Below are 277,360 nucleotides of genomic sequence, written 5' to 3' on the forward strand. Positions count from 1 at the left end.
TTATAACACATTTATTTGTAATCAAAAACTAGAAAAAACCCAAATATCCTTCACTTGGACTAACAAACCATGGTAAATTCATTCAATGTAAACTACCCACAATAAGTAGTAACAAACTGATCCATGAAACCACGTGGATGGATCTCAGACGAATTATGTGAAGTGAAAGATAAGACGATTTCAAAAAGCTACATATTGTATGATTCCATTCATATGACATTCTGGAAAAGGCAAAACTGTGGAAACAAGACAGATCAGTGGTTTCCAGGGGCTGGAAATACAAGGAGGGGTTGATTACAGAGGACCAGGCAGAAATCTAGAGAGTGAGGGGACAGTTCTCTATCTTGTTTGTGGTGGTGGTTACATGATGTATGTGCATTTGTCAAATTATACACTAAACAGGGTGCATTTTACTGTATGTAAATTATACCTTAAAAAATAAAAAAAGATGGGAAACAAAGACGTGCTCAGCAATATGAGACTTCTCACACATGGAATGTCATTAAACATTTTTAGTGGAAGCATATTTAGGGACAGGAGAAAATGCTCATGATCAAATATTAAGAGAATGAAGCAGGGTACCAAACTACGTTTAGAGTATGATCCCAATTTTGTAAAAAACACACACATTAATGATAAGGACAATGAAACATGGGCACATGTGTATGTATAGAAAAAAGACTAGAAAAAATGCACCAGAATGTCAGCAGTATTACCTCTGGATGTTGGGACTTTAATGTTTTTCTGAATACTTTTGCTTAGTTTCCAAGTTTTCATCTGAACCTTTGTTCCTTTTACAACTACTGAGTGGTCATTAACATTGTTATTTGAAAACTATTATAGAGGGGCAGGAGCAGGCTGGCTAATCTTGACCAGGAAGTGGCCAATGAGCTGCACACAGTTCGCTTGCAGTCAGTTTCACCTTGTTGATCAAATGCCATCCGGCTCGGGGCTGTTTGTTCTCAGACCTCTTGGCCAGGCACTCGGGTTTCTGTGGCCTTCGGTTGCCATGCTGCACGTCAGGGCTTTAGCCCGCTGACGGCCGGTGTTACTTATCCTTTCCTCAGACAGTGATGTTATTTATGCAGTTCATTTGTTCATCTGTTCCTTCCTTCCTTCATTTCCTAGCTTTTTCCACAGAGGATTTGAAGAGGTCTAAAACAGTCCAATCTGAGTTTTACTGGGTGGTCCAAAATTGATTTCATTTTTTCTTTTCAATTTCACTCCAAAGCACTGGGGCTAGACAGAAGATTAAGGTGCAGTGTCTGCACCAAGGAGCTTGCTGTTTAAGCAAGAAGATGTGCCAGTAGTGGCACTGAGGTGCTCCAGAGCACGGAGGAGGGCCTTTCAGGTCCGGCGTCTCGGAAATGGGGTAACTCCCATTCTGGTAGGTATGTTAATGAGCGCCACTGGGGGCAGGCACATCCTCGCCCTCTGCGGCAGGCGACCTCGTTGTCCAACAGCACAGCCTAGTGGGCAGGGACTGCACTGCACTACCCACGTCTGAACCTAGCTAGCTTGGCTGTATGGTATGGTACCTTGGGCAAGTTACCTAACCTCTCTGTGCCTCAGGTTCCTTATCTATAGAAATAGGAATAATAATATTTACCTAGTTCATAGGGCTGCTTTGTTAAATATTAATAAATGTTAAAGAGTTTAGAGCAGGGTCTGGCACAGAGTGAAATACAAATGTTTACTATTATTGCCATTTTATAGATGAGTAAACCAAGCCTCGGAGAAATTAAGTATTTTGCTCAAGGTAACATAGCTAAGTGAGGCCCCACAATTGGAGCCAAGTTTGAGTGCAGAGAATATGACCTCACAGTCCATGCTCTTAACCACTGGCTTCGTTTTTACACCTTTGTAAGACTCATTAATTTTCAGAGAAGAAAAAAATATTTTGTCAGGTTTTGGTGTGGAAAACCCAGACTTCTTCTGTACAGTTTCAGAGATGGATGAATATATGGCTTGGAGGAAGCATTCACGCCCAGCCTCTGGCTAGGGAGGGTCCGGAGTCTCCATCTGGGGTCTGCATGCTTTGGTTATTTCTGGCTTGAGTTAGGATGGTGTTTGGGGGTGAGACCATTTTCACAAGGTACCCATCCAACCCTCATGAGGCACCTCTCCCTCTACTACGTGGCTGCCTCCTAACCCTCCCTGCCCCTTGCCAGGGATGGGAGGTCACATTGGCCTGTGTCCCTTGCTCCCTGGGCTCTCTTTGTCCATAGCGTGCCCACCTCCTCGGCCCAGACTGTGGTTGATCAGTCTCTGGGTCCCCAGAGCTGGGTTAGGAGCATCTGCTGGCTATATGAACAAATCAAGGAGGACATGGAATTGCTGGTATTTTGGGCAGCTCTGACTTGCTCAGAGGGTGGTCCTGGGTCAGCGTCAGCTGGGGACTTGTTAGATGTGCAAGCCCTGGGCCTCGCCCCCCAACCTGGTGACTCAGAAACTCTGGAATGTGGCCCAGCAAGCTGGGTTGTAACAAGCCCTCTAGATGTTTGAGAACCAGCAGTTTAGACAACAGCATCTGCTGTCTGGAGTTGGGCATCGGAGTTCAAACCCCACCTCTACCCTGACTTGCTGTGTGGCCCGGTGTAAGTCACTCAGGCTCTCTCGTTTGTTTCCTCACCTATAAAATGGTGCTCATACATCGTGAGGAGATTTCTGTGATCCTTTGCAGGGAAAGGTGCTCAGCACAGGGCCTGGCATGTAGCTGATACATGTTTAGCCCAAGGCTGGTTGGAAACAGCAGGCTGAGAAGCTGCCTGTCCCCCAAGAGTGCCGGGGTCAGCCTGGCTCCTCTGACCCTGTGCTTGGCAGTGGCCCTGCCTGGTGGGGCATGAATGAGCCTCATACCTCAACCTGGGTCTGTCCTTCCCCGGGCAGCAGAGCTGCTTCTATCCCGGGCCCAGGCCTCTCCACCAGGAGGGCCCAGGCCTCTCCACCAGGGGGCCCCAGGTCTGTCCATTGAGGCGCTGTGGCCCGGCCCTTCTGCTCGCTCCCTCCAGAGACCACAGAGATCCAGCCCGGAGGTCACTGCGGGCCTGTCTAAGGGAAAACTAAGGCCCGGAAAGGGGCACACACCTCCTGCCGGTGTCTGGGCAGGGGTGCAGAGAGGCGCAGAAAGGGCAGCTGCCACCCTGGAGAGAGCTGGGGCTGTGAGAAGGGGTGGGGGGATGAGAGGCAGTTTCCAGGACACCTTGAGGGCAGGGCCCCGACCTGGCAAGTTCTCCCGCTTCTGGACACCCAGCTCAGAGAGGCTCAGGCACCTGCTTGGGCTTCAGGGCCCACAGGGGTGGAGGTCCCCCCAGTCTGCCCACAGCCCAGCCTGACCTCCACCCAGGCGGGGACACTTCCCGCTGGAAGTGGGGGAAACAGCTCAAGGACCCCATAGTGCCCACTCCTTAGGGTCTTGGAGCCGGGTTGGGAGGCCCTGTTTGTTCAAATTTCCTGAGACTTGTAGGCTGACCTCCAGAATCCACCACGCACACTCAGGAGACCATCCTGCCCCCTCATCTCTGGCCACTGCGGCCAGTATCACAGTGACTCCGTCTCTCCCTGATCTCTGGAGTCCCCTGAAGGCAAACATGGGCCCTTCCTCATGTCTGTCCTGGCACCACCGAGTCTTGCACACAGTAGGTGCTCAAGAACTGCTTGATGAATGAATACAACCTAGGAACAGAAAATAGGGAGGGAGGGAGGCAACTGCCTGCCAGGAGGGGCTACTCGGGGTCAGACCTGGCTCAGCTACTCCAGCCACTTGCTCTGTGGCCACAGGCACGTCACACCTGACCCTCACTTGGCCTCAGTTTCCCCAGGAACAAGGAGGGGCCCCTCAGCTTCCCACACCCCTATCCCATGGATGGCAAGTGGCCCCCCAAGCCTGCCCCCTAGGACTTGAGGCATTGGCACAGCCCAGATCCACAGGCCACCCAGAGAAGGCCAGGCCAGGCAAGGGGACTGGCCTGCCTGTGTTTAGGTGGATAAGGGCCCTGCAGGGAAGCCTGGGACACCGAGGCCAGCCCTGTCCTCCATGTGCAGGGACTCCAGAAGACCCAGTGTTTTAGCTCGTACTGTGGCAGCATCAGATCCCTGCCCAGGTCACTAGGCCACAGGTCACTTTCCCTCTGGTCATTACTGGGGGGCTTGGAGAGCAGGAAGTACTCCACCCCCCCGCCCCACTGAGGGAAGTGGGGTGGGCTGCTGAGAGCCCTGGGGACCCCTGCGGGTGGTGTGGATGCAGCAGTGATCCAGGGGGAGAAGGGGCAGCTTGGCCCAGGCAGTGGCTATGGGGGTGGGCAAGGACAGAGAGGCAAAGAGGGCTCAGTGGCCCAGCATGGAGGGCATGGGAGGGGCAGCCAAGGATGCCAGAGGGTCCTGACCGGGGACCAGGAGGGTAAGATGTCACGCATAATCATGGCAAAAGTTATCATCTCCCGAGCACCTGTGGCCTTTCACCCCTTTACCCTAACCCCCACCCGGGAGGCAGGTATCACTCTTGCCTGAGAAGATGAGGCCCAGGAGCGAGTTAACGCTTCCAGGCTCACCCCGAGGGCCGGGCCAGGAGAGGACGGGTGGGCAGTGTGGGCCCTTCAGGCTTCCTCGCAGGAGCTCTGAGGATACAGGAAGCTGAGAAAAGGGCCTCGCTGAGCAGCAGCTGTTTCGGCCTGACTTTTGAGGGTTCCTCCTGCTTACCCACCTTGTTCTTTATCCGCCAGTGGAGAAAGCGAGGACGGGCTTGCCCTCGAGAGTCCTGCAGATGTGGGTTTGAATCACGGTTCGGTCACAGGACCTTGGGCAAGTCACTGGACTTGAATTTCCAGACCTTCTTTGTCTTCTGCAAAGTGGGGTGACTCCAGCCTCCCCCACGCACTGGCATCATAGTACACGAGCTCACCAAAAGCCCAGCAGGCCCAGCTCAGGAGACAGGACTGGGTGCCTGCTCTGACCCCTCCCTTCTGCTCTGGCCCAGCTTGTCTCTCGGAGGAGCCTGGGGCTGGCGAGGCAGAAGCTGGTGACTGCCCTGGGCAGCGGGCAGCTGCGATGGGCTCCAGCTTCTCCTCAGAAGTGGAGAGCAGGGGCCCCATCACCATCAGACCAGGTGGCAGATGACAGATTCATCCTTGGCCCTTAATGAGCTGGCAAAGTTTAACACTGCCGTGGCGGCTACCCCCTCACTCCTGCACCCCTGTGAGGGCCTGGTGCCCAGATGGGGCGCTTCTCTGGCAGCCTGACCGACGTCAGTGAGTCCAGCAGCCCTCACATCTCTCCTTTCCCGCTTTGCCCTGGCCTCCTTCCGACTCAGGTCACCCCCGAGGGTGAGGGTGGAGGGCTCTTCAGGGATTTTACTTGGTGCCACAGACCAGCGGGGACTCCTTGGGTGAGTCTGGCTCTTGGAGCCTCTGCTTCTTTCTCTGTAAAATGGAAACGGGGAGGCTCATCTCACTCACAGCGTGTTTGGAGATGGGCATGTTCTTTGCAGATAAGTAGAGAGGGCTCAGTGCACAGCGGGTGCTCAGGAAATACGTTCAAGGAAGCTCGGGTGATGAGTGGTCTCTGGTCTCGTCCTGCTATTTGGGCCTTGGGGAGTGGGTAGGGAGGCGCCAGCCTGCTGCCCACACAGGGGGAGCCTAGGCCACACAGCGGCAGGTTTGGGGGAGAGAAGAACTGCAAGGGGCTCTGGTGCCTCAAATCCCCAACCTCTAGCTTGGCAGGGGCAGTGGGACAGGGACACGGCCCCCTGGGCAGTGGTCTTGTACCTGGGATCTTGCCTGGCTCCAGAGCTGGTGCATAAATGCCAGTGAAGACACGTCCACCAGTTGATGAGAGCATGAGGCACACGCACAGCACAGAGACTGTCATACTCACGAGATCAACTGTTTATTGATTCTTTTTCTAAAATACTATGCGTTTAAAGAAACACCTAAACTGAAAAGACGTGACAATTTTTGGTACATCTGTAGCAAAGGAATGAGGATTTCTGCTGGTAAGTGTTCACGACAGACAGACACACATCCATTTTCCAAGCAAGGCATCAAGCTCCCTGGAAACATTGAATAAAATGCATAGCTTGTGATGGCAGCAGCCATTTCTCCAATGTCTGAGTTACACAAAATAAAGGTTATCCCTCCCTCCCCTGCCCCATGATTACAGTGTAGCTTCCTGCCCCAGCACGCCTGCTCCCTGATGACTAAGGATACTGCGAAGAGACCCTTGTGCTAGGGGGGTGAGACCCAGCTTTTGTTTGCTCACGAGGAATACAGATGACAGTGAAATCTTCAACTGCTGGAAAGACACGGGAGGTTTGTACAGTGTTCTGCTACAGAAAGACTAAGGCTAGTTAGAAGTTGGACCCACAGCTAGCCAGTGAGGACAGACTTCCCTACAGCAGGCTCCACTTCAGAGAGGCCCAGGGCCTGAGCCCAGAGGGTCTCAGCTGACCAGCCAGGCCTGTGCCCAAATGCCACGGTCTTTAAGCAGTTTACAAATTAAACCCACTGTCAAAAGCTGTTAAATCTCATTAACACAGTAGACGAGCTCTTTAGATTCTCTGAATATCAAATAATATATACAGATATACACCAAGACATGACAGTCTAACATAAAGCATCTTAACTATAGATGCATTCACTTGAAAAGTTAGTCTTCTTATTTTTTAACCTTTCAAATCACTGATAAAATTGTTAATTTGCATGAGTGAAAACAGTTTTTAAATATGGTGACTTTAGAGAGTTCCACATAAGGTTACTTGCGAAAGTCACATTTGGATGCCCCAAATGTGGACAGCATTCACAACAGGAATCCAGCCATGTGTTCCCATCTTTCTACTGCAATCTCTTGTCTCAAACATTGTCTGTCCAAATGAGCTACTGGCTCTCGCAGCTTGCCCCAGGCAGTGGCATGGTTGATTAACAGTACGACATGGAAATAGAGATATTTCCTTAGGACTGGTGTACATCCATCTATGCCATAATTTAAGTATAAATGAATGGAAGAACACGTATATAAAAAAGTAACTGTACACAGCCTTTAAATTAAAAACCTCAAAGTCCTCCCTCAGAAAATGGCATGTAAGTTTGTTCATCTAAGTTGCAGGTGATGGGACTCATCAGAGAAAGTAATCAGTGGAACTAGAATCAGTGTAACCCACCATTACCATGGACTTGGAGGAGAGGAGGAAAGACAAGGTCAAGAATATACAGATCCATGATAAGCCAACACACAGCGAGTGGGGGAGCGGGGGCAGGGGAGGGTCCCGGCGATTTCTGTTGTACTGCGTCTTCCTGTGCTCAGATCTCTCCATTTGCACTGTGGAAAGGGTGCCGAGTCCCAGGTAAAAGGACCAGCTTGTCTGCCTTCAAGAGACACCATGAAGCCAAGAGCAATGGAACCATCATCTTTTGCAGGAAAAGGAGTGGATGCCCACACAGCTGGCTGGAGGCACCAAAGCCCGGGGCCAATGGCTAACAGAGCCCCTGGGACCTCCACCTCCACCCCTCCGCCAGCCAGCCCACCAGCCCGTCACTGGATCGCCTCGACGTAATTCGCTGGGTACAGGCCAACCTGTCCGTTGTCCAAGCGTCCCTTGCACCAGCCCTGCTCATCCTCATCCTCTATCTTGGTCAGCTCATCCCCTGCAAGACAAAAAGGAAGCGGTCTTGGTGACCACAGGGTCAGAGAATCACCCTCATGTTTTAGCCCCCACCCTGGGCCCACAGAGGGTCCCTAACTTGGGTGGGAGGGGCAGGCATTCTCCTGGGGGCAACGTGGCCCGAGGGCCTGGCTCTTTCTCTATCAAGTTGCATCTGAGGTTTCGTGTTTAGTCATGGGGGCCTCTGAGAGATCTAAAGACCCAGGTCTTTCACACAGTGATCCTAAAGCAAGCCGTTCTCAGTTGCCAGCGGGGCTCCCACAGAGACTGCAGAATTAAACACTGCAGGACTTTTGCCTCCGACTGTCCCAGGCCAGGTCAGAGGAATCCTTTCACAGGGTCTGTGTCACCTCCCTCACAGCCCTGTACTGCCATCCTTCCTTCCCCTGGGCCCTGGTCCGCCTGATCTTCTTGTGTCTCCTCCAGCACTTGTTGCCATGGTCTTGGTGCCTTCATTTAATGTGTGTCTAGACTGCAGGCTGTGGGAGCGTTGGGGACCCATTATACCATCCCCAGCAGCTAGCTCAGAACATTTGTCCTCTGACTTAAGGAAATCAACCCCGCCCAACACTGAGAGTGTTGGCACGGTTCTGGAATCTCCCCATGGCTCTGTGTTAGTGCAGTTTGATTTATCTTTTGTTTGTTCAAGCATGAAGGAACCTCTACATCACACCAAGGCCCTGGGTGGTGAAGGAGATACAGACATGAGAGAGGGACAGATGGAGCCCTGTTTCCTCAAGGAGACAGGCCAGGGGACAAGGACCAAAGGTGTGGTCAGGGCTGAGGTGGAGGGAGGTCCAGGCGTGGCATTTTCCTGTTCAGGACAGACAGAGCAGCCCAGACCAGGGGACAGGAAGGAGCTCTGGCCGGTGACCACCCTGCAGAGATGGCTGTGGGAACTGGCAGAAGACAGGCCAGCTGAGGCCTGTCCTTATTGGTCACTTTGCAACTTTGTATTTCCTGTTGGCATTTTGGTCCATTTTTCAGGCTCAGTTGCATTTTTTCCCCTCAGGCAATTAAGCCTTGTTTAGCAACATTTCCCTGACTCCTTATTTTGTGTAGCAGCGATACTGATCCAGATGCCTGGGGGGCCAATACCTGGGCTGCTGGGAGACCTGGCCAAGGCCCCGTCCCTGGGGCCTAGCTGCCTCATCTGTGGACCGGGGGAAGGGGTGGGGGGGCACTGTGAGGACTAAGTGTTAAAACACAAAAGGGCCCTGGGTCCACGTAGCGAGCACTCGGTAAACGGGGGCTGCCGTTACTCCCATGAGCGAGATGGTTCTTCTGCCCGCTGCTGTGCACCTGACCCGCTTCTGTCAGCACCCGTGCTCATGCAAGTCTGGCTTGGCAACATCAGGAGCGAATGCAGGGGGCCGAGGCGTGGCGTGCTGAGCGGTAAACCTCATCTTCGCCCACCCCCAGGTGCCCCCGTGGGCCCCTGGCAGGGGCGACACTGACGACTGGTGTTTCTCCCATCAGGCCCTGATGAGCGAGGCTGCCTGGAGCCGACGGGGCACCAGTTCTATTATGCTGTCACGTGGTGAAAAGTGCACCAAGTGAAGACTCTGCAGGCTCCCAAGGCCCAGAGAAGTGGAGAGCGGCCAGAGCGTGCTTAAGACAGAGGAAGCAGTATGGGCCGGGAACTAATGTCACGTCGGGGAAAAGAAAAATAACACAGAAAACAGACGAAACTAATAGGAACCTTCCAAGTTGTGAAATGTAAACCGGTGACTAGAAACATTCATTTCAGTTTGCTTTTGGTAATTCACTGGGAACAGAAGGAAACATTTTAAATCTATAAAACTGCTGACTAATCCAATAGGTAAAATTTAGAGGGAATTCCCTGGCAGTCCAGTGGTTAGGACTTGGTGCTTTCACTGCTGGGGACCAGGTTCAATCCCTGGTCAGGGAACTAAGATCCCACAAGCTCTACAGTGGGGCCAAATGAGAAAAAGAAAGATTTAGAAAGAATGAGAAATTAAAAATCAATCAATCAACAAACAAAGCAGGGGGGAAACAACCCCAACCAAAGATGTCAGAAAACTCGAGGTAATTCCCTGGCGGTCCAGGGGTTGGGACTCTACCCTTCCACTACAGGGGGTGTGGGTTCGATCCCTGATCAGGGAACTAAGATCCCGCAAGCTTCAAGGCACACCCCCCCACCCCGCCAAAAAAAAAGAAAAGAAAAGAAAACTCAACAAAGGTGTTTAAAGACACGTAAGAGGGGCTTCCCTGGTGGAGCTGTGGTTGAGAGTCTGCCTGCTGATGCAGGGGACACGGGTTCGTGCCCCGGTCTGGGAAGATCCCACATGCCGCGGAGCGTCTAGGCCCATGAGCCATGGCCGCTAAGCCTGCGCGTCCGGAGCCTGTGCTCCACAACGGGAGAGGCCACAACAGTGAGAGGCCCGCGTACAGGAAAAAAAAAAAAAAAAAAAAGACACGTAAGAACTTTCTACATCCAGGGCTTCCCTGGTGGTGCAGTGGTTAAGAATCCGCCTGCCAATGCAGGGGAGATGGATTCGAGCCCTGGTCTGGGAAGATCCCACATGCCGTGGAACAACTAAGCCCGTAAGCCACAACTACTGAGCCCAAGTGCCACAACTACTGAAGCCCACGCGCCTAGAGCCCGTGCTCAGCAACAAGAGAAGCCACCGCAATGAGAAGCCTGTGCACCACAATGAAGAGTAGCCCTGGCTCGCCAAAACTAGAGAAAGCCTGCGCACAGCAACGAAGACCCAGCACAGCCAAAAATAAATAAATTAAACTAAAAAAAAAAAAAAAGAAGAGAAAAGAACTTTCTACAACCAGCCAGAGGCACCCAATGACCAACCCTGGGGTCGAGTGTCTGGGGAGAGCTGGCCGGCCTGCTGAGTGCAGAGAGAAGGGCTTCCAGACACAGCCCCAGCCGGGGTGGGGTGGGGTCAGAAGTGAGGGTCTGTCCCAGAGATGAAGCATGGAGGGCACACTTTAGCCTGTGCTGGTTGAGTCAGGGCCCAGCACAGCCCCTGCCCTGGAGGGATGGATGCTGAATTTGGGCTGGCTTTGAGGAGGGGCAAGGCAGAAGGAAGGAACTTGGCTCCCTTTGGGCCCACTTGGCACAGGCCGATCAAGCGTCTCTGGACGGGCTCTAAGGTAGTGCTCTTCAAATGGAGGGCTGCAGCATTTAAAAATAAAGAAAAGGACAGGATAGAAAATCTCCACCCACAGAGCTCATACAATCAGGATCCAGACTGGTCTATAAAACTGGGGTTTCAGCTACTGGCAGCAAAGGTGTGTTGGTGGTAGGTGTGCACACAGCATGGCTGCAGAAAGAGTGTGAAAAGCACTGCCCCAAGATGAGGCTCTGCAGCCCCACGGACACGCTGCCTGCTATTCTGGGGTCTGGGCTCCTCTGCCAGCTGTGGGCCTCTGGAGAAAGGCTTCCCTTGGGGACCCATAGGGCAGCTGCTTCCAGGGAGCCTGGTGATCAGCATCTCCTGTGCACAGGCCTTAGCCCTGCTGAGGTAGCATCTTGGGCAAAGGCACATGGGCACCTCACTGTCTTCTAAGCTTTGGTGTTGAGCACCTGCTACCTTTTTTTTAAAAATTTATTTATTTTAATTATTTATTTATTTTTGGCTGCGTGGGGTCTTCCTTGCTGCGTGCGTGCTTTCTCTAGCTGCGGAGAGCGGGGGCTACTCTTCATTGCGGTGTGTGGGCTTCTCATTGCGGTGGCTTCTCTTGTTGCGGAGCATGGGCTCTAGGCAAGCGGGCTTCCGTAGTTCTGGCGCACGGGCTTAGTTGCTCCACAACATGTGGGATCTTCCCGGACCAGGGCTTGAACCCTTGTCCCCTGCATTGGCAGGCGGATTCTCAACCACCGCGCCACCAGGGAAGCCCCATCTGCTACTTTTAAAATGGGGGGTGGATTGGCGAACACACAAATGAAACTAGCAGGAAATTTTAGCAGACTTAAAAAACAACAACCTCCCCCAGCAGGCTGGAAGCGCTCGCCCCAGATGCCTGCCGGGAGGGCCACCTACCAGCCTTGAAGCTCAGCTCATCGTGCTCCTGCCCCTCGTAGTCGTAAAGGGCCCGGACCCGCACTTCCGCCCCCGAGGGCGAGTCCCCGTCAAATGGGTTTGAGTCCCCGTTGGCGTCCGCGGAGGAGAACGGGTTGTTAGACTCATCATCTGACCAGTCCGCGGGGCGGCTCTGGGTCTTCTCGCAGCTGCTCACACTGCAAGAAAGGGTCGGCCCAGGGGCCCTGAGCGTGGGGCTGGCAGAGGCCTGAAGCCCTGCCTGGAGCCCTGGTCCCCGCCCAGGCGGCCGAGGGAGCCCTGGGGCTGGGCTGGGACCCCTTCTGCAGGATCACAGCCCCCTCAGCAGCCCTGTGTGGGCAGGCTCCCTGTGGGGCCGCCCGGCATGCCCATCTTCCTGTGCTGGTGTGCCGGGACCTTGACATGGGTTAACAGAGGGCAGAGAAAAAGCAACCACAGCTTGTTAACTGGTGCCTCCCTCCCTAAGAGATCGAGAAGCCAGAGACCGTCCACCAGCTGGCAGCCGGGCCACCTCCTGCAGGCCTCATGCATTGCTTTGAGTGCCGAGGGGGTGAGACCCTGGACAGAGAGGAGAGACAAAGGAGCGAGGTGGAAGCCAGAGGGAAACGTTTGTTCACCAACTTTTTGGCCTTAATGTCCTCCTTCTCACTGACGGTGCTCCCCGTGTCGTCCTCGTCCTCGAAGGGGTTGTAGCTGGACAGTGACTGCGCTGACCGTGCGGGGTTGCTCGGGACACTAAAGTCGCTACGGGGAGAGAGAGAGCTTTCAGGGGACCCCAACTCGGTGGCCCCCAAGGTCCCGGGCGCTCCCAGCTGCAGGATCACAGGGCCAGGGTTTGAAGGGACAAATCGGCTCCCCGTCAAATAGGAGGAATATGTTGTTTGCGCAGAAAGCCTGTTTTAGCAAAACGCTTGGCAACGCTTTGGCTGTTAATTGCGCTTTAAGTGTCTAAGAGAGAACAAGGTTTCCCTTTGCCCTCCTTGTGTCTGAACACAGTCTATCCTGAACAGGAGCCCTGAGGTGGGCACAGGCTGTCGCTGGAGCAAAGTGCTTCTGGGCTCAGGGGTTCTCTCTCTCCATAGTCCGCCCCACCTGGCTCTCTGCTGAGAGCTGGCAGCTGACAGCCTGTGGGGCTCAGCCTGGCGAGGGTGACAGCCGGGGAGGCTCAGAGCCCTGCCGAGGGCAGGAGGGAGGCTCCCGGAGCTCTCCAGACCCCACAGAGCAGCGTACCCTCTCCTTCTGACTACAAAAGGGCCCAACAGCCTCCGCCCTGGTTCTTCTGGGTCTGCAACTTCCAAAATCGGAACCAAAGCCTGCTGAATAGCCCTTTCTGGGAAGAAAGGACCCCTTTTGTGCTCCAGAGAGGGAAAATCCATCTGCTTAACTGTATCAACTGCCTACTGTGTGCCAGGCCCAGAGGGGACCAGAGAGAAATTTGACCCCAGCCTGGCCTGAGTGCTGACAGCCAGGTGATGAAATGCAGAGCGTAGAACAAGATGGTAGAGATAAGACAGGCCCCCGAGAGCCCAGGCACCCCACTGTAGAACTCTGAGCTGAGGGACTGCACCACTGAGCTGCAGGGCAGGGCTCCCCAGGCCAGCACCACCTCCCAAGCCAGGGCGGCACGGAGCGGGCCCACAAAGTGCTGGGGGGATGGCTCAGTCAGAACAGAGGAGGGTAGGCAAGGAAATGCTTCAAATGCCACCAGAGTGACCCCAAGTGGCCGGCAACTGCCTCACTGGTTTCAGGCCAGGCAAGAGGCACTGGGCCTATGCCTGCCTGCTGCCTACATCCGGGCCACATGTCTAAGACCACCAGGCCCTCCTCCCTCTTCGGCACCTTTCTCCAGCTGATCTGAAAGGGGGTTGGTGCTGGGCAGCTGAATTTGTGCAGCAGCCCTGGCCAACCTAGGCCGCCCCGCCCTGCCCATAGTCACACAGGTGCTGGCCTGACCCCTGGCACGGTGCTCACTGCTGCAGTCACTTAATCAGGCCCACCTGCCCAGATGGTGGCACAGCAGCTGAATGACAAGTGGCCATGTCAGCCCAGGGAGACTGGGCGGGGGCTTCAGTGCCCAGGGCTACAGAAAGGCCTGCGGAACCTGCGCTGACTCTTCCTAGGAAGCCACGAGCCTGAGGTGTGTTATCACCCAGCATGCCGTGGAGGCCTCTGGGCCCAGGGCCTGCAGGGCAGCCTCAGCTCTGCAGAGGACAGCAACATTATCTGCTGGGAACTCTGTGGCCTCACCTGGCACACACTTTCCAGGAGGTTCTAAAGGACCTCAGTGCCACCTCTTTGATCCAAACTCAGTTTTAGCAAACAATGAGGTCAGAAATAACCAGTGCTCTCAGCAAAGAGGTAATTTGAAAAAGGGGGCACTTGACAATGCCCCACCCCCAAATCAGGCACCTGCATACGGCACGGGGAACTAAGTACAAACCTGGCCAGGACACCTGAACCCTCCTGAAGGACCCCACCGACAGTGACCTCCACCTGCCCGTGTGCACCACTGGGGACACATAATGACCAGCCCCTAACATCAGTTCTTCCCCTCATTTGGGGCCCAAAGCACACTTGTGGCAAAGGCTCCCCCTCTGGATCTTTCTGCAGCTCTGGCACCAGGTGGACTGATGATTCTCTCCAGAGATGACCTTGGGCCACTGCCCAGCAGAGCGCAGGCAGCCAGGGAGTGTCTGGAAAGATGGCCCTGGGGCTCCCTGCGAGGCCCCATCGGGGAGTCTCCCGGTGTTCCAGGTGGGGGCGTCCCAGCCCGTGCAGAGGACCAAGGGGACCTTTCCAGGGATTGAGGCCGCCCCAGTGCCCACCTGCTGGGCTTGTTCTGCAGAGCCTGGTCCCCGGTCTGGTTGATGCCCGTCAGGGTCACACCATCAGCAGTCTTCTTCTTCTCTCTCCGGCTGAGAGTTCTATTCAGGTCTGCAGACCACTCCTGAGCAATGGGTACCGAGGGAGAGAAATCAGGAATTTCATTTGTTTGAGGCCACATCAGTCTAAAACACCGGCCAGCGAGCCAGTGGCCTGCCCCGCACAGTTAGTGGCATCTACCCTTGCTGCCTCTGCTCTCCCTTGTTACCCAGCAGACCCCGGGCTCATGACACCCACCACTGACCCCTCCTCACTGTGCAAAGTGTGGACTCCTCAGGGGGCCTGGAGGTCAGCACCAGGCCCAGCCTGCAGGGACGGATGGATAATAAGAAGACTGGAGCCGACATTCAGGGATCCTGCATTCCAGTCCCAGGGAGCCTCCCCATCCAACCCCTGTCCCTGTGGCACTCAGCTTCCGGACCCTCAGGCCCGCAGCAGCAGCCAGAGGCCTCGCCAGGTTTCCTCGCGCTTCCAAAGGAGACAGAGCCCACCCTCCGAGGGGCTTGGCATTCAGTGCTGAAGACTCTCTCATCTGTGCCCTGAACCGTCAGCAGGGCAAGAGAGCTGGGCGTGGGGGCCTGAGCAAGCCTGCAGTGTGGGAAATGGGCCCTGGGTGCAAACAAAATCAGGGGCCGAGGGGAGCTCCCGCATCACTGCAGGGGCAACCCAGCCACTCAAGTCTCCAAGGAGTAGTGCCCTTCCCTGCCCAGAACGTCCTCCCCCATCTGAGCAGCGTGCTGGGGGCTAGCTAACAAAGCAAAGCAGTGTTTACCTCCCCAGAGGTTCACTATTTTTCCAGCATGTGAACAGGCTTTTATCAACTGCACTGAAAACACTGGGAGAAAAGCATGTGTGTGTACACATTTAATGAACTCTTCCCCCTGCCCCATTTCTACCTATTATCCAACAACTTTATTTGAATTAATATTTGGGATGACTTTGAGCTGTGCTTTGAGTCATGAGCTTTGCTCATGTGTAGTTATGGAATTTCAAGGCTAGAAGCCACCTTAGAAACATTCAAGTCTAACCTGCCAATTTGTCAGATGAGGAAACCAACGCCCAGAAAGAAAAGTGACTTTGCCCATGCAGAGTTGGTGGCAGACCTGGGCCCTCAACCCCAAACTTAGGTCACCTATTTATTTGTTAATTATTTCCTTAACTGAAATAAGCTGACTGAGAACTCAACTGGAACTCAGAATCCCCATAGTGACCTTTAAAAAAATTTTTTTTTGAATTTTATTTATTTTTTACACAGCAGGTTCTTATTAGTCATCCATTTTATACATATTAGTGTATATATGTCAATCCCAATCTCCCAATTCATCCCACCACCACCCGCCCCCCACTTTCCCCCCTTGGTGTCCATATGTTTGTTCTCTACGTCTGTGTCTCTATTTCTGCCCTGCAAATAGGACCTTTTGAAATATAAATCCGTCCTGACGGGGTGGCTTCCAAGGGCCGACGTGATCAACACCAGGCCAACTCTGAAGGGAAGGGTCCGCTATTAACTCGGACAACAAAACCGCCTGGGCTACACTGTGGCCACGGTTCTTTAACCTGTCAGAATCAGGCTGCAGATGCCACACACAGACCCACCTGGGCTGAACACACACTGCAAGAGGTTTGGAATTCAATAAGTTAGCCATAAAATAGGAACTTACTTCATCCTTGTGGCATGGAAAATAAAAACAAATAATTTCATTAGAGAAAGGAAGCATGATCCTGTAAGAGCTGCAAGCATGCAACACATGCAGGCATGGGTTCCCGGCCCGTGGGACCCACAGAGAGAAGGGCCACCATGGGCTCTGGCCAGGACACCCACCCCAGCAAGATTGCCTGTCAAGTCTTCCTTTCCAGACCATTCTGTTCTCTGGGTAGGGACGAACAACCCTAAGGGACCTGGGGGTTGGAGGGGGTACATGTCACAGAGGGTTTCCTGAGCCTCTCCTGAGAGCAGCAAACACTCCCCGCAGAGGAGAATCCAGGTGTGTGCACAAGTCCCATCACCAACTCGCTTCTTGCCCATGTGCCATCACTAAGGGGAGGAGAAGTCGGGCTGTGCTGTCTCCTCTAGGTCCACTTCCACCTGGGAAGGCCCCAGGCCTCTGCTCTTGGTCCCTGTTGGGAGCCGGTGTCCTAAAGGCAGTGCAGGGGGAATGCTCAGCTCCAGGGACCCACTGTCATCTGGAGAAGCTTTCTTGAGAAACTCCAGAAAACAGAGGCACAGGGATGTGGACTGAAAAAACTATAGGCTGGGATGGGGCCAAACAAGTTTCTGTGTGGTGGGTCCAGGGGCAATACCCAGTATGGACCAGGTCACTGAACCTCCAGCCTCCAAGAAGATCGGGGCTGTTGTCATCCCCGTTTTACACATGGGAAAACTGAGTCACAAAAAGGGCAGATGACTTGCTCAGCATCCCACAGCTAGTAAGTGCTGAGGCAGGATCTGAGTGCAGCCTGGGCTCCAGCCGCTACCGAGTCAGTGGGGCCAGGTGGTTGGAGCCCAAGGCAGAGGGGGCTGCCTCCAGCATCCTCCCCGGGGGAGGCAGCAGCCATGGCACTGTGGGGCCCTTCCCAGCCCCTGCTTCGCCACGAGGTGGGGAGAATCCTTTCCCTCAGAGAACAGGGTGGTGGGACTTGTGGCCACTGCCTTCTCTGCTATCAACAGGAGGCCAGGTGGGGCCTGGGGACCCAATTCTAGGGCTGGAAGAGCCTTGAGATCCCCAGGCCCTTGAATTTTGCATGTAAAGATACTGGACAGCTTGGACCCATGAAAATGGGAAAAGAAGAAAGTTAATCCTACACCAAAGTTGGCTGAATTTATATAAGAAGATAAGGAAAAGCCTTCAGTGAAGGGTAAAAACAGCTACACACTGAGACCATGCTCCCCTCTCGTCCTGGACCAGAGGCTGCTGAACTGGTGCTCTTGGCCCACCAGGCCTGGAATGCACTGTGGCCACTCCTTCCCTGGCCATCTCGCAGGGTTGAGCAGGGAACTGTAACTCCTGCAACTCCTGGGACTCACCACGAAGGGAATGCCAGATGGTCAACAAGTGACCATCAAAGTTCTCAATTACAAAGAACATAATTGCATCTTCACCAGGGATTCAGAAGGCCCTTCGGTAATCCTGAAGCCCCCCAGAACATTAAACATCCACTTGGTTTCTAGGGTTGCCATGTGTAAAGGCTGCCACATAAATAGGGCACAGGCCAGCTCTGAGTTAGATGGAGAAAGAACGGTGTATGACTCGACCCTGTGGGCCTAGGCCCCTCCCAGGCCAACAGGTCACAGGTAGAGCCCCCTCTTACCTCAAACTGTGGCCAGTTCATGGACATGCCTGGCCCGTGGTTGGCTCTGAACCACCTCAGGTCCTCCACCGCGTCGGCAACTTTGATGCTCTGCTCCAGGTCTCGGTAAATGTTTTTGTAGCTAAATCAGAGACAGAAGCGTGACTCTTTTTGAAGGACGGGAAGGCCAGCCCTCAGCCTCGCCCAGGGCCTGCCTAGAGCTGGCGCCATGGTCTGCAGCCGCACGAGAGTCGACTTCACAGGGCAGATCAGACCCTTGCCCTGGCTCAGTTGGACGGTCATCTGGCCGTGATGCACACAGAATGGGACAAACAACAACCATGGTGTGGAAGCCATAGCTTCAGCTTCTGACAAATCAAACCAGGTGGCAACAACCTGGCTTTGCTCTGTCAGATAATACAAAAGGTGCTGGCATCTGGGCCACACGGACCACCAATCTGTGTGGTCCCATTTAACCAGGTCCAGAATTCAGTGTCAGAAAGCTCCCCCTCATCCCTTCAAAAAAGCAGGAAGGTTTACACTCAGCTGTGCAAAAACAGTAAACAAAGATTGGCCAGTGCTGTGGTGGCTGCACACCCCACGAGCCACCTGGGGGGACTCCTGCTTCTGCTTGACCGCTCAGAGCAGCTCGCCTCCCTAGGAAGCTGACCGTGTCAGATAGGAGTATGACCACTGCGGGTCCTGGTGTTTTCACTTCTAGGCTGTATGGCTAGCAAGTCAGTTACCCTCTCTGGGCCTGGCCTCAGTGTCTTCCTCCGCTGAGGGTGCATAATGCCACCTGTTACGGGGTAAACTGTGTCTTCCAAAAAAGATAATGTTGGAGTCCTAGGCCCCAGTACCACGGAATGGGACCTTATTGGTAAATAGGATCTTTACAGAGGTAATCTGTAAATTAAAAAACCACCTTTTTATAAAAAGGGGGAAATTTGGGTACAGAGACAGAGGGAAGACAATGTGAAGACACAGAAGACGGCCATGTGACTGGAGTGATGCATCTCGTCTACAAGTCAAGGAAGGCCAAGGATTGACTCCAAACACCAAAAGCTGGAAGAGGCAAGGAAGAGTCCTCCCCTACAGCAGAGCCATCAGAGGGAGTGAGGCCCCGCTGACACCTTGATTTCAGAAGCGCAAAAGAAGAAATTTCTGTTGTTCTAGGCTGCCCAGGTTTGGGTATTTCATTATGGCAGCCCTAGAACACTACTACACCATCCCCTCCCCAGGGTGGCTTGGAGGACTAAGGGAAGCAAGGCACATCAACCGAGGACAAGCCCTCACACGATGGGAGTTACTCCACCCGCACAAGAGCCTGGCAGCCCCAGCCCTGCCCCAGCCGGCGGTGCAGCCTTGGGCAAGTCCCTTAACCACGCCAGCCTGCTCCCTCATCAGCGAGATGGGGAATAATGCCCCTCCTTCACAGACACTCATAAGGATCCGTTAGTTGTTGGCAGAGGAGCTGAACAATAACGGTTGCTTTTGATGTTTTTCCTATTAGAAGAAGACAAAAGGAATGTAATTTCCTATTCACGACAAGCTTTAACTTGTGAGTCATTTCTAAATGGCTCTGCTATGTGGATGACAGAAGTCTAGGTCCAGGGTTAGCACGGGCCTCTGCCCTGACGAAGGTGTCATGGGACCAAAGACAAGGAAAGTATGGAAGGAATATCACAGCCTCCACGTCTCCGTTCAGAACCGAGTCTCTGAGGGTCTGTGCTGCCCGAGGCCCAGAACCACTGGAAGTCAAGGAACAAGCTGGCAGCCAGCTGCTCTGGATTGAAAAGACCTCGTAAAGGTCTTCAAAGAAAGGCCATCCCGGGGGCAGGGTGTGCCAGCCCCGGAACTGCTCGACTTGCTCCCGGGTTGATTTCAAACGTGCAACTGTGGCGGGTCCAAGCCGCGGCCCTCCCTTCCTGCCTAGATGCAAAGGACTGCACCCAGAGCTGGCAGAGAGTGGCAGGCGGCCACCCGACTCAGGCCAGGGAGCAGCTGTCCCAGGCAGCAGGACACTGCATGGCCACAGGCAGGCTTGGCCAAAGGGCCCTCCCTGGACAGGGGAACTTAAGACCTTCTGACAAGCACTGCCACCCCAAGGCTGGAGAGCAGCAACCGATCTTTATTCCAAAGCAACTTTCCACTGACTTCCCTGGGATGTGCTTTTCAGCTAAGGGACACTTACCTGGCCACGTTCGACAGGTCTAGGTGCTTCTGAACCTCCAGCAGAACTTCCCGGAAGAAGCGCAGGCGCTTCTCCTCAAACTGCTGGCACTGCTCAAACACCTGCTCCATGCCCTCCATGTACTGCGGTGTGCCCTGGCCCAGCTCCTTCAGGGACTTCTCGTACTTCTCTTTGGTCTACGAGAAAGTCCAGGCACACGAGTTGAAGACTAACTTCCACTCAGCCCACTTGCCTCTGACCGAGAGTGAGCGAGCCCGGCTCTGTACCACCCTGTCCATCACCCGGCCCTTGTCCCCCTCCACCACTTCTGAATCCATCAGCATCTAGACTACTCCTCAGGCGACCCCACATCCAAGAAGCACCCGATCTATTTCCTTTGCCCCGCAAGCTCCTGCCCAGAGGACTCACGCCCCACCTCTGCTCCTGAGGGGCACCCACCCAATCTGGCTGTGAAACAGCCCTCCGCACTCCACACGCCAGGCCCCCCAGGCTCATCTTGGATGCTCTCCCCACCACCAATGTCGCCCTTGGGGAAAGCTGCTCCGTCCCCCAGCCGCCCCAGATTCCAAAACCCAAAGAGAACAAGCTCCAGAGTCTGACAGAGTTCCAAGTTCAAGTCCCAGCCCCTCCACTTCTGAAATGCAAATCACACTCCTGGCATCTGCCAGGGCTCTCAGCTGGAGTAAGACCCAAACAGGTAGCCACTGTGGAAGAGGCGGTCACTTGGAGCCCAGTGTGCATGGCCTCGAGCCCCACGTCACTCACCCGTGTCCTCTCTCCCACGGGGAAGGGCTGAGCCTCAGATCTTGCCCACAGCAGCAGTGGCTCGACAGTTACCTTAAAGGCAAGATCACAGGGCTCCGAGCGCCAGACAAACCCGTGGCCAAAGCCTGTGCCGCTCGTTTTCTGGGAGCCTCGCTTTCCTTCTCAGAAAACGAAGTACTTCTACGTCACAGTATCCTGATACTTAAATGAGGTGACAGACAAGGACACCAAGCGGCACCAAGGCATTCAAAAGAGTCCTAGTCCCCTTTCCTCCAGCCCAAGACATCCCCAACACAGCTGTTCCTCCCCAGACTGTCCTCAAGAAGGGGTTTTACCAGGAAGAAAATATGAATATAGGTATGTCCTATTCTCAAGGGTGTCTAGGGACAGTGTGTCATGTCTTTAGCCTAAGAGCCATGGCTAAAGTTAGCACATTTACCTCGCAGGGATGTGCTGGGGGTCAGTAAACCCATGCAGTCTTCCCTGCGCCCCACATGGTTTTTTTTTTTTTTTTTTTTTTAATATTTATTTATTTATTTGGCCGCACCGGGTCTTAATTGCGGCCCATGGGATCTTAGTTGCGGCATGCGGGATCTTTTTTTAGTTGTGGCATGTGGGATCTTTTTAGTTGTGGCCTGTGAGATCTAGTTCGCTGACCATGGATTAAACCCGGGCCCCCTATATTGGGAGCACAGACTCTTAGCCACTGGACCACCAGGGAAGTCCCCCCACCCCGACATGGTTTTGATAGTTGGTGGGACCATCAAAGTGATGGTAGCCTCCTAGGGTAAAGTTAGGGATGGCAGGGCTGGGGCCGCTCATTTATCACAAGCCTTTTCCACTATCAAGACCCTGAAAAATGGGGGTTGATCACGGATGGATGGGCTGGCCACCTAGGAACTTTGCTTTTCTGTTCCTGACGACAGCGTGGGGCCTTCTGAGGAAGGAATGAACCCCCCCTGAGCTTCTGCAGGACCCCGTGCTTTTAAGATCAAGTCCTGGACTCAGGGCCCGGCCCCTGCCACCTCTAGAGCAGCTTCTCTGCCCCCATTTGGGATCCAAGTCTACTCGCCACCTCCCCTGCTCCTCTCCCAGGCGACTTTCTCTGACTCATGCCCTGGAAGACTCCCCTTTATGCTCCAAAGAGACCCTCTTCTTGAAGCCTTCCGCAACCTCCAGAGAGCAGGCCTGCCCACCCCCGGAGTCCCCACCTCTGCCCCTCGCCCCTCGCCTGCTATCTTTGGTTCCTTGTTCTCTTCTAAGCCTCCTGCCTTGGCTGGGCTTGGGTCCTCTATGACCCCAGAAAGAGGTCATCCCTGCCAGAGTCTGGGCATCCCAGCAGGAGCACGGCTCCACAGCTGCTCTGGTTGTGCATCATCATCCACTGCCCACGCCTGTACGTGCGAGGCGCCTCGCAGCAGCTTGAGCTCAGACGCCAGTGGTGCCATCAGAGTGACACAGAGCAACCACTTCTTGGGATCCTTCACCATTCGGTAACCTCCCTGGACCCCTGGTGGCGGGGTGGGGGTGGGCTTCACCCGGCCTGTGCTCACGAGCAGCCCCGTCCCAGCACGGGCCAGGTAGAGAACACGGTCATTGGTCATCGTCATTCGGGGAACTGCTAGCACAGAGAAAGTTCCCAATAAATATTCACGGAGTGAAATGAGAGGCAACCCTCACCCTCACGTGGACTGTGACACTTAGCACAGAACGTGAGCGGTTCCTTTCTGATGGATGCTGCAAGATGCAGTCACTGCCTGGCCAATAAGAAACACAGAAGGACGTGTGCAGCCAGTTAGTGCTGGTTTTTAGAAACTGCTAAGAAGGGCAGCGGGAGTGAGTTGCCCTCCTCTCCAGGCCAGCTCTCAGCCTACAAGGACCATCGTGCCCCGAGGTCACTGGCCAGACCACAGAGGCAGGGAGGGAACCCTCTACAAAGTGCCCTGGTCATCCTGACACGTGCCTTGCGTCTGACCTCAGGCCCTGGGTTTGTCCTGCCAGTGTATCAATTTGGTGGAGTCTGTTCTGGGTGGTTGTAAAACATGAAAGGCATGCATCACTCTCTCTTTCACACACACACATCTGGGTATGGAGATGCCTCATCTCTCCTCTAGGCACTTTCCTGGGCACCCAATTCCTTGTGTACCTGATGAAGGCAGCCCCTAGAGTCCCCCCAGCCTGGGTTCCTTGAGTCCAGGTGCCCCCCACACTCAGCAGGTGGTCCCAGGTTCCTCACCTGGTCCCACGGAGGAGGCCCCCAGGCTGCTCCACAACCCCAGATTCCTGGCTCAGGCCCAGTCTTAGAGACAGGCGTGGAGGGATTCTCCCCGAGGGATTCTGACACTCGCTCTGAGCAATGAACCCCCGTCTCCCACCCTCCTTGCTATGCGAGGACAGAGCACTGGAGAGGGCATAGGCTCTCCCACGCTCACATCACTGGGTGGCACCTGACTGAACCTCTCCGAGGTTCCTCCGTTTCCTACGTCACAAAACAGAGATGACACCACCTAATTCCCTGGGGCTCAGTGATGCTCATCTGAGGCCCGAAAAGGTGGGCAGGTAGTAACACATCAGCTTGCGACTCCTGCTTCCCCTTTCGGGGTCACGACCTATTCCTGAAGCACACCTCCCCTCTAACATCACCTCTTTCTCCAAATCCAGGCTGGGACTCTCTTCCGTGAACACTGCAGCAGGGCAGGCCCTTGACAGGGGTAGCCTCCGGCCGCCCAGCCCTTAGAACAGAGCAAAGGAGGAGGGTGGGGCTGGGGGCCAAGCTGGGAGCCAAGGGCACAGGCCCAGAGCCTTGCTCACGTCGGCCCTCCCCTCCCAGGCTCTCGAACCTTCTCCCGGTGGCTCCCTGCCGCAAAACCCCAAGCGCCCTACTTTTCCTGCGTTGCAAGGCCGCCGGCCGTCTGGTCCTCATGACCCTCTGAACCAGTGCACCCATCAGCTCCCCGCTGCTGACATCCACAACTCGTGTCCTGCACAAGCTCTTCCCTCCCGCTGCCCCACTGCCCTGTCCCCCGCGCACAGGAGTCACCCGTTGCCCCTGCCTGCCCAGAACTCGGGTCTGCCCTGGTCCTGAGGTGGGCACTAATGGCTCTGGTAAGGTAAGGCGTGACCTTGAGGGCAGGAATGTGTTTCATTGATGCAGCCGTCTGTCCGAGCATCTGACCAAGCAGCGGCAAAGGTGCACTGCATGCCAGATGTGTGAACGGGTGAGGCGTGTGCTCTTAATATGTAAAGAGAAGTGCACAATTTACCTTAAGAACATCTTGCTTGCATTTTTCTACTTTGTCTTGCAATTTCTTAAGCTGTTCAGGGTTGAGGGACGGGTCTGCTTTGCTGTTGGTCTCTCGTGATATTGCCAGCTTCTCCTCTTTGCACGCCGCGTGGTAGGCTTTCTTTGCTGCTTCTACCTACAGGGAGAATGAGTTCCTGAACACCACGTTTAAAGTTCAAAATCCTCGCTAGAGGTTACAAAGACTGTGGGAAGTGCTTGCGCTCTCAAGAGGAGAGGAAAGAGCAGGTACAAAGCTGTATGTTCAGTATTAATTACAACAAGTAAAACAGAGGAGTTCATTCAGCAACTATTGATGGAGCATCTGCTTTGCTGTCAGGAAACATGTAGGCAATAGGGGTACAGTGCCAGTCAAAGAGCCTGGGCTCTCATGGAGCTTACCGTCTAGCTGGGAGAAGCAACCCCAAGAAACAGTTGAAGTACAGAGTAAATTAGAAGGTGGCAAGTGCCAAGGAGGAGAATAAAGCAGGGAGGAGAGGCAGGTGCACTGGGTGGGTCTGGGCTGGCAGAGCGGTACATGGAACGGTTAGAGAAAACCACGCACGTGACATGGAGCAAGAATGTGATGGAGGTGTGGATCTGAGGCAAGAGCCGGCAGGCAGCTGGAAACCCAACGCAAGAGGAGTGTAATGCTGGGAGGCAGGGTTATGGGCACACTCCACACGCACACATGTATATATATAGATATGGATGTGTGTGTATGTGTGTGTATATATGTAATTTAATAGACACTTCTTACTTGAGCCAAAGTCACAGATTTCATTCTAGAGAAGAAAGATGAGTTTGTAACCACTGCCTCATGAGGGAGATAGTGTCATTACAAATGGGACCAGAGACAAGAAGGAAGAGAAAGGAGACGTGGCAAAAGCCAAGGCACAGAGCAGAGAAGGAAAGTCCGTTGCTACAACCTGAAGACGGAGGTCTGTTCCGGGTGATTCTGAGAAGGAGGAAGGCAGTGCAGCTCCTGAGAAAAGCCAGTGGCAGGAGTAGGGTTGGAGGGAAGTGGCATGTCCACCCTGAGCCTGGGCAGACCAGGCTGCAGGTCCTCGCGTGCTGAAGGCTGGGGGGTAGGTATGACAGCCTCCAGCAAGCCAAGGCTGGGTGAGACTCAATGGTTTCCATTTGCTACTTTTACAAAAATGAATATCAGTATCATTGCAAATTTGAGAGAAAAACCCATACAAGAGAAAGAACAATTTAAAATTATCCTTTTTACTAGTCCAAATGGACTTTTAAGTCTCTGTAATAGACAATTTCCCAGGGCTGTGGGAGGCACTGTTAGTGGTTAAGAGCTAGGGTTTTCCATCTAGGATATTACTTACTAGCTCCTGAGTGCTACCAACAGGTCTTCTGAAACTGTGCTATTCAAAATGTAGTCCTTAGACCAGTGAGCATGGCATCACTTGGGAGATCATTAGAACTGAGCATTAATAGGCCCTGCTTTTTTTTTTTTTTGATGGTGCCACGTGGCATGCGGGATCTTAGTTCCCCGACCAGGGATTGAACCCAGGTCCTCATCAATGTAAGCACGGAGTCCTAACCACTGGACCACCAGGAAAGTCCCATAGGCCCCACTTCGGACCTACTGAATCATTATATCTGGAGGTGGGGCCTGGGAATCTGGGTTTTAGCAAGCTTGCTTAAATTTAAGAAGCACTATTCTACAATAGTTTAACCTCAGATAACCTTTGGCAACTGTGGATTTAATTTTTTTTTAACTTTTGTTTTTTGAAGTATAGTTGATTTACAATGTTGTTCCAATCTCTGTTGTACAGCAAAGTGACTCAGTTTTACACAGATACACGTTATTTTTTTAATATTCTTTTCCATTATGGTTTACCCCAGGAGATTGGATATAGTTCCCTCTGCTATACAGTAGGACCTTGGTGTTTATCCATTCTAAATGTAATAGTTTGCATCGATTTAATATTCTTGATAGACCAGAAGGTTCATGACATGGAGTTATTGGGGGAAAAAAAAAAGAGAGAGAGAGAGAGTTTGGGTTTTGAGCTCTACGCCCTGTGTGTGGTTCTCATCCTGTTTCCAAGACTGGGAAATGGGTTGATACGGATTATGTAAAGGAGGCACATAAAGCACTCAGAGTCTTGAACATGGGTAAACATTAGGCACCACAGGGTTCGGGCCTGAGCGCGGGCCTTTGGCTACCAGCTGCAGCATTCTGTGCCTAAAGCTGAGGCAGGAACCCCTGGGAGTGCAGGAGGGGGCGCTGCAGGTGGGAGGCCTGGCCAGCGAGAAGCAGGCTGTGGGGGCCAGGCAGGGGCCTGCAGGAGGGATGCACCTCTTTCAGCTTCTTGGCCCAGGGCTTCTGTGCCTTCCGAAAGCCATCTTCGGCTTCTTTGGTCTCCTTAAAACCTCCCATCATTTGCTTGTGAAAGGCCTCCTTCTGCCAGTTCTTGATCTTCTCGAAGTCCTCATTCATCAGCGAGGCCTTCACCTCCAGGTGCAGCTCGCTCACCTTCTCTGCCTCGGACATGACGGCCACCCAGGCCTTCTCCACCGTCCCGTACTGAGGCCCTGGCACAGGAGAAAAGCTGGTGGGTTACTCGGCACTGTGGGGCCCAGACAGGCCCTGGGGGAGGGGATTTCCTCTGTTAACCTCCCTCAGCTGTTGGGATGGGGTTTTAGGCCGGCAGGCTGGCTGCCCGGCTGAGAGGTTTCCTTTTGGTTGTTTCAGATATTTTTCTCTCAGTGCCGTTCCTTTTTCAGTTCCTGGGATGAAGAAAAGAATAAGGAACTGAAGCTGGATCTGTTATTGTGTTAGAGAAACTGGGGGATTACACACATTTCCTTTCTGTAAAGTCACTGAGCTCTTGAAAAACTCAAGTTTCCTCATCTTGGAAGTTTTGATTTGCTTAAGGTTGGCTAGAGAAGGAGGGCCTTCTGGAATGAGCTGACCTCTCTGCCAGGCCACTCGGAGCCCACCCACACGGGCTCCTGCTGGCCCCTGGCTCCCCCTCCACTGGACCACACGTTCTCCCAAGGCCCATTCATTCCATGCAGAGCAGGACCCTGGGAACTGCTTGTTGAATGAAGGACTGTCTCCTCAGCAGAATGGAAGCCCTGTCCTGGGGAAGGAGAGGAGGAGACAGGAATCTACTCTGGCCCAGACAGAATTCTCTAGATAGCAGTGTGGGGTTGCCTGGGTCACCCCACTCACTGTTCTCAGGAAGAAAACTCCTAATGTGGCCCGTCATTTTGTTGAGTGAGGTGATGGAGGGAGAGATGGGCTATGACAGAAGCTGAGGACGGAAATGGGAAGACCCAGCACCTGCCCTCAAGGCGCTCCCGGGGGTCAATAACTGTTGGAGCTGGGTAATGACACAGAGACGCATGGTGTGTGGGTGAGTGTATGCGGGTGGGTGAGTGTGTGTGTGTGTACGTGTGCATGTACGAATAAACACAGAACATTAGACCCTCTGAACCTGTAATCCCTCATGTCTACAAAACGAGCAGCTCCCTGTCCTGCCTAGGTCTTGTGGCAGGATCCACAAAGTGAGCGGGCAAGAGTGCTTTATGAACCTCAGGTTCTGAATCAACAGAATGGACGGCGCTGACAGCTGGATCCTGAGAGAGGGGATTCAGGCAGGTGGAAATAAAATAACAACAGCTACCGCTTCCTGAAGGAGCTGGCTCATCCCCAGTCACTCCTCACCCAAGCATGGCTACCCCACTCCCTGGCACCCACTCTGTACCATGGCACTGTGCTAAGCTCCACAGAAAACCCGTTTCAGCAACAGGTGAAACACGGGCAGCTGGTCTAGACCCAACTGAAGTCGCCTGGGGGTCCCTCGCCCTAGCCTGGTTTCCCCTGGTCGGCTCCCCTGAGGACAGTCAGTCATGGTGGAAGAGTCTGCCCCAAAACATACCCTGAGAAACCCCCGCTAACCCACTTCTGTCCCAGGAAATCCTGTAATCAATCGAGCTCCCCCTCTACTGCTGGGAAGTGCATTCTGAGCACAATCCATATCCACAGCAGCATTGTCACCAAGCTCTAGAATCTTCTGAGTTTTTGCTAGGGAGGGAGGGGAGGCAAAGCCTGCATCATACGACACCTGTAGTTATTCCTGTTAAAATTCAGTATTAGAAAGCCTGCCAGATGTCACCATCTAGTCTTATCTGACTTACTACTTGGCCAAGCTTACAGATAAACAGCCTGAGTGTCAGAAACCACGGTGCTGAGCAGCAAGGCCTTTGACTAGATAGGAGCCTACTCAAGGCTGGGCCCTGAAGGAGCTGCTCCTTGTTAACTTGGCAAGCGCAGCACGTCCTCTGGACGACAAGGACTGCCACAGGAGTCTTGTATGCTGTTCGAGGACAGGAGTCCTGTGTCCCCAGGAAAGGGGAGGAAAGCTCATGCAGGCTATGCTGCTGGGTGACGAATCACAGCCCCCCGAAACTGTGAGACAAACTCCTGCCCCGATCTTCCAAGAGAGGAAACTGGCTCAGAAAGGGTCGACAATTTGCCCTGGGCGCCTGGAGCTGAGACACCCTGGGCGCCTGGGGCTGAGACGCCCAATGCGGTGGCCTCCCTACCCTTGTCCACAAGCTGCCTCCAGCGCCGGGCCCACTCGGTGAGCTGCTGCGCATACGCCTTCTCGATGCGTGCCCGCTCGTGCAGGCAGTTCATGAGGTCACTGCACAGGCGGTGGCCATCCTCGATCCGCTTCACGGTCCGCTTGTAGTTCCCGACCTAGGAAACAGAGCCCCGCCGTGAGGCCTGGGGCCGCGGCTGCAGAAACGTCTTCCACGCCAGCCCGGCTCTTGGGTGCTCATGCCCCACTCCTGTTTCAAAGGCACCCTGCATTGCTACATGACCAGCTCCCCGTTTTTATCACTAGCAGAAACACGCAAAACAGTGATTCGGAGCTTCTCAATGTCCATGCGGCCGGCGTCCATGCTCTGACCCGTGGTTCAGGGAGGGAGACAGGCCAGAGTGGGAAGGGCTCTGATGGAGGGAAGCGAGGGGCTGAGGGCACCCAGAGGGCATCTCACGCAGCTTCCCAGAGTGGGTAATGTCTAACTAGAAAGATGAAAAACAACAAAAACAGAAAAATAATTTTTTAGTAACTCAGATTAAAATGATTTTATAATTAACATTATAGACTCTTGGCTAAAGGCCTTTTGAGCATTACTGGAATAAGCAGGTTTCAGGTGCCTACTGCTGAGATGTCACCACATGCTAGATTATTATTACTTCCCAATTAGAGCAACAAACACTATTTCCCACTTTCTGAGCACATGCCAGGCACCACAGTAGGTGTTTTACACCCCAAAAATTGCCACTGCCCTAATGAGTAGGAATAACTGTCCCCATCTTAAGATGAGGAAACCAAAGCTCAGGGAAGTTACATTGTTTTCTAAGATGCGTAGTCGCAGTCCTAGAGGCTGGGCTGCAGCTGAAAGCAGGTTTTCAAATGGTTCCAGGTAGGAGTCTCGAGGGCAAAGCTCACACTCTTATCTGCTTTGACGAGAGCCAAGGTGAGGCTTGATTACTTTATCTCACATATGAGAGGAGAGTTAGCTTATCTAAATTATAAATAATAAAAGAGTAATTGAAAAGAGTAAATTGAGAAAATATTAGCGGCTAATTTGGAGTGAAAAATCAAAGTATTCCATATGTTCCATTCACTGACCTGCTGATTAGAAAGGATACCATGTAGCTGACACTGGAGCACTTGGAGGAAATATGACAGAAAAATGATCGACTGTATTTTCAACCCTTTCCTCCCAACTGTCTTCAAAAACTGTAGTCACCTTTTTGTCAGTTTTTCCATTTCTAAATGTCTCTGCCTGGCTAATCACTCTCATATTTCATCTCCATTTAGAGTCAATCTGGAAGCTCCTGGAGAACATGGAGGACTAGTTCCCACTCTACAGAAAAGGGTATAGTCCTCTCTCTGCCACGTAGCCTGTTTAACCCTGACTTATGAACAGTTCAAACTGCCTGAGTCCCTCCCATCTTGTGCTGAGTTAGCCAGGTGAAGAAGAGGATACAGTGGAGTGGCAGGAAGACCTTGCAAAGAGACAGAACACATGGAGATGGGCATCGGGAGAAAAGGGGACTGTGGTCCCTCCAGGAAGGGCTGTCCCTGAGGCCAGAGCTCTGGACGGGCTGAGATGACCCCACTCCCATGGGAACAGCGAGGATCCCTGGAAGGCAGGTGTCTGGGTGGGCTTCTCCAGAGGTCTGGTATGATTTCCAGCAGTCTTGCTGAAGTGCACAAACAGCTCTCAGGCCCCACGATCAGTCATCGGTTCCTCCACAGACCCCTCCCTCCCAGGCGTGGCCTGGCTGCTACCCGCAGCAAGGAGAGCAGGTCAGCAGCTCACCAAAACACAGAAGGTGAACCTGAGTTTTCAACTCCATCCTTCAGCAGCCCCTTTTTAGGAAGGAGAAAGCAAGCATTTCACAACCAATTAGAAGTGACATCACATGTTCACTTCCCTTAAAATAGGGCCTTACTGTCATTTTGAAATTTACAGCAGGATGAAAAAAATAACCAACAAAACACAACTCAGTATTGCTGAGCTGGTGGCAAGAAGAGCTAAGATAATCACAGCTCAATACAGACTTGACAGCCGACAGGAAACCACGATGTAGATCTGGTTTTCATCCCACTGTTACCAATAATATTCATACTGGCAATCAATATTAAAATATGTTGGCTCTTCAGAAACCTGCCCGCCTGATTTTCAAAACCCTTGTAAAAAGATTTAGGGAAAAGAAAAGGATATTTCTTAACAAGGTACACATTGGTATAGCCCATCAACACGTACCATAGATACTGTTCTTATTTATTTATTTGCTTTATTTATTTATTTAACATCTTTATTGGAGTATAATTGCTTTACAATGGTGTGTTAGTTTCTGCTTTATAACAAAGTGAATCAGCTATACATATACATATATCCCCATATCTCCTCCCTCTTGCGTCCCCCTCCCTACCTATCCCACCCCTCTAGGTGGTCACAAAGCACCGACCTGATCTCCCTGTGCTATGCGGCTGCTTCCCACTAGCCATCTATTTTACATTTGGTAATGTATATATGTCCATGGCACTCTCACTTCGTCCCAGCTTACCCTTCCCCCTCCCCGTGTCCTCAAGTCCATTCTCTATGTCTGCATCTTTATTCCTGCCCTGCCTCTAGGTTCTTCAGAACCACTTTTTTTTTTAGATTCCATACATATATATGTGTTAGCATACAGTATTTATTTTTCTCTTTCTGGCTTACTTCACTCTGTATGACGGACTCTAGGTCCATCCACGTCACGACAAATAGATACTGTTCTTATTTATTTATTTACATCTTTATTGGAGTATAATTGCTTTACAATGGTGTGTTAGTTTCTGCTTTATAACAAAGTGAATCAGTTATACATATAGATATGTTCCCATATCTCTTCCCTCTTTCATCTCCCTCCCTCGATACTGTTCATATTTAAATGACAACTCTTGAAATCTGAAAAGCAGCAAGGAATACGAAGGTTGTTCCTGGAAGCACGTGTTTTAGGTTTAAATGCCGGGGCCAAGGGGAAAGGGGAGTGCTCATGACAACAGGCACTGAGATGCTCCAGCAACATCGGCCTTGCTGTCCTTTGCTCAGTGAAAGGCTACATATGGGCTTGTGACAGACCATCACTTCAGCCCACACGTGGGGACACTCATCAGGTTTCACTGTTTCCATCTCCATAAAACACACAGCAGCAGAGCAATGTGGATTTCCCACTTGATGAGCAGGGCGCTGATGGTCAGCCTAACAGCAGAGCCACTGTGTGTTTCTAAAATAAGACACAGTCAACATAAAATAAAAATCACCCTTTACAGGTATAAACTTAGATGAGTTCAGATGAATGTATACTGTGTATAACCATCACCATATCAAGGTACAGAATACTTCTACCTCGCCACAGAGTTCCCTTGCACCCTCTTGCAGTCAATCTTCTCCCCACACAGGCCCTGGCAACCACTAATCTGATTTTTGTCCCGTTTTCACGATGTCCAGGATAAGTAGAATCACACTGTATGCGGCCTGGCTTTTGTGACAGGCTCCGTCACTTACCACAGTGCTTTCGAGACTGATCCACGTTGTTGCCTGTATCAGTAGTTCACTCCATTTTATTGCTAAATTGGACACACCACAATTTGTTTACCCTTTCATCCTGTTTAAGGACATTTGGATTGTTTTTGTTTTGGGGCAATTATAAATAAAGAAGATATCAACATTTCCTATAGGTCTTTGTGTAGACATATGTCTTTATTTCTCTTGGGTAAATACCTAGAAGTGGAATTGCTATATGGTAAGTGTATGTCTAACTTTATAAGACAAAGTACCTAGAAGTGGAATTGCTATATGGTAAGTGTATGTCTAACTTTGTAAGACAAAGTGGCTGGACCACTTTGTATTCCCATCAGCAGCGTATGAGAGTTTTAATTGCTCTGCATTCTCACTAGCACTTGGTATTATCAGGTTTTTAAAAAAAATTATTTTAGCCATTTAGTATGTAGCAACATCTCATTGTGATTTTAATTGTATTTTCTTAGTGTCTAATGATACTGGGCATCTTTTCTTGTTTCTATTTGCCATCCATGTGTCTCCTTTGGTAGAGTGTGTTCTCTTTTTTAAAATTGAGGTATAATGACTGTTTTGTAAAATGCAAGAAAAATTAATTTCAAATATATGATAAACTGATAATACATTAAAGTCAGGACATACATGGTTAGCTATTTCTGCTCTATCAGTTTTGTAATTAAAAAGCTTCTCTCTTGCTTCTCAAAATACGAGCTTGTTTTGAGATGGCCAAATGACAGATAACTTTAGGTAGGAATTGAAAATAAACAAGCTCTCTTCCAATCCTGATTATCAATTGATTTGTTCATAAAATGCCCATTTTAAAAACTAGGTCTGAAGCCATCTATGTTCCTAACTTCCTCTAGATTCAGACTCACCCCCTCAGATACCAAGGTGCTAAAGACAGATGTTCAACATGCAAGTGCCTGGGTGCAAGGGGGGGATACCCCTACTCTCCCCTCAGGAACCCACCTGGCCGAAGGAAGGGTGAGGGGTGGGGCAGGTATACTAGAGGCAACAACCAGGCTGAATTTTCAAGGACAAGTGGACAGATTAAAGGTGAGGTGAGGGAAATGATTCCTGGCAGAGACAATGTTGGCAAAATGAAGAAAGTGTGACAGCATGGAGACCTGGCTCCGGGAGAAGTCCACCAGGAAAAGAACGTGGACCACAGAATGCAGGGGGTGACTAGAGACTGAGCTGGGCGCTGGGTACAGCAAGTGGTGTGCGAGGTGGGGTCAGTCAGATGGTGAAAAATCTTGAGGGTCAGGCCTTCATCCGAAAGGGTGCTGTGCTCAGGGAACGGTGGGGTTCAGGAAGGTGAAGCCCCTGGAGGGGAGGTATGAGTAGCCTGCTGACTCTGGGGCACAGCAGTGGGGAGGAGAGCAGGAAAGCAGGAAAAAGGAAGTGCGCTGTCCTCCAGGTGGCACATGGGGGCGGCACAGAGGTAGCAGGATCCCAACTTCCAGGCACCTCAGGGTTGTGGGGGGAGGGGGGGGTTCCTGCAGGCTGGACCTATCAGGCGGAGAGAGTGGAGTCCTCCTCCTTTCCAGAGTCCTCCAGAAACCAGTCTCCCGCCTCCCTCCACCCAATCACCAAAAGGCCTGCCTTAGGCTCACCAGGAGCCCGACCGGTCCTGCCGTCCTCCCGGGAATCTGGGTCGCCCTACCCCCTTCTACCCTCAGTGCCCTTCACCTGGGCCCAGAGGCCCCTTGCTGCCTGCTGTCCTCCCGGCTGCCTGTGAGTCTGGCTCTCATCATTCCTCTGGCTTTCCTCTGCCCCAGGCCCTGAGAATCCAGTGTCACACAAGCCTTGGTTTCAGTCAGCTAAGATGAGTCCGGGGCTGGAGTTGCAGACATCCCCTGGCAGAAACTGCGTAATCAGGAATCAGAGCACAGACAGTGGGCTCTGCCTAAAAAACAGCGGGTTTATAATTACAGGGGTGCTGGGAAGGACTGTTCAAACAGGTCGCACCAGTTCCTCATTTATCCTCTGGGTGTAAACAGTCTGGAAGTGCCTTTCACAAGGACACTGGAGAATGTTTCCTTCTCCGACTTTACAGCCTACTTACCTTGGCCAACTCCATTCTGTGGAACACAGTGGCCAAAGGCAACAGGAAAGCTGAGGGTTTCCGCAGGTCAGTGGGACCCCTGGGATCCCAGGTGGATGAGAGGGAGTGCGAATGCGGACGTGCAGCTCCTCCCACCTGTTGGCCCCCAGTGCCAGCTCAGTTACCATTACCTGTGTGAACTGCGGGCTCAGGTCAGAGGACCTATAGGGTCACCTCACGTACATCTTCCATGTTATTCCTTTTACCCTTCTCTTTGGTCGGTGACCATCGAGCCCATCTCGCAGACAAATTGCGTGATTACAACCAAAGTCCCAGGGTGAAACCAGTGGCCCAAGTGAGAAGCGAACCAGGCAGGAACACCCAAAGCTCACGCTCTCCCACCCTGTGCTGCCTTGGCCCTGAGGCATGAACCTCTTCCCTCCAGTGGCTCATCTCAACATCACAAAGAATCCCTGTGGACTCTGGATGTCCCCAGGAACCCCAGTGAGCTTCTGGCTGTCTCACTGCTGACTTGATGCACAACACAGAGGGTGCTCCTAGGCCTGCGGCCCGGACCACCCTGCCCTCCCCCAGCCAGCCCCTCTGCCCATGCCACCCCCAGACGGCCTCACTGCCCGCCGTCCCGGGCCTGGGCAGACCAGAGCCCGCAGCACACAGGACACCACCCCCACACGCCTTCCGATGGTGCCGCAGCACCTTTGTCTTTCTTCACCGCTCTTTCTCAACCTGCCTTCCACTCACTGCGTCTCGTCAGGCACTCAATAAAAACGTGAAAGGTAAAACCATAAAGCGACTCGAAGAAAATGTCGGCAAATATCTTTGTGACTTAGGGCAGGGCAGGATTCCTTAAACAAAATTTCAAAAGTAAAAGCCATAAGGTTACGCACACACACATCCGTGTGTGTGTGTGCGTGTGTGCGTGTCCAAATAAATTTTATTACTTCAAAAATTATGGATTTCTGTTCAGAAACCAATAACATGGACAAAGCTAACAGATTCAAATACTGTCTACTAATCTGTCTAAATTGTCCAAATTGACAAGGGACTAAAATCTGGAATATCCCAGGAAATCCTACATATCAACATGAAAGAGAGTCCCCCGGGGAACACGGGCAAAGGTATGAAGTGGTAACTTCAGAGAGAAGTGGAAGTCCATGGGGCTAAAGGCCTGAGTGAGATGCTCACACTGTGGGACTGCCCATGAGAGCAGCAAGGTAGCTCTTTACCTGTACAGACTGGCACACTGTAGAGAGCGGGAAATGCCAAGTGTGGGGCGGAGCTGGGCACACAGGATCCCTTCTGAATACAATGGCGGAAACCAGCCTGGGGCAAGCCTGTGATAGCCAGGCAGTAATTAAGTCACTAAGCATACACATGCCCTAGGAGGACCCAGCCACATGGCTCCGGAGTTTTATCCCCATAGATATGTTGGCTCAGGTCACAGGGCACGTAGGGGTCTCCCCCTTGGGGAATGCATGGGTGAATGTGGGGGGCACCCCAGTGTGGCAGCAAGAAGAAAGTGCAGGACTGTGTAGACACCGCAATGGAACAGACCTCACACACAGTGCAGAGAGGAGAAAAAGAAACAGAACGGCAGGGCACAGGATGCCTTGATGCGAATTAAAAATAGCTGCACATGAAGCAAGGGTACAGTTTACAACAACACATGCTCACAAAAGCCATAATATTAGAAAGGGGGAGGGATTAGGTGCCAAAAGCAGGGAAAGAAATGGAGAAGGAGGTGGTGCTGAACGAGTCCCATCCTACCTGCCCCAGTTTCAGCTCTCTGCTAAGACTCAGCTGGTCTTCCCCACAGAGGCTACCCTGATACCACCTGCCATCCCTGCCGGACTACCAAGAGGGCGGGCCTGGATCGCCTGCGCTAGCAGACAGGCGACACCAATTCCCCACCATAGGGTCCTGCTGGCTGGTCCACCTGGGGGCCACGAGGGCCCTTCCAAACACTGTCCCCATGCCCCACAGTCGTAGCTTGTTCCACATGGGTCACAAGTGTGCATGTTAGCCTCCCTGCCCCAGCTGGACTGCAAACCTCTTGGTAACAGGTGCCGCACACAGAGTTTTTCCATCAGTGGCAGCACCATAATAGAGCACACCTACCCTTTGCCAGGCAGAGTGCTCACAGCTCTACATGCAACCTCATTTAATCCTGTGATGATCCCAGGCAGGAGGATTTTACAGAATAGGAAACAGGTTTGAAGAGGCAAAGTCACCCATAATCATGCAGCCAAAAGGAGGCAGACCCCACCTTCTAGAACCTTCCTCAGGCTGAGAATAGAGAGCATGTAGAATGAAGACTTAACGGGTCCATATCAGGTGATGTGCATGTTTCCAACCAGCCCTGCAGGTTCCAGGAAAGGCCACAGAGTTCAAGACTGTGACGCAGTATATGAATCCCACTCCTGAATCCCCCTGATTCCTCTTGGTGCCGGTGAGGCTCATGCCAGGACCCCCAAACCTGTAAACTACTAAGACCGCTTGACAAACATGACCTTGATTTTACTCTCAGAACGCTCATGCTCTTTAACCTGTGACTCTGAAGTCCCAAGCACCAGAGCTGCTCCCTCTACACCCTGGAGAGGCAGGTCCAAGAGTGAGCCAGCTGTGCCAAGCTGACTGGACAAGAAAGAAAAGCCACTGGTGGTGCCCCTCCAGGCATGTGCACACAAGTCAGAGACCAACATTCTGTCCAAAGCTGCTACAGTATGCCCAGAGGCTCCAGGAGCTTCTCAATCAGCCTGAAAGATAAGGATGAAAGACAAGCCTGAAGAGGTGGCCATCAGCCCCTGGCCCTCTCTGATGAGGCCACCTTCCCTCTACCCCTGCTCACGAGGGGAGCAGCAAAGAGCTGGTCCTGCCCTGAAAGAAATGACCAGGTCTCTCTGCCTGCGCTTCTATCCCTTCAGTTGTATGGTGGATTCTGTGAGGATGTATGCACTGGTAAGTTCACAGCATAGGGTGGGTTTCTTCCCAGTCAGATGTGCTCTTAGCCTGGGGCAGCCATCACTTGACAAGACCTGCCATTTCCTTTTTTTTGCGGTACGCGGGCCTCTCACTGTTGTGGCGGAGCACAGGCTCCAGACACGCAGGCTCAGCGGCCATGGCTCACGGGCCCAGCCACTCCGCGGCATGTGGGATCTTCCCGGACCGGGGCACGAACCCGTGTCCCCTGCATCGGCAGGCGGACTCTCAACCACTGCGCCACCAGGGAAGCCCCAAGACCTGCCATTTCTTCATCTTGTCCCTCCAGACACAAAATGAAGAGAGGGGACAGGATTAGGTGACCTCCAAGGGACCTTCACAATTCCAGGTATCTGGCTGGCTACATGGCTGGCGACCTCCCGAAGCACTCCCAACTCTCAGTTTTTGAGGGTCTGGCAACACCCTCTTGCCACTCACAAATACGGGGTGAACACCTACTGCGTGCCAAGGCCTAGGAAAGGCACTAGGGATGCAATGGTGAACAAACCGTCATCATCCCTACCTTTGTGGGACTTCGGTCAAGTAACAGTTACAGACGGTGGCAATTCCTGGAAGGAACACTCCAGGAGATTGGGACTGCCTGGAGGAAACAATGTTTGAGGTAAGAGCCAAGGGACCTCTGGGGCAAGGCCACTTTCTGAAGGCCTGAGGCAGCATGTTGAGGCCCACAGAGCATGAGCTATACGCGATGCCACCCCCTCCATGAAGGTACCCCCTCCCCAGCAGCTCACCCCTCCCTGTTACTTTTGCCGCGATGTCTGCTGTCACATGCAAAATGTGGTAACATACGGGTTTTGAGGGCAAGGACTGTGCCTTTATTCTTCTCCATCCACCATGCCAGGCACACAGAGGGCACCCTGTAATATCTTCTCAATGCCCAAATGATGCTGGGAGCAGAGATTCCATTCCATGTAGACAGGAGGGGACTGAGAAGTTGCTGAGTGCCCAGCTAGAGGCACAGGCAATGAAGTAAGTCACGATCCTTTATTTATTGAGTTCTTAATCCAATGAGTCCCTTGAGCTCTCCCCACAAAAGCTAAAAAGGATCACCTCTCAGCCCATCATCAGATATTAACTCCACAGATGACAAGTGAGCAACTAACACCTGCCAGCACAAACCAGCAGGAGAGCCTCGCAGTTCCTTCATTGCGCTTGCACGGCTTTCAGTGAAATTCCAGTTCCCAGTCAGTTTATCTCCACGTCCCGCCATGTCCAGGGAGGCCGAGACGGCTCCAGGACTGGGCCTTTCAGTGCCACTACTTCCCCACCCGCATTCCCTGCGGAGTGCACAGCAGAGGCCATATCCGTACACACCAGCAGGGCCTCCTGTCTCAGGCACCCTTCTTCAATCCATCCCAACCCCTACTCTGAATCTCCCTTTCCAAAAAAGGGGTCACAATCGATCTTAAGGTTGTAAAATCTGTGATGTGCTTGAAAGGACCAAGGAGTAAGGTGTATCCTTGGGGAACCATGAACTCGTTGCCTTGCTCTCAAACTGTACTCTGGCAGTCCTCGTTTCTACAGGATTCCACTTCCAGTTCTCCAACCTACCTTCCAGCTCACCCACCATCTGGGCTCCCAATTTGTCCTGCACTGGAACAGAAGGTCTAGGATCTCCTCACCTCAGTGCTCCCCTGAACCTGACCTCACCGGGCTCCCCATACTGGAAGCAGGGTAATGCAGTTTACCTGGCAGGGCCCCAAGAGCGTTAGACATCAAGGCTCCTTGCTGGCCTGCTGCTGCTGCTGTTTACGTACAGCCTCAGTTTCCAGCCACCTTGAGCCTGACCTGTGTGCCGACCCAAACTAGTCCTGTCACTGCCTTCGGCCTCACTCAGTCCCAACTCCTGGTTTTCAGATCTCACCCCCAACACTTACCAGCCCTATCCCCTGTTCCTGGAATTTGTATTCATCAAGTAGGAGGGTGAAGAAATTGTGGCTCATCACCCTTGCCGTTTGAGAGTTTTAAAGCACAAATCCCAAACTTCAACAATGTTAAAAATAACTGCATTATCAATCTTTAATCTAAATGTTCAAAATGACAAGCTGAAAAATGGATGAAATGGAAAGTGAGAAACTCCAGTTCTCAGATCTAACTCAAATCAGAACAGATAATAACATACAGAGGAAGGATGTGTTTAAACAAAGTTATTTTAGACCTGAACTCCTCCTCAAGACTGGTCAGCCAGGCTCACCGTGCTCTGTCCTCTTGGCACACGTTGCTCAGATGTCAGGATAAAGGCCCAGCGACACCTGGGGACTTGTTCCTGAGCACAGCACATGCCCCACCTGTGAGCCACCACCCCGAAGACCCTGCCCTGGAGCGCCCAGTCTCCCCGGCATGAGTGTACGTGCACACACTCATGCTTCAGCCAGGCGTCCGGGAAGCAGCCTGAGCATACAGCTGCCTGGTGACCAGGTCGCTGCCCCCTCTTATTCCCCCTCATTCTCCAGTAGGTGCTGCATGAGTGGCACCTCTTCGCTCTAAGGGCTGCCGCCAGCCCTGACAGTGAGATAAGTTCCGGCTCTGTTAAGTAAGGGCTCGCTGAAGACCAAGCCGCTTTTGGCAGAAACTCTAACAGTGAAAGGAGGCAGGGATGGTTAGAGAGGTTTCTGAAATCGGTGAACCCCCCGGGGTAAAAAGCCAAAAGACCTAGTGTGGAAGTCATCAGGCTGGAAAAGTGGGAATAAATAGCACTTCCTCCAGCGAGCACCCCGCTTCCACCATGTCCACCCCCTCCCCAGCTTGCTGCTTCCACAGCACCCCGTCCCTCCCCCAGCTCCCTGGTTGAACTTCCTGACTCCTGTTAAAAAAGAAAACCCTCCGCCCCAGGACACAAGCGCCTCCGCCCCATCTCCATGCCTGGGTCCCTCAGCACCAGGCCCACCATACACACCCACACATTGGTATAAAGGTGTCTCAGTGCAGCCAGGCCACCACAGGCTAACTGAGCGCCCAAGACTTCTCCAGTTCTAAAATCATGCATTTCTATTTGTTACTGAGTAGAAATGGAAAACGTTTTCTCCTACAGGGCTTACAAAAGTTACTTTGACATCACTGAAATCAAGAGAGAAAATAAAAATCTATCTTCATAGAATAAGCTTGACAGCAAAACATCTTGAGTGTTTGACTCTCTCAAGGCCAGAGCTGAGCAGCTCGCTAGCTGGCATCTAGAACAACGGCATTTAGGCAGGGGAGGGGCAAGCCTGCACAGACCAGGTGAAAGGCCACCTGATTCGCCCATCTTTGCCTGTCTCCACGGGTGCGACGCTCACACGTGAAGAGGTGACGCTTTGAGACCACTCGGGCTCGGAGCCATTCGGACCCTGGCGCTGCGGGTGTTATCTATAATTCTCACAACTATCCTGGGAAGTAGGAATTAGCAATGCCATGTTCGCGCCTAGGACAGTGAGCAGGTTACTTCTCTTCCCTGAGTCCTCAGGGTCACACACTAAGAAACGCTGGCACCAGGCTTGAACCCAGACAGGACGCTACTTCCTCACGCCGAAGCAGAGGCATTTAAGTACGTGGCAGTCACTGCAAAGGAATACCTCTCTACTATAAGGAGCTCCCAGGAAGCTGAGAGCAGAGGCAGGAGAGCAGTTCTAGAGAGCAGGTGCTTGGGCCCAAATCCCAGCTCCACCCACTGCTAGCATCATCAAACCACCCGAGCCTCAGCTGCCCCACCTGTAAAGTGGAGCTCACAATCGCAGAGGCAGTCGAGAGGACTGAGAGCCCCCACGTAAAGCAGAGTAGGTGCCTGGCACAGAGCAAGTGTGCAATAAATGCTAGCCGCTATCACTGGTTTTCATTGCTAAACTTCTTGTTGTGGGTTAACATTCCCACAGAGAGTACCCAGACCATAGCATAGAGCTTATGGGCACACAGCTCCATGACTTGGCAGCGCATACACACCCATGCATGGGGTACAAGGGGCAGCGAAAGTCACTGCTCTCCTGGAGCCACCGCTGACACAGCACAGTCCACGTGCTCAGGAGGGAGGGCCCTCTTCCACATCCTCACAGCATTTGCCAGATGTAAAAGGCACTTTTGTCTGTTTATTAATGCTGCACCTTCAAGGCCTAGAATAGGACCTGGCACATGGTGGGTGCTCTGTAGGTGTTTACTGAAATAATGATTTCTGTTCAGTATTATGGCTATTTGCATACATATTTTAATTCCAAATATTTGTTTGTAAGCTTCTTATGAGCAGGGCGTATCTTATTACCCAGCATCAAACCTTATCCTTTCTCTGATTCACTTGTACATTCAATCAACAATCATTTAGTGTGTCAAGCACTGTGCTAAGTATCAGATTCCCAGGGAAGACTCACGTCTTTGCCCCTAGGGAGTTCACAGCCTAGAGGGAGAAGCAAACGGTACAGCATGCTAGGCAGGCAGGAAGGCTGCCTAGGCCTGCCAGGGAGGACCAGGGAAGGTTGCCCGGAGGAGGGGCTCCCCGGGAAAGAAATGGAGGTCAGGCTGGAGAAAAGACCACCGCCCTCAGCCCCTACCCTCCCAGGCAGGGAGACAGCTCTTGGTGGATAGGAGCCTGGGGGGCTCTGCTTGGCTGGAGCCCAGGGCAGAGCTCCTTAGGAAGGGCCAGGTGTCCAGCAGCTGCCAGCACATGCTCAAGTCTTAGGCATGCTAAAGAGTGCGGTTTTACTTGGAAGGTGATGCAGAAAAGTGAAGCTTCCTATCCGGGGCAGGGAGTTGCACAGGTTTGCTTTTCTGGATGAGCTACCCTGGTTGCAGGGTAGAGAACAGATGGAACATGGCACAGGGGAGGCTAGTGTCCTAATGCTTGGTCATGGTTCAACAAATACTAGTTTGCTTGAAAGAATGAATTAATGGTTCTATTTAGAAACTTTAGTGAAATAAAGGTAAGCCACCAGCCTGCTGGGAGCTATGTCCAAGTGCTGTGGAATAGTGATAAGGCTGACACACGCACAGCAAGGCTGCCATGCAGAGAAGTCCATCCAGATCTGTGTATGTGGGAGGTGGCTGGAGAACACGTGGAATGGACAACTGCTGCTGAGAGGCAAGGTGACAGTTACTTTCATACACCTCGTGCTTCCACTCACGGCACCCACCCAACTGCCCATGACTGCCCGCCACTAAAAATGTTGGCTCTGGGGTCCCAAGACTGTGCACTCATTTTGGGACCCCAGGACTTAGCCCAGGGCCTGGATCATGGCAGGTGCCAAATAAAGCTTTATGGAATCCATGAACGGGGGCAGCAGCATCTTCTAAATATGTTACCTACCAAATTGGTCTAAAAGGATGGGAAAAGTACACACCATTTTACATGGATGGCTTTCCAGACAAAATACTGATGCACATGGAGATGTTCTCATGTGATGTGCTGTGTCCACAGTGCTCGAGTCTGAGAGGACTCTGCAGGGAGAGGCTTCTCTGAAGGAGACGGCAAATACTAGTCACGTGCCAACTCTTTAGGGCTAACATCCCAGAACATTTTACAGCAAGATATTTATGTCCTCTTCATCTCCAAAATATCCTTCTCCTCAAAGGCTCCTTGTGCCCACAGAGAGTGCAGTACAGGCCAGCCTCAGCCTGGCTTCAGCCGGGGAGATCTGAGCTCTAATTGCACGTACCACTGACAGCTGAACAGAGCTCCTGCCTCAGGGATGAGGCAGATGCAGGGCCCAGTTCCTGAAATCAGCAGTCTGCCCTCCCAGCCTGGCCTCAGGAGCCCTCAGAGATTCAGGCTGCAGCCCTCAGGCCTGCTGGGGCCAAACCCGCTGTCGTGTTCCCAGAGCCTATGAAGGGCAGAGGGGGCCAGGCTTCCTAGGAAGCACTGGTAACACTTGAAAAGCACCATGGCCTGCAGCCTAGGCTCTCTCTGTACCCCAGCCCCAAGAGCCAAAGAGGAGACCCAGAAAGAGGGCCTGGAAGTGAAGGACGCGGGGGACACCTGCAGGCTCCCCGCGCGAGCCAGGACTTGCCAGAAGCGGCCGAGCCACCCACGCCCCACTGGGGAGCCTGTGCGCAGGATGTGCCAGCCTCCAACTTCAGCCAACTGGTGGCTAAAGGAGTCATCCTCTTGGGGAACCACCTCCACTAGGCCTCAACCTACCTAATCCCACATGACTTCTCACCTCCAAAACAGACCCTTGGCTCCAAAGAGGTCAAGATCCTCAGCCCTCTGCAAGGCCATGCTCATTCCAACCTCCAGACATTGATCTGGCCTAGAATGCTGTCCCTGCTCCCAACTCACAGCCCAGCCCCACCCACCCCACGTATCTTCTCTGGTGATGCCAGCAGCAGACCCCTCTCCTCTGAACGCCATGACACCGAGAAGCAGAGCTGTGGCTTGGCCTCATTGCCCTCACTCTCCATGGAGGCCACCATCCTTTCTCCTCCCAATACCTTCACTGGTGGGAATCAGATATCCACCCCTCTTCTCTTCTGAATCGTTTACTACGGTGTTGGGGATACAGAAAGTGTCCCCTCCAAATGCCCACTAAATACTTCTGGCTGATATTATGTCCCTGTGGGTAATCTCTCCTCCCAAGATCACTACTTGTTCACTCATTCATCTAGCAAACATCTGAGTGCTTAGTAAGTACTGATCCTGCCTATCTTCCATGCTACCTTTCCTGCCCCCCACCCTAGGGGGAGCCCTACCTCCCCCTTGCACCCCAGCAAATTCTACAGCACCTCAAACAATGATCTGTCTCCTCCCTCTGGGAGCTTACCTCCAAATGTCACAGCCAAAGGCTCCTGGAGGGCAGGGCCATGTCCCTCCTGTGCAGGCACACAGCCAGCATGCAGAAGATGGTTCTGGAATGACCCACTTCAGTTAGCACCTTTTGGTGGGAAGGAGTAAAATTAAGCACAAAAGACTTTTCCACCTCGAGACCGCAAGGCTTTCTTTAGATTGTACAGCTCTGTGGGTCACACCAGTGAGAAGCGGCCTTCCATGGGAAAGAGGGAACTTGCTGGCAGCTTGGAGATGTGCACCTGGCAACGTGCGCCTAAGTCGCTCAGAGACAAGCAGGGCCGGTTCAGCCTGAGCAATCCAGGGCACACCCATCAGAGAAGGAGGGCGGCATTGCTGATTTATATGAGATGAAGAGTAATTTCAGGGACAGCATCACAAGATGAGCAGAGCCTGAAGAATCCTTAGGATTCTTCATACAAGAGATGTTCTTGTCTACTGACATCGCAGTTAAGAATTTAACAGGGTGCCTAAGGGTTTACATCAATGACAGGACTTGTTCAAGCTACTTGACTTAATATATGCTGACAATACACACTGGCAACTTTCACCTACCTTTTTCTTTTTTTTTTTTTTTGCGGTACACGGGCCTCTCACTGTCGTGGCCCCTCCCGCTGCGGAGTACGGGCTCCGGACGCACAGGCTCAGCAGCCATGGCTCACGGGCCCAGCCGCTCCGCGGCATGTGGGATCCTACCGGACCAGGGCACGAACCCGCGTCCCCTGCATCGGCAGGCGGACTCTCAACCACTGCGCCACCAGGGAAGCCCTCCATTTTTCTTTTGTAACCAGCAGCTGAAGACTTCTGTAATAGCACTATATTTAGCTACTTAATTTTTCCACAGTAGCTTCTGGCATCTGGGTAATTACGGCAATGCTGACCAACACACCCCAGAGGAACAGATTATATGTTGTGTGTGTGCTGATGGCCCCCCATCCCCCAGAGCAGAGGGACAGAGCTCCCAGCCAGCACCTGTCTTGAGGCCCGACACCACTTTACATGCATTTGTTCCCTTAACTCTCACCATCCTAGGATGTGGGTACTGTTAGTATCCCCATTTTACAGATTGGGAAAGTGAGAAAAAGAAAAATTAGTAACTTGCCTAAAGCCACACACACACAGTTAAGTGACAAGGCAGGGAGTCAAACCCAGGCCACTAGCTCCAAAGCCTGTGTCTGAACCTGTCCTGTTGCCTCTCCTGGTCTATCCCTCACAAGGCCATCCGTGTGCTCTAGCCTCTCCATACTACCACCTCGCTCGAGGCAGGCGCTGATGGCAATGTCACAACAGTTACCAAACAGAAAGTTTCCCCACGACTGTAAAGGATTCTGTCTATAGTTTCAGATCAGTGTTGAGAAGAACAGGAACCTGCATTTCTAAAGGCCAGCTTCACAGGAGCTCACAGGAAGTCTCTGCAGCCAGTGCCAGCTCCCCAAGTGCTTCTGCAATGCTGGCGAGGCCACAGCCTCCCCAGAGGACAGCAGGTGGAGCTTGCCTGCCTGTGAACCCAGGACTGCATATGGGACCAGAGGGGCAGTCCTGAATCCCAGCGATGTCCCAGAGGCACCTCCACACTGCATCTTGGAACTGCCTGTTCCGATTCATTTTTATCTAGTTTTACCACCGACCTTCCCGCATGCTGTGAGAATGCACCTGACTATGCCAGGGAGCTGCTGCTGCTGAGCGGCTGGGATGCACCCGTGACACCGTTGCTGCCCCGTCACTCTTGCTGCCTTCGGTGAAATGTTTCCCGGGCCACATGTGCCTCTCTGGCTACTGAAATTTGAGCTCCAGCCTGGACACCCACCAGGAAGGCTGCTACCAGCCAAGGGGTGGGGACTCAGGCTGTCACATTTCCCACTGGAACTCACAGGGCCTAGCGCACAGGAGGTGCTCAATAAACATACACTTTTAATAAAACGAAGTATTCAGCTAAAAGTCAATAATGACATTTCCCCCAATACCCAAAGAAGAAAAGGGTTGAGAGAATTTTGAGTCCATCTTTTTTTTTTTTTTTGCAGTACGCGGGCCTCTCACTGTTGGCCTCTCTTGTTGTGGAGCACAGGCTCTGGACTCGCAGGCTCAGCGGCCATGGCTCACGGGCCCAGCCGCTCCACGGCATGTGGGATCTTCCCAGACCGGGGCACGAACCCGTGTCCCCTGCGTTGGCAGGCGGACTCCCAACCACTGCGCCACCAGGGAAGCCCTTGAGTCCATCTTTTTAAAACTTGGGCTCCTGTGATCACTTGTCTCTGTTAGACTATAATATCAAATGGAGGGCTTCCCTGGTGGCGCAGTGGTTAAGAATCCGCCTGCCAATGCAGGGGACATGGGTTTGAGCCCTGGTCCAGGAAGATCTCACATGCCGCAGAGCAATTAAGCCCACGCGCCACAGCTACTGAGCCTGTGCTCTAGAGCCTGTGAGCCACAACTACTGAAGCTTGTGCACCTAGAGCCCACGCTCCGCAACAAGAGAAGCCACCACAATGAGAAGCCCGCGCATCGCAACGAAGAGTAGCCCCTGCTCACCGCAACTAGAGAACGCCCGTGCGCACCAATGAAGACCCAAAGCAGCCAAAAATAAATAAAATAAATAAATTTATAACATCAGATGGTATTTGATGTCAGACAAAATTATACACCTAATTAATCTAAGTTCATAGAACTAATGTGTTTTAGTTTCCAGCAAACCCCAGGGCCTCACCCTCGTCTTTTGCAGCACTTGAGCTTTTTGTATCAGGAAAGCACCCACATGGCGCCGATGTCTCTATTCTTATTTCATCCTGGCAACCTCCCTCGAAGACCAGTATCATTTTCCCTCTTAGAGATGAAAACCCTGAAGCTCAGATTAGTCAAGCAACTTGCCCAAGGTCACACAGACAGCTAGTAACGGCACAGCTGGGATCAGAACCCAGATCTTTCCAACTACAGAGCCAGTGCTCTTTCCACTAAGCCCACAGCTGCGGGGAAGGTTCCGGGGGTTTTGCCATATGAACAAAATTTTATCAAACATGGACTTTGCTTTAACCAGCAGGCAGGAAGTAAGTGGGGTTCAGGAAGAGTAACCTCCAAAAAAAAAACCATACACACCACAAAATAATCTGATTAGGAAAGGAATTCCTCATGGGCACAGACTAACAAGAAGATGCTCCAGCAAGCTCAAGGGTAGTGTGTTCAGCCCTCTGGCCACCTGCCTGTACTGTCCAACATGATGTCACATCACCGCCGTCCATTTTTCCATACAAAACTCAAAAGTAATGCTGCTTCTCAGGCCAAGCCCGGTAATTAGTGTATGTCACACCAAGTCATATCAAGGCTAAACGTGGAAAGGAAGCTCTGAGAATGGACAAATTGACAAGACCTTAATTAACACCTCTAACCTCTCTCATTAATCCAACTCTCCTAACAAGGTAAGTCTACCACCTTCACTGAGAGCTAAGCCATACCTGCTGCCACCTAGATCTGACCACAAATGCCTGGCTGGTCTTGGGGTATGTTCATCTCATCCCCCAAATCCCGGCCACAAAAGAGGGAGGGGGTGTCAGACACAATTGGCTTGGTCTCTGTATTCATCCAGAAGAAATCATGGGCATTACCTCCCAGAAGCTGTCGCTGGACACTTCGACTCCAACGGAATCATCATAAGTGACAGACATCTCTTCAAAGGGTGAGGGAGCAGCAGGGAATGCTTAAATTCAGAGCTCAGCTTCAGATGCTCAAAATCCGTGGACAAACCTATAAAAGAAAAACATATCATTGTGGTTTTAAATTCCCAAGGTAAAAAAGCAAGCCACCTCCATTTCACAACTTCCATTTCCATTACTGCCTTCAGTACAGAGCAGTCTAAAATGTCTCCTTTTGGTGGGAGAAAGTCAATAAACTCTAAACTTGGCACTAACATACATGTGTGTGTTATATGCATGTGTGTGTGTATTTCACAGTAACAAGTAAACCTTTCAACATCTTAACTGAGGAGCTCAAAGAGCTTTCTGCAAACAGTCCCTGTGCTTAAATCAACAGACTGATAACCTTAATTGGCCTCATCTCTTGGAGAAGGGGACAGAGAACCTGTGAGGAGAACACGCCAAAGCAGAGTCCCTGCATCTTGGGGCTCACTCTGTTCCAGCCTGTCCTACCCATCCGACAGGACTAGGACCTGGGGTAAAATGTGAGTGGAAATAACCCACCTTCGACACCTGACTCCACTCTCCACCGAGTTTCCACCAGGCTTTGCTTGTGTTGGGCGCTGTCTCCCCCTTTCCATGACTGGCTCATTTCAGCCATTGATGCCCCAATTCAGACCAGTTTATTCTGACACAGTCTGTGTGAGGGTCAGTTAGAAAGAGTAAAGTTCTAAATCCGAGCAAGGGTAACAGGGTGAGTATTTCCCTCGCCAGAGGGAAGAAGTTGAAGGACCCCCCGCTATATTCACAAGCACAAATCACGTTGATGGAATGACCCGTTCCACAACCAGATGAGATTCCCTGACTTCTTGGTGAAAAAGTGATTCCACCCTCCCTTATATATCACCCTGCATTCAGACCACACAGCCAGAGATCTGAAACTTTCCTAACTGCCGCAGTCAGGAGTCCAAAGCCTCAGCTTAGCCAGAGGAGGGAGAAGGTAGGGCAGGGTAGGCAGAGTGATCTACATTGTTACACTTACAAGGTGCAAGACTTTGCTTTGTTCTAGGTACTTTCCCACATGTTATCCTACTTAATCCTCGTGATTCCCTGTGAGACAGTCTAGAAGCAGAGTAAGGAATACCAGCTGCCTGGGCTCTAATCCCAGACCCATTACTCACTAGCTGGGCAACAGTGGGCAAGGTACCTAAGCTCTCTGTGCCTCAGTGGCCTTATCTGTAAAAGAGAGACAATACTGCAAGGAATTACTGTGAGGGTAAAAATGCAGCAGGACATACAGGGGTGAACAGTACGTGGTCTCCAGTAAGTGCTATGTAGTAAATGATAATGTAATTATTATTAGATAGTAATTATTATCACTATCATTACTTTTATCTCTACTTTACAGCTCAGAAAACTGATGCTAAGGGAGGCTAAGTAACTTGTCCACGGTCACCCAAGCAACGAATGGTGGAGACCAGCAGGACACCAACTGTGCCTGTTTGTTAAGGTGATGTTCTCTCTATCATACCAAGATGTTTTCTAAAAATGATCTCAAATTTAAATAAATCAGGTATCTTATAACCTAAGATCTAATTGCTAATTAAAGGGTTTAATCTGATGTATTTCACAGCTTCCAAACTTGAATACAGCTCTGTACGGACAATAAATTTGAAGTAAAGAGCAAATTATGGTACCTCGAAGCCAAATACTCCAAATGCACGCACTCTGTAACCAGGCAGAGTCGCATGGGTGCCACACACGCACTCTTGCAGACAGCATGCTGGTAGGATCTCTGCTCCATAATCACAGAGGCAGCGTGTCCTTTTCATCCCTGGGATATAAATAAAGGCTGGACAGGCTTCTCTGGCCTGGGCCCTGGTGCTACGTTTCACAGCATTCCCTTCCTGTGGAATCCGATGCTCTTAGCCAGGGCCCTCCCAGAAGCACCCCAGTCCATGGTTGCAGCAGCAGAAAGTTTTCTACCCAGAGCAGCTGGTCTCTGCTCCAGGCTCCTCAGGGAATATCTGGGCTTTCGGCTCAGGCTAGTCTCAAAGTGGCCAAATCAAGCCACTGGCTGGGCTGCCTGGCCAGCTCCGGGGAGCAGCTGCAGGGGACAGGTGCAGGGAGATCGGGGGCCTGCTCTGGGCAGAGAAGCAGCTTGACACCTGAAAAGCTCATTTTCAGGAATTCATTTTCTGCCTGGGTTCAGCCCTGGTTTAGACACTAACAGAAGATGAGTTCTGCACAAGATTTATTAAGAGCCTACTAAGTGCCAGGAGCCAAGAAGAGATTGCCACCAGGCTAAGCACGAACAGACACAGACTTCTAGGAGCAAGAAACTGAATCACCGGGTACAGATGCCCTGCCCAGTAACAAAACCAAGAAACACCAGACCTGCAGAGGGCACTGGAGATGAGGCATGTGTATACCTGACCAGTGGAAACAAGGAAAGTCCATCTTTCTTTGCCCAAGTCACAGAGTGGCAACTTGGTAATTTTCCCTGTCAGTCCAGGGACCTGTTTCTCACCAAAGCACTGTGCTCAGCGACTGCGACATTCCCAAGATCAAGGCCAAGCTGACCCCACCAGCACCCCACGCAGCCACAGCCCAACGTGCAACGACTGCAGTCAGCTCACCTATCTGTGTGTGTGTTGTTTAGAGTTGCTTCTAATGCAGAACCAGCTCCCCTGCACAGATTCTCAGCTCTTGTTGCCCATCTCCCCACTTACACATTCTCCAAGCTTATATATGGATGTCATTAAGTAAATGCCATAATCTAAGTAAAACAAAATCAGGAAGGCCAATCTCTTTCTGTAAAACTGTGCAAGGCCTTCCATTTATATTAATAACTGACTTTTGGAAGCTCCGTGCCACCACTTCACTTCTGACTTGTAATAATTCAGAATTGATGACACTTTCCTTCTGAAGCCTCAAAGCAGATCTGTTCAGTCTCCTCTAAGAGGTCAGAAGTCAGCAAAGACATTCAAAGTCCTAGAGAGGAAACCGAGGCAAGGCATAAAAAAAAACCCAAGTAGACAAAGAAAGTAAGAGGAAGAACTGAAGATCTCCTGCCCAAAGAGTTAGTGAGATAATGTAGATGAAAGCCTAGGATGGTGGCAATCAGGAAAGCTCAGATTCACGAGCTCTACCACTGATGAGCTAGGTGACCATGGGAAAGCCATTCTGGTCTCTGAGCCCCAGCTTCCTGAGCTGTGTTCTACCAGGTTTGAGTGAGGGTTAGACGAAATGGTGCATGAAGGCCCCAGGATCCCAGGTTGCAGCCCATGGCAGGGCCTCCCTCAGTGAGAGCCTCGTCCTAGGCCAACACCCTTGGCTCCAAGTGTCCTCACTCTTCCCTTCGGCTCCACATGACAGCCGTAAGGCAGACAGGAAAAAAAAGAGGGGCCTGGGGGACCAGGGTCTGTACCACAGAGGAAAACCCAACTGGTATTAAAGCACCAGTTGACCTGAAAACTCATCTCTGACATTCACAGAGCCACACCAACTTCTGTGGGGCTTGAGGTCAGGCCGCCGCGGTCGCCCAAGCGGAATTCTCAACCAGCATCTCCCAAGGTTCCCCTTTCCTGCCCTGCAGTAGGGGTCCTGCCCAACCGTCCACCCCTCCCAAAGCACCCTGTACCACCCTCAGTGATCCTGGTCTCTCCTCCCTCTCTGATAACCCCCTCTCCCTCTCCCCATCACTGGTACGCCCCATGGTCCATTCTTGAGGCTCTTCCTGTACCTCCCAGCAATGTTTCATCCCTTCCTATGACTTCAAATGTCACTAATATGTGGGAAGCAGTGGCACCTCTTCCAAGAGTCAGCCCCTCAATAAAATAAGAATGAGAATATTTTCCTCACAGGACTGAAGGAAGATTAGAGACAGGGAATCAAAGTCATGTGGCATACATCTGACACCCTAGAAGTGGTAGCCATTGCTCTTAAAATCACCAACCAGCAAACCACCAAAAGATAGTGAGAAATGCCAGTGACTGGGGCTGGATTTGCTTTTTGTTTTCCCATGATTGTTGCTACTGGGATAAGCACTTGTACGAGGCTTCCCCTACCACCCTGATACTATCACCAGCCCTCCTTCACTCAGCAATGGGGAGGCCAGTCATCACCTAATGCCTGGGAAGACATCCTCATGAGCCAGACACTGCACTAAGTGTCTTGCATGTGCTGGCAATCTGCAAGGGTGCTGGCCTAGGATGAGCTTCCATTGAGGGAGGCCCTGCCATGGGCTGTGACCTGGGGTCCTGGGGCCTTCATTTAATCCTAATGACAACCCTCTGAGGGAAGTGTTAGCAACATGCTCCTTGTTAAAGGGATACTGAGTCACAGAAAGGGTAAGGAGCTTGCCCAAGTGGTGGAGTTGAGATCTGAATAAAGGCGGGTTCACACCAGCCATACTCTTAACCACTGACAGTAACTACCTCAGTGCTGAGCTCAAATCTTCTAGAACATAAAATGTGAAAAACAAACACTTGCTGCTGTTTCTTTATGAGTTACTACTAAAGTCCAGTCCTCACGGACAGTCTGCTGATCTTAGCCTTCATGTGCATGTGAGTTGCGACACTGATTTTAATCTGATTTCCCTCACTAATGTCTTGTATAAATTGTATGCGTTGCCCTATGTCCTACCTTTTCATTGCTTAACGGTGTCATCTGTTGCATAAATATTCTTAATTTTAATATAGTCTAACATCAATATTTTCTATTATAGTTAGTGCTTTTTATGTCCTGTTTAAGAAGTCTTTTCTTATGCTGAGGTCATAAAGATATTAATTTACCTTTATTATCTTTTAAATGGTTTTGTTTTGGTTGGTTTTTACTTTTCATACCCAGAAATTATTTTTATATGTGATATGATATATAAGTTTCATTTTTTTCCATATGGATATCCAACTTTCCAGCATTATTTGTTAAAAAGAGCTTATTTACTTCCATATTCTGCAGTGCCACCATTGTCCACAGATGTGTGGATCTTTATGTAGGCTCCCTATTCTGTATTCTGTTTGTTCTTGTGACAATACCACATTGTCTTAATTACCACAATCTTATAAGAATTCTTGGTATCTAGCTGAAGAAGTCCTCCGACTTTATTCTTCAAGAGCAGCTTGGCTATGCTTGGATGTATGCATGTACGTATTTATTTAGCTACACTGGGTCTTAGTTGCGGCACGGGGGATCTTTTAGTTACAGCATGCGGGATCTTTAGTTGCAGCATGGGGGAATCTTGTAGCTGCAGCATGAGGTCTCTAGTTCCCTGACCAGGGATCGAACCCAGGCCCCCTGTGTTGGGAGCACAGAGTCTTAACCACTGGACCACCAGGGAAGTCCCACGGCCCTCTGCATTTCCATATACGCCTTAAAATCTCCTTGTTCAGTTCCAACCAACCAACGAACCAACTAACTCTGCTGGGATTTTGATCAGGATCTCGTTGAATCCTCAGACCAGTCTGAGTTAATGGACATCTTTACAATACTGAGTCTCCTAATCCATGGAATGCATTTCATTTGTTCAGGCCTTCTTTAATTTCTCTCAATATTGATCTGTACTCTTTTTATAGAGTTCACGCACACCTCTGGTCAGTGCACTACTCAGCATTTAATACGACATGGATATTATAAACAGTACTTAAAAATTTTTTCACTTTAACTGTTTATTGCTAACATATAAAGCAACTGGTTTTTGTATACTTACCATGTATTCACCAACTTTGCACTATTTATTTCCTTTTTTTGTAATTATTATTTCTAATTATCTATAAATTCATTTGGATGACCTATATACACATTCATATCATATTCAAATAATGACAGTTTTATTTCTTCCTTTGCAATTCTTAGGGCTTTTATTTCTTTTCCTTGCTTTTTTGCACCGGAGAGGACTTACAATAAAATGTGGAGATCCTTTCTGGTCTCAAAGATGAAGTATTCAACATTTCACCATTAAGTATAATGTTTGCTATAGGATTTTTTAAAAATATATCACTTTTCAGGTTAAGGAAGATTCCTTCTACTACAATTCTACTAAGAGCTTTTATCACATATGGATGTTTGTGTAAGATTGGCTTTATTTTTCCTTAAATGTTTGGCAGAATTTGTCAGTGAAATAATCTGGGCCTGGAGTTTTCTTTAAGCAGTCCTAATGACAGATTCTAGTTAAAAAGTAGACTATTCACATATTTTCTATTTCTTTGTGATGATTTTGTAAAGTTGTGGTTTTCTAGAGAATCCAGTTCATTTTTTCAAATATATTAACAAAAAGCTGTTTATATTATCCTCTTATGATCATTTTAAAGACTGAAAGACCTGTAGTAATGTTCCCCTTTTCATTCTTGACATTAGGTTTTTGTGCCTTTTCTCTTCATCAGTCTCATCAAAGGTTTATTGATTATTCTTTTTTTCAAAGAATCAACCTTTTTTTTTTTTCCCGGCCACGCCGGGTGGCTTGGTGGGATCTTAGTTCCCTGATCAGGGATTGAACCCGGGCCCCTGGCAGTGAGAGGACCAAGTCGTAACCACTGGACTGCCAGGGAATTCCCCAAAGAATCAACTTTTAGCTTTCTTTCAACTGTCTGTTGAATATTTGTCTTCTTTTTCCTTGATTTTTTTCCCTTTATTATTTCCTTTCTTCTACCATGTTTAGGTTCAAGTTGTTCTTTTCCTAACTTCTGGAAATTAAAGCTTAATTCACTAATTTTCAGCCTTTCTTTTCTAATGTATGCATTTAAAGCTATAAATTTCCTTCTAAGCACAGTGTTTTTTTGTTTGGTTTGGTTTTTTTGTGTTTTTTGTCTTTGTTTTTACTATTTATTTTTTAATTTAGGCTGCACCAGGTCTTAGTTGTGGCATGCATGCAGGATCTAGTTCCCCGACCAGGGATCGAACCCAGGCCCCCTGCATTGGGAGCACGGAGTCTTACCCACTGAACCACTAGGGAAGTCCCTAAGCACAGTTTTAGCTATATTCTACAATCTCATTTATTTTTTCATAAGAGTCCCATGGGGTAGGCATTTTTATTTTCTTTTTTGCAGATGTGAAACTAAAGGTCAAGTAACTTTAAAAATATTTTTTATTGAAGTACAGTTGATTTGTAATGTTGTGCTAATTTCTACTATATAGCAAAGTAATTCAGTTATGCATATATATACATTCTTTTTTATATTTTTCCATTATGGTTTACCACAGGATACTGAATATAGTTCCCTGTGCTATACAGTAGGACCTTGTTGTTTATCCATTCTATATATAACAGTTTGCATGTGCTAATCCCAAACTCCTAATCCATCCCTCCTCCCCCTGGCAACCACAAGCCTGTTCTTTATGTCTGTGAGTCTGTTTCTGTTTCATAGATAGGTTCATTTGTGTCATATTTTATTTTTTTAATTTATTTTTTACAATATTTTATTTATTTATTATTTATTTATTGGGCTGCATTGGGTCTTAGTTGTGGCACGCGGGATCTTTCGTTGTGACGTGTAGGCTCTTCGTTGCAGCCCACGGGCTTCTCTCTAGTTATGGCACACAGGCTCCAGAGTGCACGGGCTCTGTAGTTTGCGGCACACGGGCTCTCTAGTTGAGGTGCGCAAGCTCAGTAGTTGTGGCACACGGGCTTAGTTGCCCGCAGCATGTGGGATCTTAGTTCCCCAATCAGGGATTGGAGGATTGAACCTGTGTCCCCTGCATTGGAAGGAGGATTCTTTACCACTGGACCACCAAGGAAGTCCCCCATTTGTGTCATATTTTAGATTTCACATATAAGTGATATCATATGGTATTTGTCTTTCTCTTCCTGACTTACTTCACTTAGTATGATAATCTCTAGGTCCATCCATGTTGCTGCAAGTGGCATTATTTCATTCTTTTTTATGGCTGAGTAGTATTCCATTGAATATATATACCACATCTTCTTTATCCATTCATCTGTCAATGGACATGTAGGTTGCTTCCATGTCTTGGCTATTGTGAATAGTGCTGCTATGAACTAAGGGGTACATGTATCTTTTGTTTTCTTGTTTTTGTTTTTTAAAAGTATTATTTTGGCTGCACTGGGTCTTAGTTGCGGCATGCAGGATCCTTTGTTGTGGCATACGGGATCTAGTTCCCCGACCAGGGAACGAACCCAGGCCCCCTGTATTGGGAGCATGGAGTCTTACCCACTGGACCACCAGGGAAGTCCCTGCATGTATCTTTTGAATTATAGTTTTGTCTGGATATATGTCTAGGAGTGGGATTGCTAGATCATATAGTAGTTCTGTTTTTAGTTTGTTTTTTGTGTGTTTTTTTTGCGGTACGTGGGCTTCTCACTCTTGTGGCCTCTCCCGCTGCGGAGCACAGGCTCCGGACGCGCAGGCTCAGTGGCCATGGCTCACGGGCCCAGCCACTCCGCGGCACGTGGGATCTTCCTGGACCGGGGCACGAACCCGTGTTCCCTGCATCAGCAGGAAGACTCTCAACCACTGTGCCATCAGGGAAGCCCTGTTTTTAGTTTTTTTGAGGAATCTCCATACAGTTTTCCATAGTGGCTGCACTAACTTACATTCCCATCAACAGTGTAGGAGGGTTCCCTTTTCTCCACACCCTCTCCAGCATTTGTTATTTGTAGACTTTTTAATGATGGTCATTCTGACTGGTACCTCATTGTAGTTTTGATTTGCATTTCTCTAATAATTAGCGACACTGAGCATCTTTCCATGTGCCTGTTGGCCATCTGTATGCCTTCTTTGGAGAAATGTCTATGTAGATCTTCTGTGGATTTTTCTATTGGGTTGTTTTGTTTTTTGTTGTTGAGTTGTATGAGCTGTTTGTATATTTTGGAAATTAAGCCCTTGCTGGATGCATCATTTGCAAATATTTTCTCCCAGTCTGTAGGTTGTCTTTTTGTTTTGTTTATGGTTTCCTTTGCTGTACAAAAGATTGTAAGTGGGTTCCATCTTTTTTTTTTTTTTTTTTTGCTTTTGCTTTTATTTCTAATGCCTTGGGAGACTTAGAGGTCAAGTAACTTGCTTAAAATTATAAATGGTGACAAACTGTGAAATCAAGGTTCAAAACCAGGTTCTGTGCTTCTAAAATTCAAGTTCTTCCTATTATAGTACATTACATATAATTAGTAGTTTATAGGTATTATGAATAAAATGCTATGAAAATATCAAGAAAGCAAAGTCAGGTCTCTTCCTCCACAGGATGTGGGAAAAGCTAGAAAGGGATTTACAGGCAAATAGGCTCTGCTTAGGTACACAGGAGAAGAGCTTCCTATCTGTAAGCAGGGGAAGAGGGGAGGGGCAAGAGGGGTTGACAAGATGGGTTAAGAGAGGCCAAGAAAATCTCATCTGTCCCTGGAAATCCATGATTGGTGATTTTATAAAAGTAACAGAATCAGCTCTCAGCCTTCAGGGCTCACTCAAGAATTGTTCTCCATGACGAACAGTTAGATTCATTCTTTTATGGCCAGGATTTGACTAGCATCACGATCAACCACTATCCCTGGGTCCACATGACCTCTTGAGTCATACCAGCGATAGCCAAGCTCAGAGATGGTCAGGAGGGCACTGGAAGAAAGGAGCACAGAAAGCATCATGTGGCTTAATGACACACTGGTCTTGTGTCAACTTAAAACTGGAAAGAAGGGAAAACCTGTCACCATCAGCTGCTCTTGGGGAGCCTCATTCATGCATTCAATAAAGATATAAATTTCAAGAACTGAACTAGTGCTGGGAATACAAACAGCTTGTAGGCTAGACCTCAATTTCTTTTAAGTAAAAATGAAAAACTAAACTAGACTAGAATAATGGGAAAATCAGGAGATACTCAAACGTTAAATTTGTCAAACACAAACAGAATACTCTTTGCCCTTTTAGTACTGTAATTAAAGTGAAATTGGTAGTAAATGCTTGATGACAATCTAAATAAAATCACAGGATATCTGCTCTACAAATTTATATAAGACAAGAAAAACTGTGATACTCAATGCTATGGGGTCTTAATGTACCAATCAACTTGCGACGTTTTTTTCTTTTAATGTATTTGTAACTTATAAAAACAAAAATAACCCATGTTTTCCATAGAAAACTCAGAGAAGAGATTTTGGGAGAGAAAGGAAGAACAGGAAGAAAGATTATCCATAGTTCCATCACTCAAAGACAACACAATGCATGCTCTTCCCTCAAAGCTTATTTCCAGTCATCACTTAATTCCCTCCTTAAAGTGCAAAGTGGGGTGGGAATAGGGGTGGACATGTGTGAATAGGGGGCCTGAAGCTGCAGACAAATAAGTCTAAGGTAAGAGGAGAGGGCACAGGGCACAGCCTACACACAAAGAGAAAAATAAGATTTCTGAACAAAGCCCCTGAATGTCCAGCCACACACTGGTGCTCTGTTCTAGTGTGTGCAGGTTCACTTTAGTATGCCCCCCTCCTGCGGGGGAACCAGCTACAGACCAGGTCGCACCCCAGGAACACGCTCAATCCCACAGTGAAACCAAAGCCACCAAGGAAGGAACTAGAAGAGCTGCCTAATGGCACCACTCAGGTGTTCAGTAACTATCTAATGACTGAAAGACGGCCCCAAAGAAGGCTCCCTGGGCTGAAGTCAGCCATGTCTGTGTCAAGTAAAGCAAGCCTGCTTCAACAGGTGTGGTTCTGTTGCTCCACCTGGAGCCCAGGATAGGCATAAACCAACATCTAAGCAGCTTCCACATACCGGGCATATCTTAGCACCAGCTTTAGACATATTATTTTTGTTCCTCAAAAACCCTGCAAAAGTGGATTACTGTGCCCATTTTACAGGAAGGCAACCGAGGTACAAACCATTCGCCAGGGGCCCCACAGCTTGCAAATGCGAGGCCGTGACTCAACCCAGCCTGTCTGACTCCATATTGCCCAACCCTAGCAGGACACCTCAACTCCAGCCTGAGTCATTCCCAGCTCTGGGAAGCCTGCTTGGCTGGGAGGCTGCTCCCTAGAAAGGGGGCTTGATTCTCAGAGCTGTCTTATTAAGGGCCAAAGACCCTGACCTGTCAGGGAATATTACTCAGAATTTTTTTTCCACACACAAACATCTTTAACCATAAAAATGAACCTGGTTTCAGTACACTCTGGGTAAAGAAACATGTAAGTTGGGGAACCTGAGACTTCTGAGGACAACAAGAGAACCTGCAGACTTTGCTTCAAAGGGAGATCAGGTTGGGCACATTTCCTAGTTCTGCTTCCTTCATTCTTTCAGGGTCTCAAAAGACTTGCTATGGCACAAGCCGGTCGCTAATGCCAAATAGTACTGAATGCTCCTAAGATCCATTTATCAATGCCAACAACATAAATGTATATTTAAAAATTAATTGGGTGCATCTCAACAGGAAGGTGAAGTTCCTTAGAAGACAGCGTGAGGATGGGTGGAAAACAAGTGTTAGCTTCACCTCTGGGAGCGCGGCCCCCATCCCTCCGTATGGCCCTGTCCGCCTCTGGAAGGCAAGGGCAGCACTGGTGCTCCTGCCCTCCCAAGTATGAAGAGGCTCAGGGGTGATAACGGATATGGAAGAGCTTTGGGAAAGTGCAAAGTGACAGACAAGTGAGTTAGTACTGCTCTTCCCAAGGACAGGTACTGAGTCTGGCACTTCTGTAGTATATTTCAGACTGTCTAGCACCCAGCAGTTGACTGACTATTTCTCCCTAAAGAAACTGAACTACAGGACTCGACGACAATGCTGAATGAGTTCCGCTACCTCGGAACACATGCTGCACGTGAGGGAGAGCGCTCCTGTCAGACACTCTTCCTGCTCGTGGGCCCGGTCCTAATTCTATCTTGTGGGCTACACTGCGCACCAAACACGCTGAAACAGGCTTTTACACTCTAACCTGGTGACAGGAAAATATCTGAATCCCAAACAACCGCTCTGAAATGAGCTTTTGGGATGAGGTAGTGTATACTGAGTTATTCTTGATCCCTTCCCATCACAACAGGTGAAACAGACAAGAATATATGTTCCCCATGTATTTCCTTCAACTCTGTTTCTCTCCCCCAAATCACACTAAAACAGTCAGTTCAAAAGAGGTGCACACATCTCTCCCTCCCTGCCCCTAAGGGCCCACTAGGTTGACAAGAAGGAACCTGTAATAGTGCAGCGACAGAGCAGCAGGCAGGATGTGCCAGAGGAAAGCAGACAGGTCTGGGCTGGGAGGAAACTAAGAAAACCATCCCAGAGGCCAGGGTGGGGACGAGCCTTCCCAGGGCAGGGGTGCCGAACAGAGCACAGAGCTGGGGGAGGGGGACCGAGGAGCAATCATCACAGTAATTTTTAAAACTGCACTTGTGACCATCAGGTCCAGACACCCTTCAGGGAGGCCCACCTGGGGCCTTGCCCAGCCTCTGCAGAAACGCAGACATCCTCCCTCTTAAGGCAGAGGCCAACAGGGAAACCCAGATCAGCTTCTAATGCTCCAACCCTCTAATGCTAATCAACCCTCTTCTTTCATGAACATGAACTGATAACCAAGGATCTTCAACCATTAAATAAATAATAATGAAATAAAAACCCAAACCATGAAAGAGTAGGACCAGGATAAGCAGGACAACTTTTACTTTGAATTGATCTCTGGGGAAAACACAGATATTTCAGGGAACAAGAGAGAAATTCTATAAACGCTGGTAAGAATTCTCCAAGAAAGTCAAGGGTTATTGCACCCGTAAAACAGGAACAGGCTGCTATGAAAAAGGAGTGATTAGGAAGTAAGTAAATTTTTTTTAATTTTTAAGAACCTTATTACCAAAATAAACATTTTAATGTTTGGTGTGTATAAGAGAATGACAAGATTAAAGAGGAAGCTAGTGACCTAGATGATAAGATCACAGGGACTTCCAGTCACATAAAACAGGAGGAGACTGGTTAAAGGACAGGGAGGAGGCCAGGCTGGAGGTCTCACAGGTGGGGAGGTGCAGGGGAAGCCCTGGACTGCAGGCTCTGCCACGTGTCTCACTTACCACTCGGCTCTAGTGCCCCCCAGTGCTGCACACAATAGGTGCTCAACAAAGATCTGAGTGAGTGAATAGCAGGTGGGGATTTCCAACCTCTCCCTCCTTTTCTGAGGCCTCTGGGAGGAGCGAAGCTCTGCTGTGGCCACTCAGGGGACTGCTGGTCATCAGTGGAGTGGGCAGGCTCCCCTCAGAGACTTTAAAATTCCAGTTGCACAAGGGGTAGGGGCAGTGTGTTTCTGCCCATTGAAGGTGTAAAAGCAACAAATTTGAGCCTTGAGAGCAAGAAAATCCTAAGTGTAAAGATGTACAAATCATCCCCCCTCCTCCTTCCCCTCTCAGTCCTGAAAAACACATTCGTGGTCCCTCATGTGTGTCCTGGGAACACAGTAGGCCCTCAAAAGATGCTTGCTGAATACATTCAGGAATCCAGGAATGACCGAGGTGGGGGAAATGGTTCCCAGATCTCTGGACTCCAATGACTTCTGCCACTGATGTAAGTACACACCATGAGTCAGAGCCATTCCCAAAATGGTGCACAGAGTATCAGAGGTTAACAGAGGCTGTCAAGGGTGCCCTTGGTCCAGGTTGGGAGCTGGCATAACATCTTTCCTCCCCTCCGGGCTTGATAACACATATATCAAGTAAAGAAAGGTACAAATTACATAAGTACATTCAGCTCGCCCTTAATGCCCTTAATTCATTCCAAGAAATAAAAACAGAACAGGTCATTAGGCCAAAAGGCTATTACTATAAAGAAAGAACATTCCGAGAGAAGGCACATGTTGCTCATCTCTCTGAAAGTCAGCCTTGGAGAAGCCATCTCTAATCTCTGTAACTCCAGAAGGCAGCACAGAAGGAAGGCGTCCTCACTGCTGCCCACACACAACACTGGCTCGGCCTGTACTGCCCTGCAGACCTCGCTGTGAGCACACACTGGATCTAAGGTTTGTTCCTCCTTCATTACCCAGGGTGGGAAATTCTTCACTCATTAGAAGTGACTACAATTTCTTCTAAGCCACTGTTTGGCCTGGAGTGAGGAGAGGATCAATCCTTAAGTAAGGAGTGGATTTACCCATTCATTCTACAAACAGATGTTTGAGTACTTACTATGCGCCAGGCACTCTTCTAAGTCCAGGGTTTGGAGCAGTGTACAAGACAGACACGGTCCCTGCCTGCCTGGGCCTGACGTCCTAATAGGGCAGACTGACACACAGTAAAGTAAAAACAGCCACGAGTGTGGAAAGGGCTAGAACGGAGGTAAATAAGGCGTTATGAGAGAGTGGAGGGAAGAACAGGGGGAAGGACTTGTGAAGGTAGAGTGGTCGGGAGGACCCAAGGTGGAGAGCAAGTGGGGGTGTGAAGGACGGGGAGGGGCCTTTCCAGCAGAGGGAGGCCCCAGGGAACAGAGGTCACTGTTCCAGTCCCAGCAGGGCAGGAGCCCACAGGCTTGCCTGAGGTGCCACTGAGGACTCCAGGGAGGAATGGTCGGCATCACTGGTGAGCTGCCTGGTAACTCAGATCTTGTATCTGTGCTAGCAGATAAAAATTCAAGCCTCAAGTGCTTGTAAGATATGCTATTGAAAACCAAGCACATATATATGCATAGTGTTCCATACCTATCTGTACCTGTGCTGCCTCTCAACATGTGATATATTTAACCACAGAGAAACACCTAGCCTTTGACCCAACTATTTCTTCTAAAACTTTTCCTACAGATAAACTCACCCAAGGATTAAAGGTAGATGTTCACTGTGGCCCTGTTTTCAACAGCAAGAAAAATAAGACACTGAAAACCACCTCACTGTCCATCAAGAGTCACAAGTGCCGATACACCTCTGGAGTGGAACACAGGTAGCCAGAGGAGAGAGAGGGCGGGGAGCTGTGTGCACAGACGCGAAAGAATGGCACATCGGTGTTCCCTCATATCAAGTGGCATCAGTGGGTTGTAGCACGGTGATATAATCTGATCCCACTGTATTAAAACACAATTAGGTACCCACCAAAGTGTGCCAACTCACAGCAAGTCCCAGCGGGGTCTCAGACGTGGGGGGGTTGGGCTCTCACATTTCATCTCGTTCTAACCAGTTTGAAAATTTTGACTATCACCATGTAATACTTTTAGGATACAGCAACTAGTTAATAAAAAATACCCTACTTTGTTTTGTTAATGGCCTGTGCTGGAATGAAGGAGGGGCCCTCTGTGCCACGTGACTGCACCACAGCCTCGAGAGAGGACTGACCACCTCCTCTTCAGAGGTGTCCAAAGCCCTCGCCCCGGCACCTCTCCGTTGCATAACCGCAGTCATCTCCCAGTGGTGTCCTGGCTCCCCCACTGCCCTTCACAGGGATGCTTTCAAAACTCAAGTCAGACCATAGAGCAGTCATTCAGTAAAAACTTGCTGGATGAATTCAGGAGGAGAAAAGTTGAACTGAAAAGTCTGGGTAGTTTTGATTCATACAGACTGAAGATCCACAGATGGAAAATGCTGGGGCATTTATGCCCAGGTATGAAGATGCTTTAACTTATGAAGATGCTTTAACTCTACTGGTTAGAACTCTCTTATAAACACTCTGCACATGTTAAACTAAACCACAGTTGGGTTTAGTAACCACCGTGCGGGATGCGTGGCTCAGTCCCGGCTGTCTACCAGCAGCCACACAGGAAGCCCTTCTCCTGCTCAGCCGCGGGGCCTGACCACCATGGGCGCCCACAAGCTCCTGGGTCCTCTCTGCCTCCAGCTCAGGCTATTCCTGTATGTCCAGTCAGTCCCTCCAGAGAAAGGACGGGCTTTCCTGCTTCTCTCTGGCCCTCAAGCCACCTCCCACCCGGCCGGTGTCCAGGGAGTAGGGCCTGAGGTAATGCACTCCTCTGCACCATTAGCAAAGCAGGAACGCTTTTTTTTAATGGCTCAAATGTCCAGCACAGACTATTTTGTTGCCAATGATTTCATCTGGAAAAGTGAACATTCCTCAAAGGAAGAGATAGAGATCAGCAAATAAAGAGACTTATATCTCTGGAACATTGTGTAGTGCATTGACTTCAACAATGGAAAGCAGCTTGTGCACTGCGAGATGCTCAGTTTTAAAGGTTGTCCGCTACCAAGGGAAGCACATGCCACAACTGGGCAAGTCCCAGGCCCCAGACCGGGAGGGAAGGGTCCTCCAGAAGCACCTACAAGGGCGGGCAGTGTGGGCCGAACACACTCAAAGGTACTTCCAGAGATGAAAAAAACAGTCAGCATCTCTCACAGACAAAGCTTGGTGCTGCTGTGAAAACCACCTCCTGAAACTAGTAAAGGATTCGCATCCACTTGATGGCACAGAACTGCCTGCTGCAAACTGAAGTAAGAGCTGGTGAGAGGAAGGGGAATTTCAAGAACTCTATTAGGACACAGCCATTCTGCCAAAAACAAACATGGCTCAGACCCTGGAATGTCACAGTTCAGAAGAAAAGACAAAAAGAGTGGGGGGAAAAAACACATCTTATTTTGTTTAGCCAACACTACAGGGCCTCTTCCTCCCACAGAAAAAAATCATGTTGGGTTAAGTTAAAGAAAAACAAAATTTTCTAAACAGGGAAGCTATTCCACAATATCAAATGTGGCGCTGCTTTGATTCAGCACAGCATCAGTTCCAAAGCAGGTGTGTTCCCACTCAGGTGTGACCACCCGGCCTCCATAGCTTTGCTCATTCAACGTACCCTGTACTGCTAAGCCCGTGACAGTTTCAAGTCCAAATATCTACTCTTTTGGTCACCACAAGGCCGTCAAAACCAATGAGGGCTCCTCGTGGCGGGGCTCTGCTCTGCTAGCCTTCATTCTCATTACTCAGCCCTTTCTTCTCCTGTCATCCACTGTCTGTCTGTGCTGCAGTCATGGCCAACAAGCCACCCTGAGCACCTCCACTGCTGTCCACGCCGTCTCCCCATCACTCCTAACAGCTATACAGCATCGCGTCTTGGCCCCACACGACCACGCCAGGCCCTCACAGTCACACCTCGGGGGTTTGGGTCTTTCCCAGTCAGAGCCAAGACTGGGGGAATGTCACGGTACATACGGTTTCCCACTCTGACTCTATCCAGTTACTTCACTAGGGGCTCTGGGCTCACAGGTTCTAACGATATTTGGTGAACCTCTCAAATACAGTTTAGAAAGCAAGAGGTCAGGGCTTCCCTGGTGGCGCAGTGGTTGAGAGTCCACCTGTCGATGCAGGGGACACGGGTTCGTGCCCTGGTCCGGGACGATCCCACATGCCGCGGAGCGGCTGGGCCCGTGAGCCATGATCGCTGAGCCTGTGTGTCCGGAGCCTGTGCTCCACAACGGGAGAGGCCACAACAGTGAGAGGCCTGCGTACCGCAAAAAAAAAAAAAAAAAGCAAGAGTTCAACCTGACATCCTCAATCTACATTTAAGGGGGTGATTACACACCCATGAGAAAGGGTAGAAAGACACCCTAAGAGGCACAGAGAAAAAATGACCCCAAAACACACCTTGGCCTTTGGAGTCTTACTTGTTTCACACAATGAATCTGAGGATATTTCTTTCTTTCTTTGTTTCTTTCTTTCTTTCCTTTCTCTTTCTTTCTTTGTTTCTTTCTTTCTTCCTTCCTTCCTTCCTTTCTTCCTTTCCTTCCTTCTTTTTCTTTCGTTCTTTCTTTTCTTTCTTTCTTTCTCTCTTTCTTTCTCTTTCTTTCTTCCTTCCTTCCTTCCCTCCCTCCCTCCCTTCCTCTCCTTCCTTCCTTCCTTCTTTCCTTCCTTCCTTCCCCTCCCTCCCTCCCTCCCTCCTTCCTTCCCCTCCCTCCCTCCCTCCCTCCTTCCTTCCTTCCTTCGGCTGCGTTGGGTCTTCATTGCTGCGCGCAGGCTTTCTTTAATTGTAGCGAGCAGGGGCTACTCTTCATTGCGGTGCACGGGCTTCTCATTGCGGTGGCTTCTCTTGTTGTGGAGCACAGGCCCTAGGCGTGCAGGCTTCAGTAGTTGTGGCTCGTGGGCTCTAGAGCACAGGCTCAGTAGTTGTGGCACACGGGCTCAGTTGCTGCGCGGCATTTGGGATCTTCCTGGACCATGGCTCGAACCCGTGTCCCCTGCATCGGCAGGCGGATTCTTAACCACTGCGCCACCAGGAAAGTCCCTGAGGATATTTTAGGAGATGAAATAGCACCAATAATATTACACGTGAATAAGAAATGGACAGAAAAGGGAAAAGAATAAGCCCATGTGAAAAGGAGACTTCAGCTGCAGTGGGGACAAATGAGCCTCATCACAGCTTCTAACTTCTCACTTGGTAAATACAGAAATCAGATTGGCTGCAGTTTTTTGTTTGTTTTTAAAAAGCTTCAAGTAAATAAACATTTATGAAACTTATAAAATTACTTTGATGTATACATTTGCAGAGTGTTCAGGACTCACTCCATTCAACCTTACCTGGACACCTGTTACCCACGCATGGATATCCTGGTGGACCGATGTCCTTTAATCTTAGTGGGATGTTGTGAATGCCTGAACACAATTAATTCCCCCCAGGAGGCAGCGATGGTGGTGGTTTATCAGTCTGGTTTAGGGAATCACTGGGTGCACCTTGCTGGGAATGCCAGTTTTTAAAGAAAATTACAGACAGATATTCATATACCTCAAATAAACAAATGAACTTGGTAAAGCTGCATTGAACATAATTTAATTTTTGATGATTCTGAAGTCATGTTTTACTCTTACAAAGGGCTCTCAGGGCCAAAATTTGGAAGACTCGCTCCAAATTTGCCACTAAACAGCTGCGGGACCTAGGGCATTTTCTCAGCATCCCACTACCTTCACCTAAAGAGTGTGGGATTAAGCAAACTCTTAGATGTCCCTGAGTTTAAAATGTTTTAAAAGAACCTCCGGGCTTCCCTGGTGGCACAGTGGTTAAGAATCCACCTGCCAATGCAGGGGACACGGGTTCGAGCCCTGGTCCGGGAAGATCCCACATGCCGTAGAGCAACTAAGCCTGTGCACAACTACTGAGCCTGTGCTCTAGAGCCTGCGAGCCACAACTACTGAAGCCCATGCACCTAGAGCCCACGCTCCGCAACGAGAGAAGACACTGTAATGAGCAGCCCGCGCACCGCAACAAAGAGGAGCCCCTGCTTGACACAACTAGAGAAAGCCTGCACAGCAACAAAGGCCCAACGCAGCCAAAAACAAATAAATTTTTAAAAATAAATTTATATATATATAAAAAAAGAATAAACAGCATACTGATAAAAACAAAAAAAACACCTCCATGATTTGGGTGATCCAATCTCTCAACCTGGTTTGAGTCAATGGGAAAAGTTAAGAATTACAAAATGAAAGCTTCTGACAGTTCAGGTTCAAAAGTAAATTTATCATCCTAAGTGAAGTAAATCAGACAAATATCATATGATATCACTTACATGTGGAATCTTTAAAAATGATGCAAATGAACTTATTTACAAAACAGAAACAGACTCACAGACTTAGAAAACAAACTTATGGTTACCAAAGGGGAAAGGTAGGGGGAGGGATAAATTAGGAGGCTGGGATTAACATATACACACTACTATATATAAAACAGATAATCAACAAGGACCTACTGTACAGAACAGGGAACTCTACTCAATACTCTAATAACCCATATGGGAAAAGACTGAAAAAGAATAGATATGTGTGTATATGTATAACTGAATCACTTTGCTGTACACCTGAAAGTAACACAACATTATAAATCAACTATACTCCAATATAAAATAAAAATTTAAAAAACAAAAGTAAATCTAACCTTGAAGTAACTGTATTTTATTTCTTACTGATATTCCTAATCTTAGAGACAGATGCTAAATGTATAGTGTAATGGTTTCTAATGAGATGTTAGATGAGCTTGAACACTCAGATTTGAATGAATATTCAAGTTTCTGATATATTATGTTCTCTGTAACTTAAATGTATTTCCATGTGCTTCACTGACTAAAAGAATGAAAATATTAAGCAAATGAAAGTAATAATCTTAGAAACATCACTACTAAGGCGGCAGCAGACACAGCAAAGGCATAACAGCATCTGGGCAAAAGTAGGTGATGAGGGGTCATTTCAGTTATCAGTTACTGTTGCTAAGAGGGGTACTGGCAACATGAGCTGATATAATAACTTACTGGACTAAAACATCAAGACTGATAGGGAGCAGGATGGGTAGAAGGGAGAAAACAAGTAGGACAAAACAAGGAAACCTGCCAAACCTAGGACAGTAGGAGAAAAGAGCAGGAAAAATAAGGGGCCAAAAGCTGGCCATCATTCAGGCAGTCCTGCCCCTCACAAGGGTCTCACAGGGTCGGCATCCACGTGCCCCACAGCCATCAGACGCGCACCAGTGTGGGTGGAACTCTAACCTGGACAGTCACGTGCAGTCCAGTACCGTCTCCCACCTTTTCTTCCCTCATCCAACGTTTACAAGCCCCGAACCAGTTGCAGACACCATGGTAAGAGTGGTGAGGGGTTCACAACTGCCCTCGAAGTTGTATGGGACACGGTTCCTGTCCTCACTAGATGGCAGAAATAACAGTAAGTCAATATTTATTGAGCACTTCCTAGGTGCTAGGCAACATTCATTCTCAGAACAGCCCTACAAGGCAGCTATTATCACCCTCATTTTACAGGTGAAGAAACAAGGCACAAAAGTGTTTAAATAACTTAATCAAGGCCACAGAGCCAGGAAGCAGCAGAGCTGGGATTCAAACCCAGGCCAGGCACCCCAGAGCCTGCCCTGTAGCTGCCAGGCTACACTTCCTCCTGGGTGAGACAGGGGCGATGGAAGACTGAAGGAGAGGGAGAAGGGAGGAACATGAGCATGACTCCGACTAAACTAAAGGTTGGGGGCCTGATGGGATGGCGCTCTAACCAAGGCCCCAGTAAGGGTAGGATGTTAGCATTCACGCATTCATTCATTCAGCATTCACCGAGCACCTGTGGAGGAGTCCTGTTCTGGAAGTGTGCCTGCTCAAGCAACTCAGGGTGGCTGGGAAGGGAGACAGACACATAGCCCACGCCTGCCTCACTCACAGGTGTATTTCAGAGGTGGGCACAGCGCCCAGCATGACGAGGCAATAATGAGAGAATGAATGAACAGTGAATGAATCCCTGCCGCACACTAGCTAGATAACCATGGGCAAATACTTAACCTCTCTGAGCCTCAACCTCTTCCTCATCTAGAAAATAAAACTAATACTTCCTATTACTCCTTGGGGTTCTTGGGCGGATGAAATACCTTAGTTCAGGGTGGACATGGCTGCTCTCCACCACGGTGCTGAGGAAGGCTGGAATAGGAATGTCCAGCGCAGACAGTTTCCTAGCCTGGGGACGCCAAGCTGAATCCTGAGGAGCCAGTGGGAATCAGGCAGGTGTACAGGAGCAGGGGCAGGGTGTCCCAGCCAGAAGAATCCTTGGGGAAAGGGTGGGGTGGGGAAGATGGGGGTAGAGAGGGGGCACAGGCCACCCAGTCTTCAGAGATCTAGACAGCATGGTGGGGTGCCCACCCTGAAACAGGAACAGTGAGGAAGGAAGGAGGAACTGGTATCACACTTCTATACAAAAATCCCCATGTGGTTTAAACTTGATGAGTTTCTCATAACTTGTAATCGTCCAGCTGCTGGCTAGGCTGGGAACTATTTTACACACTACTGTATTAATAATTACATGTTTTAATTGACAGGATCATGCAGAGATCATTTTATCAACAACCAGAGTACATTTACTTACACAATACCTCTCCTCAAAAAGAACCCAGAAAACTTCACAGAATCCCAGATCACTAGGAATACAGGTGGTATTAATAGCTCTAAAATTTCAAAGCTAAAATGAGAACAAAAGTTTAATGTTTTTCCAAGTAACCCCAATGTTATGTAGAACAGAAAATCTACCCTCACTTTCAATTTCTAGTTCCCTCAGGACAACCTTCAAAAATGCTTAAATCCTGTCACTTCCCTGCTCCAAACCCGTCGCACTCAGAGCTAAACCCTAATTCGTCACCTTTGCTACAGGTCCCATCCTGATCTGGCCCTTGCCTGCCACTTTGGCTGATCTCACCCACTGGCTGATCCTGTTCTATCTCAGCCACAATTATCTTCCTGCTGTTTCTCCAACACACTAAGCTCATCTCTGCCTCAGAGCCTTTGTACATGCTGTTCCCTCTCCTTAGAACGCTCTTCCTTGAGGTAAGTGTGTGGCCAGCTCCCTGACACCACAGGAGCCTCTGCCCAAAAATCCTGAAAGGAGCTTCCTTGACCATCCTCTCTCATCCAGCCCTACCTCCCACCACCATCACCTCTATGAGATCTATAAGATCTTTACAATAATATACTGTTGTTAGTAATTTCACTCATGAAGCCATATGGTGACATCTCTTGGATTACATAAGAAAGAAAAAAACGACTAGTTTTTCAGATTATTAATCACAAATGCTTCTTGAGCTGAAAGCAAAATTTAATTTTTCAGTGATTCTTTAAAAGTCAATTATTCTATAATGGCCAGCTTGTATACAGTCACTCAGTCGGAAGACCTTCCCACGTGGAGCCTCCTGGGCAGCCTCCAGAGCACTCAGAACCACGTTTTATTTTGGTTTTGTTGTTGGAAAAGGGGTCCTCTCTGAATCAGCAGAAGCAGCTGTGTTAGTAACCAAAGGTCCAGTCAGTGATAACATACTTTAAATTCTCAAGTATTAGGAATTGCTCTATCATTAAGTCAGCATTAATATTTATAGTAGAATTTAAAAATGTTTGGCCAGACGAGTCCCCTATAATATGCCTTAGGGGGCTTCCCTGGTGGCGCAGTGGTTGAGAGTCAGCCTGCCAATGCAGGGGACATGGGTTCGTGCCCCGGTCTGGGAGGGTCCCACATGCCGCGGAGCGGCTGGGCCCGTAAGCCATGGCCGCTGAGCCTGCGCGTCCGGAGCCTGTGCTCTGCAACGGGAGAGGCCACGGCGGTAAGAGGCCCGCGTACCGCAAAAAAAAAAAAAAAAATATATATATATATATGCCTTAGATACAGGACCAGAACCTAGTCTGATACTAGGAAAACCTGGTTATCCCTGAAAAGTGGAAGAGGTCAAAAACTTTAAGAGACTGGAAACAAACTACCTCTACAATTCCATATTGCTCTGGGACTTTCTCTAAATCCTGAACAGTCCTTTAAGAAATACACATTTCTCAAAGCAGTGAAATTCAGAAAAGTGTCTCCTTGAATAGTCCTGAATGCCAGGAAGAGAGAGCAAGGCAAACTTCACCAGCGACTGCCAGGACCAGCACTGTTTTTCTTTTGACTGCAAATCTTAAAACAAGAAACCTTCCCAAAGTGGAAGCCTCAATCAAGTCCAAAAATAAATGAATAAACAAATAAGAGCAAGAGAACAAACACACACTTGTGCTTAAGGAGAACCAAGTCTGTTGGATGTCTGGACCAAAACATCCAGTGCCATCACTTCCCAAGCAAAGGTAGCAGCAGCCCGTCTATCCTGTACGCTCACTATGGGACCTAAAGGGGAAGTGACTAGAGAGACGCCACTGGTCCCCTGCTCAGGTGGCCAATGGGCACCCCCTAATAATCTCTACCCACCCTGCTCACTGCACAGTCCTTCACAAAACCAAGCCTTCTCTCTCTCCAAAATCCGTAGTGGGAAAAACAGCTAACTTTTTCCATTTGGAGAAAAATGCTATTGCAGCTGGAAAAACATTCTTGGATATCATGAATAAGATATTCTAATTCTAAGGAATTGTAAATTTGATACTAAAGTGTGTGAAAGTATGAACAAGCAGATTTGAGGAAATATTATGAAGCCATGGTAACAGAAACCATGGAAGAAACTCCAGTTGCACAGAACTGTTTAAAAATAAACCGGATACTAAAATACCAGCAAAAAGCTACAATGACTCACACTGTTCTCCTCAAATACCTATGAGAACAGCCAGTTCTTTGACAGTCTTCCAGGCATTTTCCCCATTGGAGAAACGTGAGACAAAGAAAGTTTAAAGAAGCTTTGAAATTTTTCTCTAATTTTATGAGCAACTTGATATGAATAGGACCTTATAGGTTTTAAAGTTTGATGGGAGTATGGAAATGTACATTCATGAAGAAAGAACTTTTTTGAGGCTTTTAATAAAAGCCAAACTAATTCAAAAATAACCGAGGCCCCAGAGTGCGCTATACGAAGTGCTCAAATACTAGTAAATGTGGTAAAGAACTGCAGCACAATTTCTATCATTAATGTACAACCTTTCAAGGCATTTTGTGTGTGTGTGACCACGTTCTCCCTTTCTTCACCTGCATGAACACCCCATCTCCCTGTCTTGGACCCCCATCTCCACTGCATGTCTTTTAACTACACATATACACCTTTTAATGTGCAGCTTCACACAGAGGACCCTCTTGGGCCCACACAGAGAATAAACCCACAGGTCTCCGGCCTGGGGGCCCCACATGTGCAGCACAGTGCTGCCTGAGACTGACCTTCCTCAACAACTCCTACTCACCTTGCAAGCGCCAGTGTGAGTGTCATCTTCTCTGAGGAGCCTCACAACCATGCCAATGACCCTCTGCCTAGCACTGTCCCAGTATAATTCCTCCATGGAGCTATTATTTGGCTGCTATAACTCTATCTCCACAACCAGACTATTAGCTCCTGGGGGTACCCTGGTGCCTATCACAGTACCTGAAGCTCAGTGACAGTCACTGAAGGAAGAAATGGAGCCAGGGAATGAATGCGTCTCTCAGGAAACCTCAGAGTCCCGGCGTGTCTGTGCCATATTCATCATTAGTCAGGGCCTGGCTCCTCCCTGTTCCCCCTTCCCCAGCCCTACTCACCATGTCTCTTCTCTTCATCCCCCACGAAAGTAATTATTCTCCTGACCAAAATGCCACTCTTTCACATGCCCAAAGACCTGTTTTGGACATACTACATGCTCACCTACAATTCTGTCTGGAGTCAAGAGCACCAGAAAAACTTGTTTGAGAAACAGCTTTGCTGCCAACTGATAAACAGTTTCAATGAAGAAACTGTACTTAGGCATCCCTTAAAATTCACTTTGTTTGTTTAGGGCTAATTTTTTAATCTTTTGCAACATAAATTATTTATCAAGTCCCATAATCACTGCAATTCCAATTTGGTTTGTTACCAAAAGCCCAGAAGAACCGCCCCAACACACACTGGCTTTGAGCCATGGAAAATGTTGCCCACAGAGACAAAGGTCAACTTGAGAACGGGCTCACGGCAAGAAAATGGAACACACTGAGCCAATGAAAACACAGGTGACCAGCAGCAGCATCAAACACCACCAGGTCTGGACAGCAGGCTCTCGATGCTCCCCACCACCACTGAGGAGGAGATTCCCTGTGCATGCCGTGAGGGGCTTCAGGGGTGTCACTGAGAGCACTGGCTGGGAATAGGACTGGCCCAACCATCCAGGTCTGACTAGTCGTGTGCACCAAGCAAATCACATTACTGCTCTGTGCCTCTGGTTTTCCACTCATAAAACAAAGGGGGATGACCATGAACACCCTGCAGACTTAACAAGGATTAGCTTAGATAATGCAAGGAAGTGCCTGTCTCTTATGTGGCAAACAATAAATGTTGGTTCCCTTCCCTGGCTCTGGGGCAAATTTAGTGAGATGGAACAGAATGACCTTGGTCTCAGCACAAGACTCTTTGGGGCTTCGATTTCCCTGTTCATAAAGTAGGTGATCTTTAAGTTCTGCATAGACTCTAACATGCTAAGGGGAGCCTGGGAATGCAGGCAAAGGACAGATGGGGCTGGCATTGGCTCAAAGTTTTAAGTGAAAATGTGTATTATGCATTTTGTTTCAAAACAAATGAAGAAAGATGATTTTTTTTAATAAATCAAAGCAGCAACCAAAAGGAGGTTTATTTTTAAATATATCCATTGGGAATGCATTGGTAATCTATCCACCCTACTGCTTTTATTTTCCATTCTTTCCACACCCATAGTCACATGATGTGCTAGGGAATCTAACAGGGTATGGAGCAGACAAAAATCTCTCCACCGTCACGGAGTTTATGCTCTAGCACAGATGACTGACAAAGAAAATAAATCACACAGTAGCAGCTACGCAGAGAAATAAAGCAAGGAAGAAGGATGAGGATGGACGTGGAAAGGAGACTGTACTTTTAAGTAGGGTGGCTAGAGCAGGTCTCACTGAAAAGGAGACATCTGAGACAAAATGCGAAGGAGGAGCCGTGAGGACCTCTAGGGAGAAGGCCCCCAGCAAAAGGAAGATCACATATGATGGCACGGAAGGCCTGTCTGGCATGTCTGAGAAACAGCGAAACAGCTACCTTAGTATTTCCCAGGGAGGGATGATGGTGGCTGAGACCACACAGACAGCAGTAGAAACAATGATACACAAGTTTTGAAAGAATACCAAGGATGAAACAAAATGGCCTCATTCTTTCAACTTCTGTCATACCACAATGTCTACCCCAACTCCCTGACTAGGTTTCCGGGTGCAAGCATTCAACAAACATGTGCCCAGCAGCAATCGTGCCCTGTGTATCCCTGAGCTCAGCTCTCCCTGACCCAGACTTTCTCAAGGCCCAATGCGGATAAGGAGCGGGGATGTGGGCCCCGAGCCCTTTCCGCTGAAGCCACGTAGTTCCAAGAAGCAGGAAAAGTCCAGTACCCCTGTGGGTCCCACACTGTTGGAGGGCCAGCTGCACAGACATGAACCAGAGCAGCTTCTCCTCCCCACCGAGCAGTCCTGGACCCCCATCTCCAGAAGGCTCAGTCTTCCACTCAGTAACTTCAGAACAAGACCAGGAGGTAAGAAGTCTTGCCTATTCTGTGCAGCAGACTATTCCCAAGCTCGTTTCCTCACTACCCCTACCCATACATGCACAGAGTAAAATAAAATCATCTTGCTGAATGCTAGATTCAAGCTGACAGTCCTAAAAACCAATGCCATTGAAACTGAGCAGAATGTAAAATGTTTCTGAAGCACACCAGTCACTTCAGGTAAGTTTAGAGAAGATCTTTTGAAATCACTCACTCTGGATCGGCACAAGGACTTTAGTTTCTAAATTGTTTTCTGGACTCACGAAGCAGCAGAAGATATGAATAGTGAATACTCAGCTGTGAATTCCTAAGGCCTGGGAATGAAAATTAAGAGGGTTCTGTAGATCCAGAGAAAGATGTGTCTGAAGAAGCAAGTAAAGCCCCAGATGCAGAAAAAGCTTAAAGAAGCCTCTACCTTTGGGATATGCAAGGAGGTGTCAAAAGGCTTGACCTTTCCTTTCCGATTATCTTACAGGAAATGCACTCAAATCTTAAAACTGTTCTATCACACAGCTGGCTTCAGAAGCAGTTAGGGAAGTTCTTTCTTTCAGAAGGGCTCACTGAGTATGTACTGTGTGTCAAGGACCACCCCAAGAAGAGGGTGTACAAACATGCATGGCCCCAAACAGGCCACTTGGCAATTTCCCGGGGTCCTTTAGGCTCTGCCATTTCCTCCTGCCACGCGCCATCTGCACAGGCTCACAAAGGTCTGTCTCCTACTTTACTTGTTAATTCCACAGGGGAAGGACTCTGCCGTCTTTATCTATGTATAATCCAAAACAGGTGCTCAAGAAATGAGACAGGACCACAAGGTGAAGGGAAGAGAAGGGGAGAGAAGAGGTGCTGAGTTGGATCTTGAAGGTTAGAGAAGGTGACAGATTTTCTGTGCAAGAAATCAGTATTAAAAAATACTAGATTTGCAGTCATGTAGTCACCCTTAAAATGACTATGTTTTGCCCCTCGTGTCTTTTACATCCTAATAGCTGAAAGAAAACAAGTGATGGCCAGCTCCCTGGTCATTTTCTGATGGCTTTTCATGTTCTGGGTAATAACTGTCTCAGGTTACAGAGAATCGGCAGCAAAGGTAGGATGAGACTCCAAGTCACCTGGCCTCAGTCCAGCCTATCAGCTGCTGGTTCACCCACATGATTTACTGAGGATCTGGAGCAAACAGAATTTAGATGTGTCCCCAAAACTCATTTTTCTTATGTAATGGAAACATGTCAGCTGACAGGTCCGAGCCTTGGACTTCTTTGCAGTGATACTTTTTTAGACCTCTGGTTGGCAAGCACCCTGGGAACGTGGAGACTCAGGCTGAAGATTTCCCTAAGCTAAATACTGAGTTGATGCTCCATAGGTTTAAAAATAGAGAAAGTTACTTTAAAAATGACACATTTTCAAATCTACTCCCCTCCCCACAGCCCCTATGAGGAGCCAACCCCAGAGTGGGAATGGGACACATCCCCACAGGGCAATATTGTTGTGAGAAATATACCCATGTTTTTAGATTGGGGTGGGACTGGAATGTACAGTGAGACCATAGAGCCAGGAGACCTGGACTCTAGTGCTCACTCTGGCTTTTACCTGCATAAGCCATTTCCCAGCCAGCCTCAGTTTCCTCACCTACTAAAAGAGACACATTCCCTGCCCTGACTAGCTCTCAGACGATGGAAGGACTGTTAGAAATTGCTGCACAAACAGTATCACTGCACTGAGGCCAGTCCCCTCTGGTCATTCGCTTATTTACCAATTAACATATCTTGTACACCTACTATGTTCAGGTAGGGGAGATCACATGAGCAAGATAAAGTCTTTGACTTCACAGAGCTTACTTTTTTTTTTTTAATTGGAGTAAAACTGCTTTACAATGTTGTGTTAGTTTCTGCTGTACAATGAAGTGAATCAGCTATATGTATGCCTATATCCCCTCCCTCTTGGACCTCCCTCCCACCCCACCCCCATCCTACCCATCTAGGTCGTCACAGAGCACGGAGCTGAGCTCCCTGTGCTATACAGCAGGTTCCCACTAGCTATCTATTTTACACATGGTAGTGTATTTATGTCAAACCTAATCTCCCAGTTGGTCCCACCCTCCCCCTCCCCCCCTGGGTCCACATGTCCGTTCTCTACGTCTACGTCCGTGTTCTTGGATTGGAAGAAGAGCTTGCATTTTAAATGTGGGATCTGCATATACCAGGCCTTTGATAAACTGTTGAATTTGGGAATGCTCCACCTAGCACCAGACCCAATTAGTAGATTTATAAAGTTGGAATTTTTCCCCCTGGCCCGCTGCATTAGTGCAGCCTGTTGCAGGGAAGCTCCTCAGAGGGTGGTGAGGCTCGAGCAGGATGATGACTGTGATCAGCCTAACAAATGTTATCTATTACTATTATTACATAGCCATTAAAGAACAAAAACTAAAACTAAATGGAAAGAAATAATGCTGGCTTAAAACCTCAAATTCCTTCTTAACTACTCAGCAATTAAGACAGCATTTTACTCCAAATACAGATTTTTATATTCTATGCATCAAAAGGAAAGAAATGCATTGCGAAGTAATAATTAGATTGTGATCTGCTCAAGGCAACCCATGTCGTCTTCCCCTCTGAATCTCAGAATCTGCACACGGCAGAGGGTCACTACGTGTCTACTGCTGACTAAGCCCCTACAGTTGGCGAGAATGAAGGTACAGCAGAGAGCCTGTGGTGCTCCAGGGACTGTTAACACTCTCTTTAATACCTGCTTGTCCTTTCACAGACTTAGAAGCTGAGTCACCGTGGTCAATGAGTTCAGTAGGAAGTGGTGTCACCAGAATGGAGCCCTGCACTAAGGACAGGGAAACTAACATGGCCTGGAGATGGAGACCCGCCAGTCCCAGTCCCTCCCCTTCAAGCTGGCAGCCACACCTCCCTCCTCCTCCTCCTCCCTTACTGTGGGGTTTTGTGTTTAACCCGGGAAATCACAGTTCAGGAGGTTCAAGAAAAAATAAAATTTTGTTTCTACAAGTGAAAAAGACCTGGACACATCTCAAGAAAAGACAAAGGAATGATATTACTTGCCAGGAGAAGTTGTGGGAGGGGTAATGGTTTAAGTACCTGAAACTTTTGCTATTTTTTCAACACCTTTATTGAAATATAATTCATACACAATTCAGCCATTTGACACGTACACAATGATTTTTAGTGTGTTTAGAGTTGTGTATCATGACCACAGTCAATTCTAGAACATTTCATCACCCCCCCAAAAAAACTCTGTACCCCCATTCCCCTCTCCTCCAGTGCCTGGCAACCACTAATCTACTTCTGTCTCTATGGATCTGCCTATTCTGGACATTTCATATAAATGGAATCATACGATGTGATCTTTTGTGATCATATGTGATCTTTTGCAACTAGCCTCTTCACCTGGCCCGATGTTGTCGAGGTTCATCCATGTTATAGCACTTATCAGTAGTTCATTCCCTTTTATTGCTAAGTAATATTCCATTGTATAAATAAACCACAATTTGTTTATACATTACCAAGTTGATGGACATTTGGGTTGTTTCTACTTTTTGGCTATTATGAATAATGCTATGAGAATTTGCGTACAAGTCTTTGTGTGGATATACGTTTTCATTTCTTTCAGGTACCTAGGTGTAGAATTGCCAGGTCACATGGTAACTCTATGTTTAACCTTTTGAGGAGCTGTTTTCCAAAGTTACTTGTTTCCAACAGTCAGCGAGACTGTTTTCCAAGCAGTTTTACATCCCCACCAGCAGTGTGTGAGGGTTCCAATTTCTCCAAATACTCACCAACACTTGCTTTGTCTGTCTTTTTTACTATAACTATCACAGGGGGTGTGAAGTCACATCTCATTGTGGTTTCGATTTGCATTTCCCTAATGACTAATGCTGTTGAGCATCGTTTCATGTACTTATTGACTATTTGTACATCATCTTTGGAGAAATGCCTATTCAGATCCTTCATCCATTTTTTTTTTTCTTCATCCATTTTTAAATTGCGTTATTTGTCTTTTTATTGGTGAGTGTTAAATGAATTCTTTATATATTCTAGGTATGAGTCCTTTGTCAGAGATATGATTTGAAAATATTTTCTCCCATTCTGCAAGCTTTCTTTTCACTTTCTTGATAGCATGCTTTGAAGTACAAATGTTTTAATTTTTATAAAGTCCAATTTATCTGTTTTTTTCTTTTGTTGTTTGTGTTTTGGTATCATATCTAAGAAACTATTGCCTAATCCAAGGTGACAGATTTATGCCTGTTTTCTTCTAGGAATTTTATAAATTTAGCTCTTTACATTTAGGTCTCTGATTTATTGTATCAGTTTTGTATGTGGTGTGAAGTAGAGGTCCAAATTTATTCTTTTACCTGTAAATACCAAGTTGTCCCAGCACTATTTGTTGAAAAGACTATTCTTTCCCCCACTGAATTGGCTTGGCATCCTTGTCCAAAATCAAGTGATCATAAATTTAAGGGTTTAGTTCTGTTCTCTAAATTCTCTCCCATTGATCTATATGTCTATCCTATATGCCAATACCACAGTGTCTTTTTTTTTTGGCCACACCGCACAGCTTATGGGATCTTAGTTCCCCAACCAGGGACTGAACCCGGCCATGGCAGTGAAAGCCCAGAGTCCTAACCATTAGGCCACCAGGGAACTCCCCTACACTGTCTTGAATACTGTAGATTTGTAGGACTTTTTGAAATTGGGAAGTGTGAGTACTCCAATTTTGTTCTACTATTTCAAAATTGTTCAATTTTGGGTACTTTGCATTTTAATTTCCATGTGAACTTTAGAATCAACCTGTCGATTTCTACCAAAAAAAAAAAAAGGAAGCTGGGATTTTGATAGGGGTTGCACTCAATTTGTAGATCAATTTGGGGAGTAGTGCCATATTAACAATGTTTTTAATCCATGGATGTGGGATATCTTTCTATTTAGGTCACCGTTAATTTCTTTCAAAAATGTTTTATAGTTTTCAGTACAGAAGTTGTGTACTTCTTTTGTTAAATTTATTCTTAAACATTTTATTCTTTTTGATGTTATTATAAATGAAACTGTTTTCTTAATTTCATTTTTGGATTATTCATTGTCAGTTCATAGAAATACTATTATTTTTGTACATTGATCTTATATCTTACAACCTTGCTAAACCTGTATATTAGTTCTAATAGGTTTTAAGTGGATTCCTTAGGATGTCCTATACATAAGATCATGTCATCTGTGAACAGAGATGGTTTTACTTTTTCTTTCCCAATCTGTACGCCTTTTATTTCTTTTTCTGGCCTAACTGCCCTTGCAAGCCTCCAGTGCAGTGAATAGAAGTGGTGAGAGTAGACATCATTGTCATTTCAGTGTTTTACTTTGCAACGCTGTGAGGTTTTTTTTTAACCCTCTGAATTTTCATTCATGCCTTTTATCAGGCTGAGGAAGTTCCCATCTATCCCTGTTTCACTGAATGTTTTTATCAGGAAGGGGTGTTGTACTGTTCTGCTTGTTTTTTTGTGTTTTGTTTTGTTTTTTGTTTTTACTGTTACAGAACAAAAAAGTATGACCAAGGACCAAAGTTAACTTAGATTAAAACCACTTGATGTTATATACTTGGATGAGTTTGAAGTGTCATATGGAGCCAAATAAAAATCTACTTTAAGCGACTCAAAGAAAATAGCTTATTCTCTGGCTTTTAGAAAATGATAAATTTGTAATATTAAAGAAACAAAAGATATCAGAGAAAAAGATCGATTGCCCCAAGCTTATATTATTTAAATGTCTGCACAATAAAGTGTAATGCAGAAAGCAAAGAAAAATGGATTTGACACAACTGATAATCTTTCTACCTAAAATATACTAAAGACTGAAATGAAACTGAAGATCCATTTCCACTGCATAAAGAAGTTGTCAAAGATGAATATACAGGAGAGAAGACAGCTGGGGCACAGACAGGGACGCTCACAGAAGTTCTCTCTAAGCCAGGCCACATAACTAGTGAAAAGCCCGTGCAAAGTCCCCAGCCTTCTCCTGCCTGCCTGTCATCCACTGAGGAGGATCACACTGCGGCTCTCCTGAGTCAGCCTGGCCACAGAGTGACTGTGTGGACTTGTACCCCAATGCCCCACAAGGGACATGCAGAGCAAGCAAAAGAGACATTTTGTTACGTAAGCCTCTGAAATTTTGGGTTGGCTTGTTACTGCAGCTTAACCTAGCCAAATCTAACACAACAAATTAACGTGTGGGGAAAAAAGCACAGCTTCCTTTAAAAATGGAAATAACTTGTAAAGATGAGAAAAATTAAAATGACAATGCCAGTGGGGCTACAGGAAAAATAGGAATGAACTCGAACATTGCCAATAGACTTCATGGAAAAATCTGGAAACACAGAACAAGGCAGATAACAGTTACCAGCCTCTGACCCTGCAGTCCCACTCTGGGGAATAAGCCCCAAGCAAATAAATTCAAAGAAAAAATAGCTTGAACAAAATGTTCATCCCAGTAATATTTATAACACCAAAGACTGGAGACAAGTCAAATGCTCACAAACTGAGAAATCATTGGTGAATTGACAGAGTGGACACTATGCAGTCATTATAAAAGACAAGTGGGGAACCATTTTATATCCAAAATTGGGCATAAGCAAAAAAACAGAATAAAATAGCACATAGACCTTCATTACACACAAGTGTTAAAGGCAAGGATTATGTATTTTCATCTTTGTAACCCCAGTGCTTAGCATGAGGTAGAAGCTCAAATATTTGCTAAGTGGCTGAATGTCTGAACCAACAAATAACCAAGTCGGGGGTGACAAGGTCTGGAGGAGACTCTGGGGATGGAGTTGAGTGCCCCTTATTTCTGTAAAATGACTTCAGTGTGTACACTTTAAGATGCATATATTTGAATTAGGAAAAGGGAACTAGTATTCTTCCTTCATGTAACAAAGCTGGATTAATGTTTCAAGGGGATGGGTCATGACTTTACACAAAGAAAAACTCACTAAAATCCAAGCTCTGAATACTAGGAAGGAATCCTCAGTAAGTGGTAACCGTGAAGTTCAAGGAGAGGCTGGCAGGTTGTGGTCTGTGCTGGGCAGTGGGAGAAGCAGGGTCAGGTTCCGAGGAGCTTGTTTAACAGTTTTACTTGTTTTGTAGATGCCGATGTGCTGGACCACTTTATAGTGTGTGGACACGTACTATAAAGGTTCATCATTCAGACACCTGGACAATTTCTTAGACCTCCCCAGTGTCTACTTTCAATTGATTCCTATCTGTAATCATAGAACCTCCTTCTGTAACTATAAATATCCTGTTTCTTCCTTTGGACTAATATTCACAGTAAGGGAAAAAATTCTCCAAAAGCTCAAGAGAAGTAATACTGAGTTGTCACCACATCTCCTCTCTCTCCTTTGTCCTGGACTGGCTGGTGCCACCTGTCTTCAATCCTCTTCAACGCTCAGGGCACCACTGGAACTAACAACGTCAACTCCTTGAGTCGAATTCTTCCTTCACACCTGCCTGGTGAAAACTCTGCCCTCTACCTATCACATGGCCCTCAGCCTCCTGCGCAGTTACAAGCTGTCTGCCTTCGGTCTCCCAGCAGCTCTCCCAAGCCCTCCGCAACAGCTCTTGCAGACCTTCGCTCTGGTACCTCCCTGCCCTTCACAGAACATGGGCAAGTGGGCAGTCAGAAGCTCCTCTGTTTCTTGCCACCCACAGGCCGGCCTCTCCATACACACTCCCGTCTAAGGCTGACCCCTCATCTGCCTCTTCCCACTGCCACAGGACCCCCCCTCCAGCCATCAGTCCCTTTCTCCGTCTTCAGCCTTGACTCCCAGACCCTCTCTAGCGGTCGCTCACCCCTCTTCCCTTCATAGCCAACTTTCTTACAAGAGCTATCCACTCTCAAGTTCTCCAGTTCTCACCCCACCCGTTCATTTCTCAGCCTACTGCTTCCTCTCCCATCTTTCTTTCTTTTATTTTAAAATTGATTAATTTATTTATTTGGCTGCCTCGGGTCTTAACTACGGCACACAGGATCTTCGTTGCGGCATGCAGGATCTTTCATTGCGGCGCACGGGCTTCTCTCTAGTTGTGTCGCAGGGGCTCCAGAGCTTGCAGGCTCAGTAGTTGCACCACGCGGGCTTAGTTGCCCCACAGCATGTGGGATCTTAGCTCCCCCACCAGGGATCGAACCCGCATCTCCTGCATTGGAAGGTGGATTCTTAACCACTGGACCACCAGGGAAGTCCTGCTCTCCCATCTTTCTAATAAAACTGATCAGACTAGAAAGCCCAAGACCTTCCTGGTGTCAGGTGCCACCCTAGTGTTAAACCACTCAGCTCTTTCAGGTCTTCTCACTGCCCCTCCTGCACTCTCTCCTCCTACAATCACACCCCTGGCATCCACAACACTACATCTCCTGATTTTTCTCCTCCTCTGTCCTCAGGATTCTGTCCCAGGCCCTGCTCTCTAGCTGCACACTCTACCTAAGCAAGATCCTCTGTTCCCACACAGCAAACTACCTTTAACCTCATAACCCTGGATACGCATCTCTGGCGCCAAACTCCAGACCCACACATCTGACTGCCTACTGGATGCCTCCACTCAGCCATCACACAGTCCCTGCAAACCATTTCCTACCTTCCCTGAGCCCACTCCCATTCTTGGGTTTCCTCCATCAGGAAATGGTCCCACCATTCACCCAGCTGCTCAATCCAGAAACTCCTTTTCTTCTCACACCCAACCCCTACCAACCCCACTACATTTAATCAGTTTCCAAGACCTGACAACACTAGTTCTTCAGTATCTCCTGAATCTTACTTTGCCAGTTCCCACAACAATGGCTACCTTTAATAAGGCCACCACTATTTTTTGCCTAGTTCGCCAATGGCCTAACTGATCCCACAGTCAACAGTCTGGTCCCCCTTCCTGTCTATCTCCATGATGCTACCATCATGGTGGTTGGTGGTGTGTCTTTTAGAAGATCAAGTTATGCTTCTACTTGAAACCCCTCCAAGACTTCTTACTGTGGCCAGCAGGGCCTCCCAGCTCTAACCACCGCCCCCTCCAGGCTTAGCATTCACACCATGTCCCCAGTCACCCTGTACTCCCTCCGCCAGTTAACAACCTGCAGTCAGCTCCACACAAGCACCACGCTCCTCTAGCTTCTGCGCCTTCACACATGCTGTTCCTGCTGAACAAACGCGGGAGTGAATGAGAGGAGGAGGAATTAATTTCTTGCTGCCAAACAGTTTCAAAAGCAAAACTATGAAACTCCTTTCAATTAGTTTTACAATGTAAAAAAAATGTTTAAATTGAATGTGAGTACAATGTAACATAGCTAATATAATCCAGGGTGAGTGCCCAAAGTTTGCCTGAGTCTAGAAGTGAAGAACAGAGGAAGATAACAAAGCCCTAGGACTTGTCAGCGCAGGGGACACCGCTGCCAGACTGAGCACACGTCACTGGTCCCTCCTGGCTTCTGACTTGGTGACAGCAGTAATGCGCTGTGTGCCCACCACCCTCCAGGCCATTCTCCACAAGGCCCCTCACGCTCACAGCAAGTTTGTAATAGGCCCCATTTCACGTGTAGTTGAACAAAGGCCGAGCCACCAAGTAACTCACCCCAGGTTTCTTCACATGAATGGGGAAGGGGCTGGAGTCATTCACAAATCTGTCCCACTCCCTCTCCTGACACTCAGTTTTCCCATCTCCACAATGTGGGGGTGGGCTAAATGATAAGGGTCTTTGCAGCTCTGATTTTCTATCATTCCAAATGGAAAAGGGTTATGACTGTGGTCATCAGAATCTCAAGGAAGTATCTGCCAGCCACGATTAAACACATTCAACAGATGTGGCTTCTTCTGTCCCCAAAATGTAAGCATTCTATGATGATGCCCAGGCAGTCATATTCAACAAAGACTCATTTTACAGCTCCAAAGAACAAGTACTCATTGATTGGCTACCATGTCAACCCAGCAAGGAGCCCCAGTTACACCACAGCATGCAAAGCTGCCTGCCAAGGCTGAAGCAGTATTATTCTAACATAATCTTAGAATGCCTTCACACAAGTGGCATCACGCATACACACACACACACCCTCCTGGAAATTCGCTGCTCGTCTCTCATGTCCAGCTGGCGGTCAGGGTTGGGAAGCAAGCACCTGGGGACGCACTGGCTCATCACCACCACTACCTCCCCCATTCACTTCAGGGTGTCCTTACATCCTAACACAGCATCTAACAAGAGAGAGATGTCACAGATACAAGAGATGTGCATGAAAGTTGCAGGGAACTGGGCTGTCGATTCGGGCACCCTCATTTCATCTTTATTCCTTGAAATTCTCTGTGCTGCTCCACCTCCCCTGTGCCAATCTTTGAGGAGCACCGCCAGAGACAGCTATTAAGCTTTATCAAACACTTCCCAAAGATTCCTTGTCTCAGTGAGAAGCTCTTGCCCAGTGGGTTACTTCTTCCTTGAGCTGCAACTTTTCCAACTCAAGAGACATACTTAAACACTAAAAGGGGCTTCCCTGGTGGCGCAGTGGTTGGGAGTCTGCCTGCCAATGCAGGGGACACAGGTTCGAGCCCTGGTCTGGGAGGATTCCACGCGCTGCGGAGCAGCTGGGCCCGTGAGCCGTGGCCGCTGAGCCTGCGCGTCCGGAGCCTGTACTCCGCAATGGGAGAGGCCGCGATGGTGAGAGGCCCGCGCACCGCGATGGGGAGTGGCCCCCGCTTGCCGCGACTAGGGAGGGCCCTCGCACAGAAACGAGGACCCAACACAGCCATAAATAAATAAATTAAAAAAAAAAAAACAAACACTAAAAAAGAAAAGTCAGACAAGACAGAAAGATTCTTCTGGCAAAAGTAGAAGGAAAAAATATAGAATGGGTCAGGAGGTTGTCCTTTGTTCAGGCAAGAAAATGGGGGTATTCAGCAAGGGCAGATGTGATAGGGAAAGAGGGGAAGAGAAACACTGACCACTGAGAGCAGGCAGTTATGGGGCCGCCCTCCAAGCTCTGTTAAAGCAGGTTCCCAAGATTCGACAAAGGACATTATTAACAACACGCATGAGTCAGAGTGGCCCCAGGTCAACCACTTCAGCTTCTTTCAACCCCTCCACTTTGAGGCGGCCCCTTCTAGAAGCAGGACTTCCTGTCACACAAAGGGCCTCTGTGGGCAGTTCCTCGGCATCTTTTCCTGTGCAGAGCACCAGCACTTTCCGAGGCTCTTCCCTCTCTCAAAGTCTGACTGAGCACTGAGCACTCTAAGGGGGCTGTACCCCGGCTGAAGGGGTGAAATTTACCCGCCCTGAAAACTAGACACGGCAAGAGAGAACAATACCAAAGGACACGGCACACTTGGATGTATACAGCTAGAACTGAAATCTAGCCTCTGAAATCTGCATCTATGATGCTTCACAAGACATGCTGGGGTGATCCCTTGATGGCCTAATCACCTCAGGCAAAAAACTCAAGAGGTCTGTGATTGACACTGCTCATCTGTAAAATGGAATCCAATCTGCCTTAGAGGTAGTGCAGATCAAATGGAATCTGTCTGGGGCCTGGCCCAGTGCCACTGTGGGGGGCCTCCGGAGTGATGGTGACTATGGGCCAGCTTCAGTCAAACAAGCCAGGCGCCATCACTGAGGCATTCCCCTTCCCACAGGCTTGACGGACGTTTGAACAACCTCCTCCAACACAGCACCATGGCCTAGGAAAGAACACACTATGGGAACAGGAGGGTCCTGAAAGGGTACATGGGGCTGACATTTCAGTGGGAATTCATCAGCTGGAGAAGTAGGTAAGGGCATTCCAGTAGAGGAACTTGCATGGCAAAGAGAAGGTGGGATAAACCAGTGCAATAGAGGGTCACACAGATCCTGAGGGCAAGCCCTGGGAAGTGGCTTTTAAGGAAAGAGGAGAGATAATTTACAAAGGGCAGGGTGCCGATGGTCACACCATCTGGTCGCCAGCCTCAGTGGTTCATTATGCTGCAAGAAGAGTGACTTCTGCTCTGTCCACCTAACAGCAATAAAAAGCAGCACATCCTGGGGGACTTCCCTAGTGGTCCAGTGGTTAAGAATCCGCCTTCCAATGCAGGGGACGTGGGTTCAATCCCTGGTCGGGTAACTAAGATCCCACATGCCGCAACTACTGAGCCACACGCTCTGAAGCCTGTGCACCACAGCTAGAGAGAACCCTGCATGCTGCAACTAAGAGCCCACGTGCTGCAACTAAGATGCGACACAGCCAAATAAACTAAAAAAAAAAAAAAAAAAAAAAAAGCAGCACATCCTGAAAAATGCCCACCACGGGAAGGCTAGGAAACCACTGACTAGACTTCACACCCATCAGAGCTCTGTCAGGAAACAAACTACTCAAATACTTCTCAAGCAGTGCTGTAAATATGTGCCTTTGAAGTTAAAAAAAAAAAAAAAAAAGGTCATGCAAACCACAAAAGGGTTTGGTTTTTAAGTATTTTGTAAGTATCTACGCACTCAACTATGGGGCCACTTTCTCAAGACACTATTCCATTTCATTCAAACGTACAAGCTGGAGCCAAAGCATTCTATTCCAGGGAAGGAAGGACACAGTGCCAGTGTGGACCTCGAGTGACAAACTGACAACTGAGTTCTAACTTGAATGTGATTTTATTTTTTAAAAAGTTCCCATAACATGAAGGACTATCCAGTAATTTGGAAAAAGGAACAGGGAACCCACTTATCAAGCAACAATCTAAAGCTAGTGAGCTAAATAAAGTTTCCCTTAAATGGGGAGGAGAGAGCAGGGCTTGAACTAGCAGTGGTAGCTATGATAGGTGCAAGTTTTAACTTCTAAGCCTCATTCTTCTCACCTGTAAAATGAGGATAAACATGGCTGACCTACTTCAGGAGGAAGTAATGGGAAATTTAAATGACACGTTATATGTGAGTGCCTGCATACATGAGGCACTCAGCAAATGTCCCTCTCTACCTGCCTGTCCCTAGTACAACTCCTCCTGGTCCCTGGGTCTCGCTGGCCATGCCCCACCTCAAGGGCAGATGTCACTTGAGCAAGCAGGACATACACGCTCATCCCTCACTTGTGCCACTGAAAACTCCAGGGACGCAAAACAAAAATCTGCAGCGTTAAGCCATATATATATATATATATATATATATATATATATATATATATATATATATATATACTTTTTTTTTTTTTTTTGCGGTACGCAGGCCTCTCACTGTTGTGGCTTCTCCCGTTGCGGAGCACAGGCTCCAGACGCGCAGGCTCAGCAGCCATGGCTCACGGGCCCAGCCACTCCGCGGCACGTGGGATCTTCCCGGACTGGGGCACGAACCCATATCCCCTGCATCGGCAGGCGGACTCTCAACCACTGCACCACCAGGGAAGCCCGCCGTATATATATATATACTTCTAAAATTTATTTATTTTTTCGGCTGTCTTGGGTCTTCGTTGCTGCGCGCAGGCTTTCTCTAGTTGCGATGAGCAGGGGCTACTCTTGCGGCGCGCAGGCTTCTCATTGCGGTGACTTCTCTTGTTGCGGAGCACGAGTTCTAGGCATGCACGCTTCAGTAGCTGTGACACCTGGGCTCCATAGTTGTGGCTTGCAGGCTCTAGAGCGCAGGCTCAGTAGTTGCGGTGCACGGGCTTAGCTGCTCCACGGCATGTGGGATCTTCCTGGACCAGGGATCGAACCCGTATTTCCTGCATTGGCAGGCGGATTCTTAACCACTGCACCACCAGGGAAGCCCTATATACAGATTTTTTTAATGATGCTACCTGCCTAATAAACACTTCCAGTTACCAGTTTACAAAGGAGAAAAATTAATGGAACTTCTGTTTATGATAAAATGCTTAATTACTACATAGGCATACCTCAGAGATCTTGCACAAACATGCACAAGCGTGTGCGCACACACACAGAGGCAAAGAGAGTCCATCCTTAACAAAACATTTGTCAGTTTAGTTGGCTCAAGGAATAGACTGTGCCCCAAATTTTTTAACATTTTCAATAAAATATGTAATTTATTCTGATAAGCTCAGTAAAATGGTATTGTCAAAACAAAGATGTTGGGCTTCCCTGGTGGCACAGCGGTTGAGAGTCCGCCTGCTGATGCAGGGGACACGGGTTCGTGCCCCGGTCCGGGAAGATCCCACATGCCGCAGAGCGGCTGGGCCCGTGAGCCATGGCCGCTGAGCCTGTGCATCCAGAGCCTGTGCTCCGCAACGGTGAGAGGCCCGCATACCGCAAAAAAAAAAGGATTTTTTGATCATATTATGTATATTTGCCCCAAGATTCTAAAAACATTTACTTTCTGAGTGCCAGAAACCTTGCTAAGAGCTGGGGAAGGGAGTGAAATAAGTCAATAATAAGACGTGGTCCTGCAGTCCAGGAACCACAGTCTAGCAGGAAAGATAAGACAAGGTCCCACCTGATTAGGCTGACAGGTGGGAGGGAGGAGGGGGCAGGCGGAAGAGCAGTCTGGAAGAGGGAGAGAGAGGCCGGCTGCCTGCAGCCCACTGAGAGTGAGTATGAGGTGCTCCAACCAAGGGGAGAATCAGGAGCTCCTCTGAGAGCCTGGAGACAGACTGAAAACGACACCCACGCCCACGAGGGCACAGAAAGCTCCACCCTGGAACAGAGGCAGAACATGGCCACCTCACACCACCTCTGCCTCAGCTTCTTTAGTTCAAGCCACCAAACTGAAAATGTGTCAACAGCTGCCTGTCCCACTTATCTACACTCCCCCGCTGCAAGGTCCCATGTGATCTGGCCTCAGCTTCCAGCTCCGGTCTCGGCTCCTTCCAGTGCCAGCCACAGTGACCTTCCTCTGGGTCTCCAAATGCACCAGGCTTGGGCCTACCTTCGCCCCTGCTTCCCCTCTACCAGGAACACCCTTCCTCCAGGATCTGTAGGCTTTGCTGCCTCACATCATCAGATATCTGCTCATACATCACCTTCTTCTTAAGAAAGCCTTCCCTAACCCCTCCCCATTCCTCTGACATGTCAGCCCCTAACTCTGCATTATTTCGTTAATAACACTCAGCCCCACATGCCAAATTGTGTACTTATTTACTGTCTCCAGTCACAAGAACGCAAGCTCCTGAAGAACAAGGACTCTGTCTTGTTCACTCCTACATCCCTACCACTGATGCATAACAGGTGCACAATAAACACGTCTGCAAGGAATGAGTCAAGGAATGTGCTGGGCTCGGGCACAAACACACAGTATGACAGAACAGACTTGTGTTTTCAGGAGCAAGGCAGACCAGGAATCTTAATGACTCTCTCACTGAAAAATTAAAAAAACTGAATGAAGTATAATTGCATCACTTTATTATGTTATAAAATATAATAAAAGAATCTAAAGATACCAAAAAAGTAAATTTAAAGAAGAAACCCTAGAATATAAGTAGATAAGTCAGCTTTCTCTCTGAGGTGACAAAGAGAGAAAATATAAAAGAAAGATTAATAGACTTGGAAGAAATAGTGAAGTCTAACTTACAACTCATGAAGTTCCAGAAGGAGATAACATTAAGAGCGGGGAAGAAGCAATATTTAAAGATAATTTTTCAGAACGCTGAAAGACATTAAATCACAGATCAAGGAAGCCCAATGAACTCAAGCAAGATTTTAAAAAGAAAGAGAGAACCATACCAAGACAAATTAAATTAAAATTGTAGAACCTCAAAGGTACAGAAAAGATCATAAATGCAGCCAGAGAGAACTGATATATTCAACATGCTAAGCAACAAAAACTGCCAACCAAGAATTCCAAACCCAGCAGAACTAGTTTTTAAGAACTAAGAACTAGACATTTTCAGAAAGACAAAACATATACCACCCAAAAAACCCTTGCAGAAAAGGAAATTTTAAAGGATATACTTCAGGCAAAAAGAAATTATCTCAGCTGGAAAGCTTGAAGCACAAGAGAGAACGGTTAGTAAATACACGGATGAATCTAAACAGCATTGACGTTATGAAACACAGTACCTAATTTATAGAATTAAAAAATTCAGAAAAGAAATACTGGACAAGTTGGAAGGGGATGTGGAGTTAAAATGTTTTAAATCCTTCCATTAGTCAAGAGAAACATAAAGTCATCACTTTAGATTTTGTTAAATGTTTTTGTTAAAAATGGATATCTAGGATAACCACTAAAGGACTAGACAGAATTTAATTTCCAAGCTAAGAGAGAAAAACAAATGCAATGATGGGGGTGTGGGGGAGCAGGAGCACGATGGAACTCAATCAAAACAAAAAGGCACACGTGCGCGCGCACATGTAAACAAACGCACACACACAGAAGAACTGTAGCAAAGAGAAGGCACAGGAACAGGAAAGGGCTGCATCTATTCAGTATCACTTCTATTCACATTGTACTGGAGGACTAGCCAAAGCAATAAGAAAAATAAGTAAAAAGTATAAGAATTAGAAAAGGAGAATCAAAACATTATTTGTAGATGATATGGTTTTAGCAAGGCTGATGGACACTAAAGATGTCTGTCTAGAATGACAGCTCTCAGCTATGACTTGAGAGCTGTCTAGTTAAGTACAGTGCTGGGGGCTCTACACATTTGGTTTCATTTAACATGAGGGAAAGACCATTATAAACTTCATTGTACAGAAGAAGAAACCAAGAGTCAGAGGTTAAATATCTTGCCCAAAGGCACATGGCAAGTAAATGGTTAGTTTTGAAATTAAGCCTATCTGTCTCCAAAGCTTAGCCAGTATGCCTGCCAGAGAGCGATAGACAAACGACGATGGCACCACACGATAAGCACCATCTGTGCTCTCTCACAGGCGCCTACGACGGTGTGATTACAAGTACTGGAGTACAACGAGAAGGAGATTAACCTGAAGAAAGCCAGCGAAGAGAGCCTGGAGCTAGGTCTGAAGTGTGCAGGAGAATGCACAGACGGCAAATGGCAGGTACTCTGGAGAAAGACAGAACAGCATGTACTAAGGTTAAAAGGTGTGAAAGAATCAAGAATGTGACAGTGGGAGAGCAAAAAAGGGAGTAGCTGAATACAAGGCAAGATAAGTGCCACCAGGCTGGGAGTCTTGAAAGTCACACCAGGAATTTGGAAAGTTATGGGGAGGGACCTGATCCAAAGGCCCGTGAAAGAAAGTTCCCTCAGACAGAGAGCAGAGAACAGACCATCAAGCCTGTAGACCTGGGCTGTCCAATACAGCAGCCACTAGCTACTGGGTGCTTGCTTGAAATGCAGCTAGTACAACCAGGGAATTGACTTTTTTGTATCTACTTTTAATTCATTTTAATACAAATAGCCACACATGGTTACCAGCTACCATATTGGATAGTGCAGCTCTAGAGGTTAGAGACTGGAGAAAGAGAAAGGGTTAGGAGACCAGGAAAGAGGAGTAATATTCAAGAGAAGAACAGGCAGGGTGAAGTCACCTGTGAATAAAGGGCAGAGGGGGAATATGGATTAAAAGTTCCTAGTTTTGGAGGCAAGGTAGGTGGTGATGCCCCAAAGAGAAACAGAAAATTCAGAAGAAAGAACTGGGTTAGGATGAAAAATACTGGCCTGGGCCAGATAAATTTGACGTACCTGAAGCCCAGCTACATATATACTATACTGTTCAGCCGTATCAAACTCCCAAACACAGCATATTCCTTCTGACCTCCTTGCCTTCGCATATATATTTCCCCCTGCTTCTCCTGTCTGCCTGACAAACCTCTCTCCAAAACACACCAATCTGTGAAGTTTTCCCCGACCTCCCCCATTCTTCACAGCAGATAAGGTCCCTGTAGCACTGTAAGAAGACTTATCACCCTGGAGTTTAGAAGTCTCTTTATCCGTCTGGACTGTGGGCTTCTCAGGGGCAAGAACTCAGTCTTAACCATCATGGATCCCAGGGCCTACTAGCATCATGCCTGACACAAACTGAGTGCACAAGAAACTCCACCAAGCGGGTAAGTTGAATGCATGCGTGCCCGCACAAGTGAACGAAGCAAGTGATCCAGCCAGCCAGCATTTAGATGGACTGTCCCTCCAGGGAGTGACCTAATGGATGGTCAGAAATAAGCACAGAGCTCGCTCAGGTGCCTGCATAGCTGTTAATGAAAGCAGTCAGGTGATGGAACAAGCACAATTTACATAAGTCTCACACCATGACTTTTCATCATTATGACAACCTCTACCCATCCCAAATTCAAACTCTTCAACCTCAGAAGTCTACTGGATGCGCCTAAGATAAATTAATGCCTTAGAAGTCAACATTAAATATGCAACGATTTCTCCTCAAAAAATGGTCCTGACACTTCTCTGCATGGCCTCGTGGTCTTGTTGTGTAACATTCTTCCTGCACAATAAGGGTCAGATCTCACGAATAAGTGAACCTGAGCTGAACACGCTCAGAGGTGGTAAGTTAACAAAATGTTTCCGTTTTCCAAGTCAACAGATACTTGGTCGTAAGTCCACTGTGCCCTGTGCTATTTTTTCTTTATGTGTCAGCTCATACCAGAAAAGAACCATAAAGAGATCACTTCATTGTCTCCATATTGCCCTGTGCTTAATTTATTTTGCTAAACGAGCACTACCAATACATGTTAGGAACTTGAGAATCAAAGAAAATTCAAATTGGTAAGTTCAACATTTTAGCCCTGTTAGTTCCATCAATAACATCTTGTCAAGTAGCAGTCTCCAGCAAAATCATTCTCCCTGATCTCCCTCAAGGACTCCACTGCAGAACAAATTCCAATGAGAAACAAGACTGAGTATGAAATTCGTAGCACAGGCTTCCCATTAACATAAAGAAATTTAAAATCCCATACTATTGTGATGGCCATCGTCACACATTTCAAATTCAGAACACTTTGTGTTAGATTCTTTAAGTTATCCAAAAAACACAATATTGTGCTTTGTGAGTCCACATAGAGATTCATGTCTTATGATTCACGTATGACAGTCTAATTAGAAAAAAAAATTTAGGCCAGATTCCCAGGGCTATTGGAGATGTTAAATAGACACCTAGTCTGCCACTTGACATAAAGGCAGAACTGTGAGATGCAAATACATTTAGACCAGCCCAGTGAAACACAACTATAGTGCCTTCAATCTCTGTGGGAAGGAGACCATTGCAACCCTTTCATTCGTTCACTCACTCATTCAAATTAATGGCCCATGTTTTCCATTGTTACTATTCACCCCCACTCTGACCCCCGGCACACACACAGTCCTCTTTACCTGCCTCTGGAGCCTGGGATCTACTTGGGCTACTAGGAGAAGTTTCTTCAAAGCCTTGGCGGAGGTTCTAAGGCCACCACTAGAAGCTGGCCTGGAGAGATGCCTCGAGCAGAGACGGAAGTGAAGAAGGCCCAGACAACCCCAACCTCACATACTCTCAGAGACTTCTGGGCCAAGAGCAGCCTCAGGGGCTGCCTTTAAAGTCCTCCTCAGCCTGCAGCAAAGCCAGCACCACATCCCCCTTCACATATTTACATTTCACAGGCACAATCAGAATTTACACTAATGTGGACAGAAGCTAGGGGCAAGAAGGAATGTCAAATATTACTTATTACTGACTAGGACTATTATATATTAATTATGTTTATATATACATATATATAATTATATATTTATTAAGGCCAACCCAATATGTATTAAGAAAAGGAAGCCAGTTAAAATATTCTATAGTTAACATGTACTGAAAATATAGCAGGACATATAAAATGCTAATTGGGGAACAAAGGTAACTAAATTATGGGAGAAGTGAACTAAGCCAGTCCCTGAAGCAGGCTCCTCACCCTTTCTTTAACCCCCGATGTAGTCATCTGGATCACCAACTGAAAGCAGCTTCGTCAAGGACAATGACAAAAAGTGGTACCAGAATACCAGGAGGGAAGACACAGTCCCAACCTAGTGCATAAAAGCATTGTTCATCTGCAGGCAAAGAAGGCAAGAATGCACGTCCACAGTCAGTGTTCAAAAAACACAAACAAAAACAAAAAAAAACATTGCTCGTGTACCCTACTTCATTCCCAGGTTTTATAAATTAAAATAGGTATAACGTTATTGACTGCAATTTCAAGTACAATTAAAATATTTATAAAAATGCCTATTTTCCTGTAGTATATTTGTTTCAGAATTCTCCACAACATATACTCTAAGTACTTCAGAAAATACAAATAAGTGCTATTCTATGAACCTCTCCAAGGCATTTTAAGGTGACTTTGGACAGAGTGGGAGCCACATCAAGGTCTAAGAACAGTCACTCACTGTTCTCAGCATGCCTCTATTTGCATCTAATTCCCATACTTGAATTTCAGAGGATTCAAATTCAATTTTTAGGAGAGACTATTTTTAAATGTTTCTGGAAGGTTGCAGATAAATTCCATTTTTATAAATTAAATCACTACCCCTTTTATTTACATTATAATGTATTATTTTTAAGTCTATCCTATTCCAAAACCCTGTCAGTCCAGACTGAGAGTTAGCAAGATAGAGTTGTCAGTATTCCTTCCTAGGGGCCAAAATGCTCCCACAGAGTTCAGGGTTTTCCTTTCATAAACTGAAGAATCCTCTTTTCAAAGAAGAATCAAGTACTTTCGTCTATTTTTTTATTAGTTATGATTTTATTAAGTATGGATTTCTCATGTAGCAGATAATCGTATAATGAGGTTTTCTTATAACAGTAACAATTGAGTAAGACCTAGTTTAGGGGAGAAACAAGAAAACCTTTATAAAATAGAGAACTGTTTGTTTTTAAGAAAAATCTCTCACAAAGGGAGAAATGTCAATGCTCACTGTGCTTGACAGGTAATTTGTGCTTGAGGTAATTCATTGCACACCTATACCGAATGGTGCTCACTTAGGGAAATTCTTGAATAAAAGCTGAGTATTTGAAAATGAAACAAATGAAAATGGAGTCATAAGAAGAAAAAAGCTAGTCTTGGCCAAGTCCTATTAATCTTGAGATAACATGTGGAGAAAGCAGATAAAGGAAAAGTCAATGGGCCAGAAGTCAGGAGAACTGGGTTCCAGACTCACTCAGCCGCCAACAAGCCATGTGACCTTGGAGAAGTCAGCAAGGCATTTCACCTCTCAGTATTAATTCCTTTGTTTAAAAAAAATGAAGGGGGACTTCCCTGGTGGTCCAGTGGATAAGACTCCACGCTTAAAAAAATGGTTCTGAAGAGCCTAGGGGCAGAACAGGAATAAAGACACAGACGTAGAGAATGGACTTGAGGACACGGAGGGGGAAGGGTAAGCTGGGACGAAGTGAGAGAGTGGCATGGACATATATACACTACTGAATGTAAAACAGATAGCTAGCGGGAAGCAGTCGCATAGCACAGGGAGATCAGCTTGGTGCTTTGTGACCACCTAGAGGGGTGGGATAGGGAGGGTGGGAGGGAGACGCAAGAGGGAGGAGATATGGGGATATATGTATAGGTATAGCTGATCCACTTTGTTATACAGCAGAAACTAACACAGCATTGTAAAGAATTATACTCCAATAAAGATGTTTTAAAAAAAAAGGACTCCATGCTTCCACTGCAGGGGACATAGGTTCGAACCCTGGTCAGGGAACTAAGATTCCCACATGCTGCACGGCGCGGCCAAATAAATAAATAAAAATTTAAAAAAAAATTTTTTTTTAATGAATGGGCCTGACTATAACAACTCCAAGAGCCATTACAACTCTGAAGATCATGGTCCCACCTTTTTAATTATGCTACCTCCTAAATAACAGAATTATATGGCTGAGCAAAACAGAATGCTAACAATATATAAAAGTTGGGGGGGGCTTGTTTTTACTACTGGCATAAATCTCAGACCTATAAGACATGCTTCAGTTTGAAGCTAGGATACCTGTTTATTATTTTCATAAATGCAGCATTAAAGTTCACCTAGAATTAGGTAAGATATCTTATATATGAAGAAAGAAGGAAGTTGAGATATTCTAAATCAGCGGTCCCCAACCTTTTTGGCACCAGGGACCAGTTTTGTGGAAGACACTTTTTCCACAGGCAGGCGAGAGGGGGAAGGTTCAGGCAGTAATTCAAGCGATGGGGAGCAGCGGACGAAGCTTCGCTCTCTTGCCGCTCACCTCCTGCTGTGCAGCCTGGTTCCTAACAGGCCACACACCGGTACCGGTACCGGTCCACGGCCCCAAGGTTGGGGACCCCTGTTCTAAATTATAAGAGCAAGGGTGAAACCTGATTAACGTCTGAAGATAGGAAACCTGATTAACGTCTAGAAAATAGGAAATATGCAACCTTAAAAGTGTTAGAAATACATACATCACACTAGGTAATGACCTAACGAGAAAATATGCTTGTGTGTGTGGCACAGACTGTACCAGCATGGCACTTTCTGGAGAACAGAAAGAGGACACTGCCTTTCTAACGTTCACAGCAATAGGTAACCCAATAAATAGTGATGAATCACTCACATATCGGGATTTTTTTTTTAAATCTTCTAATTAGAATTACAGTACTGCATAAACAAAGGAAAGGGAGAGGGAGCCAAAATTTTTCAATTCCAGAGTACGACTTCAAGATAAGAAACAAATATGTATGTAAAGCTGCTCAGCTATTGAAACAATAAAAGTTTTACATTTTGCTATCCAATAAAAATGAAAATAAAGTGTCCAGTGATAGCAGTCAGATGGGGATGAGAGCACAGGGTCCAGATGAGAAGAAAAATAAGAACTGACTGAGGAGGAAGACGGAGGGGGGTCTTGGAGCAAGCCGCATGCTAATTCTGGGATTCTGGAAGACACGGTCATGAAATAGCAACTACAGTTAACTGGAAAAGCTAATTTGTTCATTTTCTATCACAAGTCCCAGGTGTGAGTTTGTAGATTAGCTGTGGCTGTTAAGAAAGGAAGTTGCAGCATGTAATAAACGGAATGCCTGACAGTAGGGGGAAAAGAAACCAACCCTCTATTAACTGTTAACTCAAGTAATTCATTTAGCTACACAGTAAGAAAAAAATACAGGCAGAGGTATGCAAACTAGTCTAAAACATGCCTAAGTTTTTAATTTATTCCCTCTATTTTGAAATGAAGCATGCACATATGTTCTAAAACCAGAGTAGAAATTATAAAGCATAGTCCTTCATTTGTTTGGGTCAAGATGTATTCACCAAGAAAATCAAACATGTACTCTAACATTTTCTCAAAGCATTTTGGATAAAACACTCCACTCTGTTCAGTTGATATTGAACTGGGTGAACATTTCCATCAAGAAGCTCTAAAACTAGGTGTGCTTAAAAGGTAAGGGTTCTGTGAAATCAATCACTCTGGAGGGAAAAAAAAAAAAAATCAATGAAAATTTTACTTTCAGCAGGTCTCCCTTAAAGGAAATACATGTTCTAAACAGCACACTCACGTTTTCCTGTCAAAGGCGGCTTCAACTGCCTAACTTTGCAGATCAGCTTCCGTACCTGCCTCCTTCCGTCCCTGCTGGTATGTCTGACCTCGGCTCCCAGCTGAATTCTCCCAGCACATTTCATCATTTCCTGTTGGCTGCCGACTCCTTGCAGCCGAGATAAGGCCATTCCCCTACACTGCTGCATTCACCCTACAGGCACCAGGTTCTCAGACCGCCTCTGCAAGCCTGCTGGGACCATCACAGAAGAGCTTTCTTTTCAGTAAGTAGCCAAACAGAAATCTCAGTATTCCATGGAAAATCAGAGACAAAAGGACTGAGAACGAAAATCATATCACCCCCCAAAATCAACTTATATATAAACTAACTTACACTGTATGTGATGGTCTTAGAGTCTCTTCTTGTATTTGGGATCCTCCCATTTAGGAGGGAAAAAAGACATGCTCTGTTTCTAAGGAGCCAAGAGTTAATGTGACAGGGGTTTACTTGCATGGGATAATCTTCCATTGCCCCTACATGTAAAACTCAGCTTCTCTCTGTGACTCCACACACAAGGCAAAGCAGCTTGACAGTGGGAGATGCAGGGGAAGCCTGACGCAGGCTCATGCTGGACACAGGCAGGGGACCCTGGTCTCAGCAGTGTGACTGCCTCCTAGGAACTAGGGCACTCAAATATGCAAGTGTGATTCCCTAGAAGTAAAAATCAACACAAAAACACTTTACTTCCTAGAGTTTTACAAAGAACTGAAAGTGAAGGAAAAAAGAATAATATAACTTTAGGTGAGGAGGAAGAGATCCTATCTCCTCATTTTATTTATTTATTTTTCAAGTGTTGAGGGGTTTCCTTTTTAAAAAATATTTATGTATTTGCGCCAGGTCTTAGTTGTAGCAGGTGGGCTCCTTTTAGTTGTGGCTCGCGGGCTCCTTAGTTGTGGCATGCAAACGCCTAGCTGCAGCATGCATGTGGGATCCAGTTCCCCGGCCAGGGATCAAACCTGGGGCCCCTGCATTGGCAGCACGGAGTCTTAACCACTGGGCCACCAGGGAAATCCCCCTAACTCCTCATTTTCAAATGTACGTGTCCACAAGAACATACTGTATTAATTCCCGTTAGATAAAGAGCAGGCACAACTCTGTGCCGAGCGAGGCCAGGACAGGGCAGAGCAGAGAGGGACAGAGCAGCAAGGGGTCACCAGGAATGCTTCTGAGCAGTGTTCTGGTTTTTGAGCTGTTATGGGTATGGTGTATTTATGAAAATTCATTGGTATACACACGTATAATATGCACACTTTTATGTATATATATTTACACCTGAATAAAAAGTGTTTTAAGGGGCTTTCCTGGTGGCCCAGTGGTTAAGACTCCGCGCTTCCACTGCAGGGGACAGAGGTTCCGTCCCTGGTCAGAGAAGATCCCACATGCCGCAGAGCAACTAAGCCCGTGTGCCACAACTACTGAGCCTGTGCTCTAGAGCCTGCAAGCCACAACTACTAAAGCCCACGCGCCTAGAGCTCGTGCTCCGCAACAAGAGAAGCCACCGCAATGAGAAGCCCACGCACCGCAACGAAGAGGAGCCCCCGCTCACCGCAACTAGAGAAAGCCTGCGCACAGCAACGAAGACCCAATGCAATCAAAAATAAATAAATAAAATTGATTCTTTAAAAAAAAAAAATCTCGGTTTAGATATTTTTAGAATATCTAATAGAATATCTAATAGAAAAACACCAATAAAGCAAAGGCCATATCAACAAAAGCCTCAATTATTTGACATGTGATAATCATTCACATTACTCAGAATATTATGATACCACTTTCCCCTCACCCTCCCCACGAAGTCAACCCAACACAGACTTCACCGTACTCTGCCGCCAGCTTAGTTAAGTCAGTTACACCCTTACAGAGGTGCACACGCCACAGCAGCATCCTCTGGTCTGCAGGGAGGCTGGCCACTTCATCCCAGGGTTTACTGTGGGACAGACAGGATCAGGAACTGAAGGTCTAATGGCCCTAAAGGTCATTTTGTCCAGTGGTGGACACTAAGGCTGGAAAAAGTTGAGCAACAAGTCAAAAGGCTTGCTGAGTACCAAGACAGGCTTTCTAAAACCAATGGCATGGCAGTTATCTTTCAAAGTACATGCTTTAAGTTTAAGCGGCATAAAAATATGGTCGCCAAAGCCTTTGTCTGGGGGTATTTTCTTCCACTAAGAAGGAATACACACCTGAGTTGTTCTAGCAAAGCAAGCTGATTGTCTACCTCTCCTTGCTATCAGCTAGCATGACAGGAAATTCTTCTTTGCCCCAGAGCCCCACTTAGTGCTCTTGGTTATGGGAGGGACAATCATAGCAAGGTTTAAGAGCCTCATGCTCTTTTTTTTTTTTTTTAAATCCGACAAAGGCTGCTCAATAAACATTTATATAGTGCTTACTTTATTTATGGTCAATCATGAAAATAACCCTATGAGGGTAAGTACTGTTACCTCCTCCATCTTCCAGGTGAGATAACTGAGGCACAGAGAAGTTATATTACTTGCCCTGTGTCCTGGCGCTGGTTCATGGCGAGGGCCAGGAATGAACCCCAGGCAGTCAGCCTCCAAAGCCCAGCTGTTAACCACTACACCACACTGCCTCTCCATCTTGGCTTCCCTGAAGAATCAGAACTGGGTCTTGGATACAGCTGCTGCTTAATAAAAATTGTATATGAACTGAATTAAGAAGGCAGATAGCAGTAGCACTATGAAGTAACAAGACCAGCTTTCCAGCGTGGCCAGGGCACCTTCTCCCTCCTTGTAACTTCAGCCACAACTCACCAGTGGATGCCTGGCAGGAGGCAAGCTCTCCTGGCCGTCTGGCAGCTCGCCCATCCTGGGGCAGGGGTGCAGCCCCTGGAGGTGGTGCTGGGACAGAAACACTGCTCCAGGGAAACCCACCTGCTAACTTCTAGCACGCGGTGCCTAAACTGGTATTTCCGGTTCCAAACTGGTTTGTCACCAGACTTGAAACCATTGGGCATTCATTCAACAAACATTAGTGCCAGGCACAGTGCTTAGGGCCTCGGGGCCCCATGACTGAAAAGCCAAGGTCCCTTCCCTGCATTGCTCACAGTTTATGGGCACAGCAGAAGTGTAAATAAATTAAAATGGCACGAGCTGATAAATGCTAGAACCAACGTGCGCCAAGCGTTGAGGGAACAGTGTGAAGGGAGCAGGGACCCAGGGTGGGAAGGCTTCACAAAGCAGGGGACACAAGTGGGTTCGCCAAGAGCTTGCCACCAACCTACTCAAACCATGTGGATTAAGGCAGAAAAAAAATTCTGAAGCAGAGAGTCCAGCAAATTAGCTAAAGACTGCCAGGGTCATCCATTAGCTCAGCCATTGTTACCAAGGCACATCAGCAGGGGGATTCGAGTGAACAGCCGTTAGTTAACCTAGCAGAACTCACAGACATCAGGACAGCGTCTCACCACGCTACCTCTTGTATCTGATACCTTTGTTATATGACTGTCACGTGGTGAAAATGGCTGCCTCTACCGAGTTTTTTTTGTTTTTGTTTTTGTTTTTTTCCGGTATGTGGGCCTCTCACTGTTGTGGCGTCTCCCGCTGCGGAGCAGAGGCTCCGGACGCGCAGGCTCAGCGGCCATGGCTCACGGGCCCAGCTGCTCCGCGTCATGTGGGATCTTCCTGGACCGGGGCACGAACCCGTGTCCTCTGCATTAGCAGGCGGACTCTCAACCACTGCGTCACCAGGGAAGCCCATACCGAGCTCGTTTAAAAGATCCCATAAGATAGGTACTACTAGTCCCCTTTTACAGAAGGGAAACCAGCACAGTGAAGTTAAGTGACCTGCCCAAGGTCACCGAGCCAATAATGGCAGAATGGGGATCCAAACTCAGGTTCACCTGATACGTCAAAGCCCATCCTCTTTCTACCACACTCTTATGCCCCCCATGGAACTACAGCTGTGAAGCAAACTAGGATATTTAGCAACAGGTCATGTCATATGGGGAAAGAGTAAAATTTCTATGTCAATTTTCCCCCATTCCTCTATTGGTCTGTCCTTGCTCTAATACCACCCTTTTAAAAAAAATAGCTTTACTGAGGTATAATTCACATACCATACAATTCAGGCATTTAAAGTGTACAATTCAATGGTTTTTAGTATATTCACAGATATGGCAACCATCACCCCAATTTTAGGACATTTTCATCATCTCAAAAAGAAACCCTGTACTCTTTAGCTATCGCCCCTCTCCCTACCCCACCATGCCTTCCCCCAGCCCTAAGCAACCACTGCCTCTTACAAGGTGATCCTTTCTGTGTTTTTTTGTTTGTTTGTTTTTTGGCCACACCACAGGGATCTTAGTTCCCCAACCAGGGACTGAACCCGTGCCCCCTGCAGTGGAAGTGCAGAGTCCCAACCCCTGGACCGCCAGGGAAGTCTCACAAGGTGATTCTTAAAGAGGTTATGGGCACACAGTAATTGGGTTGTTAATAAAACAGTGCAACTTGCAGTTCTGTGCTTTATTCCTCCCAACTGGGCTAAAGCAAACAGCTGAGCCAGGACAGAGCAGGACAAGAGCCAGATGACTCAGAGGCAGAGGCTAGGGTGGGAGGCAGGGGTGCCTGGCATCCCCATGCTACATGTGCTACACGGTTCACATGTCTTGGAACTTAGCAAGCCCTAAATGCAGAGCCAAGCGGCCTAGCGCCAGCAGGGATGGCACAAATCATGCAAAAGCCCTAGAAGAGCCTCTCTAAGTCACAAGACCTTAAACCATTCGGAATGCCCATCCCCCCATCTCCAGAAAGACAAACACCAAGATCATATCGGCTGCCACAAGCTAAGGGTCACCAGAATAGTGTTGTTCTGAGAAGCCAAACCACTTAAGGACTAACAAGAGTCAAGGCTCTGATGAAAAGGTGACACCCCCAAAATCTCGGTTTGTTTATTTGCTCTTCCTCTCAGCCTTCCTCAAGTGCTAAGAAAAGTTGGGGGAAGGGGGTATTACAAACAGACTATGTGCATACTCCTGCCACACTCCTCCATACAGGACATCAAAAAACAGCTGTGTGCAGCATCATCGACACGCAGTGGAAAACTACTTGGCGCTTAAAAGGAATGAGCCACTGACAGAAGTAACATGAGGGAAACAAAGAAACATCATGGTGAGCAAAAGAAGCCAGATGCAAAAGAATCACACCGTGTGTCTCATCTTTACATGAAATTCTAACCCAGGAAAAACTCACCTAGGGTGACAGATCAATGTATGCCTGGGGCTGGGGACAGGGGGGCTGACTGCATGGGGGCACAAGGAACGTTTTGAAATGATGGAAATGTTCTGTGTCTTGATTAGGACAGTGGCTACACAGAAGTATCTATTTGTCAAAGCCTCTAAATGAGGGCATTCAGTTGTATGTTAATTAATATCTCAGTAAAGAGAAAAGGGAGGGGGAGGAGGGGGAGAAGACAGGACAGGAGAGAGGAAGAAAGAAGAAGAGGAGGAAAGGAGCCCTCTGCAGAACTTGAAAAACAGAACTTTCTCCTGCTCCCAGCATCCGCATCAGCGGTACAACAGCGATGGACATTCACCAGGAACTGAACTTCAAGGTCCTCTGGTTCAAAGGCCAAATAAAGTAAGTTCTGTGTAATGTTAGCACTAAGTATATCTTATTAGGTCTCAATTCTTAGCATAATTGATCCTCTAACACACACAAATGATTCTGATGAGCCCGAATGGTCCACTTTCTAACCAGGTTAGCTCAGTTCTCTCCATCATCACTGCAGTAAAATTTGATAATGCCAGTCAGCAACTTAGAAATGGCAGCTCTCAGTGACAGGTTTCAATGGCTGACAGTCAGTAGATAAGTAAAATCTAATAACGATAATTACAGGTATTAGCTTTTCCTTTTTTTTAATTGATAAGTAAATCTTAAATTCTAGAAACCTACCATGTTCATAAATAGGTTATGTAAAAACCTTCTGATCTTTTTGTTGTTCTTGTTTTTTGGTTGGGGAGAGGATAGTGGCTGTGTTCGAACCCTACTGGTTAGCCTTTCATATTTTTCATGAACCAAGACATAAACAGAGCCATCTTACCTTTAATACTCTTCTCACATAATGTACATAAAAAGGAATAAACAAAGCCAAATTTCTATCACTCTCTATCAAAGAAGGTGCCAGGACAAGCTAAGTACCAGTTCTATCTTTGGCAAAGTTAAAAAAAAAAAAAAAAAAGGTTAAGACCTTTTATATAAGCTTCTTTGCTTCTCTGACACTTGCTCAAAGCTTAAAAAAAAAAAAAGAGAAAGAAAGAAAATATGAAGCCAGACTAATTAAAGCAGAAAGCCCAATTAAGAAAAACTTCAAAGCACCAAATGTGATAGGAAAAAACACGTTAATTTATTTCCTTATGCATTTTATAAAATGCCAGCATGAGAAGCAACACCTGGACTTCTAACACAACATCTCAGTGGTTAGGATGTCATACAGCTCCTGCCGCTGCCCCCCAGTTCCGGGAACAGCTCAAGCCTTCTTTGGGCAACACACCCAAAGAAGAAGGTCTGAATTCAAAAAAGAGTGGTGCGCAGAGTTTGTGGTGAGTTTTGGGGTATTTTCAGGAATAGAGTTGAGATATGCTGTGTTAATGTTTTATTAGAGGCTTATTGGTGTGCTTTCCCCCCTCATTTATTTATACGTACGCTCTCTCTGCTAGACTCTGGAAGTCACAAGCTAAATAATTCACCACACTTTTCCTTAAGCAGCTTAGAGTTTAGTAGGGTAGACAGACAAGCCCCCAGAGGACCACACAGTGTGACAAGTGCTACGTAATAGACCTAAGCAGGAGTGAAGGGGGTTGGGGGGTGGGAGGCTGGGAAGAGATGTGGGAAGACTCCCCAGGAGAGGGGACCCTGAGCTGAGTCAGGTAAGAAGGGGTTGTGTCACTCTGCATCTGGCTATGGCTTCCTCTTCCCCAGGGGAGAGGGCCGGGCACCATATGAAAGCTCCAACTTCACTGACCAGCGCCTTTCGTTAAGGGCATGTGAACTAAAATATTGCCTGCCATATCAGTAAACAAAGGATGTTACAGCCATCAAGCCACCACATTACAGCGGCCCGACAGCAAGCCCTGAAGAAACTCAGGATAGAAACAAGATGCCCACCATCTAGCAGTCAACTGCCTCAGCCAACCCCGATGGTGCACCCTGAGGAGACTCGGGATGAGAAAGCACAGGATGCAGGTAGCTGAGGTGCATATCAAAGGAATGATTTCAGTGAGCCCAGACTCTTGCATCTTCCCATACATAGAAAAGTGCTAAATTCCTTAACTTGAGATATCTGGTTTTCTTTTATTAACAGTAACCCTTTGATGTTTGGACTACCTGGTCTTTTGTTGCAAAAACTCCTATATATCCTGGCTCCCCACCATGCCTCTTTGGAACAGTTTCTCAGTGTTATCTGAGAAGTTGTGCCCCAGGCTTGAAGTTCTCAGAATGTCCACCAAATAAAACATAACTCTCAACTTTTAGGTTGTGCATTTTTTTCGGTCTACAGGCAGAATCACCCAACATAAGGCTGCCAACTTTATTTTGTCCACTAAGGATGTTAAGAAAAGAGAAAACCTAGCACTTAGCATTATTCCATTTCAAAGGCATTTTAATAATTTTAAAAAGGTATTTTAACACTAAAAAGTGGGTCATACAACTTCAGAATAAACGAAAAGCCTCAAACTAAGTGTCTTTAGCTTAAACAATGATTATACTGTTGATATTTTGGCGGCACAGCAGTAAAAATACCATCATAAACTTGTGTCTGGAAACCCTGCAAATAGAGGATAAAATTAGGGACTATTTTATGACATTTTATATACATTTGCCAGGATCTTTAATACAGTGATTCCACACTTCATGAGAGCCCTACAAGGTGGGAGTACTGTCCCTATTTTTCAGATGAGGAAACTACGGCCGACGGGGCAGTGGCTTCTCTGTGGTCACGCAGCAGTGGCTGTGCATGGGCAGAACTGCTACACCTGGTTCCCTCTGACAGCGGAGGCTGTCCTGGGCCCCACAAACACTGAGTAGGAGCGTTCTAGGTGACCTCTGAGGTCCTTATCAGATACTAAACATCTATTTTATTGCTGTTGCTTTGGGGATAGCAAAGGAAGAATTCAGTTCTGCCACCTTTTACTTATTTATTTATTTTTTGTTTGTTTGTTTTACTTATTTATTTTTGATAGTCCCAAACAACCAACTCAAATCCTTTGTGAAACCAGGAGAGGTATAAATATGTAAATAAATGAACGTGATCCCAAGCACTCCAGAATGCTACCATCACCTTCTTTCTCCTTCCCCATTTTGGACCTGTGCTAGGGATAAGATGGGAAAGATGGAAAAGATCAAGAACCCCATGTGCCAAGAAACTGGAAACATTTGAACTCTTACTCAAGATTTTCAATCCTGTACTTCAATTTGGCATGTAATAAGAATACATTAAGTGTTTAATAAATGAATGAATCTAAAGCTCGCAGGCACTGTTGAGTTATAGAAAGTCAACTTAAAAGACATGGTCTCTAACCTCTAAAAGCTTCCATTCTCTGTCTGAAATATGATTATAAATATAATACAAACTTAGAAGTGTATCTTGTTTTACAAATTTTACGTTTTTCTTCTACTTTCACCATTTAAAATGGAAGTCTACTAAACAGTCTTTTAACACAATGTTCCCAGTCGTACTCTGGCACGGGTTATGATCCTGCCGTGTGAGGACACAGGCCAGGTAACCATTGGAGGCAGGTCCCCATACGGTCCTCCACAGACTTCTGCATGAGAAAAGCAGTACTGAGTGGGGCCAGATGACAAGAGAGGGGCAGAGGGGAGCAGGTGTAGGATCTTGGCAAGTCTGTAAGCTTCCTGTGCCTCGGCCTGTAACATGAAGACAGCCTCGATAACCACCTCAGGGCTTGGGAAGACTGAGTGAGATAAGGTACGCGTAGTGTGTTTTTCAATGGTAGCATGGAGATCACCTCCTGAAGACAGAACTGGATGCTCCAGAGGATGCTGATCACAACTAAAGTCAGGGAAGGGTCAAAGGGGCCTCTCCAAGAGCAGGGCTGAAACATAGGAGGCACATACTCAGGCAGCAGCAGCATAAGGTTAACCCCCAGGAAATTCAGAGAGTAGGCAATTAGTAAATGTCGGAAAATCAATGAATCAATGCCATAACAATCCAAATGGAAACAAACTCACAATGACCACAAGGAATGAAGTATGGATATGGACAGGCTGGTTCAGAAGGTCTCATGAAGGAACATAAAGTGAGGGAACCCTGCCGAGAGGCTGACTGGGCTGAGCACCTGACAGGAGTCACAGGGAGAAAGCAAGCCACTCAGCCTGGCAGTGGTCACTTTGCATTTGTGACAGGTGACCCATCTTAAGATGAGGGCCATGTATCTCCCATGTGTGAAACTAAGCTAAAGACGGACAGGTTACAAGACAGTTTAAATATTATGACCCCATTTGTTTTGCTTTGTTTTGTTTTTAAAGTTGCTATCCTTTAATCATACCAAAAAGTTAGCCCTAATTTGATAAAATATCAAACAGAAAAACTGATTAATCTCATTGATATCTTACAGGCAGAGATGCTATTGAAAATGTCCAGCATTTGATAGGCAAGGGGGATGAAGCACATAATAAGATTTGAAAATACATGGAGTGCTTCACGAATTTGCGTGTCATCCCTGCACAGGGGCCAATGCTAATCTTCTCTGTATCATTCCAATTTTAGTATATGTGCTGCCGAAGCGAGCACTCCCGTTTGTTTTTAAAAATCACATTTGTGTGTGTGACTTTAACAATCTGGAGAAGTGTACATCTAGGTATTGACAGTGATTTTCTCTTTTCAAAATCTATATTTGTACTTTACAAAGTACATGTACTGATTTTATAATGAAGAAATAAATGAGTTTCTTTAGGAGTTTTTAAAACCAGACAGATGATGCCAAGGCTGGGTTCAAAAGGGCTGTCCAGATCCCCACTACTGAGAGGGGGTTCAGGACCACAACTCACAGAAGTCCTCTGTGAACCGACAGATACAGGGAGGTCACAGGCAAACCTCCGCCTGCAGGGCATGTCACCTTCTGCAGCTGGCTTCACCAACTGTGCAATATTTCTTGGGGGAAAGAGGAGGGACGGGATTCCTGAGCACTCCACAAAATTTATTCCATAAAGTCTGAGATTTTACAAACCACTTCTATAAAGAAACACAAGTTCCAGGAAGAGTTAAGACTCTCCAGCTGCACTGAAAAGCAGCAGGTGCTGGCCCCAGCCTCAAGCCAGCGATCTCATCCACAGTGTGGAAGTTATTTAAAACCTCCACATCACATGAATTAATTCCATGCAGAGGCAGGTCTAAGGGAGACAATCTGGTATATAATCAAGTCTTAGTCTGCTGGATGAAGAGAACCAAGTGAAAGGCCCCATCCCCAGCGCCATCCACACACAGGCAAGGACGAGACTTAGGCTCTCAACAGCCAGACCGCCCCTTCCCTAAGAGGGGACAGTGCCTCTGACAGCTCACATGATTGGTGACCACCAAACGCAATCAATTAACATACACACACAAAGCTGTCATAAAGGCCTGAAACAGGTAAGAAGAGACCAACCTACACACTGGGAGTACGGCTGGGGGTAACTGTATAAACAGTCACAAGTTAGTACTAACTTCCAGAGCCAAGATCCTTAAAGTGTGACACCACCAAGTGTGCTTATTATACATCATGACAATGTTCACTCTTACAACTCATAACTCGGTGACTGTGTGTTTGCAGGTTAACTGAGGGAGCACAAAGATAGCGAGTTTATCCAGATCCTGGGTCACTTTGTGCTTGTTCCCTCAGTATACCCTTCACAGTCCACTCACAATCCCCCACCTCTTAGATAGTCTCTTGGGATTCAGGAGGAGGGGCTAGGATCTTTAAATGGAATCAGTATTTATCTAACTACATTCACTGAAAGACCAGACTCACAATTTGTAAGGTCAAATTGCTGCACATATGAGAAATAGGCCGCATCCAAATTCATTAGATTCAAATGTTCTTTGCAGTAAATTAGTGTGACAATAAATAGTCAAGATTTTCTTTCTATTCCATAAATATATTCCAACTAATTTGTAACCTCATTTTAATTGGAATTATTGTCTGATGGCACACTAATGATTTTTTTTCTTCAAAGATGTTAAGAAATAGTATTACATAGTTATTAGCAGTACCACTTAACATTGGTTTAGATGCAAGTTTTTCTTCATATCCGGGCCTTGAGGAGGAAACAAATACATTTAAGATGAGTAATAGCCTGAACAACTCTGGCAACAATCAACATCATAACACCTACACTATCAAAAACAACCTGGGATTCATTATAGCTGTAGATTGGAAATGTTTTTCTCTCTTTTTAAAATTTATTTATTTATTTATTTTGGCTGCAAGGGGTCTTTGTTGCTGCGCACGGGCTTTCCCTAGTTGCGGCGAGCCAGGGCTACTCTTCACTGTGGTGCACAAGCTTCTCATTGCGGTGGCTTCTCTTGTTGCGGAGCACGGGCTCTAGGCGCACAGGCTTCAGTAGTTGTGGCACGTGGGCTCAGTAGTTGTGCTCGTGGGCTCTAGAGCGCAGGCTCAGTAGTTGTGGCGCTCAGGCTTAGTTGCTCCACGACATGTGGGATCTTCCCGGACCAGGGCTCAAACCCACGTCCCCTGCATTGGCAGGCGGATTCTTAACCACTGCGCCACCAGGGCAGCCCTTTCTCTTTATTTTTTATTGAAAATGTTAAACATATAAAAAAGAGAGACTAGAACAATGACCCCTAGTTTCAACAATTATCAACACATGGCCAATCTTGTTCCACCTATGATTATGAAAATTGTTAAATGCTCACAGAAGCATGCAACTTAAATACATCTTTACTTGACCCTGCAGGTCCACAGCACGCATCCTCACGCTGGGAAGAGGCACAAAGCAAGAAAAGCAGGGGCATTGGCCTGAAAGGACTAGCAACCCAGTGGGGAACCAGAGCCACATAAAACATGTATAAAATCAAGGAATAAAAATACTAAGCCTGGGGCTTCCCTGGTGGCATAGTGGTTGAGAGTCCGCCTGCTGATGCAGGGGACACGGGTTCGTGCCCCGGTCCGGGAAGATCCCACATGCCGCGGAGCGGCTGGGCCCATGAGCCATGGCCGCTGAGCCTGCGCGTCCAGAGCCTGTGCTCCACAACAGGAGAGGCCACAACAGTGAGAGGCCCGCATACCGCAAAAAAAAAAAAAAAAAATACTAAGCCTGCAAGGTGAACCTCTGCAGTGATAAGCCATGCTGACATCACTGTACTCCCTGATACGATACATGAGGACAGCACTTCACCTCTGCATATTCTTCACCCAAACTCATCAGGCCAGTCTAACAATGTGAAAAACACCAGGCAAACCCAAATTGACGGCCACTCCTCAAAATATCTGACTAGCACTCTTCAAAACTGTCAAGGTCATGAAAAATAAGGAAAGACAGAAAGCGTCACAGATGGAGGAGACTAAGGAGCCATGAGGACTAAATGCAATGTGATATCCTGGATTGGATCCTGGAACAGACCGAGAACCTCAGTAGGAAAACTAGTGAAATCCAAGTAAAGCCTGTAGTTTATTTAATAACACTGTCCAATGTTAATTTCTTAATTCTGACAAATGTGTCATGTTTAGGTTAAGTTAACATTAGGGAAAACTGGGTGAAAGGTAAATGAAGAATCTGTTTTATCTTTGCATCTTTACTGTATATCTAAAATGTTTCCAAAATAAAGTTTATTACAAAAATAATAATATAAAAAATTTAACTGGCTAATGAGTATTCATTATATCCTTCAGAAGAAGGAGTCAGTGACAATGTAGTTTTCATTTCAAAATTCAGCCTGGGAAGATGAAACCTAAAGAAACAAAGCAATTTGTTAAAAAGTCTCAAAGAAAGTAAGCACCTTGAAATGAAGGCAGGGCCCCCGGCCACACCAGGTGATTGGTGGCAGCACACCACTGGGGAACCTGTGACTGTGATAATGAACTGGGCTGACAGCCAGAAGTGACTTCCTAACCTCGAGGCTGCCCCTGCCTGGTCTCCCGCTCCACCCAGAGCAGTGCTGGTCAGGCGCCAACCCAGTCTCCTTGTACCACCCTAAGCTGCCCCCAGCCTCCCCCCGGTCCTCTCCCCACGAGCCCATCCTCAGAGCACCAGCACCTCTCTTTATTCACTCAGCAATCTCTGAGGGGCTGCAGGTTACCACTAAGCTGAAAGCAATAAAAGGAGGCGGTATTACAAACCACTACATAATAATTCATTTTTTTAAAATAGTAGTTTATCTAGAGAAAAGATGAACTGTGATCAGAACTGTACACCAGGAAACCTGAAGTTGCAGCACTGAACAAGGGAGGGGCTGGAAGCAGCAGCAGCAGCATTCTACCTTCAGTCTTTCTGACCTGGAGACCACGCTTGGAACAACCGAGCCTACGATTGCTCACTCGTGCTTTTAAATAGCTTTGAACGTGCTTCTTTATAACAGCACCATCCTACATTTGAAATAGGACACAATTCTAGAAATGAAAGTGCAGATCTGGATTTTCAAACTATGAGCAGCATGTGGGGATTTCATTCATTCTGAAGCAGATTTAAGATGACTTCTGTGGCTGGGAGCAATGCAAAAGTAAACACCCGTGGCAGAGCAGCCGGATGTCTGCCTTCGCGCAGAAGCAAACATGTCTTGCGCTTGAATGTCAGCCCAAATAAGAACTTATGTGAAATATTCCTGCCCAAAATGCCCTGCAACAAAATTACTGAAAGACAAAGAGAGGAAACCAGCACTGATGTTTTTAAAACAATCTTAAAATAAGATGACAATCTAAAAAAGTTGTACTTGTTCTCCGTAACAATTTGAAAATGAACACAATCTGCCATGTTCCTCATCGATGAGGCAATCTCTCCTGAGCAACTTCATTATTTCTGCTTATCCAGTAACTGAAGAGAGTCTTACAAAATGCAAGTCAAAACTTCCCCAGTGCCCTGAAGTATGCAACTAGGAATCTGGCCAAGAGTGTCACTGCTCAACAGCCCTCCACTGATGCTTCACCCTTTAACGTCACATTAAGAAAAAGGCTACATATGGTTCCCCCATTCATTTTTTTAATGTTTTCTTAAACTAGAAACTTTCCAAATACACCTTGGACTTTACACGTTTGTCAGTTTTGCAGAGTTCATGGGCAAGCTCTCAGGCCACACGCCTGTGGCTCCGGTAGGTTTGACAAGCCCCGCACCAGTGCCAGGCGTGGCCCCCTTCCCCAGATAGCCGGTGGGGTGGATGCTCCCCTCTCTGAGCTGCTGCAGAAGCAGGCTGTTGTACTCCATCCAATCTTTAGGCCTGTGCCTGTCCCCTCCTCCTCCCTTCCCCATCCTGTCTCACTGCCCTCGTTTCCTTGGTACCTAGGACAGGGCTTAGTACCTAGGGGCACAGCATATACCAAAAGAAGAAAGGAAAAAAAAAAAATCCATGAGAGAAATGGCAGCTTCGCCCTTGGGCATGTACAGCTCAGGTGTGAATGCCAAGCCTCAGGAATAGAAGTGCACCTCAACTCGAAGCCTAGAACAAATCCCAGCTCACAACCTACCAGCTGTGGCCTCACAAAGTGATTTCACTCTGAGTCTCAGTTTCCTCGACTGTAAAAAGATCAGCTCCTCCCACCCCTCTTCTTTCTCTCTCCATCCCAGACCAACACAAGGCAGCCATGTGGAGCAAGCGTGTCTGCTCTACGGATGCAGCTGACCCTTGCAGAGGCTGTGCCAAAGCCTGGAACACAGTCAGGGCAAGTCAGCACATCCCCCGGCTAGCGCGGCATCTGCTGCGTGCACCATATCCTCTGGACCTGTTACAAAGGTGGTGTTTTGGTCACATTCTGACTCTCTTATATCACTCTCTCATAGGTCTGAACCTGAGTGAATTTAACTTATGAACTCTCTCAAACCCAATGCCAATGCTCAATTATTAGCATTTATTAAGCTCCACCATACGCTCACCACAAAGTTAAGTGCTTTCAAGGAATACAGAGATCCTTTAAGTCAAAGCCCCCATTCTTGTGATTTACTCATCAGGAAGATAAAACTAAAATAATTCTACTAAAAAGCAGAATAGAGGAAGGAGGGGTTGCCTCTTCTTATATTGACCAGGTACAGACCGGAAGCAGACCCACAGGCTGTGGTAGGAGAGGCCTGGAGAGTTTTCGTTTAGTGGGAACAGAGATTCCGTTTGGGATGATGAAAAGGCTCTGGAGATGGCTGGCTGGTGACGGTGGCTGCACGACAGTGTGAATGCGTGATACTTAATGCCACAAAACTGTACCGTTAAAAATTATCAAAATGGTCAATTTTATGTTACGTATATTTTACCACACACACACAATTTTAATTTAGAAAAAAAGACAGACTCACACATATTTCAAGATTTCCTCAGTGACAGAGGTAGAGTCCCAAGGTTCAGGAGGGCCACTCAGTAGTGAGGCTGTCTCAATCAAACATGCACTCAGAAGGAAAGAAAACTAGATTTTTACCCCACACCAAACTCAAAAATCAGTTACAAATTACTCCACAAAGACTAAGGGTTAACAGGAAAAGCAAAAACTTAAAATTGTTAAAAGAAAATACTGAGTACCTTTATGATCTCGCAGCAGAAAAGGATTTCCTTTAAAAAGTCCTTAAAAATACCTATCATAAAAGAAAGGATTAATATAGACAACTACATTGAAATTTTAAATGTTTAACAAAAGACAACATAGTGAAAGTGAAAAGACATGCACAAACTATGAGACAATTCCTGTACCTCATATAACCAATAAATCAACTGGTATACAGAATGTATAAAGAACCCATACAAATCAATAAGAAAAATACAGACAACCCAAGAGAAAAAATGGGAAAAGCCTTAATCAGGCATGTCACCAAGAGAACCCATGAATTGTTAACACCCATGTGGAAAAGAGGCTCATCACTCAGTAAGCAGGTAAGTTCAGACCAGAATGAGATAACATTTGACATCCGCTAGGTGGGTAGGATTAAGAAGCGTGACCATTAGCCCGTCTGGGCGAGGATGTGAGCAATGGGAATTCACACATGTGTTGGGTGGGAGAGTAAACTGGCACCCAACCTGGAGGAGGTATTTCTGCATGCTGAGCACACTCAACCCCAGAGGCCGCAAGTCTACTCCTATACAAACCTTAGAGAAATGAGTGCGCCAGGAGACCTGTACAAAGAAGGTTCATAACCACAGTACTCCTACTGGTCAAAAAAATGGAAGCAATCCAATATCTGCTGACAGGAGGATGATAAATTGTGGTCTATGCATGTGATGGTTAAGTTTTATGTGTCACAAAGTACCCAGATATTTCATCAAACATTATTCTGGGTGTTTCTGCGAGGGTGTTTTCTGATAACATTAACATTTTAATTGGTAAAATAGATTGCCCTCCAAAATGTTGGCAAGCCCCAATCCAATCACTTGAGGGCCTGGACAGAACCAAAAAGCCAACCCTTTGTAAGAGGGAATTCTCCACCTGTCAGCCTTCAGTCTTCATTTGCACCATCAACTCTCCCGGGTCCCTAGGCTGCCAGCCTTTGCAGGGAACTGGAACTGCACTACCGGCTTGCTAGTCTCCATAATCATGTGAGCCAATTCCTCAAAATAAATCTTTCTGTACATATATAGATCCTATCGCTTCTCTTTCTCTGGAGAATCCAAATACAATATACACAGTGGAATATTATTCAGCAGTAAAAATGAAATTCGCATATTACTTGATTCCCTTTTGATAAAGCTCATAAAAACTGAATATATTATTTACAGACACATATATATGTGTGTAAGTGTTCTCTTTTTTAAAAAAGCAAGAGAATGATCAAATATCCTGGAATACCTGTGCCCCTGGCAGGAAGCCCCAACCAAGAGCCTCCCTGTGGTGCACAATGGTTTCAAGCTGGGAGGCTGGTTTTGAGGTTTTTGTAATTATGCTTCAAAACTTACATATCCAGCACCCATTGTTTACATAAATTTTAAGCTAATAAAGCATTTCTAAACTAGAGGCAAAAAAGAAAAGTGCTATAAGAAAGACACAAGAGGGGCTTCCCTGGTGGCGCAGCGGTTGGGAGTCTGCCTGCTAATGCAGGGTACACGGGTTCGAGCCCTGGTCTGGGAGGATCCCACATGCCGCAGAGCAACTAGGCCCGTGAGCCACAACTACTGAGCCTGCGCGTCTGGAGCCTGTGCTCTGCAACAAGAGAGGCCGCGATAGTGAGAGGCCCGCGCACCGTGATGAAGAGTGGCCCCCCACTTGCCACAACTGGAGAAAGCCCTCGCACAGAAACAAAGACCCAACACAGCCCTAAATAAATAAATAAATAAAATTAGACATTCTATTAGACATTATATATATAAAATAATATTTAAAAAAAAGAAAGAAAGACACAAGGAAAAAAACACAGGTGTTCAACAAATGCCAGGCTAAAATCAGACCAATGCTGAGACCCGCCCCTCCCACCAAGGCTTTCCAGGCCAGTCTGGAAGGTCTAATCTGACCTGTACCCCTCCAGGGTTCGGATCATTCAGGCCTTCCCTCCCTCTCTCATTTTGAGAACATTGGTCCACTTATTTTGCATGCAGAAGAGGAAGGGGAAGGTTAGAAATTATGACTGGGCTAATTCCTTGCAGAGAGAAAACAAAACCATGTGCACCTGCCAGGCTAAGCCACCTGCTGCTGACCCTCGGTGCCCTAGATGTCATACTTGGTTCCCAGTGCTCCTACTACAACAAAACTGCTCCCCTGGTCGTTTAGAGGTGGCTTGTTACTTTTTGCAATCCTCTTCCCCCCTTGACCCCAGGAATTTATTCCTGGTTCCTGCAGAGTGAGAGCAGAAGCCACACCCACGGTACAGTGGGAAGGGCAGGCCTTAGGAACAGGTGGTCATGTGCTCCAGACAGAAGAGAAACACAGGGCCAGCTCAGGCTGGACAGACACTGCCACAGCGGCTCCTCTGGCCCCTTTCCCCGCAAGCCTGTCAAGTCCAAAGGATCATCTGGGGATCCATAGATGTGAGGGAAGAATACTGCATGCAGGCCTCCCTGTCATGCCTAGAGTTTAATTAAATGGCCACTTAACGTGCTTACTGCTGAGTTCTGGTAAGTATTTCTGTACTCGTTCTATGACCATTTTTCTTAGATTTTTATTAGGATTAGCTGCAGAATTTTATTATATGCCTTCCAACCATCTGCTGATTTAGTCAACGCAGGTTTTCTTTTTGTGTACTGAGTTGTTATGCATGACATTTAATTGAGCACTTACTATGCACCAAGCCCTGCTCTAACCACTCTACATGTAATATCCCATTTAGTCCTGACACCAACTCTGTACGATGGCACTCTTCTTATCCTGCTAATTTTACAGATGAGATTGGAGCTCAGGGAGATTTAACCATTTGGCCAAAGTCAGAGTAGTACATGGCAGGACTGGGATACAAAATATGCTCTAAGCCCTGGGCCACAGCTTTCTCCAGCTGACACAATTCCTCACATGAGGCTACCCTTGTACTTCTGAAATAAACCTTGCTTGGTCATGGAGAATTAATCTTTTAACACACTACTGTATTCAAGTTATTGTTTTACTTAGAAACATATTTAGAAATGTTGCAGATATATATATATATATAAACATATATATGCACACACACATAGGAAATTGGTCTATAGCTTTCTCTAGATAATAGATGGAACGGGAAATAGGAAACCTAAACACTATAAAGAGATAAGCATATTTAACTACATAAAAATCTTCAAATTTTATGGAAAAAGACATCTAAGCGAAGGAAAAACAAATCATGGAAAGAGCAGCCAGGGGGATTGTTGTATCTGCAATAGTAACAACAAAGGATTTATAGCCCAATATACAAAACCTCCTAAAAACTGAAAACAAAAACAATCCAATGCCGGATGGGGGGGTGGGGGGGGCAACAAAAAGCATGTATATAGAATTCACAGAAGAAGAAGAAATACTAGTGGCCAATAAACATGTGAAGTGATGCTCAACTTCACTAGTACTCAGGAAAATATAAATTAACAATGGGAAGGAATTCCCTGGTGGTCCAGTGGTTAGGACTTGGCGCTTTCACTTCCCAGCTGGGTTTGATCCCTGGTCAAAAAAAAAAAAACAAAAACAATGGGATATGAATTTTACCCATCAGATTAGGAAAAAAAACATCTAGTGCTGGTGGAAATGCCCAGTAAATGGTGTCCTCATACACTGTTGGTGTATGTCCTACAAAAAGGCTGAAGCTATTCAATCTGGCCTAACTTCCAGAAACTACTGACCTGGAGAGATACCCAGAGTATAGTATTCATTCATTCATTCACTCCACAATAAACACCTACCACATGCAGAGCACTTTGTTAAATCTTCGTTCTCAGAGAGCTTAAAATCAGGAGCGTGACAGCTAAAGGAAAGTGAAAACAGCAAGTTGCTGAGTGATGCCTACAGTATTACTCCTTTTATTAAAAACACACTGATGTCTGTGAGAGCCTGGAGGAAGTTGTGAAGGCTCTGCTACACTGAAGTGGTCAACGCTGGTTCATATCAGACTGTTGGTGTTGGAGGTTTATTACCATCTTGCTGTGCATACATCTTTTTTGTTTCACTTGGCATGAGCATATAGCAAAAAATGCAATAACCTGTAACTTTGAGAAGTCTAATAAAGAATTTTGCAAACAGCTGTCATTGCACACAACAAAGAAGAGCACAAGGTCCACATCAAGTTAGCGGCAGAGCCAAGAGTCCACCCTCTGTCCGGCTGACTGACTGCAAAGCTGGGCTCTTCACTCCAGATGATGCCGTTTCTCCTCACTTGAGTTCACCCACCCACACAGGGCAGAACTCAGGAAGACTGCTATGCTCATGTGGGCAGTAAGTTTCGGGAGGCAGTCTGGCAACATTTCTTGAATTCATAAGAATCACATATTTCTTGAGCTCCTATGGGTGATGTGCTATGTTTTTTTGCCTCTAGAAGCTCAGGTGGACTCACTGGAGATGATACAAAAGTGCATTTGCTATCAGGATGCATCCTGGCCTTTGGTTAATGTGTTATCCATTTCATGGGCACTCTACAAAGCGTTTCCCAACAGGCTGCTCTTTGCCTAGCATCCATTCCTCCTCCTTCTGGCAACAACATTCCAACTGGGCTTTGAGGAATCCCCCACCCCCTGGAAACAATCCCCTCCCCAGCTCCTCTGCAGGGTCCCTCTCGATCTGTGAAGCTACCTTACCCAACATCTCCCAAGGAAGTGCTTTTATGCTCAGGTTAGCTTAGCACCACAGAACCGTGACCGGTACATTGTTTCCTGACTGAAAGGAACCCCATCCTTCTTGAGGAACCCCCAACAACAGGGGTATTATGAAGCTTTGTCACTTAGGAGAAATAGCAAGTGCCCCTACAAAGGATAGACATAGAAACCTCAAAAGCCTTCAGACGTTCTTACCACTGCCTAAGGCCCAGTGACAGTTACATCTGTTTATATCTCTACTAACAGAAAAATATTCAACTAAAGACAGAAAGAAATGAATGGCCCAGGTCAAATACCTGCTTCTCCATGAATTATCTGATCCCTTCCTGCTGGGAGTACATGCTGTCTCTGAAGGCAACTGCCACTTTTTAACTTGTGTTACAGATTCTGAAATACAGAAATTGCCCCCACCAGGCTGGAAGCTTCCTGAGAGCAGAATCCCTGTCTAATTTACTAAAAGACCCCCTTGGCATTGTGGCCACATGTGACAAACAGAACCGCATGTTGCCCAGTGTACTAAACAAGTGTTTGTCCCCAAACCTGTTTATGTCAATTGTACATATAAATTGCAGGGACTGCCCTGGTGGCACAGTGGATAAGAATCCGCCTGCCAATGCAGGGGACATGGGTTTGAGCCCTGGCCCGGGAAGATCCCACATGCCACGGAGCAACTAAGGCCGTGCGCCACAGCTACTGAGCCTGCACTCTAGAGCCTGCGAGCCACAACTACTGAAGCCTGTGCACCTAGAGCCCGTGCTCCACAACGAGAAGCCACCGCAAGGAGTATCCCCCGTTCACCACAACTAGAGAAAGCCCACGCACAGCAATGAAGACCCAACGCAGCCAAAAATAAATAAAATTAAATCTTAAATAAATAAATGCATATGTACTTATAAATATATATGGATGTGTATATGTGAATGTATATATATACATACATATACACATACATACACACCTCACTATATAAGCCTATGAAATAAGTGTATAGTTGCTAAGATTTTTAAAAAGTTTAAAAACCCTAACTAAATCATAGGTGTGGGTAAGACAGGTAAGATAAGTGGACTGGGTGAAAATTTGTAAAATCTAGGATTTAGCAACTCAGGTTGCTTTACATATCCAAGTTCTCAATCCTCTTCAGGCAAAAACCAATATCAAACAGTAAATTATAGGCATAGTTTATGCAAGAAAACTGACAAGTCTGATCAGCAAATTCAAAGTAAAAGAAAAGGTCAATGAAAGATTGGCACATGAAATATAATCTTTTTTTAAAGTTAGAAATAAAATGCCTAAACTATGCATTTTTTTAATGATTCTTGCTTTACCTAACTTCTTCAGTTAGCTGACTACTGGCCAGCCTCAGTCCCATGAGACAAATGCTAAGCTACCATTGGTCAGGGGTCATATCAAGTACTGGGGACAGCACTGCCTCATGTAAAATAAACTAAGACTCAGCTGAAGGAGCTGTGCACAGGCTATGAGGCGCCACACTTAGCATGGCATTAAAAACATGCTTCCCTGCCATCAGTGAAAACAGAACAGCTATATAATTTGCTTAAAGACCAGGACAAATTAATAAAAAGTATCTAATTCAGAATTCTCAATTTCCAATCTAAAAGAAAAAGCCCCAAGGAATTCCCTGGCCGTCCAGGGGTTAGGACTTGGCACTTTCACTGCTGTGGGCCCGGGTTCGTTCCCTGGTCTGGGAACTAGGATCCCACAAGCCGCGCAGTGTGGCCAAAAGAGGAAATGAACTGAAATTAAATAAATAAAAATAAATAAAAGAAGGGACTTCCCTGGTGGCGCAGTGGTTAAGACTCCACGCTCCCAACGCAGAGGGCCTGGGTTTGATCCCTGGTCAGGGAACTAGATCCCACATGCATGCCGCAACTAAGGAGCAGGCGAGACCCAGCACAAAAGAAAGACGGGAGGGGGGAGGGGGAGGGGAGACAGGGGGAGGGGAGGGAGACAGGGGGAGGGGAGGGAGACAGGGGGAGGGGAGGGAGACAGGGGGAGGGGAGGGAGACAGGGGGAGGGGAGGGAGACAGGGGGAGGGGAGGGGAGGGGAGGGGAGGGGAGGGAGACAGGGGGAGGGGAGGGAGACAGGGGGAGGGGAGGGAGACAGGGGGAGGGGGGAGAGAGAGAGGAAGAGAGAAAGAGAGAAAGAGAAAAAGGCAGGAAGGAAGGGAGGGAGGGAGGGAGGGAGGGAGGAAGAAAAGAAAAAGCCTCAGGTTTCCCTGAAGGTACTCTGATGTTGATATGTTAACCTAATAAAACTTTGCTCCCAAATGGATAACTAATAAGGACCTGCTGTATAAAACAAAAACAAAAACAAAACTTTGCTCCCACCTGGCACTCATCCACCTCCCCTCATCCACCTCACCAAATTGAGCCTGGAGATAATGTGAAAACCCACCTGCCAGGGACAAAAGCATGATGCCTATGAGCTTTTGTGCCTGACCCAGGACAGCTGGTTAGCTACACCTGATGCAGAGATGGCTCCAAGTGGAAAAAACACTCCCTTTAGTTGGTGCTTCAGGACATCTGGGAATAAGGAGCAGAGCAAACCAGAAGGAAATGGAAATTAAATTTCTCTTACCTTACCTGTGCCAAAAGATTACAAAGCTTTGGCCTATTTGACCATTTCAAGATTAACTTAGCCTGGGGAAGTGCTGAACACATCCCCCTTATGGAGATAGAGGTCTCCTCCTCCCCTTGGCTCACCGACAACGCCACCAATTTAATAACGATGCGATCTTGAAGTCAAGCTGTTGTGAATACACCAAAAGAAGCAAGTCCTTGCCCGAAAGAAGCGGGGTGGGGCGGGGACAGCGGTTGGAAAACAGAAATGAGGCCAATACTTAATTTTCCTTATTCTAAATTAAACCCTAGAGATGGACATATATTGGTTTGTTTCTTCTGTTTGATAACCAAAGGTCAGGAAAGCCGGATGCTCCCTATAAAAAACGAAATCAGGAAGTGTGCAGTGATGGCGCGACTAGAGAGAGACCCTCTCCTTCAGCTGCACACCTCTCAGGGCGGGGTGCTCACCCCCAGAGACTGGCTGGCTCCTCCCAGGGCTGCTCCTGATGGGCTCCACACTCTGCCCCCTGGGGCCAGCACATGGGCATGCTTGGAGGCTCCATGGTGGTCCCAGGCTCTACACACCCCTGGCTTCACTTCCTTCCACACCCAGACCCAGTTCCAGGGCTCAGTAAGGTTACCCTTTCCTACAGCACCCCCATCTGACCGCATGAATCAGTCCTCAGCCAACCCCTCAGAAGGGCCTACCTGGTTTTGAAACACTTGCTAACAGAAAGGGAACAGCACAAAGAACAGCCCCACCCCCGCACTCCACACCAAACACACACTCACACATCTGTCTTCCAGCTTCAGGTAGTTTTAACCTCTGCCTCTACACCACATCATATTCTGAATGAAGGGGTCCAGTCTGAAAAAGACCTTGAAACCTGACAAGTGCTCCCCACCCTATCCCCACCCAGAAATCACTGAGTACACCCACCTTCTCCCCCCAGACTCTACAGCCCTGCCTCCACTTGGAGCCATTCTACCCACCTCCACCCCACCATGCCCTCCCCTCGCCGACTGCAGCGTTGATGTCCATTATGGGTTCATATGGAGCCACCAGCCACCCATCCTCACCCCCACACCACCAGCACAAAGGACACATCAAGGTCATCTTGACTGAGCCTCAGGGTCTGGCACACCACAAAAGTCCAGAATCAGGAAGCTCGAATTTTAATTTCAAAATGTTCTACATTATCTGGTCAGGCAACTCCAAGTTGATTTCCTTTTCCTCAGAATTAATACAGAAAAAACAAGCATTAGACAGGGGAGAAACATGAAAAGGGAGACCAGGAGCTACACTGGAGACTTAAAAGAGGACAATGATAGCTAGCAAAAGAAAACTTGCTCAATGGGAAAGGAAAAGCCATCCAAACTAAACAAAATGATGCCGCTGTCATAAGCCACAAAGCTCGCCCACAGAAGTGGTCAGCAAGTCTGGCAAACATCCCAGCTGTTTAGGAAAGAGCAGTGGCCACCCAGCTGGAACATCCACAAATGTAAGCCAAGGGCAGCATTAAGCTGGTTAAACGAAATTTAAAAGAAGGACCTTGGAGCCTCTCTCCCCTTTCTAGCCATGCTACCACCAGACCAGCTCCAACCCACCACATCTTAGATCTCACACCACAACTGCTCATTCACACCACACGTTCATCAGGACCTTCCAAGGCCCGCACTGTTCTGAGAGGAGAGAGTACGGGACAGACAGGCCGCTGCTTGTGTGATGGTCTAATAGAGAGGGATGGAGGTAACTTAACACGCACTGAGATCCATGTGGGAGCACGATGACTTCAGACATGCAACAGAGATAGCAGGACAGGGAGCAAATTTAGACTGAGTAGTCAGGGAAAGCCCACTGAGGAGGTGGCTTTGGTGCTATAACCAGAAGGATGAGAAAGAGCCATCCAGGCAAAGGACAGTCTAGGAAGTAGGAACCCCATGTGCAAAGACTCTAAGAAGGGGCAGTTATTACTGCATCAAACATTTGCCTCTCTACATACAAACTCTACCCTTTTCTAGCCGTTCCAGAAAACTTTCCTGAAACCCAGATCTGATCTTACCCTACTCTTCTGCTTAAAAGCCTTTGTTGATTCCCAATGCCTATATAATACCCAAGTCCCTGAATTTCTCAAGCGAATTTTACTGTGTGGAAATTATGCGTACCCACACCACACAGAGATACAGACATCTCCACTGTCTCCATGAAGCCTCCCCTGACTACCATCTCCTGGCTGCACCCACAGCTCTCTCCCCTCACACCACTCTGACAGCTGTGGAGTCTGCTACCCGCTCCATACTTGGTTAATGAGAGGAGACATTTCCCATGGCTGGGGTGTGTCCACATCTCTGCCCCCCAACACAGACCAGGACGGAGCCACGCACATCACAGCATTCAGAGGAACACAGGACAGACATCACCACTGACACCCTCGCGCAGAGCTGTGTGTGAGCGGAGGCCGCGCGCTCACATCCCAGGCTGTCCTAACTGCCCTCTGCGGCCGGATGCTGAGAGAAGAGGCTGTGTCAAGGAGCCCAAGAGTGTCATATGCCTACCAGCCCCATGCTACGGGCAAAGACCAAGACCGGCCTGCCTTCAATTCGTGGCTCTGCACCTACTAGCTGGTAACACTGAACAAATAGCTTAGCTCCCTCTCTGAACCTGTTTCCTTTATGTGTAAAGAGGAGGTAACAGTGTTAGCCTTGAACCCCTACAGTGAGGGCTGGATATAATGTATGTACCTCCCACACGGTAGGGGCTGAACACTGATCCCTACTGTTAGCTTTCAGGCTGGTTAGCTCTCCACAGAGGAGAATTCTATCTCAAGCCCCTAAACTACACCCCTAAACGCAGCTGGCTCTTCCCCTCACAGACCTCACTGGCCACCCACCATGGTGGTTCAAGACCACCCACTCTGAGTTCAGGAGGAAAGACTGCACACACCCCTACTGGCACCATGTTCAGAAGTCAGACATGTGCCAAGAGCAGGAGTGGACAGCTACCAAGTGAAACTTAAACCCATTTTCATAAAGATACAACTCAACCTTCTATTTCCCTTACCTCCCTCCTCCCCCTCCCCACACACACACAAACGTGAAAGTAGACGGGTAAGATTGATTAATCCTGCCTCCTAATAATTAAAGCAAAAAATACATTATGCAATGAACTGGAAATTTAATTCAAAGGTTCGTATCTCAACAACCCAGGAGAGTCCAGCCTCAGGATCCATCAGCCAAAAGTCTAAAATTCCTTGAACTACAGCAGCTCAGGACTAAAACCACATAGTCACAGGCATGTGGACTACAGTGAAATGCAGCAAAATACTTCTAAATAGCTCTCTGTACTAAACACAGTTCAGTTAGCATTTCTTGCCAAACTTCTTTCTCCTTCAAAAAGAGACACGGGGGGGCTTCCCTGGTGGCACAGTGGTTAAGAGTCCGCCTGCCGATGCAGGGGACACGGGTTTGTGCCCCGGGAGGATCCCACATGCCGCGGGGCGGCTGGGCCCGTAAGCCATGGCCACTGAGCCTGCGCGTCCGGAACCTGTGCTCCGCAACGGGAGAGGCCACAACAGTGAGAGGCCCGCATACTGCAAAAAAAAAAAAAAAGAGAGAGAGACATGGGGACTTCCCTGGTGGCGCAGTGGGTAAGAATCTGCCTGTCAATGCAGGGGACATGGGTTTGAGCCCTTGTCCAGGAAGATCCCACATGCCGCAGAGCAACTAAGCCAGTGAGCCACAACTACTGAGCCGTGAGCCACAACTACTGAAGCCCGCGTGCCTAGAGCTCCGCAACAAGAGAAGCCACTGCAATGAGAAGCCTGCGCACCGCAGTGAAAAGTAGTCCCCGCTCACCACAACTAGAGAAAACCCGTGTGCAGCAATGAAGACCCAACGCAGCCAAAAATAAATAAATAATAAATTAAAAAAAAAAAAAAAGAGAGACACCAAACAAAACTTGATCCATTCTAAGCAATCCATGCTGGCCCCAACATTCCAAAGAAACATTTTCTAAAATTATTTATTGAGCTTACCATAAAAATTACAATGGCATCACAGGCATCTGGGGAAAAAATGTAGAAATTTAAATTTATGATCTAAAAGATGGTCAAAGAAATAGTATTTTTTTTAACACAATAGAACACTCATTCTCATAGAGGGAAAATAAAAAGATCTATGTAAGTCTCACTCAGGATTTAAGGGAATCACTGAATAATGCTTTTTTTTAAAATTAATTAATCAATTTTAGCTGCATGGGGTCTTCATTGCTGCGTGAGGGCTTTCTCTAGTTGCAGCGAGCGGGGGCTACTCTTTGTTGCAGTGCGTGGGCTTCTCATTGCAGTGGCTTCTCTTGTTGCAGAGAACAGGCTCTAGGCGCGCGGGCTTCAGTAGTTGCGGTACATGGGCTCAGTAGTTGTGGAGCAAGGGCTTAGTTGCTCAGCGGCACGTGGGATCTTCCTGAACCAGGGATCGATCAAACCCATGTCCCCTGCACTGGCAAGTGGATTCTTAACCACTGTTCCACCACGGATCCCAATAATAATCCTTTTCAAATGCATCAACATCACTTTCCCCATGAAGGCTGCCCTGGGCGCCTGCAGTCATAGATGATATTACAAACCAACAGGTCTGAGAACTAAGGGTCCTCATATTATTCACGTCACATTTGTTCATCCCACAAATGTCTGCCTTCTATTACATGCCAGTACAAAGGTAAGAACTGTGAATTCCAAGGTAAAAGGCAGTCCCTGCCCTCCCCCTCACCTAGCCCAGTGGAAGAAGACCAGCAGGTAGTCAGTCAATCATCCCATACATGAGGAGCACTGGGACAGGTGTGGACCTTGCACTCTGTAGGCCCAGGGGCAGGATACCTTAGGTCAAGGAGAAGGGGGTGAAACTAGAGCTGAATTTTGAAGGATGAGTAGGAGTTCAGCAGGGAAAGATGGGAAGAAAGGGCATTTACAGCAGATGTAACAGGGTCTGTGGAAAGCACATGTGAGAAGGGAAAAACACAAAAGTTCAGTGTGGCAAGAGATGAGGTTGAAGGGGTAAGCAATGGCCAGATCACAAGTTTGGATTTTACTGTGATGGCAACAGGGAGCCACTAAAGAATTTTAATCTGGGGACTTCCCTGGTGGTCCAGTGGTTGAGAATCTGCCTTCCAATGCAGGGGACGCGGGTTCGACCCCTGGTCAGGGAACTAGGATCCCACATGTCGCAGGGCAACTAAGCCTGCATGCTCTAGAGCCCACGCATCACAACCAGAGAGCCTGCATGCTGCAACTACTGAGCCCACACACTCTGGAGCCCGTGCACCACAACTAGAGAGAAGCCCAGGTGCCACAACAAAGATCCCACATGCCGCAACTAAGACCCAATGCAGCCAAGTAAATAAACAAATAAGTAAATGTTAAAAAAAAAAAAATAGAAGAAGAATTTTAATCTGGTTAAACAGTTCAACTGCTCCCCACTGCTGATAAGGAAATGAAGACTTAGAAGAGGGAGGCCCATAAACCACTATTTCCATTTTGTTTCCTAAGAGTTAATGACAAATGTTAAATAAAATCCCTCCTGGGCTTCCTTGGTGGCGCAGTGATTGAGAGTCCGCCTGCCGATGCAGGGGACACAGGTTCGTGCCCCGGTCCGGGAAGATCCCACATGCCGCGGAGCGGCTAGGCCCGTGAGCCATGGCCACTGAGCCTGTGCGTCCGGAGCCTGTGCTCCACAACGGGAAAGGCCACAACAGTGAGAGGTCTGCGTACTGCAAAAAAAAAAAAAAAAAAAAAAAAAAAATCCCTCCTCCAACACTGAATGATGGAAAGCATGGCTCAAAGACTTCTCACACCTGGGCTTCTCTGTGTCTCAGTTTCCTCATCTGTAAAATGGCCTGTAGCCACCCTATAGGGTTGCTGTGAGGACTAAATGGGTAACACAGGTAAAGGGCTTAGAGCAGAGGAAAAGCTCCATTGCTGTTAGATGCTGGTGATGGTACCAGTAGTGCTAGTACTAGTAATACCAGCAGTATAAGAGCCAAGAGAACTGCACACGCGTAAAAAGTGGACAAACGTTTTACTGCCCCCTATGAAGCTGCTGGCTAGTGGTACAAAGGTGGAGGCCTCTCAGACCCCTTTGTGACTGAAGAGAAAAGAAGAATGAACACCCATTCCCTGTACACACAGTCATAAAGCTGGGCTGAGGTGGACCAGGAGCCCAGAGTGGAGCCACATTCTCTCAGTCTGATGACAGGTCACACTGCTGCCAGCCCACACAGGAGAGAACGGCCCCTCCCACCTTCCTCAACTGCAGCCACGTCCCCAGCCTGGGCACACCCCCACCCATCCAGGCACAGAAGGCTTATTGTCCCTGCACCTCTCTGTACCTGGCAGGCCTTCACAGTCACCTCTGGAAATGAGACACTGCCCAGAACCCACCACCCACCAGAAAGACCTTAAAGGCTCTGTGCCCAGGCATCTGGAAGGTCTGGAGTAGAGGAAGAGACCCCCCGGGATCCCAGCAGGCATCACCCAGCCCCTTACTCACATGCTGCCCAGTGGTAGCACCTCTTCCATCAAGGGGCTCAAGACATGCATGAAATAAAGAGAAAGCCAGGCTAATGTGAAACTGTCATGAAAGGTGAGAAATCAGGGTGCCTAGAACCACAATTCCCAGACCTTTGGATTTCACCAACTAAAAACTACCCCCCACTTCAAATCCGGAGGACTTTTCAACAAACAGTACTGAAACAATTGGGACATCCACAGGCAAAAACTAAATTTCAATCCATACCTTACACCATACACAAAAAATAACTCAAAATGGATCACAGACCTAAATGTAAAACTATAAAATCTCTACAAGGAAACATTTGTCACCTTGGTTAGGCAAAGATTTTAGTTATGACACCAACCAAAAATGCACAAACCACAGAAGAACAAACTGACTTCATCAAATTTTTTAAACTTCTGCTCTTCAAAACACACCGTCAAGAGAATGAAGACAAGCTACAGACGGGGAGAAAATATTTGCAAATCATATATAAGGACTTATATCCAGAATATATGAAGAAATCTCAAAGCTAATTAATAAAATAAACAACCCAATTTTTTAAATGGGCAAATGATTTGAATAGATAGTTCACAAAGGAAGATATACAGACAGCAAACAAGCACTTGAAAAGATGCTCAACATCACTGGTCATTAGGGACATGAAAATTAAAACTACAATGAGACACCACTACAGACCTACTAAAATGGCAAAAATTAAAAAGATGACCATACCAAGTATTGGCAAAGACATGGAGGAACTGGAATTCGCACTCACTGCTCGTGAGAAATGTAACATGGTTCAGCACTTTAGAAATAGAGAATAATTTGGCAGTGTCTTAAAAAGTTAAACCAACACCACCATATCAACAAGTCATATGACTCTAGTATCTACCCAAGAGCTATGAAAACATACGTCTGTACAAAGACTGGTACACAAATGTTCATAACAGCTTTATTAGTAATAACCCTAAACTACAAACAGCCCAAATGTCCATCAATAGGTGAATGGAATAACAAACTGTGGCATATCCATACACTGGATTAAAAAGACTGAAACATTGATATATGCTACAACATGGATGAATCCCAAAATAATTTTGCTGAGTGAAAGAAGCCAGACTAAAAAAACTAGTGTACACTGTATGATTCTATTTATATAAAATTCTAGAAAATGCAAACTAATCTACAGTGACAGAAGGCAGACCAACAGTTGCCTGGGTGTAGTGAGGGGCCAGTGGGAGAAGCTATAAAGTGGCTCAGGGAAACTGGGGGGGGGGGGTGATAGATATGTTCATTATCTTGAGTGTGGTGATGGCTTAACAGGTGTGTTCATACGTCAAACATTATCAAATTGTATACTTTAAATATGTGCAACTTACTGTCAGTTATACTCAATAAAACTGTTTAGAATTTTGGAGAATTACATAAGGCTGCTAACTTTTTATTTTGTTAAGTAAGGATACTCTTTAAAAAACTACCAGCTCAGGCTTCCCTGGTGGCGCAGTGGTTGAGAATCTGCCTACTAGTGCAGGGGACACAGGTTCAAGCCCTGGTCTGGGAGGATCCCACATGCTGCGGAGCAACTAGGCCCGTGAGCCACAACTACTGAGCCTGCGCATCTGGAGCCTGTGCTCCACAACAAGAGAGGCCGCAATAGTGAGAGGCCCGCGCACGGCGATGAAGAGTGGCCCCTGCTTGCCCCAACTAGAGAAAGCCCTCGCACAGAAATGAAGACCCAACAAAGCCAAAATTAATAAATAAATTTAAAAAACAAAACAAAACAAAACAAAACTACCAGCTCATATCAACACCACCAAAAGAAAAGGCATTTTAAAACTAAAAGATACAGGACTTCCCTGGTGGCACAGTGGTTAAGAATCCGCCTGCCGATGTAGGGGACACAGGTTCGAGCCCTGGTCTGGGAAGATCCCACATGCCGCAGAGCAGCTAAGCCCGTGCACCACAACTACTGAGCCTGCGCTCTAGAGCCCACGAGCTACAACTACTGAAGCCCGCGCACCTAAAGTCCATGCTCCGCAGCAAGAGAAGCCACCACAATGAGAAGCCCACGCACCACAACGAAGAGTAGCCCCCTCTCGACACAACTAGAGAAAGCCCATGCTCAGCAACGAAGACATAACACAGCCAAAAAATAGAAACAAAAAACTGAAAGATAAAAGGTCACCATCTTATACTAAAAGAATCCTGCCCAAGAAAAGGCAGTTGCTAATCTTAACATATAAAAGCTACACTGTGAGAACAAGGTTTCAGACCAGCTCTTGTGACCCTCTGGGCCAGGGACATGCTGAGGACTCCACAGTCCTCAGGCAGTCCCCACGCTTGTCTCCATCTCCATCCTGGAGCTACTTCTGGAGGGACGGCACTCCAGCTCCAACGCCACTGGGATGGTCACGTGTACTGTGGGACACTGCAGCTAGGGCAGTGACCCGAGACACTGTGTCCCTCCCCTCCTGGAGGACAAGAAGTCACAAGAAGAATGTGCCCTGAAAGGTTCCTGGAGCGCTGCTTTGCTGCTGCTGAAGTGAACTGACTTGTTTCTAGAAGAGCTGTTTACCCCTGAGCCAGAGTATCGCGGCAAAGAAAAGTTATATATGACAATGTTAAAGCTGTTCACTGGGAATCTTCCAGGCTTAAGTCCATGGATAAAATGGAAATAAAATATGAGCTCTAAAAAAGACCATGATATATAAACTAGAATCCTTCTGATACTGTGCCAGAATGCTAACAAGATCCAAAAGACCTCAAGTCCTAGAAGGAGACTTTGGGTAAAATGGCACAATGCAAGTGGTCCTCCTCTGGTGTGCCTGATTTAATGCCAAGAACAGCTGAGCAGGGAGGCCTGATGTTGAACCCACCTCCCCAAGCCCCAGCTATCAGACAGGGAGGGACACCTCCAAGCTCCGCAGGGTACCATAAGCAGCAGAGATGGCATGGGACAAGCACACTCAATAAATAAGTATGGACTTTGTTATTTCCAGAAGCCAGATACACAATGAATCCAGAGCAGTGAGTGCCCTGCTCCACAAGGACCCCCAGTGCACTTGTGGGAACACCCTAACCTGCACACCCAAGCCCCATCTGCACACACACACCCTGCACACAACCACCATTTGACCACCTCTCAACCTGAAGCATATGTACACGATGGCATGGTCCACCCGGTCCAGTGGGACACAGCCAGGGAAGAGGCCCAAACAGGTCTTGCAATTGGGTAAGGGGTTACTGGGACAGGGAATTATGGTCTAGAAGGGGAGGCCAGGGAAGGAAGCCACAACAGATGCCTTCTCCAGCCACCCTGCTCAAAAATCCTACAGGTTGGGCTTCAAACCTAGACTCCTCCAACCCTGCCTCACCTTTTAGACTGGAAACTCCATTTAGAATGCCTCCCGGACTCTCTCAGGACTCAACTTCCAACAATCGCCCCTTGGTCACATAACAAAGGGACAACTTCCCCCTCCGACCCTTGGGGCTTCTCCAGACCCAGCTGCCCAGGAAGGACAGCTGGACGCTGCAACATTTAATTAGCACTGAGCCAGACCCACAGTCCAACTGTTCCTCCATGATGTGAGATGGCTATAGAGAAACTTCACCCTGGCATTTAGTCACATTTCAAAATAACTTCAAAGGTGCAGTTTTGTGTTTGACGTGAAGTTGCAGCAAGCCTTAGAAGGAAGCAGAGATATAAAGTTATTAAACGTAAATATTTAAAGAACTAACAGCTGTTAATGCCAGGGGGATGGCAGCTTGCAAACCTCCAGTCAGAATAATGACTCTGTTATGTCAGGGGCTGAGTCAAGATCACTAATACTGTTTCATTCCACCCTCTGCAGAGAATACAAAGTTTTTTAAAGCAACTTTTCAGGAAGTTATTCTGTTCATTGGGTAGTGCCTTAAAAAATTAAAACAAGAAAATAACTGTCTGGTGTGGAAAAAACAGTGTGCATATAAATCTCCTTAGCCAAGTACTAAATAATGTGCATTTCAAATGCCACTCATAAGGCAGTTATTTGGGACTGAGGATGGAATTATGCAATCTTGCTAACAGTAAATATATATTTGGTAGCTTCAATTGTCTGTAACGTCTACCATGTAGAGGCCTGAGAGCATGTTCCACTCATGTTTCCAGCCTTGAGCAAGGCAATTTGATGTGACAGGTGAAAAATTTCTGACCGCTAAAGGAACCAGTCAGAGAATGGACATGTCCAGGACAAAATGGTCACACTTAATTTTTGTTGCCATTTCTGATGATGTCCTCAGGCCTGGCTTGCTGAATTCCACAATCGTAAGCTGCAGACTGATCAAAAGCACCACACTTCCTAGCTATGAGGCCTGTCACTTAACCTCTCTAGGGCCAGCTTTCCACCTGCAAAACAAAGTTGTCATAAGAATAAGTGTAATCATGCATGGAAAAGTAGCACACCTGGCACAAAATACGCCTCAATAAATATTAAATCGTTAAAAATCTATGTGATAATGATGGTGACGTCAAAAGCCAGTTCAGGAAGGTGAAAGTTGGAAGTGAACTGGGAGGTTGGCAAAGAGCCTAGCCCCAAGCAGGCAGGATGAGGCCTGGATGCTCCAGCCCACCAAAGCTGACCTTCCCTCCGTAAGGGACATGAGTTGTCTAACCATATTCTGTCTCCCCCGACTAGAATGTATGGTCTTGGTCTACTGTGTTCCTGCTGTAACCCCAGTGCCTAGAACTGTGTCTGGCACATGACAGAAATTCAAATATTTGTTCAATAAATGAATGGGGATTTATGAACCTGTCAGAAGTGAATGCAAAAATGTTTGTGTTCATTTTGCCGGGTGGGGGTGGGGAGCGGATGGAATCTGTTTTCATGAAATTCTGAAGGAGATCTGAGACCCAAATAAAGGTCAAGAAGCACAGTGCTGAGTTTCAAGCACATATATCAGAACACCGATGACCAAGGTTAGGTGAGTAGGGAAGTAAAATTGCAGAGCAAAATCTAACAAAGAGGAGAGCTTTCCTAGAAAAGAGAAGGCCTCTCAGGGGCTGGCCACCATGCAATTGGCAGCTTAGCCAGGGGCAGGCCCCAGCCTTTAAGTTTGTGGTTTGGATTCGGGAATGTACTTTGCAACTAGAGCCTTTTGTTAAAGAGGAGCAGGAATTTGTTGAATTAAAAAATACAGGGACTTTCTTGGTGGTCCAGTGGTTAAGAATCCGCCTTCCAATGCAGGGGACGCGGGTTCGATCCCTGGTCAAGGAACTAAGATCCCACATGACGTGAGGCAACTAAGCCCGCACACAGCAATTACTGAGCAAGCGAGCCACAACTAGAGAGAAGCCTGCGTGCTGCAACGAAAGATCACATGTGCTGCAACGAAAGATCCCACATGCTGCAACTAAGACCTGATGCAGCCAAAAATAAAATAAAATAAAATAGAATAAAATATTTTTAAAAAATTAAAAATATATATGTATCAGTCTGCCCCAGGAAGGCACCCTAGGAGACACTAGTGAGGGTGAACCAGAATCAATGCCTCAGAGAATCGAGGGATCCAGCAGAATTCAAGATACCTCAGGTGTAAGTACCTTCTTTGCTCCCATGGAGACTTCAGATATTCCTCCTGTTTGAACCTGGTATGGATTCTGAGCTCCCAACCTTGCTTCCAGTTCACAGTTCGGCCCAGCCACAATGGAGATTCCATCTCCACAATATGCCCTGATCCTTGAGGAGGCATTCAGATGCCAGACATACAGAAAGACATATACTAAAGTACAGGGCAAACAACTACTGAGCTTACGCTCTAGAGCCCGTGTGCCACGGCTACTGAAGCCCGCGCGCCTAGAGCCCACGCACCACAACGAAGAGTAGCCCCGGCTCCCCGCAACTAGAGAAAGCCTGTGCGCAGCAACGAAGACCCAATGCAGCCAAAAATAAATAAATTTATTTAAAAAAAATTTTTTTTGAAAAAAATGTACAGGGCAAGAAAAGGGCAACAATAAACATCTACTGAATTCTCCCCCCAAAAGGATCCTTTTTTAATATTAACAAGGTCCTTAGATCCCTAGATGATAGTACTTTTCGCATTCAATGACTGAGGAAATCAAGATGACAAACGGCTACGATAAATTCAAGCTTTAAAATGAATTGGTATTTTATTCATCGTAAGCACAGCCATCATTTTTATACAGTAACATATAAATGTTTTGTGTGTCTGTGTGTCTTTGCTTGTGTACAGAGACAGTAAAAAAAAAAAAAAAAATCCACCTACAAAGTATGCCTGGTGGGTATAGTTGTGAGTGAGCCATCCCTTTGTAATCATCCCCTAGCGTCCTGGAGAACCAGGGTACCTGTGGGGAACCCCCAGTGCACTGAAGAGAGAACCTTAAGGCAAATCTGGGTCTAAGGAGTTATTAAGCTTCTGTGAGCCTGTTTTCTCAACTGTAAAGTGACAATCAAAGAGCCACGTGGCAGGACAGTTGGGAGGCTCAGAGGCACACAATGGCTACACTAAATGGGGCTCTTAAAGTGCAGCACTGCCCCAACCAAGTACAGGACACATACTCATTCATCCAGTCCTCACACCAATCCTATCATTATCCCCATTTTAGAGGTGAGGTAACTGAGGCACAGAGAGATCAGTAACTTTCCCAGGGACCCACCATAAATTGCAGAACTGGGATTCAAGCCCAGGCAATCTGCCTGCAGAGCTCGTGATGTGATAAACTCGCCACGTAACACCTGCAGCACGAAACACCAGGCTGGCCCATAACCAGAACTCAGCAGGGCTTGTCCCACTGCTCCAAGAAGGCCCTCCTACAGGGGAGAGCAACCTGGGACCAAAAGCCAGCCCCCCATCAACAGCAGGAGCCTTTGCAGCCCCTGTAGATACTGAAAATCTTCTACCCCTACCCCAGGGAGGGAAAGTTCCCTCTTCTTACCCACCCCCCCAGGAGTTCGGGGTGGGGTGCAGTGGGGCGTAGGTTGCTGACAGAGTTCGCTTCTTGAGAGTGGGCCTCCACCTCTTCCAATCACACCACTAACATTAAGTTTCTGTAAGGCAGGGATTTAAAGGTTTGGGGGTTTTCTCCCCCTGCCTCTTTACTTGTTAGTTAAGAGAGCATGTTATTTTCAACTATTTCTAAATTTCATGAACCTGGAAGTTCCTACTGGAAGTTATAGACAAAAAGCACAAGTCCAAAATAGCAATTCTGGAGCAAAAAAAAAAAAACTTCAAGGAAGGTGACCTGTCTGAACTTTAAAGGGAGACAATGAGGGACTTCCCTGGTGGCGCAGTGGTTGAGAGTCCACCTGCCGATGCAGGGGACACGGGTTTGTGCCCCGGTCCGGGAAGATCCCACATGCCACAGAGCAACTAAGACCGTGCGCCCCAACTACTGAGCCTGCGCTCTAGAGCCCACAAGCCACAACTACTGAGCACGTGCGCCTAGAGCTCGTGCTCCACAAGAGAAGCCACCGCTGTGAGAAGCCCGCACACCACAACGAAGAGCAGCCCCGCTCACTGCAACTAGAGAAAGCCCGCGCACAGCAATGAAGACCCAACACAGCCAAAAATAAATAAATAAATTTTTAAAAATAAAGGGAGACAATGAGACAGCCCAGCCCAGCCCACCCCCAATCAAGCAACTTCAGACCCACACCTGCAAAAGCAAGAAGGAAAGAAAGAAATCCAAAAGATAAAAAAAGTCTGGAATGTACTATACCAATCACTTCACTCGGTTTTCATAAAAGGAGGCATACTGCAGCACTCCAATTATCCAATCAAATTATTTTTTTTCCATGACTTCCGCATGGCCAGGACTACCACCTCAGGCCCCACTTCAAGGCCTTTTTTTTGTGGGACTCTCAGGCAAGGCCTACCTCTGGACTCCAGTCACCGGCCCCAGTTCTAAGAAGCAGAAGAAACTTGATGGAACACCGTGCACCTGTCCAACCCAGAATAAAGCTGGGGTTAAGGGCTGCTAAGGAATCATGCTTCATGGTCCAAAGGTCCATGTCCTGAAATAAAGTAGCCCCATTCCATTACATGCCACACCCTGCCAAGCTGGAGCAATTGGGCAGAGATTTCTCAGGAAATAAAACAGGAAACGTGGAAAGGACAAAGGGGAAGCCAAAAACGTGTGCCTCTGGGGCTTGGTAGTTACCATCCAGCTTGGCTGAGAAGCCATAAGGATGTCTTGGGACTTCCACCCAGCCTCTACCAGAGCCTTCACCACACACACAACCAACAGCTCAGCCACTTGCCCAGGCAACAGCCAACTCAGACATGTTTAGGCATCTGTGGAAACCAGGGCAAAGTACAATTTCCGTACTTCTGATAAAAACACAGATTACCAAGCACAGAGCAAAATATTACTCTAAAATTTGGGTTTATTGACTAAATAAACAGGTGGGGAGGGGAAGCAGGAAGCTAGACAGCATCTAGCTGAGCCAATGCAGTCAGATTAGCCCTACACTGCTGGCATCAAAAACCTACTTGTGCCTGAGAAACAAAACTCTTGTTATGCTTCTGTGTTGTTTGTGATTAGTTCCTCTTATTTCTACCTGAGTATATACTAATGTTTTCTGTTTTGTTGTGTTGTGAACGTCAGACTTTCTTAGCTAGGATAAGAGGAACCAAGAAAAGAGGAGTTTTTGCCCAGGATGAGGCCAGAGAACTAAAGAGGAAGCAGCCTTCTTGGGGTGGAGGAGTGTGATGGAGGCACAGCAGGAATCCAAGAGAGAGAACCCGAGGGTGAGAGTTGAGGTCTGGCCACTGCTCCCCACCTGCGGCCCTCCTTGTCCCTGCTAAGCACCTTTTCCTTTGCAAACCCTGAAAATGAACCACCAGGAAACTAGGACTCCACTTAATCTTCAGGTGAATACCTAAGGAACAGTGGAAGGTGAAAAAGTAAGCCAGCCCATGGTGAAGGGACATGGTAAAGGACACAGTGACTTCAGAACAGAAAAACAAACAAGACAAAAAAGAAAAGAAAAGGAAAAAAAAGTGTAAGCACCAACACTATAAACCTCCCAATACTTCTCGGACTTCCCTGGTGGTCCAGTGGTTAAGAATCCGTGCTTCCAGTACTGAGGGCACGTTCGATCCCTGGTCGGGGAAGTTCCACATGCTGCGCACTGCGGCCAAACAAACCAACCTCCCAGTACTTCTCTGAGATGTTTGCCTCTAGCAATGGTAGGAATGTCCGTGAGAGCAGCATCTAGAAGCTACACAGGCAAAATCCAAAGGATCTCGAGATCCCCCAGGCTGTCCTGATGTGTGACGATACCAGCAGAAACAACCTTGCATGGTCTTTCCCACTATGCGTATTTCAAGTGAGGAAAAGAAAAGAAGAACAAGTTCAGAGAGACTGTGGTTCAGAGTATCATGACAGCTGAATTGATGAAGGAATGCAACCACAAACATTTACAACCTAGGGAATGCAGAACATTGGCTCAGGTGATCAATAAAGAAAGTAGTAAGGACTTTTTCAAAGACTGTTTCTTGTTTATGAAAGTAAAAACATCTAATTCAAGTAAAACGATATCCAGAAACTTAGGAGGAAATGTGACTCATTTAAGAAAACCTCACAAAAGTTTATCTCACAGATACTTGGAAGTTCTAAAGGCCAAAGCATTTTAAAGAGAAAAAAAAAAAACTCCCTCAATTTTTTTCATCCATAAATATCAGAAAGATAAACCCAGAAGCAACGGAGTAGGCTTTCAAAACACTCTAAGATGTTCATACCCTTTAATCCAAGATTTCTATTCCTGGGAATTTATAGCCAGGAACTAATTACACAAATGAGAAAAGAAAAATGAAATTGTAAACTGCAAATTCATCTAGAATAGCAAAAAAAAAGTGGAAATAACCTAAAATGTCCATCATTAGGGGAATGTTTTAACCTCATTACATTAACAGGATTAGGGCTTCCCTGGTGGCGCAGTGGTTGAGAGTCCGCCTTCCGATGCAGGGGACACGGGTTCGTGCCCCGGTCCAGGAAGATCCCACATGCCGCGGAGCGGCTGGGCCCGTGAGCCGTGGCCGCTGAGCCTGCGTGTCCGGAGCCTGTGCTCCGCAACGGGAGAGGCCACAACAGTGAGAGGCCCGCATACCGCAAAAAAAAAAAAAAAAAAAAAGTACGTAAAGAAACATTAACAGGATTACACAACCATTAAAAATCTTTTTAAGGACAATGATAAAAACATGATATTTGATAAAATATTTAAGGGAATCTGAAGAATACAATTGTGACAGTGTAGATTGACGAGAAGGGGACAACCACATGTAGCCAGTATAGGCTTCAAATTCTCTCCCCTGTTTACAACACTAATGACCTTGGACTAAGCACATGATCTCACTACCTGCAGGGCCCTCATGTTCAAACTGGTAACCTCAGAGTCTTGAGTGTTGCTGTGAGGACAGAGGCAATGCCTCTTGCTTCTTCTGAAGCATGGAACAAAGTAGTCAGTAGGCGGCAGCTACTGCTTCTAAGATACATAAAAACCCCTATGCATACGCAAAGTAAAATACAGAGTTCTTTATTTAAAAAAAAAACTCTATTTTCTATGTTGTACCTTCGATTTTTAAAAGACTAGAAAGCAAAAACACAAAACAAAAAAAAAAGCCTTTTGACACAAAAGTGACAAATATTTACAAGCATAAAAACAAAGATCTGGGCTTCCCTGGTGGCGCAGTGGTTGAGAGTCTGCCTGCCGATGCAGGGGACACGGGTTCGTGGCCCGGTCCGGGAGGATCCCGCATGCCGCGGAGCAGTGGGCCCGTGAGCCATGGCCGCTGGGCCTGCGCGTCCGGAGCCTGTGCTCCACGGCGGGGGAGGCCACAGCAGTAAGAGGCCCGCGTACCGCAAAAAAAAAAAATTGCTCTAATTTACCTGTACAAATGATGTTCATTTGATATCACAATATCAACAAAATGTGAAGCTCTTTTACAAAGTGTAGTGCAAATGAATGCTTTAAAGAAATGTAATTTCTTCTCCCCAAATAAGTGCTTTTTCTTTTTTTATTTTTTAAATTTATTTATTTGTTTATTTATTTATTTATGGCTGCGTTGGGTCTTCGTTGCTGCGTGCAGGCTTTCTCTAGTTGCAGAGAGCGGGGGGGGGGCTACTCTTCATCGCGGTGGCTTCTCTTGTTGTGGAGCACGGGCTCTAGGTGCGCGGGCTTCAGTAGTTGTGGCTTGCGGGCTCTAGAGCACAGGCTCAGTAGTTGTGGCGCACGGGCTTAGTTGCTCTGTGGCACGTGGGATCTTCCTGGACCCCAGAAGGGCTCAAACCCGTGTCTCCTGCATTGGCAGGCGGATTCTTAACCACTGTGCCACCAGGAAAGTCCCTCCCCTAAGTAAGTGCTTTTTCAATCTCATATGACACCAAGGCGAGGCAAGAGCATTCCCACGGAAGCCAGGAGCTCTGGACTGTTTAGAAGCCTCTCCCTTTCTGCCCTTATCTCCCCACCGCATAAATTATTGCAAACTTTTGGATTATCTTAATCAAGTTAGTTGTAGGCATAGATCCTGTCTTAAACAAAAGACCACATAACTTGCCTCTTTTCTATGTTTCTGAGAAGTGGGGAAGGAAGATTAACTTAAAGATTTTTTTCATATTTGAGGGCAAGTGACTCAGAATACACTTATTCAAGATAGCACGTAAGTGTGGCTTCAGAGCCAGGCTGAGGGTCAGCTCTGCCGGTGACCCTGTGAAGGTCACTTCATCTCTCAGAGCTTTGGTTTACTCATGTGTAAAGTGAACTTTATCTTGTTGCAAGAATTAAATGAGCAGGAGCGAAAGCTTCTTGTACGGTCCCTCAGAAAGCCCCAGAGGCCTGTCCCAGACGGTGATGCCCTGCCCCCGATCTACCCCCCTCACTGGCTGCCCTCGCTCCTCAGCTGATGGTTACCTTCACTGGTGCAGAGGGCACAACTGCTTCCTTAATTAAAACATTGTCATGTCCAAGCTAAACAGCACCCAGGTAGGCCCGCTCCATCCTCCAGCAATCAGTCAGCTACAAAACCCAACAGCAGGCCTGGAGGTCCACATGGGGTGCAGAGCCTGCTCTGTGGTTCTTCTGAAGACCACAACTCACAGACGTGGCGCGCTCAGTTGGCGACAACATAACTGGATACAATGGAACACAAACGTACTTTAAAATATGAAAATGTTCACAAACTATGGTTTGGGTATCACTTTACAATAATAAAATTTCATTTATTCAATAGGAAACTTCAAAGCACTAGCCACAGCTTTTTCTATATGTGAAAGACCACCCTGCAGGCCCCAGCAGAGACCCCCATAACTAGGCTCTCTAAGAGCTATAGACTTGGGCTGAGGCCCACCTGGGGTCCTGGCTGGCCAGCCTCAGTCAAAACCAATGATCCTCCAGTCCTCCCTCTTATCCTCCTCTGAAAAATGAAGAGGGGAGCAAACCAACAAGGCTGTTCTGAAAACAAAATCAGGACTATGGGAAAATTCCTGGTAAACTGAAAATGCCTACACAATCAAGCCATTCATATATATATATTTTTAATTATAGAGTCAAGTTATTACTTAAATATTAATTCTAAAAGTAAAAGGCCAATGGAACAGTTTGGAAATCAAGGAGAAACTTTCCGTACTTCTACAACCTTAACTATAGTTGCTGTATATTGTTTTAATATTTTACACTTGTGATGAGTATACCTATTGCTTTACAATTTGCTTTTTCAAGCCTTTAAATTTTTCATTACTTAAGTATGAGCTACTGTCACCATCACACATGGTCCCTTCCAATTCTGAGTCACTAAGGCTAGTCACAACACCAAGGGTCAGGCTTTCTATAACCTAGGTAACATTCAACTCAAGCACAGAATCACCAACCCAGATGGGAGCAAGGCCTCTGTGTGGCAGGGCTGCCCTCAAAATCCAGAAAGGAAAAGATCGCCCTCAAGCCTTCACCCCAACAAAGGGGACAGAATCAGAGAGAAGCCTGGAGGTGGAAAGAAGAGACAAGACAGGCCCTGTAAGGGGCGGGATGGGAGTATGTTCCATGCAGGGTCAGAAGCCTCATCCATGTCGACAACCTCAACAGCATCCCTGTGACCCTGAGTCACCAAGGAGAGGTCCGAGTATACTGAATACACTTAGGCTGAGAAAAGAATAACACATCTTAGAAGGATTTTCAATAGAATTGGATAATATAACATCAGTTTGAGCCCTTTAAACGTATATTTCTCTTAATTAGCAAATTCACCCAAGTAGACCCTGCACTTTGAGCGATACGGAAGTTACTGCGCTGGCACCATGAATCAGGCACAGGTGCTGAGCTCTCGGGGTCTATGGTCCGCTCCCTCACACTGCCCTCCCCAAGTTGTATGAGGAGGGGGCTGTCAATATCCTGGTTTTGGAGATGTTGAAATATTTGGCCAAGGAAGACCACGGTTACCTAGTAGTAGAGCTGGCACTCAAACCCAGGACTGTGTGGCTCTGAAACCATGTTACTTCCTATACCTTACTGCAAATACTACCTTTTTTCTGCAGGAACTGGCGGTGAAAGTTACACACTAACTGCATGGATTTGTGAGCATAAGCCATATGAAAAGAGAGGCAGAACCCAGGCAGATGCTGTATTACCAACTAAAAACGTAAATTCAGGCAAAGGAACTGAGTTAAGACTGACGCCAGTCCTACTGTGGAAGCCCCTCTCATCAGAGTTTAGCACTGCTTCCTAAGAACTTCCACACTAATCCTTGAGCCTCCAGGGACATAAGTGACTTTTGTTAAAATAAGCCACTTGAATCACCCCTCCCCCATCTGCATTTCTGACTTCTCACCTGACGCTTTCACTTCTGGGCAGAGCTTCAACCTGCTGTGTCTACTACCCCAAAACAGCTCCCTATTGAACTCCACCCTCCAGGAGGAGGTTCAAACCCGAGCTTGGCCTGCAAGGCAGGTCACACAACCTGAAGTCTGCCCACCCAGCCTTCCCCCCCCCCACCCTCAGCAGCCCCTTCACACCGTCAAGTTCTTTACAACGACGTGCCTCTGCCTGGGCCTCTCCTTCCAGTCACTGCCACCTGGAGAGCGTCTGGAGAGTGGCAAAATCACTCCGAAGTCACCTCCCTGAAGGCCAGCTTCTGTGCAGTGTCCTGAGGGCGGTCAGATCCACCCTCCTCTGTCTGCCCCTACTTTGTACACACTCCCATCTGCTACTGTCACAAAGATGGGATCGCTTCTACGCTCACCTCCTGACAGTCACCTGAATCTCGGGATCCCAGGACTGTGAGGAGAGACAAGTGTCAGGGGCACTGCACACACAGTGGCCAGGAAGGCTCCCTTCGACCCACCTTGCCCAGCTCCCATCATCGGCGTACACTCCTTCCGAACACTCAGCCCAGGAGTGAACTTTAAATAAAAAGCAGGCACTTCGACACAGCAGCCTAATGGAGTTCCCCAGCTCGTTACTGACAGCTCTGCCGCTCTATCAATATATAAATCACAGACAGGCCTCTGGAAAAAAAGAGCCAACAGATGCAAGTTTCCTGGTCAGAGAAGGGCCCGTGAATACTAGCAGACCTCAAGGCAGGTTGTGTAGTTAACTGGATGCCATCCCTGCACAGTGGCAGCAGCCTGGAGTCTACACTTCATCGTGGGCCTTGCCCTCTAACAGCCTCATCTCACCAATGCCTCTCTGGCGAGTAACTCACCTAGGGAAGCTGACACATGACATCACGCTTTATGTTCGATGTCAGTGAGGCTGTGCATGTCTGCCTCATCCTCTCCAGTATTCTAAAGAAATGCACTGTGAAATGAGCAAATACCCTTTTCCATGCCTGGAGAGTGAATGATGTCGGCCAGTCTCCTTACAGGTATCAGACATAACATAATAGGAAGACTGGAGGACACACACATATACCACATTTGAGTGGTACCTACCGTATACCATCCTATTACCTCCATGTCTGATTATTCAGAACATCTTTATTATGACGATTCTTTTCATCAGTAATAAACCATTTAACATCTGTGAGGCTTTAAAGTTTAGTATTTTTTTGCTTACACAAGCCCTTTATATAGCTGATACACTGTATTCTGTTAATAAACTGAAAAAAAAACAGTCCCTAAAATATTCAGAATCTGGCCAGGAGGCCACAAGAAGTCACTGTTGGATAGTCATGGTCATTGGCACAATCCACACCCAACTCTCAAACCCACCCAGCAGCTCTGGGCCCAGGGAGGGGCCTCTCAGGCTGCAGGAAAAGTCTCATCTGTGAGGACATATTCGACAGAACAAGTCAAATGTTTGGAATTTTCACTTAACATTTATTTCACAAGTTTCTCAAGTACCACTCAACAGAAAAGTAATCATCTCAATGTACTCTTTAATCAATAAACATTAAACAACTCTGCTCAAAACGCTCAAGTCCCACAAATGTTTCCCTATGAAAAGTATGGCACAAAAAAATAACAAAAACAAAATAAGTAACCTTTTGACAGTCAGGCAGAAAGGTGTTTAGTGATCCAAATTCAGACAAAAAAAAAAACAGTCCTTTCAGCAGATGCACAAGTATTTCCTCTGCAAGTGACACATCCTGGGATATCTACACTGCCAAACATAACCAACCACCAAGGAAGCAAAACCTAATGGAAAAACCCCAAGCTGGCAACCAGGAGCCCTGACTCTGGTCCCAGGACAGGCCGCTGGCTGTGTAATGCTACTAAAGTGGTGGACAGGTCTGGTACCCCTTTCTCCATCAGAAGAAGGAATATCCATCACCACCCACACTGTTCAGAAATATTCTGGGGACAAAAAATGAGAGGTGAAAATGCTTTGGAATGTGTCTTCCATAAATACAAGTCATCATTATTATTAGCTCAAAGATGACCAGGAAAATAGGGTTACAGAATATCAGAGGTGAGAGGGAGCTTAGAGATGGGATGATCCAGGAATCCCTAATCTGGGGTCCAGGCCTCTGATGCTGTCCACAAGTGTGCTTTCTGGGAAGAAGTCCATAGTTGTTATCAGATTCTCAAAAGGTTAAGAACCTCCAAGGCTCTCCTTTTACAAACATGAAAACTGAGACCATAAGATATGTGATTGTCCTAGGCCTCAGGGTTAGTCAGGAAAAGGCTGGACAGAGCCCAGGGTTCCTAGTCTCCATCTATGCTCCTCCCCCTCTACTATCACACATTCCAGGGAGGAAAAAAGTCACATAAAGCTCATATAGCTAAATAAATAAATTTTTTAAAAAAGGGGCTTCCCTGGTGGCGCAGTGGTTAAGAATCCGCCTGCCAATGTAGGGGACACAGGTTCGAGCCCTGGTCCAGGAAGATCCCACATGCCGCGGAGCAACTAAGCCCCTGTGCCACAACTACCGAGCCTGCGCTTTAGAGCCTGTGCTCCGCAACAAAGAGAAGCCACTGCAGTGAGAAGGCCGCGCACCACAACGAAGAGTAGCCCCCACTCGCCTCAACTAGAGAAAGCTGCGCACAACGAAGACCCAACGCAGCCAAAAATAAATTAAAAAAAAAAACAAAAACCACCACACACGTGGTTTCTAAAGTTATAGCAAAATTTCCATCCTTTTTTTTTTTTCTTAATGCTTCTGAGGCCTTTGATCGCTGAGGCCTTTGACTGTTGAGATAGCATTTTATTCATTCTATATTCTCATATGCTGTTCTTTCAGTGCCTAATGTCAGGAAACACTCAGATGATGTTTTAATATTGAAAATAAAGATTTTATTCTAGGAAACAAGAAAACTAGACTACATGATGCTGTTTTATTAAGCAAACAGATAAACATACAATCATGGGAATGACTACAAGCTAATATATAACGTAAGTAAGGAGTTTTTGTCAATTTGTGTTTTTAATTAAAATACCAAAGCTTGTGCTCTTAGATGGCCACTGCCCCTCGAATAGCTACCATTGGAACCACACATACGCCAAGAATGTTGCATTGTGCAGAATACTCTGAGAATTCTTCTTTTAACACTGCCTCCAGTCAGCACAGCATAATCGTCTGAACACCACCAGTCTCAAGGAACTCCTACACAGCCATCCCAGGGACCACTACTGGGCCCATCAGGAACCAGGTTTCAGGCACTGACATGCTTTCAGGTATGTGAAGGATCACTGCCAGGGCCATAAAGTAAGGTCTCTACCTGTGGAATGCACACTGACTGACTTCGTAACTAAGGCACTGCTGCGCTGCCTTCAGGTATGCCGCTGCACTTCCAAACAATCTTAATTGGAAAAAAACTGAGCCAGCACTATCGCTCATGTGAATGTGGTCATTACCCACATAATCTACAGGGTGGCCTCCACAAAGTCACCAGTACAATCTGATGGCAGATAAGGCAGGCCCGAGTCAGATGGGAGGTCCAGGTAAGGGTAGCCAGAGAGCACTTGGTAAAAGCTATCATGATCTCTAAACACAAGGTGCCATTACTATTATTAAGGAATCTATGCCACCTTTTTGATATTCCATAACATCCTGGAATCAACTGTGACCTGGTCAAAAGAAGGAAACCTGAGCACCAGGCCCTTAACTTGGTCTGCACAGATTATTATTTAAGTGAATAATTATTATTATTTAAGTGAATAATAATTATTCAAGTGAATAATAAGAAATGAAAAAATGTAAGGACAAATGCCCCTCATCTCCCACCCCAGAAATTGCCTGGCCATCAGAGATCTGGACTGGGCATCCAAGACTGGGAAAGACAACTTTATCTCCCAGCAACAAGCCATGTTCAAAACCTAGATATTGGGACTTCCCTGGTGGTCCAGTGGTTAAGACTCCACCTTCCAATGCAGGGGACCTGGGTTCGATCCCTGGTTGGGGAACTAAGATCCCACATGCCGCGGGGCAACTGAGCCCACGTGCCCAACTAAGATCCGACACAAATAAATTAATGAATGAATGAATTAATTAATTTTTAAAAATCAACACGCTTTATAAAAAAGGACATGGAGTATTTATTTTAAAAAAACAGATACAGCTTTCTATATATGCCTGCTGTTAGATCATTTAAATATTATGACCTATATCTTATACATTTGAGACTAAAAGTAATAAAGTTTCAGTTCCCCAACAGCGTGAGCTAAGAATGATATTTCCATTCAAATGAATTTTTATTCTTCTCCAAAAAAGTGAATTAAGAGTGCAGACCTAATCACTCATCTATTCCTCTGTGTTACGTTACTTTCCCAAGTAATAAATATCATCAGGCTAATGGCCAGTTTCTTTAAAGCCGCAAGACAATTGTCAAAAGAAAAACACACCACAGAAAAGTTTTTGATGTAGTGGTCTCATATCTCAACTAACATAAGGAGACTGTGAAACTCTAGAATTAAGTTTAAGTGCACACAGATTATTGTTTCCCACGTGAATCAAGAGAAACCCCAGTTGCACTGGCTCCCATTCAATGCCTCTATGGGGAGGCTGCAGGCAGGCTTGTGAATCAAGTGTAATAAGAACTTTCATGCAAGAAGGGGAGGGCTGGCATTCAACCGAGCCCACCTGGTTGGCTCCCTTGCCCTGGGTTAAAACAGAACTTCAGCATATTGGGATAACTGAAGAGGAAGGAACTACAGAGAAGGGAAGGAATTGGTGTGAGCTCACCGCCCGTAGCCCAGGTTTAAATTCTCTGAGCTGGTCTCCTGATTTTCATCAGGACAGCCAGGGTGTGTTTGGTAAACAGTGTAATGAGTAGCCGTGGAGTCTCTGAGCAGCCAACCCTCCTTAACCACAGAAACACAGGACAGTTGGGGTAAAGGAGAGAAGACAAGACCCAGGAATGGTGCACAGACCCCACCTGAAGGCCGCCTTCCCTCAGGCACCCAACCCGAGAGCAGCATCCTCAAAGGCTGCAGCTGTGTGGGACTCCCGGCGAAAGCACAACTCGCTCCCCTGACCAACTCCTCTGAAAAGAAAACCAGCCTTCCCAGGTGGAGCTGAAACCCAACAAGCCACTGAAACTGAGCAGCAGCAGAAATCACTACCTCTCCAATCCTAGGCCTCTCCGGATGCCCCAGCAGGCTGGAGACTCACGTTTCTAAAAATGACAGTCTGGGAAAACTACGAGGGGCAACCGGGCAAACACCCCCAGCCTCTCCTGCCCGTTCCCCCAGTCCTAGGACCTGCTCACAAAGAACGGCTTGCCATCCCCCCGCCCCACAGAGCCAGAAGAGGGACAGGGAGGGTGGGAAGGAAGGAAATGGAGGACGGTCATCAAAGCGCCCCAAATAAGCGCGTCCGCATATGTGTCCCGCCTGCTCTGGCCGCCCCCTCCCCTCCAGGCCACCCTCGGGCCCAGCCCTGCCCTCTAACCGGCGCCTACCGGGCCCCCTCTCCTCCGGCGCGGCTCCCCGAGACGCCCGCGCTTCCCCCAGGGAACCCCTGCACCCCTCGGCTTCCCCGCATCCCCTCCCCAAGTCTCTCCTAAAGTCGTCCGTCCCCCCTTCTGCGGCAGCGCTCTTGCCTCCGCGGGCCCCGCTCCCCAACTTCTCTCTCCAGCAAGCCCTCAACCCGAGAACTCGTCCTCTCCTCTGTGGCGCCCCCGCACCAACCCCGCACCCCTCGGCCCCCAGCTTTCCTCAAGCCCAGCCCTCCGGAGGCCCCTCGACGTCCTCTCTGGCGCCCCCCTCGGCCCCCGGACGCCCCTCGGCGCCCGCGGTGGCCCCAGAACACACCCCCTCCCACAGCGACAGGAAGTTCGCGCGCCGGCGGCGCGGCCCCAGAGGCTGCCCTCGGGCGCGGAGCGCGGCCCCAGCGTGGCGGCCTGACAGGGCGCGGGCCCGGCCGCCGACCAGCGCTCCGCGTCCGTCCGCGGCGCCCCAACCGTCGCGGCGTGCCCCTCACCTTGGCCGCTGTTCGCCTCCCGACACGCCGCGCACCCTTCTCTGGCCGCGACCGCGTCTTCAGCCCCGGCTCCGGCTCCGGCCCCGGCCCGGCTCCCGCCCTCGCTCTGGCCGCACTGTCCAGCCCTGCCCTGCCCCGCCGCGGCCGCTTCTGCCGCCAGCCCCGAGCGCCCCGCCCCCGCCGCGCCCGCTGTGCTCGCGCCATTGGCTGCTGGGAGCCTGCCCCGCCCCACAGCCCCTTCAGCGTCCCTGATTGGGCCATAGGAGAGACGAGGCGGCACGCCCCCTAGCGCGCCAAAGGGACCTCCCGTGGGCGTCATTGGCGACTACCTTTGTCAATCAAAGGGGGAGAGCCTGCTTAACTGAGGAGAGGGCGGCTGGGGTCACTTTCCCCGAGTCGCTCAGAGGCTGAGGTCCGCAAGACTTACTGCCTGGAGTCAGTGTTTCAGCTTTGCGGGCGCCCAGAGGTGGGGGCCGCGGGAGGGTCGCACCGCACTTAACTGGGAATTCAGGGAAGGTAGTCTTTCTGAAAGTTTTCTCCCCTAAGGCACTCACAGAAGCCAATGTCATCAGGGCTTCCTCAGATTGACTTGAGCCGGCTTAGTTTAAGCAAGACAGAGAGCGGTGTGTGTGTGTGTGCGCTCGCGCGTGTTCACAGAGCCCACGCGAGGGTTTAGGGAACCGATGCCAGGTAACTTGTCGGGGGGGCCGGAGTAAATAAATAAATGTCAAAGCCAGGATTAGAAACCGGGTCAGCCAGATCCCAGGCCTGAAGTGGATCCACATCACCACCTTGAAAATAATCACGACGATGGTGCAGCAATATGGAAAAACGCTTAAACTAAAATGTTAAAAGGAAAAGCCAGATACGAAATGGCGGGGACTCTAAAACTGCTACTACATTTGCACAAGGACCAGAAACAGAGTGGTTTTTCCCTTTTTAAGTATTTGTTCTGTTGCAATGTGCTTGTGATAATAATAATTAAGAAAGAGGAAAAAGAAAGGCACCACCTGCTTTGTGACCTAGAGGGGTGGGATAGGGAGGGTGGGAGGGAGACGCAAGAGGGAGGGGATATGGGGATATATGTATATGTACAGCTGATTCACTTTGTTATACAGCAGAAACTAACACACCATTGTAAAGCAATTAGACTCCAATAAAGATGTTAAAAAAATAATAAAATCAAGACAAAAAAAAGGATCCATACAGTCTAAAGAGAGGTGGGGGAGGGGAGGTGGGGGAGGGACGGACTGGGAGTTTGGTGTTAGCAGATACAAACTATTATCTATAGGATGGATAAACAACAAGGCCCTACTGTATAGCACAGGGAACTATATTCAATATCCTGTGATAAATCATAACAGAAAAGAATATGGAAGAGAATGTATATACGTGTAAAACTGAATCACTTTGTTGTACAGCAGAAATTAACACAACATTGTAAATCAACTATACTCCGATAAAAATGTTAATAAAAGAGATACAGTTGACATATATATTTTAAAAAAGCACTACCATGCTGTGCCAGGACCAGCTACTGCCAAGAACTCCCTGCCATTCTCCAGGACTCAGCCCACAGGGACCACTCTGCCACCCAAAACACCTCTGGACCACATGTGCAGAACCCAGTCATCAGCTGGAGTCTCCCAGCCCTCTGAGATCTGGGGAAATTCCAGGTGCACTGCTTTTCCAGGCCCTCTGAAGATCCAGAGTCTCCCCATGGTTTCTGAACAAGTGCATCACCTCTGCCTCCAGCCTCCTGCTCTTTCCCACATGTTCGCTGGTCCTTGCCATCATCCCCGTCTCCATTTGCACACACTCACATAATCCCCCTTCACACCGACCACTGGTGAGGCTAGCAGGGGTTCCTGCAGACTGAACCCCACAGGGAGGCATCCAGCCTGGCACTGCCTAGCAACATGAGACACCTCCTGAGCCCTTTTGGCCTCTTGGCTCTGAGGTCACTACCTGGCTATGTGACCCAGGCAGCGCTCTGGGCTCTGCACACTGGCTCCCTTCTTTTCTCTCCCCTTCCTTCTGAAGACAAAAACAAAATTCCTCTCATTTCTTTCACCAGAACTCTGACACTTGCTCAGTTCTTTGAGTCTCATCTCTGTTCCAGCAGCTTATCAGGCTATTTTTCCAAAGAGACCTCCCCTTTCCAAGCTGTGAGCATCCCAACTTTGACCCCCACAAACATTTCACAATGTTGCACCCAGCCTCCTCCCATCAGATCCAAACAGGCCTGGAGCCCAATCCTGCCTCTGCTCCTCCCCCACTGAGGGGCCTTGGGCAAGTCGCTGCAGCTCTCTGCATCTCTGTGTCCCAATCTGTAACACGGGGGTGATGACAGAGCTCACCTCACAGGACTGTGGCAAGGAGTAAATGGGGCAAATCAGGTAGAAGCACGGGAAGCAGCTCTGGATGCAGGCGTGAGTGCTTAGTATCTGAGCGGTTAACGTGGTCACGCTTTGTCAATGTCATTTTGCTCCCTTCTTCTTGCAAAATGTGCTCATTACCTGAGTCTGGGGCAAAGGCTGACTGGTCCTTTATTAGCCATTTCCCACTAAACAGCCAGGATAAACAGACAGCCGATGTTAAAACATACTTTCACAGAGAACAAAACATTCTCCAAAAAATTTGAAACGTCCAGATACAGTTCTTGTACAGTGATATACGTGTGTCTTCCAAGAAAAAAAAAATCAAAATCTGTTACAGATATTCACTTGATCGACAAGTACTTCCAATGTTTAGAGAATGTGCAGGGCAAGGGATGGGGTGGATCGAGGGAGGGACGGACCTGGGTCCTGTTTGTGCTCCTGGGAAGACTCAGCAAGGACGTAGAGTCTAGAAGAGGCCTCCCCAATGAGTGACCGCAGTGATCCCTGGAGGGCGACGATATTGAAGGCAGTGATATTTAACTGAGCCAAAGTGGATGGAAAGGATGAGGGCAAAGGCCCAGAGGCAAGAAATCCTGCTGTCCAAGGAGACAGGAGGGTTCTGCTTGGCTGGAGTGTGCAGCTGAGCAGTGAGTAGCCGTGTGATGCTGGCAATCTGCTTTGCCACTCCAGGTCTCAGTTTTCTCAGCTGTAAAATGGGTATAATCACAGAGTCTAACACTTAGAGAAACTGCAAGGACTCTTGAGATCACACCTGTGATGCTCTTAGGACATAGCTGGCACAGCCAGAGGTTGTTGAGTGTTTTCCAAGGACCTGTTTGCATTTTGTAAAAGTGCTCTTTTTAAAAATTTGTGATTAAAAAAAGAACATGGGCCCAAGAACATGCTCTCTGCACCAACTGTTAATATTCTAGAGACATCAAAGTGTTAACTGTTGAGGCCGGAGGAACACATTTCTGAATATACCTTGGAATGAAGCTCTCCTCTGCCAAGTCATGTAAAGATCTGAATTCCTTGTAAATGTGTCCTTGATTAGGAGGCAATTACCCCAGCCTTTCTTGCTTTGCTTTGTTTTGCTCCGTGCCTGCCTGCACGCGTCTGCTCACATAAAATGGTACCAGCAAGTACACGGCTCCACTCACATGCGCCAGGCTCAACTCAACACCACTGGGCAAGACCCCTGGGCCTGGAGCCTGCTCCCTTCCAAAGTCGGCAAGATATGGTCACATCATCTGGATCGCGTTTCCCAAAGTGGGCATCTCCAGGATGCCCTGCATTGGGATCACCCCATTTTCCACAAGTTCCTCAATTGGTTCTTATGCCTCACACAGTTTGAAGCTCTATTCCTGACACTGACAGATACCCTAACTTTTACTAGGTGGAAAAGCTCATTTGGGGAGTTCAGGGTTACAGTGTTGCCATTGGTGCCAAAGTGGAACAAGTATCAACAATGAGACAAATAGGTTCAAGTTGAGTGTTTTGAAACTTTGAATGAAGGCCTGGCAATGCCCAGACTTTATGTGATACATTGTATTTTCTACCATGTGATAAAGATATAAACTCCCTCAGGAACTCCTTCCTTGAGTCCCTGAATTTCAGGAGGATGAGGAGGTCCTGAACACCACATTGATTCCATTCTGAATCCAAAGTATCATCTTACCCTTTTTCAGGCTCCCAGATCAGATGAATTGAAGGTCATCCTGTGATTGTAAAGCAAGATTTTGTTTTACAGTGTTATGTGCATCTATTCCTGTGAATCCAGATTTCCTTGATACAAAATAAAATTAGATACTGAAGTTAATTGTTTTTAAAAAGAATCCACCTGCCAATACAGGGGACATGAGTTCAAGCCCTGGTCCGGGAAGATCCCACATGCCATGGAGCAACTAAGCCCGTGCGCCACAACTACTGAGCCCGCGTGCCACAGCTACTGAAGCCTATGCACCTAGAGCCCGTGCTCCGCAACAAGAGAAGCCACCGCAATGAGAAGCCCGCACATCGCAATGAAGAGTAGCCCCTGCTCGCTGCAACTAGAGAAAGCCCGCGCACAGCAACAAAGACCCAACGCAGCCAAAAAATAAATAAATGAAAAAAATCTATAAAAACAAAACCGAAACAAAAAGATCTCAAACTGTATATTCATCAAAAAAGTAACATTGCTCTTATTATTGGTTCATTTTATAACAAATATGTAAATGTTATGAACTTGAACTTTTAAAAGAAGTTGTACACCAATACTTACATCATAAAATAAATGTACACCAATAAAATGCTACTACTGATTACATGGAGGATGTCATGGAAAGACTCCCACAATTAAAGACATAAAGAGGTTTTGAAACCACAGCTGGAGACAGTGGGGAGCCCTCAAGGACTGCTCTTTGCCCCCAGACCAGCTATTACCAAAAGTTCTGCTGACCAGGAGTGACCTTCATCCGTGTGTCCATGCCTGACTTGTTGAATCACCATCTGTGAACACTGGACAGGGGCTCTGCCCTGGGGGCGTCCACATCTTGCCTGGGTTGGGCGTGGGCACTTCCAGGTGGGTGGGACTTGGGACCCCTCCTCAGCCAAGGCTCAGGATTATATGTGTCTCAATGTTACTGTCACGGCAGTAGTACAAGAAGCAGCGCTGGAGGTCAGACTTCCACCCCAACTCTGGTTAAATATTTAATTGGGTCCTGGTCACTTCCTGGTGTCAGAGGAAAGGAGGAGAGGCCTGAGGGCCACAGGCCCAGTTTTATCTTTTGTGAAAAAGAATTTTCCCCCCTGCCAACAATGAGGGAAACCTAGGACTCAGGCAAAGGCTCAGGGGTTCCTTGTTCTTTTTTTGCTTTGTTTTTGTTTTTGCAGAGCAGTTTTCGGTTTACGGGTTTGGACATGTCACCTCGCTTCCCAGCCTCAGTGTTCTCATCTGGACAGGGGAACAGCGGCTCACCACCACCACCACCCCCGCCCGGGAGGGTGGAGGAATTAAACGTGCTAATGGATGAAAAGGACTTTGCATGGTGCCCAGCGCACAGCAGGCGCTCGCCCGACTGATGCTGATGTGGGTATTGGCCCAAACCATCTAGCGCCTCCTTGGGACTTCCCTGGTGGCCCGGGTTCGATCCCTGGTCAGGGAACTAGATCCCACATGAATGCCACAACTAAGAGCCCACCTGCCACAACTAAGACCCGGTGCAACCAAGTAAATAAATAATAATTAAAAAAAAAAAAAAAAGACTCTGTGCTTCCACTGAAGGGGGCAGGGGTTTGATCCCCGGTGGGGGAACTAAATCCCACACGCCGCATAGTGCGGAGGTGGAGCGGGGAGCACCTCCTAATCTGTAAAGGGGAGAGCAGGCAGGGGAGGGGCCTGGCAGGGCCCAGGAGACGTGGCAGTGCCCTCTCCCTCTCCTGCACCCCCTGCCCCACAAGAAGCAGAGCCACGGGGTGCCGCTCCCCAAAGTGGGCATGGCCCGGGGAAGGTGGACTTCCAGCCCAAGTGAGTGCCAGATTCACTGGCACCATCATCCACGAAGGGATGTGGGCACCATCCCTCCAGATCACCGGCTGCCCCACCCCGCTGCCTGTGTTTCCACTCCCGCAGCCCTCTGCTCTTCCCAGGCCCAGTTCCTGCCCCCGCCTGGTCTCCCTGTGCACCCTTCTCCCTCTGTGGGAGCCTCCGACCAAGTCTGAGATCCGTCAGAATCCACCCTCCAATCCAGACAGCCCCACTGTGGGCAGGGGATTGGGGAGGCCAACTCCACATTGAGCTCAAGAAATTCCTGTGCCCCGTGGACTGCCCATGGTCACCCACTTTCTCCTCTCTCTGGGTCTGGGCAGCAGATGGTAGATCCACACCAGAGCCTGTCAGGGTAGGTCACGGATGGTTTTGAACCATCTGAACTGGAGCTGTGTATGCCGTGTGGCGGGTGCTCAGAAGTGTGTGTGACGAAGGACTATTCCTTTTCTTCTCCAGGAGCGTGAATGATGGACAGTAGTTCAGAATGGGGGGTCAGCAGGGTAACAGGCAGAGGGGCGACATTTCACATTGGAGTGCAGTATTGGGCAGGGGGTGGGGTGGGTGGGAGAGATTGGTGAAGGAGGCTGTTTGGGGGCCACAGAACATCAAAGCCAGAGACCCCAAAGGATGACCAGGTGAGTCCTTCCCTGCTTCTAAGTTGAGGAAGTGGAAGTCCAGGGAAGTCAGGTGAGTTACCAGAGGTTCTCCAGCCAACAGGGCCAGAGACCCTCGCAAACCAGGGTCTCCTGGCTGCTTCTCCTGTGTTCCTTACTTCCCTACAGCAATCCCCCCTTTCCCTCCAACACAGCAGGCGTGTGACGCCGGGTATCGAGCTGGGCATGAATGAAAACCACTCATTCCCCACTTTCCAGCAAGTAATGCTGGTGGGGGCCAGAGGAGGTGGCTGTGAGCAGTGATGCTGAGGGGCCCAAGCAGTGCTCTGGGGACGGGGTCCCGGAGGGCCCCTGAGAAAAGCAGAGTTTGAGTAGATTCTGGAAGATTCACAGGGCAGGACTTGGAAGGACGGGTCTGAGGGGCAGGTAATGGGAGCAGTGGGGGGCGGGGCGGGGGTGTCAGTCAGCCCGAGGTGAAGCACAGGCAGATTCCTCAAGGCTGTCGGCAAACATCCCTCCTTATGGTTTGAGACCAAGCGTGGGGCGGCCAGCCGAGGGCACGCTCCCTGGAGCTGTCCTCTGGGCATCTGGGTCCTGGCAGCTCCCGGGGGGCTGGGGGGCGAAGGGCCGAGGCTGCTTCCTGCTGTCCCTCCAGCAGGCTCAGACACGCCCTTCCTGTTGTGACAACTCTGTTCTCTGTGCAACTGGTTCTAGCCCGTGGCTTGGGTTTCAGATTTCGGCCCAGGCAATCTTTGAGGCTGATGGGAGTATCATGTGGACTCTGGGGAAAGCCAGCCCGTCAAGCCCGGCCTGGCTTCATTGCAGCTCACAGCCTTCTTGTTGGGCGCCCAGACAGTGGGATCCCCGAGCCAGGGCCTCCCAGGGACCAGGCCTGGGAGACTGCCGCTACTCCCTCGTTCAGGCAGCCTTCACCCTGCACCTACTGGGACAGATCACCTGCTGGGTGTCCACGGAGGGCTCAAGGGGCTGAACTGGCCCTGGCTTCTTCCAGGCCCCAATAACAATCACATTCGCCACCAAAATGACCCCCTTCCATGGTGACAGGCCCCAGGATGGTGCTTTATACAAGAGAACTCCTGCTTCCTCACGACAAGTCCTCTTTGCACTTGGGGAAACTGAGGCTCGGAGGGGTAAAGTGACTTGTCCAAGGTCATAGGCTCTTGTCTGGCTCCAAAGCCATACCCTTTGCACTACCCCACACCACGCTGAGTCTCCCAGTAGAGAGAGCACGGGGAGAGCAGAGGCCCTGTCACTCGTCAGTGTCCCCTGGCCTGGGGGCCTCCCTGAGCACTGGCCTTGGAGCCTGGCCCGATGTCGGGCACTGTTTCCAGGCACTTACTCTGTGGTCTCTGTGCCCTCTCCCACTTCCTTGCTCTGCTGCCCCCGCCCACCTGCTAATGTGCCCTCAGTTTACAGAAAAATTGATTAGGAAGTACAGAGTTCCCACCTACCCACACCCCCCCACACACAATAGTTTCCCCTATTATTTATGTCCATATTAGTGTGGTGCATTTGTTATAATTGAGGAACCAATATTAATACACTATCGTTAACTAAGGTTCAGAGTTTGCATCAGGCTTCATCTTTTGTGCTGCACATTCTTTGGATTTTGACCAATGCATAGTGACATGTGTCCATCCTTATTATATCAGACAGAATAGTTCCATTGCCCTGAAATCCCCCCGTGCTCCACCAGTTCATCCCTCTCCCCACCCCAACCCCTGGCAACCACTGATCCTTTTACCGCCTCCATAGTTTTGCCTTTTCCAGAATGTCATAGAGCTGGAGTCATACAGTCTGTTACATTTTCGGAGTGGCTTCTCTACTTAGCAATATGCATATAAGTTTCCTCCACATCTTACTGTGGCTTGATAGCTCATTTCTTTTTATCTCTGATAATATTCCATTGCCAGAATGTACCACAGTTTATTTATCCATTCAGCCACTGAAGGACATCTTTGTGGCTTCCAAGTTTGGGCAATTATGCATAGAACTGCTATAAACATTCTTGAGCAGGTTTTTGTGTGGACATAAGTTCTCATTTAGGTAAATACCAAGGAATGGTGATTTTTTTTTTCAGCTTTGTATTTACAGGCTTTTGTGTCATAGAACTGTGAGATCAGAAAAAGCACCTATGAGAAATTTGGATAAATATGGGTGGAGTTATATGAAAATGTTTGAGGCCACCAGAACCGAACTCAAGCTGGGGGGAAAGGTGAGGATGATTTAGTGGGAGGAGAGAGAGGTGAGAGGTGAGAGGTGAGAGTTCACTTGTGTGGAACTGAAAAGTCAAGGGCAGGCAGAGAAGAGTGGCAGGTGCTGGGTCAGAAGATGGTTTAGAGACTCAAGGACGTGGTCGTTTAACTGGGCCTCAGGAATGGGCAGGATTTCAGCAGATGGGGGAGGGGAGGGGAGGGGAGGATGCCAGGTTGTGGGAACAGCAGGACTGTGAGGTGGGCATGTGGCATGAATGGCTGGGAAGCGGGATGCCTGGAGGTTCCACCGTACCTGTAAGTAGGAAACTTGCTCCAGGCCAAATGACAGGCCTTTCCAGGTATGGGAGCTGAGGCACCAAGAACGCTCCCAAGCTGAAGGGATTCCTGGGCTGCCAGTTCACCAAAATTTTCCATTTGTCCTCCTGTTTCCTTGCTTTCTCAAAGCCTTTCTGTTTGGGCTCACTCGCCTGGAGGCATGGGACACAGCACCCTCTGGGCAGGAAGTGAGTGTAATGTAACCATGACCCCCACCCCACCCCAGTTTTTATGGCTGTGACTCAACCCTCACCCAGCCCAGGGCTCTGCCAGTTCCCCCTCCCCTGACACTTGCACACGTTCCCACTCCCCAGCTGGGCTGCTCTCCTCCCCAAGCCAGCTGGTGGGACATGGAGACTGCTGCCCAGGGGACAGTGGGAATAGAGAAGGCAGACCCACAACAAAGCTTTGTGATCATTGCTGCTAAAAATAGCAGGACAGCAGGACTTCCCTGGCGGTCCAGTGGTTAAGACTCCACGCTCCCCAATGCAGGGGACATGGGTTCGATCCCTGGTCGGGGAACTAAGATCCTGCATGCTGCACGGTGCGGCCAAATAAATAAAGTTAATATATTTTAAAAATAAAAATAAATAAAAATAAAAATAGCAGGACAGCAACCAGGGCAGCCCAGACCCAGGTGCACAAGCTCGGCCACTGCCTCTTCCCAGCTGGCAGGTAAGGATGGCAATCACCCTCATGTCATCATGCACACATTGGAGACAAGGAAACAGACTCAGAGATGTGATGGTGCGGACCCACACAGACAGTCAGTGGACAAGGGTTCTCCCGGGACTCAGATTCCAGAGTCAGGCTTTGAAATCAGAGATTTATTGAGCACCTACTATCCACTGGCCACTGTTCTGAGTGCTGTGGTGAATGAGATGACAAGTCCCTGTCCTTGTGGGGCAAATCCCCTGGGGCAGAGGGGGAGAGGGATACTCCACAAATCAGCAAGTGAACAGAAAATTTGCTCGCAGGGCCCTAGAACTTGGCCCGTCCTCTCCCCGCCAGCGGTGCTGGGCTGGCACAGGCAAGCTGCTCTCTTTCCTCCCCATGCCCTGAAATGACTCTTCCCCTTAAGCCCCAGGTGAAAGTTCTAGGTCACCTCTGAACATTGGGACAGCACATGCCTTCAGCTCAGGGAACTGCTAGAGGCTCAGAGGCAGAGAGGCCCTACCAGCCACCTGTGCCAGTCTCATCCATGTTGGATGCTCTCTACCGCACCCCTGGGAGTGGTACCCTCCCTGAGATGCGAGGCTCATAAGATGACTCATTCTGCGCCTGGGCAATGCTACCAAGAGAGGGCCCCTTACACCAAACCAACACCTACCGCCCCACTTCTGCCCCCTGCTCCTGGGTCTGCCTTCTGAAACACCCTGACTACATATTATTCCTCTTCACCTAACAGCTCCTCAATTTTTTTTAATTTTTATTTATTTTTTATTTTTAGTCATGCCGCACGGCTTGTGGGATCTTAGTTCCCTAACCAGGGATTCAACCTGGGCCACTGCAGTGAAAGCATGAGTCCTAACCACTGGACCACAAGGGAACTCCCGGCCCTTCAATATTTTGTGTCACTCCTAAATCTTCTCTTCTTGAGACTAAATTTCTTCCAGTTTCAAACCATTCCTCACACACTGTTTGCCCCCCCCTTTTTTTTTTTTTTTGCGGTACGCAGGCCTCTCACTGTCGTGGCCTCTCCCGTTGCGGAGCACAGGCTCCGGACGTGCAGGCTCAGCGGCCATGGCTCACGGGCCCAGCCGTTCCGCGGCAGGTGGGATCCTCCCAGACCGGGGCACGAACCCGTGTCCCCTGCATCGGCAGGCGGACTCTCAGGACTCTCAACCACTGCGCCACCAGGGAAGCCCCTCACACACTGTTTGATCTTGCTCTGGCTTGTCACTGCCGCCAGCGTCTGCTGCTCTAACTCTGTCCAGAAGTGCTTCACACAGTGACCACTGAGGGCCCCAGCCACGCAGGACAAATTCCAGCCCGCCCAGTTCTTTCTTACCTCAGCCTGGGGGTGCGTGGCAGTGACCCTGGGGCAGCAGGAGCCACACAGGTGAGGGCGAGGGCCATCACAAATGAGCAGGCACCTTAGACTCCTTCAGTCAGTCATTCAACTGTCATCCATCAAGTGCGTGCCATACTCTGGATCGGGTCAAGCAGAGGTTGTGGTGCCCTCACGGAGCTGATGGTTTTGTGGGGGAGAAAGTAGAAAAGCAGGTAAATACCTAAGATAACTTCAGATAGTGATCAACGCTTTGAAGAAAGCCACAGAAGATGATAAGATAATTTGGCTGGAAGGATGATCAGGAAAGCTTCTCTGAGAAGGTGCCCTAAATGAAGAGATGGAGCCGGCCCCGCAGAGATCAAGGGGAAGAGAATTCCATGTAGGGGCCAGTGCAAAGGCCCTGAGGCAGTGGTGAGTGTGGCACCCTCAAAGGCCTCTGTGGCTCCAGCAAAAGGAGCAAGGGCAGAAGGGAGAGTGGGCGGTGGGGAGATGAGGCTGGAGCTTGAGTTTATTCTAAATTACAGGGGAAGTTTTCTTGGTGGGCGTTAAGTCTCAGATATGATCTGACTAATGCTTTAAAATTTAAGAGACAGGGGCTTCCCTGGTGGCGCAGTGGTTGGGAGTCTGCCTGCCGATGCAGGGGACATGGGTTCGTGCCCCGGTCCGGGAGGATCCCACGTGCCGCAGAGCGGCTGGGCCCGTGAGCCATGGCCGCTGAGCCTGCGTGTCTGGAGCCTGTGCTCCGCAACGGGAGAGGCCACAACAGTGAGAGGCCTGCGTACCGCAAAAAAAAAAAAAAGAATAAAAGACAAATAATAAGGGCTAGCAAGGATGTGGAGAAACTGGAGCCCTCACACACTGCTGGCTGGAGTATAAGACGGTGCAGTTGCTTTGGAAAATAGGCGGTTTCTTAAAAAGTAAACATAAATTTACCTATGACTTAGCGCTCTTAGATATCTACACAAGACAAACAAAAACATCTGTCCGCCTAAAGACTTATACACAGATGCTCACAGCTCACAATGGCTAAAAAAGTAAAAACAACTCAAATGTCATCAACTTGGTAATGGGTACATAGATGTGGTATATCTATCCATATGATGGAATACTATTAGGCAATAAAAAGAAATGAAATGCTGATACCCACTACAACATGCATGGATCTCAAAAACATGATGCAAAGTGAAAGAAGCCAGCTTAAAAAAAAAAAAAAAGAATTAGAAGAAGAACAAAAACTCCACATACTGTAGGATTCCATTTATATGAAATGTCCCAAAAAGACAAATCTATAGAAACAGAAAGTAGACTAGTGGTTGCTGGAAGCTAGAAGTAGGAATAGGGAGTTACTGCAAATGGGCTTCAGAGATCTTGTGTGGCCAATGGAGATGTTGTAAGATCGGATTCTGGTGATCACTGCACAACCCTGTAAATCTGCTAAAGGTCATTGAATCGTACACTTAAAATGAGTGTTTATGGTGTGTAAATTAGACCTCAATAAAACTGTTCAAAACGAAGATTTCTCCTCTAGCAGCCTCTGGATTTTATGCTCCATGATGACAGGGACTGACCCACCTTGTTTAGCAAAGTGTCCCCAGGACCTCAAACAGCTATGACACACAGTGAGCACCCAGTAAATACCAGTAGAATGAATGAATGAATGAAGCCTGTTAAAAGTTATAATCTTCAGTTGGGTGCACAGCACCTCACAGCCTCCTTCTCTCTCCTCTCCTCTCCCTCACCTCCCTACTTGAAACACTTATCCCCACGGCTGGTCCACTTCCTCTGGGATCTCCCTGCCACGCCGCGACCCTGACCTCACCAGGCCCACCATGGCCCCGGTTGTGAAGTCCCAGAGCCCCTTTCAGGGCTGAGCTCCTGTGACCCCTCGCAGCTCTCGTCACGCTTTCCTACATCCTGGCTTCCACGAGATGCTGAGCCGAGCTCCTCACTCCTCTCTGACTGCCCCTTCTCAGCCCCTTCTTGTTGTTCCTTGTGGCCTCCGCCCTCAGGCAATCCCCTGGAGCATCCTTTCCCAGCTCCAGGCCAGTGGCCCTCGATTCTATATCACAGTCCAACTTCAGATCCTCAAGTGCCAACGTGACACCCCACAGGAGTGTCCCCAAGATTCCTCAAGTTCAACATCCCTAAAACTAAAGGCATCATCTTCCCCTGAGCCCTGCGTGAATGGCACCTCCTTCCAGAAAGCCGAGCATCCTTCTTGAGGTCTCTCTCCCCTTCTTCACCCATCCTCCCCCACCAAGTCCTGTCGACGCTACTTCCAAACACCACTTTTTTCTCCAGGACACCGTCATCTATCGTCTGGATGACCATTCTCCCATCTGTTCTCCACATTGTAACCTGAGTGACCTATTACAGGTTAAAATTCTTTCAGTTGCAGCCAACTGTCTCTAACTCTGGCTGAAAATAGTGGTGGAGTTACAAGAAGGAGACAGGCAGTGTTCCGTGCAATTGAAGGAAGAACTGAAAGGTCAGGACTAGGGAAAGAAAGTGGCCAGACAGCCCCCAGCCTCACCCTCTGAAGCCCATGGTCCTTCTTTCTGGAACACGTCTTCGAGGGGCCTCCACCTCGACAGTTTCTGTGCTGACCCGAGTAGCACAGACATGTCCTCAAGACCCACTTGGGGGATCAAGCTCCTTCCAGACCAGGAGAAATCACCTGTGCTCGGCAGCCAGCCCTCCCATCCCCCAAGCAGATCAGATGGCTCCCCTAATCCTGAATATCTGTCCAGACACAACACAGAGAGCCAGCCTCTCTTATCCGCTGCCCTCCGCCCCTCCAAAACCTCTGCCCCGTCACAGTCAGCTCTTTCCAGGCCCTTCATGGCCCCTCCGAGGGTCCACTTGAGCAGCCTGCCCTCTGCTCTCACCCACCTCTGGGAATGTTCCTTTCTCATCTCTCTCCCCTTCAGACTGAACTCTGCAGAGCAAGGACTTGCCTGTTTTGCTCAGGGCTGTGCCCCCAGCACCCAGTGCTATCAAATCGCTAATGCTCCTTCAATATTGGGTGATTTAATGGGAAAACAGGGAATTCCGCATGCTAAGGAGAAGTTTGTGCCTGGGACAGACCGTGTGTGAGAAGAGTTTGCCTGTCAGTCCAGCTTTCTGGCAGACTTATTTTCATTCTTATTCTGAGTACAAGATTCAGGAACTGAAGCAAACCAGTGACTTTCTCACTACACAGTTGTTACATGGAAACAATATTATTTCATAGCCATGAATAATAGGATCTCACTGAACAGCTCCTGGAAAGTACTTTAGTTAACATAACTTTGTCAAGTTTACCTAATTCTGCTTACAAGGCTCAAACCCCTTTTGCACACACGCCCCCTGCTGGTCAACTGAGAATTGCTCCTGGCTCTAAAGATCTGCAACCCGGGGTGCACAAGCCACTTCCTCCACCAACCCTCCCACCCCCAATAGCCTCCTTAGTCCACAACCTCAGCTCTTCTTTGCTGTGCTTCCCTCCAGCCTCTCCCCGCCTCGATCATCCTCTGAACCACCCACAGAGTCTCATCTCTAAGAACACCTCCCTTGTCACTCTGCTCCTCAGAAACATTCAATGGCTCCCTAGTGCCAAATCCTTTAGCCTGGCATCCAGGATCCTTCATAAGTTGGCCCTGAATCCTCTTTCTGAAATTAACCCCCCACTGCTCCCCTGCTTCCCATCCAGTTTCCACTCATTCTTTAAGACATAGCTCAAGGAAACCACCCCCAGATCACCCAGCCGAACCAGAGCACAGCTATTGGAGCATATATTATTCATGCCACTTCTCTGAAAGACAGTATAGGCTCAGTCTGTCTTTCTCACCGTTCTTACAAGAAATCGTCTGTGAACTCCTTGAGGGCAGACACCAGGTCTTAAAACTCAAGTGACAGCAAAAAACATTAACTAATGCTGATTTGGCACTTTTGCAATCATTGTCTTTCCTTCTTCGTGATGGCTTTGTGAGGTAGGCGAGGCACAGATTATAATCTCCACCAGGCAGATGAGAAAGCAAAACTCAGAGTCATACAGCAAACAAGCAGCAGAGCAGGGAGAGGTCGCGGGTCTTCTGATACCTGATTCCGTCCTTGTTCTGTTACCCCCTGCAGTCTCCCTTGTGCATCTTCCAACTTCCCAAACCTTCTGAATGGCAAGTGACAACCAATATTTGTTGATTTTATAATCTCCAGTTTCAACCCCTGGATACTGTCCTGCTACCATAGGGACCTGTTGGAAAGAGCTGGGTGGGAAATCACATGCACCGGGCTCCAGTGAGCCTCTGTCTTCCACCAGCTGTGTGACCTTGGGGAGTCACCTCCTCCCGCACATGAAGGACTGGGCAGCATTCTGTGTCTCTCAGATTAGGTGCTGGGCTTTTGTTGTTGTTGTTTGTCTGTTTTTAACTTAGTAGGCCCTCAAGGCTTTGTGGGAAATGTAATTTGTAAAAGTTAAATAACTACACGGCAGCCCCCGCCCCCAGTGCCTGGGCCTCCCTGGTTCTCCCCCCACTGTCCCCGCACCTTGCAGTAAGGGAGGTGGCTGCATTCCTGAGCAGGGACACTGGAGGCCAGCTTCCTTCTCCAAGCTGCTGCTGGAGCTCCTCCATTATCCCCTCCCCACTCACAGCATCTGTAGCCCAACTGAAGAGAAAAACGTGTTTACCTGTTTCTAAGACTGAACAGGACCTCTGCCAGCCTTGGGGAAGGACTCAGTCTTTCTTAAAACTCAGCCACGTCAAAACTGGTGCAATTCCCCACGTTAAATCATTAAACATTCCCATAGTCTCATGTTCTTCAGCCAAAGGACAGGAACATCCCTGCGGGGCAACAGGGTGGGTGAATCGCTTGTTACCTAGAAGGAGAATGCGCCTGGGACTTTAGGGCACTGGGTGTGTGCTGGGTGACGGGTCTGAGGAGGTGGGCTTTGCTCTGGATTGGATGCTCTGAGGAAGGGCAGGTGATTCTGTAAACAGGTGTCTCAGTAAACCTTGTCTACAGGGAGTGGAGCCCGGGGCAGGTACAAGCAATGATTGGTGAAGTCAGTCCTGTGGCTGGGACAGGGTGGGGGAAGCTTGGTCATTTTGCGGCTTGGACTATGTTGATGCTGCCGTTCAGGTTCAGACACGAGGATGGAAGGATTCTGCCTTGATGATCAGTTACACACTGGCCTGGTCTGATGCCGACGGTCTGTGCGATTATTTACATTCCACAGGAGAACAGCAGGCTGCGGGGACCAGGCCCGCTCTTGGCTGTCGGGGCTGCTTTCTCTTCCTCGGGGACAATGTCAGCAGACAAAGCTCAGCACTCGTGGGACTTCCCTGGTGGCGCAGTGGTTGAGAGTCCGCCTGCCGATGCAGGGGACGCGGGTTCGTGCCCCGGTCCGGGAAGATCCCACATGCCGCGGAGCGGCTGGGCCCGTGAGCCATGGCCGCTGAGCCTGCGCGTCCAGAGCCTGTGCTCCACAATGGGAGAGGCCACAACAGTGAGAGGCCCGCGAACCGCAAAAAAAAAAAAAAAAAAAAAAAAAAGGTGAAGGAGAGGAGCTTGGAGAATGGCCCTGAATCAGACACCAGAGGCACGAAAGCTCCAGGGGCATGTGGGCTTGCATTGTACCAGCAGAGACACCACACCACAGCCATTGCTGTCCTTCAGGCAAGAGGGTCACCCACAACCTACATCAGCATAGCAATCACATTTGCTGAAAAACCCAGAAAACTTGGGCTTTCTCTGAAGCATCTGACTCAGGTGAGAGAGTAACTAGAGAACAGGGGACAAGCACAGCCAGGCCCGGGAGCTCAGGAGGGGAGGTCGCAGAGGCTTGGGATCTGGGGAGAGAGAAGGCACGGGTGTGATGCTTCTTCTCCGAGAACAGACGTGGCCAGCCCAGCGCTGCCGAGCCTGCAGGGCCTTCGTAGGGAGTCTGAGCAGGACAGAGAGCTGGGAGCGGTGGAGCAAACCTGAGAACCAGGTGGTCACCTGTCACCAGTCGGTCCTTCGGTCAAGGGCCAATTCCTTGGGGCTGTCTCCGCTGCTCACCCACTGTGTTCGTGTCCTAGAGCTGCTGGAAAAAATGACCACAAACTTGCTGGATTAAACAACAGAAACGTATTCTCTTACAATTCTGGAGGCCAGAGTCTAACATCAAGGTGTCAGGGGTGGTTCCTTCCAAGGGAGGATCTGTTCACGCCTCTCTTCAAAGTGGCAGCCAGCAACGCCTGGCTTGCTTGGCTCAGGGCGGCATCTGCCTGTCTTCACACGGCCTTGTCCTCTGTTCTTCTGATAGGGACGCCAGTCATGAGATTTAGGGCCCACCCCAAATCCAAGACGATTTCATCTTGAGACCCTTAACTAATTATATCTGCAAAGACCTGTTTCCAAACAAGGTCACATTCCAAGGTTCTAGGTGGACACGAGTTTTGGAGGGACACTGTTCAACCCAGTAAACCCACAAAGAAGTCTGGGGGTCATTGGTGTCCCACAAGGTTGAGGTTCTGAAGGTGATACCCCTGCAGAAGTAGACCCAGGGGCCGAGTTCAAAGCCCTGGCTGGCACTGGAGGCTACTCAGTGGGTGTCAAGTGCTCCAAGGAAATTGCTGCTGCCACCCGCAGGGCCCATCCTGGCCAAGCTTCCAACCTCCCGGTGTGGAGGGCCACTGGGAACAAGGCCAGCAAGGCCCCACTGGCCCCTCTACCACGGCTCTGCAGCTTGCCTGGTCCCCCTGCCCAAGCTGCTGCTAACGGCCACAGCCACCTGGGCAATCTGCCAGGCCACCTTCCGTGTCCTGCCCAAGCTACAGTGTCCTCACCGCTAACCCCTGGAAGGAGACTTTGCTCAGAATTTGCTGTCTTAGACCCACTCGAGATCCCGGGATGAGAACCCAGACTCCAGATATGGGGCTACCACGCAGCATTATCATATAAGAAAAATCAAGGGAATTAAACCTGAAAAAGAAAGGGGAAAAAAAAGGACAATCAAGGGGCAGGGAAGCCCATGGCTCCCTGCAGGGGACCCTGCAGACCCTCAGGCTCCCTTTTGCTAAGGGAGCACAGCAGCCACGGAAGAAATGAGCACGCGATGGAACGCTCGGAACCCTCTAGGCACAGAAGTACGAGGATGCTATCTTCAGCTTAAAAGCATATGAGGAGGGCTTCCCTGGTGGCGCAGTGGTTGAGAGTCCGCCTGCCGATGCAGGGGACACGGGTTCGTGCCCCGGTCTGGAAAGATCCCACATGCCGCGGAGCGGCTGGGCCCGTGAGCCATGGCCGCTGAGCCTGCGCGTCCGGAGCCTTTGCTCCGCAACGGGAGAGGCCACAACAGTGAGAGGCCCGCGTACCGCAAAAAAAAAAAAAAAAAAAGCATATGAGGAAATCCCCTGGAGGTCCAGTGGTTAGGACTCTGCTCTTTCACTGCTGAGGGCTTGGGTTCGATCCCTGGTTGGGGAACCAAGATCCCGCGAGCCACGTGGCGTGGGGCGTGGGAGAGGAGCGTATGAGACACAGTACGATTCAGGCTGGGACAAATCAGAAGAGACATAAAAATACCTCGTCTGCTTGAATGAGAAACAGGAAACAAAATCTGATGGTGCTCCTGTTGCCTCACAGGTGTCCTGAACTGTCCCAGGGAACCCCACTTGGGCACAGCTCCTGTTAATGAGCACCTTGTGGGCACTGGTCACTGGGCAGTGCCAGGAGTCAGGCGAGAGGCCGGCTGGCCGGGGTCCCTGCAGCAGACACTCACCTGCTTCCCTGGGCCACAGGAGGCTGATGGCCTGACGCTGGGGAGACCAGAGAAGCTCCTCCGGGGCTGGCTGGAAAGACAGCAGAGCTGGAAAGTGGACCTAGAGGGATGATGGGAACTGCCAGTCTCCTGGGGTTAGAAAATCAGGTGAGTTTGGGGCTGGTGGACACCGTGTATGGAGGGCCTCCAGGTCCCCCCAAGCACAGGAGGCTCTGTGGATGGTCCTGAAGAACCACAGTGTGCTGGGAGAAATGGCCACAGGTCAGAAAAATCCTCTGGGCCAGAGGGTGGAACCCAGTTGCATGGGGTGGGGCTGCGGGCCGAGACCCAGTGGTCCAGGTGGGAGGCCCACTGAGGAGCCTGTCACCAGGTTTGGGGACTGCCGGGCTGTGAGAGGGGGAACATGTAGGAAGACTCCTTCATTTTGGGCTTGAGCATCTGCCAAAGAATACTGAGGGAGCAGCCGGTTCAGGAGGCAGGCAAACGATGAGTTCACTGTGCGAAAAATCAAACAAAAAGAATCGCTGAAAATGACCAGATGCTACAACCCTCAGACTTCGGGAACCACCCGCTCCTACCCCATCAAACGGAAAAAAGTAATGGGAGCTGATAAGAAAACAAAAATTGTCATCCTGGACGATTCCAAATGGGGACACCACTGCCAAGACCTGAGCCGAGTGACCCGACAGTCTGTTCACAGCCCAACAACTTCCCAAGGCCTCTTCACACATCGCATACTTCCTACTCCTGCATGTTCTAGAAATGTCCAGAGGAAACATCTGCCCCAGAACATGACATCACTAATGTCACAGTCAATATTTGACATAAATCTATTTAGCAGACACTCGCTCTCACCTAGCAACCTGGTCACTGGCAAACTAACTTCTTTCCTCCGTGATTGAACTGCCCTCTGAGCTCAGCCTGCGGTCACATTCCCAGCCAGGGACTTCACCCTTTCCCAGACACATCTGAGAGGCAAAAATAAAGCAACATAACGGAGAACCTGGGTTGTGAGAAGTGGTGGGTGGAAAAGCTGTGTGCAGAAGCTGAGGGTGGAGGCCAGCCACGTGGATTTTGTCCCCTGCTGGGGAAGAAAACCCCGTCAGAGCTGGAACTAGAGCAAGGTGGGGCAGGCGGTGGCACTTGTTATTTCTAAGGCAAATATAGGTAATCCCCTTCTTAAACACTGGGAAGCAGAGGTCCAAAGAGCCACTGTCAGCCTTGGGACAAACTAATAAGTGGCAGAGCCAGGCCTCAAGCCCAGGTCTGATTCAGAGGCTCGAAGCCACACCTGCCACCCACAGCGGGCCAAAATATTAAGGAACACACGAAATGCCTCGATCCATGAGCTGGAGCTGTTTCAGGCTTAGCGTGAACACAGCAGACAGATCCCTCCAAGTTGCAGTTTCTTTGGATTCTGGCTAAATGCCATTTGTATTACATTTTGTTCACTTTGTACTGTACCAGATCCATTTAAAAGGACCTTTTCCCCTAAACGGCAGTGAAGCATCATTAAGTACATGTGAGCACGTGTATACACACGAGACATGTAAGCGCGACAGGTGTTCGCACATGGGTCCAGGGAAGAACTCTATCTTCTATGTCCTTGGCGTAATTATGTTAACAACAAAATCCTATTCCTAACGTTGTAACCAAATAGAGGTGGGGAGTTGAAAAAGAAACTCAGGACAGTGAATGAAGCATCAATGAAAACTGTCACATGTGACAGTAAAAGGTTCTTACTAAGAGGAATACCCCCATGGGTTATTCGGCCGCATCAATCGCTCTACAGAGGGACACGGGCTGCCTCCCCATATTTTTCTGTAGGTCAGTGGCGACCAGGGTGGCTTGTGGGTAAACACATCACATCAAGAGCTTATCCCGCCGCCAACGGCTGCGAACAGCGCTTACCTCTGCGTCTGTGGCAAACCCAGATGCTGATGTCATATGAGCCACATGCTGGGAATTGCCTGGGCTCATCGGACAGACAGACTCACCTACAAAACCCAGGTGAGTTGTCTGAGAGCATCAAGACAGAGGACTCTGTAACGATAAATGCTGAGGAATATTTCTAGTCGCCTGTTTTCCTTCAAATCGCAGTCAAGCTAAAAGGAATGAAAGCAGCCGTCAGATTAAATGTTTTGTTTTCTCACGGCGGCATGATTTTGTAAGATATTCAGGTTTGGGGTTTGTTTTTAATTTAGTGCCAAATTTTAAAAACGTGAATACCTTATAATAAACTAAATCACAGGCTGAAGCTGTTACTTTCTGTGGAAAGAGCTCGTTTCATACATTTGTGAATCAGTTCTTACAGCCCTTATGAAATAAACTGTGACATTGTGATTTACAAGAAATATATATTTGGTCTCCATCCCCTTTCCTGGCACACAGCTCCTAAAGCCCTTGTAATTTCCTTTCTAAGAGCTACAGGGACATCTTTGTTATATTTAGTTTTGTTCCCAGTTCCTGAAATTGCTACAGAGCATAAAGGTGAAATGGGTATCTTTTGTTGTTCCTAACAAGTCCCTTTCAAGCAAGCCAGAGTTTGCGCTACTGACTGGGGGCTGGGGCTCCTGGGTGGCCTCGGATGTGAGCTGGCTGCCTGGGGAACCAACCACGTGATTGGAGGGGTGGAACTTTCAGCCCCACACCTCAGCCTCCAGGAAGGGAGAGGGGCCGGAGGTTGAGTCAGTCGCCAATGGCCAATGATTTAATCAATCATGTCTGTGTAACGAGGCCTCCATAAATATCCCCGGACTATGGAATCTGAAGAGCGTCCAGGGTGGTGTCCCCGGAGAGGACATGGAAGCTCCGTGCCCCTTCAGCCACACCTCGCCCTGTGCACCTCTCCCATCTGGCTTTTCCCGAGTTGCACCCTTTATGTAAACCAGTAACCTAGTAAGCAAACTGTCTTCCTGAATTCCGAGAGCCCCGCTAGCGAATTAATTGAACCCAAGGATAGGGTTGTGGGAACCTCCAACTTACAGCCAGTTGGTCAGAAGCACAGTTAACAACGTGGGCTTGCGGCCGGCGTCTGAAGTTGAGACGGTGGGGGCAGTCTTGTGAGACTGAGGTCTTACCTGTGGGGTCTGAGTCCAACTCCAGGCAGACAGCGTCAGAACTGAGTTAAACGTAGGACACCCAGCACTGCGGCAGAACTGCTTGGTGTGGGAAAAATCTCCATACATCTGTTGTCAGAGTGTCGTGTGAGCGTAAAGGAGAAACAGGGACTTTTCCCCAGTAATAGGCTCCTTAACCTTCCAAAGAAATGCCTTTATTTATTTACAGGGTTTAGGAAAGGAAAAAAGCTCTAGAAAAAGGAAGTTTCCAAAATAGGTCTTCAGCAAGGGTGGGTGCAGGCTGGAGTTTTGCTCTCGCTGGTGGTCACTTCCAGGTTGTGAGGACGGTCCTCCCGGAGTCTCTCGATCGGCCCCCTCTGGGCCCCAGCGACTGGCCCGGCCGACTCCTCAGCTCTCGGTCAGCCCCGTCGCCCTGTGCCAGCTCCTCGTCGTACCTAGAAACAGAGAAGCATCTCCAGGGCTCAGCGGCAGTGTCGCCATGGCTGCGGTGCGGCAAAGGCGGCAAAGGCCTGTCACCCGGAGAAGCAGCCTGGCCCCGTCCCACACGCCTCCAGCCCACCAACCACTGCCCCAGGCCATGGAACACAAGTACAACTGCCTCAAACTGTTACTGTGGGCGGTCCCCACCCCTGCAGCTGACATTTTATACAGGCCACCAGACTGAACTTGGCAATGACCCCAAGGAAAGGAATGAGCCCTCAGGGTAGCGAGGGAGAGAAGTGACATCTGGAAATACTTTCCACGCAGCACCTCACTGAGCATCTGTGGGGCGGGGATGACTAACCCCGTTTCAGACGGGGCACAGGGTGTGAGTGGCCCGCCCAGGAGGAGGCCCTGCAGCTGGCTCACAGGCAAGGCCAGTGCCGCCTCCACCAGCTGTGACCCCCCACCCCTCCCCCCACCAACGTTCCTGCATCAGGCTGGCGCGGCGCTAAAGCAAGGCCTGGACAGAAAGTACAGCCTGGGCTCTTGCATCAGAAAGAACTGGCCCAGAACCTCAGTGCCCCTGACCGTTTTGGCATCTGGGTGATCCTTTCTTGCCGGGGTGGGGCCCCTCTTTTGGGGGTCCCATGAGGGTGGTGAAACCCGCAGGACCTGTTGTGGGCCCCGGCACCACGCAGGCTCCAGCGAACAGGGTCTCCTACCCGCCCCCGCCGTGGCTTCACATCACCCTCCTGACTCAGACCAGGAGGCATTATGATTCCCACCTCCTGTTTGAGGAACGTGGGGCTCAGAGGGGTTGACTCAGTGTGCTAAAGTCACACAGCTGGTACGCGGCAGAGGTAGGATTAAATAAAACCCAGGAGTCCGGATTCCTAATTCGGAACTTTTCACCCTGTAGCTCAGAGCATGAAGTTCCTGCCATTGTTGAAGTGTGTGCGTATGTATCACTGCTGACCACACCCTGACCGAGGAGCCTCTGTGACACGTGTGAAGACGTTCACATCAAACGCAGACGGTACTAAGATGCTCAGTTATGTTGCGTTAGCTACATCTTGCTGACTTCTGGGAGAGGGTGTGCTTCCGTTATAAGCTCATTCCCAGAGCCAGAATCCGTGGGTTGAGTGTGGGTTAGAGGCTCTGAGGTTGAAGAACACATTTCTGCATTGGGCTTCTGGTGGCAAAGGGGGCTGAAAGGGGAGGGGAGGGAAGAGGAAGGCCAGTCGCCGAGTGTTGTCTACGTGGCAGGTACAACGGGGTTTCCCTCTGCTGGACGTAGATGTCAGACCACAACACATGGGCCCCCCTCTCCTCCCCGTCTCCCTAAAGAGAGACGAAGCTGGACAGAGGACTCCCCAGGGACACTGGCGGTTCTGCCTGTGGGGGGCTCTCCTGGAAGCCACCCTGGCCCCTCCCCTCCCCCGGGGACTCCCGGTCATATGTCATCACTCTATTGCCTGTGCGCGTCTGCAGTACCGACCAAAGGGCTGAGTGACCCCTCCCCACCCCACCCCACCGTCTGCTTCACGGTCCTCCCCAGCATCTCACTCGTGGGGTGGTGTGCAATAAGAATCTGCTGAATAAACAGAGGGGAGACCCACAGGTGGGCTCCCAGTTTCACTGGGTATTTGTGCAGCTTAACAACAAAACGAACTGAAATGAGCGTTTGGCAAGCAGCTGGCATCCGGGACGGGCTGCTCCCAGGGATGGTGTGCCCACGGACAGAGCGGGCGTGGAGGAGAGTCAGAGACCGGATGGCTCTTCTCAGGCCCCATCTGTGCTGGTGGGCTGCTCTCCTGGCCTTTCGACAGGCAGAATCCACTCACTGTCAGAGTTCAGAGCATTTCTTTTTTGAAAGGCCATAAAAGTAGAACGGGCACCTTCCGAACTGGTCCCCGGAGGGAGCAGATGCAAAATGCCAGGCCCTGTGGCCCCAAGGCCAGGACGGCGAGCTGGGGCAGCAGCAAGAGCGCCTGTTTCTGGGTGCCACACCAGGGGCGCCGGCACCCTGGCCGGGATGCTCTGAAGGGCACTTGGGAGCACGCAGCAGAATGCAGAGAGGCTGGCACGGCAGGAGGACAGGGCGGTGCGTGTGATGTCAGGGCCCACCCCACGCGGCCCCAGGTCATCTGAAGCACCGGGAGCAGGTCCCGAATGGAAGGATTCAGAACAGTCGGCCCCGCGCTGGAGCTTTCCTTATCACCTCATCTGGGGAGAGGGTGGCTGAACGGATTGAGGGCGGCCCACCTTTTTGTCTCTCCAAGTAAAAGCACTGAGGCTTCGGACCACTGCGTCTTCAACTGGAAATGGAGCGTCTGCCCACTCCCTCAAGGAGGCAATGGGTTGATGGGGGCAGAGGGTCCCACAGGGCCCTCACAGCCCACCTCCCCGCCACCCTCAGCTGGACCAAGGCGGACCCACCAGACCCTGGCCAGACTCCTTCCCCACACAGCCCCCCATCTGTCTCAGGACTGGGCCCACGGGGCCCTCCATCACAGTCTGACATCCGTCACCCGTGTGTCACCCTGCACCACCCACAATGCTAACCCCCGAGGCTCTGGACAGGCCCCATCCTGGCCCCACCAGCAAACTCTCCCTCCCTCTGCGCACTGAGAGCTCTGTCCATCGTCAGCAATGGACACAGCACCCCCCATCCCCCACCTTATCCTGGAAGGTCCCCTTCACCTTCCTGCTCGGCAACCTGGTTTCCCCTGCAGCCCCTGGAGTGGGCCTGTTTTCCCTCCCACTCTGGAGGAGACCCTCCCACCGCAAACCTCCTTCCCAGGTCAGCAGAATTCACCACCCTCACCCGGCCTTGTTGGTCACCTCTAATCCTCCGTGTCACTGCCCCTAATTCCTTAAGATTCAGGCTCTCAGCTCACTGTTGCTGGTGACTGCAGTGACCAAACAGATGGGACCCCGACTCCCTGACCTACTGCCCTCTCCGATGACCTTGTCCTCCACCCCAGCTCAGCCCCGTTCCCAGGGCACCCGACCTTGCCATGTTTGGTGACCGCAGCCCCTGCAAAACCTCGGCCGCCAGCCTCACTCTGACCTCTGCCCCTTCTCTTCCCAGTTCACTGTCCTACAGTCCTGACCCCATGACCCCTACCCACCCCCGCACCGTCCTCATCTGCTCACTCCCTCATGCTTCCTTGCCCTTCCCCCGCACCTGGCGAGCACCCACCCCGGGCACTTCCACCCTCTGCCTACTCTCTACCTCACCTGCGCAGCAGACGCGCTGGCGGACACAACCGACCGGCCAACTGGTCGCCCTTTCGGTTCCCGACCACCCTCCCCGTGCTGCACACTTACGTCCGCATGGCAGCAGCGCTACCAGCCAAGAGCCTGGGATCTGTGCGCTGTGTAAAGTTCACTCACCACTTCTTCATTTTTTAAAAATGTTAAGTTAAACGCACATGTTTACTTTTACAGGATCACGTAACGTGATCCTAACATATCCAGTCCTACGGGTTGGGTGCTATTCCCCTCTCTTCCTGGCTCCCCTTCCCCGGCCCACACCCCTGCAGCAGTGGTGTCCATGCTGACACCCTAATGCGTGTCCCTCCACGCCTCCTGGCCCGTCCACTCTCAGAGCAGCCACCACACATGGAAATGCCCATCACACCGAGGGAGGGGGCACCGGGACCACTGCCCGTTTCACATGGATCACATCAGGCTCCCTTTCCCGCAGCTCGCTTTCCTCCCGGGCCCCCGGCACAGCCCCAGGTCAGTCCTTTTAACGTCCACTCACTCTTCTATGGTGAGAACGAATTGGACTTGCTCGACCACTGCCCTCCTGATGGGTTCTCACTTTCCCCCGCTGTATGTCACTACCAACGTGCCACGTAACCCCTCTGAGCCTTTGTTTCCACACGTGTAAGATGGAGCCATTGACAACCCTCACCTCACAAAGTTGCTGGAGAAATGAAATGTGACAACACGTGTGTCAAGCCCTCAAACGCTACATTTCTTTTCCTCTCACCACCGTAAGACAGATCGTATTATCCTCATTTAAAAAGATGTATACACGGAGACTCAAAGAGATCGATTAGTTCCTCAGTGTCACACAGCTCTCGGGGTGGGCCAGGGCGTGGCCAGCCTCTGCTCCACGGCACGTGACCAGCTCCTGCTGCCCCAGCAGCAAACGTGGCAAATGCTTCGTTAATGTTTCTCAGGCACAAGACTAGACCGAGGCCTGGTTCAGCACGCAAACGCTTGTCTGCTACAAGATCTATCCCATAACACCAAAAAACAAAACACTCTACCCGATAAGGTGAGTCCACATATACCTAGAAAATCCCAGGTGGGCCCTGGTACCCCCCAATCTGACACACATGAGGCCAGCTGCACAGACACACAAACTTACAGAATTTCATAATTGCCAAGGACTTCCTTTGGGGGTGACTTGTTCCATTTACAGTCTGGAATTTCACCGTTAGGGACGGCGATGTTGAGGGTGTCATTAATCAGGTTATACTTAAGGATTCGGTCGTTGGCAGTGCTGGAGGTGAGGGATGGGGACGCGTTCACCTACGAGAGGAAAGAGAACACATCCTTTGGCTAGACCACTTACTCGCCTGGAGCGAGGCCGCACGACGCAGATAAGGTTGTGATTCACACTGTTCATACCTAACACCTTCAGGGAGCATTTCATGATCTATTTCATTAGCTGTTAGGTGAAATACAAACGATATTTAAAGACAGGATTAGGAACAGAAGCTACAAATCCGTCACCACGCAAACAAAAATCGTAGGTCAATGTCCATCACAAACGTCATTTCAGCGACTACCTGTGTGATGAGCTCTGTCTTCAGCACCAAAAGCTGCCCAGAGCTTTGCTGGAATCAGTGACCCAATGACCCTGACCAAGCAGCATCGTGGGTCGAGTAAAAGGAAAAGGACCCCTTCTGCTGAGAGAGTAAGTACTAGCTCACCAACAAAGCAACATTCTGACCAGGTGAGGAGCCCGTCCAGGCCTCTGAGGAGGTCAGCCAAGTCACAAAATCCATGTGTTAAAACGTGGCCACTTACTCCGCCGAGAGTCCCACGGGCCCTCAGTCAGTACCTATTTACCCTTGTTTTAGGCACAGCTGTAATGACTTTGGTGGGCTGTTTTCTCAGGCCGTGAGAGAGAAGAGACAGCAAACGTGCAAGCTGTTCAGGCTTCCCCGCCCAGCAGTCAGACTGTGTCTTTGTGCCGCCAGCAGGGTGGACCTCGGTTGCCCCTGAAATTACCACTGTGGTTGATCGTATAATACTGTAATTCTTATTACAAATATGCTACAGTTAAGACCTGTTATTATTTTAGAATTAATGTTTGCAATTAAGATCCTAGTTCATCAAGGAAAGCTTAAGCTCCATTCAAGTTATTTACTCTGTTTAAGATGGAGGGAAAAAAAGCATAAATATGTTATATCTAAGGACTGACCTACCTGTCTATCTATACGCACATTTATCTACACACACACACACACACACACACACACACAGCTCGCCCTCCCATAACCTGTTCTCCTGGCAGCTCCCTGCAGGGCCCCCACTGACTCCCCTACAGGGGACCACTCACTTGCTCTTGTGACTCAGCTTCGGCTGGAAACAGGACTGAGCTAAAGGGCCTGAGCCGTCCCGTCCACATGGGTGTGGTGAGAGGACACGGCACTCAGGGGCACTAGCGGGGAGACGAGTCACCAGAGTGGAAGCCTGCACCCTTTCTGCCCGTCCAGCCCTGCGCCCCTGAGGCCTGAGCCCCTCTTCCAGGCAGCAGAGCAAAGCAGGACCACCCGGCAAGGTGGGCTCCGTGTCAGGGCCTCAGACGGGTGTGCCAGCGCCCGCTGCCACTGTCATCAGGAAAAGGGTGTGTGCACTTCGCTCCTTCTAGAACAGCCATCACTACGTCCTGTCTACGCCTTGAGACGTGCATATGAGTCCGCTTCCAAACTACGCCTTCCTCCCAAGAGGATAGCGTTCCTTATTTCCAGACAGAACGCTACGGCCTCCCAAGGGCTTCCGGGTCTGTGAGATCCTTTCCTGAATGGGAACAGTGTACGACAGGGCCGGGCCCCAGGACCTGGACTCACCCGGAAGCACCCATTCGGAAGGGGGAGGATGGCTCGGGCTCTGTGGGCTAGGCTCGCCGGAGGTGACAGACCGGGAGTGTGTATTCCCCAACCATCAGCAAACCGTCAGACCTGGACATCTGGCCCCCCCCCGTCCTACCGCGCCCACCGTGGCCTGGGAAACATCTGGCTGGGGCCGCGGAGCCTGAGGCAGAAGCACCGGGAGGGTGCGGGGCGACCAGGCACGCGGGCATGCAGCGCGTGGGTACCTCGATCAGCCAGGGCTTCAGCTTGTCGTCAATGATGATGTCATAGCCGTAGCACTCAAAGCAGTGTTTGTCGTTGTTCATCACCGGCTGCAGGGAGAGGACCGGCGGGTTACAGAGCCAGAACTGGGGGGCCCAGCCGAGACCCACATCGTGGAGTTGTGGGATGTTAAAGCGGCAGGACCCTGCTCACGGTGGTGATGCCAGCTCACTCCTGTGACCAGCGGCTCCCCATCTCCGCCCTCTCCCCTCCCCCCTTCCTCTCCGTGTTCCTCTCGCAAGGTCAGGGATGGAAAGGGGGTTCGTGAAGCAATCACCCTCTCCACGTCTCATTCATCTGAGGCCTGACAACCAGTAATGAACGTCTCCGTTGGCACAAGACTTTCCTCAGAGTGGACAGAAGTCCAGCTCCAAGCCCAGGCACCCAAAGTTCAGGCCTGTGCGTCTTACACACACACACACACACACACACACACACACACACACACACACACACACCCAGAGCCCACCAGGCTGTCAGTCCCTTCACAGACCCCTCGGGATGCAGCATACGAACCTCTGTTCTCTGTGACAAAAGTCAAAAGTCAAATCCATTTACTTAAAATTTTTTGACTGGGCTTCCCTGGTGGCGCAGTGGTTGGGGGTCCGCCTGCCGGTGCAGGGGGCGCGGGTTCGTGCCCCGGTCCGGGGGGATCCCACGTGCCATGGGGCGGCTGGGCCCGTGGGCCATGGCCACTGGGCCTGCGCATCCGGAGCCTGTGCTCTGCAGCGGGAGAGGCCACGGCAGTGAGAGGCCCGCGTACCGCCAAAAAAAATAAATAAAAAAATTTTTTTTGGATTTTCTTAGGTTCTTTTTCTTTAATTAATTTATTTATTTTGGGGTCTTCGTTGCAGTGCATGGGCTTCTCACTGCGGTGGCTTCTCTTGCTGCGGAGCGTGGGCTCTAGACGCATAGGCTTCAGTAGTTGCAGCACGTGGGCTCAGTAGTTGTGGCACACGGGCTTAGTTGCTCCGTGGCATGTGGGATCTTCCCGGACCAGGGCTCGAACCCGTGTCCCCTGCATTGGCAGGCGGATTCTTAACCACTGTGCCACCAGGGAAGTCCCTTCTTCTCAGTTTTTAATTCCATTTCAAAAATTGTTCTCCAAGTGCATAAAAAAGCCACCAGCGGCTTGTTTACAACACAGATTTCCAGGCTGCCCAAGCTGCCTGGATTAAACCCTCCAGGAGAGGCCCAGCCAGCAGCAGTGCTACGCGCTCCCCGGGGACTCTCATGCACCCCACAGCGAGGGGAGCACACAGACGCGACTGTGAGGATGGTGAGGCCTATTCATACGTTAGGGGATACCTGGACTCTCCCTAAAACACTGGATTTAGAACAGGAAACGTCTAAGGGGGAGAGGGCCCAGTGCAGCCCCACTCACTGGAGGAAAACCAGGCTGGGGGGCTGTTTCATCACGTGGAAATTTAGCGGAATTATTGCATTTCCACTGAAAGCCTGGTGTCCTAACCCGGCCAGCACACACACCACTGTCCCCAAAAGCGTCTGCAGCACAGAGGGAACAGAGGACAGTCACTCACCCTCTGTCATCCCCCAGCCCCGCTGTCTCTGGCCCTCTGAGCATTCTGCTCCCAAGCTCTGCCTCTCGGCTTCTCCGTGGGCCCCCCACGTGGTCCACACCCTGCACCAGGCCCTCCTCATGAGTTACCGCAGCCTCCTGTCTCCCTGCCTGCCTCTCCCCTAGATTCCCCGAAGGCAACAATCTGGTAAAAACAAGGTGACCAAATATTTGCTAAATTAATAAAAACTGAAAAAATAAATCCCTGCTCCCCAAAGCCTCAGAGCCTTAGAAATCCAACAGCTTCTCAGCTCAGGAGGCTGAGGCCCAGGAGAAGATGCTCAGAGGCGCCTGGCAGATCCAGCCTCGAGACAGGCTGTGTATCCGGGGCCAGGACACAGGTTTTCTTGATTAAACAGCCAACTCTTTCTCAGAGTTCTGCCGATCAGGCCAGGACGGGAGCGGAGGCCCTGGTTTAATCGGGCACTAAGGCTCCCACATCGCCTGTGTTACAGCCGCTGCCATTTACCTTCCCAGCCCGTAAGTTAGCCTCCGCGGAGCGTGTTCACACAACCAGCCCGAGACATCAGGGTCATGATCCCAATTTCACAGAGGACACCCCCGAGGCCCACGGAGGGCAGGCACTTGTGCCACGTCGCCAGGAGGCACATGGTGGCTTCGGCTTGAAATCTGAGCCCAGGACACCCCACACATCCGCACCATGAGCCCTGAGACGCCTCTCTCCAGCAGCTAACCAGACTAAGTAGACCCTGCGCTCTTCCCCGCCGAGTCCTCCCTGCGGGCCCGAGACGCAGACTGAAGGCACAGGCAGGGCTCATCACTTGCTTGCTGACACAGAAGGAGCTCGATTCAAGGCACAGCAAAGCCAAGGTGTCCACTGAAGGGTCACCTTTCCTGTCCATAATTTTCTTTACACAGTTGTTTCAACAAAGCTTTTCACGTACAGGGGAATTAGTATAAGTTGGCATTTTCAAAGTTAAAAATGGGAGAGCAAATTCCCCAGCGGTCCAGCGGTTAGGAACTGCCGTGGCCCAGGTTCAATCCCTGGTCGGGGAAGTAAGATCCCGCCAAGCCGCACAGCGCGGCCAAAGGGGGAAAACAAAAAGCGGGGAGAGAGGGCCTTAATCTTCCACTGAGAAGGTTTCACATAAATCTTTTCACACACATCCACCTCGCTGCCAAACCCACATCACACTTTCTCCAGAACAGCAATCTCCCCGCGTTTCTGACTCCAGCAAGCGCAGCTCTTTTCACAGCCCCTCAACTCCGGTGTGTGGGCACTACTGCAGTCTGCCCACCGCTATCTGCACCAGAAATAGCGGCCTGCATGCTGGTGCTCCAGGGTTTATCCTTTGCTTTCCCTTTGAAAATAGATGCACACCTGCTTTAGAACGGTGAAACGAAACACAAAAACTTCAAACCAGACAACAGATATGAGACTTGAGTGAAAAGAAAGAGGCTCTCTCCAGCCCTAAATGTCTATGAAATAGCAAAGCAGGAAGCCTAAAAATAGGGAGGCTGCTGAAAAGTCCATCTCCAAAGCATCAGCTTATGACAAAACACTCATTCTCGACTCAGTGGGCACAGAAGAGCCGACGATGGCGTCACGAGGTCCCTGCCCTTCTGTAGAGGTTCCAGGGCCATGGCTGCAGCAACGCCAGCCAGGAGCCAGCCCCTCTCCCTTCCCGAGATCACCCTGGCCTCTGGCAGACGTGTAGGAGGTGAGACCATAAAAACAGCTATTTTTAACAAAAGAGCCACCTGCACCCCCAAATCCCAAACTCTTGCTAGGCTTGCGTGGTCTCCTTCGCTCTCTCTGCTCCCAGGGCTCCCCGCCCTGCCCCCCAACACTCCTGGGACTCACCGCCACGGCCTTCAGGGACTGCACAATGATCCAGTGGATCTCGTCGAACAGCCTGCTGGTCACCTCCTTGCCTCGGGTGCTCTCCAGGTACAGCCGCAGGTTGTGCACCGTCCACTTGCCCCCGTGGATGTGGTTGTAATCCTCCTGGCCACAGAAAAGGGGGTGGCGCCCCAGGCAATGCTCCCAGAGGAGGCCAGCGCTTGCTCTCACCCTTGAGCATTTCTGGTGCCCCTTGGTGTGCGGGGGGCGGGGGGGGCGGGCACCCGGGAACAAAGCGGATAGGCCCTGCCCCTTGGGGATCTGGGCCTCCTACACATGTGAGTTTTTAAAATACAGTTGTCCCTCGGTATCCACAGGGGAGTGGTCCCAGGACCCCCCTTGGATGCCAAAATCCTTGGACGCCTAAGTCCTTTATATAAAATGACATTGTATTTGCCTGTAACCTACACACATCCTCCCCATCTCCTGTGTACTTTAAATCATCTCTAGATTCCTTATAATAGCTAATGTGATGTAAATGCTATGTAAATTGTAAACACAACATAAATGCTACAAAAATCGTTGCCATTGAGCAGCAAATTCAAGTTTTGCTGTTTTGGAAATTTCTGGAATTTTTCTTTTTTCTGAATTCTCTTTGGTTGCTTCGCGCAGCTGGCAGGATCTTAGTTCCCCAACCAGGGATGGAACCCATGCCCCCTGCGGAGGAAGCGCAGAGTCTTAACCACTGGACTGCCAGGGAAGTCCCTTTTCGAATATTTTCAACCCACGGCTGCTTGAACCCACAGATGTGGAGTCCTGGGATATGGAGGGCCAACTACACTCAACTCTGTAGTATTCTCATAATCAATGCTTTATCCCTTACGGTGCATGCTGTGGATGGAGTGCCACCCAGACACCCCTTCAAGGTCAAGGCGCTCCTTCTTGCAGCAGAGACCCTTTCAGGGAGCTGCCCTTGGTTAAGAGGACCTGCCTAGTCCAACCCCTCCTCGGGCAGCCCACAGCCAGTGAGGGGTTGGTGCCTGGGTATTGGCCCCTGTCTCCGTCTGGGACAACACTTCAGGGGCACCCAGCTGCAGAGCGCGCTGAGGTTGGCTGGGGCCCCTGCTGCAGCTGTGTCCCCACTTGGCCCCCCTCTGCCCGATCCAGCTCCCCCCAACTCCTGGTGTTGCCCCTGACATCGTGTCCCAGTAAACCTCCTGCACGCTCATCTCTGCCTCTGTTTCCTGGAGAAGCCAACCTGGGACACACCATGCCCCGGTCACGATGGTTTAAGAGACCCACACGTGAATCTTCCTCACAGCGTCCCAGCTGTCTGAGACACTCGGGCTCAGAGAGGCCCCGTTACTTGCCCAAGCTTTCATCCTGGCTGTGACAGAGCTGGGACCTTAGCCCAGGTTTTCCGATGCCAGTTCCGTGCTCTTTCTACTTCTCTGACTCTGAACATTAATTCTCCACACACTGCCTCTTTGGAGGCAAAAAGCTAGAAAATACTGAAGTATATTAGAAAGTTATGAGACGGAGATTTCATTTTCTAAGTATAAAGTTGGTAACTGTGAACTAAAAACAAAATCAGCCTAATAAGGAACAAACTCAAAGCAGACTCTGTTTACATATAAAAGCAAAGAATTATCCATATTTTTAAAAACATCTTTTCAAGGTCAGAGACAAATTCCTTTTACATGTCAGTTCTTACTAAAATGCCTCAAAAGATGAGGTGCCCAAGCTTGTTCACCTCAAACAGGCTCTCAAATATATTACTTGGTGTTTGTATCCCTAAAAAAAGGACTGTAGCCCTAAAATAAATTATAGGAAAAACTAGGCTAACTGTCCAGCAATACCTTTTCTTTTCCTATATACAGATTCTTTTTACTATCAAGAAAAATTTGTTTACTTAAAAAAAAAAAAGTTCCAGAGGCATGAAGTATACACTTTATGCAAAACACTGTCTTACACGTGCATAGATATAAAAAGTATAGATACAGGGTTTCCCTGGTGGCGCAGTGGTTGAGAGTCTGCCTGCCGATGCAGGGGACACGGGTTCGTGCCCCGGTCCGGGAAGACCCCACATGCCGCGGAGCAGCTGGGCCCGTGAGCCATGGCCGCTGAGCCTGCGCGTCCGGAGCCTGTGCTCCGCAGCGTGAGAGGCCACAAAAGTGAGAGGCCCGCGTACCGCAAAAAAAAAAAAAAAAAATATATATATATATATATATAGATACAAAGTAATGATACAAAAAGCGCCGCTTTTTGGCCGTAGGAAAGTTATTTTATCAGAGTTTTCTCAGAACATTTTTCTCCTATCAACTTGCAAACACTGCGCATTTCAGGACCCACCCTGCACCCTGGGAAACCCGCCAGCAGTCGTGGTTAAGCCAGCCTCCTGGCAGGCCCCAAACCCCACTCCCGCACTCTCAAGGCAGCACTGAGGCCTCCTGACCTTTCCTGACACTCTGTCCTTTGCAATCTGCCCCTCTGGCTGGACTCTGAGCTTCCTGAGGGCAGGGATGTGTCTCATCATCCTGCCCCAGAGTGCAGGGTGGTGCTCTGCCCCCAGGGGCCCTCAGTGGACAAGCAGATCCACTGGCCCACAGCATTTCTGTGTTCAATATAACATCTATTCTCTACGCAATGCTAACTTAGAGCCATGTGAAGCTTTCATTCAAGGGTGAAACGGACGTTTCTCGGAGTAACCTGTTTCTCACATTAAAAAGCGAAGCATTTAGAAACAGGAAGAGTGTGGAGAGCACTGCTGCTTCCCGTGCACGTAGAGATGCCAGGCTGAAGACAGCCTCAGCTCTCTCCTTCTGTCTTTTTAAAATGGCTTCTTTTCCTTAGTGATGGAAATAGTGACCTCGTGTTTGATGTCCTGAGAAGGTTCATCAAATGGGACCCTCCCAATTTCAGTCTGGCCCCCCGAGGGTGAGGCGGCTTAGCAGGCCAACGCATCATGCACTGACCTCAGGACACCAAGTGGACTCGAGGTCGGTCACTGTCATTTCCCACCCCCGCCCAGACTTCAAGAAATGTGATACTTGGTTATGAAGGGTGTGGCATCCCCAAATGGCTGTTAAGTTCTGTGCTGTGTCACCTGAAAGACCATTTTCCCAAATCCTTATGAGTAAGGCCTTGGCCGAGTCACCCCTTCTCCTCTAACTGTGAACACTGTAACGACAACGCTCTCTCAGTTTGCTCGCAGGAAAACCCGATGGGCAGGTGAACTGGGGTCAGCCCCACAGGGAAGCCAGTTGCCACGACCAGGAAGGTAAAAACCAGGGCTCCTGTTTGAGAGGGAGGCTGGGTGACTTGCCCAAGTCACCCAGAGGTTAAGTGATGGGCACGGGATTGGGCCCAAGCTGGTCTGACCAAACCTTTCAGTAGTTTACTCAGAAAAGCTTGTTTTCTATCAATATTTACCCTCTTTCTATTCAAATGATAAAAAGACTAGGGTATTCAGGCTTCCATTCAAGCAAGACCCAAATAGAAGAGTCTTTCCTATAGAAATGAGACCTTCAGGCCTTGTTCGCCAGGACTGGATTATAGCCCCAAAGCCTGCACAGAACCTACCACGTCCTGTGTCCCGGCCTCCGCTGGCCTCTACAGGGCCCTCTCACTCTACCCGCCTCGCTTGGGGGCTCCAGCTGCCCCAACTCCTTTCAGCTCCTGCGATGCTCCTTCCTGCCACGGGGCCTTGGCACGTGCTGTGCCCTCTGCTAGAATGCTCTTTCCACTCCTCCACCCAGAGAACCCCCACTCAGACATCAGCTCCTGCGATGCTCCTTCCTGCCATGGGGCCTTGGCACGTGCTGTGCCCTCTGCTAGAATGCTCTTTCCACTCCTCCACCCAGGGAGCCCCCGCTCAGACTTCAGCTCTCTGCTCAAGGCCACTTGTGCGCGGCGGCCTCCGACCACCTGGACTACAGGCCCCTTCATTCCAAGCTCCTCCAGGCCTGCATCTCTACCTGCAGAACGCGCATCTCAGATGCAGTGTGATTATTTGATGACTGCCTTCCCCCCACAGGCTCTAGGCTCCATGAGAGTAGGGGTGAAGGAAGTTTTTGCCCATAATTGTAGCCCTCATCATGGGACCAACCCAGACAGATGCTCAGTACCTGGTCTTTAACTGAATGACCAAGCACAAGTTCTCTCATATAATCCTCCCACAAGCCCCACAAGGTAATAATATTATCTCCTTTTACAACTCGAGAGACCCAGGCTCCAAGAGTCAATTAAGTTGCCCAAGGTCCCAGAACTACTTGAATGTGGGACTTTCTCCAAATGCCCCACCCCCCGTGGGACAAGCACACTGGATATTTGGGGTTCCCCCTCCCAATCAGTGCCAGAGCATCTTAAATACAACTCGTATACCCACCCACCCTCTCCTGCAAATAGAAAAATGAAGAAGCCCACAAAATCCTCATCAGTGCCAGGGCATCTTAAATTCAACTCCGGTACCCACCCAACCCCTCCTGCAAATAGAAAAACAAAGAAACCCATAAAATCAGTCCATTTCCTTAAGCTCAAGGGAAAAGAAACACTTACCCCGTGTTTCTGAATGGCAACGTTGGTGAGATGAACAAACATGTTGTCCAGCTCACTGGTACTCGGGGTGTATTTTACTGTGCAAAAGCGGCAAAATCCAAGTTTATACCTAAGTGGAAATTCAGATGAATTCAATACTCTGAGGACAAGCGTAAACAAAATATAACACTTTTTTTTCTCTTAAAAGAGCTGCTTTTTGTTTTAAACTTTTTAAACAGCTGCTTTGTTATTTTTTATGGTTCTTTTTACATAATAGCTTTATTAAGATATAATTTATGTGCCATATAACTCATCCACATGAAGTGTACAACTCAATGGTGTTTGGTATATTCAGAGTCGTGCAACCATCACCACAATCAATTTTACATCTGCATCACCCCAGAAAGAAACCCTGCGACCATCAGTAGTCACTTCCCAACCCTGGTGCTGGGCAAACACTAATCTACTTTCTGCTTCTACAGTTTTGCCTCTTCTGGGTGCGTCATATAAATGGAATTGTACAACACGTGGCCTTCTGTGTCTGGCTTCTTTCTCTGAGTATCTTTGTAAGGGTAAAAGAGTTGCTTTTTGCTTTAAAGATTCACATTCGTGTCAAAGTTACTGCCTTACTCAACATGGATCACATGCCAGGCACTACTTGTACGGGGAGTTCGACCAACCCTTGCAAGGTCTCCGAGGAGTAGGAAGTATCGTGTCAAAGCACGGTCTTTTTTTATTTTTTTTTGCCACAGCGCGCATTATGCGGGAATCTTAGCTCCCCAACCAGGAATCGAACCCGGGCCCCCCGCAGTGGAAGCCAAGTCCTAACCACTGGACCACCAGGGAATTCCCAAAGCTCAGTCTAAAGAATGGAAACAAAACTCCGGCTCTTACATGTAGCAGCGCAGTGGGCGGTACGTAGACACCAGAACATACAAGCGCAGGTCAAACTTCCTGCCGCCGATTAGTAACGGGTTGTTAATGTACAGAGAGATCACGTAGGCTTCCTTGGTAGACTGAGTCATGAACCTGGGCATGTCAAAGTCGAGGTTAGATGCAAAGACCAGAGGTCTCATAGAGAACAGACTTCTGGTTGCCAAGGGGGAGGGGGTCAGGGAGGGATGGATTGGGAGTTTGGGGTTAACAGTTGCAAACTGTTATACATAGGATGGATAAACAACAAGGTCCTCCTGTACAACACAGGGAGATATATTCAAATATCCTGCGATAAACCATAATGGAAAAGAATATGAAAAAGAATCTATATATGTATAACTGAATCACTTTGTTGTACCGCAGAAATGAAAACAGCATTGCAAATCAATTGTACTTCAATAAAATAAATTAAAAAAAAAAAAGACCAGAGGTCTTTAGTCGGCTGGTGACAAGCTTGCTGCCTCTCATTAAGTGAGAGGCCAGTTCACGGGGAGAAAACGAGGGTGGGGGGTATCCACAGAGGAACCCCCGGGTGCTGGCATCATGCAGTCAGACTTAAATGCGGGACACAAGGAGGCATCCCTGCCACTCCTGGGAATTCAGGGGAGCCATTGGCCCACCTGGAAAGGATGGCACCAATGGCGGCCTCCAGGCACTTCCCGGCAGTTAAGGACCTCGAAGAGGCAGAGTGAGCCTTAGACGAAATCTCCTGGTGTCCTCCGTTCTGAGGGGCACCCAACCCAGACAGGAGACCTGACCTGATGGTCACTTAGGTCTTCTCTTACACTGACCGCACACACTGCCTGGCGCTCGGGTCCATCCCCACCTCGACCCCGTGAGGCTGGTGCTATTTGTGTCCCCAGTTTACCCGGATGAAGAACCTAAGAGTCTATACAACAAAACTTACTCAGGTGGTGAGTGTCAGACAGGGGCTCAAGCCCAGGCACCCAGGTGTTAAGCATGTGCTTTGCCACCTCAGAAGCACCAGGACTGGACAGGTCTCCCCCCAGCTTTCAGGACAGAGAGCGGCCAGCGAGGCTCCCTGCTCCTGTGACCTTACGCCAGTTTACCCACCATCCCCAGGTGAGATTCTACGACTGGTGACGCTACAGTGGCCACAGAGCCTTGTCCTGCTGCCACGTGTATACCTGCACAAATGCTGCACACCTGGAAAAGCAAGCGAGGGCCCCCCCCCCCCCAGCGCCGTGGCCAAGAGACTGAGGCCGACGTGAGATGGCTGGGAAGCACACGCAACGGGCTCCCCCACTTACGAAGACGTTTTGCTGTCCCGGGACCACTTTTTGATTTGCGAGAGCTTGTTGATCAGAAAGATGCCCTTTCCCTGGGCTTTGCCACAAGGTTTCATGATCCAGGTGCTAGAGGGGCTTTTCCTGAACTCCTCCACGAACAGGTTGTAGTCGGCAGGCAGCATGTAGGTGACGGGGACGAAGTCTGAGGGTGACAGAGAGGGGACAATGGTGAGCCAGCCCGCTGGGGGCCACGGACAGAAAGATGCTGCCACTGCCTCTTCAGGGCCTGTTTCGCTACCTCACGCCCCCACCCAGCATCCCACAGGGCAAGGGCTTCTGCAGTTCAGTCCTGGTACGACACAGGCGAACCTCGCTTTATTGTGCTACACAGATACTGTGTTTTTTACAAACTGAAGGTTTGTGGCAACCCTGCGTGGAGCAAGTCTATTGGCACCATTTTTCCAACAGCATTTGTTCACTTTGTGTTACGTTTTGGTAATTCTCGCAGTATTTCAAACTTTTTCATTATTATTATGTTTGCTATGGTGATCTGAAATCAGTGATCTCTGATGTTACTACTGCAAAAAAATTACAACTCACTGAAGGCTCGGATGGTGGTTAACATTTCTAAGCAATAAAGTATTTTTAAATTAAGGTATGTACGGACTTCCCTGGTGGCGCAGTGGTTAAGAAGCCGCCTGCCAATGCAGGGGACACGGGTTCAATCCCTGGTCCGGGAAGATCCCACATGCCGGGGAGCAACTAAGCTCGTGCGCCACAACTACCGAGCCTGCGCTCTAGAGCCCGCAAGCCGCAACTACTGAGCCCACGTGCCACAACTACTGAAGCCCGCGCGCCTAGAGCCCATGCTCCACAACAAGAGAAGCCACCACAATGAGAGGCCTGAGAACCGCAACAAAGAGTAGCCCCTGCTCGCCGCAACTAGAGAAAGCCCGCATGCAGCAACAAAGACCCAATGTCGCCAAAAATATAATTAACTAATTAAGGTATGTACATTGACTTTTTTTTAAGACATAATGCTATTGTACACTTGACAGACTACAGTTTAGTGTAAGGATAACTTTTATATGCAGTGGGAAACCAAAAATTTTCATGTGCCTTGCTTTTATTGCGGTATTCGCTTTATTTTATTTTAAAACTTCATTCTTTTTATTTGTTTACTTATTTATTTTGGGCCACACCATGCAGTTTGCAGGATCACAGTTCCCTGACCAGGGATCGAACCTGGGCCCCTGGCAGTGGAAGCGTGGAGTCCTAACCACTGGACCACCAGCGAAGTCCCATTGTGGTAATTTGCTTTATTTTGGTGGTCTGGAACTGACCCCACCATACCTCTGAGGTCTGCCTGTAATGAGTTTTCTCTTTTAGCTGTGTGCTAAGTACTTTACAAATCTGTATCATTTAATCCCCACAGTAAACTGTAAGATAGGTATTGTTATCATTCCCATTTATCAGATTAGGAAACGAGGCCCAGAGAGGTCACTTATGTACTTTTCCCCACGTGTGCTAAAGGGATTCTGAAATTACCCAACAGCCCAGCTTTTCTCACCAGACGGGGCAGGGACGCACTGCGCTCCCCAGGCATTGCTGGACACAGTAATGATCCCTCCTGGCAGTCTGTAACTCAGGGAGTGTCCCCCACGCCCATCACCTCCTGTGCACATTCCCAAGGCACTCACACAAACTCAGATTCCAAGTTGAGCCCCCTCCCCCAATTCTGGAGATGCCTGGAATGAAAGAGGTGCCCACAAACACGTTCATCCCTCAAAGCCAACAGTCACCATCTCGCGGTCTTGTGCCACTGGAGAATACTCCACTATCTATTTAAAACGTGAGGCCGGTGGAAAGGACACAAACCCAGGTAGAGGTATTTCCCACTTTCGTCCTTCTCTGCCAAAGGACTCCCTTCCTTCTCCAGCTCTTTCCTGTATCTCTTGATGTTTTTCACCATCAGATCCTTCCGCGTCAGTTCATAGTGGTTCGGGAAATGGTTGACTATTTGATCATCTGAGAGCCGGTAGCCAGTCTCGACACTAAAAACATTGCGGATGGTTTGCACACTCATCCTGAAAGAGAAGCACAGAAGGGATGTGCAGGACAGAAGCTCAGAATGTGTCCATGTGGAGGCGGGTGTCATTAAAGCCCGGGGACTCCTGACCAGGAAGCACGCTCCCTCAGAGCTTACCTGTCCCCAACCCGGCACCGAGCCAGGTGCCTGGCCCACAGCGGCAGGCTGTGTGTCCACCGACTGTACCTCAACTAACTGAGGCAGGGCTGTTTTGACTCTGCCCTGATTGGTTGTACTCTCTGGCACAGAGTAGATGCTCAATAAATGTTTATCAGTTAATGATAACATTGATTTTGATACCAAACTAATGAAAGTCAGACTCTGAAGTCAGGAAACTCATTGACTCAGTATCTACACCCGAAGTCAGGAAGGACAGGGACCCCTAAAACCGAAACCCCACGGACTTCCCTGGGGGTCCAGTGCTTCAACTGCAAGGGGCGCAGGTTCCATCCCTGGTCAGGAACTAAGATCCCGCGTGGCAAACCCCAAAAATTAAAAACAACAAAAAAACAGGGGTTATTTAAGGACCCTGAGTTGGCATGTGATATTCTTGGAGAGACCCCTGACAGGCCAGCTAAACCGCGAAGCCCCCAGTGAAATGAGAGTTGAGAGAGAAATAGATTCCTTCTCATCCTCTAAGAAAGCCAGTCTCCCTGCCACACCTGTCTGACTTCCCTAGCCACCCCCAGAGAAGCAGGAAGGACGGAAGGGCTGGCACCCACAAGGGAGTCCTGGAGTCACAAGACAAGGCAAGGTCCTCTCTGTACTCCCTGCCCCCAACCCGCCCCCTCCCCATAGCACCAACCAGAGGGTTTCTTTTGATTCCATAATCATTAGAACAAAAGGATTAAAAGGATTAAAAAAAAAAAATACTGTTTATTATGGGAAAGCTCAAACACACGAAGAAGTATAGAGAAAAGTGCAACAGAACCCCGTAATCCAGCTTCAACAGTCACCACGAGGCCAGCCTTGCTTTGCCTGTACCTCACAGCCCTGGCTTATTTTGAGGCACTTCCCAGATACCATATCATTTCATCCAAATTATTCCTGTTAGAATCTCTAAGAGTTAAGGACTCCTTTTTATATTATATGATATCCTATTTTATACTGTTATCACAACTGGAAAAAAAAAGGAGCGCAGCCAATTCCATTTTTTTTTCTTTTCCTGCACCACGCAGCTCGCACAATCTTAGTTCCCAAACCAGGGATCGAACCTGCGCCCCCCGCAGTGGAAGCGCAGAGTCTTAACCGCTGGACCGCCAGGGGAGTCCCAGGAGCAGTAATTCCTAAATGTCATCAAATACTACTCAGCGTTCAAATCTCCCCAGTTGTCTGATAAATATTTTTTTACAACTTTTGCAAATAAGGGCCAGGCCTTCTGATTAGTTGTTCTCTCTCACACACATCTCTTTAAATCTATACATTCTCCCCCACCCCTCCTTAATTTTTTTCTAGGCAATTTATTTGTTGAAGACACCGGGTATCTGTTCTGTAGGGGTTCTCACAGCTTCCTTATTTATCACGCTCCCCAGGGCCCTGTACTTCCTGTAAGTTGGGAGTCAGACCTAGAGGTCTGATGAGCTGCAGGCCGATGGGGGCAGAGCTGCGTCCCGGGGTGGCATCCAGCCGGAGAGCCTCTCCCTTCGGGATGTCAGTGACTAGTCAGCTGCACTGCCCAATAGAAAATGTGACCCACAGCTGAGTCACATAGTGAATTTTCTAGTAGTCACATTAAAACAAAAGTTAAAGGGGGACTTCCTTAGTGACACAGTGGTTGGGAATCCGCCTGCCAATGCAGGGGACACGGGTTCGATCCCTGGTCCGGGAAGATCCCACATGCCGTGGAGCAACTAAGCCCATCCACCACAACTACTGAGCCCGCGTGCCACAACTACTGAAGCCCGCGCACCTAGAGCCTGTGCTCCGCAACAAGAGAAGCCACCACAATGAGAAGCCTGAGCACCGCAACGAAGAGTAGCCCCCGCTTGCCGCAACTAGAGAAAGCCCGCGTGCAGCAACGAAGACCCAACGCAGCCAAAAGAAAAAAAAAAAGTTAAATGAAAGAGGTGAAAGTAATTTTAATGTATCTTATTTAACCTAATATATCCAAAATATTATCATTTCAACATATTACCAACATAAAAATTTGTGATGAGGAATTTTACATTTGTTTCTTCGTACTAAAACGGGAGCGTACATCACACTCCGGCACATACATCTCTGTCTGGACCAGCCACACTTAAGTGTCCTATTGTCCTGTGGTCAGCGGCCTCCATCCTGCACAGGTGTAGATCCTTATGCCGTGAGGGGTTGCAAAACAGTGAAATTCTCCTTTTTCATTCCTCCTCCATTTATCGGCAGGAATATTTCTACAAGGAGAAACTTCCCTTCGTCAACAATTTAGGTAACCCATGAATGGTTCGTACAGGGAAGACTGAGTAAGTGTGTGACTCTTTCCCTTTACCAGTTTTCAAAATAGTGAGCTGGTTCCCTACCACCCGCAGACGTGTGATGAGCTGTGTTCTGGGAACCTATCACTGCAAAACGAATTACCCAACGTTAGCTACTTAAGACAACCACCATTTTATGATATCTCGAGGTTTTGTGGGTCAAGAATTTGGGCAGGGCTCAGCAGAGCGCTCTGCCCCACGCAGCACTGAGGTCGCTGGGTGGGATTCAGCCGGCTGGTCTGGGGGCCCCGAGAAGGCTTCTTCCACATCCGGCACCTTGGCAGGCATGGCTGGAAGGTGGGTGCAGCTGCAACTTCTCCAGCACAACAGTCCCAGGACGGTCAGGCTTCTCATGTGGCAGCTCAGGGCTCCCGCAGGGGGTTCCCACACAGGAGGAGGAAGCTGCTGGTTTCTTAAGGCCTGTATCACACTGACTGGATCACACTGACTGCATCCCACTGGCCAAAGCAATCACAGAGCCCACCGAAGGTCAGGAGGAGGGGAACGAAGACCCCATCTGCAGAAGGAAGTGGTGTCAAAAACTCTGTGGCCATTTTAATGTACCACAAATTATGTGGGGTTTTGTTCCGTTTCAGTTCTTTTGGGGGGAATTTTTATGAACTCATAGATTCAAACATGATTCATGAGTTTCAGTCTGCTGTCATTATTCTTATGGAAGCTCTAGGTGTCCCTATTTTGGGCAGAAGGAACTCTGCAAGTTGTCTCCTGAGTTTTATTAACCTGAATCCAGCAGGCCTCGACGACGTCCTCGCTTTCCCTTAAGACAAACTATTCCGAGCTCACCTGGTACAATTCTCCCTGAGGCCCAGCATCAGGCATTTCTCCAAGGAACAAAGGACCCTTTGTTATAAATAAATGTTCACCTACTGTGTAGCCTGATTGTAAAAAGGGTCCCAATTGTCCACCCCTCAACTCCCATCGGGAGGTAAAATATATTTCCCCTTGAACTGGGGCTGACCTAATGCCTTTCTTTGGCCAAAAAGAAGGGCAGAAGTGATGGTGTGCCATTTCTGAGACTAGCCCCGAAAGGCCTTGAGAGCTACCACCTCCCTCTTGGGCCCCCGACACCACCACAAGCCCAGGCTAGCCGGTTGGAGGGATGTGAGAGATTTGTGGAGAGAAGCCCCTGTCGTCCTAGCCAAGAGCATCCTAGACCAGCCAAGCCTCAGATGACCCACCAGGTGACAGCAGATGTGTGAGTGAGCCCAGGCAGGAACAGTGAAGTTCTGCCAGACCAAAAGAACCGCTCAGCCAAACCCACAAACTCACGTGCGGCAAAAAGTGGTTGTTGTTTCAGGCCCCTAAGTTTGTGGTGTTTGTTACTCACCATCAGTTCGGCAATGGATAACGCATACACCCCCTCCAGGAGAGCCAGTGTTTACCTGTTTCACACTCCTTCTACTTCCTGCCCACATGCAAGCTGTTTTTGCATAGTTGTTATCAGAATACAAATACAATTTCGTAATATGTTTTTCTTCACACTTACTGTTATTCAGTTTCCCAAACTGCTTTATAATCATCACAATTATTTCAATGGCTGTACCGTAATCCACTTGGTTAATCTATTCACCTTTCCCCAACCAGTTAATGTTTAGTTGTTTCCAATATTCTTCCCTAACCAATTTTTAAGACCCGACAGGACACTTAGCGCTTAAAGCATGAGCTCTCAAGATATCTCAAATATCCAAACTTATCATACTGTTTAGCTCTTTTCTTCTCTGTCATTCTCTTGTTGGTTAAGAAAAGCTCCAAAACGCTTCTCGGCATGAAGAAGCAAGCATTCAAATCCCCACCCCCCCAACCCCCATCCCTGGCACGTGACCAGCTGCCCAGAGAAGCCGAAAGAACACGCTGAGTTCTGCTGGGCCCCACAGCACTGGGCAGTGGGACACCAAACAGCAAGTACAAAATACTGTCCTGTTCAGCCTTCTTTTCAGAGCTCCCATGAAACAGGGCTCTGGATAAAGGATTCCACTTTACCTTTGAGAAGAAAGAACGTAAACTTGACACTAAACCATACACAGGCACTGAACTACTCCATCAACGCCCTTCCTCTCTGCAGTCCACACTCCTGAAGGGAAATTAGGTTGCAGTTTGTTTGTTTGTTTGTTTATTGGCCATGCTGCCTGGCTTGTGGGATCTTAGTTTCCCAACCAGGGATCGAGCCCAGGCCCTCGGCAGTGAACGCGCAGAGTCCTAACCACTGGACCGCCAGGGAGTTCCCAGGTTGCAGTTTAAAGGGCAGGTGACTTCACTGCTGCCAGGAGCAAAGCTAGGGTCACCTCTCCATCCACCGCTGCAGCTGGAGGCTGGGTGCTGCCTGCTCTGTGCCCAGGCCCGGCCAGGCTCCGGGGATGCTGAGATAAGCCAGGCCAGGTCCTCATTCTCCAGGGGTTCACAGTGACACTGGAAGAGGGGACAGGCCAGGAAATCACAAATCACGGCACTCAGCATTTGCTGCCACGGCACCGGAACAGAGCAGCCTGGGAGGGCGCGAGAGGCAGAGGCGGCTTCCAGGGCAGGTGTGCTGGTGCACAAAGGACAGTGACAGCACGTGCAGATGGGGTGCCCGCCATGCGCCAGGCACTGCCCCGAGTTCTGTGCTTCACTGCTTCCTTGAAACCTCAAACAACGGTATTTGCAGAGAGAGCCCAAGTCCTCTGCTAACAGCCACACAGACGGCAGCGGAAGAGCCAGGGCTGAAGCCACGCGTGGCTCTGGCTCCAGGGTCTGGACGTGTAGCCCCTGGATGCACTGCGTCTCCAAATGGGGGGCTGAGGAGGCATAGAAAGCATAGCACATACACAGACGGAAAAGAAAGACCGTTTCAGCAGTGGGTCAACAGGGGAAAACGCGCAGCCCGCTGCACCGGCGGGGACCAGGGGAGGAGCGGGGAAGAGAAGTGGCTGAGAGAAGCCGAGTAACATCTCTCAAGGTGGCGGCAGGGAGAGTGAGTCCGGGGCGGGGGGGATGTACAGGGTGACAAAGCCCCTGCCGACCCCGACGTGTGCCCCCACTGACCCCCTGCCCCCTCAAAGGTTCACTGCAGTGCTCTGGACCCAGGAGCTGCACAGGGTCGGCGAAGTGTTTGGCTGAGGAACCCAGCAGGGATGTGGAGGCCGCCCCGAGGGAGGGAGCAGACCAGGCCTGGACCAAGGAGGACACAGGACCTCACCCTGAGGAAGTGAGAGGCGAGGAGAGGAGTCTAGGAAGACTCCAGGCTCCTGGCTGGGTGGTACCACCCGGGACTCAGGGCCCACACACTGCTTTTCCAGCCTCACGCATTTCCGCGGTTTCTCAGTCCAGCCGGCACCCTCTTGGCCTAACGGGAGGGAGGTGAAAGGAAGCACCGAGCCCTCCCCACAGCCCTTTCCCCAATCTCCTCCCCACACCACCCCACAGGATGCTGACCTCCCCAGCGCACCCCGAGGTGCCAGGCAACAGGGCACCACTGTGACCAGCATGAACTGGAGGCAGGTGGGGCTCTGGTTTCTCACCCAAATTCCCACTGCCGTGTAACCACACTCAGCCATGCTGAGACATCCTGGGACTTCCTGATAACCAGGAGCAGGGGACACTCCACCACGTATACTAACCCAGGGCCTTCTCCCCGCGCGCACGAAGGGCCCAGATGAGCGAAGTGTAAGGGGAGGCGGCACGATGGCGTGGAGGCGCCTACACAGGACAGTCCGTGCGCCGGTATGGGATTAACCGCACTGATAAACGGGCTCTGGAAGACAACCAAACCCTGGTTTATACTTACCAGTAAAAATTCCAGTCCTCGTTTTCTGTCACTTGGACCCATCCTCTCTTTTCAAAGTTATTTATCAGCACCGACTTCTCGATATCAGTGACCCATTTCACTTTTCCTGCCATAATCCTGGAAGAGATCACCTTATCGGAGCCATGAAACTTAACAACTCACGTCCCTCCGCCCAAAGGAGTCCTCTACACGCGGCGAGCAGACGTCCCCCACCCCCAGCTCAGTCCTCCCCACAGTGGCTCTCAGCCAGGGCAGGTCACCCCCGGGGGACATCTGGCAACGCCTGCAGCACTTCGCTTGCCAGGACTGGGGGTGAGGGATGCTTCTGGCATCTGGGAGCAGAGGCAGGGATCCTGCTCAACGCCCTCTGACGTACAGTATGCCCCACGCCAGCCCCCGCCAACAAAGCATCCAGCCCCAAAGACCAGTTGTGCTGAGGCTGAGAATCCTGGTTAAGTGGGAAATAACGGCAACACACGCCGAACAGCAGCTGTGACTGGAGCCACAAGGACAGGCATGAGGACAGGCACCACTGTGAGAGCGGAGGCAGCTGGGAAGGCTGCCCTGAGCAGGGACCCTGGAGCTGACTTCTGACGGGTGGGTGGGAGTACTCACCCCAGTCTGGGCACCCCCCGTCCCCTCAAGTTCTGCCTATCTCCCTGCTGCTTCCGGATTCGCTACACCAATTCACTCTCTTTAACTGTGGGTGATCTTTTTTAATATTTATCTATTTGTTTATTTATTTTAGCTGCATCGGGTCTCAGTTGTGGCACGCGGGATCTTTTTAGTTGCGGCATGTATGTGGGATCTAGTTCCCCGACCAGGGATCAATCCCGGGCCCCCTGCTTTGGGAGCACGGAGTCTTAGCCACTGGACCACCAGGGAAGTCCCTAACTGTGGGTGATATTGTTTGTCTGACCACATCGATCCCGGTGAACAAGCAACGTGGCTCTCACTGTACTTAAAATACGCAGCCCCCTGGCCCTCACCTGCTTTTCCAGGTACATCTTGTGCCACCTTCTCCCTCACCCGCTGTTCCTGCCACATTGGACTTCTCTGCCCACCTCCTCTTCTACCTCAGGGCCTTGACACATGCTCTGCCTGCAGCACTCCGCCCTGCTCTGCCTGGCCAAGCTACCGCCCACCAGTCTGCCAGCATAAGTGAATGTCACTTCCTCCACAAAGCCTCTCTGACTCTCCAGACCAGCTACGCGGCCCCTTGGCACCCTGCAGTTCTGTCCTTGCTAGAGGGCAGGAGCTGGCTTTCTTTGTCACTGCTTTGCACCCAGGGCCTGGCACCGTGCCCGGCATGCAGCAAATGATCACTTCAGAGAGAATGAGTGACTCTGTTCACAGGCCTGTCAGTACCTCCATGTGACTTTGAGAAAGTTTCTGGACTTGTTTCCCCCTTTGAATTCTCGTTTTCAAACTGCTGGGGCAGCCCAGGATTCCAGGCTCCCACCCCAGCGCCGACCAGAGAAGGCTGCATTTGTTACACTTCTGTGTACCTCTTCACAGAAGGTGAAGGGCTTTCAGGAAGAAGGGCTTCTGTGAAAAACTGGGCTTGAAAGCCAGGGGACCTGATGAGCCTCGAGGGCCTTTTATGAAAGGAGGCACCTCCTCCATGGACTTGTAATAGCTTCACATTTGGGGCAACTTAACCGGGCAGAAAAGGCATGGGATGTAGAGATGGGGACCCAGGTATGTGTTGCTTGGGAGAGGAAAAGAGAAGACACTCTCATGATAGAATCCACCAGGCGGAGCTCGGGGTGCTTCCACCCAGCACCAGTCCACTCCCTCCTCGTGTTGCCCAGCAAGGCGGGTAGTATCATCGAGGCGGGACTGTGGTCAAGCATAGGTCCCGGAGCTTGGGTTTGAGGTCCAGCTCCACCACTCACTAGCTGTGTGACTTTGGGCAAGTTACTTAACCTCTCCGAACTTGTTTCCCCCGCTGTAAAATGGGGATAACAACAGTATCTATCCATGTCATAGGTTGGAGTGAGAAGTAAATGCGTGAACACATGTAAAGCACCGAGAACGGTGCCTGGCACGTAAGGAAGCACTCAGGAAGCATCTCATACGATTGTCATTATCCCCGGTTTTCAGATAAGGAAGCTGAGGCTCAAAGGTTAAGAGCCTGTGTAAGAACAGACCAAAGGGACTGATGGTGGCTTGAGCCAAACCTAGGGTGACCCTACTCTAAACCTCTTTCCACACAGCCCAGCCCTTCCCTCTGTGAACTTGGCCTTCATCAGGATGATGACAACGCCCACAGGGTCAAAGTGAGGAATAAATGGACTGCTCTCTGCAAGCTCTAAGTGCCACATGACAGCCACATAAGCTTGCTAACTGATCCGTCATGACCCACGTGCAGGTCAGCAGCCACCACACGGAAATGATGGCAGAAGCACCACAGAAGCCGAGTCCCCGTGTGCCGGTAACTCATGTCTGTACCGGAGCAAAGCCCGCACGCCTCACACCCTCTTGCACTGTCCAGGCCGACTGCTGAGGGGAGTTTACTTTTTCACCACGGGTGATTTGCACATACTGCGTTTGTTACAAATTGAAGTTTTGTGGCAACCTTGCATCGAGCAAGTCTGTCGGCACCATTTTTCCAACAGTATTTGCTCACTTCGTGTCTCTGTGTCACAATATTCTTGTGATATTTCACACTTTTTCATTATTATATATGTGCTACGGTGATCTGTGATCCAGTGATCTTTGGTGTTACTACTATAACACTGAAGGCACAGGTGATGGCTACCATTTTTTAGCAATAAAGTATTTAGTTAAGGCCTATACCTCTTTTAGACAAGTTGCTAACGCCCAATACAGTCTGCAGTACAGTGTAAAGATAACTTTTAAATCCAGTGGGAAACCAAAAAACTCATGTGACTTGCCTTCTAGCGATAATTCGCTTCACTGCGGTGGTCTGGACTGGAATCTGCAGTTATCTCTGAGGTCGGCCTGTATTTGATTTCAGTCTAAACAGCCCTGCATCCCTGACCAATCCTGCTCATGCTCTGCCCCCTAGAGTCCAACTGCAGACACAGGATTTCGGTGAGAATCACCCCCAAGCCAGGTAGCGCCTACACCACAACCCACACCCTGCACTTCAAGCGCCAGTCTCACTGGGTGACCTCTCTCCCGCCACAGCTCCCACCTGGAGATGACGCAGAAGAAAGAGCAACAACACAGAATAATGATGAAGGCCGTACTTTATACGTGTGCTGCGCTTCAGTCATAAAATAGTCTGAAAATGCTTCCAAGGGTAAACTCCTAAACCCAATCGGGCCGATGGGGCAAATATTCTCACCTTCACTTTACTGAGCAGGAAATGGAGCCTCCGAGAAGGGTAGGTTTCCTCTCGGCCCCCTGCACCCTCCACCTGCTGTGTGGACAAGTGGTCACCAAGGAAAACATCTCAGCCCCGACCTACCATAGGTACTTATGGAGCCACCGGGAACATCGAATTTCTCTTCAGTTTCACCAAATTTTGACTCGGATTCTTACCTAAAATAAAATACACAAATGATTGGCACAAAAACAGACATATGGATCAATGGAATAGAATAGAGAGCCCAGGGACTTCCCTGGTGGCGCAGTGGTTAAGAATCTGCCTGCCAGTGCAGGGGACGCGGGTTTGAGCCCTGAACCAGGAAGAGCCCACATGCCGTGGAGCAACTAAGCCCGTGCGCCGCAACTACTGAGCCTGTGCTCTAAAGCCGGCGAGCCACTACTGAAGCCCGTGTGCCTAGAGCCCGCGCTCCGCAACAAGAGAAGCCACCGCAATGAGAAGCCTGCGCACCACAACGAAGAGTAGCCCCCACTCACCGCAACTAGAGAAAAGCCCATGCGCAGCAACGAAGACCCAACGCAGCCAAAAATAAAAAAATAAATGTATTAAAAAAAAAAGATTAGAGAGCCCAGAAATAAACCCACATACATATGGTCAATTAATCTTTGACAAAGGAGGCAAGGATATACAATGCAGAAGACAGTCTCTTCAGCAAGTGGTGTTGAGAAAGCTGGACAGCCTCATGAAAATCACTGAAGTTAGAACACACCCTCACACCACACACAAAAATAAACTCAAAATGGCTTAAAGACTTAACTATAAGACATGACACCAAAAAACTCCTAGAAGAGAACATAGGCAAAACATTCTCTGACATAAATTGTACCAGTTTTCTTAGGTCAGTCTCCCAAGGTAATAGAAATAAAAGCAAGAATAAACAGATGGGACCTAATCAAACATAAGCTTTTGCACAGCAGAGCAAACCATAAACAAAATGAAAAGACAACCTATGGACTGGGAGAAAATGTTTGCAAATGATGCAACTGACAAATGCTTAATTTCCAAAATATACAAAGAGCTCATACAAGTCAATAACAAAAAAAAACCCAATCAAAAAATGGGCAGAAGACCTAAATAGACATTTCCCCAAAGAAGACATGCAGATGGCCAACAGGCACAAGAAAAGATGCTCATCATTGCTAATTACTAGCGAAATGCAAATCAAAACTACAATGAGGTAACACCTCACACCAGTCAGAATGGCCATCATCAAAAAGTCTACAAATAACAAATGCTGGAGAGGGTGTGGAGAAAAGGGAACCCTCCTACACTGTCGGTGGGAATGTAAATTGGTGCAGCCACTATGGAAAACAGTATGGCGGTTCCTCAAAAAACTAAAAACAGAGTTGCCATATGATCCTGCAATCCCACTCCTGGAGAAAACTAATATAATTTGAAAAGACACATGCACCCCAATGTTCATAGCAGCACTATTTACAATAGCCAAGACATGGAAACAACTTAAATATCTATCAACAGATAAATGGATAAGGAAGATGTGGTACGTATATACAACGGAATATTACTCAGCCATAAAAAAGAATGAAATAATGCCATTTGAAGCAGCATGGACGGACATAGAGATTATTATACTAAGCAAAGTAAGTCAGAAAGAGAAAGACAGATATCATACGATATCACTTATATGTGGAATCTAAAATATGACACAAATGAACATATCTATGAAACAGAAACAGACTCACAGACATAGAGAACAGACTTGTGGTTGCCAAGGGAGATGGGGTAGGGTAGGGAAGGATTGGGAGTTTGGGATTAGCAGATGCAAACTACTATATATAGAATGGATAAACAACAAGGCCCTACTGTATAGCACAGGGAACTAAATATATTCAATATCCTGTGATAAACCATACTGGAAATAAATATGAAAAAGAATATATGCACGTATAACTGAAACACTGCTGTACAGCAGAATTTAACACAACGTCGTAAATCAACTATACTTCAATAAAATTTTTAAAAAATTAGGGGAAAAAAAAAATTAGGGGAACTTCCCTGGTGGTCCAGTGGTTAAGAATCCACCTTCCAAGGCAGGGGATGCAGGTTCGATCCCTGGTCGGGGAACTAAGATCCACATGCCGCAGGGCAACTAAGCCCGTGCACTGCAACTACTGAGCTCGCGCGCCTCAACTAGAGAACCCATGTGCCGAAAACTACAGAGCCCATGCGCCGCAAAGAAGAGCCCACATGCTACAACTAAGACCCAATGCAGCCAAAAATAAATTAAAAAGAAAAAAAAATTAGGGATTTCCCTGGCAGTCCAGTGGTTAAGACTCCACGCTTCCAAGGCAGGGGGTGCAGGTTTGACCCCTGGTTGGGGAACTAAGATTCCACATGCCATGCAGCCAAAATATTAAAAATGAGAAAAAACATTAATACACAGAGAAATGTACACAGCACAAGATCAAGAGGTGTTCTAACAGTTTATGAATACAGCCAAATGGTAACTAACCAGAACATTCGGTGGATGGCGTCTTCTGTTTAAGTGCCCAACGGAGGATGCCTTGGGTTCCTCTCTTGTCATGATAAGTACTTCTGAATTAATTACTTATTGGCTCCCGCTGACCTTCCCAAGCTGCCAGGCCACCCCTTCACTTCACGCAGCCCTTGCTCTGGCTGAACGCACCCCCCTCTGCTGCTCCGTGCTCACGTGCTCGCCCGCGATCCTGTGCCCGCGCTGTCCCTCCATCCTAACGCCTCTCTCTACCGCTCTTTATCCAGCTCCACCAACCACGCGGGGCACAGTTCAAAGGCCACTTCCCCCAGGGGGCCATTCTCATCACCTTCACTGGAATTAGTGTTTCCCTCCTCGGGACCCCCTGCAGACCCTTCCTGCCATCCTTGCGGGCACTCAGAACTTCCCAACTTGCATTTCAGTTCTTTATGTACGTTCCTTCCATAAACGTGTGAGGCGAGGGACTCTCGTAGTCACCCGTTTCCCTCTCAACCCACTGATTCTAGATTTAAAGGGGAGTATCTGAAGCGAACCCTACAGTCCATTTGCCCGACCCCATTATCTCCAGCCCTTCAGCACATGAGACGCAAAAAATGACTCCTTGCTGTGTGAATGACTGATGGACAAGTCCTCAAGGCTGGGTCCTTGGAACCTGACTCATTGCTTCCCTGGAAATGATATGGGTTGAACTGTGCCCCTGAAAAGATACATTGAAGTCCTAACCCGGGTACCTGTAAACATGACCTTATTTGGTCAAAGTATGGTCTTTGCAGTTACGATGAGGTCATTCGGGTCAGCCTTAATCCAATGACAGGTACTCTTATGAGATGGAAAGTTGGACACAGACACACAGGCAGGGAACGCCTTGTGAAGACACAAGAACGGACAGACAGACAGAGGGAAGGCAGCCATGTGCAGATGGAGGCAGAGATCGGAGGTAATGCTGCAACAAGCCAAGAAATGCGTGGGGCTCCCAGGAACTGGAAGCCGCAAGGAACCCTCCCCTAGAATCTTCAGAGAGAGCACGGCTCTGACAACACCTTGATTTCAGGCTTCTGGCCTCACTGCGCCACCCAGTTTGGGGCACTTCCTACCGCAGACCTAGGAATCTAATACAAGAGACAGCCATCCTAAACACTAGGGAAAAACGAAGAATAAGAAATGTACACCCATAAGGAGGTTTACGTATATATATTTGGGGAACAGAGCACAGTAAAATGCTGAGCAAGAAGACAAGAGAGTCATTTACGGTTAAAAAAGGAAAAGATGAAGGAAGGCCCCCTCTCCTTTAAAAGAACCTCATTTCGGAAATGCACCAAATCAATGTGGAAACCGCCACTGAGAGCAGATGAAAAGGCAGCCTTGGGAAGAGCCAAAGGAAGGAGGGCAGTTCGCTCCACACCCGAGGCTTAGAGACCCAGCTCGCTTAGAGACGCGTCTGAGCCATGGAGCCCCCGCTGTGGATCCTGGCAAGTCCTCCCCGGGCCTCAGCCTCCCCAGTGAAATAAATGGGAAAGAACTGACTCACTCAGTTACAAAGCAGAAAATACCACACCATTGTAAAGCAATTATACTCCAATAAAAATGTTAAAAAAAAAAAAAAAAAGTGACAGCTCCTGGGCGGTGCTGCTGGGATTACTGCAAGGTCAGGTGGGCGTGGACCTGGCACACAGCAGGTTCTCCAAACCGTCAACTGGGTTTGAAACCAGTGAATCAGGCAGAAAGAGCTTCACCCTGAAGCTGCCCACCCCCCCCACCCCCGATTTCGGCTCCGCACGCGCCTCCTTTCCAGCTCCTCCTCCCGGCGGGCTTGCCAGGCCCCGCCCTCACACAGTAAGTGAGTACGTATTTCTATCATCGCTGAAACAACAGCTACCACTCCCCGAACACCAGGATGCATCAGGCCCCGGGCTGGGTGGTGTGTGTGTAGATCCTTCTCTACTGGGTACATGGTTACGGCTCACCTGAGGCCAGCAGGCAGGTACTCTCCCCACTTAACAGACGGGAATGTGGGGCTTGGAAAGCAAGAGGCAGAGCAGAGACTGCTGCCGAGGCAACCCACACAGTCTCCCTCCCACACGGGGTGTCAACCGTCATTACATGCATCCCCCTTGTCAGGCAGTCATCGACCCCACAGGGCAGGGGGTGGGTCCCCCAGCACCCAGCCAGGGCCAGGCACAATGAGGGGGCTCAGGTATCATCTGTAGAACAGACTAAGGAACCAGCTGGCCAATCCCCACATTACGGAAGCCAGGGCTGACGCCTTCCCAACCCTAGGAAATACTAAGCCTTATCTATTTATCAGGTAAATAGATAAATACCTGATGTCAGATTGTTTTCCTGTGGCTTCCTCCTAAAATAGAAAAGAAAAAAAAAAGTGGAATTAGCGGTATTATGTGACGAACTTGACACGTTACCTCTCTACTGGTTCATATGAACTGACACCTCAGAATTTTAAGCCACAGGGTCAGCTACATTCAAACTGAGCATCATAAAAACCTAATCCGGAAAAGCAGAGAGTGACGTGCTGGTCCTCATGCTGCTCACAGTTTGAAGTCAGAGTGGGCTGTCACTGCCTCGGGCATGTCAGCCTCGGAAAGCCATCCTAAAACCAGACAGTTGCTGGTTACTTCCAGAACACCGTGGGTCCCACTCCTGGGGCAAGTGGGCAGGATCTTCACAAGCTTGAGAACAGGTTTCCGCCGGGACATCCCTGGGCATCCGGGCCACCGATAGTGTAGTTTCTCATCCATCCACTGGGCACCGACAGCCACTCCGTGCCAGGCGGGTGACGGGAGACGGAAAGCCACCCGGGGCCAGGTGCTCCTGGACAGTCCTGATCCAGCGAAGGCAAGAGACGCGTTCAACCAGCGGCAGCCCCGGCGGCAAAGTGCTTTAACGACCTAACAAAATCCAACCTCAGTCCTGGGGAGGAAGTAACCATCAGTCCAGTCCAGCAGCAAATCATGCCCGCTCCATCCCCAGAAAATTCCGGATCCGTCTGTGTCTCTCCCCAGCATCCCCACAACCCAGGCCACAGCTGGCTTCCTTGGTCCCATTCTCACCCCACAGCAACACATTCCCCACCCAGCGGCAGACCAATCTTTTCAGACACAAAGCAGGTCTTGTCACTCCTCTCGTAAGCCTGCAGCGACTTCCCACTGCACTGAGAATAAACCTAGCAGTCCACCCATGGCCTGCAAGGCTGGCCCAGCGGGACCCGGGACCCCCATGCCTCTCAGGCCTTGTCTCCCAGGGCCCTTCCCACCTGTCTTCCCTCTCCAGGCGCCAGCCTCTGTCAGCTCCCCACACCCGCCAAGCGGCATCCAGTCTTAAGGCTTTGCTCTTCCCCCACACCTGGCCCTTTCTCCAAGGTCAGCTCCTCAGACCGGGCTTCCCAATCTCAATCCTCCCCCTTTACAGAGCTGTCACTTTACTTCTCCGTGGTGCTCACGTTGTACACAGTTGCTGAGTCGGCGCCAGCTCAAAGCATGGTCCGCGGACCGGCAGCACCCGCATCACAACCTGGAGCTCGTTAGAAATACAAATCTTCCAGCTCCCCCCGTGCACACACAAGGGTGTACACATCCAGACTCTTTGGGAGCGGGGCCCAGGAATCTGTGTCTTAACAAGCTCTCAGGCGATTCTTATGCAAGTGCAAGTTTGAAAAGATCTGGCCTATGAGACTTCCCTGGTGGTCCAGTGGGTAAGACTCCATGCTCCCAATGCAGGGGGCCCGGGTTCGATCCCTGGTCAGGGAACTAGATCCCGCATGCCTGCCACAACTAAGAAGTCCATATGCTGCAACAAAGATCCCGTGTGCTGCATGCAACGAAGACCTGGCCCAGCCAAAAATAAATAAATAATAAATAATTTAATTTAATTTAATTTTTTAAAACAGGGACTTCCCTGGTGGTGCAGTGGTTAAGAATCCGCCTGCCAATGCAGAGGACACGGGTTCGATCCCTGGTCCAGGAAGATCCCACATGCCGCGGAGCAACCAAGCCCGCGCGCCACAACTACTGAGCCTGCGCTCTAGAGCCCGCGAGCCACAACTATGGAGCCCATGCGCCACAGCTACTGAAGCCCGCATGCCTAGAGCCTGTGCTCCGCAACAAGAGAAGCCACCGCGATGAGAAGCCCGCGCACCTCAACGAAGAGTAGCCCCCGCTCGCCACAACTAGAGAAAGCCTGCGCACAGCAACAAAGACCCAACGCAGCCAAAAATAAATAAATTAATTAATTATTTTAAAAAAGAAAAGACCTGGTCTAGTTCATGTATTTGGCTCCTTGGTGACTGTCTGTCTGACACAGATACGTCACATTGTGAGCAGCAGTGCTGTGCCACGTTATCTCCTGCTGAATCCTCAGCACCCAGAACAGTGTCTAGCAATAGCAGGCTCTCAACCAATACGTGACGAATTAACAAAAAAAAAAGACGTGAATTCCCTCCACACACACAATCAAACAAGCACTGTTTGTGCCAAGCAGTGAAGTAGGCGCAGCCCAGCCCTACAGGGGCTGTAAGTCCCAAGGGGGAGACCCAGGAAACCATCACTCATAAACACTTCCACAGCTTTACCCTGGTGAGAAATAGGAGGCCGGGAGTTTAGCTGATTTCCGCCGAGCGAGGGAACATCTTGGGAAATCTCTGTGCCTACAACCCCAGGAGGACAGAGCTCTGCCAAGAGGCCTTTTACCTCCTGGAGTTATGACTACTCCCAGACAAAAGTTAGAACAACCTCTGAGGAGAAACAGTGGAGGGCGGGGGACTCACCCTCATGGGAGTCACTTCACTCTTCTGGGTCCAGCCATCGGAAAATGGGAGCAGTCTCTGCCCTCATCCCCCTACCCCAGACACTTTGATCACTATCAGTTTCAATAAAGTCCCAGCTGGGCTTCCCTCGTGGCGCAGTGGTTGAGAGTCCGCCTGCCGATGCAGGGGACACGGGTTCGTGCCCTGGTCCGGGCAGATCCCACATGCCTCAGAGCGGCTGGGCCCGTGAGCCATGGCCGCTGAGCCTGCGTGTCCGGAGCCTGTGCTACGCAACGGGAGAGGCCACAACAGTGAGAGGCCCGCGTACCGCAAAAAAAGAAAAAATAAAATCCCAGCTAGGCCAGGATCCTAGGACACTTGCATTCTTTTCCAGCTAGTTAAGTCTTTTTTGAAAAGGCAAAAAAGAGCCATCTTTAAATAAAGTAACAATATAAATGACTTCACATCAGTGCCGTGCAGCATTAGGTCGCAGCTGTGTTACCCTGCCAGTCTCCTCACCCCCATGCTCCACGTACCTGTTTACCAGTGCCTGTAACTCCCTGAGTGCAGGGCAGGGCCAATCTTTTTGTACTGCCACAACCCAGTACCCAAATGTGCTCATTAAATATTTCCTGAACAAAGAACCGCTTTGCAAACAAACCTCCAAACGGCTTACAACGACCAGATACTTTTAGGTCTAGAATGAATCCCCTGTAATGCCACAGCTACTCTAGGGGTGTATGACTACCACCACCGCACCCCCTCTAATGATGGGGAAACAGTCCCCCAGAGAGAGGTGAGCAGGGCGGGGAACACTTATCTCCTGTCTCCTGTCCAGAGCTCTAGCCACAGGTACACCGCGCCCTGCAAGATGCCAATAGGAACAATACAGATTGCAAATGAATGAAAAAGCCTAGGAACAATGAAATTCTGGGATAACCAATAATAAGAAGAATGCAATTACAAGGATCGAGCGGCACAAGTTAAGTCATAGGAACTCGGAGGAGGAAGAGGGGCACAGTGGTCAGCGCAGGCTTCCCGGGGAACGCGAGTCCAGCGAGCAGCATCTAAACCGCACCTTCGCGGCCCCGTAGACCAGGGCCCACAATCGTTCGCGCATGCGCACTCGCCCACCCGGCACGGCCACACCCTCGGTCCCCGGAGGCGGCGGCCTCGGCGGCGGTGCCTCACCTGTGGGCGCACAGCGCGGAGGAGCGCCCAGAAACGCGGAGCACGGCGGCCCCGCGCCGCGGCCCCGCCTCCAACCCCACTCGGCGCTCAGAGGAGGACGCGGACCGCTACCCGGCGCGGACCGGCTCTACTTCCGGGGCGGTGCCCTGGCAACCGAAGACGCGGCCTTGCCAGCGCTGCGACTGCTTCCGGGGTCAGACTTTCCCTGTCGGTCTCTACACCTCTATGTCGGTGGCCTGCTACGCCTGGCGCTGAGATCCTGCGAGGAGTCATGCGTCCACCCCCGGGAGCCTTGCAATCTTCAGGACCCAGAAATGAGGTTGCGAGGGGTCGGGATCGAGCCTGATAGTGGGAGGTAGAGCGGTATGATGCCTGGGGCCCTGGGTCCAGTCGGCTCTTTATCCCCTCTGCTGCTCAGCTTCAGTATCTGTAAAACTAGGACTGTTCATAGCACCTCCCTAGTGCTATTGTTGTAAGGATAACAAGTTGTGCTCAGCAACCAGTAATCAATAAATGGCCTACTCAAAGGTAACCTCATTGGTGAAGTGTTCCCTGAGCGTGGGACAGGTTTAGGTCCTCAAACTAGATTTTTAAAACGCCTTCTGTTAGGAAGAGGCGGCCTAGCCTAGTGAGAAATTTAAAACTGAAGCCAGGGGAATTCCCTGGCGGTCCAGTGGTTAGGACTCCGCGGTTTCACTGCCGAGGGCGCGGGTTCAGTCGCTGGTTGCGGAATTAAGATGCCACAAGCCGCGCACGCATGGCCAAAAAACCCAGAAAAACAAGCCAGGCCTAGGTTGAATCCTCACTTCAAAATCTACTAGCTTTCTGGCTTTTGGCAGGTCACCGTCACTTCTCTTGCCACAGTTTCTTGTCTGTAAATGGAACAGCAGCACCTATATTGAAGAGTTGTTGGGAAGACTATTAAAAAAAAAAAAGGCACAAATACTGTTGAATTAATACAAAATAAAAGAGCATGTACCCCAGACATCTGTCAGCCATGAAAATGTACTTGAAGGCAGCAGAAAAGAAGAGACACAGAATTTACATTCCTGCTCTGTTACATTCTAGGTGTCTGGGCATGGGAAAATCCCAGCCTTTTTTTTTTTTTTAAATAAATTTATTTATTTATGGCTGCATTTGGCTTTTGTTACTGTGCGTGGGCCTTCTCCAGTTGCAGTGAGCGGGGGCCCTCTTCACTGCAGTGCATGGGCTTATCACTGCGGTGGCTTCCCCTGTTGTTGCAGAGCACGGGCTCCAGGCACGTGGGCCTCAGTAGTTGTGGCACATGGGCTTAGAAGTTGTGGCGCACAGGCCCAGCTACTCCGCGGTATGTGGGATCCTCCGGACTGGGGCTCGAACCCACATCCCATGCATTGGCAGGCGGATTCCTAACCACTGTGCCACCAGAGAAGCCTCCAGCCTCTTAATTACATTTTTTTCATGGAGAAATGGGAATAATGATCTCCATCTCTCAAGGGTGCAAAAGTGTTTAAATTCCTAGGTGAATAGCACCTAGGAAGATGTTTAACATGTCTTACCATGTCCTGCCCCTGTGCAGAGTACATGCCACTCCAAATTTTGCTGCATCACCAGCAGCCAAAATACCAGAAGGCTTAGGTGCAGGCAGTGGGAGGAGACCAACAGCACAAGAGCAAATAGTAGGAAAAGTTCTAGCCAATGTGAAGAATTAACTGGGAGCTAGGTGGTCCCAGGAGAAAGACAGGAAACTAAGAATCTCAATGCTAATCTAATCATGTAAATCTAGTTAAAAAGTCTTTAAGGACTTTCCATTGCCATCAAGGTAACATCCAGACTCCTTAATATGTTATTAGTTTTAATGTAGTTAAAATCTGTTGGGGCTTCCCTGGTGGCGCAGTGGTTGAGAGTCCGCCTGCCAATGCAGGGGACATGGGTTCATGCCCCAGTGCAGTCCGGGAAGATCCCACATGCTGCCGAGCGGCTTGGCCCGTGAGCCATGACTGCTGAGCCTGTGCTTCCGGAGCCTGTGCTCCGCAACGAGAGAGGCCACAACAGTGAGAGGCCCACGTACCGCAAAAAAAAAAAAATCTGTTAACCTTTTTCCTGTATAGTATCTCAGTTTCCTGTTGGGCCTAGAAAGATCCATCTTCACAAGTTGTAAAAACATAACTTACAAGAGGCCAAAAATACAATCAACTAAGTTAAATGATAAACTGAAAATGTGTCCATCATCTGACAAAGCATTAGTTAATATCCACAATATACAAAGAGTTTGCACAAATCGATAAGAAAAAAATACAAAAATTGGCAGAAGAGATGGAACCACAAATTCCAGAGCAGAAGGATAAAGAAAGATGGTAAGTAAAAATATGAAAATATGCCCAAGTCACTAAAAATTAAGGATATTAAAATGTTTAATGAGGTATTTTTTACTGACAAAATTGGCAAAAATTTAAGATATAGTTACAACTAATGTTAGAAAGGATATGGGAAAAAGCACTCACATCCACTACTAATAGAAGTGAATATTAGCATAGCTTTTAGAAGGCTGGCAATTTGGCAATATTCATCAGACTTTTAATACATGTTTAATTATATACTCTTTAACCTATAAATCCCAGTTTTAGGAGTTTATTCTATAGAAATTTTCTCACAGGTAAACAAAGATATGTGTACAATAGCATTTAAAGCAGTATTATTTCTAATAATTAAAAATTGGGGGCTTCCCTGGTGGCGCACGGGCTTCCTTGGTGGCGCAGTGGTTGAGAGTCTGCCTGCCGAGGCAGGGGACACGGGCTCGTGCCCAGGTCCGGGAAGATCCCACATGCCGCGGAGCGGCTGGGCCCGTGAGCCATGGCCGCTGAGCCTGCGCTCCACAACGGGAGAGGCCTCAACAGTGAGAGGCCCGCGTACCAAAAAAAAAAGAAAAAAAAAAAAATTGGAAAAAATATAAATGTTTTTTAGCAGAAGTCTTATTGGCTAAATTAAAGTTCATCAATTTAATGAAATAGTATTTACCTATTAAAGGGATAAAGTGGATCTACGTGTGCTGACCTGGAAACATATACATAATATATTAAATGAAAAGTGAAAATTACACAACTTTGTATAGTATGATTTTAAAAATCATTAATATGTATATGCATTATATATAAGAGGCATAAAAAAAGCTTGAAAAAAGATATGCAGTTACTGTTAAGAGTCATTCTCTTCAGGAGTTGGAATAGAAAGTACTTTCTCTTCTTATAGCCTATATTTTTTATTGTCTGAATTTTTTAGTAGCACAAAAGTATTATTTTTAAATTTTTTAAAGCTTCAATAAAATAAAGTTAAAAAACAAACTTTTGGGACTTCCATGGTGGTCAGTGGTTAAGAATCCGCCTTCCAATGCAGGGGATGCAGGTTCAATCCCTGGTCGGGGAACTAAGATGCTGAGGGGCAACTAAGCCTGTGCACCACAACTAGCGAGCCCACATGCTCTGGAGCCCATGCACCACAACTTCATTGTGTTGCAATGAAGAGTCCACCTGCCGCAACTAAAATAAAAATTAAAAATAAATTAATAAATAATAAAAATAAATATTTTAAAAAATTAAAAAAATAAAATAAAAAACAAACTTTTTTCCATTTTGAAACAGCGGACTGAACATCTTTTCACACCCCAAAATCTCACTGAAATGGCAGAAGAAGAAATAGAAAATTAACTATCCAGGAATCTGAATACCAAAAACATGCAAATAAACGAATTTCTCTAAAAGGTTTTGTTTTAAGATCATCTGTTTCTGGGAACTCCCTGGTGGTTCAGTGGTTAGGACTCGGCGCTTTCACTGCTGGGGCCGGGTTTCCATCCCTGGTTGGGGAGCTAAGATCCCACTAAGCCCTGAGGCACGGCCAAAAAAAAAAATCATCTGTTCCGAAATCATGCCTTTGTGGCTATTGAGGATCCGTTTGCCATTCTGCGTTATCACCGGTGTTCTTAGCTCCACCAGGCAGGCAAGAGGGATTGCCCATATGGGGCACTCCCGTCTTCCTCACATGGGCAGAAGGACTCAGGCACAAGGGGAGATGTCACCTTGGGGTATCACAGCACAAGTTATGGCAGATCCCAGTTTACACATTTTGAAGGATAACCATTGTATAAAGTACCGAACTGCAATTGTTGGTTGTTAAATTCTTTTCAAAGACACATCTCCCTTCTGGTGTTAAGTTAGTTGAACTACAGACTGCATTAAGTGATCATCTACTAGAAATCCATGACATAGTTGGAAGACTAGTAGAAATGCTCCCAACAGACAAAACAGTGAGGAACTCCTGCAAGATGAGATAAGAACAGATAAACGGGCAACCCCAATAAAAATGAGGACAAATGCTCCCCAACGTGCAAAAGAGAGAAGTTCCACCCAAAATCAGTTTTCTGAACAAAACTCTGAAATTACCCTGAGATAAGAAGCAGTGACATGGACAGTTGGCCAGAAAATTAAGTAAGGTAATCACTGGTCGGTCTTCTTAGAGAGCAGTCCTCTGACACTCAGGATAAATCCATGTGTCTTAGTCCATTTGGGCTGCTAGAACACAAAAACACCAGCGACTGGGTGCCTTCTAAACAAAACATATATTTCTCGCCATTCTGGCACCAGCAGATTCGGTGTCTGGTGAGGGCTTTCTTCCTGATTCATGGATAATCATCTTGCTGAGTCCCCACATGGCAGAAGGAGTGAGGGAGCTCTCTGGCGGCTCATACAGGCACTAATCCCATTCATGAGGGCTCCACCCTCATGACCTAATCACCTCCCTAAGGCCCACCTCCTAATACCATCACATTGGGGATTAGGATTTCAGCACAGGAATGAGAGGGTGGGTGGGGTCGGGGGTGGTGAGGGGAGACATAAACATTCAGTTCAGTCCGTGAACCTTGAGAATAGTTCATAAAAGAGAGAGTTCAGACACTCAGCCAAAAACATTAAAGACCAAGAACATTCAAGAAAGGCACAAAATTCAGCAAAAGGAAAATTGAATGCCAAGGAAACAGTTAACACAGTTAAAATACTAGATCAAGAGTCAGCAAACCACTGGCCAAATCCAGCCCCCTACCGGCTCCAGAAAGCTAAGAATGATTTTTACTTGTGACCGTTTGCAGCCGATTTGTTAGGGAACACACTAACTTTGGACCCCAATTAAGTGAAATTATCTCCCCTCCTGCCCCCCAAAGAAATCCATTCTTCTCATTAGTAGACCTGTATTACAAAAAATATTATGCTCAATTGTTATTATATTTTTATTTCATCAGTTAAAAAGTTGTGAATTTTTTTAAAAAAGCAATGAAAAGCTAGGAAGAATATCAAATAAAACTTATATTAAGCAAGAAAAATAAATAAAAATTTAAAAGTTGTGAAAATGTGTGGAACTTTTAAGTGGCAGAGCCTGGATTTGAACCTAGGAAACCTGATCGTTCACACTACTGCCTCCCTGAAAAACAAAGAGCCGCCTTCTGGAGAGACGGCTGCACTTTCAAGGTGATGCTCTGAGCTTTGCTTGCGGGCATTCCAGAAACCTCCGCACAACCCCTCCCTGGCCCGTGGAGCTCTTTGCGCCCATCATTATTTACGTTTAGCGCCATCTAGTGGAGCCAGCGCTAATCTGGAGCCCGACTGGCTGGGTTCACACGCCACTGCTGACACTGGTCCCTCCTTGGTTCCTGGCCTCAGTCCTTAAACCCAGAATGTGAATGAGAACGGGAGGATCACAGATGGTGTGTTTACCGCTGGCTCATAGTAGGTGTTCAATAAACACTGTTTCCCGGATGAGACGTTCCTTCGATGGCTGGTTTCTGAAGCTGGTTCCTTGGGGCCACGGTCTGCCGGGGGAGACTTGAAATACCAACTCGACGATGGTCGGGGCCCCATCTTGGGGTGATATGGCCCAGCCCCTTACCAGCCTCTGCTGTCTGTGGCCCTCTCCTCCCTTGGCAGGTGGCCCCACTGCTCCTCAACCCCCAGGGAGGGGTGCTGTTGTCATGTGGCCCCCATACCCTTCTCCACCCCCAACACGGCACATCCTTCACCAGCCCTTTCTGAACGAGGTTGATGGCAAGTTCTGTCCAGGTGTCTTTTTCACTAAGAACCACCAGCCTCCCATTGGCTGAGGGGCAGAACCAGCTACATAATTTGTAGGACGCCATGCAAAATGAAAATGCAGGTACCCTTGTTCAAAAATTATTAGGAATTTTAACACAACTGCAGCAGCATTAACCAAGTGAGGGACTGATCTGAGCTCAGGGGCCCTGTATCGTTGCCCAGGTTGCAGGCCCATGAAGCCCGCCCCTACTTTGTGCAGGACACCACCCTAAGATCTTAGCCGGAAATCCCCTCATTACACCCTCTCAAGGACCCTGCTTGGTGAGTAGTGTTATCTCATATATTTTTTTAATGTGGTAAAATACACACAACATAACATTTATTATATTAACCATTTTTTTTTTTTTTTTTTTTTTTTTTTTTTTTTGCGGTACGCGGGCCTCTCACTGTTGTGGCCTCTCCCGTTGCGGAGCACAGGCTCTGGACGCGCAGGCTCAGCGGCCATGGCTCACGGGCCCAGCCACTCCGCGGCATGTGGGATCTTCCCGGACCGGGGCACGAACACGTGTCCCCTGCATCGGCAGACGGACTCTCAACCACTGCGCCACCAGGGAAGCCCTATTAACCATTTTTAAGTGTACAGTTCAGTAGTGTGATAAAGTATATTCACATGGTTGCGTAACCAATCTTTAGAACTCAATCATCTTGCAAAACTGAAACTTTTCCCACTAAACACTAACTCCCCATTCCCCTCCCCCCAGCCCTGTTGACCACCATCTACTTTCTGTCTCTATGAATCTGACTACTTCAGGTGCCTCACATAAGTGAAAACATTCAGAATTTGTCTTTTTGTGACTGGTTTATTTCACTTAGCATAATGTCCTCAAGTTTCATCCCCGTTGTAGCATGTGTCAGAATGCTTTTTCCTCTTTAAGGCTGAATAATACTCCATTGTATGTATTTATCATTTTGTTCATTCATTCATCAGTCAATGGACGTGTATTTGAGTTGTTCCCACCTTTTGGCCATTGTGAATAACTCTGAACACGGGTGTTCAAATATCTGTTCAAGAGTCTGCTTTCAATTTTTTTGGAGATATTCTCAGAAGTGGGCTTGCTGGATCCTATGATAATTCTGTGTTTCGTTTTTTGAGGGGTGTCTACACCATTTTAAGTTTTGAGGCACTTTATTTAAAAAAAGCTGGTACTCAAGCACATAAATGAATAAGAACTTAAAATTCATCATATGGGAATTCCCTGGTGGTCCAGTGGTTAGGACTCCGTGCTTAACATTGACGAGGACATGGGTTCGATCCCTGGTCGGGGAACTAAGATCCCCCAAGCTGCATGGCTCAGCACCCCCCCCAAAAAAAAGTAAAATTCATCATACATTTATTTCATTTTTCAGTTTGACCTTCTAGTAAATCTTTAGCATCACTGATTTTGGGCTGCTATATAAGGAGATCCCCCCCTTGTCATGTGATCTAAAAGCATAGCTCGTTAATAAACATTTCTTATTTTTCCTTTATTGGCAGGAGGGCTTACACTAATTACCATGCTAATGCTGCTTCCCATTTTGTCATTTTGGGTTCAAACCCACCTCTGTAATAACCACCACAGAAGGCACATTCTGGTAGACTTTGAAAAACTTGTTTTACTTGAGGCTGCATGTGTTTCCTGGCTTGCAAAGCATAAGACAGCCTGCAAGGGCTTCCCTGGTGGCGCAGTGGTTGGGAGTCCGCCTGCCGATACAGGGGACACGGGTTCGTGCCCCGGTCTGGGAGGATCCCACATGCCACGGAGCGGCTGGGCCTGTGAGCCATGGCCGCTGAGCCTGCGCGTCCGGAGCCAGTGCTCCACAACGGGAGAGGCCACAACAGTGAGAGGCCCGCGTACCGAAAAAAGGAAGCCTGCAAACCCTGCAGCAGGAATGGTCAGTCCAACTGCTACCACTGTACTGGCCGTGGCTCCCCTGGCTCCACCCCGAGCGAGGTTCATCCCAGCCCAGAGGCCTCAACCAACCTGACTACAGCATTTCATACCCCCGCCAACAGGGCACAAGGGTTCCAATCTGTCCACATCCTCACCAATACTTATTTCCTGTTGTTGGGTTTGTTTATTTATTTATTTATTTAAATAGCAGGGATCCTAATGGGTGTGATATCCCCACTCTTTAATATGGTATCTGAAAAAAAAAATGGAATCTGAGGCTTGAAGGCACTAATTAACTTGCCCGAGGCCATGACGCCCATTACTATTATCAATCCAGCTGTGACTGGCACTGAATGACCTGCCTGACTCATGCTGCCTCCAAGGGCGGCTTGCCATTGTCAAGGTGCCAGCCAGAACCATTCAAGGGTTTCGATGGAGCCCCAGCCCAGTTCCCTGAGGCCATGATGAACCTGCAATGGTGCCCAGCATTACTACAGAACCAGCACCAACCCACCACCCTGCTTAGGCTCAAGCCAGCCGGCTGGCCCTGCCCTGCAGGTACACAGACCTCTGCTCCCCCCACCTTACTGGGGTCCCTAGTACCCTCACCCCGGGCCCTTGCTGCGTGAGGCCAGAAGGCCAGAACCAAGATCCAGACCGAGCATCCGCTAGGGACTGAGGAAGGGACTGGACACTGGAGCCCAGCTCTGGTTCTGTCACACCCATTTCTGGCCCCAGGGTGAGGGTGGGGGGAGGGGAGCTGCCTGGCCTGGGGCCAAAGGGGTAGAGTCCCTGTGGGCTCAGAAATGGGTGAAGAGGGGGCTTCCCCGGTGGCGAAGTGGTTAAGAATCCACCTGCCAGTGCAGGAGACGCGAGTTCGAGCCCTGGTCCGGGAAGATCCCACATGCTGCGGAGCAACTAAGCCTGTGCGCCACAACTGCTGAGCCTGTACTCTACAGCCCGCGAGCCACAACTACCGAGCCTGCGTGCCAAAACTACTGAAGCCCGTGCGAGAAGCCCATGTGCCGCAACAAAGAGTAGCCCCTGCTCGCCGCAATCAGAGAAAGCCTGCATGCAGCAACGAAGACCCAACACAGCCAAAAATAAAAGTAAATTAATTAAAAAAAAAAATGAAATAGGTGAAAAGGGAATTCCCTGATGGTCCAGTGGTTAGGACTCCAGGCTCTCACTGCCGAGGGCCTGGGTTCAATCCCTGGTTGGGGAACTAAGATCCCATAAATTGCACAGTATGGCCAAAAAAAAAAAAGGGTGAGAACAGACCCTCTTGGGAAAACCCCTCAGGAGTAGCATCTTTCTTGATACTGTGGTTGCCCAAGAGTGGGTTGTGAGCTCTGTTTAGAAGGCAGCACCAGCATTAGAAAACAAACATTGTCATTATCATTTGAAAGATAATTACGGGGCCCTTACCCCAAGCTTGGCTTCAGTGGGACAAACACAGGTCCCTTGGGGGAGAGGGACCATTAGCGCATAAGCGAATAAGTACTTATGTACTATTTGTGGACAAGAAATACACACAGGCCCTATGGGGCCAGTGATTTCTGACCTCTGCAACCTGTTCCGGCTTCCTCCATTTCACTCCTTTGTCTATAAGTTTCTCCTGTCACTTCCTCATTCTCTCTTCCCTTTTTTTTTTTTTTCCTCACTAGCATGGCTTGAGGGACCTTAGTTCCCCAACCAGGGATCGAACCCGTGTCCCCTGCAGTGGAAGCGCAGAGTCTTAACCACTGGACCACCAGGGAAGTCCCATCTCTCCTCCCTTTTTTTCAAAATCGGTGGTGAGTCTACTCTGGGCCAGGCCCCTTGTGGACTTGTCCTTCCCCTCACCCTCCACCACGCTGCTCCCCACTCAGGCAGAAAACACAACCCCAAGCACCTTGGTTTTGCATCTCGTGCCCGTGTCCCAGGCCTGGCCCTGAATGCCCTGTGGTCCTGTCCAGAAGCCCGGGCTGCGGGGCCAGGGCCCAGGCTCCCCATCCAGCCCCCAAGCCAGGGCTGGCACAGAGTAGCTGAAAGAGGGGTAAATCCACAAGCAGGTGGCGGGGGACACATGGCTGCTTCAGGCTTCAGCCGTGTCCCAGCTACACGCCCCAGGCGGCTCATGGACCCAGCAGAGGGAGGAGAGAATCCCCAGGGCTTTGAGGCTGAGAGGGAGTTCAGAGGTCAGAATGCCTGTCACCGCACAAAGCGGATGTACAGACAGCTTCTGGAAAGAGCCTTCCATGCCCAGAGCCAGTGGGCGGGTGAGGGCAGCTCCTCAAAGAAAAGCCACCTGGGCTGGGGGGGCGCTTCTGCAGGACCCAGCTCTCTTCTGTGCCCACGGGAGCTCTCCTTTGGTCTTCATGCTGGGCTCCCCCCACTGTCCCCCAGCCGGGGTCAGGTGTTCAGGCCTTCTGCCAGGTAGTGCTGAGTAGGTGTTCAGTCAATGATAGAGGAAGGAGCCGCCCCACCACAGGCTGTGGCTTTGGACGCCTAAGCTCGGGTGCTGGTGCGGGTCTCTCCTCTTTCAAATGGAGTTACTAGTAGGTAACGAACCAGCTTAGGGGAATGGGCGCTGTGAGGATTAATGCAGGGGAGGATATCGAGGACAGTCCAGGCACAGAGGGCGGTTTCTATCATTACTGTTGTTGTTATTGTTATCCATCATTAATGAAAAAGAAGCCCTCAGATGAGGATCACATGCTGTGTGTGTGTGTGTGTGTGTGTGTGTGTGTGTGTGTGTGTGTGTGTGTTCACCCACAGCAGGACCCAGGTTTGGAGAGTTGGGATGAGGGTCTGGAAGGGAAGGGACTAGAGTCTAGACCTTCTCTACCAGACAGATCTCAGATTCCTGGGGAATCTGCCCTTCCCTCCCTCCCCACCCCTGCAAAAGGGCCCCAGCACAGACACAGAAGCCCCCGAGGGAGACCGGGCTGATCTTCCCAAGACTCAGGGTCCTGCACGCCCCCCATGCCCAGTGCCCAGTGCGGCTCAGGAATCAAGCCCTTGCAGACGTTCTTGCCTCAGCCTCCTCCATATGGCCCAGGCGAGGGCCACTGAAGGATGGAGGGAGCTGGCAGGTGCCAGAGGGATTTGAGCCCAGGTCTGCGGGACTCCGCATCTGGGGCTCTTTCTTCCATAGTAGCTGGCGGCAGGGGGACTGTGGACAGACAGTTCTGTGAACTATGGAGGCTGAGAAGTGGGGATACAGGTAAGGGAGGCTCAGGGAACCCATTTATGGGGCCGACCAGGACCAGTCCCCTGCGTGTCCCCACTGCCTGCCTGTGTCTGCTCGTCTCTGTGCCCCATGGAAGGTGACCAGTAAGGACTGGGAAGAAAAGGCCTGAATCTTGATCCTTTTCTTCAGGTCTGAGCTCGGGTCTACAGGCTCCTTTCTGGGCCTCGGTTTCACATCCCATAGTGTCTGTGCACGTGGCCTTGCAGCACTGCCACTGGAATTCAACAAACTGTGTAAGGTGCACGGACCCGAATTTATTTTATTTATTTATTTTTTAAAAATATTTATTTCTTTCTCCTTTCTTTCTTTCTCTCTCTCTCTCTATCTCTCTCTCTGCACTGGGTCTTAGTCACGGCACCCAGGATCTTCATTGCTGCGGCATGCGGATTTCTTAGTTGCAGCATGCCTGCAGGGTCTAGTTACCTGACCAGGGATTGAACCTGGGCCCCCTGCATTGGGAATGCAGAGTCTTACCCACTGGACCACCAGGGAAGTTCGCGGACCCAAATGCAATATGCCCTCGTCCCTCCCTCCAGCCCATCGCATCACACGCTTTACCCCCACTCCCCGAAACTCTACTGCTGGCCCCTGTTTATAGACTGAGGGTGTGGGGAGGAAAACATCTGGAGGTGGCCGACAGGGAGGGCTGGTGTTGGTAAGGAGGTCATAGAAAAGTTCCTGCCAATGAATTAAGCTACCCAGCCTCCCATGGGAACATGAGAACGGAAGCCCCGTTCACACCAGGGTCTCCACATCATCCCTCTGTGGCCTTGGAGGCTGACACCATTATCCCTGTTCAGCACAGACGGAACCTGAGGCTCATGGAGGCAAGGAGGCTGGCCCAAGCCCCGCAGTTCTCCTGGGGCCCACACGGACCTGGGCCACGTCCCATAGAAAATGTGCAAGGACATTCTGGCCCAGGCAGACATTTGGTCCTGAAAGGGCTGCACTAGGTTTCATTTCTTCCCTCAGATCCAACAATCCCACCCTCAAAGGCACTGGGGTGTCAGAGGACTCAGACCTCTACGCCATCGGCTGAATAGTTTTTCCCAGTTCCAACCACTCCTCTAGATGCTGAGTCCCCTGAGGGCAGGGGCTTTGGACACCCTCTGCTGTCCCCAGAGTCATGCTGCCCAGGGGAGATGCTAAGATTCCAGTTGGGAATGAACGAATGAGGGACCTTGAAGCTGGACGTCAGTCACACCTGAGTTCAAACTGGAGTTTTATGGTAGACCCGGCCTGTTGCTGAGCCTGTCACCTTGCTCGTCTGGGAACTGGGCTCATAAAACACGCTTCCCCAGATCATAGAAAAAAGAAATAAATGCTGCGAGGGCTTCACAGGCTGTGCACGCCAGCCCGGCACAGGCAGCTAAGCATTTGTTTCCAACTCGACCAGGCTCCAAGCCGGGGCCTCCTCTCCACAATTCTCCTTGCCCTGAAGCGCCTTCGACGCACTGACGGCTCAGCCCAGTCCTTGCGGGACGAGTATGTCCTGCCACCTGGCGGGGCTAGCAGCTCCCTCCCTTCCGAGGCCAAGGGCCAGACTAGCCTTTTCTGTCAAACGCCCACACTTCAGCTTTCCGATCTCCACACCTTTGCTCACGCTATCTCTTCTGCCCAGAATAGCCTTATGTGAAATACCTGGGTCAGAGAACGCATGCATCTGGCATGTTTTGAGACGCTGACCAAGCTGCCCTCCTAAGAGGCTGCATTCCAGTGTATTCCCAAGAAGTGCCCAAGAAGACAGTGTCCCCACGGCTTTGCCAGCGCTGTGTGCTATCAAAGGCTTAGATGTTGGACAGTATCATTATTGCTTTATTTGTACTTCTTTTGTTATTAGTGGGGATATGGGAATACATACACTTCCTCAGAAAAAAGGACAGGCTTCAGATTTTTTTTTTTTTTTTTTGCCTCACATTATGGCTTGCGAGATCTTAGCTCCCTGCCCAGGGGTTGAACCTGTATCCACGGCAGTGAAAGCACAAAGTCTTAATCACTGGACTGCCAGGGAATTCCGCTGAAGAACTTTAAATGCAAGGAAATTGTTTCCTGGAAATTCCTTAGCAGGCCAGCGGTTAGGACTCCACACTCTCACCGCCGAGAACCCAGGTTCCATCCCTGGTCGGGGAACAGAAATCCCACAAGCCACGCGGCACAGTGAGGCCAAAAAAAAGAAAAGAAAAGAAAGAAAGAAATGATTTCCTGTGAGAGAAACCATCCCCACATGCTGTCTCCCAGGTCCTCCTCGCTCTTCCAGGCAGGAGAAGGGGAGTTGAGAGAGTGGTAATTAACAGTCATGAGACAGGGAAACCCAGGGCCTGGAATGAGAAACTGGCTCCTGAGTCGGGTGCACCATTTCACCTGCCTGGCCTCAGTTTCCTCCTCTGTAAAGTGGGACCTTCAGTTCTTAGCCTGGAGGGTTGTTGTGAAGATGAAACGGGATGGCGAAGGGGAAATTCACTTATCTGTGAAACAGATGGCTACTGAGGGCCCAGCATGTGGGGTACACGGCCTCCCGTCTCGGGGTACAGACCAGGTCTTCCTAGGGGCTTCCTCCCCCAGAGCGGACACCATGGCCAGCCGTCCCTGCTGAGTGCCGGCTGAGGGAGCTGCTAGGACTGCTGTTATTGTTTGAAAAACTCTGCTATCACGCTGATAAACTCGGCTGTCAGAAGGGATGTTATTTCTGGGTGAAAGGAGATTCTGCAGGACTGGGGCTCCTTCCTGCCAGTGCCCACGTGGGCCTCGTCCCTCCCGCCAGACCCAACTTGAGCGATAACCTGGGCCTTGAGTCAGCTCCTGGCAGAGGACAATGGTGGCCGCCACTGCAGGATGTCCACAGCCTGCTGTCCAGGGCCTCTACAACGCTTCAGGAGCACATATCACCCCCTCCCTGACCCCGGATTCCTGGAATTGTCTGACCGAGTGGAGGCTGTTCTCTGTCCCCCTGACAGGTTGCATGAGATTAGGTTATTTTGGTCACACGGGCCATTTCGTCTTTTGGCCCTAGCGCGTGTCTATTAAATTGTCGTGGCTCTGAGCTGAGCGACCTGGCTGGTTAGGCCTCATAATCTGCTCTGAAACGTGCTGGTTCTGTTTTCAATTGCGATAGTCTCCCTGTCACCAGCACAGCTGGCCCCTCTGGCTCCACCGTGGGCTCAGCCTGCCAAGCACCCCTGGGAGCTGTAAAACTGGGTCTTGATTAAAATCCTCGCTCTTGGCCGTCTCACGTCTGATCATTGTGCTTTGTCTTATTACACTTTAGTTTGTAGTATCAAGTTTTCATTCACATACCCAAAAGTGCACAAATCTGAAGCATTCACCTCAGTGCATATTTACAGGTGTAGGTACCCCTGCGACCACCATGCATATCAGTCCAGAAAGTTCCCTCATGCCCCTTTCCAGTCAATACCCATCCCACCTCGAGAGGTGCCCACTAGTCTCACCTCCATCATGTAGATTAGTTTCACCTGTTCTTGAACTTCATATAAATGGATTCATACAGTATGTTCTCTCTTGTGTCTGGCTTCTTTCACTGTTAAAAAGTTACTGTTTTGGGAATTCCCTGGCGGTCCAGTGGTTAGGACTCGACGATTTCACTGCCGAGGGCACGGGTTCGATCCCTGGTTGGGGAACTAAGATACCGTAAGCCGCACGGCAAGGCCAAAAATTTAAAAAAAAAAAAAAAGTTACTGTTTTATGACCAGAAACATAATACATGTTTATGGCAAAAGTTACAAGTAATGTACAAGAGAAAGAAAAGACCAGTGAGTGATATCCACACCTGTTACCCAACCTTGACCTTCTAGTGTGTTTCTTACAGAACTTTCAAGGCAAATGAAAAATACTCTTCTACGTACATCAATTCACATTATACTTATTCTACAACGTTTTTATCTCATTTAACACAGCACAGGTACAGATGTCCTTCCGTGTTAGTACATGTGGGTCTACCTCAGACTTTCACGTTATATTCATTAGAAACGAGTCCCCAGGGAATTCCCTGGTGGTCCGGTGATTAAGACTCTGCGCTTCCACTGCGGGGGGCACGGGTTCGATCCCTGGTTGGGAAACTAAGATCCTGCAAGCCGTGTGGTATGGCCAAAAAAAAAAGAGTCCCTAGATCTGACCCACATTCAAGGAGAACAGAGCTGCCATCAGCTGAGACGGGGAGACTGTGGGAGATGTACGTTTGGGGGAGACGAGTTTAATTTGGCTGCATTGGCCTGAAGTGCCTCTTACATATCAGGAAGGGAGATGGAGAAGCTTCTGTGAAGTCTACTCGTTGCCCACTTCTGTTCTCCACTGCTTTCCTGGGGGCCTTAGCCATCTGCTTCCAGGCCCCTTGGTCCCCGCTCCTGGTGGCGCTCTGCTCCTGGCCGGCTGTGGCCTCCCTCCAAGGCCGGAGGCTTTCCTGCATCAGGGGCCCCCGCCAGCTCCTCGAGTTCAGAGGCCCTCTGAGCTGGCCCGAGGCTAGAAGAGGCCCAGTAGTTCAGCTGCCTGGAGCTTGGGCGGCGCTGCTGGCCTTGGGCCAGCTCATTACAAGGGGTTTGCAACAAGCAGAAAATTTTAAGGGACCAGAAGGGCAGAAATCCATCTGCCTATTCATGGCTGTGAGGAGGCTCCTGCCAAAGCTTTGGGGGGGAATTGAGTCCCCCCAAAAAGGTGGCTGGGGTAACTCTCTTCTCTGGGTTTCCAAGATGTTATTCAAGCTGCCAAGAACCAGCCTTGACTTTCAAAAATCATCTTACTGCCACCGATTCTTGTCCCCAGGGGCCTCCCCAGGTGGCACCCAGGGACCCCACCCCACTCCGATGACTTCCTCTCCATCTCCACTGGCCCTCGGCCAGAGACCTACCACACACCAGGCGCCAGTCCTTGGTCTTGACCTCAGTCACCCCCGCAGTCCCTGGGAGTTCTCGGAGAGGCCGAGTGCCCTCAGCTGTCACACAGTCTGGACTCCGGACCCTGAAGCCTGGGGTCCTCGTGGCTACACCGGTCACACAGCCTTGCCTGGCCCTGTGTAGAGTCAGTCTACACCTGCCTGGCAGCAAGTCTAGGCAGGGCTGGCCTGATCCAGGTCTCTGAACCCAATGCCCAGGGGAAACTGAGCCATGCAAAGGTTCAACTTCCCGGCCCGGGACCACCATCACCAGACTCCGAGAGGGACCAACCCCCATGGGCTCCTTGTGAATCCCCCCACCTTCCCTCACAGCTCCAGGGACAACCGTGTAAATGTGCATCCTCACCTCCTACATGGGGTCCTACAAGGAGAAGCATCACCCTCCCCTCACACGCCTTGCTAAAGAAGAGAAGGAAGCTGTGAGCAATTTTAAAATGTCGTTCATAAAGCAGAAACTAACACACCACTGTAAAGCAATTATACCCCAATAAAGATGTTAAAAAAAAAAAATGTCGTTCAAGGGGGAGAACTGTCTGCGCGTCTGAAAACCGAGGGAGGGACAGAGGGAGGAAACAGACCAAAAATAGACGAGCGTGTTGGCCCCAGAATGCTCACCCTCATGCATTCACTTGCTCTGCAGGTATTTACGGAGCACCTACTACATGAGCTGTGAAAAAGCCAAGTCTGGCTTAGTCTCAGTGGGGGGCAGGGAGTCAGGCAATAGACAAGTAAACAGGTAAATACATATGCAAAGAGCAGAAGGTGCTGTGAAGGAAGATAAAGCAAGCGGGGGAAGAAGGGGAGCAGTAGCCCCACCAACAACTGGGTGACCAGAACAGTCATGATGTGTGAGTTGGGTGTCACCATCCCCGTTCCCCAGAAAGTGAGGGAAAGTGGAGCTCTGATGCATTAGGCCAGGAAAGGGAAGGTCCCATCTCTCATCCCTCAGCATCCACACCTCTCTACCCTGCAGCTCAGCTGGCCTCTCTGAGCCTCAGTCTTCTTACCTGTAAAATGGGGATGTAATAAGGTTCCCAGAGGCTTCACAACAGCTCTGTCCACAGAGGGCCTCACTAACTGGAGGACAGTGAGTATGGCTGGGTGTGGAACACAAAATAAAGGAGGCGGAGCTTTGGGGGAGGGGCAACCTGGGCACTGTTATCAGTTGGATGGAGGCTGGGGTTTCCCCGTTCAGGAGCCCTGAACATTCTCAGAGACTCCGGGGCATCATTTCCCCTCTAATACCTCCCCACATGGCTGCCAGATTCCAATTCCCAAAGGTCTATTCCCTCTTCTGCTCAGAGGCCTTCCATGGCTCCCAGGTACCCACAGGGCAATAAGGCCAAACCCACTTTTCTGTTCCAGTTGGAATCCAGCCCCTTTCCAGGGTGCCTTCAAATACCTCCTCCTCCAGGAAGCCTTTCCTGATATGCTTGCCTCCTCTCTAGGATCCCAGCTCTTAGTTTTCCCTCTCCTGAGCTCCTGTACTTCCTGCCTAAGCCCCACTGTGTACTCTATCCTGGTTCTGAGCTCCTGTACTTCCTGCCTAAGCCCCACTGTGTACTCTAGCCTGGTTCTGTCTCACTTGGAGCAAAAGGCGCTTGCGGCTGTCTCTGGCTCAGCTCCGGCCTGGGACGAGACCAAACATACTTTTCTTCCTCTTCTTGGAATAAAAAGTGATGTATTTCTGATACTAGCATAAGTTAATGTACTTCTGTATAGAAAACTGGGAAGATACAGAAGAACACAAGGCCAAACATTAAACCGCCTATCATCCTTATGCCCAGAGATGATCACTATTCCCATTTTGCAGGACTGTATTTCCTTCCAGACTTTTCTATATGGATTTTTTTTTTTAATGTGGGATTGTACTGGACACACTGATCTGTAAAGTGTATTTCATTTAATAAATGATGCATCTCCAAGATAAAGTTTCTTTTGTGAATATGTCAAACTCTTCACCAGTTCTTTTGTTTTTTGTTTTTTTTTTAATTTGACTGCACCGCGCGGCTTGCAGGATCTTAGTTCCCTGACCAGGGATTGAACCCACACCCTCGGAAGTGAAAGCACGGAGTCCTAACCATTGGACTGACAGGGAATTCCCTCAAACTCTTCCGCAGTTTTTAATCCCTGTCTGCAATAAGAGCCTCTGGGTTTACCCATCACCTACTGGGTACCAGGCATCACGTTGAGGGCTTCCTGTGTGTTCATCCTCACAGCAGCCCTGGGAGGTGGGAAATTTCACAGAGGATGGGACTGAGGCTCAGAGAGGCCCAAGCACTTACCTGACGCCACGCAAGTTTTAGGTGGCAGAGTCGGGATTCTAACTCAGGGCTGTGTGGCCCCGAAGTCCCAGCCCTCACCCACCAGGCTGCAGGTTCCCTCCCCAGAAAATGCTTTTACCCCAATTGCCATTTTGTTTCACTTCAGGGGGTTCACAGACTTCCTGAAGCCTAGCTACAGACCCCCAAATCAGACAGGTCAGAGAGACCTGGGTTCAAGCCCCAGCCCTGCAATCTCTTGGCTGTGTGGTCATGGACCTCTTAGGACCCATCTCCGAGGCTCGGTTTCTTCATCTGTGAAGTGAGGAGATCTACCCTTCAGGAGGCCACACAGGGTACCTGAACTCACCCAGGCAACACGCCCAGCCCACCAGGCTCTCAACAGCCTCTTGTCCTTGGAAGGTATCCCCACAAGGTGTCCACCAGGTGGGCGTGGGTGGAATGTCACCGTGAGGTTGCTCTAGCTCCTGGCAAGAAGCTCAGGCCCAGCTCAGGAGAGAACCTCGAAGCCCTTTGATGGGTCCCTCCTGATATTACAAAGTCCCTGTCAAAGCTGGAGGATTTTCCAGGTAAGGTGTCCCAAGGCTGGGACAATAGTCTGGGATGGCACGTGGAAAGACAGCCATTTAAAACCTGCTCTGGCGTCTGGCTCCACAGGTGGGTCCTGGATGCCAAGGCCAGCACTTGGCAAACATGCTTGGCCAGCCCTCTCCCTGGGGCTCCCACCTGCCCTCTCCTCCCCTCCTGGGCCTTGGAGGAATGTTCTCATAGGAATGTTCTCATCTCTCTGCAAGGCGTCCTCACTTCTCTCAAGCCTTTGCAGGAAGGTTGCGTCCTCACCGAGGCTTCCCTTGACACCCTGGTTAAAAGACCCACCCCGCCCCCACTCTTCACACACTGCCTGGCTTTACTCTCCCTCCTTGAGTGCATGCTGTGTGCCCAGCTGCCCAGAGCTCTATTCTCCTGTCACTGGTTTCTCCTCCACTGTTTCCCCCACTTGAATGTGGGCCCTGTATTAATGCCATGAATGTGTCGTCTCTAGATCCCCATCACCTACCACCCTGCCTGGCATATGGTAGGTGTCAGTATTTGTTAAATGAATGATCAAAGAAAGTCACAGTAAGGACAAAACTCAACCCTAAGTTGGAGCAGAGGGTCTGCTGGGTCATGGATCCCTGAACTGCAGAGACATGGTCATGGCCTCAGCAGCAGGGGCTTGCCTGGGGCTCGGAGGATCCAGAGGCTCCAGAGCAGGCAGCTCTTCAGGAAGGAGGCCCCCAGGGAAGGAAGGGACTGCCCACGGGATCATGGTGTTTTCTGACAGCAGGATCCACAGCCTGATGGCCCTGGGACAGGCCAGCAAATCCCGATGGGGAAGGGGAACGTGAGGCCCAGGAGGTTTGGAGGCCAGCCATGGAGGGCGGAAAGGACACTGCAGCAGGAGTAGGGAAACCCAGGCTTCAATCTGCTTCTGCTGCTTCAGGGCTGGGTGCTCTCCGGCAAGTGGCTGGCCTCCTTTTTCAGAGCCTCAGTTTCCTGATCTGTAAAATGTGTCCACAAGGTCTCTCTTGCCTGTACATGGACCCTTTGTGGGTATACTGGTGTCTGTAACATGGGACAGTGGTAAGAATTATAGGTGATAATAGAAAGTGCTTAGCCCTGGGGTTGAGGGATCTGAGGAGATCCTGGCAGCTACGATTGTTATTGTTATTGCTATTATCATTTGCCATCTAATCTTTTTTGGACTGATAGGAAGGCAAGGCCTTCTACAGGCCCAATCCCCATTCAAAAGGCTTTTGCTTCCTCCTGTCCATTTGATCTGCATATTATTTGGGGACCTTGCAAGGCAAATATTTTCACCCACCCCCTCCTTGAGCACTTCTATCCTCCATCTGTCCCTAAACTGTCCTCCTTCCTCCAGCTGTTCCGCTAATGTTTACTGAATGCCTACTCTGTACCTGGCACCATGGCTTCAGCCTTGAGACCCTTCTGGAAGCATTCTTACACACATAGATGAGACCATGCCATTGCTTCCCCTCTGAGTCTGTTTTCTCATCTGAAGAGTTGCTTTTGGAGAGAGGTCCCTATTTTGGAGGGCTCCTCCCTCTGCCTGTAAAGCACCCTGTGGCTATTAGCAGCCCAGGGAAATCCAGGCGTTGTAGGGCTTGGAGTCAATGTGATTTGGGAGGCCCTCAAAGAAAGGATTACAAAATCAGAAGAGGCCAGAAGAGAGGGTGGGAGGGACTTTGAAGCTTAAACTCTGCTGGGAGTTTACTAAACATTTGATGATTATCTCCTCTGATCCTCCCTATAACCCTATAGGGTGGTGGGGGGGGGAGGGGCATGCCGTCATCCCATTTCACAGATGAGAACAATGAAGGAAAAATCCATATCAGTGTCATCACTCCAGAGGTGGGAAGAAGGGGTGAGGGGATCTCCAACAGGTAGCAAATGGCAGAACTAAGGGGAGGGGAGCTCCCCGGACACTGCTGTTTCTCTGTTCCAATAGGCAGCAGGACTGAGGTAAACAAGCTTTGTTTTGTTCCTGGGACAACAGCTACTTTGTAACCCCAGTGCTCCGCTCTGCATTCCTCTACCTCAACACACCCCAGCAATAACAGGTTGGGGACTTGAGACCCTACACCTCCTTAGCCCACCCCAGGGCTGGGTACCACCCAGCCTGGACCTTTTCTGATTTCTCGTCCCTCCCCCGAGGCTTTGGGGGCCCTTCTCTGCCACCCATCTCCCCCTAGGCCCAGGAGCGCCAGAGCAGGGCGGGCTGCCCCCACTATGGCGATGGGAATGGAGGTGTGATGGATGGTGCAGCTGGAAGGACGCGGGGTGGGAAGGAGTGGGGCAGGAAGACCCCAGGCTTTGGTAGGATGCTGCTGATGCTGTTTCTACAGAAGTTTGAGCCTTAGTTTTCACATTTGTGAAATAGACTTAAAAACACCTAACGCCTGATGGTTGCCAGGACCTGGGGGAGGGAGGAATGGGGAGTCATATTTTAGTGGTATACAGTTCGTTTTGAAAGATGGAGAGTTATGGAGATGGATGGTGGTGATGGTTGCACAGCAGCATGAGTGTATTTAATACCAGTGAACAGTACACTTAAAAATAGTAAAGATGGCAAATTTTGCTACGTGCATTGTACCACAGTTTAAAAAATTGAAGAAAAAAAAAACCAAACAAAACCTAACTCTTGAAGCTGCCAGCACTAAGAGCGCCAGTATTTGAACGCTGAACTCATGCTGTCATTTAGCAGGTCATTAAGTCCTCTTTGAGCCTCGCGGGCAAGAAAAAAGTATCAATCCCCTAGGAGTTCTTTGAGGATATAAAGATCCTGGAATACCCACCCAAATGCAGCCAGGGGATTCATCCACAAATATTCCCCGGAGCAAACCAGCGCACGCGACAAAACAAACCTGCAGACCGCAGGAGGCAGAAAGACAGTAAACAAGTAAACAGATCACACTTGTAGCAGCTCTGTTGCCATTCGGACCCGACTGGGTCCTGGAGTCCGTGCTATTGGCCGGGGAGGCGGCCCTGAGGGCGGGCCGGGGCGGGGCCCGGCGTTTTATATGGTCGCGCGCGCGGGCCCCTAGCCGTAGACAATACGCCTCCCGGCTCGAGAGCTGCGGCCGCCGCCACCGTCACCGCCATTGCCACCGCCGACGCGAGGTGAGTCCGAGACCTGCCCTCGCTGCTGTGACCCTAACTCCGCTGGCGTCCGCCCCTCTGCCCAGCCCGAGCCCGGCAGGTAAGCGCTCGGGGGCTGCCCTGGGCGCCGGCTGGAAGGTGGAGGACCCGTACCCAGGTTTCCCTGTCCCCAGGTTTCCCTGTCCCGGGTGTTACTCGCGGGCGACGTCTGGGGACCCCGGCTCCGAAACACCTCCTCGCTGGCGGGGGCTCCAGTTCCCGGTTGGCGACCGTGGCAGCCGGGGCCCCTGCGGGCCTCAGTCTCCGCATCTATGCAATGGGGCGGCCCCTCTGCGCCGCGCCCCGGGAACCCGGCGCCGCATCGCCCCGCTCCTCCCTCCTGCGCGGCCTCCGGGGCCGGGCTCCCACGTCCTCGGGGGACGGGCCAGAGAGCGGGGCTGCCAGCCCAGGGCCGAGGCCCAGGGCCGAGACGGTACAGCCGCGCGGCCACCAAAAAACGGAAGATGGCGTCGAGCACCGGTCCCCGCCGACCCCGGGGCGCCCCGGAGCCGCGCACCTTCGAGGGGCCCGAGACCGGCCGGACTCGGGACGCGGGGAAGTCCGGAACAGGAACTGCGCGCCGAGCGGGCGCGGTGCCCTCCTCCTACCCACGCCCAGTGCAGGTGCGACCCGCGGGGAAGGCGCCCGGCTCGCTTGCGTAAACCGGGGACCGCCGGGCGCCGCGGCGCTGTAGGGGCCGCCGGGCGCGTTCTATCCGGTGACCAAGAGGGGTCCAGCCGCCAGCCCCGCGCGGCCCCAACCAGCCCTGGGGGTGGGTGTGGGGTGCCCCGGGCTCGTTACCTCCTGGGTGTGAGTCGTTTTGTAAACCGTTCATTGTTACTGTAATTTTCGCCAGGAGGAGCCACCCTGGGGGCCGGGTGTTGCTGCTGTTGCTCTTGCTGCCGCTGCTGTTTTTCAAGCACCCATGTGGCTTGGTTTTCTGCGCAGGCTTTGCTCCAGCTGCCCAGGAAGGGAGGAAGGGAGGAAGGGAGGGTTATCGGCTTCATCCTTACTACGCTAGGGAGGGCTCTGTGCTGGCCAGCCTCCAAGGATGGTAGGCCTCATTTTACAGATGGAGAAACTGAGACATAGTTCAGGAGGCATTATGAGCCGTTTCCTGGAAGCCAGGCCAAACTCTCCACGCAGCCATTTTCCAGCTGTGTTGTCTTAGACGGGCTACTCCACCTCTGAGCCTCAGTTTGCTCATTCTGTAAAATGGGTCCACGAGGTTTCCCAACAGGGACGGAGGAACACCATCCCCAAGTGTTGGTGGCTGTTACTGACTTCTCTGGAGTTAACACTTTAATCTTATTTCTACTTATTTTGGACATGCCCTTGGAATGGGTCCTTAGGAACAGCACTTTTTGGGTGATTTGCACCTGATCCGTAAATGGCCTGGATTCCAGTCTTAGCACCTGGCTGCTGGTGCTGCTTGTCTGTGTATCCCCCCCATCTCCCCTCCCTTCTCATTCCAGGATTTGGGGATTTCCCACCATTTTAACCTCAAGGTCACTGTGGCTTCTTCAGCCTTACCAACATTAGACTGTACAAGTTTATTTTTGCTTGGGTTTGGTTTAAAATGCCTGAGGGGTCTGGAGAGGGTGGCTTCCAGAGTGTGGGCTTTCAGGGAGTGCCTCAAAATGTCCTTTAGCGTGGGGAACTTTTTTTTTTAAATTTCTTTTTGGCTGTGCTGGGTCTTCGTTGTGTTGCTGTGCGCGGGCTTTCTCTAGTTGCGGTGAGCGGGGGCTACTCTTCGTTGTGGTGCGCAGGCTTCTCATTGCAGTGGCTTCTCTCGTTGCGGAGCGTGGACTCTAGGTGCGCGGGCTTCAGTAGTTGTGGCACGCAGGCTCAGTAGTTGTGGCACACGGGCTTAGTTGCTCCTCAGCATGTGGAAGCTTCCCAGACCAGGGATGGAACCCGTGTTCCCTGCATTGGCAGGCGGATTCTTAACCACTGCAAGGGTGGGGAACATATTTAATCTATCTTCTAAGATGGCTGCCAGGTGGTCTTTCTTCTTCTTTTTTTTGGTGGAACTATGTCAGCAGGAATATTTCTCCAAGCATCAGGGATTCTGTGTGGCCTTGCATGGCAGGGTGTGAGGCCTAAAACAAATGGAGTGATGTGCTTAGCAGCATGGTCTTTGTGCATGTCAGACTCATCATCTCAACTCAGTTGCTTCCTTCTCCGAGAAGTCTTCCCTGACTACCTGATCTAAAACCACAGCCCTCCCACTCTTCCCAGCGGTCCCTCTGGCCTAGTACCTTTTTTTTGGATAGGTAAGAAGTGGATTTATTTAGAGAGATACACATTCCATAGACAGAATGCGGTCCGTCTCAGAAAGTGAGGAACAGTCTTGGGAGAAACACTCCAGAGTGTGGGCTGGCCTAAGACTTGACTATACTGTCTTCAGGACACTCAAGACAGTGTGGGAATTATGTGTGCTCACTTCGTGTGATTTACACTAGCCTGTAGTTCCATTAGAAGAGGAATTTAGAAAGGTCACACTCATTAGAGCATCTCCAGTGCCCGTCACAGCCTGCGCACTCTGGGAAGAAGCTGGTTAGAGGGTTGTATGTATGTTTATTGTAAATTTTCTTAAGTGGTTAGTAGGTATAAGAACTGAGCTGCAAAGAGAGCAGAGAGCAGTGCTATAGTCCCTTTTTTCATTTCCAGTCCTCTAGTAAATGGAAGGGGGCACACCGCGAAGGGCTCCATCCATCGGTGGGTCTTGACCCTGACCTCGGAGGTGTTTTCCCCTCTCCCTGGAAAGCATCCTGTTTTCAGTGAACCCATTAAGTTTGTAGACAGTTAATGGCTTCTTGCTTCCCCTGCCGTGGACATACTGGATCCCACAAGAGTCCGGCTGTTTTTTTCTTGGCTCAGAACAATTCCAAGGGGTTTCAAGGAAGTTCCCGGCACGCTCGGGATTTTGTTGTCGGCGGCCACCAGGAAGCCTGCAGCGGGTCTGGAGTGGACGTGTGCAGTTGTGGCTTTGTCCTGCCGCGGGTTGGTTGGGGCCGGGCCCTGGGTGTAAGCAAATAAGTCCCCGGTCCAAGTCCGTCGCTGGCCCCGAGGCAGGCAGGAGAGGCCCGGCCTGGGGGTCAGGGCACTGGGGCGGCTCGGGGAGGGCAGCTGATTATCCCAGTGTCAACATTAGGATGTGACAACACAGAACACCCGCTGGGCCTTGTCAGGCGCTGCTTGGTAAACCTGTTTTTCTGGAGGTGGGAGAAGACGGGGGTCACCCAGAGTCTGACAGGAGATGCAAGCTCTGGGCCGGAGCGGGCAGCCCCACGTGGCTATCTGGGGAGGGTCACTTGTGTCTGGCTTGGACCTCAGAGGAGGCTCTGAGTCCCGGCAGGGAGATGGGCCGGATTTCCCGTGTGCCAACAATGACGCATCCGGGAAATCCCAGCTCTGACACAGGGTGGGCATGCGCCTCTCCTGAGCTCCAGGCTCACCAGACGAGAGCTTCCCATTAGTGAGCGCTGACTGTATACCATGCATGCAGCCTCTGCCTCCTCTCAAAAGGTGAGGCTGTCCAGTCCAGGGTGCCCCAGCCAGGAGCTGACTGTCCTGTGAGCCCAGTTCCCTCATTCTATTGGACATTGTACTGTCTGGTTCCCACTGGGCTGTCCCCGCTCACAGGGTTCCTACTCCGAGCCGGGGCAGATAGACAGGTAAACATTTAATGAGAGCGCAATGGGCTAAGTGCCTAATCCAGGTCTGTTTACACAGGATACTAGGTACGGAACAGATAATTCTGTCCTGGAACGAGGTGGGTTCTGGGCTGGGCCTGGAGGAAGAAGCAGGTCCCTGATGCCAGCCTGGGGAAGGCAGAGGGAGGGTGTAAAGGTGGGGTTGAGGGTGTGAAAAGGTGGGAGTGGGGAGCTGAGATCTGTCCCAGGGAGGAAGTGGGAGCCCCCAAGGCTGCTGACTGGAGCGCTCTGCGACAGGATCTCGTGAGTGGTTGAGATGCCACAGCGCTGGAGGGAGACCCAGAACTGAAGAAAGCAGGGCGTAGTCCTTCACTTAAATTCTTCTTAGGAACTTTAATTGAAGTATAGTTGATTTACAGTATTGTGTTAGTTCCAGGTGTACAGCAAAGTGATTCAGAAACAATATATATTTTAAAAAATTCTTTTCCATTATAGATTATCACAAGACACTGAATGTAGTTTCCTGTGCTATACAGTCAATCCTTGTTTATTTTATATATGATGGTGTGGGGACTTCCCTGGTGGTCCAGTGTTGAAGACTCCGCGGGGTAGCGGGTTCGATCCCTGGTCGGGGAACTAAGATATCCCGCATGCCGCCTGGCGCGGCCAAAAAAAAAAATAGTATATGCTAGTGTGGATCTGTTAATCTGATACTCCTAATTTATCCCCCCCTTCCCCTTTTGTAACCGTAAGTTTTCTGTGTCTGAGTCTGTTTTGTAAATAAATTCATTTGTGCTGTTTTAGATTCCACATATAAGTGATATCATGTAATATTTGTCTTTCTCTGTTTGAGTGTGATAATCTCTAGGTCCATACATATTGCATATTGCTGCAAATGGCAATACTTCATTCTTTTTTATGGCTGAGTAATATTTCATTGTGTACACACACACACACACACACACACACACACACCACGTCTTAAAACCAGTCATGTGTTGATGGGCACTTGGGTTGTTTCCATGGCTTGGCTATTGTGAATAACACTGCTATGAACATTGAGGGTGCATGCATCTTTTTGAATTTGAGTTTTCACCTTTTGTAGATATACGCCTAGGACTGGGATTGCTGGATTCTATGGAAGCTCTATTTTTAGTTTTTTAAGGAAACTCCACACTGTTTTCCATAGTGACTGCATCAGTTTACATTCCCAAAAACAGTGTAGGAGGGTTCCCTTTTCTCCACACCCTCTTCGGCATTTACTGTTTGAAATGCATGCTTCTTAAACGGCAGACCCAGGCGGTATCTTGGCACCTTTCCTTTCTAATGGTGATGGAGAAGCACAGGGGTGTCAACAGGACTTGGTCGACTGGGATCCCTTCCGACCTGGCCTTCCAGGGTCTCGTCACCATGTTTCCCCTGCCTTTTTTCTGTTCAATTCATTGAAGTGTGTATTCTTACAAAATACCACAAGCTGGACGCTTCATAAGCCACAGACATTTATTTCTCACAGTTCTGGATTCTGGAAGTCCAAGGTCAGGGTGCCCCAGACTTCCTGTATCCTCAGTGGAGGATGGGGAAGGGAGCTCTCCTGGGCCTCGTTTAGAAGAGACGAAACCCACTAGCAGAGCCCTCATAATCTGTTTGCCTCCCAGCGGCCCCACCTCCTTTTCCCATTACTGGGCATTAGGTTTTCAACTGAGGAATTTGGGGCGGGACAGAAACTTTCAGACCTCAGCAAACTGGTTGAAAACCATTTCAAAATTAGTTGTCAAGAGAATTATTAATCTTTTACACTTTCTCTACAGTTTGTTTGTTTGTTTAATGGATATTTGAGCAGGAAAGGACAGAAAAGAATCTGTCCCCAATGCTTGTTTTACAAGTGAAGAATTAGGGGTCCAGAGGGGCTAAGGAATTTGTCCAGAGTAGCACAGCCAAGCTGGAGCAGAACCCAGGTGTGCGCCCAGCCCAGGGCCCCTTTGCTACAGCGTTTCCATTCATAAATACTGTGTAAGCAGTGAGAAGTCAACAGCTGCATAAACAGCAGGTCCTTAGCTTGCTCTTGTCTCACAGCTAATCGTGACTTCTTTCCACGCTACCCAGAGGCCCCAGCTCCTTCCATTTGTGCGGGGCCAACCTGCCCAGGTGGGGAGGAGAAGGGGGCGCTGGCCTTGCATCGTTCTTTCCGCTGACATTCCAGAGCTCATCGGGCCAGGCGCTGGGGACCTGGAGCCCAGTCAGCCCTGAGCAACTCCAGCCAAACTGTGACCTTAAACTGTGGCCAAGGGTGTGTCCTGGGATTGAGGCCAGATTTAATGTAGCTCCTCCCGCGTATGTGTGTGACAAGCCCTTCCCTGTTCCAACCCTGAGTCCTGACGGAGGCTGGACTCTAGATGCAAATAAAAAGGGTGTGGGGTTACTGAGCGGTAAGCACCAGGCCCAGAGTGGGCAGCCTTTGCCTGAGGCCACCCCAGCCGGAAGCCAAGCCAAGCCTGGATCTCTTGCTCGGTGGCTGGCAGTGTTTGTGCCTGGTCCCAGGTGGCTCAGGCCAGCACCTGTGCTGGGGTTCAAGGTGGAGGGAGGGCTCCGGTGCTGCTGCGGCAGTAGGACTTGAGGGGGGTCCCTTCCAAGCTGCAGCTTTCTAACTCCTGCCCACCCCACAGGTGAATTTCCAACCTTTTGCTTGAAATAACCTTTCCCTCTCCTTACTTTCCTCTCCCTCTCCCTCCTTTCTTTCCTCTCTCCTTGTTCCCCAGGTATTTCTCCTTCACTTAAGGGAAGTGAGCCCCACCCACATCAGACCAGCTGCTTGGGGCATCTGCAGGTTCATAAGTCTGGACCTCTCCTGCCAGGTGGGGAGGGAGCGGTGGTGCAGGGGCGGGGAGTGGGGCTGGGAGGGGTTGGATGCCTGATTCCTGAAACAGACCTTTAAGACAAACATCAGTATCTCAGACCGCAAATTAAAGCTATGCACTTGAAACAGTTGCTTTTGCTTTATTTTTTGAATCAGTGATACCAGCACATGTTCAGGAAGAGGAAAACATTTATAGTAAAAATTCAGTCTCCTTCCTACCTTTGTCCCAGAGAGGACCCTTCCCCTCTTTACTAATCTTCTTTCTCCTTCGGGAGATGCACTCACGCAGGTGGAGGTGTTTGTCTTTTCCTCTTAACCCCTGTAGCAGCACAGTTAAGTCGTGCCCCCTGCTGTGTGCATGCACCTTCAGGATCTTGGCCCAGCAAGATCCTGTCAGGTACAGGCCGGCCTCACTGGAGGACGCATTTCCAGAAATCAAAGGGTTGTGTGCATTTGTGACTTTGGTAGAGACTGTCAAACTGGCCCCCAGAGAAGTAGGGGCTAGCTGTTTCCCATTCCCTTCTGGGTCTGTTGATTTCTTAACCAGCTGTGGAGCCCCTGCTAGGTGGCAGAAAATGGGCAACAGTGGTATCTTTTATTCCTCTGAACAGTCCTGGAGGCTGTGCCGCTTCTGTGCTAGAGAGCCCTCTCTGGTTCTGGTCACACAGCCGTGGCAGAGCTGGGACTGGAAGCTGGGTCTGTCTTGCTGAGGTCAGGGCTTTTCCACTTGATGCTTTGAGCATTGGGTGCTCTGTAAGCCAGGGCATTGCCCTGCTCATGGAGGGGGTGGGAAGCCCCAAAGGAAAAGACTGGGGACCAGGGCTTTCCAGCTGGATCCACCCAGCAGCCACTGGCCTGGCACCCAGGACTGCATTTACCAGATGGCTCTGATGTGGTCCCAGAGGGGTCATCACCTGTTCCTGCTTTGCTGCAAGGCCTGCAGGGACAGGGGGAAGGCTGGGCTTCGGGCAACTGAGGGTCCCCCCTCCAAAGAGGGGGCAGCTGTTCCCATCTCAGTGTGTGTGTGGAAGAGACACAGCCAGTGACACTGCAGGCTGGCTGGTCCAGAGCCTGCCCTCCCTTCCAAGCCCTGCAGGCGTCCTCACGGCTGTGGGGACAGCAGTTTGCATCCGGAGCTCTGGAGGAAGACGGGTCCCCACTGCGTGTGCAGGAGGGCGTGTGTGGGCTGCAGCCTGGGTGGGTGTGCCTTCCTTTCACCAAAGAAGGGTTTTAAACTACTCATTTGCAAATATGCTGGAAAAAAATAGATGCTTGAAACCAGTCCAGGCTCCTGGATCTGCAGCTGCAGTGACCTCAGTACTTGGCTTTGTTTAGTCATTCGACAAGCATTTATCTGCTCTGTGTTGTGTGCCAGGAAGCAGAGATTAACAGTAAGGGCAGTTTCTTTTTACTTTTTTCTTTGGCCACACCATGTGGCTTGCGGTATCTTAGTTCCCCCACCAGGGATCAAACCCGGGCCCCCTGCAGTGGAAGCTCGGGAGTCCTAACCACTGGACCTCCAGGGAAGTCCCAGCTTCTTTGTGTCCCCCGTGAAATGGCTATTGCTAGCGTCCTCATTGAGGAGTGAGTAAGCTTGGCACAGAGGTTGACTTACCCAAGGACACCCAGCAGGGGCCAACAGGGATGTCAAAAGGAGACTGAGGATGGCCAGTGGCACTGCCCAGGCAAAGACTAGAGGCTTGGCACGTCTGGGCACGTGCTCTGTAGTGTGGTGGGAACCAGGTCCAGGATTGGGGTGGCAGGGCTAAGGCGACCAGGGGGAGAAGAGGGCCCTGGTAATGGTGTAGCATGTCTCCCGAGGGGACTGGGGAGCTAAGAGGGGGTGGCAGGGTCAGATTTGAGGCTGCTGAGTGGAGATCAGATTGGAGACCCCAGCAGGAGCAGGGCCAGACAGGAGGGACCGGCCCTGGGCCTCCACTGGGGTGATGCGGTAGCTGGGAGGGACCAGAGCTGGCAGGCTGCCATAGGGACCCTGCCCCCAGCCCTCTGGCCACACTGTTCTCTCGCTCAGATCTAGAGGCCCAAGGACAGCCTAGGCCTGACCGCTGATTCTCCTCCATTGATACCAGCCAGAACCTTTGCATTGGCTAGAAGCAAGAGGGCAGAGGACTTGGATTCAATCTTCACTTCTCTGACTTAGATACGGGATTAAGTGGGGAGCATTTTAGAGTTAATCCATGTACAGGGAGGGCTTAAATCACTGCCTGACAATAGTAGATACCCAGACATGAGCCAGAATTATAAGACAATTAGTGCTTGTTCTTGCCTGGAAGAGGAACCCTATTATCTTGGGATCATTATCCTCATTTAACAGGTAAGGAAATTGAGGGTCTGGCCCAAGATCTCACTGCAAGCGAGTGGGTGCGTTAGGGCGTTAACCCAAGATTCCCCCACCTGTCTTGGAGCATCCGTGCAGGGCTCAGGTGATGAGCAAGTGGGGGAGAGAGTCTGGTGTCTTCATTCTCTCCCCAGGCCAGCCCAAGAGAGGTCCGGAGGGGTCTGGGGACCCACCTGAAGGTGCAGACGCGGGTCCTGCCCCCAAACAGTTCAGTCTGGTTGGGGAGGCACCACTCCATTGCTCAGCCATCCGTGGAGCTGGTCAGACACAGCACAGGCCTCACCCCCAGCCTGGCCAAGCTGCCAGTAGCCACTGTCCCTGGTCAGGCACCTGCCTGGTAGGGCCCCTCATCCCATTTGGTACACAAGGCGCCCAGGGATTCTAGGCATGTCTACTGGGGACGAGGGATATTGAGACGGTGGGTCAAGGTGAGGTTCAGGCCATGTGCCCAGTGAAGTCCCCTTGTGACCCCTTGGGAAGGGGTGTCCACGGGACCATAAGCCATCCCTGGGAAGAGAAGAGCCCCGTGCTCAGGGGGCTGGGGAGGGGGTGGAGGGGTGAGGGGTCAGGGAGACTGATGCAAATGACATCAGTCTCCCTGATGGGGCAGCTTTCCCTGGAAAATAGCCATTTGCATAGACACCCTGGGGCCTGGGGCCTGAGGGCAGCAAGAGCTCCTGGTCCCAGTTCCTGAAATGCCAGCCTAACACAAGGTCAAGTTCACAGGGCTTACAACCTGTGCAGTGTTAAAACCTGTCTCCATTTATCTGGGTCTTTTAAGTCCGTGAATGGAATTTAAAATTTTTGTCCATAAAGATTTTAAGCATCCTTTCTTAAATTCATTCCTGATCAAAACCCTTATATTTCTGTAGATGTATTTATTGTCTATAATATTTTCTAGTTGCCTTGAAGGAATGCTGTTTTTTGTATGTTGATCTAGCTTGTTAAGACTCATTTACAATTTTCTTAAGGTAAACCTAACTTAATTGAGCCCACCCCACCCCAAAGTGATGTCCATACACCGCCCCAACCCCGCGGGGGTCCGGGGCCTGGGAGTAGGATTTGTGACCTTGGTTCAGCCTCCCCTAATCAAAAGGGGAAGGGATGAAAGTCACCCCTGGCTACAGAAGTGGCTTCAAACCATACTAGTTTTGTCGTCTTACTTTTTCCTCAAGGATGGCCGGTGGATCTAGATTCACCTCATGGCTTTTCACCTATACCCAGCAGTCTCTAGAACAAATGTGTGAACATTTAGGCACCCAGAGTGGTACCTCTGCTGGGTGTGGGGTCTTAGGAAAGTCCCCGTGACCCTCCCTGCTGGTTTGGGGGAGTCGCTGGGTCAGGCCTGCTCTTAACACTTTGCCTGCAGGTGCCCTCAGCAGGTGGCAGCACCCTTCCCCCAACCCTGCCGGGGGCCACCCTCCCTCCACCCACCAGATCTGACCTGACAGCTCCTTTCAGCCCACAGGGGAAGGGGCTGTCCTGACAGGTGCGGGTGGCATATGTCAGGCCGGGGCTCTTTTGTGGCCTTTGTGGCTGTGTTTACACGTCTGATCTCTCCAGCCCCAGCTCCTGCGGACCTGCCTTTCACACTGAGCTTGCATCTGGAACAGATGTAAAACTGTTTCCCTCTCAGGAAACTGAAACAACCATCTCTCTTTGATACAAATTCTGGGCATTTATTCTCTCTGGAACAATGCTGTCCTTATGTGGTTTTCTTTCTCAAAGGCCAGAGTGCCCCAGACCCCCCAAATACCTGTCTGTGCCCTTGATGACATCATGTCCATCTCTGCATGCAGTTTGGATGCATTGTGGAGAATAACTTGTCCAGACTGGCCCCGAGACACCTGGAGGACCCAGGAACCTTAACCTGTGTGCCCACGAGCCCCTGCCCTGTCTTTCTTTGCATTTCCAGCCGTCACCCTTTAATGCTGAAAGCACGTGGTAAGCGCACGCGTGCTTGTTTAGCTCCGTGTCTCTGTGCCCGTGCACGTCCTGCCTGTAGTCCACTTCAGGGATGAACGCTGGTCCACTCTGGCCTGGGGAGCAGGAGACTTGGGTGTAAGCCAATTAGTTATTAATACAATTAATTTTTTTTTGGCCGTGCCCCGCGGCACGTAGGATCTTAGTTCCCCGACCAGGGATCGAACCCGTGCCCCCTGCAGTGGAAGCGGGGAGTCCTAACCACTGGACTGCCAGGGAATTCCCTATAATTTATTATTATTGTAAGAATAATGGACTGAAGTACAGAGGTCATAACAGTGCCTGTTCCCCCCGTGTTCCAGGCTCTGCTCAAAGTACTTAAAGGAGATTCCTTCATTCCCCAACAGCCCAGTGCGGGGGGGGGGGTACCTTACAGATGAGAAAACTGTGACATCACACAGCTGCTGAGTGGAAGAGCTGGGATTTGAACTCAGGCCCTTTGGTTCTTCATTCACTATATTCCGGACTGAAGGCTGTTTGATACAGTGTGGGGTAAATTCTGGTGAACACGGTCACAGGCCTCACCGGCTATCACAAGCGATGACGTGAACATGTAAACACAGCTGCCCAGGCCGTGTCTGCTCCCTTTCAGCCCCCATGTCAGACTTCTGAGACCTCATTGACCAGAACTGGGTTACATGCCCACCACTAGCTGCAAGGCGTGCCGGGAAAGTGAGAACAGGAGTGTCAGACTGCCTTAGATGAACACAGATCAGGGCCACCCCAAAAACTAGTTCTATTAGCAAGGAGCCAGGGGAGTGGAGAGGTGAGACATCAAGCGAAGAAAGGAGGTTATAAAATACTATGTAAGGAGTGATCCCATTTTTTTCTTTTAGGTTCTCATTAGTTATCTACTTTATACACAGCAGTAGTGTATATATGTCAATCCCAATCTCCCAATTCGTTCCCCCCCGCTCCCTGCCCCAGGAGTGATCCCATTTTTGAAAATGTGTGTGCTGTGAATGTGTCTAGAAACTGGCAGTATCCCTCTGGGAGTTGGGATTGTGGGTGACTTTTCCTCGTGTAGCTTGCATTTGCTTTTTCTGCTCGAGGGGCATAGCAATTGGAACCTGGCAGAACCCAATGAATTGGCTCTCCTGCTGGAGCCCAGCCTTAGGCCACTGTGACACCAAACACTTGGGTTTTTTAGTCTGACTCCAGGCCTCTTGGGGGCCAGTATTAGAAACATACGTTTGTAGTCTGATTTGCTCTTTTTTTTTTTGGCCGTGCCCCACAGCTTTCCGGATCTTAGTTCCCCGACCAAGTCCTAACCACTGGACCGCCAGGGAACTCCCTGATTCTCTTTTCACAAAAAAAAAAGAGAAAAAGGCAAGGGCGCTTATGAGTCTTCTCCAAATCCCTGAGGGGTGTATGACAGAACAGAGAGGCACGGTGACTTGCCCAGAGGCACACAGCAAGCATACACAGCAGGATTCACGCCGGGGAAGCTAGGGTAGAGGTAAGGTGACTAGTGAGTGACACCCCAAAGCATCCAGTCTACTTCTTTTTTCTCCAGAGAAGAAATGTATCAAGCAAGACCCCTCTCTAGGAACCTCTTTTTGTACACCTTCCTGCAAAACCATGGCCCTGGCTTCCTGGATGACCAAGGTGAGGGGCTACCCGGCGTGACCAATATCTTGGAGTTCCACCCTGTCTCCCCCTACAGGTAGGTCCCAATTGCCTCTGGGCCCCGCCCACCCCCATTCCTGGTCAGTGACCGTGGCCAGGTGGTTAGCAGAGTCTTCTGGGTTCTCCAGACAGGGCTGCAGAGTGGAAATTCCCCGGGCGTGGTCACGCAGGCAGGTGCCCTGGGCGAGGCAGCTGTGCTCTGACAGCAGCTCACAGAGGGGCCCCTCAGAGCACCCAGCATATTCATAGTCCCAGGATGGCACTGGCCATCAAAATGACTCAAGCTTGTGGCCTTAAGACAGGGTGCCTCCTGGCCCTCAGGACCACAGTCACCTCAAGGCCTCTTAAGAGATGGATTCAGTTTCAGAAAGTCAGAAGGAGGCCACTTCAGATGCAGACCTGACCCAGTTGTCAGGGCAGCCAGGAAGAGATTGTCCCAGCATCAGCACCAGGGTTCTGGATGCTTCCCCCTGCTTTAGGCCTCAGGAATCACTTAGCCGTTAGGTCCTGGACTTGCGGTTTGGGACTGGTCGGGACTTTAGGGCTGGAGGGACCTGAAAATTTGCCACCTGCCCTTCCACGCTGCATCTGTAGATGGAGCCCGGGGCAGTGTTGTCCTGACTTGAACCCAACCCACTACCTGATTGCCGGCCAGCCCTCCCTAGCAAACCCCTACCCCAGACTGGGCAGATAGCCAAGGCTAGGCTGGGAGGGGCTCAGGGTCCTGGGAATTCCCAGCCAAGTCACCGGGGTGGAATGTGGGCAGCCCGCTGAGAGCAGAGCTGAAGCTGGTCCAGGTGCCCGGTGGGCATGTGCACGGCCCCGTTTCCATCAGGGACTCATTCAGTGAGAATGGGGGGCCTAGACAGGGGCCAGGTAGCCCCCCCTTTCTGAGAAGGGGTGGTGCCATCAGAGGTAATCTCAGGATTGGGGTCCAGGGGACATGTGCCAGGGTCCCTTCCAGGGTTCTCTGGGGCACTCAGTCATCCTGGGAGGGGAAAGGGAAGCTGACTGCTGTCACAGGCTCTCAGTGTCTCCCTGCACTCCCACAAGGGGGGGGCGGTGGGCACAGGCTTCTCCTGGGCAGCCCTCTCCCCGGGGTCTAGGACTTGCACTCCAGGGGAGGGGACCCCACGGGCTTCTTCTGAAGCAAAGTGGGAGCCAGAGGAGGGGTGTGTGAAGGTTCCCTGCCCCCGAACCTCGCGACGAACCTGTCGGTCTGGGGCTGTGGGTCACCAGCGCAACAGCTAGCTCCCTGTGGCCTCCCTGCAGTGACGGCCCCCATTACTTGGCCATGCAGCTGGCCTCCATTGCTGACGAGATGGAGCTGAGGCTGCTGCTACCCCAGTTCGTCGAGCCCATCCGGATGACCGTGTACAGGTGACGAGCCCCTGCCCGGCCCAGGACCCCCACAGACCAGGGCTGGCCCCCGGTGGCTCCGCTCCTGGGCAGCCCTGAAGCCCGCAGCTCCCCCTTCCCCCGCTGGGTCCCCAGCTCCTGGAGCTGGCCTGGGCCACAGACCCCGGCGCCTTTCTGTCCTCCCCTCATCGAGCCGAGGTAGCCCCTTTCCAGCAGAGCCTTGACTTAAAATGACAGGAATTGCCGAGTGAGCCAAGACGGAGCTCTGTGCCCAGCCGTGTGGGCGGAGCCTTCTGCATGGGACGGGCTCTCGCGTGAGGACTCAGCTTCCGGGAATTGCCGGCTTCCTTGCAGGTTCTCGGAACCTCACAGAATTGCCCAGGTGGGGACGGAGAGACCCTACCACAAAAGACCGGGATGCAAGCTGACACGGTCCTTTGGTCTCCGGGGAGGCAGCCTTCCTCTGAGGAGCCCGGGCCTCTCAGAACACGGCTCCTCCTCCCCTGGACCTGCCTCTGGGCCGGTGGGCAGCGGGGCGTTGCCCTGGGTCCGGCTCTGGGACACAAGTCCAGACCCCTAGCAGGATGACTACGGGACCACAAACAGCCCACGGAGAGAGGCCTCTCATTGGTGGAGGCGCCCAGGGAAGGGGGATAGGGTGACAGTTGTCACCTACAGCCAAGGCCGTCTCCGCCCCTGTTCCTGTGTAATGGCCCTGCCCCCCTTTGTCTTACAGCTTGTTTTTCCCTACAGCCACATAGGACTGAGGGACGTTCTTAGAAGTTTTATGGTGGCTTTCACTAACCTCAGGGAGAACAGAAGCCTCTGGAGCTTCCTGACCCTCAGGGACAGGGTAAGCCTTGATTCCATGACCTTGACTTACATTCCTGCCAGTGGTGCCAGCTGCAGAGCAGCTGCTCCACAGGGCATACCCTCTCTGGATGCCACAGTCCGCACCACTCCCTACTACCCGGTCCTGCCTGCTTCCCCCGTTTCTACTGCTGCCTGGTCCCAAAGGCCTCTGGGTTTGAGACTCTGGCTTGTGGACCAGATGCACGAATCCTTGCCTGCTTCCACACCTGAGCCGTGCTTCTCCCTCTGCCAGGAATCGCCTCCATGCGGCAGACTGGTGGCTCACAGCGGCTCCTTGTCCGAGCAGCTTCCCTGACTGCTCCCCTTCCCTCCCCGCCAGCACAGCAGAACGGCCCCCACACCAGTTCCCGGCAGACAGGCAGCCCCTGGTGGGCTGGCCTCCGCTCCTGCCGTGTCCTCAGGGCCACTGGCCTCTCCTACCCCTCCTGTGCCCCTCGGCTTTCTGGTCACCTCGCCCCAGACCCCCCCCCAGTTCTGAGCGGAGCGCTCCCCCGCCCTGCCCTCGCCTGCCTTGTCCCTGCTGCGGCCACACAGCGGGTGTGGAGCGAGCAGGCCTGTTGCAGGCTGGAGGTCCTCACTCGTCCCCACCTTCATCCCGCAGGTGTCCCCCAGCCCGTGGCCCGAGCTGGCGCTGTCCCTGCTGCTGGTGGTGACGCTCAGCTGGGGGCGCCGCCTCCACTGACCCGCTGCTGGCCCGCGTGGGGTGGGGCTGGACCCCCGCCCACTCCGCCACCACCCTGGAGGTGGCCTTGTCGGTTTGGCTGGCGTTTAACTGTTTTCTATTGCCCCTTTTTTATATTTAAACTCTGAGTGCTGGGACACTGAGGTTCATACTAGTTTTTCCCTTGTTTTTGTAAGAGAAATGAATTTATTTTACCTCTGGGGTCGTTACTGGTTAATGACCTGCTCTCCTGGCCCCGGCCCGCTCTGCGGGGGCCTGTCCTGAGGAGGAGTCTCCCTCTCTGGGGTCGGTCAAATAGTGCGCAGCGGGGGGAGTGCTGGCCACACCCCCGTATCCATGATGCCCGTGGTAAAAAGAATCTGCTGGAATAGATTTCTGCGGGGTGAGGAGAGCTCAATAAAATGTTGGTTTCCAGCCAGCCTCTGGTCCTCTGCGGGGGTTTGCAGTGTGGGCTGCATTTTGCCTGTGGGGTTGGGGGAGGGCAGGGTGTGCTCCTGGCCACCTGTGCACCCGCGTACCACACAGCCTCCCGGCTCCTTCCTGCACCTGCAAATGCTGGCGTGTCTGGCCCAACACAAGCTGGTTCATCCCTCCTTGTCAGCCTTAGTGCCTGAAGTCTGCCATTAGGGATTATTTCCTTTGGGCTGTCAGTGCCTCCTATAACTGGGCTGCCTGCTCTCCTCACATCTGCTTATCCAGCGCTTCCTTCTGGAGCAGTGCAGTCTGTGGGGATTCTCGCAGCGGTGTGGTGAGAGGGGGCTGGGCAGGGGGCACCAGGGGCAGGATGCCAGGCCTCCCACCCTGCAGGCTCAGCCCACCCCAGACCTGGACCCAGCGCTGTTTCTAGATCCTGCCAGGCCCTTTTGCCTCTCCCCACCCCCAGTCCCCTACCTCATGCCAACCGTGGGCTGGGGTGAGCCACCTTCTTCCAGCTCCCCCACCCACATTCCTCTCCCCCAGCCCAGCACCTCCTGCAGCCTTGTCTTCCTGCCTCCTCCTGGGCCCAGGGTTGGGGAGCCTTCCCTGCCCTCCACTCAGCCCGGGAGCTGATCCAGCAGATGCAGCTGCCTCTCCTCCTTCCAGCCAGGCTGGTCAGACCCTGCCCCCACTCCAGACCCCGCAGGAGATGCATCCTGCCCACTCCCCCAGCACCTTCCAATCCTCATGACTGAAGGGACCACGCGGCTCCCAGGCCTTATGCCACAGCTCCCCAACGTCTGGCCCTTTGCAGCTTTAAGGCCTGACTTCACTCCCTTTCCTGTGTAAGGTGTCACTATGTCGGGCCCTCAGAACCTCACAGGGTGAGCCCAGAATCTCCCAATTCCCAGGCAATTGCTTGGATGCCCCATCTGTGGCAGGCTGCTTCATCTGGAAAGGTCACTTTCTATCCCAGACAAGTACCCCATCCCCACCAAGCTTATAGACCTGGAAGTGACCCCAGGCCTCACCCTGTGTGGATGTACCAACTCCAAGGCCCGGGCACCCACTGTAGAATCAGAGTGGCCAAGGATGTGGCAAGGCTAAAGCCAGAGGCACCTCTTCCAGGAAGTCCTCCCTGACCACCCAGCTTGCTCCATCCTGAGCTCTCAGGACAAACTGGCCACCCAACCATGTACCCACGTGGTTGCGGCCAGGGTTGCCTGTGGCTTCTCAAGGAGTGCGGGGCTCCTCAGGGAGGAGGCAGACTGGAAACCCTACATGGGGCCCCCAGGTGGTAGCTGATGCTGGCTGGGCAGTGGCCCCTCCCTGCAGGAGTCTGGGGGTACATTCCCCGGGATCATCCTGTCCTGGGGTTTGCAACATTCTTCCCACCCATGGGTATCAGGCGCCCCCACTGTACTACATCAGCTCTGGGGCAGGTTCTGGGGATGTGAAGACAGCATGGGTGCCTGCCTCAGATCTCACTCATTTTAGGGAAGGAAAAAATGCACATAAATCAGCCAAGAGTATTGTTGGATGTGTTCTGAGGGCCCCAAAGGACAGAGAAAATGATGGGGCCTGCGGTGGGTGAGAAAAGTCCTCTCTGAGGAGGGGCTGGGGGATCCGAACTGCAGTACAAAGGCCCTGGGCTGGGAGACAGGCCTGGGCATGGAGGCAGACTGGCCAGCTCGGGGCAGTGTCTGACCCACTGTGTCTCCCAGTTCACACAACCCTGGGGCCTTGCTAGCTTGCTACAGCTTTAGCTCCCACACGGTGCTCGACCTCCTGAGCAGATGCGGTTCCCGCCATTTGGGCCAGCACTTCAGTCTCACCTGCTCCAGACAAGCCCACCCGACTAGGGGGAAACTGAGGCCCAGAGGTAGGGGACTTGAGCAAGGGGACCCAGGCTTCCGTCACACCAGGGTCCTCCCACCCCAATCAGTCAAACCCGCTCTGGCTGCTCCACGTGGCAGTTTCCACAGTAGCGGAAAGATGCTCAGCCCTTAGGAGCTGAGAGTGGCTTCAATCTGAGTCAACAGCAGTACCAGAAAGCACTCTCCAGTCCCTAAAAGGAAGAGCCAGAGGCCTGTCCCTCTCAGGCAGAGGGCAGGGGTCACCCACTGGCCTCATGATTCCTAGAGAATTTCACCCCCGACCTCCTGCAGCAGTTCTGTGGCAGGCCCTGGGGCACTGCCACACGCAAAGTGGACACACAGACCACAGGAGGGGAGCGGTGCCCAGTTCCAGGTAGACCTGGGGAGTCAAGTGGCTGGAAGGAGAAGCAGGCCAAGGTTCTCCATGGACATGGAACCAGAGATGTGGTGGCAGGTGCGAGTCCCAACTCGGGGTGGGCTAGATCCTGCGGACCAAGGACAGCACTGGTAGCTTCCCCAAGGGCACAGGAACTGTCCAAGGTCCTGCCAAGGAACAGGATGTAGGGTCCACCATGGCCCCCAGGCCCTCACCCTAGGACTCCTCCCAAAGCTCCCTTCACAATCCCCCGCCTCTGTCACTTGTCCAGATTCAGGGTCAGCAGGGGCAGGGCAAGGGCCTGCCCACCCAACCCTCCAGGGCTCCTGAAGTAGAGATGCAGCCCTGCCCACCTGCGTCCCTGAGTTCCCTCCTACTGGGCAGCCCTTGAGGCAAAGAGCTATGTCCAGAGGAGCAGTAAGGCCTGCAGACCCGCCCTCCACCGCTCCTCCGGCTCCCTTGCGTGGGGCTGTACCCAGAGCTGCCCGCAGACCAGCCAGACACCCACAGCCTGGGCCGTGCAGGGAGCTTGCTTTCTCAGAGCTCTCAGCAAAGGGGATTCCAACAGCCTCAGCATTGTTTAAAAACAATAACAAAGTTCTCTGTGAAGGTTTGAAATTTTCTAAAACAAAGTTTGAAGAAATATAATAGTTCTTTCTTCATTGTGCTCCAAAGAGCACGCAAACCCAGGCCATGCTGAAAATTGGGTTCTGTGGCAATATACGCAGTGGTTCTCAGCGTGGAAGGGCTGTGGGAACGTGTGGGCATGTTTGGGGTCACAATGCCCGGAAATGCTACTGGCATGTAATGGCTAGGGGCCAGGACAGCTGCCCACAAGCGCGGGACAGTCCCATACAATGAAGACCAGTTCTGCTCAAAGGCCAACAGGGCCCCAGTTGAGAAACACAGAACTAAAAATGAGAAACCCTCAGGAGTTTGGGGTTTGAGTTTGAATCACTTTGCTGTACACTAGAAACTGATACAACACTGTAAATCAACTAGACTTCAATTAAAAAAGAGAAACCCTACCCAGGGCTTGACATGTGCCTACACAACAGCAACATTTAAAGACAAGCTCAGGGGACTTCCCTGGTGGTCCAGTGGTTAAGACTTCCCCTTCCAATGCACGGGGTGCAGGTTCAATCCCTGGTCCGGGAGCTAAGATCCCACATGCCTCGAGGCCAAAAAACCAAAGCAAAAGAGAAGCAATAAAGACTTTAAAAATGGTCCACATCAAAAAAACATAAAAAAGGGCTTCCCTGGCGGCGCAGTGGTTAAGAGTCTGCCTGCCAATGCAGGGGATATGGGTTCAAGCACTGGTCCGGGAAGACCCCACGTGCCGCAGAGCAACGAAGCCCGTGTGCCACGGCTACTGAGCCTGCGCTCTAGAGCCCACAAGCCACAACTACTGAGCCCGTGAGCCACAACTACTGAAGCCCGCATGCCTAGAGCCCGCACTCCACAAGAGAAGCCACCGCAGTGAGAAGCCCGCGCACTGCAATGAAGAGTAGCCCCCGTTCGCCGCAACTAGAGAAAGCCCATGTGCAGCAACGAAGACCCAATGCAGCCAAAAATAAAAAATAAATAAAAAAAAAATCTTAAAAAACCCCCCAAAAAACAAGCTCAGGGATTTCATTCCCAATATGGTTTTCCTACTATTGCTGGATAATGAAAAAAATCACCCAAGAAGTTTAGAATGACTCGTATTTAATATTGATATTAGGAGCAGAGAGTCTGCGCCCTGCTTCTGGTGTGGAGCAGCTGAGGACAAGCTCTGCGGGTGGGCCTGAGCCGAACCAGGCCCTGGGCACACAGCAGGCACTCCATGATAGCAGTCTAAAGGGATGACTCGGGGTGGGGGAGGAAACAGGGCTCTCAGCCGCCCTCCCCGCACCACTCCCGCCTTGCTAAAGGACCCTCTTCCCTACCAAGGCAGAGGCCACTCACTCCCTGGCATACAGCAGGCACTCAATACTTTCTGTGTGGTAAGTAAACAGATGGGGCCCTGGGTCTCCCAACTGTTGAGTGAAGGGGTGGACGGAATGGCTGCCAAAGCCCACTGGGTCCTAAAGCCCTTTAACCTCAGTGACAAAGGAGCTAAGGCTTTGGCTGTGTGTGGCCAGAGGATGCTGGAGCAGCAGAGGAGCCCGTCTGCCACTGGTCAGCCTTGTGGCCATGCCACCTGCCCACGGCACCCACACGGCAGCAGGCCAGGCCTTCCCAGTCCCCAGAACACACCTGCCAGCCAGGTCGTTCCCGTCCCTTGTACAGAGGAGCCCCTGAGCCCCCGAGAGGCGGAGGGGCCTGCTCAAGAGGCAGGGCAGGAACTCACCAGTCTTCACAGAACCGTCACGGCTGCATCTCTCCCCGGCACTCGAACGTGTTTCAAGGGGGGAGAAATGGACTGTGTCATGTAAAGAAATACTCGTTTTCAGTGCTTTTTATGTGGCGCTCAAAGCACTCTGCAAACAATCCCTCCTGATCACTTGGAGGCGGCGGCCTGGCTGGGCTCGGCCCACTGGAGCCCCTTCGGCCTCCTCAGCCATGCGCCCTCCATGCCAAGGTCCTCGGGAGGCCCCTACAGGTTCTAGTACAGGTCCTCGTCAGCCTCCTGCACCTCCACGTGACTGTAGGACCTCCAGGCCTGCAGGTTACAGCTCTTCAGGATGGTTCCCAGCTGCTTCCCAGGTCCTACTTCAAAAGTTTTGGGGAACTCGGTGCCTTTCTTCCTCTCATATACGGCGTGCATCGTCTGCTCCCACTTCACTGGGGAGACCACCTGCCGGACCAGCAATTTCCGGATGTGTTCTGGATGCATGTATCTACTCCCATTAACGTTTGAGTGGACGGACACCAGAGGCTTCTTGACATCAATTGCCTTTAAAACTTGTGCCAGGGGCTCCAAAGCTGGCTCCATGAGGCTGGTATGGAACCCACCGCTAACTGGCAACATCTTGGTGCGTCTGAAGTGATACTTGGAGGAATTCTTCTGGAGAAACTGCAGAGCCTGGAAGCAAAAGAAGGGAGGTTTAAGCCAACCAAATCTTAGGGGAAGAAACAGAGAGGCAGTCACCACTGGCTGATGTCATCACAGTCCTACGTATAGGATATGCTTATCTCTACACACCAGCACAGGTTATTTCATCCTGCAGAGCTGCCAAGTCAGTGTCCCAGAAGCCCTCACTAGCCCGGTGACCCCAGACAACCTCTTTGAACTTCTTTTAGTCCATCCATAAAATGAGCACAATTTCACCTACTCCATAAGATGCTGGGAAGTGATCAGATAGGGGGTATCTGATGAATGAAAAAGCAGTATCTAGTAAGTGTTAGTTTTCACTTAGAATTCTGCTACTCTTCATAATTTTTTTAAGCCTGTTTTCTTGTTACTCCATAACCTTCAAGATGAAAATTCACAAGATTCCAGCCTCACTTCACAATCCAAGGTCTGAAACCCCTCATCTGGGCTCCTCTAGAGAAGACAAGAGCTTGATTAAAAGGGGCCTCTGGGACTAACAGGCCCAAACTTAGAACCATTTGCAAACATCTTTAGAACAGTATATATTCTTTTTTTTTTTTTTTTTTTTTTTAGAACAGTATATATTCTTAAGAGACCCTGTGCCCTCGGGACACAGCCCAAGGTCTACCACCCTGACAGCCCTTCACTGGGATCCACCAAAGGCCTTCCTATGCACTAAACCGTCTGCCACGTCCCTCCAACCTGACACCATCCACGGCCTGCTCAGAAGCTGGGCCAGCTGCTCCTGACGACTCAAGGTAAGTCGTGGCAGCTGCATGACCTTGGGCACTTTACCTGTCAGTGCCTTAGTTCCCTCACCTGTAAAATGGTGATAACAACAGTTACGTCACAGGGCTATGAAGAACTATGCTCGGTATACAAACCCTACAGAAGCGCAGCAATTACTAACTTGTTACCAAGCCCATCCATGTCCACCGGGAAAAATACAGCAGGGTCTGGAGTTCCCTGATGGCCTAGTGGTTAGGATTCCAGGCTTTCACTACCGTGGCCCAGGTCCAATCCCTGATTGAGGAACTGAGATCCTGCAAGCTGTGCGGCACGGCCAAAAAAAAAATACAGCGGGGAAGCTATTTGTGCCCCGAAAGGGGAGGGATGAATATTTCTGGTTGGGCAGTGCTCGTTCGTCCCTCTCTGTGGGCCCCGCCCTGCAGGAGCTTAGCCTGCTGCCCAGGCACGGCCAGTTCAGCCCGAGGCTCATCACGTGTCACTTCCCTCTGCTGTGAGTCCATCTGTTCCACCCCGAGGCTGCTCAGCCGCCTGAGCCTTGGGGCGAAATCCAAGTGGAGCAGAGCCCAGCACAGCGAACTGTCATGGAGTGTGAACCATGCGTGTGGGAAGCACGGGGGGGTCTGGGCTGTCACTGCAGCAGCGTCTAGCCTGACCTGACTGACCTGGTGCTTCACACCCAATTCCACGCTCCATCCATCCCCACCTCACTGAGGGATGCGCCCCCAGCGCCTCTCTGAACAGGAGACTCTTGGACTTCACAGCCCAAGCCCTTCCCACCATGCCTGGACACCTCTGATCACCGGCATCTACGGAGACAGCTACTCGGTGGCACTTCTGCACCACTGCCATGGTCTCTAAGTGCTTTCCATGGGAAGTCTCTGGATTCGTCCAACTCAAGTCCCAGGTCAGGGCCACAGGAGTCAAGGACACAGCCTCAGGGTCCAGAGGCTCCTGTGGCTGGCTCTCAGGCCAGGCATGGGTCTAGCAAAGGGCAAGGAGTTTTTTCACATCCACTGTTGGAAAGGGACTCACCTGCTCAGGGGACTCTGCCCGCACCTAAGCTCTTTGCTGTAGCACTTCCAACAGCACCAAAGGCCAAACCTGGGAATCCCAGGAATCGCCACCTGCACTGGATGCCCACCTGTCTGGGAGCCTGGGAGACTCCTGCCTTGACTGGGGGGCCCCTCCTGGCCCACTTATGGGCTTCCTTCCAAGGCTATTAATGGGAATAAGCAACCAGCTCCGTGATTCGCTTGGGGCCACCGTAGCTGGTCTTCCCGTCATCTCAGAACTGCCCCAGAGGCTCGCACTGATTCAGAGGAGATACGTAAGGACACCTGCGTACTGGCAAGGCCTTAACAGGGAGATGAACCAGCATGGTCAAGTGGAGGGTGGAGGGAACCTGGACTTCAGAGGGACACGGACGGGAGCTCTCACCTTGCCTCCACCACCACTAAGCACTTGGCTCTCAGTGCCTCAGCTTCCCGGTGTAGAGCTCCCGTCCACAGAGCACAGGACCAGATGGAGGACCGGAGGAGACAAGACGGGGAAGCACCCATCCGGTCTGCACTCAACACTCCCCAGCCAGGCACACGGTACAGAACTGCCCCTTCCGTCGGGCGCTCCTGTCTGCCTGGGATGCCCCTGCTCTTGGCAACCTCATCCTCCAGGCACCGCCTCCTGGCACCCTGGTAGTCAGCCTGACCCTTACTGTGCCCTGAAACCTGGAGTCATCCGTTCACAGCCAGCCTTCCTTTGACAGCAGGAACCCCGGCTGATCTGTCCGTGTGTCCTCGTGCTTGCCACACAGGAGCTGCCCGAGAAAGGATGTCTGGGGCAGCAGTGAGTGGAAGGATGGACAGAAGGAAAGCCTGCAAAAACAGACGCCTAAGAAAATGGAGAGCAGGGCAGAGTAACCCAGCAAGAAACAGCTTCTCTCTCCAAAGAAGCAACTGGATCAGAGGCTGTGGGAAGCCCAGAACATATCACAGGAAGGCCCTGGAGATTATCTGGCCCAGCCCCTTTACTTTCCACGTGGGCTGGAAATTTGCCCAAGGTCTGTACGTGGTGGAGCGGAGACAGTACCCCAGCCTCCTGCCTCTCCCTGCAGTGCTCGCTCCACCACACACACCCCTGGCCCCCAGATGCCTCCCAAGGACCAGGGCTGGGCAGAGCACCTGTTACACTCTGTGCGCTCCCAGGTGTGGAATAATTCCAACCTTCTGGACTGGACTGGACGGGGGTCTAGGAAGGTTGCTCCCGTGAACACCCACCTCCAGGTGTCCTGAGATCACCCTGCAGTCGGGAAAGAGGTAGCTGGACACCTCGCACACGGGGTTCTCTATGCCCAAAGTCCTGCAGTGCTCCTGGGCCTCCAGACAGGCAAAGGTGAACTTGGACTGAGGCTGGCCGACGACGGACAACATCCCACTGGGGACAGCTTCCGAGGCTTCCTGCATGGCCTCAGCTCGGATTTTCACTGCATACAAACCTACCCAGAGAGAAGTGCATTTGGAAAAATCAAGGCACGTAATGGAGAAGAGAAGCCCAGACCCAAAAAACAAAGCACAAATTCCACACTGTGTGCTGGAGACACTGATATTGGTATCCATCACCAGTCTACAAGCCGCAGTTCTACGTATCTGAAACCATACATATATGGTACCACCATCATCAAAAGGCAGGGTGCTGTCCCTGGCACAACCTCAGTGTCCACTGACAGATGGATAAAGAAGACGTGGTACATATATATGATGGAATATTAGTCTAAAAAAGAATGGAATAATGCCACTTGCAGCAACATGGCTGGACCTAGAGATTATCATACTAAGTGAAGTTAGAAAGACAAATACCATGTATCACTTATGTGTGGAATCTAAAATACGACACAAACGAACCTATCTACGGAACAGAAACAGACTGAGATATAGAGAACAGACTCGTGGCTGCCAAGGGGGAGGGGACGTGGGGGAGGGAAGGATTGGGAGTTAGGGATTAGCACATGCAAACTATTATATACAGGATAGATAAACAACAAGGTCCTACTGTAGAGCACAGGGATATACATCCAATATCCTGTGATAAACCATGATGGAAAAGAATATGAAAAAGCATATATGTGTAACTGAATCACTTTTCTGTACAGCAGAAATTAGCACAGCATTGTAAATCAACTATACTTCAATAAAATTTAAAAACAAAACAAAAAAGAATGGACTGCAATTACTGGACAGCTATCATCCTGGTCCTGGGCCAGACCGAGGAGCGGTTAAGGGACCGATCCAGGGTTTGACGGGACAACAAAGTCTGAGGAACAAACCCTGCACCCTTTCTCTCTAACACACCTTCGTTCACCCGGCACCGTATTATGTCTGTACTGGACTTTTAGCCCTTACACAAGCAGGACTGTGGAGCAAATACATTAAAAGCCTGTGTTAACAGGCAGGAGAGAACCCACAGGAACGTGGAAACCCTCCCAGGCAGGCATTAAATAACTATGCAAATTGTCAAGTGAAAAAACACAGAATGTCAATAATCCTGCAAATTACATATACATAAAACTGTATTTGTATAAAACAGTTTTATTAGGATGTGGAAATATGAAAATTTTTTTCCACTTCCTTGATAATGCTTCCTTCCTATAATGCTTTTTTAAAAAACAATGAGGTGAATTTCACATAAAATATAACCAGTTTCAAGTGTATAATTCAGTGGTATTTGTTTTGTTCATGTTGTACAACCACCAGCTCTAGTTTCAAAACTTTCCATCAGCCCATAAAACACCTCATTTCTCCTTCCCTCCATCCCCGGTAACCTCTAATCTGTTGTCTCTCTGGATTTATGCGTTCTGGACATTTCATATAAAAATATGTGATTTTTGTGTCTGGCTTCTTTCACTTAGCATGTTTTTGATGTTCATCCACACTGCAACATAAGTATTTCATTTCTTTTTATGGCTGAATAATATTCCACTGGATGGATCTACTACAATTTGGTTATCCATTCATCTGATTATGGACATTTGGATCATTTCCACCTTTTGGCTATTATGACTAATGCTGCTGTTATAAACATCTGTGTACAAGTTTTTCTGTGTGGACATGTTTTCATTTCTTAGGTGTAGACCTGTGAGTAGAACTACTGGGTCACATGGTAATTCTATGCTTAACTTGAGGAACCACCAAATTGTTTTCCACAATGGCTGCACCACTTTACATTTCACCAACAATGTGTGAGGTTCCTACATCCTTGCCAACACTTATTATTTTCCTCTTTTGTTTTTTAAATTAAAGCCACCCCAGTGGGTATGAAGTGGTACCCCACTGCGGTTTTGATTTGCATTTCCCTAATGATTGGTGATGTTGCACATCTTTTCATGTGCTTATTGGTTCTTCGTATATCTTCTTTGGAGAAATGTCTATTCAAGTCCTTTGTATTTAGCTATAAGCAAAAATGTTTACATGTTTATACACAAAAATCTTAAAAAGTGGAACTGATATGGCTCAAGATCAAACACTGATTTATTCTTTTTCACTTAATGAGAATCTATTGATGATCTACCACACGACAGGCACTGGAGGTACACGAGTGGACTAAGAATGCACATAAGTAGTGGGAGACACTAAAGCAAGAAGATTTCACAAGACTACAAGAAGAAAGAAATTCCCTGATGAACCCTTCAAGCTTAAAAGGGAATCAAGGTGAAGTCTGGTCCTCAGGTCCCATTGTCACCCCCACCCATGGCTCTCTTCTCTATTACCCCTGAGTAGGTCCAGAATTATTTTTGGTAGTGCCCCTTGTCCTCAGTAAGCCCAGCAAGACAATACCCCATGCATAAAACCGAACCTTGGGACTTTCCTGGTGTTCCAATGGTTAAGAATCCGCCTTCCAATGCAGGGACGTGCGTTCGATCCCTGGTCACGGAACTAAGATCCCACATGCCACAGGGCAACTAAGCCCGTGCGCTCTGGAGCCCGCGCTCCGCAACGAAAAGATCCCCCATGCCACGACTAAGACTCAATGTAGCCAAATAAATAAATATTAAAAAAAACAAAAAAACCCCAAACCTCTTCCTATGTACCTTCACAAAATTCCATGGCTCCAGCAAACACTAGGGCTGCAAATTCTCCCACACTGAATCCTGCAGCAGCAACACAGTTCTCAATAACCTGCAGCGACACATGCAGAAGAACATGAGGCCAAGTTCTCAGGCGAGTTCAGTCCGGGGCTCTGCACTTGCAAGCTGACAGGGGTTCAGCAGTTCAGTGAGCCAGGTTCTGCTGGCCTGGTGCTCCAGCCAGAAGACAACACACAGAAGTGGCCTTGACTATCACTGATCCAGCCCTTTACTGATGAGGAACTTTAACTGGCAAGGCAAGTTAAAGCCTACTGGCGGACTCCTTGGTTGAGCTGTGATGCCAACCCAGGGCTCTGGATTCTCTTGCTTCTGCCCTGGTGCTGCCCCTCAGGCTGATGGAGACAGAGGACGCTAAGTACAGAAGTTAAGAGCATGACCTTCAGAATCACCTCTGGATTTGATTTTTAGCCTGGGAGAGTTCCCTAACGTCTGCCCCTCAGTTATCTCATCTGTGAAATGGGGAGAGCAGCAGGACCGACCTCACAGGGCTGCTGAGAGAATTACATGGAGATAACACCCCTAAATCGCTCAGCACAGACCTGGCCCAGGACAGGCACTGGATGAATGTTATTATCATGACTCGACATGACCACTTAAACTAATTCCTTTAATATCTCTGAGTCTTCTTTCCTTACCCACTAAGTAACAGTACTTACCTCACAAGGCTGTTGTGAGGATGAAATGGGGGTAAAGTACGAGCTTAACATTTACTGTTGTGATAATAAATATTAATAGCAATCATTTCACAACTTCAAGTGAACTGATACTTTCAGATATCACCTTCTCAATGACCCTTCCTTTAAGGGTGAAGCTTAATCATTCTAAAATCATTTAGTAATTAATTAAATGATTAAGGATCATTTAAAATCGCAACCCAGCCCTCCACTCCCCGGCCCCTTTCCCTGATCTATTCTTCTTTCTGAAACACTTATCTTTAACACACTACGTAATTTACATAGCACATTTATTCTCTATTATCTATCTCCTTGCCCTAACATGCAAGCTCCCCAGGCGCAGGGATCCTTGTTTTGTTTGTTGTAGGCTGTATCCCCTGGGCCTACAACAGTGCCCGGCACGGTGGGAACTCAGTAAGGATCTGCCGAACAGATCAGACGTTGGAGCACGCCGGCCTGGCAGGCTGGAGCTGTGAGAGCTCGGGCAGAGCCCATTCTCCCCGGCCTGCAACAGGGCCTCGGGCCTCACCGCGGGCTGCAGGTGATGCAGTTTCTCGACGGCGGCCAGCGAAGCCACGAAGACGGCGGGCTGGCAGTGCACGGTGCGGTCCAGGACCTCCTGCGGCCCATGCAGGCTCAGCTCCAGCAAGTCGTAGCCCAGCACGCGGTGGGCGGCGGCGTAGAGCTCGCGGACGCGCGGGTAGCGGAGCAGACCGCGGCCCATGCCCACCACCTGGCTGCCCTGGCCGGGGAAGAGCAGCACCGAGCACTGGCCCGGCAACCGCCGCACCGAGGCCTCCCGGGGCCCTTCCTCCGCCGCTGTCGCATCTCGCAACAGCTCCTCCACGTCCACCGCGCCCGGAGGAGGCAGCAAGAAGCTCGAGGCGCTGCGCCTGCACCTCACGCCCCGGACCAAGGCCCACGCAGCCCGCGCGACCCGGACGTTCATGTTGAGGAACCGGCCCCACGCGCGTTACCAGGGCGACCGAGGCCCGACTGCGGCGGCGCGGCGCAGCGCGGCGCGGTCCTTGACGCATTTCCTGCCGGCGGGCAGAGGCACCGCTGGGCGGGAAGAGGGGTTCCGCTGTTACAGATTCCGTCCCTGCTCTGAAACTGTCGGCTGTGCGCCGGGTGATCCACACGCTTACCTAAACCTCCGCAGGAAAAAATAAAACACGACACCGCACCACAATGAGCCCTCAAACATATTTATTAAGTAAACAACTCAATGCAATGTAATATTCAACCTAGCATGGAAAAAGTACTTGAAACGCTTCCACATTCTTTCTTGCATCTGATTTTCCCAGCGCTGTCCTTTCTTTTATGTTTCCTACAAACCAGACACGGTGCCAGGCCCAAAATAATCGTCCAATTAATACTTGTCCCATTGAACAAAGCCCTGGATATATTTCAGACATTAGTCTGTTTAATTCCTCACAGCAACGCTGTGACGAATAGGTGCTATTATTATCCTCAGTTTACACATGAGTGGACAAGGGCTCAAAGACAGGTGGTTAGTGATAAAAGGAGGACTGGAAATTGGGGGTGCAAGGCTGGGTCAGAGAGAGTCTAATTCTGACCTCATCTCTAACTACACCCCTTTACGCCCCCTGCTCCTCTTTCATTCCCTGCCAGCCTCTTCTAAGGAGCGCAGGACACACACACACACACACACACACACACACACACACACGCTCACTCCACACCTCAGAATGAGAAAGATCTAGGTAGACCTGAGGTAGGAGATAGATGGGCCGCTGGGCTGCACAGCTGGGGTTTGTCAAGTGGAGTAAAATTGAAGCTTTGTTCTCACCCAGGCACTCCAAGGACAAAGCTAGTGGCAGAAGCTGAGCTCTGCTAAGGTAAAGAGATAAGGCGCCCACTCCTGAGGTCAATAAAAACTTCCCTGTCTGCACATGCGCAGGAAGGCTCCTTGGGGGTCAGAAAGGGAGCAGCCGCCACCCCATAGTATGTGTGGACATACACCCAGCTAGAAGGCCTCTGCAGTGGGATCCATCTTAGCAAAATGTTGCACATGCATGTTGGGGAGGGTCCTGGGACCCGTCAGCTGTGAAAAAAGAAACGAGATAATTGGCCAAATGTAAACCAAGACCCGAAGAACTGTCCTATATACGTGATTTAAATCACCTCTTTACTGAGCTCCTCATTCAGGACTCCCACACTCCTCTCTGTGGGTATATTTCTGGCTAGCTTCTGACTTACTGGCCCCCCCTCATTAGAGAGGAGGCTGGTAGCCTTTCCCTCCAGGTGTGTATTTCTGCCCTGCTTCTGTCTCAAACAAACTGTTTGTCTGTGTGCTCTTCCACATGTTATGCTGTGTCTCTAATAATAAACTTTGTACCTGATTTTACAGTTTTTGCCTCCTTGAAACACTCTTGCTTTCAAATGGGGGAAAGAGCTAGGGCCCCTTTGCTTCTAGTCTCTAGCCCCTCGTGGTCTAGCAGCTACGATTCCTGGTTTTCATCTAGGCTATCCAGGTTCGACTCCTGGGCAGGGAACTACAATCTCTCTTCAGGACTGCTTACTGCTGTCTCTCCGAGATCAGACTTACATCATCAAGTCTACTAGAGTGAGCTTGTCCTGAGAAAAGAATCAGATGAGCTCTCAGGTCATCCGCAGCAGCCTTGCTTTTGACACGGAAAAGGAGGAAATGCGGTGCATATCCAGCAAGAGGAGATTAGTTAAATAAGTGATGGCAAATCTATACAATGCTGTGGTGATAAAAGATATGGAGGAGGTTTTCAGGTTAAGACATGAACAGAGCACACGCTGCCTCCAGAAGCACATAAACCCAGAGGAAAGGAATCTTTTAAAGACATAAAACACAAGGACAGGGAGAACAGGAACAGCAACAGAATCTCTTCAAGCTGGAAACCAGGATGAACAGTATTATCTGATTCAGCAGACTCCAGACGGCCGAAGGCTGAGAACCAACCCTTATTCATACAACAGAATCCTTAAATGCTTAGGAACTGGTAGCCCTAGGCACTTCTAGATCTAAGGGTTAAAAAAGGCTAAAATTGGGCTTCCCTGGTGGTGCAGTGGTTGAGAGTCCACCTGCCGATGCAGGGGACACGGGTTCGTGCCTCGGTCCGGAAAGATCCCACATGCCGCGGAGCGGCTGGGCCCGTGAGCCTTGGCCGCTGAGCCTGCGCATCCGGAGCCTGTGCTCCGCAGCGGGAGAGGCGCCAACAGTGAGAGGCCCGCGTACCGCAAAAAAAAAAAGGCTGAAATTAAGAGAACTATTTGAAGGTGTCTTTGAAGAACAGTTAGATCTTTAGATGTCTTCCCTCTCTTTAGCCCCTGGGTGATACCCCTCCCTCATTCTGGCAAATGCTTAGCTCTGGAAAGGGCTGGGCAGGCCAAGGATCATGGTGAATGTGGGTTCTCTGCTGAAACAGGTGGATACTGACTGCTGAATGCAGAGATCTCCTCCCATGCTCCCAGAAATGTGCCACCAGACCCCTACCCTCCAGACAAGAACTGCAGGGCCTTGGGGAGTCTGCCCAGTACAAGAGGAAATACTGAAGATACTGACAGCCCAGGAAGTTACCAGACAAATGACCAACAAGTTCAACTTACAGTGAAGCTAACTCAACAAATACCATCCAAAGACTTATTTTCCTTTTGTCTTCTTATCATGAGCAGCCAGGCAAAGATTCCCAAGCATCTGAGGAAAGCCTCTTACATACAGAAAAAAATAAAATAAAATAACTACAATGCATAGGAATCAGAGACTATGATGAGAGAAGAAAATAATTGTTTTAAGAAAATTATCCTTGATAGTTGAGAGGTAAGAGAAGACATTGATTGCATCAGTGAAAAATGTATAGGAAGTTTGCAGTGGGAGCATGGAGTCTTAACCACTGGACCACCAGAGAAGTCCAGGAAGTTATTTTTTTTAAAAAAGAACCTTCAGAAAACAACAACAACAAAAATCCCTTGGAAATAAAAAAATAGGATAGCTGAATTTAAAAAAATCAATAGAGGGCCAAGAAGAGAAAGTTGAGGAAACGTCACAGAAGTTTACAGAAAAAGAAGAAAGCAAACCATGAGAAGCAGGAGAGGAAGGGAAGTTAGAAGACAAGCCCAGGAAGTCCAGGATTCTGAGTAACAGGGATTACAGAAAGAGAAGCAAGAAAATGGAGGGAAGGAAATCATCCCCTCTAAAAATCCAGTTTCTGAAAAATAAAAGATATGAGTTTCCTGAGAGCTGGAACATTGGATGAAATTAGACCCACATCGAGGAATATCAGCATGGAATTCCAGGACTCTGGGGACGAAAAGCTTAAAATCTTCCAGGAAGAACAAAGGGGGTTACACACAAAGGCTCAGAGCACAGAATGGCTTCAGTCTGCTCATCGGCACCATGGCAGCTGGAAAATGGCGTGATGCTGAAGGACAATGATTTCCGACTTTGAATTTTTACTCAGTCAAACATCAGTCAACCACAGGACAGAGTGCAAGATCTCAAAAAAGATGCCTCCTATGTAGCCTTTCTTAAGACTGCATCCTTGGGGACTTCCCTGGTGGCGCAGTGGTTAGGAATCCGCCTGCCAGTGCAGGGGACATGGGTTCGAGCCCTGGTCCGGGAAGATCCCACATGCTGCGGAGCAACTAAGCCCACACGCCACAACTACTGAAGCCCACGCGCCTAGAGCCCGTGCTCCACAGCAAGAGAAGCCCGCACCGCAATGAAAAGTAGCCCCAGCTCACCGCAACTAGAGAAAGCTCACGCGCAGCAACGAAGACCCAACGCAGTCAAAAAACATACATTAAAAAAAAAAAAAAGACTGCATTCTTGGAGGATGGGCTCATCGCCAACACAGGGGGACCAGGAAGGGCGAGATGTGCTGTCCAGGAAATGAGAAGCCAGCTACCAGAGGGGTCAAGGCCACCCCCAGGCTGGTGGTGAAGAGAGATCCCAGGATGACCTGTGCACCAGGCCTTCGAGCAGCCGGTACATCAGAGATGTACAGAGGGCTGTCATCACCAAGTTGCCACCTGTCACTGTCCTGCCTGTTTAGGAACTGAAATGTCTGGTGAGCCTGGCCTAGATTCCCATCCACACTTGGCCGTCTTGATCACAGGCTGATGAGACCCTGCTCTCCCTTCCATGTTCTACTGCCTGGCTCCGTGAAGGACACTGTTCCGTCTCATGGAAGTGTCCACCCCCGCTCCTGAGGTCTGGACACAGGTGCAGTGAGCTCAGAAGCAAGAAGACACACAGCCCATGCCTCTATTTCATATTGAATGTCCACGCCACAGCCTGGCGGGATGTGCCGACAGGGGAGCTGCACACCCAGCCTTGCCCACCAGCTGCCCCAGAGGGACTTCTGTCAATGCTCAGGGAGGCTGAGGCCAGTCTGTGCCCCAGCAGTTCAGTTCAGTTTCACCTTCGTAGGGGTCTTCCTCTCCCCCGGCCATCGTGTCCACTCTCTCCAGCCAGCTGCATGCTGCCCCTCAGATGTTTGAAGCGAATCAATATAGGGCTCAGGGAGACATACCTAAGAGTCTTAATAAAACTCTAAAGGAAAGTAAGGGCGTGTTTAACCCAAAAGTCAAGACAGAGGTGACCTCTGGAGTGGCTGGAGCAATCACCAGAGAGAGCGCCAGGAGGTTCCTAGGGCACTGGGAATCTTCTTCTTATTAACCTGGGGGTGGACAGACGGCATCTTGTTATTATTCTAAAGCGCACACGTGTTAAATGTAGACAAATTTTTGATAATGTAGAAAGAGGTTTCTGATTTATTGTAAGGGGAAGAAAACAAATTACAAAACCAATTATTTCATGAAGGCATTCTTGTAAAGAAACACGTGCACATGCTTAGAAAAAGGCATAGAAAAACTCACAAAGTGTTGACTGTGCTTGGGTAATGGGAGAGTGGGTGACTTTTTTCTTTTTGCCTGTATTTTCCAATTTCCTTACAATAAATATGAATTATTCATGTAAGAAAGTAAGAAATATGAATTATTCATGTAAGTGTTCATGTAAACACACAAAATATAAGAAAATACTGTACTCAAATCACACTTAGAATTGAGAAGCCTAATGAATGACACAATAGTTAAGAGCGCAGGCCCTGGACTGCCAGGGTATAAATCCTGACTGCATCACTGACAAGCTGTGTGACCTTGTCACCTCTCTGAGTATTCTCTGGGGATTGGGAGGGTGTTTTCCATGCCTCCTTCCTCGATCGACTGAGGCCGGGGGCTGGGTTTGCTTGTGTTGTACCCTCCAGGGTTGAGCCCAGAGCTGGGCAACCTGTGGTGCTCAATATATACATCCCTTGAGGTTGGCACATGCCAAATGCCCAGGAGAGGCTCCTATGCTCAGTGCTGTGAAGTTCAGAGGTCACTGCCCGATTAGAGTGGGGGTGGTACAGAGTCAGTGTTCTGGAAGAGCTTCCTGGGGTGACACTGGGGAGCAGTCAGACTTGGACACGTGGAGTTGCCCAGGGTGGGAGTGAAGGATCCTCTGTGCAGGGGGAACAGTGTACGCAAAGGCACGGAGGTGGGATAGGGTCAGGTAGTCAGGGCCTTGAGTGCCAGGTAAAAGGCTTGGACTGTATCCTAAGGGAGCCACAGAGGGTCCCGAGCAGAGGAGGGGCATGGAAGGGACTCCCTGGGGGCCAGCTAGGGAGGATGATGGCCGCTGCCCAGGCTTAGGTGGGGTGTGTGCGGTTGGGCAGAGGGGGGCACAAGTAACGGGAGGCTTCCCAGCACCCCAGGAGGGGCATCCACATCTCATCTAGACCTGCAGTGTTAATCCCTATGGCAGCCACTGGCCCTCTGAACTGCAGGGGCTCACCTGTGAAAAGGGCGGGCCTAGTGTGTTTGTCCTCTGCCCACCCCCTGCACCGGGCCCTGGTGCCCAGCAAGTATTTGGGACCAGAAATCGCTGCCTCCCAGGATGCTCCGTGGGCCTTGAGCCCTGCAAGCAGGAGGGGAGAGGCGGGAGGGAAGCTGCATTGCCTCCCCGCCACGGGTCTTCCGCGGCAGGCGGGTTTGCCTCTCAGCCAAGCCACTGGGCACCTCCTTACAGGAAGAGGGTGAGGGCTGGCAGCTTGCTGGAAGGCGCGGCCAGACCAACTTCATGAGGAACAGTAGACACAACGTGTGGGCCCATGGTACCTTGAGGGATCCAGGAAAATATTTTCATTTCTTTTAAAATCAGAAGAAAAACGTGAAAAGAACCCAGCCTGGATTATACCTGCCTTTATACAAACGCAGTCAAAGGTAGAAGAGGTCCATGAAGGCAAAAAAGGCAGGGCCTCGGGAAGTCAGACTTCAGCCCAGGAGCAGCAGGCAGGGTTCACCTGGGCCTCCCGACCCCCACCCCAAGTGTCCAGTTCGGGCAGTTGTGGTTCTGGCAGTCTGCGGGCCCCGCCAGGCCAAGTTAGTCAAGGGGGCAGTGACAGGCCCTGGGCTGCAGTAATAAAGCAGTGCATGCAGATGAGGCGGTGAAGTGCTCAAGGCCTGGGCCTGGACACGCTGTCCCATCAGGGTGACCCTGGCAAACTGGAGGCCACCTCTGGGCTGTGATGGTCACTGAATGCCAAGCGCCTGTGGTCTCCTGCATTACCATGTGGCATCCTCCTTAGTCCCACCATGCTGTGCCCATTTTACCGATGAGGAGATGGAGGCGGAGGGAGCCAGCCGCAGAGAGGCTGGGCCAGGGCTGCCTCCTTCCTGGGGCAACAGCTAAAGGAACTGGGGCTCTCCTCCGGAGATGGTGGCCAGGGTTGCTGTGTAGAAGGATGTTCAGGGCTCTGCCGTCAGGCGACGTAATTGCCCTCTCTGAGATCGGTGATCTCTATCGGCCCACTTTACAGATAGGAGAAATGAGGCACAGGAAGAGACGAGACCTGCCCGCAGAGCCGGCAGTGCCTGCGCGGCGGGGCGTTCACGGCGGGAAGGAGAAGCGGCCGGGAGGCGCGCTCGTGCCCGGGGGAGGCGGAGGCGCGTCTTTCTGGCAGGGCGGCCAGAAGAGGGAGCGCCCCAACCCGCTGGGTTGTCGGCGGCCGCCGCCCGGGTTTCCAGCCAAGCGGCCGGGGCGGGGCCGGGGTGGGCGGGGCCTCGCGGGCGGGTCCGGGTCCGGGCCCGGCCCCCACCTCCCGCCGCGCAGTGCCCTTCCCCTAGCGAGTCGTCGTCGCCGGTGAGTGGGTTCGGGGCTTCGAAGAGGCGGCGGGAAGGGGGCCCCGCGCGGCAGCGACCCCCGACAGCGCCCGCCCGCCGGCGCGGGGCCCGAGGGGAAACTGCGGCGGGAGGTGGCGGGGACCCAGGGGGCGGCCGGGGGGCATCACTAGGGACCCGGCCATTGGGCCGGCCGGCGGGAGGGGGTTGGTGACCCCCCCTACCCCCGGCCCTGGCCTCAGCGGTCGGCGCTCCTGCGCGGCCGGGTTCCGGCGGGATTGGGGGCGCGGAAGGGGGAACTTGGGCACCCCCGCCCCGCCGCACCCCGCTGGGCCCTCGGGTCCCGCGGGAAGCGGAGCCGCGGGAGGGACCAGGCACCCCGCCTTCCCGCCCAATCCGGTAGTTGAGCAGACGCGGCCGGCAGAGGGCGGGAGTGGAGGAGCGGGATACCTTGAGGATCACAAAGTGCCTGGGAGACCTCGGGCTCCTGATCCACTTGAGACACCCCATTTCTAGGGGAGGAAACCCAGGCCAGAGAAGGGGAGGTTATTTGTCCAAAGCCAGTGAAGGCCCCGCGGAGCCTTAGGACCGGGTCCCTAGATCCCCGTCAAGTGCTCAGGTGCGCTGTAACCTACACGTCCCGGTGTGGGCAGGGCATCCCCTGGGACTTGCCTGTCCCCTGCCCCTCCTGCAAAGGAGCTGGGAGCCCAGGTGGGAGGGGTCGTGGTGTTCCCGGAAAACTGGGTTCACCTCTCGGTGGGTGGTGCGGAGCCAAAAGGCACAAGCAAGCCGAGGAGAGAAGGAAGGATTTATTCCTTCCAACAAGTAAGGAGAGCGCCTCCGAGCTTTCCCAAAGAAGTGTCTCCTCAAACAGCAAAACTGGGGAAGTTTTAAGCTGCATATTCATGAAGGGGCTTGAGCAGGGGAGAATTCAACATAGAATTGGGGCAGAGGTCTATAGAGTCCAAGCTTTAGTTGATTGAAGTTACGACGGGTCAGCAAAGGTCAGCTTCTTGTCCCTTAGGTTCCAGCTGATCTGGTAGCTGAGCATTTGGGGTGGGGGTAGGGAGATGTGTTTAAATTCTGCAAAACAGCTCAAAAACGTGTTTCGGGGTAACCTTTACCACTGAGACAGAACTGGGAGTTTTTACAACTGATTTATTATCTTTGCTATTGTTATTTCTCTTGCCTGATAACAGTTGTCTGTTCTTTCATTCCCTTAAGATTATTAGAGGCCTGTTCAAGGGCAAGCCCTGTGGCCAGGCTTAGATCACAAAACGGCTTAGGCCTAAAATGGCTTCTCTTGTGTCAAGAAAGCCATGAGTGGTTCTCTTCCTTGGGGGGCACTCGACCCTATCTGCTTACAGGGGGGCTTCCAGCTGTGAACACATGGCTGAGTGCCAGAGCCAGCCTTGCCGAGGCCTGTGGCCTGGCCTGGATTGGGAGCCTCTCGGGCTGGCCTGCTAGGGCACGATGGTACCTGGTACCAGCCACATGCTGCAGGGTGGACTGCAGGGGCAGGGGCAGGACTCGAGCCTCCCCTAAGGATGAGTGACTGAGGGTGTCCCAAAGGGTCACGGCCAAGGAGGAGGCTGTGTACAAGGAGCACGGCCCAGAGTGCCTGGTGCACAGCAGGCCCGCGGCCCAAAGGCCAGGCTGCTTGGATGTGGGCCGAGGGCCCCAGTGTCTCTGTGGGGAGTGGCGTGGGGACCCCGACACAGGGCAGCGGGAGGCCAGGGGCCGCTCCCAGGAAGCAGTAGCTCTTGTCCACTGGTCGTGAAAGGGGCTGAGGAGAAAGGCTCTTCGGGGAGCAGGGAGACAGGCTGCTCAGCTTCCGCAGAGGGAGCCTCAGACAGAGCCCTGGGCCTCCAAGGGAGCCTCTGAACTGGGGGGAAACTGACGCTCACCCAAGAAACTGCCCAGGGGCACGGAGCAGTGCAGCTGGGGTTCAAATGCTCCTGGTCTGATTTCAAAGCCCTGCTTCCTCCACAGTGCATGCCCAGAGGAGTGTGTGCCTGGAATGTGTGTGTGTGTGTGTGTGTGTGTGTGTGTGTGTGTCTGCCTGGCCATGACTGAATGGTGTCCAGCTGGTTCAGCCAGAAACCAGAAACCGCTGACAGTGGATCGCTGAGCGGGGGTAGGGGAGGTGCTGACAGGGGGCGAGCGTACTTTGTGCCGTATACACTTTTGACTTTTCATTACTTCATTTCTGAATCTGTCTCTTATTTATATTTTCTTTTACTTATTTTTGATTGTGCAAACAATGCCTGAGCATGCTCTCTGTCTCAATAGTCATTCTCTGTAAAGCAGATTCCCCTTTGTCACCCCCAGCCCCACCCCATCCCAGACCAGCTGGGTTTCCAGACCTGCTGTCTGTTACATTGGATACTTTCATAATGAAAAAGATTAACAGAGGTTATAATGAGGACGATTAGCTGTGAGTCATTTAAAAAAAAAAAAAAAAGGAGCCTTAAAACAGGTCCCTGAGACCATCGGTGGTGGATTGAAGGAGACATAAGGCCCAGGAGGGGCTGGGTACAGCTTGGAGGTGGGGACCAGAGAAACGGCAAAACTCTGTTCTGTTTCTGAGCAGCAGTTCCTGTCACCTTCTATAGGGAGGCCTCAGAGAACAGAAAGCTCCTCCCGAGGCCCACTGCCGCCACCTCCCCTTCACAGACGGGGCCGCAGAGGCCCAGGAGTGAAGGAAGCGTCGCTAGGAGAGAGATCCTGAGTCTCACCCCAGGGGCAGGGAGGATTCCGATCCCGAAACTGCTGCCCACGGGCCCAGCTGGGACCTGATGCCTCGTCGGCGCTGGGACCCTGGCCCTGGTGCTGGAGGGAGTGAGGCTGTTGGTCCTGAGAGAATCCTCTGGCGCCCAGGCAGGGGGTGGAATGGCTGAGATGGGGTGGGAGTGGCCTGAGATGAGCCCTGGGCCCCCCGCAGGTTTCTGGGGCAGGGCTTAAGCGCCTTGTCACGATGGAGGAGGAAGCTGAAGAGGGGAGGTGACACAGCCCATCGTTGTGACTGGCTGTGTGGCCCAGAGCTGAGGCCAGCAGACTCCCAGATCAGGAGCTGGAGGGGTGTTTCAGGAGGTCTCAGAGTCACCCAGACCTAGAAAGTTCTGTGACTCCCTGTGCCTCGGTTTCCTCATCTGGAAAGTGGAGCCCACTATGGAGGCCGAGAGATGTGGAACTCGGGGCCAGCTGGCCTCACCCCTGCGGCTGTTGTGAAGCCGCGATGACCCAGGCTGAATACAGCCGGGCCCTGCACCAGGCTCCGCCCCCCACCCCTCCCGAAGGCCTTGCACAGTCTCCTGACCCCAGGGCCTGAGCTCTCTGCTTTGCCCTTCTTGGCCTGTGTTTCAGTGGCCCCAGGCCTTGAGGGCGGGGCCTTTTGGAAGCATTTTCACCCACTGAGTGTTGGGTGACCAACCGGCTGACATTTTCTCAGCCTTGGGTCTGCGCCATGTGTCTGCTTCTTCTCCTGGAGGCATGAGTGGTCCCCAACACTGACCCCCACATCCCCTGGCTTATCTGGACCTCCCTTGAGCCTGCCCACAGCCCCATGAGGCACACAGGGCAGGTTACACCCACCTGATGTAAGGGGAAACCGAGGCCCAGAGAGGAGCTTTGGCTTGGCTTCACCAAGAAAACTGCAGGCAGGGCCAAGGTGGGCGCTTAGTCACCTTCTGACGGAAACAGATAAAGGGCAGGTGGGTGGCTTTGCGTCTCTGCCTGAGCCCTGCGCCCCCTCCTGGCCACTGGAGTGGCTCTAACCCAAACCCTAACCCTAACCCCATCACGGGATGGATCTCTCTCAGGCCTGCTTGGGCCAGCTGCCCCGCCCTGCGCAGCCCAGCCCAGCCCAGCATGACTCAGCTTGGTGGCTCCCCTAATCGGGTGATTCAAGAGCCTGGCAGTCCCCGTGAGGCCCCAGGAAGCTCTTTGCCTGGGCTCTCTCCATGTGGGGCATTTGACCTACCTGTTTTCTGACCCTCAGGCTGGGCAGACCCTTTAATCCCCTTGGCCCAGTGGTGCATAAACACAGCAGCCTGGAAGGCTGAGCAGAAGCGTGGGCTCAGGCCTTACTCTGTCACCGCAGAGGGGAGAGCCACCACCTCTTCCTGGGTGTGTTTGTCCTGCACAGCAAGGGACCAGGGTGGTGGGCTCTCCAGCCCCGTCGGCTGGCACGCTGGGGATTTCCCGGGCACCGGCTGGGTGCCGTGGCAGGGTGACACGAGTGCCCCTGCCCACAACGCCTTGGGGAGAAGTATGGACCCAGGCTACAACGTGGGTGAGCCTTGAAAACATGCTCAGTGAGAGAAGCCGGACCCCAAAGTCCACATAACGTGTGATCCCATTTATGTGAAATGTGTGGAAAAGGTAAATCCACAGGGACGGAAGGCAGATGGGTGGTTGCCAGGGGCCAGGGGAGGAGGAACGGGGAGTGAGCTGATGGTTGGGCGTCTTTTGGGGTGGAACTTGGTATAGATGGTTGCACGACATTGGGAAATGTACCAAATGCCACTGAACTGTGCACTTTAAAATGGTTCATTTTATGTTACATGACTCTCATTTCCATTAACCAAAAGCAATAAGAAATAGAAAACAAATAAATGGTCAGGAAACTCTGAGGGGCCTTGGTGGCAGATGGGTCAGGGGTGGGGCTTAGGGACCGAAGCAGAGACTGTGCGCATTAGTGTCCAAACCAGGGTCCTTCTTTTCTTTTTTTTTTGTTTTTTTTTTTTTGCGGTACGCGGGCCCCTCACCGCTGCGGCCTCTCCCGTTGCGGAGCGCAGGCTCCGGACGCGCAGGCCCAGCGGCCATGGCTCACGGGCCCAGCCACCCCGCGGCACGTGGGATCCTCCCGGCCCGGGGCACGAACCCGCGTCCCCTGCATCGGCGGGCGGACTCCCAACCACGGCGCCAGCAGGGGAGCCCCTTCTTTTCTTTTTAATGTTTCATTTTGAACTCATTTTAGACTTGCAGTAAAGTTACAAAGGCAGCACAGAGAGTTGCTGCGCACCCCTCACCCAGCTTCCCCTAGTGGAACCGGTAACCCCGCTAACGTGCTCAGCTGGCCCAGGACCCCATCCGTCTGGGATCCCACATTGCCTTTAGCTGTTATTTGTCCTCAGTCGGTGACATTTCCCTCCGTCCTTCCTTGCCTTTAGTGACCTTGACCCTTTTCAGGAGTGCTAGAACGCAGGCCAGGTATTTGGTCGAATGTTCCTCCGTCTGGGATTGTGACGTTTTCTCATAATTGGACTGGGGTTTGTGTTTGGGGCACGAATACCAGAGCAAGTGTGTCCACCTCTGTGAACCGTGTCATGTGTCTTACACTGGTGGCATTAACCTTGGTCACCTGTAAAAGGAGCACTGCTGAGAGGGAGGCGGGCCATTCTTTTGGGACAAAGTGGGCATAAATTGGGACCTTCCTGGGAAAAGGCACAGTTCAGCCCCCGACCCCCTGGGCCTCCGTGTCCCTATCTGTGTGTGAGAGTCAGTGCGAGGTGAAGCCCTCCCACTTGCCCAGCTCAGGTCACGGTCCAGGGGAGCCCTCAGGCACTGAACACAGCTTGTTAGGGTTGCCGAAGGGCTGTCACTTGGCTGCGGATTCAACACATTTATTAAACAGGCTGAGCAGGGCTGTGCCCCATGGCGTAGGTGAGAAAGCTGGCTGAGGTGGCCTGGGCTCCCCCGAGATGACACAGTGGTGGCTGGGTCCCAGGGCTCCACATCCACCTGGCAGCAGCACGGGGCCAGTGCTCTCCTGGCCCCGGGAGAGGTGGGCCTTCATACTGTGGTGAGATCAGACCCCCGCCCCCACCCCAGGAACACTTGTGTGCACCCTGGAAACCAGAGGGCCGGGGGGTGGGGTGAGAGGGGCGGGGGGAGAAGCACAGGAACCTTTACTTGTCACCAGCCAGCCCTGGGCAGTGTTCATCCTCACGGCTCATCTGTGCAGTGATCGTGGGGAATGAGCTCACTGTCCCCACTCGACAGGCGAGAAAACTGAGGCCCGGGGGGGAGGAATCAGAGTCACTAGATGGCAGAGCCAGATTCTGCTGGATGCCTGACACTCTCCGACTGTTCCTTTTAAAATTATGCTCATTATAGACATTTTGGAAAGCAATAACAAAGCATCGTAAATCCCTCTGCTGAGTGTGGGCCTTAGACTCCCAAGCTACCCGCTTGTGGAGGGGCCCTGGGCAAACGCCCCCGCCGCTCTGCACCATGGGTCCGTCGGCAGGTGGGATAAGATGGTGTGGGTCCCTCAAAGGGTGAGGACAGAAAGACAGTGTTTGGGTCGGGCCTGTGCCCGGGCCAGGCTCACAGCTGTTCCCCAGGAGGTGTTTGTTTTATGAGGGTGATGGCTGCTAACATCTTCACGCACTTGTTACCGTTTTAAAATGCATATCCATTTTTTGCTAAAATTGGGATAATTCTGTATCAATTTTATATTCTGCTTTCTGCACTTAATGTTATGTTGAGGACAGTTTTCACATCATTAAAGAGTCCTCCAAGCTGGACTTGGGGGTTGACCCATCCTTAACAGTCCCCGGTGTTGGGCACTGAGGTTGCTTCTGCATCTCACGGAGCTTCGTGCCGCCCCAGGCCAGCAACTGCCCCTTCTGCCCTGGGCAGCCTTCGCCCTCCGCCCGGAAGCCCCGATGGCTCCCCACTGCCTCCGGATGGGCACGGCCTCTTCCCGGTACCTGCTGCCCCGTCTGCCTCGTGCCTCTCTCCTCCCCCGCCGCAGTCCCCTCCCGTGTCCTGGGAGAAAGTGCTCCGTGCCCTTCCAGCACCATCTTCTCTCTGATCCCGGGTCGGGGTGCCCTGTCTGAGGTCTGGGCCTCTTCCGCTCCATCCGCCGTGGGTGCCCAGCCCCCACCCCAGCAGGCCGTCCTGGAGGTTTGCTGAACATAATCCATCTGTGTGGCTTCTTATCTCCTACAGACACTCCGGCTTCTCCAACTAGAGTCAGGGCGTGTTAGCAGGAGCTCAGCCCCTTCATTTTGTGGTGGGGAAACCGAGGCCCAGTTGGGGGTGCTGATAGGCTTGGGGTCCCACAGCAGGTTAGGCAGAGCTGGCCCCCGACCCCAGCCCAGGGCCCCGCTTGCTGTCTGGCTGGACTCTCAGCCCCAATGAGCTCAGCTCCCCGGGAGCCTTGAGCACTGCTGGGCGCCTAGTAGGTCCTCAGCGCAGACCTGGGGGCTGCTGGGCAAGGGGGAGTGTTTGACGAGCAGAACGGAGAGACCTGAAGATTGGGTCCCCTCTGTCCCTGCCTGGGGGGCTCCAGCCCTGGAGGTCGTGGTGACAGCATCCAGGCCTTCCTTGCCCTGAGCCCCGTCAGCCTCTCAGGGCTGCTGAGGGGCCCTCACCAGCCTTAAACTCTGTCCCTTTCCACCCATCACGTCCATGGCCCTGGGCGTCAGGGCCCAGCAGCTTTTCGACCTGGGCAGAGCCTGACCCCAGAGTGCTGTGTGACCCCAGGGAGGCTGTTTTCCCTCTCTGGAACACAGGGAAGGGGAGGTGATTTCAGGGTGGGCCCGTGGGATGATGTACAAAGAGACCCCCCCTACACTGGGCTGGACCCAGGTCAGCCACGTTGATGTCCTGTTCATTTGCTGGAGGCCACAGTATGTTGGTGGGGAGCAGGTATTCGAGCCAAGCTCTGTCTGCTACCTGTTGTTGCATGAATGACAAATGACTGAATGAGAAGTATTGGAGCGCAATACTGCCCGGGGAGGGAGAGCTGGGCAGCCTTCTTGGTGGAGGGGACCCAAACTGGCCGTGATTGAGGCAGCAGAGAGGAGGGGTCACTTGCCAGGAGACCCAAGGTCGAGGGTGAGGGTGAGAGAGCACAGGAGCCTGGCAACTGGAGCGGGGGTGGACGTGCAGCCGACAGGACAGCCTCATGGGTGGGGGTGGGGGTGGGGGTGGAAGCGCACTCCCTGGGGCCCTTGGGCTGGGTGGGGCTGCAGGGCGGACTCAGCACCGGCCCCCCAACCTCACACACCTTTTCTGCACCTCCTGCGTGTTCCATCAATTGACTGGTTGATCCATGAGTGATGAGGGGCTGGTAACAGACCCACCCCTGGTTTGTGCACAGTAGGTCCTCAGGAAACGCCAGGGGAGGCCCCACCCCAGCTCTGGAGCATCACCGCCTCTCACCCCAGCCCTGTCTTCTCTTTCAGAACTTTCCGGAACAGCAGCTGCAGCAGCAATGGCCCCGCCCTGGGTGCCCGCCGTGGGCTTCACGCTGGTGCCCAGTCTGGGGGGCTTCCTGGGCTCCCACTATGTCCGCGGGGAGAGTCTCCGCTGGTACGCCGGCCTGCAGAAGCCCTCGTGGCACCCGCCCCGCTGGACGCTGGCTCCCATCTGGGGCACGCTGTACTCGGCCATGGGGTAGGTGGGCATGGGTGCTGGCCTGGCAGCTGGGCCTGTCCACCTGCCGGGGCAGGCAGGGCGGGGCGAGGCCCAGGCCCGAGGGCAGAGCTTCTCCTCCAGAGTGGGAACTGTGCAGGTGTTCCCGGGGCAGTGGGCACCACTTCCTGGCCTCGTTTGGCAAGTGAGGGTGGAGAAAACTATGGGGCCTGTTGGTTGCACAACTGAACTTTTTCCTCTGGGGCCTCCTGGGAGGGGCGGGCAACCCCGTACTGGCATTCTGGCTGTTTTCACAACAGCAGGGTGAGGCCGGCTCAGTGTGCGAAGTTCAGACGTGGGCATGTGGATGCTTCCAAGGTCGGTAGCAGTAAGAACAGCAGTAATAGTAGCCATTTGTCGAGCACCTGCCTGGTGACAGGCTTTGTCTCGGTTAATTTTCATGACCCCCCCCATTTGACAAGGGACCTCCCACAGACACAGGGCTTTGGAGTCGGGACCCTACAGGATTTCCTGGACTAGACCCAGGAACTGCCACCAGGCAAAGCAGGACTGGATGGGGGAGTGCCCCCCCACGCCACCCCCTGGTGGCTCCAGTGGGAACCGCACCCAGGAGACTGGTCAGCTTCCCACCCTTCTCTGGAAAGTTCCCTGCATACTGGTTCTGTCCCAGCCCAGTGCAGGGTGGGGCTGCAGAGGGCAGGTAGCAGAGACCAGGCTGATGCCCCAGGGTTCTTTTTTTTTTTAATTTAAAAAATTTTTTATTTATTTTATTTTTATTTATTTATTTATTTTTGGCTGCGTTGCTGCACGCGGGCTTTCTCTAGTTATGTCAAGTGGGGGCTACTCTCCTTTACGGGGCGCGGGCTTCTCATTGCGGTGGCTTCTCTTGTTGTGGAGCACGGGCTCTAGGCGCGCGGGCGTCAGTAGTTGTGGCTCACAAGCTCAGTTGCTCTGTGGCATGTGGGATCTTCCCGGACCAGGGATTGAACCCATGTCCCCAGCATTGGCAGGCAGACTCTTAACCACTGGGCCACCGGGGAAGTCCGCCCCAGGGTTCTGATGGGAGTAAGATAGTCCTGGAAACCTGGGTGTCACCTGGGCCACACCCTCTGCCAGCCCCAGGCCCTCCTGCATCCTGCTTTCTCCTCCCCGTCCCGGCCCAGGCACCACTGTTTCTGCCTTAACTTGCTCCAGCCTCCAGGCCTCCCACCACCATCAACATCCTGATGGAGCACAAATCTGGCACCTCTCTTGTGGAACCCCGTGGAAACTCCCTGTGGTCCAGATAAGGTCCAACCCCTCACAGAATAAAAAGCCCAGGCTCTGGCCTCAGACCACCCGGGTTCAAATGCTGACTCACCTACTGATCGCCTGCCACGAGCCCTTAGCGCTTTGACTGTCTGTGCCACACAGTTTCTGCACCTGTAACATGGGAGTGGTAGTACTGCCCATCTCATGACGTTATCATGAGAATGAATGAGCTAATGCTCGGAAAGAGCGGTGCCTGCGTGTGTAAATGCTGGAGGGCATTAGCTATTATTATTGGTGGTGTTATTGTTGTCCTTGTGGCCCTAAGAGCCCCATGACCAGGCCCTCTTCTGCTTCACCTCCCCAGTGCCCCCCAGACTTCACCAGTAACATAGGCTCACTCAGGGGTCTCGTGCATGCCTCTAAGCCTTTGCATATCCTCGTTGCCTCCCCCTGGCAAACTCATACTCATCGTCTAAGGCCCAGCCCAAAAGTCCCATCCTGTTTACTTGCATGCCTTATGTGCTTCCCCCTTTACAGCACTGATGAAGATAATAATGTCAAATATTTATTGAGTGTCCCATGTGCCAGGTACTGCCCTAGGCACTGCCAGTGTATTAAGTAGAATCTCCACAGCAACCCCATGAGAAACAAAGGCCCAGAGAGGTTAAGCAACTTCCCTGAGACCACACAGCAGTCGGTGGCAGGGCATGGCTGAGCCACCAGTGTGTGGTCCCAGAGGTGAGCTTGGCTTCCGGCCCTGCAGGGAGGCTCCTGGCCTCTTCCCTGTTGGTGCCCTGACCAGCAGCCTCTCTTTCAGGTATGGCTCCTACATGATCTGGAAAGAGCTGGGGGGCTTCTCGAAGGAGGCTGTGGTTCCCCTGGGCCTCTACGCTGGGCAGCTGGCTCTGAACTGGGCATGGCCCCCCCTCTTCTTCGGTGCCCGACAAATGGGTTGGGTGAGTGTGACCTTGGCTTGTCTCCCTGGTCCCTGGAGACGGCCCCTCCCTTGGGGGACATGGGGCATCATATCCCAGACCCCCAGGGTCAGGGTCTAAAGGCGGGGGCAGGGGAGGCACTTGGCTCCTGGTTCACGTCTTCTCAGAAGCTCTTAGGGTACCAGGGCCCCTCAGCTGCTCCTCTTCCAATGCAGGAAGCCTTGTGGGGCTCTGATGGGTTTAGGGGCCGTTGGTATAGGAGAACCCACATTACACCTGGTGCTGTGCACCCCACACATGGCATAGTCAGGGAAGGGCGATTGTTCCCATTTTACAGATGAGGAAACTGAGGCAGAAAATGGGGGAGGGGCTTGGCCAGGTCACTGAGAGGCGGATGGAGAGTTCCCTCAGGTGTAGTGGTGGTGGGCAGCTGGGACACACAGCCCCATGGGTACGTGGAGCCTCAGGCCTCCCTGTCGTCCCTCTGTGTCTGTGCAGGCCCTGGTGGACCTCCTGCTGATGGGTGGAGTGGCGGCAGCCACGGCCGTGGTCTGGCACCAGGTGAGCCCACCGGCCGCCTGCCTGCTCTACCCGTACCTGGCCTGGCTGGCCTTTGCGGCCACGCTCAACTACTGCGTCTGGCGGGACAACCAGGACCACAGCCGTGGCCGTCGGCTCTCGGAATGAAGGCGCCCCGCCCTCCGAGGACTGCAGCCGCTGCGGGTCAGGCGTTGCTGGTGGTGGTGGCCCCTGGGCTCTCCTGGCTGCCAGGCTGCCTGTGTGTCCGGTCTCAGCCCAGGGGTCACCAGCAGTTTCAGAGGTGCTCCAGGCCAAGCCCCCACCCCAGAAACAGAGTCCTGTGCTTTCTGCACTGCTCGAAGCTCGCTGTCAGAATGTGGAATTTTATAAGCCAAATAAAGTTTTTTAACCTCCTGGCAGTGGCCTTTTTACTTGGGTGGGACCCTTGGCCGTGGGGAGGGCGAGGGGCTCGTCCTTTTGCTGGATGCGTCTGAGTTGTATCATCCAGATGACGTTGGGCCCGGCCGGGGCTTCGCCACAATTCTCGGGACCCTTCCAAGCAGACACTGGCATAGCTGCAGCTGAGGGAGGAGGCCCTGCCCACCTCCTTCACGTCCAGGAAGCCCAACCCAGCCACTTGAAGGGCACAGGCCCACAGCCTGCCTGGTCCAATGCCTGGCTCTGCTCGGGCGCCAAGCGTGGTCCTCTGCTGGCCTCAGCCAGGATGGGGCTGGGCCCAGAGCAGGGGACGCCGACCAACCTGTCCCTGGGGTGCTGGGACTCATGCCAGCCTCACCCCGTCAGGGACAGCCTCGCAAACACTCCATCTGGGAGGGGAGGTCAGAGGCAGTATTGGCCATGCCCCAACCCAGCAGACAGCTCCTCCCTGGCCCAGGTCCACCCAGATTTGGAGGTGTCACCCCCGGCTTCGAATTGGGGGACCCATGACCTGTGCGGGCAGCTGTTGGGAGTGGGGCCGGGCAGAACCTCTTACCCAGGCTGCTGCCGGAGCGCTGACTCCTCGCCCTCTGAGTTCCTACAACCCGTGCTGCGCCCGGCAGCAGACTCCTAGGACCAGGGCTGGTCCAAGCTACTGGCCTTTTTGTTGCTTGTCTGTTTTGGTTTCGGTCATTGAATAAGTTAATTCAAATTAAGTAAAAATAAAATTTCCGTATTTAGAGCTCACACTCATTTTGGCAGCCAGTGGCTTTTGCCGCTCCTCCCTCTCACCTTGCCTCTTCTGTCCTCACATCCGGACGTGACCGAACAGTACGGAACGCTCCGGGAGATGGGCAGACAGCTGACTGCATTCTTCTGAGAGAAGGGGCAGCTCTTTCAGTGGCTGTCACCTCGCCCACACTCAGCTCTGGTGGAATTTCACGTCCCACAGACTGTGCTCAGGAATCCAGCAGCTTGGTAGCCACAAGCACTTAGCTGAGCCCTCGGCCAGCTCCCCAGTTCTTTTTTTAAAAAAATTTATTTATTTATGTATTTTTGGCTGTGCTGGGTCTTAGTTGTGGCATGCGGGATCTTCACGGCAGCATTCGGGATCTAGTTCCCCAACCAGGGATCGAACCCAGGCCCCCTGCATTGGGAGTGCAGAGTCTTGCCCACTGGACCACCCGGGAAGTCCCTCCCCAGTTCTTCTGATGCTCATTGGAGCAGAAGGGTCAGATGGGTGACTCTGCACATCCTTTTCACTAATTTATTTCTAAAGTTCTCCAAGATGGTCAGGGGTGCTCCTTGGAGCATCGTGGGCACCCGTGTGCCCGCCAGACTTAGCACATTGAATGTACCTGAGGCTTCTGGAATCTTCTCAGTGGTGCTCATGCAGAGCCCTTTTTTCCATTCCGTACATTCGTGGGTTTGTTCATCTCTAGCAACATCCCACATCCTTTCTACCGGCCACAAAAACACACACGGCCATAGAACCACCCGGGAAAACGGGCAAGAGGAGGGTGCGTTCTGCTGTTTTGTTTGCTACTTTCTCACGACGCTCTCCCCGTGCTTCTCGATTAGATGGCATTTCTGAGCTGTCGCCACCCACGAGGGACTTCAGGGTTCTGACAGTCTCTGTGTCGGTTTAATGGGAAAATCCACAGCACGCAGATCTGTCAAGTCCTTCTGGTCTGCGTCTCTCCTGGAGCTGCTTCATTCAACTGAGATCTCCTTAAATCCGTGTGTCTGAACCCTTCTCGGTCCGACTAGCCATAAAAGATGCGAGCAAGAGTTCACACAGCCCAAGAGGGCTCGGCTG

General features: G+C 50.0%; 5 protein-coding genes, 1 non-coding gene and 1 pseudogene across 22 annotated transcripts; 2 read left to right on the forward strand and 5 right to left on the reverse strand.

Moving 5' to 3' along the window:
- Positions 1–5,864: 5,864 nt before the first annotated feature.
- Positions 5,865–147,296, reverse strand: PACSIN2 (protein kinase C and casein kinase substrate in neurons 2). Of its 4 annotated transcripts, none has more exons than XM_022597152.2 (11): positions 147,180–147,295; positions 47,626–47,764; positions 28,680–28,836; positions 26,425–26,660; positions 24,088–24,243; positions 20,060–20,235; positions 17,887–18,007; positions 14,520–14,641; positions 12,316–12,438; positions 11,677–11,873; positions 5,865–7,637 (listed from the first exon to the last, which is right to left on the reverse strand). In XM_022597152.2, the coding sequence occupies exons 2-11, from the start codon at positions 47,683–47,685 to the stop codon at positions 7,525–7,527; spliced, it is 1,461 nt and encodes a 486-aa protein (XP_022452860.1). In that variant the 5' UTR covers positions 47,686–47,764; positions 147,180–147,295; the 3' UTR covers positions 5,865–7,524. The 4 variants fall into 4 exon arrangements, with proteins under 4 accessions (XP_022452860.1, XP_089777539.1, XP_022452861.1 ...); XM_089921413.1 differs by lacking the exon at positions 147,180–147,295 and adding an exon at positions 49,350–49,486; XM_022597153.2 differs by lacking the exon at positions 12,316–12,438 and having other exon boundaries at positions 147,180–147,296.
- On the reverse strand, positions 107,508–107,615 carry LOC115802406 (U6 spliceosomal RNA). The gene has a single exon (XR_004022872.1). It is a non-coding gene; the product is annotated as a U6 spliceosomal RNA (small nuclear RNA).
- Positions 147,297–169,028: 21,732 nt separating the features above from the next.
- TTLL1 (TTL family tubulin polyglutamylase complex subunit L1) lies at positions 169,029–206,224 on the reverse strand. Of its 5 annotated transcripts, none has more exons than XM_089921415.1 (12): positions 206,103–206,224; positions 202,477–202,508; positions 197,761–197,834; positions 194,155–194,288; positions 187,877–188,085; positions 186,020–186,200; positions 184,707–184,841; positions 183,834–183,942; positions 179,298–179,441; positions 175,857–175,943; positions 173,898–174,061; positions 169,034–169,521 (listed from the first exon to the last, which is right to left on the reverse strand). In XM_089921415.1, exons 3-12 carry the CDS (start codon positions 197,761–197,763, stop codon positions 169,392–169,394), a joined length of 1,296 nt encoding a protein of 431 aa, XP_089777541.1. In that variant the 5' UTR covers positions 197,764–197,834; positions 202,477–202,508; positions 206,103–206,224; the 3' UTR covers positions 169,034–169,391. The 5 variants fall into 5 exon arrangements, with proteins under 5 accessions (XP_089777542.1, XP_089777541.1, XP_022452571.1 ...); XM_022596863.3 differs by lacking the exons at positions 194,155–194,288; positions 197,761–197,834 and adding exons at positions 194,322–194,438; positions 197,638–197,712 and having other exon boundaries at positions 169,233–169,521; XM_022596860.3 differs by lacking the exon at positions 194,155–194,288 and adding an exon at positions 194,322–194,438 and having other exon boundaries at positions 169,233–169,521.
- A 7,127-nt stretch (positions 206,225–213,351) lies between these two features.
- Positions 213,352–214,815, reverse strand: LOC149748090 (mitochondrial import inner membrane translocase subunit TIM14 pseudogene; annotated as a pseudogene).
- A 13,258-nt stretch (positions 214,816–228,073) lies between these two features.
- BIK (BCL2 interacting killer) lies at positions 228,074–262,733 on the forward strand. 10 transcript variants are annotated; one of them, XR_016395071.1, is made up of 6 exons: positions 228,105–228,828; positions 240,577–240,726; positions 241,962–242,069; positions 242,286–242,430; positions 242,802–242,901; positions 249,863–262,733. XR_016395071.1 is itself a non-coding variant. In XM_089921422.1 (5 exons), the coding sequence occupies exons 2-5, from the start codon at positions 240,584–240,586 to the stop codon at positions 243,214–243,216; spliced, it is 414 nt and encodes a 137-aa protein (XP_089777548.1). In that variant the 5' UTR covers positions 228,105–228,828; positions 240,577–240,583; the 3' UTR covers positions 243,217–243,516. The 10 variants fall into 10 exon arrangements, 7 of the variants coding, with proteins under 7 accessions (XP_089777545.1, XP_089777546.1, XP_089777548.1 ...); XR_016395070.1 differs by lacking the exon at positions 249,863–262,733 and adding an exon at positions 243,523–244,021; XR_016395072.1 differs by lacking the exon at positions 249,863–262,733 and adding an exon at positions 243,154–243,516.
- MCAT (malonyl-CoA-acyl carrier protein transacylase) lies at positions 240,677–256,848 on the reverse strand. Its single transcript, XM_022596449.3, has 4 exons — positions 256,380–256,848; positions 255,120–255,207; positions 252,313–252,530; positions 240,677–249,280 (listed from the first exon to the last, which is right to left on the reverse strand). The coding sequence occupies exons 1-4, from the start codon at positions 256,797–256,799 to the stop codon at positions 248,861–248,863; spliced, it is 1,146 nt and encodes a 381-aa protein (XP_022452157.1). The 5' UTR covers positions 256,800–256,848; the 3' UTR covers positions 240,677–248,860.
- A 1,214-nt stretch (positions 262,734–263,947) lies between the features above and the next one.
- Positions 263,948–275,519, forward strand: TSPO (translocator protein). The gene is made up of 4 exons (XM_022596457.3): positions 263,948–264,029; positions 272,209–272,419; positions 274,467–274,605; positions 275,083–275,519. Exons 2-4 carry the CDS (start codon positions 272,238–272,240, stop codon positions 275,269–275,271), a joined length of 510 nt encoding a protein of 169 aa, XP_022452165.1. The 5' UTR covers positions 263,948–264,029; positions 272,209–272,237; the 3' UTR covers positions 275,272–275,519.
- The last annotated feature ends 1,841 nt before the right edge of the window (positions 275,520–277,360 follow it).

This window comes from Delphinapterus leucas, chromosome 11, assembly GCF_059928025.1.
Source record: "Delphinapterus leucas isolate spDelLeu-1000000601 "Yukka" chromosome 11, BTC_Dleu_Yukka2, whole genome shotgun sequence".
NCBI classification, from domain to species: domain Eukaryota; kingdom Metazoa; phylum Chordata; class Mammalia; order Artiodactyla; family Monodontidae; genus Delphinapterus; species Delphinapterus leucas.

What these genes read in the sequence shown, in the direction of transcription:
- PACSIN2 (XM_022597152.2), bottom strand. Translation starts at nt 47,685, where the DNA reads ATGTCTGTCACTTATGATGATTCCGTTGGAGTCGAAGTGTCCAGCGAC. An exon ending in TGAACTGGCCACAGTTTGAG is followed by an intron (nt 14,642 to 17,886) that starts GTAAGAGGGGGC and finishes CCCATTGCTCAG; the next exon opens with GAGTGGTCTGCAGACCTGAA. An exon ending in CTGCAGAACAAGCCCAGCAG is followed by an intron (nt 12,439 to 14,519) that starts GTGGGCACTGGG and finishes CTCTCCCCGTAG; the next exon opens with CGACTTTAGTGTCCCGAGCA.
- TTLL1 (XM_089921415.1), bottom strand. An exon ending in TGGGAAATACCTCTACCTGG is followed by an intron (nt 186,201 to 187,876) that starts GTTTGTGTCCTT and finishes TGTCACCCTCAG; the next exon opens with ACTTCGTCCCCGTCACCTAC. An exon ending in TGAAGCCCTGGCTGATCGAG is followed by an intron (nt 174,062 to 175,856) that starts GTACCCACGCGC and finishes TTCCTCTCGTAG; the next exon opens with GTGAACGCGTCCCCATCCCT.
- BIK (XM_089921419.1), top strand. Translation starts at nt 240,584, where the DNA reads ATGTATCAAGCAAGACCCCTCTCTAGGAACCTCTTTTTGTACACCTTC. An exon ending in CACCCTGTCTCCCCCTACAG is followed by an intron (nt 240,727 to 241,961) that starts GTAGGTCCCAAT and finishes GCCTCCCTGCAG; the next exon opens with TGACGGCCCCCATTACTTGG. An exon ending in ATCCGGATGACCGTGTACAG is followed by an intron (nt 242,070 to 242,801) that starts GTGACGAGCCCC and finishes TTTTCCCTACAG; the next exon opens with CCACATAGGACTGAGGGACG.
- MCAT (XM_022596449.3), bottom strand. Translation starts at nt 256,799, where the DNA reads ATGAACGTCCGGGTCGCGCGGGCTGCGTGGGCCTTGGTCCGGGGCGTG. An exon ending in AGCCATGGAATTTTGTGAAG is followed by an intron (nt 252,531 to 255,119) that starts GTACATAGGAAG and finishes CTCTCTGGGTAG; the next exon opens with GTTTGTATGCAGTGAAAATC. An exon ending in TGATCTCAGGACACCTGGAG is followed by an intron (nt 249,281 to 252,312) that starts GTGGGTGTTCAC and finishes TTTTGCTTCCAG; the next exon opens with GCTCTGCAGTTTCTCCAGAA.
- TSPO (XM_022596457.3), top strand. Translation starts at nt 272,238, where the DNA reads ATGGCCCCGCCCTGGGTGCCCGCCGTGGGCTTCACGCTGGTGCCCAGT. An exon ending in ACGCTGTACTCGGCCATGGG is followed by an intron (nt 272,420 to 274,466) that starts GTAGGTGGGCAT and finishes CCTCTCTTTCAG; the next exon opens with GTATGGCTCCTACATGATCT. An exon ending in GTGCCCGACAAATGGGTTGG is followed by an intron (nt 274,606 to 275,082) that starts GTGAGTGTGACC and finishes GTGTCTGTGCAG; the next exon opens with GCCCTGGTGGACCTCCTGCT.